We start from the raw sequence: 243,793 nt of genomic DNA on the forward strand, positions 1-243,793 counted from the left end.
CAGCCTCTCAAACCTCCGTTTCAGAGGCTTTTTTTTCAGCCTCTCAAACAGAGGTTTCAGAGGCTTTTTTCAGCCTCTCAAATGGAGGTTTCAGAGGCTTTTTTCAGCTTCTGAAACCTCCATGTCAGAGGCTTTTTTTCAGCCTCTCAAACAGAGAGCGAGGCTACATTCGATGTATAAGACACACCCAAATTTTCACCCTCTTTTAGGGGAGAAAAAGGTGCGTCTTATACTCCGAAAAATATGGTAGATATGCAAATAGGGAATCCTGATGCTAAGGTTTCTTTCCCGCTTCCCATGAGCTTGCAACCTATTCCCCAGCTGTAATACTTTTAGAAGACCATGTATAGGTAGACCTCAAGTTACTACAAGAGCCCAAAATTTGTTGCTAAGTGAAACATTTATTAAGTGGATTATGACTTTTCTTACCACAGTTAAGTGAATCATTAAGTTAATAACACAGTTGTTACGTGAATCTGGCCTCCCCATTGACTTTGCTTGTCAGAAGGTCGCAAAAGGTGATCACATGACTCTGGGACACTGCTACCGTCATAAATGTGAGTCAGTTGCCAAGGATCTTAATTTTGATCATATGACCATGATCAATGACTGTAATGATTGTAAGCTTGAAAAAGTGACTTTAAGTCACTTTTTTTGAAGGCTGTTGTAACTTTGAATGGTCATTAAATGAACGGTTGTAACTCAAGGACTATCTGTATCCTGGTGGAAGGAGGAAATGGAGGAATTATTTTTATGGACTTTATTGTACATATATTTTCCAATATATTTTAGTATCCTATGATACTTTGTTTTTTTCTTGTAGAGCTGATGTTTAATGGTGAATTAGAAGAATATCCCCTCCCGGACAAAGAAGCTAAAGTGTCTTCTTAGTATAGGCAACTTCTTCAATTTCATAAGATGCTTCAGTCATTTATACTTGCATGTAATATTTTTTATACTTTTTAAACATTTAATTTGAATGAATTTTGTAATTATGCTATTTATATGTTACAATAATACAATACAAAATCATTTTTCTCAATCAAGTTATTTTCTATGGATTTTATGCAACTTCCAGTGAAGAAGAGAAAAACAAAAAAAAATATCGTATTTGTTCATTCCTGATTGTCTATATTTTGATATTCAAAAGTAACTGAACGCTGTGGATACTTGTCAGAGGCTAATTTATCTTTGAATAATTAAATTCAGGTTTTTTTAAAAAAAAAATTAAACTGCTAATTTAATTTAAGAAATAACTCCTAATTAAACTTTGTAAAATTTATTTCTATAAATCTATCAATTTTTGCTGCTTCATTGTGTCATATTAAGGTTTCACGTATTCACAAATTCAAATAGTATTAAAACTCATGTAGTATGTATGTAATGGTCCACTGTTACAAAAGTGGTTTGTGCAACAAGAATTTATCCTTTTATTCATTTAGTAACATTTTCTTCTCTGACTTCGCAGAAATATCCTTGAATCCTTTGTAATACAGGTGAAATTCAAAAAATTAGAATATCGTGCAAAAGTTCATTTATTTCAGTAATGCAACTTAAAAGGTGAAACTAATATATGAGATAGACTCATTACATGCAAAGCGAGATAGTTCAAACCTTGATTTGTCATAATTTTGATGATTATGGTTTATAGCTCATGAAAACCCCAAATTCACAATCTCAGAAAATTAGAATATTGTGAAAAGGTTCAATATTCTAGGCTCAAAGTGTCCCACTCTAATCAGCTAAGTAAGCCATAACACCTGCAAAGGGTTCCTGAGCCCTTAAATGGTCTCTCAGTCTGGTTCAGTAGGAATCACAATCATGGGAAAGACTGCTGACCTGACAGTTGTGCAGAAAACCATCATTGACACCCTCCATAAGGAGGGAAAGCCCCAAAAGGTAATTGCAAAAGAAGTTGGATGTTCCCAAAGTGCTGTATCAAAGCACATTAATAGAAAGTTATGTGGAAGGGAAAAGTGTGGAAGAAAAAGGTGCACAAGCAGCAGGGATGACCGCAGCCTGGAGGATTGTCAGGAAAAGGCCATTCAAAAGTGTTGGGGACTTTCACAAGGAGTGTACTGAGGCTGGAGTCAGTGCATCAAGAGCCACCACACACAGATGGATCCCGGACATGGGCTTCAAATGTCGTATTCCTCTTGTCAAGTCGCTCCTGAACAACAAACGACGTCAGAAGTGTCTTACCTGGGCTAAAGAAAAAAAGAACTGGTCTGTTGCTCAGTGGTCCAAAGTCCTCTTTTCTGATGAGAGCAACTTTTGCATCTCATTTGGAAACCAGAGTCTGGAGGAAGAATGGAGAGGCACACACTGCAAGATGCTTGAAGTCCAGTGTGAAGTTTCCACAGTCTGTGTTGATTTGGGGAGCCATGTCATCTGCTGGTGTTGTTCCACTGTGCTTCATTAAGTCCAGGGTCAACACAGCCGTCTACCAGGAGATTTTGGAGCACTTCATGCTTCCTTCCACAGACGAGCTTTATGGGGATGCTGACTTCATTTTCCAGCAGGACTTGGCACCTGCCCACACTGCCAAAAGTACCAAAACTTGTTCAATGACCATGGGATTACTGTGCTTGATTGGCCAGCAAACTCGCCTGACCTGAACCCCATAGAGAATCTATGGGGCACTGTCAAGAGAAAGATGAGAGACATGAGACCAAACAATGCAGAAGAGCTGAAGGCCGCTATTGAATATCCTGGTCTTCCGTAACACCTCAGCAGTGCCACAGGCTGATAGCACCCATGCCACACCACATTGAGGCAGTAATTGATGCAAAAGGGGCCCAAACCAGGTAGTGAGTATATATGCACGCTTATACTTTTCAGAGGTCCGATATTGTTCTATGTACAATCCTTGTTTTATTGATTTCATGTAATATTCTAATTTTCTGAGATTGTGAATTTGGGGTTTTCATGAGCTGTAAGCCATAATCATCAAAATTATGACAAATCAAGGCTTGAACTATCTCGCTTTGCATGTAATGAGTCTATCTCATATATTAGTTTCACCTTTTAAGTTGCATTACTGAAATAAATGAACTTTTGCACGATATTCTAATTTTTTGAGTTTCACCTGTAGACGTGTAGGGAGACTAAATCAAGCGGATATTTTGATTCATTAGCTATCTTTTGCAGTATCCTTCCCCTGCCACGCCCACCAAGCCACGCTCTTTTGCTAGAAGAACAGTCTGGTGTACCATGTAATACATACTAGAAAGCTAGTATTCTATATGAGGATGCTTGTTAGGTAGGTATTTTAGGCTATAGTGTATCTATGTAAAACTTTTATTAGAAACTAGGCAACCTATGACCCGTTGTCTCATCCTTTCAGAGATATTTTCTCACCAGATTCCTTTGACTTCAACAATGAAGAACTTTTAATGTACTGCCTTCACTGGAAAAGTTGGAATATATTCAGAAATGTATCTTCCTTGATGAACTGTCTAGCACAGGGGTGTCAAACTCAAGGCCTGCGGTGCTTATATCCGGCCCATGGGGCCGGCCTGGAAATACCAAAGGATTGGTCTGCGATGCCTCTGGCAACTAAAATGGGCTGCATGTGCTCTCCCCACCACCACCCCACACCTCATTTTCGCTCTCCATGGCCTCTTGCAGCACTCTGCTGGCTGAAAACCGGGCCGAAAACGGCCCTGAAAACAGCCGGCAGAATGCTGCAGGAGGGCCATGGAAAGTGAAAATGAGGAGCTGGGGGGCCGTGCGCAGACCCCTGTGCTCCATTTTGGCTGGCAAGGGGCTGCAGGAAGCATCCGTCCCCCTCCCGCCCCTCCCACCACCACTGGCCCACGGAGAACTACAATGCTGATCCGGCCCTTGAAGAAATCCAGTTTGACAACCCTGGTATAGCACAAACATCAACACAGGAAATGTTTTATGACATTTTGTCCTATGTCATAAACTGTTTTATGTTAATTTTATTTCATAAAATATTTTATAACATTTGCCAAATTTCAATACTACAGGAGTCATGGATTCCAGATAGCTAATTGATTTGAGATATCCGATTCAAAAATTGTACCCTGTGGTACACATTTCACCCAGTTAAAGGTTACAGGAACAAGACTTTTAGTAGTACATACCAGAAGACTAGATTACAGCAGAAGCATAAAAACATTATGGACATTTTATAAAAAGTCTTATGCTTTCAATAATTGTGCAGGTTAGACTGTCAAATCTTTTTATAAATTTAGGATTTTCAGGATTTTTAAAAAGCAATTTTCTATAATTTCCCCATTTTTGAAAGGATATGTGTGAACTGCATTTACAGTATTAATTTTAGGATTTTGTCAAGTTGGATTGCTTTTCTTCAATTATGGACAGACAATATTAACTTTAAATATTGAAATCAATTTTTCAGAGAGCATGCTAAAATATAGTTCATTTTACGTCCTAAAATAGGAATAAATGATCTATTGGAAAAAATGGAGTTAATATGGGACATAATGCAAAACAGCCTGGATTGTGCCATGTATACAGCTTAGGCTAGGATTTTACATTTTTGCTTAGACTATGGATTTTTGTAAAATATTTGAAGCATCTTACAGGATTTATACTTCTGTTTCCACTGAATTTCCACCTTGGAATAGTAGGAAATTGCTATTGATTTTTGGCAGGTAAATTAGTTTCAAGTGCCACAAAAAGAAAATTCAGAAGCTACAGTTGAAGATTTAAGAAATAAATTTTGCACATTTCACTAATTCAAGGGCATTCCATTCATTACACATGATATATAAACTTCTGGAAAATACTTCCACAGATGTTCTAAATTATAAAGGTTTATGCACCTATCCCCCCAAAATGGAATGATTTCTAAAAGTAATTTGCTGCTAGGACTAGTTCTGATGTGAACCTATCAGATTTGAGTAATTCATGTGCATATATGAAAGTGCTCTGTAAATTATATAGGTGGTTACCAAATTCAAAATGCTGGGGTTTTTATGTTTTATCTATATACTTTAGGATTAAAAGCTAAACAACGTTCATACCTTTGCCTAATAATTTAAAGACTGTTAAATCAGCAGTGTGCTTTTGCTATATTTAAAGAAGAACACAGTTTTTTTCTTCTTTCAAGATGCAAGTACATAAACATAAAAATTAGAATAGACTGGCTTGGATAGACTGGCTTGCATTGGAACCTAGAAAACCTGGAAAAAGGCACTTGAATACACAGGGTAACTAAATGAATCCAAGGTAACAAAAATAAAAATATTTTTAATATACTAAGTCATACATTATCCATAGGATCATAGTGCAATTCTAACAATATATGACAATACACTTCATAGGTAAGGGAATGCTTCATGATACCATGCTTCACTATAAACTGGTCTCAACCTCTTCTGCCTGAGCCTTAAATGTTGTTAGTTTGATTCTGGTTTTAGTATGCTATGTGAATGAGAGCAGCTCTATAGATTGAGGGCATGAACTCAAAAAACGTTAAGAGGCGTTTGACAAAACGATGGATCTATCAGTAAATACCTCTAATTAACCATGAACTTCAAATGAGTGCAGAGTCGTCTACTACTTGAACAAGGGCAACTTAAGGGAGACTCCGATTTGGGTGTCTTGCTTATCTGGTTAGCCATTACGATCTTCTGAGTGCAACACCAAATCTAGTTTCAATAAAATCTTACCAAGTTGCGGCTATGTCATTTTCCCACATCGTCGGTCGTCGGGCGCCGGTCTGCAGAGAAGACGACAGACGCGAAAGATCAGCGTCTCCAGGCTGGGCAGAGATATGGGTTTTAATAATAACTCCGGGTAGCCACCGCCGCCGCCCGCCGCCCGCCGCCGCCAGGGATCCAAATTGTGACGATGCCTGAGCGGGAAAGGGGAGGGCAAGAAAGCGGAGAGGGAAGAGCAGGCGGCTCGCCGCGAATTCTCCGCCTCTCGCAGGAAGGCTCCCGGTGAAGCGGGAGATGTGAAAAGGACGCGGTCAGCAGCTTCCCGACGCCCTCGCCTGAGCGTCCCCCCCCCCTGCAGTCGCAGCTCCAGCCGCCCTCGCCATGGCCATGCCTGGGCGCCGCAAGGGGAGCAACTCCGTGGAGCTGCCGCCGCTGCGGCCCAACGCCCCGTTGCCGCCGCCGCTGCTGGACTCGACGGAAGAGGGTGCTACCTCCACCAGTTCCTCACGCCTCCGCAGCGTCAGCACCACCAGCACGACCACCCGTGGCTCGACGGAAGGAGAGTCCGGCATCTCGCACTTCTCGGTGTCGACCATCCTCGGTCTGCGCGGCATCACCTCCTCCTCCACCCACAACGCCCATGCCGCCAACGCCACGACGGAGAAGCTCAAAGGGGAGAAGGCTCGTTCCCTCCTCAAGGTGCAGTACTCGATGCGGGGCTGACGTGCGAGGCCGGAGACTTGTCTCTTTTTGGCACCGGGTTTACCTTCATTCACCCTCTGAACACAAGAGTTCACCTTTTAAAAATAATTTTATTAAAAGTTCTTAAGAGGTAGGTTAAAAACCAATAGAAACTACTATAAAGTAAGAAAGAAAGAAAGAAAGAAAGAAAGAAAGAAAGAAAGAAAGAAAGAAAGAAAGAAAGAAAGAAAGAAAGAAAGAAAGAAAGAAAGAAAGAAAGAAAGAAAAAACCTGAAAGTGCACCAAAGGAAAAAAGAAAAAAAGGGGGGGGGGAAGGGTTCCAATCTCTTCTCTGTAGTTATAACTAGTTATAAATTAATCTTTTTCTCTAAAGTTGAAACTTCATTCTACAGGTAATCCTCAATTTACAACCATAGCTGAGCCCAACATTTCTGTTGCTAAGTGAAACATTTGTTAAATTAATTTTGACCCCTTATATAGCTTTGCTTGCCACAGTTGTTAAGTGAATCACTGTAGCTTTTAAGTTAGTAACATGGTTGTTAAGTGGATCTGGTTTCCCCATTGACTTTGCTTGTAAGAAAGTTACAAAAAGTGATCACATGACCCCGGGACACTGCAACCGTCATAAATATGAGTCAGTTGCCAAGCATCCGAATTTTAACCACATGACCTTGGGGATTCTACTATGGTTGTAAGTGGTGAAAAACGGTCATAAGTCACTTTTTTAGTGCCTTTGGAACTTTGAATGGTCACTAAATGAACTGTTGTAACTCGAGGACTAACTGTATAATCTACTCTGTCTAATCATCAAAACCATAAATCATAAATTCATTTTTTCTGTTTTCCCCAAAATGTCTATTAGGGATTTCCAGACAACAATAAATGTAGATATTGTCTTTTCTCTAATCAGAAAAATCAAAGTTCCAATACTGTATTTCAACCGTGTCCCCCAGTCCCAAAAGAAAGCTCTCTGGTCCTAATTTTATATTAATCTTTAAAATTCTCTACATCACGGGTGTCACGTTGCTGTCATGTCACATTTTGTGATGTTTTTTCTCTTCGTGGAGCTGGGGCGGGCATGGCCTGCACGTGACGCATCAGGCTTGTGGGCCGCCAGTTTGACACCTCTGCTCTACATCAATGTATCTATTTGTCCAAAATTTTCTAGCTTTTTTAAATGTCTACCAAGCATGATAAAATGCCCCTTCTCGTTCAAGTTTACAGCATGAATTGGAAGTGCATTTATACATTCCAGACAATTTCTCTAGAACACATCCAGGGCTTCAATAGCCAGGTTTATCTTGGGAACTGGGCACAGCAGAACAAATGAATCAGATCATGGCACCTTAAATGCCAAGAACCCTTAGGGCATCACATACCTGTCAATCTTTTGAAAGACACTGGATGGTTTAACTGCACACACACACATCAGGGAATATAGTAGTCCTTGACTTACAACCACAATTGAGGCCAAAATTTCCATTGCTAAGCAAGGCAGTTCTTAAGTGAGTTTTGCCCCATTTTAAGATCTTTTTTGTTAACAGTTATTAAGTTAGTAACATGGTTGTTAATGAATCTGGCTACCACATTGACTTTGCTTGTCAAAAGGTTGCAAAAGGTGATCATATGACCCCTGGAAACTGCAAACATCATAAATACATGCCAGGTGCCAAGCATCCAAATTTTGATCACATGAACATGGGGATGCTGCAACAGCTGTAAGTACGAAAAACAGTCATAAGTATTTTTTTTCAATGCCATTGTAATTTTGAATGGTCACTAAATGAATGGTTGTAAGTCAAGCACTACCTGTAGTTGAACCTTCCCCCACTGGAGGGCTGATGAATGGGTGAGAATACAACTCCCAGAATTTCAGGACAGGAGAACACTGAAATTCTGGGAGCTGTAGTCTTGTAAAACTGCAGGGCACCATAGTGGGGAAGCATGGGTTAGTGGAAAGGGCAATTATATGTAGTTTCTTAATCAAAATAAAGTAAGCATTGTTTCATAGTTTTTTGTGAGATGCTTGGTTATGCATTGTTCCCTCGTGCCTTTAAATGCAGTCTAGTGCCACTTCAATAAGTAGATGACGATGAATTAGATGAATTTCTAATTATGATCTTCCCAAAATTTTACATTCCATTCAAAACCATCTCCAGTAATTCTATTCTGGATTAATTTTTTCTAGTACCTGAAATGTAAACTCTACAAGCATAAATGAATACTCTTGGATAGCAAAGAGAATCCCCTTTCTCAGATAATACAATTTAAATATATACCAACATGCTTTTGCCTACAGTAGATAAGTTCAGTGAATTCTGGGTTACTGCTCACATACCCTTTATAAGATAAAATAAATAAAAACTGAGCAGGTATGAAACTTTTCTAACTGCACCAGCAAGATGTACATATCAAAAGAGAAACAGTCCTATTCAAGGGGATGGAAGGGCTGCCAGTGTACAAGCATCCCTATTGTACAGTTGTTATTTCCCACACTCCAATTAAGGACTAACTGAAGGTCACAAACCTGCTCCCTTTTTGCATTCAGACAACATGCTTGAGAAGGTGAGAATAGGGCTGTGTTGAATGGAAGCAGAATTTTCACAGTCCAGCATTCCATCCTACCTGAAACTTGCTTCTCCCTGAGCTAGAATGCTGGCTTCTATTATGAGGTAACCTTTCCTCTCCAGGATTTGACTGGTAGGCACAAAATATCTAATTCCTGGCTTTTCCAATTATAACTGTACCTTGGATTACAAATGTGCCAAATTCCAAGTTAGGGGATGACCTAGAAGTACCTTTTTTATTCATTCATTCATTCATTCATTCATTCATTCATTCATTCATTCATTCATTCAATTAGTATCCTTCCAGAAGCTCAAGGCAACACATGTAGTACTGATTACTCCAGTTATCATGCTCACTGTTCTATGAGGTAGATTAAATTAAGAGATAGTATCTACCCCAATTTCATCCTGTGAGTTTCCATGACTACAGGTAGAGATGAATCTGCACCATGATGACTAGACTTCATCATGTCCCTATTTCTAGGAAGATATTTATAAATCTAATTTCCTTTACATTTTTAATCCAGTTGAGCCCCAGTTTATGGTGTGAACTGTTTTTATCTAACTCTACATGCTTTGTAAGTAAAGGAAAATTATTTTTCTGAGGTTATATTTAATGTTCTGCTGTTCTCAGTATAAATGCCAAAACAGATTCTGTGCTACTGAATGAACATTTGCATGGTCAGATGATCTGCTTTTTTTATTTGTAAATGATTTTGTTGTGTGAATCTGTGGCCTTAGATGTATTCATCCCTAGAATTAGAAGATCCGATTTATATTAAAGTCACTCATTTCTATAGATTTAGCCTAAAGATTAAGATTTAAGAGCATTTATGAGGAGAATTTTTTTTAATGTGTTATTATGATAAATTTAGTGGGGAGGAAAGTGTCCCTTATTTGGTTCCTTTAAATTAATCTTTATTCATTCTCGGAGCACTTCCTGAAGCCATTTAATTCATCTGATTGACCAATGTAATTGATTTCTTTAGAACCATTGTTAAATAGCTTTTATAATATATTGCAAGTGCAAATTGCCAATAAAAACGTGGCTTAGCATACAGGTTAAGCATCTTAATAACATATGCAAATTGCTCAGCACAATTACCAATCGTATCTTTGCTTCTCTTATGCAGTGGTCTTCTCCATTAACAATACCCTATAGACTATAGTTAAAGTGCAAGCATGTCACACAAAGCTGCAGTTTTTTTTAAAATGCACTTTAGTTTGGATGTTTGAGAAATTAGGATGAAAATAGTAAAATCAACTACTGCATTTGGGCAATTTACAATCTGGAAATAAGCCATGTTCCTTACGGCTCTCATTTAAAACTCAGCTAATTGAAAAGTATGGCAAGCATTGATTTTAGTTTTTCACCATTGCAGAAAGCATTAACGTTGGAATAGATATTTGAAAATCTGTTAATCTCTCTTTTTCTCTCTCTCTGAATACATTAGAAGATGAGTCATCTAAGACAGGCTGTCAAACTCTCAACCCGAGGGCCAGATGCATCACACACTGGCCACTCCCACACCTGGTTTAGCAAAGGGGGGAAAGTCCCAATATGTCATGTGATGATGCCGTGATGATGCGAGTTTGACAACCCTGATCTAAGGGAAATTAGATTATACAGCATATTCACTGGATATTCACTCATTCTAATAGATATGATTTTATTGTTTACTGGGTTTAACTAGCCATATATTCAGCTGTGCCCTTTGAGATATCACTATATTCCTTTCCTTTGTATGGTCTCATGCCTGAATCATATAGAATCATATAAAAATATCATGAAATTGATATTTCTTTTTTCCTGTATTTCCTGATATTTTTATTGAATTATCTACCAGGCCTATGTAAGATTACTTCAATTCACCTCAAACGAGAGATATGCACCATGGATCTCATCTGATTCTTTTTGTGGAAGCAAAAAGACAATGTGAGTGGCCTCTATGAAGCAAATTCTTCCCAGCAGAACTAAATCCGGAGGTGTTATTCAAAGCACCTCTGGATTTTGTTCTGCTGAGAATGCAATGAAGAATCTTTATGCTTTGACGGAACTATTAAGAAATCTCTTAATAGTTAATAATGTGCTATTCCTGCAACAGCACTGTACTGTAGCTTTCACAGCTTGGTGGCAGGAAGGCCAAAGGCACTGCATGTTTATAAAATGTTTCATCAAAGCAAATTTCATTGTCTCTTTCTTTCGAGAATCACATTTAGCATGAAAATTCAGATGCATAATGACAGACAAATTGCAAGGAGTTTCCTTACCAGTCATGGCTTTTTAGCCTGATTTTTAGCACTTGTCCTTTTTATGTTTTATTTTCAGGTTCTAGTAGCTATGATTTGTCCAGTTTACAAAGCCTAATTTACCCTTTTTCATAGATGTTAATGAGGAATCAGAAGGTAAATGAAGATTCAACACTTCACATGTCTGCTGACATCCATAATTTAATTCCTTGTGGTGATGTGGTATGTTATTAAAGATTTTTTCATTATCATGCATTGCATTTTATTGCTAATCAGATGCTTTAAGATTGCAAATATATTTTGATGATGAATGGTGGGAGATGTCCTTGTGAAACATCACATCTGTTGTATGAACCTATTCTTGTCTTAAAATTTTAAAAATTAATTTGTGCTAGAATTGATTACAAACATAGTGGTCTGTGAACTGAATCTCAGCAACTGGCAAAAAAGCCAGTTTGGTTAAGGCACCAGGCTAGAAGTCAGGAGACTTGAGTTCTATAAAAAGTTCTGCAGAGTGAGGCCTCCCAGTACCTGAATATGGAAATATCACAGTTGGAAGCCAGAGTATGAAGTCTAAAATATATTCCAGAAGGTGACTGTGGCAAACCACTTCTGCAAAGTTGCCAAGAAAACTACACAATTTGTTCAAAGTCCCCAGGAGTTAAGCCAACCCAGACAAAGTTGTATTGTTCTGTGTACTAGCTTTGCATATCTGCCTATGATGGAAATATTATGTACTGCAGTCTTAGTATTCCATTATGATCTGTGCGTTCTGGTACAGCAAGCTTTGAAATAAGGAAGGGTTTTCTGGCTATAAGAACTATTAAGGAATGAATAGCAGAAGCTACAAGGTTTTTGAGAAAGCATTTGTCTGGGATGTTATGAGGATTCCTGCCCCCACAGAGGGTTGGACAAGGAGATGTCCAACCCTATGATTCTAAGTCAAAATATTCTAATGTATGCTAAATAGGCTCAAAACTTATGCTGATATTTTGTTAGTACACTATTAACTACAATAGCAATTTTCTAACTCAAAGTGCTGACAGCTAAATACACTTTATAGGCTTGTATGTGATTTTATAATAAAATGAATATATTTCCTATTTCAACAGGCAGGCTTGCTGGCAATTAATGTGAAACAGTGCAAAGATTTTACCTCCAAATGTATCTTTTTACCTCAGTTCTTGTATGGTAGCTGATTAACAAACTACACTTTCTTAGAATAGAACTAGATAGGATATGAGAAGTTTATGAATTTGGTATCAATGTTGCTGTAGTTCTAGACACATATGGTGCAATAGAAGCAGCATGATACAACTACCTGAAAGGCAATCAAGATTAGACTATAAATTAAACATATCACTGTTGACAAGTTCACAGTATAGTAGTGAATATAGAGTACATCTGAGGTATTTTTTTAAAATAGTTGTGATAAATAGACATGCAAAATACTGTATTTTCCTGCAAAATTCAAATCTGTTTTTTCCTGTCTTCGTAATATACTACATAGCCTTATTGTTTACTATACTGTGAGAAATTTTATATCAAAATATATTTTATTCTTTACACTGTTTCCATCTTCCCTTAAAACATTAATAGAATTCACAATGGACTAAGAATCATATCAGTGTCTCCAATAGATAATTGATAGTCAATCTGAAACTAAATTAATCACGTAAAAATAGCAAATGGGGGGAAATCTTTTACTCAGACTTCCTCGAATCCCAAAATAAATTATACAGACCTAATCCACATATCAAAGAATGAGGTCTGTAAAGAGAAATAGAGTTAATTAAATTAGGTCTCCCAGCAGAATGGTATTTTCACAAGAATAAACATTATAGATGACATGTGCCTACACACACACATGCACCTCAAGTGTCACCCTAGAATCAGCATGTAGACACTTCCACACCCAAGACAAGTTCCGCTATTTAACTGTGTCGCTGTACCCCATTTTTTTGCAGCTGCCCCAAAGGCAAACTTTTTGCTTTAGGAATAAATATTTCTTCTTCCTTCACAGCTATCCGGATCTCATTTTTATTTATTCTTGTGCAACCCAAGCTCAAGTTAGAACCCCAAATTATTCTTCTGTCAGTATTTAAAAATATCAGTACTTTCAAACATCAGTAATTTAATTGCTGAAAATACATTAATAAGTAACCCATGATTTAGTTTTGAACTACGTTTGTTGCTCATTAATCACAACTGTGGCTGATTCCGATTGTGGATTTTGTGGTTTCCTGGATTATTTAGCGTATTGTCAAAACTTCTTGTTAATCCAAAAAGTACAGAGCAACAAAAGCAGGAATTTACTTCATTCAGCTTTCTTATGCGAGAAGACTGACAAGGGTTTGTTTAAGGCAGCAGACAATCAATGCAGATGATCATTAGATGGCAGCAAAATACTAAAGTTTCCTATTTCTCTTTTCTGCCAAGGTAGATCTTTGTCTGGTTTTTTACAGGCCAGATATACTATGACAGTCCTAGGTTTCTCACTTGTTCAGTAAATCATGGCTTAGTACTTAGTATGATCTGTGAATACAGCTATTGTTTCAACCAAATTTGGAATTACTCCTTATATACAGCACCACATAACACTAGAAATCACATTAAAACATGTCTTATTTATTTTCTTTCTTTACATTCCTATAAGTCAGAATTGAATGTATAGAAATCTAATTATGTTTTATCGCATGCTCTGAAATCTTCTAAGACTCTTATTGCATTCAATTTGCTTTATTGTAATTTTCTACCAGAAAAATCTAGGTTTCCTTAACATAGAGTTCTTACAGTCAATGTTAAACGTGACACCTACTTATTGATTCGTATTAGTATTGATAAAATTATGAAATGCACAAACCCCCAATTGTACAGAGCACACTTCAGGACCAGAAAGATGAATACAATCTATTTCGGAGATGTGAAATATTTTTCTGTAAAGGTATGTTTGTTTATTCTTTTCTTTTATATTTGTCGGTTTATTCTTTTCTTATACAATTATCTTTTCCATCATGGCCATAAAATACTTTATATGAAAATCTAAATACTTCTACATTTAGCTTGGTAACAGTCTGGTGATGTGCATTTTTTTAATAGCAAATGTAATCTAGTTTGAATTAACCCATTAATTATTATTTGAACATATTTTTTTCAATTGCTCCACTACAAATTTATGTTGCTGTAAGTGGAAGGCATTGCTTTCAGTTTTTTTTCTTTCCAGTGCTAACAGGAATAGACACCCTCATTCCCTGCATATGGGCTTTACTAATTGCAATAATGATGATGATGATGATGATGATGATGATGATGATGATGAAATTGCAACGTGATGACAAGATACAAATTGACTCTTTCATATTTGTGTTCCAGTGTCATACACAAGCTTATCAATCATAGATATTACTTTGTGGCATCAGAACATCTATTTGTCACTTCTTATCTTCTCCCCCTTATATACACTAGATTTTGATTTGGACTAGTTTTGGCCAGTTTGGCCAAATGGTAAGAGACTGGGGACTATTGCAGAAATATCTAGTGGATATGAGACTGCCCAGTAATATAGTGAAATTTCATTATAGAAATAAAGGAGAAGAAATCAGATGGTGAGAACTGTGAGTCTGTTCACTCTTGGTCCAGATAATCTGTTCATCTAATTCTCCTTCTATGAATCCATATTCATCATGAATCAATCAAATACCACAACTGCAGGGAAGAAATAATATTGCTAGGCAGTTTACTAAATAGGATTTCTATTGAATAATTACAGGAGGATCTTGGTGGCTAGTATAATGTTCTATTAAACGCCTATATGAAAAAATAATTTTACCTTTAGCTAATAGTAAAGAAGTAATATCTGAACTATACTATAGTAATATGACATGCTAGAAAAATATGAGTGGCACATAACTTTGCATTAATATTGCCATTTTGACTGTATTTATTACTATTTAAGTTTTCCACAACTGAGTCCCCCATTTTTTTCCTTTACGGTTGGAGCCCATCAGCTTTTACAACAATCATGATTTGCAGATTTTCATTCATTCTTCACCTTTAGAGATATAGCTAAAGTTTTGGAGTTCAGATGCACAGCCCTATCTTATTCTTTTGCTTCTGCCTGGACAAAGTAGAACTGACTACTACTTGAAAACAGTCAGCAATAGTTCTCTACACCTGATAAATCAGGACTTGCTAGAGTTGTGTACAACAGAAATTCTCCCAAATGCTGCACACCTTACTTCTTCCCTTTTTTAGGGAAGAGTTGATTAGGGAGAAAACAGTTCCCTGAAGTGTCACTGCACATTGCTTTCCTAATCCAAAACTAGCTACCTATAACTAGAGAAATGACACAAGGATCTTAATATATTAATATATTTTAAGCAGGAGCCCAAAGAGAGCTCCAAGAACAGGTGGTTGCCAATCAAATTAATGAACCAATATCTATTGCACTCAACTGCTGCCAGTTGGCAATATTGATGTATGTTTTCTCTTTTCATAGTAAATATGTTTGCTACATATTTTGATTTTCAGGTTCCAAAACAGAAAAGTGATTCTAGGAATAGGATTGTTTTAGAGTTGGTGGGCTTTGAAGGTCCAAAAGATTTTCCAAGGCTGTTTGGGAATGTAACTATGCACCTTTATGAAGTTATTCAGGTAGGTTTAATATAAAAGCTGTTCTACATAATTATGCTGCAAGACAAAGCATTGTAAAGCATATATCATGTTAAGTGGCTTTGGAGAAATTAACTTGCAGTTGATGATTTTTCATGATGACAGTTGATACATATACTATATAGTGCTTTTAATTACATGTCATTTTTTAATGATTTCCTACAAACTTCATATTTTTTTCAGTCAAGTTTTGAAGCACAAGATTATTGCTCTTTTTTCACCATTATTTGGTTCAAGCTTCTAACTCTTTGAATATCCTTTAATTTTTTCTATGTGATATAGACAATGGAGAATCTGCTGTGCTTTTGCATTGCTAGTTTTATAACGATATTAGAATCCATACTGATTTATTTTAAACACATCTCCTCTTATCTATTAGAGCCTATCCTTCTTGAAACTGCCAAATTTCTTTATATTACTAGTAAAGAAATTGATCCTCCAGCTTCATAAATATGGAAATTTTAGATTTTAGCCTTCTCTGTTTACATCTCTTAGTCTAAACACTAGTTTATAGGTATATAGATTTAAAGGGAATTAGAATTATAATATCAGGACTAACAATAGTAGTTATTTTAGTTTTGATGGTATTGGAGAAAATACTGTACTTTTTTTTTCTTATTTGGTTACCTGGCTGAGCACATATTTCAGCCCAGTGTTTCTGATTTTGACAGTTCTAATCAAACTGTTGGCTTGATTGTGTAGTGCTATGCTGCCCAGTGACTGAAATAAAGGTTTTGATTTGATCTGAATCTTTGATTTTTATTCAATTGTGTATCCTTAAGTCAGTGCTGACTTACAGCAGCTACATAGATTTTTTTCTAGGTCAATCTGCCCCCAACCTGGCCTTTCAGGTCTTCCAAAGGTACATTATCACCTGTTTTAACTGAGGTAAAACTCTTATTCTCTTTCCTTCTACTTTCCTTATAGATTTCTTAAGAAACTCAAATCTTCATATAATGTATCCAAATATAATAATTTGGGCCTGGTTAATTGCACTTAGTAACTCTATTACTACAAGTGTTCAGAAAATTATTGTGTCAGTCTGTTCACTTTTAAAGTCCCATACAATTGAGACCTCACTTTGCTTTTTTACAGTTCATCTACTTCATAAATAGATGTGGTATCACTTCTCATGTTGGGAATTTTGGAGAAAATACTGCTATTAAGGAAAACAAGCAAATTCTTCATTAAACTTTTTAGTAATTTCTCATTATTATCCATCTTATACTGTAACTCACACCCCCTTGTAGAATGATAATATAGTAAACCAATTTCCTACATATCTATAAAGGTGATTCAATCCATCGGTAAATAAAGGAAGATATAGTACATATTAAAGGCCTGGCCAGTGTTTTGGGAAGGCTTGTGAGGCTGTAAAGCTCTGCTACTCCTCATTTAGTTTTAGTAGCTTCAGTCTTGTTGCTCACTCCATCAAACTGTTTTAATTTCACTTCCTCCATGCGTGATTGACTATCTTCCTCCACTATTTACTGATGTTGGGCTGAGCTTTTGTAGTATGGATAGCTGGAAGTCCCTTTCAAGGCCAACCATTAGTTGCTAAAGAAGCTGGGCAGTCTTACATTTTACTACATTATTCTTGATTCTCAGTCAGTGGCAAATGACACTCTTGCAGACTTGGAAGTTATATGGCTAGAAGATAATTAAGGGCCTGTGTTACATGAGATAAGATAGTGAAGGGACTTTTTCTAAACTCTTTGAAATCTTAATGTTGGATTAAAGATTTTATTACTTTTATGAAGTTAATTGTACGTAAACACAGAAAAGCAACTTAATTTTTTGTTTCTGCCCCCATATTTAGAAGCAGTCCTTCACTGAAACATGCCCTATGAGGATTAGAAACATGGTGAGACTTTTTTAAAAAAAATAATTTTAAAAGAATATTAAATTTATATGTAAACAGTACTTTTTTATTGTATGCATCACATACATCTAAATTTTGTAAGCTCCATTTGTGTAGTTGACATACCAAAGGATAGTTTATGAGCTATAGTTTATAAATCCACACAATAAATTCAGGCATATAACAGAAGATAAAAATGAGCATATTCTTGTCAAGAAATCTAGTTTATTTCAATCCTAAGGAAATATTCACTTTCTTCTTTTTTTCTGCAAATGAAATTGGTATAAAATAACAGATTTAGTAATGAATTCTTATGCTTTCTTTAGTATAGATGTGTAGATAGTAACATAAGGACCCAGTGGAACAAGAGATTTTTCAATAAATAAATAAAGAGTGATATCACACCCATATATATTTAAGGGTTTTTTCTTGTTTATGTAAAATGTTCAACCGTATGGTGGTTTCCTTTTTTCTGGTTTAGAACACTATCAAATGACCACCTCACTACCTCACAAACCTTTTGATTCTAGTGTAAAACATATCTAAGATTGATCAGTCTGATTTATTTGTTTGTTTGTTTGTTTATTTGTTTATAACATTTATATAGTCTCCATCTTAAACAACCATGGACAATTTACAATAAAACAATAAAATCAGAAGCAATAAAACTAAAAATAGAAAAACCGGTGCCATAGCCACTGCTTTAATGCACCCATATTTTCATCCCACTCACATTACCTCAATGTTGGGGAAGACTTGGGATTTAAGTGCTGTCCAGAAGGATAGACAGATAGGGGCCTGTTAATATCAAGGCCCCCTATTGCTGAGCACCAACCACTCAGTCAACAATCTTTCCTAAGAAGGGCAGATTGGAATCTGGACAAAAGTTGTCAATTGTTGGGTCCAGCGGCCTCTTGAAGGGGGTACACCACTGCCTCCTTCAAGGCATATGGTATACTCCCCCCTTCAAAAAGGCATTAACCACACCTTGAACTGTCATCTTCTAAAACTGTTACCTCCTTGAAATGCCACCTCCAAGGAGTCCTTAACCAACCAAGAGGGGCATGAGTCAAGAACACAGGTGGCTGAAATCACAGCCACAAATACCCTATCCAGTTCCTTAACTCAAACTCCTCCCAAATAATAGGGCTCAGGTGTCTCCCAGTCGCTTCCAATGGAGTTGCGCAGCAGTCCAGTTCTGAGTCAAATCAAGCAACTTTGTTTATCAGATGTTGAGAACAATTTTCACAGCAGTCCTGTAGAAGAAACCCTGGCTCCTTCTGGTCATCCGAAATGGGGCCACTGAACAGTTATCTATGATGTAATAAAGAGAAATAAGAACAGTTCACCAGCCTTATCATGGCAAAGTATATAGAATACAGAATAACAGAGTTGAAAGAGACCTGAAGGCCTTCTAGTTCAACCTCCTGTTCAAACAGGAGACCCTATACTTTTCCAGACAAATGGCTGTCCAATCTCTTCTGTAAAATGTCCAATGAAGGAACACCTACAACTTCTAGAGGCAAGCTGTCCTACAGTTTAATCTCACTAACAGGAAATTTCTCAATTCTAGGTTGGAGCTCTCTTTGTTAAGCTCCCATCCATTACTTCTTACTTGCCCTAAAGTACTTTGGAGAATAGGGTGATTCCCTCTTCTCTGTGACAGCCCCTCAGATATTGGAAAACTGCTGTCATATCACCCCTGGTCCCCTTGGTAAATTCTAATAAACACTCTTACCTATGCTTGGTTGACTTCACTCTTTGTCTTTCTCCAGCAGTGCTTAAGATGTCTTGTGTCATTTCATCTCACAGAGCTGTTTGGTAATCCATATTGTTCCACGACCACAGAGAGTCTGCACAAGTGCAATTTGCTCCAGTGCCCCCATCGTCTGCTCATTCCAAACTGCATTGAGGGCCATTGGCTGAACCACATGCCTGTGCTCCAAAAAAACTCCCAAACTCCCTCTGAAGCTGCCCTGGGTCAATCAGACCTCTGTATTACCATGTTCAGATTTAATATGTCCCAGATAATGGGACATCAGTTCAATTCAATTTATTCCTTTTAGGCATCACTTGAACTGTTCACTGTAAAAAAACAGAGTAAAAAGAGACAATAAAAATAAGAAGACAAAATGGTGAATTTAGCCAGCAACACTCCCATGTGTAATATATTCAATAGCCACCCTTTACCTCTCGCAACATGAGAACATGATTAGGAACTTGCGAAAAAGATACTAGCCAATAAGTACTTTTCTTTTCTGGCCAATAGCTGTGTACAAAGGATTGTTACTCCCATCAAGATCTGGTTGCAGTACAGTCTTGTCCTACCTTCAGTAAGAAACATCATGAGTATTTTTTCTTCTGTCATGTAAATGTTTTCTTTGGAAGCCAATTATGAAATGCAGTTTTTGTTATTGTTTAGGTAGTCTTTTTTATTTATACATACATATACTCACGACTTGTGAGAAAACCAGAAAAATTGTTGCATCTCATACTTAAAAGGACTTTATTAGACTTTTAGAATATATAATATACATTGCAAACTAAAAGCTGTATGTTTACACTTTTCAGATTTTCTGCACAGCAGAGGTGCAATTTATGTTCTGTTATGGATGTCTTGGATATGGATATTCACATCAGGTTGCTAACTTCTTTTTAAAGTAGATAATTTGAATTTGAATCAGATATTGAAGGGAGAGATGAGTCACACTCACCATGTAATAAATTGTTAAAGAAAGATTAATGGACCAGATGAATTATGTGATATGCAGTTTAAGGCAGGGCTTTAACCTTCTGCTAAATCTGTCATCCATATATATAATAGAACCGCCTTCCACAACTCAAAGCAGGAAATAAAGTAGTTTTCCCTAGTAACTAACTGGGGTTTTTGGCTAAACATGAAACATGCAGACATAAACAACAGGAGAAATTGCAATTCATTGAAGCTTCTGCTGATGTACAATATGTGGTCCTCAGCTATCTGCATTTTAGTATGTGGTTTCCTCTGCAGAGACAGAAGAAATTAAATCAACTTGCACTGAGACAGGTCCGCCAGTCAAAATATTCAGACCAGGAAAAATGAACATGAAAATGAACCAAGATGTGAATTTGGTTTTATATCTTCTTCAATAATATCACAATTTCCTCTCAGATCCATGTAAAATCTAAAATGATTTTGGAGGAAAAGCAGAAAAAGACAAAATTCTCTTTCTCATTTCTCCCTCTCCCCCAAGAAATATTCAGAAATATTCAGAAAGGGGACATTTGAAAATCACAGGTATATTATTTACTGTCATGCGCAGAAAAAATAAAAACAAGTGCAAATATGTATGATAAAGGACAAGAAAGATCTGTCACACTGATAGGACAAGGAATAGGAAAGTGAAAATATCATAAAATGGATTAGCAAAACAAAAAATCAAGCTCTAAACCAGAGCAAAAAAAATTATAATGGATTGTTCTAATCAAGACATATGTAGATATCCAAATGAATAATCCATGAAGATTCTATAGGTTTATAAGTCAACCAATAAAATAGAAGAGTCAGCTAAGTACATACTACAACAATTTAGTTATTTTGAGCTACAATTTGTATCTTTCAATTGGGCAATGATAGATCTGGAAAGTATTTTAGTAGACGTAGCTAGATCATATCCATACAATTCCAGATTGGAAATAGAAATAGAATTACAGAAAGCATTTGGAGTAAGAAAAACAAATACAGTAATACCTTACTAATTCTCAGTTTGCTCTCCCATGTATCTAACAAGATTTGTGGTACATAATCTCTAAAACCTCAGGCTATACTGTATAAGCTTTATTCTTTATGCTATTTTAGAAAATGTATATTAATCAACCAAAATTATATTGTTATTTATTTTATAACATGGTGGTTTTCTTGCAGTTGAAACTGCCAGGAGCAGATCCTGCCCAGGCTGTGGCATATTCCATGTTTCTACGAGTTCCACCACCAGAAGATAGAAAAGATTATTCAAGGCACTTATACTGGACATTAAATTGTTCTGATAACTTAATTAATAGCTTATATACAGTATGTCATGTAGTTTTAGAATTAAATTATTTTTAAATGAATTAGAACTGTAGAGATTAAAATGAAAACATTTATCTGAAAATATAAATAACTCTCATCCATGAGTGCCTCTTGCCTAGGAAATAAAATTCTATTCCAGATGATCAATATATTCTGTCTTTTCCTATTCTTGGGAAAAGGAATTGGGAGAGAATGGTTTTTTACTCTCATTCCAGTATTAGATAACCTGGTGTTAACATACTGTGTCTTGAGAATTCAAAATCTTTTTAAAAAAATTATCAGAAATTGACATGAAAACAGGTTTTGCAAGTCTACTGGGATTTGGCAATTCAAAGTTTGAGACTTATTATTTAGGCACCTAGGTTCTAACTTTTACTAAAAAAATTCTACAAAACCTGATTTATACAAAGGATTTTTTCACAATTGGACTGTGGATATATACACTCATATTTTGGGGGAGAAATTGTATCTTTATAGATGCATAATTATAACAACTATTGTCTTATGTAAACTTCAATTATGTGTTAGAACACATGTAAACCTTTGCCAAATTGAAGAAATATCCTAATTTTTGGCAATATAAAATCTTCCCTGAAATCTGTTTTTATTTCAGTTATTAAATAGTCAGCAATGCATGAAATTCAGAATTGTATTTTCTTTTTAATATGAATGTTTACCATTTTTCTATTTTGCAATTTCTGATTTAATTAAATGGAACAAAGAAAAAAGAAAAGTGACAGATACAGGCACACATATATATCAGTGTACATAAATGTAAGGTCTCTCATGCATGTATATAAGTGTAAAGAAGTTCAAGAAAATATGGCAATATTTTGTTATAATTGTCCATACATATCTCTGTGTGTAGACAAGCTGTAAATAACATCAAATCTTTAGCCTATTGAGTAACTGGAACATAAATTTATTTTTCTAATACTAAAGACAGTAGAATTTGTGCAATTTTGCTGCATTTATCAGAATGTTGAAATTGGCATGTCTTTGGAAGCTCTGTACTTTTTAAATGGATGAATATAGAAAAGGGCCAGAGCTTGAGTTATGAGGTTTGACCTTTTGTCAGTTTGACCCTCCTTATATCCTGCAGATGTCATTGGTTGAAGAGCATATTTCTTAGTGACTAGACAGGTGCAAAGAATCCATTTCTGTTGTCCAGATTTCATTTTCCATGTGGTAGCTATGTAATTCAGAACAATATTAGCATCTCAAAATATTAAAACCTGTCTCAGAATCATATTATTATTTATTATATCTTCCCAGAAGAGAGTGATTTTAGAATATAGTATTGACATGAAGCATTATTCTCATATGCCCTCATATTTAACAAATTAGATGCCTCAACTATTTCTTATTAGCTATGCTAGAAAAATACTAGCCCACCTCTTATTCCATGTAGATAAGTTGTAACTATTTAACCAGTTACACAAGACCATAAATACTTAATTAAAGGTAGATACTTAATGTAATCTGCAATGAGTTACAAAAAATAAAAAAGAACGTCAAATACACTAGTGAGCATTTCACTGAGGTTGCTATCAATGGCACCATCTTGATGATCAAAGGCAGATACTTAAATTAGTTGCTTCTGTTCAAAGAATGCATTAAAGGCAGTCATTACCCTTGAATTTTGCTTGGACATTTTTGTATGAACACATGACTCATTTCTTAAATATTTAATGTAATTTTTAAAAAGTTTTTTATTTTAAACACATTAAAAACACATTAAAAATCAAACATGTACATACAACAAAAAGTAACACAAAAAAGAAAAATATCACTTTTCTTTTCAGCTATACACAGCAGTCTGCTCTTTCTATACATCAATATTTACAAATATTTAAGCATAAACTTATTTGACGTTCATTTTCTACTTTATATCATTTCTTCTTTACTAACAAAAGATCATACACAGTTTCCCCCTCCTTTCTTCATTCATTTAACTTATTTCCTTATGTTTCAACCATTCATACCATTTACTCCAAACCTTATAATACTTTGAGTCTTCTTTCCCCTTAATTTCTTTAGTTAATTTATCTAATTCTGCACATTCTAGAATTTTTTTAATTAAATCCTCTTCCGTTGGTAGTGTTTCCTTCTTCCAATATTGTGCGTATACAATACGTGCTGCAGTCAATATATGCAATATAAGGTACTGTATTTCTTTAGTATAATTGTCTATTGAGATTCACTAGTTGTTTGTATTCTTTCTCCTTACATAAATACTGGCTTAGAGTCCTCTTTTGTATTTTTTTTGTCCCTTCCAATGTATTATTATACGGTTGTGGTCCGCCCATTCATTTGTTCCAATATCTATTTTTTGTATCTCCAATTGCAGTTGCGCCATCATCCAGGCCATATCGATCCTGGACCACGATTGGTGCGGGTGGGAATAGTATGTGTATTGTCTCTCTTCTCTATTAATTTCTCTCCATGTATCTTTTAAGCCTAATTCAGATTAAAAAACTCTTTTGGTAATATTTCCTTTTTTTTAACTCTTTATTATCACTATAGTAATCTTTTTTAGTGTTGACTATCGCGTTGTGATCTCCTATTATCAGTGGTGGGATTCTGCCGGTTCTAGGCGGTTCGGCCAAACCATTTGTTAAATTGCTGGCTCGCCCCACCCCTTACCCCGCCCCTTACCCCGCCCCTCCACACCACTATTTATTGCCAATAAATAGTGGTAGGTGAGGGGCGGGCTAGCCAGCAATTTAACAAACGGTTTGGTGTTTTTTTGTAATTTCATTGGTCCGCGGAGCTTCAGCATAGGCTAATTAGCCTATTGATTAGATCAGCCTCCCGACTCTCAGCTGATTTGCTCTCAGCTGTTTTGCTCAGGGCTCTGCTGCTTGCTTGCAAAGAGTGCTGGAGCAGATTTTTTTTTCAGCTATGCTGAAAAACAAAACTGAAAGTAAAGCAGGCTGTTGGCTTTGCTGTTTGCTGCAACATTGGAAAATTAGGCAGGCAGATTTCTTTTCTTTTTCCTCACCAAAAAAGGTAGGTGCAAACAATGGGAAATTTAGGGAAAAAGAAGAGAGTTCAAGATTTTAAAACACAAAAGAAAAAAAGCTCTATTTAACTAGGGAATTGTAATAATTGAGATATTATTAATTGTATATTGTGTTGAAAGCAGAAATGGTTAAGTTGTGGTTTGGAGGAATATATGGGGGAAATTATTTGGTTTATTATTATTGGTAAATATAATTAATTGATTTGTAAGAAATTGGATTGCATGGAAATAATTGGAATATTCATGTTCATATTGATTAATATACAAAAAGATAGTTATATAACTAATTGATTTATATTAAAATGTTGAATTTGTATTAAACAACTGTATTACATAATTACATAATTAACCAATGTGAGGATGGATATAAAAATAGATGACAATGGGAAGGGGTATAATATAGAATAGAAGGGAAAAATTGAATTTGATTAAGATTAGAGATGAGGATGAAGGGTAATATTGGTTTTTTTAAAAAATAGATAAGGAATAAATATGGCAAAAAGGAAATATAGAAATTGTAAATTTAATTGAAATGACTAAACATTGTTTAAATTTGTGAACCGGCCAAATACTCTGTTCAAAGAAAATAAATTGTATGTTTGTATGTGCGTTTCTAATTATTGCTATTTATTCATATTTGTTCTCTTTTATTCTTTAAAGTTTAACAATTTATTTATTTATTTATTTATTTATTTATTAAATTTATATACCGCCCTATTCCTAAGGGACTCAGGGCGGTGAACAGCGAACGATAAAAATACATGTAATACAAACGTTAATAATAAAAAACCAATTAAAATATACTAAACATTCTGGTCCTAGATAATTCAAGACATCCCAGTTTAAAATAAAATCAAAAAGCAATATAAAGGGAAAGTTAGGCCAGGCCGGCCTGCTGAAACAGGAATGTTTTGAGGGCACGGCGGAAAGTGTGCAGATCCGGAATCTTCTGTATCTCTGGGGGGAGCTCGTTCCAGATGGTGGGTGCCCTCACAGAAAAGGCTCTCCCCCTGGGGGCCGCCAGTCGACATTGTTTGGCTGATGGCACCCTGAGAAGCCCCTCTCTATGGGAGCGTACTGGGCGGTGAGAGGCTATTGGTGGCAGAAGGCGGTCTCGTAAGTACCCCGGTCCTAAGCCATGGAGCGCTCTAAAGGTGGTAACTAAGACCTTGAAGCGCACCCGGAAGACCACAGGGAGCCAGTGCAGCTCGCGCAGGAGGGGAGCCACATGGGAGCGCCATGCTGCTCCCATAACTCCCATAACTATAATTCATTCTTTATCTTAATATCTTTATATTTGTTTGGGGTTGCCTCTCTTCCATTTCATCTTTTTTACTGTACAGCAATCTTTCTCCTCAAACCTACCACCTCTCTCTTTTCTTTTCTTTTCTTTTCTTTTCTTTTCTTTCCTTCTTACTTTCTTTTCCTCCCCCCGCTTCTTCTCCTCCCTACTTCCTCTTCCTTTCTCCTTCTCCTCTCTTTCTCCCTCTCTTACCCTCACTCCTACTCTAATTTCCCTTCCCTTCCTTCCTCCCTTCTCTTCCTTCCCTCTCTCTCCTTCTTTCTTCCATCTCTCTTCTCCTTCCTTCATCCCTCTCTATTGCTGTATCCTTTTGTGCATATGGATTACTCAGAGGGCTGAAAAAGTTATTTTTGACTGGTCCTCGCACTTTTGACCACTCCTTGAACTTATGACTGTCCTCACATTTTACGTTTTTCGCCCTATCTTGTCACCATGGTGAAGAGAAGCAATTGTGAAATGAGTGATATGGTTGTTAAGAATGCTACAATGGGCATAAATGATGACCAATCATAAGGGTGAGGACCGGTCAAAAATGTGAGGACCAGTCAGAAATGACTTTTTTCAGCCCTCTGAATAGTCCCTATGTGCATATGGACTAGTCAGAAGGCTGAAAAAGTTATTTTTGACCGGTCCTCGCACTTTTGACCAGTCCTCAAACTTACGACTGTCCTCACATTTTACGTTTTACGCCCTATCTTGTCACCGTGGTGAAGACAAGTAGTGGTGAAATGACTGACACAGTTGTTAAAAATGCTGCAACGGGCATAAATGTGAGGATGGTCATAAGTGCGAGGACTAGTCAGAAATGACTTTTTTCAGCACTCTGAGTAGTCCCTATGCAGATAGCCACGCCCACCCGGTCACATGATCACCAAGCCACACCCCCAACTAAGCCACGCCCACAGAACCAGTTGTTAAAAAAATTGAATCCCACCACTGCCTATTATACATATATTTTCTATTTCTTGTTCTAATACTTTATCGTGTAATTTTTTATAAAAATCTTTTTGATTTATATTAGGGGCATAAATAACTACTAATAAGAATTGTTTCATTTCAGTATCTAATTTGATCATCAGAATTCTTCCCTCATCATCTGCATATTTCAATTCTGATTTTAATCTTTCTTTTATGTACACTGCTATTCCTCTTTTTTTCTGTTGGGAGAGTGACACATATAGTTTTCCTAATTTCTTATTTTCCAATAGTTTTTGAAAGTCTTTCTTTATGTGGACCTCTTGTAGGCAGATCACATCCATGTCTAATTTTTTTAATTTTGTAAATATCTGGGCTCTCTTTTTCTTAGCATTTAGGCCGTTAATATTCACTGAGAATAGATATTTTTTCTTCCATCTCTTACTGTACTTGCCTTTTAGTGTTTCTTGTTTCTCTCTTAACTCTTTCTTTTGCTCCCTCTCTTTCTTCTCGTTCCTTTTCTCGGGCTTTCTTTTGTTCTTTCTCTCTTTCTATTTCTTCCTGTTGTTCCTCCTCCTGACTTTTATCTTCTATTTCTTCCTTACTTTCTTGTTCTTCTTCTAAGTGATTTTTATAGAACTCCTGTGCTTTTTCTACTGTATCGATTTTGAATTTTTTTTCTTGCCATGTAATAAGGATTCCTTCCGGCATGATTTCTTAAATATTTAATGTAATGGTAGCCTGCATGGATATTGGATCTCCTAAATTGGATTAAGTCAAAACCTTTTTACCAGCAAATTTTCTGTTCTTCAGGGTAAATTTGTTTATTATTTCCAGCTTTCATTAATGGTTGTTTATGGTTCTTGTGGAGTCCAAGGTATGAGTTCTGAGTATATACAGAATTCTTTCTAGGCTAGATGGTTTCAAAATTATGGTATTGTGATTTCATGGTCACAGTGGCTGGAGAATTCTGGAACTAGTTGAAGATTAGTGATGGCTGAGCTAGAATTTTGGTGTGAATGCCATCCTCCATATTGATATATTAATGCTCAAGGGGAATGCTCCCTGTGTTCTTGCTCAACTTCAGTTTGTAAAGAAGTAAACAGTAAGGAGTATCACATGGCTAGTTTCAGATGTCAAATTTCACAACAAAATTCTACTTATTTCCAATTACAACTCAGTGGGAAATGAACAGTGGGAGAGCAAATTTCATTGTCTGGATTATTTAACATGAAATGTTTTTGACCTCATTTATACAATGTGTGAGGAAACCTTTATGTATCTGGCTGACAGAAGTACAAGCAGCATCTATACAACACCGATCTAGAATGTCTAAACATTGCAGCAAACATTTTTAGGCAAGCTCTTGTAAACTTTGGCCCATAGCCATGACTGCTAGATTATCAGGATATTTATACCTGCAAAACTCACCATAACTGATCTCTAGTTTGCCTGAACATTTAAATGTAATGTTTATAAAGTACTTACTTTAACTGAGAAAGCATGATCATATTGGTTGGTTTTTTTAAACTGAAATTATGTGTTTTAAGTATAGTGAGTCCTTGTGCTTAAATTAATTTTATTTTAAACATTATTTGCTTCTGAAAGTACGGTATTTTTTTCATTGAAGATATATAGACTGCTTTCCCTTGATAAAAAAAAATAATGGTTTCCAATAGAGAAGGATAATAAGGAAGGGAAGGGCTCTTTTGTGATTACTTCTACCAGAAACAAACTTTGAAGGCACTGCTTTTGTTTGTTTATTTTCAGCAATGTCATCAAACCACGGCACATGGATTACCCTGCTTTCTTATCTCCAGATCTGAAGGTCACAGTTGGAAGCTCTGAATTGGAAATTCCTAGAGAAAGTGCAGAACACTACAAAACTCTTCAGACTGCTTTGAAAGAGCCAGCTCGAGAAAGGTAAGAAAACTGGTGAAAAAGCATTTCTGTTTTATGTGTTAGCTCTTTTTATGTTCTCTAAATTCTGGCATGCATTCAATATATTCCTCCTTTTTTGTTTATAAAAAATCAGCTGTTTAAAAGTGTTCTCTTTTTTTGTGGGACTGGCTTGGGCTTTGAAAATCTGTATGTGTCAATATCCAGGCAAAGTATCCGCCTTTTCCTTCTCAGAATAAAAGACATCCCTTCCATCTGATGTTTTCTTTCCATCCATCTTTAAACCAGCATAAAACTGTACTGGCATAAAATTCCCTGTCCCATTGTTGCTCCTAGCTTCCCTCTCTATCAAGATACTGTAGTTGCCTGACTTTTCTCCTGGATGCAGTAATTAATGGGTGACAAAGCCTAATACTTTGAGGCTGCTCTTAGGGTTGCAGTGAGAGAGCAAATGCTACTTTAATACTGGTATAGCTTAGGATGACTTAAACCTATCTTTTATGAGCTGGCGATGATGAAAGCTATGACATGGAAACATGACAAGAAAACAACTGTTGCTAGGACATCTGATACTATGGTTGGGTACAGATGATGAAGAGCCTGCAGAAGGGATTCCAGGCTTGATCCTGCGTGGTAAGTTTGGATTCAAAGTATTATTTGGAAAAATAAATCACCCATCAACAAACCTAGAAAAATATGGCAACATAGAAACTTTCCAAGGCTTTAGCGTGTTTTGTAATATTAGAGTATTCTAAGGAATGGTTGACTATATTATTTTAACATCATTCAAGTCTCTGTTCTTAATTTATTTTTTAGGCATCAAAAGGATATTCTAGCACCATAACTATTTGATATTAAGAAAAAAGAGAACTTTATGCCAATCACATGCAAAGTAAAATGTGCTATGTACTGTCCATTCTACTTCATTCTAGACTACTGATAGGTATTGTCCTAATAAATAGCAAAATTCCTTTTTTTCACACAGTTTAAATCATGATCTAATGTCTAGGTAGCAGAAGGGAATCAGCAGATGTATACCAGCTTCCAAGAGGCACCCAGTATTCACATATTACCCAGTATAATGAAGAGTTAGGCACCTTTTTGAGTCTTAGAGATTGCTGTCTCAGTATGATACCAATAGAATCCTTACAGTTAAGTTATATCTCTAGGCTAATTGGAAGTGTGGACGTGGTTTTATGTTTTTTTTATCTGATTGTTATTTTTCTGATTGTTTATCTGATTATCTGATTCTCTTTATAACAATGACTGCATCTCAAAAGATCTCTCTGTTAAAGTATTGAAGTTTGTAGATACAATAGTCATTGATCTCATTCGAGATGGTGATGAATCTGCATACAGATAGGAGGTTGAACAATTGGTCCCATGATGCAGCCAGAACAATCTAGAACTGAACACACTAAAACTGTAGAGATGGTAGTAGATTTGAGGAAGAGCTCTCCTGTTCTACCTCTTATAATATTAGATACACAGTATCAACAGTAGAGACCTTCATGTTTCTGGGTGTCCATAATCTCCCAGGACTTGAAATGGACAGGTAACATTAGAACCATCTTTAAAAATGCACAACAATTTTTTTCTTCTTGTGCCAAATCAGAAAGCTCAGCCTGCCCAAGGAGCTGCTGATACAGTTCTTCAGAGGAATTATTGAGTCTGTCATCTGAATTTCTATAACTGTCTGGTTTGTCACAGCAACTAAACAGACAGGTACAGACTTCAACTGATAGGACTGCAGAAAAAATATTGCAACAGCCATTGAGGATCTGTATACTGCATGGGTCAGAAAGAAGGCTGAGAAAATATTTAGAGACAACTCACATCCTGGACTTAAACTGTTTCATCTCCTCCCCTTGGGATACCGCTATAGGGCATTGCATTCAAAACAACTAGGCACAAACGCAGTTCCCCCGCCCCCCATGCCATCACTCTTCTAAACACCTAATTCCAACAGCACTGTTTTATGCCTAAGTATATCTAACCACGTAGTAGGGCTGTATTGCTGTTACCCTTCTCATCATCTTATTACCTATTCCTATTGGTATCTTATAACTATCACTTTGTTGCTTGTATGTACACTGACAGCTTACGTACCAGAAGCAAATTTCTTGGCCAACAAAAAAGAATATTCAATTTCAATTAAGAATATTCTATTGCTCATCATATAAATGCCATCAAGACCATTTACTAATTTACTATTAAATATAATTTAAGCAATTTAGTAAATGAACAGAAAAAAAAATATAGAAATTAGGAATCATCTCTTATATGAAGTTTCCCAATGTGGTGGTCTTGGGTGGCTGTTTGCTTCAGAATAACTGATTTAGCTAATAATAATTGCAGATTGGACTGATAGAATTTGGAGTTGATCCCTGATATTGCAGCCTAATGTTATCCTTGACTGAATCAGAATTTAATCTTGTCCTTCTCTCTCTGATAGCAAAAAAATGTTAGTCCTATTTGTATATATATGTATGTTGCTCTTTAGATTAGAAAAAATGAAAAAAGAATACCGGACCTTAAGAACATGGCGTGAAAAGGCTGAGTATTTGGACCAGCTGATTTTAAAAAGAGGACCAAGATCAAGACCTGTTACAAAGGTAATTTTATATTATAAAATAGGCAAATAGTGTGCAATTGATTAAAGGCCAAAGTGCCTGTAAATGACAATTCTTCTTTGATCTCTGATACCCTGTTTCCCCGAAAATAAGACATCCTCTGATAAGCCCAATCGGGCTTTTGAGCGCATGCACTAAAATAAGCCTTTCCCTGAAAATAAGCCCTCCCCGAAAATATTTAAACGCAGAGCTGGAAATCAGGTAAGACAGCAAGAAGAGCTGCATCTTGCTCCATGTGCCCCAAAATAATAAGAGCTCCCCAAAAATAAGGCCAAGCGCTTATTTCGGGGTTCAAAAAAATATAAGACAGGGTCTTATTTTTGGGGAAACACAGTATTTACAAAAAGTGAAAAAAGGCAGCTGAAAACTGAACTTGCAAGATCAGTTGTCCCTTTCCCTCCCATTATTTGGCTTTTCAGAATCCAAGTTTTTTTCTCATCTTTTTCTTCCAAATACCAAGTATAGATAACAGGACAGGAACACTCCTTTGGTTGTGTGATGGCTACAGCAGATATGAAATATAATGCTCTTGTAGCAAGATTTTTAAATGCATCAATTTAATTATGCCTATGGTATTGATGAAAAAGGTGCTCTCATAATCTCATAAACATATTTAAGGAGTAATGCCTACTCATCTTACCCTACTGAGGTCAGAATTTGTTGGATATGGAATGTGTTTAAATTAATGCCCCTAAATCCATAGACAGAAAGAAGCTGAAAATAATGTAGGACATAATGTTTGCATTAAGTAGAATCTACTGCTGAGTAAGCTATTAACTGCCAAGGGAATCTGTTTATATCTTGCACACATTTATATTATAGAACCTTAATAACCTGTATTCCTTGGAGAGGGTGGTTCTTTGGCCTTGTCTTTTAATTCAGACTAGGAACCTGAGTCCCATGGAGATTCTGATCAACATCTTCTGAGGGTTCAGGTTTCCCAGTATTCAAGGCTTTCGGGATAAAGTTTTAAAATCAAGTTGCTATCACTTTATTCTATCCAATAAGTGTTCATCTTGATCTTGAGAGTCTGATCTCATGCCCCAGTCATGAACTGTTTACAATTTTGTAATCTATAGACTAAAATTGTATAGAGATGGTAGAGGTTTTTTTCCAGTATTAAAGAAATTATTTTTGTAGATTATTTAACCACTAGATATACAGGTGGTCCTCACTGATGGCAGTTGGAACTCCATTGCTAAGTGACACAGTTGTAATGTGACCGTTCCAACTTATATGGGCAGTTATAATAAAAAATAAATACAAACAAATTTACACAATTGGTTATAAGGAAATAAATCGAGCTTCAGGTTATCTTAAAATGGAATATATACATGCTGATTCATCTATTCAGAAATATCAGTTTAGACAACTATAATCGAGTTATGACCATAATGAAGCCTACCCATTAGGATCAGAATTTGGGACAGCATTAAATGAACAACTTCAAGTCATTTAATCAAGTGCATTCATTAAACAAATGCACAGTCATTAAGTGGAGCACAGGAGTGGGAGAGCTCCTGGGAGGCCTAGTGCAGGCATAAGCCCACCTGCTTCAAGCCTCTCAAGGCCTCCCCTACCCCAAGATATCCCATCCCCTCACCCTCTGCATAGGTGTCTGTCTTGCCAGTGGAGAGAAACAATGGAGAAGGGATATGCTGGTCCTGTCAATCTTTCCTAATCCTGGCTTTGTCTTCCCTCCTTTCAGGGGCAGAAAACTAACTACGTAGTTCCCTAGCCTGTCAGAGCTTTCTGCTGGCCATCCGCAGGCTGCAAAGCTTTCCTGCCTCTTGCTGGGCTTTGGGAAGCTGGCCCCTGCATAAAAGACCAGCTTCCCAAAACCTTTGCCTTGCTTAACCTTCCCCCTCCTTCCCTCCAAAAACCACATTTCTTCAATAAACAAAACAAAAACAGTTGGGAGGAACAGGTTGATCTGCCCCCCCCCCCCCAAAAAAAAATAAGGTGCTAAATCTGAACTCTCCGTGTCTGATCCCCAATTGCTATCCCTTTAAAAAAAACTTCCTTTGACTCTAGGCTGAAGAGTCAATGGAGGGAAGCAAGAAGGAAAGAAAATATTTCTTCAGTTTTTTTCCCTTGAATTGCAAGTGGGGGGGGGGGGAGAAATCACCTTAAAAAGTTGTGCAGCAAAATGGAGGACATTGGGCCTTTGCAAGCTTTAGCTGTTTGTCTAACTGCCTGTAGAGGCAGTCTACTATCTAGCTAGCCTTTAAGTCCTAGATGGGCTGTACAGGCAATTAGACAGACAGCTAAAGCTTCCAAAGATGTTTTACAAGCCTCTAGTTGGCTAACTTTTTGAGGTGATTTTTATTTTCTTTACTTCAGGAGGAAAAGCTTCCCAAAGCCCAGCAAGAGGCAGGAAAGCTTTGCAGCCTGCTGGTGGCCAACTGATTGGCCAAAAAGGTGTGAAAATAGCTGTCATTTTCATGAAGAATGGGACCTTGAAAATGGTGTCTGTGGTGATCTCATCTGGGTGGGATGGGGAGAAAAGAGGCAGGGGCACTGCAGCATCCCCATGGTCTACTGCAAAAGGGAATGGCCATGGGGCACTGCAGCTGTCATGAGTTTGAAAGAGGGTCATATGTTATTTTGGGGTGTCAGTCATAACTTTGAACCATTATTAAATGGTCTGTCATTTCTCGAGGACTACCTGTATGTTTCTAAATTGCAAAGCACTGGCGTAGAATGGCTACCACTAATAAGACCTTACTTGTATTTGTCATTCTTTTCCAGCTGTGCTATGAGACTTAGACTTGTCACTGTCAAGTCCAGGGATTTGATAATATGACATCTGCACTAATGCTTATGTATGAAGAATAAATATTATTTCTTAAAATTTTGTTTCAATTGTATATCGTAAAATCCATTGGCTACTATACACATTGCAAGTTAGCAGAATAATGGAATAATCAACCTTGTATTTGTAGAAGTAAAAGTAAAGATTGAATGAGAAATTAGTAAATCTCCACTCTCCTTTCACACACTTGGAGCAATGCTTTCAATCCTTTTGAGTTATCCTAGCTATCAGACATGAGACAATACATTCTATCTAATCATTAAGAACTATAACAATTCCCAGAAAAAGAAGAAAAAAACATGTAATATGCAGTTCCAATACAAATGAGTATTAGCACAAGTTATTCTTGCAAATATTGGGAATCAAAATTAATTGCAATTGCTTTTTCCTCCCAAGCTGTCTCGCTTCAAAGAAATTGTTGGGAAGATTCACACCCATGAAGTTCCTCATGAAGCCCCTATTCCTCAAGAACCAGCATTTTACCCTCCTTCAGGTTTAGTAAATATTTTTATTTTTGTATTAATTTCTTGAGTAGAGATTAGAATCCAGATATATAGTATAGCTGCATATAGCAATAGTGCTTAGACTTATATACTGTTTCACAGTGCTTTACAGCCCTCTCCAAGCGGTTTTACAGAGTCAGCATATTGCCCCCAACAATCTGGGTCCTCATTTTACCGACCTCGGAAGGATGAAAAGCTGAGTCAACCCTGAGCCTGATGAGATTCAAACTGCCAAATTGCACTCAGCTGGCAGTCAGCAGAAGTAGCCTGTAGTATTGCATTCTAACCATTGCGCCACCACAGCTCTTGGCAAATACCATATGCTGGTATTTGCACCATTAAAATCAAATATTATTTTGAATGAAAAGAGGAAAAGAAATTGTCCTAGGTAAAACGACAATCTGTTTTGTTTGATTGCAGTTTCCAGTTGTAGTATGGAAGTTTACAAGCTTAAATTGTTCTGTTGACAAGAGATTAGCTACTTTTAACAAAAGTGCTGCTTGTTTTAAACAATTTATCAAATGAAAGGAGGTTATCCCAAGGTTTCTGGCGTGTATTGAAGTTAGAATAATTTTCTTAATCACAACTGCAAAGTGCCTATCATGTAATCCTATTGTAACACATTCCTTGTTTAGCAATTTAAATACAGTACAACACATTGACCGTCTTTTCCTCAGTGCCAGATAAAAGTATTTTGCTGGATATAATACAATAATATTCCTATTTCTTAGAAGGAAAGCTGAAAGAAGCCAAGACAAAACAACTTTTTAAGAGACAGAGAGGAATTTATCCAAAGTGCCTGCACCCAATATTGCTTTGCCCTTACAGAAGCAACTTTGGGGCTTTGTTCTAATGTGTGTGATGTATAAGTTCAGTCTTTGAAAATAGATTAATATTCACAGGTCTCTATAAAAACATAAGAGTCTTTTATCAAAAACAGGCTTTTCAACAGAAAATTCTGACATTGAAGATAATTTAGTTCTTAATTTGAGTGTCTGTTCACACAGATGGCAGTACCCTGGTACAGTCCTGTGTAGAACTTTAAAACCTAAAGAATGGTTGGTAGGATGCATTCTCCATGTATCACATCCACAACTACATGAAACTCAAGCTGAATTCCCTGTTGGTTGCTAATCACTGTAGATACTGAATAGCACATTGTTATTCTATCTCATTTCTCTATTTTTTTCCTTTTCCTTTATTATTTTCTCTTCCTACCTGGTGAATTGTGGGTGTTTCGACCTTTCTCTCTTTGCCTTCCAGCCTTGTTAATAGTATTTTAAGGGGTCCTTTCTACAAGTGTCCCTAATGTGAAATCAAAGTTTACAATTTAACAAGTGATGGATATAATTTTCAAATTCAGGTATCCTGAACAATTTTAATGAATTCACAAGACTGCAACATCTCTAGTTATTTGTTTAATTTAATGCAGGGGTCCATAAGTGCCATTTTAGGATTCAATGCATAGGAGAGCTATACCGGTGGATGTCCTGTCTCTTGATTGAAGTTTTGGAGTTTTATTATACTTCAATACCTGTAAAAGTGCTATGCCTGTTATATTAAAATGTTAAAACAGAGGATGTAGATTACTATAAAGTTAGTTACAAACTAATTTATTTACTCTTTTTATCTTTTAAGGTAACAGACTGTTTCAAAATTTCAAACTGATTAATTGTTCATAATTTCAATGGGTTTTTTGTAAAAAAAAAAACCATAATACAATCAGCCGGATTGTGATTTAAACTTATGTACCATCAAAATCAGAAGTAAAATTATATAGCATTATGAATTTTATGACCAGATTTTTTTCCCTCATGTGTCAAGATGTAACCCCCCCTTTTTTTCCTGTTTCTGTAGAACAAGAAGTTAAGGAAGTAAAACAAGTATCTGATTTTCAGGTATGAAGTTTGTAGCTAAATAATGTGATAAAATGAAATTGTAATAATAACAACAACAATAACAACAGCAACAACAATAACAATAACAACAACTATGACAACAACAATAACAACAATTAGACAACCCATCCTTTTGGACCTATTTCCTTCCCAGATTCCTGAATGCCTTCAACAGTGACAGAGTTTCCAATTGTCACTGGAAAAGTTGGGATAAATTCAGTTATATAATTGCCTTGAAAATAGCCCATGTTCCAAAGAATAGTATAGTCAAGCAACAGCACAGGAAATGTTTTATGATGTCTTGTATTATGTTACAAATGGTTTTATGATAAAGCTTATGCATAAAATGTTTTACAAAATTTGCTGCTTTGCCCAATTAAAGGCTACAGAAATAAGAGTGTCAGTAGTATATAGATAATAATAAGTAATTATTATTATCCCAGTTCAGTGTTGGCTAGTAAGGAAAACCTGTACATTCATGGAATTACATTTTTACAACCAAGGCTTGGAAGACAAAAACTAGTTCCTGTCCTTAAAATTACCCACATTATAAGGGCAGCTCAACTGCAACAGCAGCCTCAGTCCTGAGACTTGGTGAAAGATAGGCTGAGAGAATAATGGGTTTTCAGTTGATCTCCCCCCCCACCCAAAAAGAAAAAGAAAAAAAGAAAGTGCATTAACCTAGCTGTGTAGGCTATCTTTTAGTGAGGAATGAAGAATATTAACTCTTCTGACTCCTAATGCAAAAACTAAACTACAGTCAATCTCCATTAAACTCAATGGAGGTTTTTATTGCTGTCATAGTGGTGGGGTTTTTCCCCATAATGTGTAGTTCCTCATTTGAGTTAAACAAACCTATGCAGCAGCAAAGATGAATTCCAGAGAAGCTTCCTATCTCAAAGAGAAATAAGACATTTTACTCTTAATTGTCTCAATGCTAATTTATTAAGGCATTCTGAATTCCACTTCTTGGTATTATGTTTTTCTATATGCAAGTAGGTAAACATAAATCCCCTGAAAAATTTTACCGTATAAATATATTTGATAGCAGTGGTGAAATTCAAAATTTTTTACTACTGGTTCTCCGAACTACTCAAAATTTCTGCTATCTGTACTCCAGAACCTGTCAGAACCTGCTGGATTTCACCCCTGTTTGATAGGTAGATGAATTCAGAATTGCTATGAGCATTTTCAGGCTTTGTTTTTCTAAAATGTCATCAAAGATAAAAATTACTGGGTTTATTATGAAATGAAAAAATGCATAGGCAAGGCTATTCATTTGTCAAACTGCATATATTTCATTAAAAAATTGCAGTTTTTCTAGATTTAAACTTTGATGATTATCATGATTTATTATTGAAATTATTTCTTTTAGAAATTTCCAGGTATTCCACCTGACTTATCTAATATGCATTTACAAATTTCTGCACCTGTACCATCCCGTGTGGGAAGTGACTCAGAAGAATCGGAGAAAAGTGAAATTTGTACACCTGTTGAACAAATTGAACTTCCAGCACTGACTTTAGTATCTAGCAGGCCCCATTCATCAGGATCTTCATCTGACAGAGAGAATCTGGAACAGAAGATTACAAGAGGACAAATTTCTCATGTGTCTGAGACATCTCTATCTACTTCTGGAGGAATCGTAGCCGAGTTTTCAGAGAGCGGTGATTCTGAACCCCCTCCTTTTCTTGGTCCTAGAAGCAAAATACTGCTTAAAGAAAGATCTGTAGCAGAAGCACCTGCCTTAGACTATTTACCAAAACCAATAGAGGTAGTTGTTTCTAACATGTAATTATGCTGTACACTCTCTCTTCTTCACCCCTTTCCGTACATAGGAGTTTTATATTCCTGTCCTTGCTGTTTTGAAATTCATTCATTATTCAGAGAGCATGTCTGTATTATAAACTTAAACTAGTTCACAATCACCTCACTGGGAACCTGCGAAGTGTCCTTCCATAAGGAATTAAAAAGCAAGAGAAGATATATTTTTAAAACAGCTGTACCAGCATTGCTTTAACCGGTTTCTAATACTACTTTCGTGTTGAAAGCACAAAAGCGCTTACATAGTGAAAGGATTTGCTGGTGATATCACCCTTGCCTGGGGGAATGCTCAATTATGGGTTCCTTTTGTGTCCCCCGTGAAGTTGACCACAGAAGTAATACCCATTTATCTACTCGTGTTCACCCGCTTTTGAACTTCTGGGTCAGCAGGAGCTGGAGCCTGTGACGGTAGCTCAACCTGCCCTGCAGCAGCAATGGGTCTCAAACACCAGCCTGTCAATTGTCAGCCAGCGTTCTAACCTTGTGAGCCACCGTGCTCCTATTAACCAGTTTTTGATCGGCACCGACATCATCTGATAATTGGAATTTCATCCAAACAACTGCCTAGAAGAGAAACAAAATGGTTTTTCTGCTGGTAGCTCATTACACTTTTAAAGAGCAGGGAAGAAAAATTATATAGGATATTTTATCTCTTTCTCTTTCAACAAAACTAAGAAGTTTGTCCAGTTAGTTCTGGATTACCAAATGGATGAGCTGAAAACCATACTTGTTCCATTTTTAGTGTATCAACCAGGACTGGTTAAAAACAACTTTGTCCCCCTCTGCTCCCAGTTTGTTGGGTTTCATAGCTAGAGGTAGACTTGCTAGAAAAATTAAAAGAGGCTGCTAAGAAGAACAGCTTCCCATTCATTTGCACCTTTGGTTTCTATACAGGACCTGTAGGCAACAAAGCATCCTACAGTGGAATTAGACCACTGGACTTTTTTCTATACTAGATGTGCAGGTTAGGAAAATCAAGCTTCATGTGGCAAGTCATATCCCACCTCCATTAGCATTACCCAAAACACTGCTCGCTGTTAGCTGTGTCTGTTACTGGCACTCCTTTTCTCATATTGTAAGGAAAAACTCTCAGCAAAGCCTGAGCTGGCTTTGGTGAGTTTTACTGGGTATAGCAAATGTAGTGCCAGGAATGTAGTTCTCCAGAATGGGCCAGTGGGGTCAGACCTCATCCTGATAAATACTCAGTATGTCCAGTATGCAAAATATATTAAAGAGAGAAATATATCTAGTTAAAACTTCCTTTTCATAGCTCCAACTTGCAAGTGATTTGTCTACATAATGTTTCAGTTGTCACATACAAGAATATGTCTTTTCACTTCCTACAAAGAGAAAACTACATTTTCTCAGCTGTTGCATTTGAGAGGTTTAATGCAACAGCTGAGAAAATGTAGTTTTCTCTTTGCAGGAAGTGAAAAGACATTATCTTGTATGTGACAACTGTAACATTTTGTAGACAAACCACTTGCAAGTTGGATCTATGAAAAGAAAGTCTTCACTAGATATATTTCTCCCTTTAGTATATTTTGTATACTTTCTTTTCTTGTATATATTTATGCAGTATTTTTATTATTATTACAAATATGAAAGTAATTATTCCTTTCTTCTTGATAAGATGCCTTCTAAGACTTCAAAGGAATCATTTTCTGTTTCTGAAATTCCTGTCAGAATCTCAGGTAAGGCTATGGTATCTAAATACTTAATGAAACAAATATATGTGTAACAATCATATCTTTCCAAGCAGACAACAGTATGTTCAGTATTCCAGAAAAATTTATGTAGAACTTAATCTTTATTTTTAATTTTTAACTGATAATAATGGTCCTTGGAATTAAAAAAAATCAGGAAAGATGTAATCAATATGATGCTGTTATTTTTTTTTCCAACCAGATTATTTGGGTAGAGGTATAGACTCCCAAATTTTAATCCGCCTCTCTGATTACATCAAAGTATTATGAAATGTGACCTCCAGGCAAGGAATGAACAGGGTGGCAGCCTCAGGTCGAAAAAAGTTGCCCACACATTTCATTGAAGCAGCAATATTAATCCTGCAACCATAATGTAAGAAGAATAGAGGAGGCAATGAATCTGTCAGTATAGGACTATATAGAAAGACAGTATTGTTATTTATTACTACCCTTGCAATAAGAAATTTTCTGAATATGCAGCTCTATCATCCATTAAGGAGCTTCACAGCCATTACAAGGCTGAAGTTTCTGTTTCCAGAGCATAGGATGGAAAGGCTCAAGCAGAGAGAAGCTGAGAGGGTGGCTGTAGTTTCTCTCTTTTTCCAAGGAGCATTCACAACATACTCCTAAAATTCCAAATATGTCCCCCAACTCAAAACTGTTTGCTATATGCCTTGTGTAGGGTTTGGGAGGGGGAGGATTGCACAAGACTACATTCACTCTGAATAACTCAGGAGTACATATACTACTATATTCATTTCCCCCATCACACTAATGTCGTTCAGGAATACATTCATACATGCATGCCAGCTCTAAACCCAGCTTAGTGGAGCAGCTAACTCAAGACGCCTTTGGAACTTTAACTAACACTTCCATATTAAGCCAGTTTTGTGGCTTAAATTTGGGGAAGCCACAGTCGCAAATTGGTCCCATTTCTTGGGGGTGTAGTTTTCTGATAAGCCACTTCCTTCCCTGTGTGAATGAATTTCACACAGACATTGAGTAGTACCTTATACTATAGCTATAAAATGCATATTTAATTGTGCTTATATTTTAAATATTCTAATTAATTATTTCCAGATTCAGTTGTTGAACCAGAACAGCAATGGCCATGGAAAGAGGTTACGGTAAGAAATAATTAGTTATACAGTATTAAAACTGAGTAATAAAGGGTAAATAAAGTTCACTTAGAAGGTATCTTGTGAGTGCATTATAATTAACATTCGCAAGAAACCATAGAACTAAGGACCTCAAAATTTTTCAGATTTTCTGGTCATCCTACATAGGACTAAGGCACCTTTATAGAGGCCTTCATGGACCTCTGGGTACTTGTACATGAAGGAGATTTTTAGGTGGAAAGTACAGTAGTCTTTGGCTTTGTTTCTACCCTGTTCTTATCATAATAATTCTTCACATTTTGTGGAAATCTCAAAATAAATTTACATAAAAATATCTCTTCTTTAAAGAGGAGAGTAGTTTGGTTGCTAAATCTGGACTAGCAATCCTAGTAGGATTTTATGCCTATAAACTGGCAGGCTTTATTTCACACGCATTTGGATTATAAGAGCAAGCTATTGCCAACAAATGGTCACTGCCTTTATTTCACATGTCTGGGTATGGGTCACCCTTTAGAATCTGCCTTCATTGTCAAAAGTTAACAAATAGGCATGCAGTCACTGTTTTTGACGCTAACCAAATGGACAACAAATAATATTTGAAAGGTTCCACTGCCCAAAAAATGGAAGAAGAGTTCAAACACTCCTACTCTTCTTCCAATTAACTCCTAGAAGGACCAGAAACTTTTACTGCAAGTTGGAACTCGCATCATCCATCTGTCCTACTGTTTCTGTTCACCCTTTTTGTCATGAACTAGCCAGTTATTGATATCACCAATTTTGCCAGCCCTGTGAAATACCTAGCTACCTAGCATTTAGCTGTTAAAGGGGTGTGTGTGTGTGTGTGTGTGTGTGTGTATGTGTAAGAGAGAGATAGAGAAGGAATTAGAGAGTACACCTTTCTGACATTCCTTAGGCTAGCTGTTTAGCACCTAGCAAGCTCACATCTCGTCTCTGCCAGGGGGTTAGCAGAATCTTTACAATTTCTCTTCCAATAAAGTTTCTTGCTATTGTTGCCCTCCTTGACATCTATCTTGGTACTGGGATTTTTTTCTTTTGCACTTATTCAAATATCAAAATCTTTGTGTTACCCATTGTGCCTGTTTAGGACCCTCTTGCATATTTACGAGCTTATTAATACATCTCTTTTTTGACTGTCGCTTTCCCACCTATTGTAGAGCCCCAGATGCCATCCTCAAATACCTCAGATATGCCTTCCATATCAGCATGTCCTCATGCAGCACCATTAACTGCTATCTTGACTACAACAAGATTTACATTTGCTTCATTTCCTGCAGTTTTCCCAATTTCTGTGGAAATCTTAATGTCCTAGGATGCTACTCCTGGCAAGACTATTTAAATATAATCATAATCATAATCTTATCATAATCATAAGTTAATTTGTCAAGCATATATAAGATAACAGGTAAAAGTATAAACATAATTTGAATACATGAAAAGAGTGAGTAAAAAGGAATATTAGGACAGGGACGGTAGGCATGCTGGTACACTTATGCACACCCCTTACAGACCTCTTAGGAATGGGGTGAGGTCAACAGCAGACAGTTTAAGATTAAAGTTTTGGGAATGAAACCACAGAGTCAGGTAGTTCATTCGAGGCATTGACCACTCTGTTACTGAAGTCATATTTTCTGCAATCGAGATTGGAATGGTTTACCTTGAGTTTGTATCTATTATTTGCTTGTGTATTGTTATGGTTGAAGCTGAAGTAGTCATTGACAGGAAGGACATTGTGGCAGATAATTTTATGTACTATGCTTAGGTCAGACTGAAGTCGGCGTAGTTCTAAGTTGTCTAAGCCCAAAATTTGGAGTCTGGTGGCATAAGGTATTTTATTGCGGTTGGAAGAATGGAGAACTCTTCTCGTAAAATATCTCTGGACTCTCTCGATTGTATTTATGTCCAATATGCAGTGCGGGTTCCAGACAGATGAGCTGTATTCAAGAATTGGTCTAGCAAATATTTTGTATGCTCTAGTTAGTAGTACAACATTACCAGAGAAGAAGCTACGCAAGATTAGGTTAACAACTCTTAATGCCTTTTTGGCAATGTTGTTACAGTGAGTACTCCAAGGTCCTTGACAGAATGATGGTCATCTATAAGACCATGTCCATCTAATTTGTATTTTATGTTTTGATTTTTTTTGCCAATGTGCAGGACAAAGCATTTGTTGGTTGAGATTTGAAGTTGCCACTTATTAGATCAATCTGACACATAGTCAATGTCTTTTTGAAGGGTAGTTGCATTGTCAGTGGTGTTGAATAGTTTAACATCATCAGCGAAGAGAACACAGTTGCTTTTAATATGATCACAAAGGTCATTTATGTAAAGTATGAAGAGTGTTGGACCTAAAACACTGCCTTGGGGAACACCGCTATTAACATGTACAGGATTTGATAGAGCGCTTCCTATTTTGACCACTTGTTGTCTGTTTGACAGGAAGGCAGCTATCCATTTATGTAGGAGTCCAGAAATGTCATAGGATTTTAGTTTTAGATAATCTGGCATTAGTTCCTTGCTATTGGTAGTTCCGGTCTCCAAGACAATGAGGATTTTTACTTGAATTCGGCATAATTACTCTATAAAATCAATCTCTTTCCTCAGCACTCAATTTTTACCATGTTTTGAATGAATATCATCCGTTTCTGTAAACCAGTTACTGTAAATCACTGTTCTGTGTCGCTGAATATATGCTCAAAAAAAGCAAAATATTGTTCAACCATAATTCTTGCAAGAAAACTGGACATAATTAAGTTTTCCTGTTTCCATGATAAAAAGCAATTTAGTATCATTGACATATTAAATAATTTTTTTTAATTTAACATTTAGTGCAGAATTGTGATTGTGCCAATAAATTAAATTTTGATTGTTGAGGAATTCCTCTCTCTCTAGATCAGCAGGGGTAACCAGTTCATACTGCCCTGTCAGAGAAAATAGACTGTATGCTGAGCAGCTCTTACACATTACTAGTGACTTAGGCTCACCAGTCTTATCCTATGGAAGATGACCAATTTTTCAAAATATTTGCTTTAATTTAATAATTCCTCATGTAATATCAATTCTTTCAACCATTTTGAACTCTATGAAAATTATGCTTGGAAAAATTCACTGCCCTCTTCAGGCTGCTGGCAAGGAGCCTGACAATCTTGAGGAATAGGAAATTTATTTTTGGATTTCAAACCAACATAACAGTGCAGGGAATGATCCCAGAGATCCAACTGCCCACTTTTACTTCAGTGCCATTCTCTTTCTCCCACTTAAACTATTTGGTCCATTTTCAGTATACTTATTTCTCCATGACTACAGACACTTGGCTATTTTCATTTATCAGGAAGGGCAGCCAACATTAAATTTTGAACTAATCATCACTGAACAAATTATGGAACAACCATTCAGTGGAGGATATATATGTAGCTTTCCGAGCTCAGAGATTCACATCTGTTTTTCTGATTCCAGGAACAACAGAGCAGGCTTGGAGTATTTTTATAATACTTCTCAAAATAGACTATGGCCACTATAAAACTGCTTTTGATTTTTAAAGCAACACTTTCTGTTCCCCATCCAAACATATTCTGCCATCATGATATCCACCCACCACTGTTTTCTTTCAGCACATCCAGTTGCCACAACTTGGTAGAGCAGCTACGTGGTCACATCCTCCTCTTTCATTCAACACTATTTGTTGGACCTTCATGCCCAGAGGGATGTAGTATTTGAGAGATCGGTTCTTTTCTCCATCAGTGTGAGTGCCTTGCCCCTTCTGTATGGATCACAAAAATCTTGATGAAGACAAGACTTACGTGTACCTGTGGTTCTTCAAATGGTGATCTATGAATATAGAACCCACCCTCATTTTCTAGTTCAGTACACTGAGATATCCTATATACACTGAGATATCACATATATATTAATCACAGTGCATCTTGAATACATAGCAGAAAAAAGAGTATTGAGAGTTAACAAGGTTGATACTATATGGCGCAAAGTTATTTGTAAATGTATTTTAAATTATGGCAAAGAAGACATATTTTATATACTGTATTGCATTATTTATAATCAACATTTCAAAAGATCTTAGTTCTACCATTCTCTCTTTAAATTGCAGTTCCAAGATGCATTTTTTAGTAGAAACAAGTTTGAACCCTTCTTGAGACGTGTTTGTAAAGTACAGCCACCTGAGCTTAGTAAAGGCACAATAGATTATTCCGTTCTTTTAGAAAAAGCATACACAGCTGTTGATTTCAAAGAACAAGAAGACCAAGATCCACCTCCAGGTCTGCCTTTGACAAAATTAGATAGTGGCTTAGATCCCAAATTAATCAGAAATGGTGAGCAATTGTCAATATTAAGACTCCTTGAAAAAAAAATGGATTTGCAAGAGGAAGACAAAAAAATTGCGGTAGAAGATGAAAGAGAAACAAAGCCATCAACTATAACTTCTGAATTAAAGTCACAAGGAGATAAATTATCAGAAGCAGAAATAAAACAGGTTAATGTTTACTTCAAAAACTCTCTTGAAACTTTTCTTGTTGATAAAGTTGTAAAAGTGGTAGCACTTAAATCACTTTTGAGCAAAAACATTGAAAAACTAGTTGCAGAGAGACTTTCAGGATCGGAGTTATCCCTAGAATTAGAAGACAGCAGCCCATTAGATGACAGAGAGAAATGTTCTTTGAAAGAAATAACAACTAGTACTACAGATGCATTTTCAGAACCAGACATTAGTGAACTGAAAGATGTTGTAAGTCAACACTTGCAGGCTCAACTTATAGGAAAATTATCTGAAAAAGGGATAATCCCAGATATGGTGATAACAGAGAACCAGGTTTCTCTCCAGAGTTCTTGTGATATGCTCAAGAAAGCTTTATCGAAAGAAGTAACTTCACAAACTGAAATAATAACCATAAAACCATTAAGTGAGTGTGATATAAAAGAACTTTCCAAATCTGAATCCTTAGATAAGGAAAGTTACAAAAGCAAGCCAGTATTTACAGAAGCAAATTTATATGAAAGCAGAGAAGATGATCACAGCGAGCCTATTTTATTTCCTCTTAAAAGCCAAACTAGTTCAGTGAAAGAATCAAAATTGGATTTAAGAAACATTCCCTCAAATACGTCATTAGAAATCATTAGAGTAAAGTTACCGTTCAACATCGAAACAGCTAATGAAAAAAAACATGCTTCCTTCCATGATGCCCTCCTTCAAAAGATTTTAAAAGCAGAAATAAAAAGTTTAAAATCATTTTTAAGCAAAGGTATTCAGGATCATCTTAAGGATAAACTTTCAGAAACTGGATTAAGTAAAGAAGACCTGGAAACTGTGTGTCAGAAGTTGTCCTTGAACTTGAAGGAGAAATCTAATGAGAGTTTTGATAACATTGTGTTAAGCAAAAGTATTCAAAATCTTTTTGAGGCCCTTTCAGAGAATGAAATTGCCAATTTAAAGTCTGCATTGAACAAGAAAATCCAAAACCATCTCTCAGAAAGAATTTCAGAAATTGGACTGATCACACAGGAAGAGTTAAAAAAAATACTTGAAACGGTGTTTCCAGTTTTAGCCAAAGAAACAGCACTCAGGGCAGAGAAAGGACCAGATTTAGCTAAAGAAGAACAAAGTGTACAGCAAATATCCCATATAACTCATTCTCTACAAGATAAGTTCTCTGAAGAAGAATTGCAAAATCTAAAGTCTCTCTGTAGCAGACTCTTGAAAGAAGGCCAAAGAGAACAACTTTCAGAACTAGAAGTAAAAGGTTTAGCATCTGTTTTGCAAAAAAGCTTCGAAGAGCTTCCTGTACCAACCAGTCCCAAAACTGGGATTAGCAAAGAAATAGTTAAGAACGATATGGATCATGATGCATCTATTTCAAGTGCTGAAAGCATTTCAAAAGTTAGTGATGTAGATTTACCTGACAAAGCAAAACATCTTTCGTATGAAAATCTTCCTCATACGTCAACTGCAGGTGAAAAATATAAAAAGGAAAATCTAGGTGGTCTTATGAACAATATTTTCGAAGTACAAACAAAGAACCAAGAAACCCAGACATCTGGTTGCAAAAAAGTGAAACACACTTGTAAAAAAGAACGTTACAGGTTGCCAGGTTACCCTGATAATCTAGAGGTATCAGATTTGAAGAGAAGGTCCTATGAAGAAATATCACAAAATAAGCCCCAGAAAGAACCATTGAGGAAAACATCTGAACCATTTGCCTTTTCCTCTTTTTTGAGTGCACATGATATTGGAGCCCAAACTGAAATAAAAAATTATCTTTCCAAATCTCCTAATTATCCTTCCAAGCCTCCCTTTCCAGTGAACCCTCAGACTTTTCTCTTTTTACACCCAGAGTCTGAGGAAGAAGCAAAGCCAGCTTGCAAGTATCATCACAAAACCAAAACCAAGAAGTCTGACAGAAAGAAGGATGCTGCATTGCACCACTCACAGCAAGGAGGGACAAACCCTTCAGCCAAAAAGGAAAAAGCACATAGTCGAACATCTAGGGATGCTTTAAGAGAAAAGCATGGAAAAAAACATGGCGAGTTGTCTTCTAAAAAATCGAGCACATCAGAAAACAGGAAGGATTCAAAAACGCTATTATCTCTCGGTGGTGTAAAAAAGGAAAGCATGAAACTGAAGCCAGAGAAGAAACGTGATGACATCAAACAAAAAAAATCATTTAGCAAGACGGCAGCCTTATCTGATTCACAACTATCAAAAAATGTTCAAGAAAAATCTTCGATTAAATTTCCTACTACTGGACATACAAAAGCAAATTCATTGGTAAGAACATAATCAACTTTGCTCTTGAAGATGATTAATTATATTTTTAATGCATTGTATAAACTCAGGGCCACCATTTAAAAACAAAAATTGAACAGAACATTTAGCTTGTGAGATCAGAATTCTTGTTCTCAAAAAATAACAACTGATCATTTCTACAGTCTAGGATATCTCCATAGTATTGGAGTTTTGACTTTTAAAAACACATTTGGCCCCTCTAGTTGTGTTAGAACTACTATAATTTAAGGATGCTTGATAGGAATTCTGGGAATTCTTCCAATACACCTGGGCTACCAGGTTGGGAAGCACTTCCTTATACAAGGAAAGCTTGTATAAGGTTTTCTCAGGCAAATTGACAATGTTTTCTTACAGAATGGGCACTTTTTATATATTGTTCTAGTCAAAACAATTCTGTTTATTAAATTTATAATCTGAAGAACTGCAAAATCTAAATCTCCTTGTAGCAGACTTTTGAAAGAATGCCATTGAGACAAGCTTTCAGAATTAGAAATTGTCAGAATAGAAACTGTACTGCCACAGATAGGATGCAAAATTATGCTTTTCCTAGCTAATCTAAGGCAAATATTTAGGGTGTGATGAATTTGATAGATGAGATAATGGTACATGAAAAGGCAAAAATAGTGCAATTTGGTGATACAATAAGGATACTTCCTAGTTTATGTAAAAATCTTTGTATGATTTATCATTATGATGATATATGAGACATTTTTTTTTATTTCAATGTTTAGAATTCCATTGCCATTGAAGATTTAGATTTGGAAGCTTATAAGCATCTTGAAAAAGCAATTGAAAGAGCACTTGTTGATTTACAAGGTGTCGAGGAAGGGAGCTGCAGCCAAGCACGATCAAATTCTGCTCCAAATGTTGCTGGTCTTGTGTCTAAAGATGCACTTCGACCGTTTCCTTCTGCACCGGAGACTCCAAGAAATCAAGCAGGCATGATATTTGACATGCTCAACAACCAGGATCAAATCTTAAAAATGACACCTGAGCAGTTGGAAGTTGTTCTTAAGATTCTCCACAAAATATTGAGGCAGAACTCCAGACCCCCAAATAATGGATGAATCTTAGCCTTTTGAGCCTCAACCAGCTATGAGTGTGCTTTTGGGTTATTATTTTCCCCTGGTTATAATAAAAAATAAAACGCTCTTAGTACATTTTAGTTCAGAAAGCTTGAAAACTTATTTGACCTTATATTTTTATTCTTTTTTTAATAAAAAGGCCATTCTCCTTTTTGTCCTAGCCTGATGCCTTTGAAACTTATTGGACTACAATACTCATAATAATCAACTGGACTGAAACATGATTTCTTCCCAAAGACTGCTTGCTCTGCTGAATGCAGTTGATATAAATAGTCCAGAGTTTAGTGAAAGAGTAACTTGTATGAATCTTTTCATTGATCCAGGATGCCAATACGTTTTTGTTTAATTAAGATTCCAACATGGAACTCCTATATTATGATCTTGTAATCAAATTTTATTTGCTCAGTTATTGTTTGAATCAAGATAATAGGTTTTAATTCTGCAATATGTGCCTTATAACATGCCATTCCAATTGTTGCTGACTCTTAAGGAAATTACATAAGCATTGTCTATAAATGTGTCTATATGGCACATCAGATGAAAGTATTGTATGCATCAATCCCCTTGGCCACATCTGCACCTTCTGTCTGAGTAGAAACTGCAAGTCTGTGCTATGAAGTAGCTTAGTATGGGGAAGCATAACCTCCTGATGGCCAGAATCAAAGAGGGAATGTTCTTAGAATTGAATGTCTTCCAAAACAAATCCAGCTCAAAACCATCTGACTAGGATTATCATCTAAACTTATTCCTTCTCATCCAGATTCTAAAATCCTCCAGGACGTTCACCTCACCTATTCAGCCCAAGTTGTATAATTAGTTAATGTCAAAATATTGATTATATCTGACTCCATGGCAATGAATGCTCCCCTCTCTTCTGCTTTTATTATTTTATAAATAATCAAAGTGGCGAACATACCCAATATTCCTTCCTCCTTTTTCCCCAGAAGAACACTGTGAGGAATTGTTGTGGGGGAAAAGGAGAAGGGAGGAGTATTAGGTATATTTACCTTATAAATAAATCAAGGTTATTTATAAAATAACAAAAGCAAAATAAAAATATAATAAATAAAAATATGAACTAAAGGAGATACCTTCCTACGGGTGGCAATTCTTAAATTTTATCTCCAGAAGCTAAATTTGCTGTTGTCCTCTAAGTCTGATGCACAGAAACTATAAAAAATTAGAAGCTATCTCTTTGCTGAAGCATATTTGTCACTCGAGTTGATTTCATATAATGATTAAAAGCATTGGGATAGACACTGAAAGACTTCTAGTCCTGGCTTAAACACAAAACCAGCTGGGTGACTTTGGACCAGTCACTCTCAGCCCTAAAAAGAAGGCAAGGCAAACCACTTCTGCAATACTGCTAAGAAAATTGTATGTACTTGTCTACGTATTCACCAGGAATCAAGACTGATTTGAAAGCATCATATAATATATGCCACTCCCAATCACATAGGACAGCACATGTATGACCTGATTCTTCAGATGATTTTTGTTGTGCATTACTTACTTCTCTCCTTCTTTCCCTTTACCAGGTTGGTAAAATGAGGACCCAGATTGTTGGGGGAAATATAATGACATTGTAAACTGTTTAGGATTATATAGCATCAAAAAGCAATATATAAGTCTAAGTGCTATTGCTATTGCTATGCCTGAATAGGAAGGTGTGGGGGGAGGAGCTCACCAAAGTTTTTGAAGGTTAATCTATAGACTCAAAGTAAATGTGCTGAATATTTGAATGATTATTTAAAGATTCAGTTACAAATTAACTACCTGTTAATGTTCACTGAAATGACTTTTCCTGTGTGGTTCTATATAATTGGCAGTTTCTTTATTGCATGTAATTTCTCTCTGACTCCACTTTCCTCTATTTTCCCTCATCTTGATTAAATTGTATGCATATTCTTTAAAGAGCTAATGAAATGGAGTTTAATCCATAAAAGTTATGCCATAAAAAGACTTTAAGCTACTATAAAAGAATTAAACTGACCTATAAGTCATTAGTTATGAAAACTAAATGTCACAAGAAAAGAAACTATCAGGAAAGGTTTTAGACACACTAATGTCCCAAAATTTGTTTCCTATTCTGCAAAGGGATCATCAAAAAAAGTATCAATTTAGTTACTCCTGATAAAACAGCTGCCTGTGACTGAAATTTATGGTTAGATTTAGAACAAAAACTAGTTTTCAGTTATGACTTCAAGGAGGAATTTGTGTGTCATGTTGAAGTGATAAATGAAAACTGACTTTTATGATGTATTTACAAAATGTATACCTTTAGGACCAAACCTGTTTTCACAAAAAGTATTTTAATACAAAGTATTGATATACTTAGGGGAAAAAAATTGTGAAAAATGCTGATCAATCTAGATTGATCATGAATGAGGAAATAAGAAAACAGAAAAACGTACTAATTCCTTTGAAGTTGAAAACAAATTTAAGCTTTTTGCTTAAATTCAGTAATCACCATTTAGGACAAAAATATCTACTTGATTTACAAGCATAACTGAGTGCAGAATTGTAAAATTGTAGTTGTACGTTGAAGCATTAAACCTGATTTTCCAGCATTTTCTATAACTGTTAACAAGCACCGATTTTTAAGCCAATCTATTTTCCTTAATGGGCTTTTTTGCTGGAATTTGACATAAACTCTGAAAATTGGCAAAAATCAACAAAAATCCTAGTCATGTGACAGTAGGCAAATGACAGTAAAGGTGAACCATTTGCTAAACACCCAAAATGCTATCACAGGACTCTGTGGGTGTATGGGTATGTGTGAATTGTGCCATCATAACTTCAAAATCGGATTGTAAGCAGTTTTGCTGGCATTCTTGTAACTTCAAACAATTACTAAGTGACTGGTCATAAATCAAGGACCACCCATACAAAATATATGATTTAGCATAAAGGGAACGTTGGTCTTACCTGATACGATCCTTCTCGTTGAGTGGAGGCAGCATCCAGGAATAGGAATGGGTTGTCCTCTTCTGCTAGCCAATAGGACTGAGACTGTCAAAGCTGCGAGGACATGCCTACACCAACGGTCTCCAGCTTTTGGCAAAGGAATAGAGACAGCATCAATGTGTGAAACTCTGAAAATATAAATCTGCCCACCCCCCAAGGACCAAGGGTCAGCCCAGAACAAGGGTGGAGCTGGATGCTGCCTCCACTCAATGAGAAGGATCGTATCAGATAAGACCAACATTCCTTCTCTCTTGTAGTGGAGGCAGCATCCAGGAATGGGACATACCAAAGCGGTTCTGTCCTTACAGGTGGGTTGCAGCCTGGCCCTAGGTCCCCTCATCACTATGCACCCGTTGGAGGACCCGCCTCCCAAATGCCGCCTCCGCTGAGGCATATATGTCCAATTTATAGTGCCTGATAAACGGGATGGGGAGGACCAGGTAGCCGCACGGCAAACCTCTTCAAGAGAGGCCTGCGTTGCCCACGCCACACTTGTGGCCGCACTCCTTGTGGAGAGTGCGATAATACTCTTGGGCCGTGGAAGGGCCTGCATCTCATAAAATTTGGCAATACATGCCTGAATCCAGCGGCCCAGGGTCGATGGAGTGACCTTGGCCCCCAAGGAGGCCAGCTGGAATGAGACAAAGACTCCGTCTTCTGGAAAAAAGAAGTCTTTTATATATATCTGGAGTGCTCTCTGCATGTCTAACGTGTGCCATTTTCGTTCCAGTGTATACACTGGATTGGGGCAGAAATTTGGCAGAACCAATTCCTGGGCTCTGTGAAACCACAAATTAACTTTTGGAATGAAAGAAGGGTCCAATCATAAGACCACCCTGTTTGTGTGGAAAACAAAGGTACAGTCGGACGGAAAGAGCCACCAACTCCGAAATCTTCCTGGCCGAAGTTATTGCCACCAGGAACGCCACCTTGCAGGAAAGGAAGCGCAAAGAGGTTTCAGTGGCTCAAAGGGTTCACCCGTCAGAGCCTGCAGGACCTTGGTGAGGTCCCAAGTCGGAAAACGGTGAACCACCGGAGGCCTAAGGTTCGTGGCGCCCGTGATGAACCTGCGAATGATTGGATGGCGAGCCAGGGAGTCCAGACCCCCACAGGAAAAAACTGATGACAGAGCTGCTACCTGACGATGGATCGTGTTGGGCGATAGCCCCTTGTCCAGACCTGCCTGCAGAAAGTCAAGGATCTGAGGCACTGACACCAAGGTTGGGTTCAAGCCTGACTGACAACACCAGGAGCAAAATGCTCTCCAGGGGGCATCATAAATCCTGTTAGTAGAAGCCCTCCTGGAGGCTTGGACGGTATCAATGATCTTGGAGGAATAGTTGCCTGGCTCAGAGACCTCTGCTCAAACGCCAGGCGGTCAATTGGAACCACTGAGGGTCTGGGTGGACCAAGGCCTCCTGGCTGAGGGAGACTCTGTCCGGTGGTATCCTCCAAGGCCTGGCCACTGAAAGTGCAACCAAGTTGGCAAACCAAGGCTGCCGTGGCCAGTGCGGAGCCAGCAGGATCACTTCCGCTCGCTTTGCAAGAATCTTCCTTACCACCCTCTGGATGAGGGGAAGAGGTGGAAAGGCGGTTCTGCCGGCCAAGGGCTGCGAAGCACATTGACCCCCTTTGCTCCTGGAACCGCAAACCTTGTGAAGAATCTGGCCAGGTGAGCGTTGTCCAGGGTGGTGAAGAGGTCCATGGTTGGTTGTCTGAAGCGCTCCGTCAGCTTCCGAAACAAATCCGGATGCAGATGCCATTCTGCATGGTCAATTGTGGCCCTGCTGAACCAATCTGCCTGAACATCGGAGGTCCCTGCAATGTCCTCTGCCCTCAATGAAATCTGGAGGCTCTCCGCCCAAAGACAAAGACGTACAGCCTTTTCCATAAGGGCCCTGGATTGGGTACCCCCTTGCCTGTTAATATGTGCCTTAGCGGTCACATTATCAGTTAGAATTAATAGATACCTGCCTGACACCAGGTCCTGGAACTCTTTAAGGGCTAGATGGACAGCCCTGAGCTCCAGCCAATTAATGTTGTGGGCTAAGTCTACCTGAGACCACCTGTCTTGGGCTACCCTATCCTGGAGGTGAGCCCACCAACCATACAGACTGGCATCAGTCGTTACTGTCAGGCGCTCGGGCTCCTTAAATGTACAACCCTTAGCAATTGCTGGGGAAACCCACCACTCCAGGGAATGCAACACCTTAGGAGGTAACCTAACCTTGTGCAGGGATATGCTTGTACCTGCCCTCTGATAAGGGAGAAGAAACCACTGGACAGACCTGGCATGTAAGCGTGCCCATGGTACGATTGAAATGCAGGACACCATCTTGCCCAGAAGTCGTGAGAGCACCGCCAGGGGCACTGAACGAGCCCCCCCGATTTGATTCACTAGTTCAACTAGGCTCAACTGACGCTCCGGGGAAAGGTATACCCTGCATGCAATGGTGTCAATCTCCACTCCCAAATGCAGCAACCTGTTAGTTGGTGCCAAATAACTCTTTTTTACATTGATAGAAAACCTGTGCTCCTGAAGCACCTGCATGGTGACATCAAGGTCCGCACACGCCTGTTTTTCAGAGGCAGACTGGATCAGGATGTCGTCCAGATAGCACTGGACACGCACAGGACAAGCCTGAAGGTAAACCGCTAAAACCACCAACACCTTCGTGAATACCCTAGGCCAGGGTTGGGCAATTGTGGCTCTTTTACAACCTGTGGACTTCAATTCCCAGAATTCCTGAGACAGCCAAGCTATCTCAGGAATTCTGGGAGTTGAAGTCCACAGGTTGTAAAAGAGCCACAATTGCCCAACCCTGCCCTAGGCCGGTGATAGTGAATCTTTTTCTTGTTGTGTGCCAAAAGTGTGTGTGTGCGCGTGCGACAGCATGTGTGCGTGCCAGCACCCATAATGCAATGCGAATCCCCCACTTGCGCATGCGCACATGCCCACACTCCTGCGCATGTGCACTGCATTGCACATGTGCACACACACCCCACATTGCACATGCACCCCTGCATTGTGCATATGCGCGCCCTGCACATGCGGTTCACACACCCCGGCCCATTTTGGGCCTGGAAAGCCTCCTGCAGTAAACTGCTGGTGCAAACGGCTTGCCAGCCTTGCACTCCGGGCAGCGTCCAGCCATGCCACCAAGAAAAGCACTTCCTCCAGTTGCTGGAAGTAAAAGGCTCTGCGCAACGTGCCAAAAAACTTTTCTCTCAACAGCAGTTCTCTTTTGCACGCTTGGAGCCCCATGCCACCAAAACGTGAGGGGTTGCCTTGCTCTCTCGCCCACCCTCCCCCCGGCCAGACTGCCAGACTGGAATTCACCACGAATTCCCCCAGTCTGGTAGCTAATCCTATCTGAGCCAGCTAAACAATCCCTCTCGCAGCCATTTCTCAAGCAGAGGAAAAGACAGGAGGCCTGGAGGGGGGGCAGGAAACCGATCCAAACTCTCTCCCTTCCCCCTTCTTTCTCCCAATCCTGCCAGCCACTCTTAGTTTACCCCTAGTGAGGCAGGATAAACACTCGGAGCTGGTTCAGTGTCCTCTTAAAATAAGCAAACTTTATCCCTTCTTCCAGATCCCCCTCCATACTCATTTAACAGAGTAATAGACTGCCAGAGCTCCGTCTTTCTTCCCTCGATCCCAGTGGTTTACCCCTAGTGAGGCAGGATAAACACGCAGAGCTGGATTGATTCACACAACCCAGTTTCAGCCAATGGATGAGAGCAGCAGCTTCTCTTGAGGAGTGGAAAGGATTGAGGCAAGAAAGCCAGAGATCTGGCAGTCTGTTAATCTGTTAAATGTTTTTCCAGAGGCTGCCAGAGCTCCGGCTTTCTTCCCTCGATCCTTTCTCCTCCTCCTCAAGCGAAGAGTATGGAGGGGGGTCTGGAAGAAGGGATAACGTTTGCTTATTTAAGGAGGACACGCTTCTGGTGTGAACGTCACACCCACTGGAAGGCTTGGTCTCTCTCTTAGAGTGGGCTGCCTGCGAACACTTGAGATGATTTTGAAAAGATTTTTGAAGCCTGCCCTTCAGTTGCTTTCGAGTTTGGAAAAACGTTTAATCAAGTAACAGACTGCCAGAGCTCCAGCTTTCTTGTCTCAATCCTTTCCCTTCCTCCTCAAGCAAAGCTGCTGCTCTGAGCCATTGGCTGAAACTGGGTTGTGTGAACTGATCCAGCTCCGAGTGTTTACCCTGCCTCACTAGGGGTAAACTAAGAGTGGCTGGCGGGGTTGGGAGAAAGAAGGGGGAAGGGAGAGAGTTTGGATCGGTTTCCTGCCCCCCCCAGCCCTCCCATCTTTTCCCTTGGAAAAATGTTTGGCTCGTCAATTTCCCCCCCCCCCCAGGAGTGGGGAAGTGCATAATCCAAACCCTCCCAGCATCCTTGTAAGAGGAGAGGAGCTCCCCGATCACTCACACACATGGCTTTGGCTGTTGCCTGTCTCTCATCTGGCACCCACAGCAAGACAACTGGGGAGATGCCCATATGTTTCGTGGCAGCGCTGGGTGCAGGTAGAGAAGCAGGAATAAGGCAGGACACGCCCCCACCCAGATTGCACCAAACGGTCTTCAAACCTTGGTCTCCCCGCTGAAAGGCTTTTCTGCTTCTCATCTGCACCGGCTCTGCACACACACACACACCAAGACCAACAAGACACCGCTGGGTGCAGGTAGAGGAGAAGCAGGAATAAGGCAGGACACGCCCCACCCAGATTGCACCAAACGGTCTTCGTACCGTAGTCTCTCCACTGAAAGGCTTTTCTGCTTCTCATCTGCACCGGCTCTGCACACACACACACATACCCCAATACCAACTAGACGCCGCTGAGTGCAGGTAGAGGAGAAGCAGGAATTAGGCAGGACACGCCCCACCCAGATTGCACCAAATGTACGGTGTAGATGAGAAGCAGGAAAGCCTTTCAGCAAGGAGACTATCATACGGAGACTGTTTCGAGGAATCTGATTGAGGCGTGTCCTGCCTAATTTGGCAGCAGCTTTTCCTTTCCAGACCAGCTCCAAGAAAGAGGTGTAGGTGGTAGCGCAAGAACAGCTGAAGTTTGTGCACCACTTGCTTTGAAGTGGTCTGGAAAGGAAAATAACTGCAGCCGAATAAGACAGGACACTCCCCCACCCAGATCACACCAAACGGTCTTCGTACCTAGTCTCCCCGCTGAAAGGCTTTTCTGCTTCTCATCTGCACCGGCTCTGCACACACCCACCCCAAGACCAACAACATGCCGCTCGATGCAAGTAGGCCTGCCCCCCCCCCGCAGCAGCCCACGTGCAACTTACCAAAAATTAGGAAGGTGATGGCAGTCAAGAGGGCAAGGAGCAGAGCAGCTGGGCTTGGGCTGGGTAGTCTGGGCAAGCAGCAGGAGACCAATAATACAGCAGCCAACACATAATAATAATACAGTTCAGCCTCGCACACATTGTAAGTTTCTGGTGCACGCATGCGCACTGGCAAGCTAGTCTGATGAGCTAAGCTTCGGGTGCAAACCCAGAAGAGGAATGGACAAGGCTGCGTGTGCCAGGCAACATGGCTCCGCGTGCCACCTGTGGCATGCGTGCCATAGGTTCACCATCACAGCCCTAGGCACTGATGACAGGCCAGATGACTGCCCTATCCTGTTGTTGGTCTTGCCTAGGCTGGAATGGATGCTGGGGCCTAGCAACTCCCCCATCAGGCCCCTGGAAAGACTGGCGCTTGAAGTATGGGGAAAGACGTGGGTCTGCCCATCGGGAAAGAGATGGAAGAGAAGGATCTTACGTTTCTCCTTCATCTCCACGAACAGCCGCTCCAGCGATTCTCCAAACAGGTGTGTCCCCGAGAATGGGGTGGAGGCCAGCCACCACTTTTGCTTGGCGTCCGCCTGCCAGTGGCGGAGCAAGAGGAGACGCCTGGAAGCTGTAGAGGAGGCTATAGCTTTTGAGGCAAACCTCACTGCTCCAAGTGTTGCGTCTGCTGAGAATTCAAGAGCGGCAGACAACTTGTTCAGGTCCTGATGGACTCGCACATCCGCCATGGGAATCTTGTCCTGTAATTGTCTGATCCACATTAATGAGGCCTGGTTGAAAAAGGACGCTGAAATAGAGGCCTTTGCTGCCCATGCTGCTGACTAATGAGCCTTTTTTAGAGACTGTTCAGCACGTCTGTCCTCCGGCCTGAGGCCCTCCTCTGGGGCATCCATCATGACAGATGTAATCACCAATGACACAATTGGACCATCCACAGCTGGCACCTGTGACAAGTCTGGGGCCATGTTGAAAAACCTCCTATCCAGGGTGCTAGGATTAGCCCGTCCCTGGGGTGGCCCACTGCCTATGCACCACAGGTGGAGCAGGAACCACCTCGGCCTCGGCCTTGGGTTCAGAAAACAAGGATCTGCTGGGATGCCCAGGATCCTGAGGTGGGTCTACTGGTGGCAGATGCCCTGCCAAGCGCACTTTATTAGAAGCCTTATACAATAAGGATTTAAACAATCGAGGATGGAAAAGACCAACAAAGGCTGGCTGGTCAGGGGATAAGCCCTTGTCCTCTGAGAGCTCCAGCTCTCTATCCGTGTGCTCCTGAGACCCAGAATGATCTGAGGAAACTGGGGAGTAAGACCTCTGATGGTGTGTTAACTGCCCTGAAGCCCACTCTTTAATGGGCACATCAATAGACATCGAGTAGTCTGATACACGGGAAGCCTTCCTGTGGCTGTGGCTGCGCTGCAATCCAGCTGCTATGCCCCTCTCAATGGCTTCAGATATAATGGCCTCCATGCCAGGTGGAAAGTGGCCTTGTTGCTGATTCCAGCTGCAATCAGGGTAAATGTCACCTCTGCAGGTGAAGACCTGTGTCTGACAGGCTGTTGCCATACTTTTAAGGCAGAGAATCCCTATTGCTAGGCAGATTGCTTGCCAAAGCCTGCTCAGCAGCACCATCTGGTGACATGGACTGAATGGGCCGGCTGACAGAATCTCCAGTCAGAATTAATGGCCTCACCGGATTATGGCGGGAAGAGGGTGCTGCTTGGCTCTGAGGAAGACCTGTGCCTGCACCCCCCCAATACCTTGACCATCTCCTGCTCAATCGCCCTTTGGCGCCTTGCCTCATCCTTCTCTGTCACTTGAGGGCATTGCGGCTTTCCTAGACCTCTTAGTGAGCTTAGCTGCTGCCCTCCTGCTCGCAGACCTCAATCCCGAGGTCTCTGCAGTGCCAGCTCCCTGCCTGGGTGCCTCTCCCATTTCCTTAGTCAGATTTTTGAAAAGCGGCTTCTCCGTTGGTACTGGGAGCCGTGTCCGCCATGTTGGAGATAGCCGCAAACAAGCTGGGATCAAAGGCGCCATTGCTTGCGGCTGCTTCCAAGTGTGCCCACAAGCGAGCAGAGGCTTGGGAAACGAACCCCTTAATCCTCAAAGACTGCTGGCGGGGCGAAACAAGTGTGCCCACAATCGGGCAGGGACTCTGCAGCAAGTTCAATGACTTGTTTGACAGCTCTCGTGCTGCCCAGCCGCCCTTCGGCGCAAAGCGGAGCGCAAAGCGGAGCACAAAGCTTCCCACTGCGCCGGAATCTGAAAGAGCCTTGAAGCCGAAGGCTCAAGGGATAGCGTCTGCGAGCAAGCTCAACTGGCTGCCCAGTCAGGGACCACCCTCTGGTGGCCTGACTTGCCGCAGCGCGGCCTTCAGCGGGCTTATGCTAAAAGCACTTCACACTGGAATAGTTGGTGGCACAGCTGCACGGTGGTGATATAGCTGCCACAAGGAAATTCACAATCAAGGAAAATAACAAAGGTATCCAGAAATCAGTTGACCTACGCAAAAACACGTCTGTCCACAGCTAGGACTGAGACAAAAGCTGGAGACCATTGGTGTAGGCGTGTTCTTGCAGTTTTGACAGTCTTAGTTCTATTGGCTAGCAGACGAGGACAATCCATTCCTATTCCTGGATGCTGCCTCCAGTACAAGCGAGAATTCAAAGTTCCAAAGTATCTTTATAAGTACAAATCATCATGGTTTATTCCTCACAATGATAGACATTTCTTGATAGGGCAAAAAACACTGGTAATTTTTTCACCAGATTCTTTATGTATTATTTGCTTTAAAACCTCCTGACAAATACAGTGCAATTTTCTCTAGATTAACTTGTTTGTACTATCTTGCTACAGACAAAATTAGTTACTGGTCTCAAAATAGTTCTAGGGTATTATTCTAATCATGCTTATTTGACAATCTGTCTAAAACAATAGGGCTTCTAAATAGCAATGCTAGCATTATATATTCTCTTATTGTTGAGCATGAAATAAGGCGCCAGTCACTCAAATGATCTTTGTTCAATATTTTATTACAATTAAATTTGTCAGAATTAGGTTGACAATACATAATTTTCCTTCAGTAGTTTCCTAGTTAAAAGGTCACTTGTAATGCTAAATAATATTGTATACTTAAAACTAATTTCTATTTTTACATGAGTAAATAGAATGTACATTATTGAAAAATCATTAATAAAATATTAAACCATCTCCAAAAGTATGCTGTACAGGTAACAAGAATTTAGGTTTACTTTATTCAATTATTCACAGTACTATTCACAGAAAGCAGCCTTTTTTCCTGTTCCTTTATATTTTCTGTTTGTAATTAGGACTGAACTTTCTCTTCTCAAGAAAAGCAAAGCTACGAAGACAAAATGACTTAAAGTCACCTTTTTTTTTCTCAAATGCCTGAGCCTAAGAGAAACATTAACCAGATCTCTGTTCTTTCACTGACCCTGGAGCTAAGAAGTGGAAAGGAAATGGACTATGAATCACAATCCATTGATAGATGCTTGTATTTCAGTAGAACGACATCACTGAACACAGCTCAAAGCCTTCCACAATATAGTTTGTCGTAGTAGGCTAATAGTCATTTGCCCAAGTAATACAGATCTCTTTTATATTAATCCTACAAATTTTGGTTCAAATTTTGGCTACTTATTTAAAGGATGAATATTTTTCCTGAACAGCAGATCACAATTAAAGCTATGAAAATTAAGCAATATTCTTAAGTATATAGTCAAGTAATTTCAAGCTTCTATTTGGCAAATTATTTTTTCTTTGATTTCTCAAAGACACATGTTCCATTAAAAACAGCTATTTTTTTTCAAGTTACAGTGTTGGCTACTTCAACAACCACTGAAAGTTATGTAGTAGATATCCAGCGCTCTGAGAGATTTCCACACTGACATTTTTTGCAAGCAGGAAAATACACTATATTTTAAAGAAGTTATATATTTGATATAAACTTGATGATAAAGAGATGATTAACAATGTATTAAATAAAGAATGGAAACAATATTTCAAATTAATATTGGAAAGGTAGACATAGAACATAAGTACTGTAAAAGCATATGCCATTCCAAGCAAAGTTTTACTATATAAATGGATACTATTACAGTTCAGATGTAACAAAGATGTAAAGAACTGTACAGATATTTCTGCAATTTAATTAGTAAAGGTAAGTAAATTCTCATACCACTTTGAAAAAAATTCTCTGTATAGCATCATCTGTATAAGCCTTTAGCATTTTCAAGTATACCAAAACAAAAACTTTAATTGAACAAAAGCAGCAAGTAAATCATATTATTTTCCAAAGAAGTATAGGAGTCCTTGACTTACAACCACAATTAGGACCAGAATTTCCATTGCTAAGCAAGGCAGTTATTAAGTAAAAGGCCCAATTTAATGATCTTTTTTTGCTATGGTGGTTAAATGAACAACCATGGTTATCTGGCTTCCCCCACTGACTTTGCTTGTCAAAAGCTCATTAGAAAATGGCAATCACATGACCATGAGGATGCTGCAACGGTTACAAGTGTGAGGACCAGTATCAGTCACTTTTTTCAGTTCTGTTGTAACTTTGGTCATTGAATGAATGGTTGTAAATTGAAGACCACCTGTATGGTCTTAGTATTCCTAAAATTCCCAATATGTCTTTTTCTCATTTGGCAATCTACATTCAGATTTATTCCAGATGGCAGCTGAATGCACCGTTGGTATTTGTGAGTGATTACGTTGGATGGCAGGAGGCAAGAGTGAAAGTAATGACCCCTCTGTTTCTTCTTTCACCTGAAAATTAAGAAGGCAGTCATTAGAATAACGACTTTACATCACACATCTGTTAAAACAATTATGAATACCTTCTCAGAAGTTTATGGAAATACAATGCAAGTTCTTGTTGCCCAAATATTATTGCTACTAACTAAACTTAGTAATTAGTGATTGCTAATAAAGACTATGAAATCAAGGGCTTCTTACAGATAGGTCAATGGCAATTTCATTATAAATTCAGATAAAATGGCCATTCTTTAATCCAATGGTTCTTAAACTGGGGGATAATCTGGGAATATCCTCAGAATAATGAGGAAATTTGTAATTACTGGTTTTTGAATCAAGAATGAATCTGCCACTGCCAAGATTCTTGTGTAAAACCATGGAGTATGGCATTTTTTGTGGGGGTAATAACATTATTCAAGACAGGGAAAATCAGTAATTGGGTCAAATAATATAAGAATCACTGCTTTAGTCAACAGTTTATGCTCACCTCCCTTCCCCTGAATGCAAATAATTACATTTATTGAAAAATAGAGGTAAAAGTGTTACATAGGCTGCCTTGAGCCCTGGAGTGAAAGACAGAATATTAATTGTAATTCATTTATGCAGAAAGATACAAATGAATCCATACTGCAGAAGATATACCTCCTATATTGTTCTTAATTGCTAAAAAAGGTGGTTTTTTTCACGTTGAGAGGTGAAAAGGAAACTCTTACTTTGAACAAAATGTACAGAGTAACATCCTAACAGTAGATATCTGAACAACGCATATATAATGGAGAGGGGACTGGGCAAGGAAAGGAATTTTCCCAACTACTTTTTTCAAAAGGAAAAAAGCATTGCTGGCTCTATAAAATAGCTGTGTTTATGCCAACAGCTATCTCAGTTCTATGGGTGGGGCAAGGCAAGCAAATATAAGTATTGCCTACCATAGATATGATATTATGAGTTCTTTAAAATAAAACTAAGAACTGGAACAAATAAGTTGCAGTTCTATAACCAATCAAAATCACAAATCAAAAAGAAAGCCAACACCTTAATCTCAAACAGGACTTATAAATGGACAATGCCTATTACACAAATCACACTTGCAGAAATCACATAATACATTATTTCACCAGTTCATAAATTTATATATTAAACTGCTCCAAACAGTTATCTCCTGTTCAAATCAAAGATATTGCAGCTTCCAACATCTGATTTGTTTTCTAGACCCAAAGACTCAGTGATATTATGTAGCTAGAATATCTAACAAAATGTATAACAAACTCACCTGCTTGAAAAAAGCATGTGACAGAAGGCCTCTTGCTGATGGCCTATATACCAGAAGGAAACAACAGATTAGATTTTTAATTTTTGCAAACAGCTGGTAATTACTTCCCCTCTCTTGCAATTTTTAGCAAAATCAGTTGATTGAAAAAAGAATCAGTATTTTTCCCACTTTAATTATTCCATCCACATATCCTTGCTACAATAGATTAATAGTTTAAAAATAGAATACTGCAAATATATTTTTCAAGGTCTTTAAATATGAAGTTTCAAATTTGTAACATTAATTAAAAATGATTTTATCAACCATCTTTTAACTGACAGAGCAGTACATACTAAAACATAAATATTACTGTCTTAATAAAGATACAGTTTAATATACTTGAGCAACATATGTCATGGGTAGAAAAAATGTTCCTCTAAATGTTCATCTAAATATTTCTTTCCATCTCTCATTAATTCTTCTTAACATGGGGAACAAAAGAGGCAGGTTAAATCATTTACTCATATATTTTTTCATATATTACTCCTTAAGGGCTCAAGGTATCTTAGCATGGAAAAAAAAAACAACTTGCGATTACATCTGTAAAAATGACTTTTAAAGATGTCTGAACACTTATATGAGAATAATAAAATATTTCAAAATTTGATAATTTCATGAAATTTCAGACATTTTAAAAATTTGCTTTAATTTTTTTTATTATTATTTTTTGGTTGCCATCTGGGGATACTATGGGTCTTCTGATAATTATGAATAATCATGGATGTCCTGCTGACAATTATAATTTGGTAATACTGTATGATTTACATATATATAAACCAGGCTTTCAAAACAGCTCTAATTTCAGTTTAAAAATAATTAAACTCAAATTTGCACATTATTTTAAAGCATTACCTTTGTTCTGGGTCCTGGTGCAAACACAATTCTATCAAATTATGGAAAGCAGGAGAGAAAGTTTTAGGTGGAGTCTGTAGTCTCTCACTTGTCATCGTGCGTGTCATGCTTTCCCCAATTCCAGAATCAATTCCTGACTGAGAATTTTTTATCCTAGATTCTCCACATGAAAAAGTGTTTATAGCCCAAGGACAGTAAGACGGACCTTTAAGTTTTTGCAGCAGCATCTGGTAGAAAGATACAGAAAATACTGGAGTCACTTTGCAACAGTGTCAGAGAAACACCATGACTAAATGAATGCAAAATGTCCAAGTACATTGTGGCTGCATTAAATAATAAAGTTTTGCAAAAGTATTTATCAGAAAGTTATAAAACATGCAGTTTTTCCTACAATTCAGTATTCATTGGGAATTAAACTCAAGTCAATCATAGAGCTGGAAGGGACGTTGAAGGTCTTTTAGTCCAACCCCCTGCTCAAGCAGGAGACCCTATACCATTTCAGACAAGTGGCTGTCCAGTGTCTTCTTAAAGACCTCCAGTCATGAAGCATCCACAACCTCTGAAGGCAAACTGTTCCACTGGTAGGCAAGCTGTTCCATTGGTGACATACTGTTTTGCTGCCAAAGAAGGGCTATTTAACAAATGCTTAGAACAATGCTTCATGGAGTGATCTTTGCATGAACCAAGTATTTAGTGAACTTAAATAAGAAATCATTTCATCCAACCAAATCAGTCAGCATTATACTTCTTAAGAGAATTGAATCTAATTCTTAGAGAATTGAAACACTAAGTACATAAAAATTCAAAATTAAGAGATGTCTTATGCTCTGGAAAATAATAGTTAGTCAATACCTGTGTGCGAGGCATATCCTGAAAAGGTACATGCCCATTAGCTAGTTCACAAGCTGTAATGCCCACACTGTAGATGTCAGATTTCACATTATATCCATGCATATCCTATAGAAGAAAACACTTATCAGGCAAATTCATTTGTTCAAAGGCTGTCAATGTACATTAGGAAATGGATGAGAAATATTTAAACACGCCATGTACAGTTCTATTATTTGTACATATGGAATAAGTTACTCTACTAACTTAAATAAAAAGGTATACCTCTGAAGTATACAATTAGGTTGTACAGTAGTCAACTATTTTAAATATCAATGACATGCAACTTCATAAAAGATTGTAAAGATATTTTGGGTACTTTGATATAATTTAGATGTGCTTGGTAAGTAAGTACATAAATATCGTAACTTTTTAACATTTTGTTTGTTTCATTTTGGTCTTTTAAAATAATAGTCTATTCTCCCCAAATCTGGAACAAATGTTGACAATGTGTGTTGGGCTACAAGTAAGGAGAATGCTCCATTCAGATGAAGTATTTCCATAAATAGGAAAACATTTAAAAATATCTGTTAATAATACAATTATATGTAGATTAAGAAGTAAAAATATTTATCTATCAATCCACAACTGGACCAATATACTACATATATTGCAATGTAAAACTTTCAGTGAAGAGGACTTCATCCAGAAGTGGATTGATTCAGGCAGAGTATTTTACATTTATATATGTGTGTGTACTTACTTACTTATTTATTTATTTATTTATTTATTTATTTATTTATTTATTTATTTATTTATTTATTTTATTGGATTTCTATACCGCCCTACTCCCGAAGGACTCAGGGCGGTGAACAGCCATAGAATAAAACACATAAATACAAAAATTTAAAATAGAATAAAAATGAATTAAATAATTTGGCTGAGACAAACTTAAAATACCCAATAATTTAAAAACAAATTAAAATTTACATTTAAAAGGGGAGAAGATTTATATGTATGCCCATTTGTATGGCATCTTATATTAGATGTTTAAAATGTATAAATGAATATACACAGATCCTATGGAAAGCACCTATTTTAAATGGGAACTTCTTCCATATATTATATGATGAAAAGGAAAAAGAAATAATGGAAATATATTTGAAATCTTTGGATAGAACAGGGGTGTCAAACTCAATTTCATTGGGGGCCGCATCAGGGTTGTGTTTGACCTCAGGGCGTAGCCTGGATGGGCATGACCAGCTTGACGTCACTCATGGTGGGGGTGCCTGTGGTGGCCTAAGTGCTCTGCCAGTGAAAACAGGCTCCCGATCTCCGTTTTCAGCCATGACAGTCTCCTGCAGCCCTCTGTCAGCAGAAACAGAGCTCGGGTGGACCATGCATATCCCCCCAAGCCCCATTTTTGGCTGCGACGGCCTCCTACAGCCCTCTGCCAGTGCAAACAGAGCCATGCGGCCCTCCTGAGCGCCATTTTTGCTGGCAGAGGCACCATGGGCTGGTCCCTTGCTGTTTCCAGGGCAGCCCCAGGGATCAAATGTAATCATCTCACAGGCTGGATCCGGCCTCCAGGCCTTGAATTTGACACTCCTGGGATAGAAGAATCTTAATATGATGATGATAGTGTTTAACTATTTATACAATGTCCTTTCAAAGAAAGCTGGAGGGAGTTTATGACCATCTCAACTATTACAACAAATTTATTTATTTTCCAGAATACTGGAAATTAAATTCTACTGGAAAGAAATGCTAAAAATATATTTGTCAACAGAAATAGAGGAATTAAAAACAATTACTTTACTATGTACATATAACAACAGGCTTCCTGATTTTCAGCAATAATTTGGCAAAGGTAATTGTACATGGGACTATATGGATTCAGAGATACCATTTTAAACGATATGGAATATACATCTTGGAATCACAGTATATCTGTAATGCATCAAAATTCATAGTGCATACGTAGTTTTAGATAAAACATTAAATGCCAATATTTAAAAAATTGTAAAGAATGTAAACATAACATAATTAAGATTAATTTCTAGGATGCAGAATTTAAATATTTAATAAATTTCTGAGGCAGTATATATAGCAGGAAAGCACTTCCACAATGCAATCTAATATATACTGACCTGCCTTAGTAGTTCAGGACTCAGCCAAGGAAGCATAGATGTACTGAACTGGGGGAAATCATACACAGCTTTTAACTGTTGTCCACTGCTGACTAAACTATAGAGGTGATTTAAGCCCGACAAATAAACTAGGCCATCCCCTGAAATCAATATGTGGCTAGCTTTAATACTTCTGAAATGCAAACAAACAAATTAATTAATAAAACCCCAATTATCTTGCTAGAAAGACTATCCTATTAAATACATGTTAAGATTCTGATACATCACTTATGTAGATTTGATTCTTTTTAATAGCTATAAGCTTTTCTATAGCTTAAAGGTTATGCTATTCTTCATTGCATCAGAAAGAGAATTGAGGCATACTGCTTACGTTAAACTTGATGCTGTTCTTGCTTGAGTCATTCTTGAATTTAGTTAAGAATTACTTGACTAATAAATAGCAGATCTGAGTCTGTGAAGATGTATCTAGCAAAGATGCTCACAATATAAAAGATGCCTTGATTTGAAGTGACAATTTCAAATGATCCATTAAATAGGCCTCAGCCCAAGAAGATATAACTCTTTCTTTCTACTTCTCTGCAAGCCTGGGATGATAAACTGGCTTGTGGGCAGGATTCATCCCACAAAGCCTCTCTAACTAAACACCCAACAGTTCAGTTTATAGTTACATGCACTGAGAGAAAATGGAGAGAGACTGGATGGTTTCCTCTGTGGGCTAGGCTAGAGCAAAACAGAAAAGGTTCATGAGCTATTTATATGGTAGCCAGCCATTACCAGCTTATAGCCCTCAATGTTTCTAGGACGGAGGTAGATTTTTAAAAATCCCACAATGTGAAATGTGTGTGAGTAATCCCTTGGTCAGTGCAACATAAGAGAATTATTCTAAGTTAATGTGACCCATTTTTTCACATTTTTTCTAATTCTCTTCCCTCCTCCCCCAATCAGATTTTGAGTCTAAATATTTGATAGCAAAATTATAGTAGCTTGATGACTCACTCCCTTTTTTTAAAAAGCATATTTAAACAAAATTGCATGTTCTAATTTTAATAAGGCTATAAGTATTGTATTATATGCTTTTTATTTGTACAAGTTTTCCACAAAACTATATAGAGATCTTGCTGTCTCAACATACTCACTTTATACCTGAGGGTATGTACTAGAAGAACTATATAATGTAAGGTAATTTAGAACCTTATGCAGTAGAAGTCACAATGTATAGAACATGTCCAAATTACTTCACTGTAAACAATTGTGGTAATAATTCAAAGAGATCAATTTAGCTATACACAAGAGGTCCTATAGATAGATCAAGTTTTCCTTTTGTCCTGTCTCTTGTTGTACCATTTCTTGACAATGTATTTAGAAACTTCAAATATTTCTTAAAATTTAGGAGTTAGCAATTAGAGGCCAAGGGAAGGAACCCTTAATGAGCTCATGCATTCATCAGAAAATGCCTTGTACCAGAAATTAAATATTCATATTGTAATATACTCAAAACATGATATATTAAAATAATAGGAATATCTGTGGAGGTTTAATATATTTTAAAGCATTTTGGAATTCCCTCTGAGAATGAGAAATGAAAACATAAATTGTTATACTTGGTAAGGATATACATCTTAATCAGAGAATGATACTAAAAGAAAATAGATAAAATAAAATAATCACATAACTTTTCAAGCTTCAGCTGAAATCACTGGATGGATTGCAATGAAGTTCTTCCATATTACCTGTGAATATAACCATGTTGATGCATATAGTTCAATCCATTAACTGCACCAAAGAGGATATTTCCTATCAAAGCTTCACTCATGCCTTCAGGGAAGTAAGTCCTCAAGAGACAACTGGCTGAATCTAGAAAGAAGAGCCCAAGGTTTAGTAGTAACTCCTCATAATATCCTTATAATATAGGAAGGTCAGAGCTGGCCCAGATATTTTCTACCATAATTAGGATTATCAAATTCATTGAACTTTTGCAATGTTAAAAAAAAAAGCTCAGGAAGAGTCCTGGGCAGAATATAGATGTACATGATCAAAGAAGCACATTAGCACTGGCCTCTAAAGCCCACAACTGAAGCAATTCTGTTTCAAAAAATAGTCCCAATTGTTTCCTCTTTAAGTAATTATCCCACTTGGAAGTACAAAAGATTCCACAAACTAGGTACCAAAAAGCTGAATTGCTCTGCATGTGCAGAAAGAATTTAATAAATAAGGATATTTTTTTTGTAAACAGTTACTTACGGTAAGCCATGAAAGGAGAAATAACCCAAAGCATTCTTCCAGCAGTAAACACTGCCCAAAAAGTCAAGATATTCGGATGTCGGAAAAAGTGGGATAATATCACTTCATTCTAAAGGAGGAAAGAAATGTTTTAATAATCTAAAAGACAGGAAATATTCCATGCTGTTTTAGCCATAGGAGACTATGTGTGTGGCACGAATGATCTGAAAACAATCCCTGAATCAGAAAAAAAAATAGGTGGCTCATTTCAATGTCAAAAATATAAAACTGAAATTACTTGAGAAAGCTATAACTAATTCTCTGTGAGCAGATTTCCAAATTTCTTTGCATATCTAGAATTACTAAGAATATGGGGATATAGGTAAAAGTCTCAACTTATATAACCTTGCAAGCATTATATATCAAGTTTAAAATCATGTTTACTTGTAAAGCGTTTAAAAGTTCTTCAGAACATCTTTCCAGATCTGTAATTCTTACAGCCACCAGTGTTCCTGTCGGGATATGACGGGCGAGGTAGATTGAAGTTAAGTTGTTATATCCTTTTCCTACAAAGTAACAGGAATATGCCACTTAAATTCTAATTAATTAACTAATAATATTTTGGAATGGTATACAAATAAAGTAAATAAATAAACAAAATGTTCTTATGACTCACAAACTCTTAACAATTGTGAAAAAGAACACCTTTCAAAGCAAGCATAAATATCTGATGTGAACTAGAACACAAGAATCTGATTCTGAAAGCTATCTCATAGTTGAAACGATCTTTTTGTTTTAAAAAGATTACAGGTAGTCATTTAATTATTATAATTGGGACTGGCAACTGTTGGCAATAGTCATTAAGTGAAACATCACATGGTCACATCAGACTTATTATGTCAATTCCACTGCAATTGTTAAGTGAATCATTCCCAGTAATTAAGCACAATGTTATGTGATTGCAACTTGCAACTTCCTGCTGGCTTCCCCATTGACTCTGCTTGCCAGAAATCAGCTTTGAGGTCATATAACCATGGGATGTTATAAATGCAAGCCAACTGTGAAGCACCCAAATTGTAATCATGTGATTGTGAGGATAATATGATGGGCATAAGTTTGAGGGCCAGTCAAAAATCTACTTTTTCAGCACCATTATAAGTTTCAATGGTCACTGAACAAAACTGTCCTTAACCAAGGACTACCTGTATTATGTTCTGGTGACTATCGAATGATAGACAACGTGCAATTTATAAATTTACAACTTATTCAGAATAGATCAATGAATATTGGTGTAGCATGTTAAATGTTTAAGGCAATAGTGTACAAAAAATGAAATAAGAATTAAAACTGATATTTTAATAGGGTTTACCAATTGAAGTTCATTTAAAATAAATCTTAAGCAGTTCATTAGCATAATAGATATCTTCACACCAATTACCAACATCGTGTGGTAGTTACATACAAAGGTGCTTGTGTAATACCATCATGAATAGACAGTATTCCAATCTTATTCACTCATGTAGGATCTGAGACAATGGAGAAGAATGCAAACAAACATTTTCTTCTGGTTAAAAAAGAGGTGATAGATATTGCAGCTGAAAAATAATTATTCATGCACGATTTGACAATATCCTTATCCTACTGAAGCTACCATGAATAAAAACAAAGACTAATATCAAGACTTACTGAATCAAAGGCAAGACAGGAAGTTAAATGGAAATAGGTTATAAAATACAAGCAAGCATTAATAAAGATAAAACTGATATATATCTCAGACCTATTGGCAGGGGATGGCAAAGGGTAAAATTTCTAATCCATATCTTCGGTTCAAGTATAAACTAAAGATCTCTCACTTAAGATAAAATAGGAACATCTTTCCATCACAAAACAATCACCTATCTCCACCTGGAGATCATAGTGTGATACATCAGAGGACAATGGTATCTGTTCATCTCCTCTTTGGGTTGATTGGCCCCAACATACAGCAAGTTCATCTGTCTGAATAGGAAAAATATCTATTAATCTTTATTATTTAAAATGGAGTCATTTCACATAAATTTTGAAAATCTTCCAACATTCCTGTCTGTGTATCATTTCAAAAGTGCCAAGTGGTTTTTAATTTTGCCTGGTTTTTGATGGAAAGAACTTCTTTAATTGGGGTGTAATTTTTTTTATCAAGTTGAATGTATTTAATTTCTAAAAAAACCCTATGTGGCTGATCAGATAAGGTACACATTTCTCTATATCAATCAATCAATCCATGAAAAAGCCAGACATTCATTTTCACTAAAAATATTATATAATGTAAGTACTTTAAAACCAAAATACTAAACAATATATCCTATCTAAAGTGCTACCATATACTCAAGAGCAGGGGTGTCAAACTCAAGGCCTGCGGGGCGGATCCAGCCCGTAGGGTACTTAGATCTGGCCCATGGGGCCAGCCTGGAAATTGCAAAGGACCGGCCCGCAATGCTTCTACTAGCTAAAACGAGGTATGTGGGGGGGGAACACGCAGCCTCCCCCCCTTCTCCCCCCCCCCCATTTCGGCTGCCAAAGTGCTGCAGGAAAACAGTTGGGAAAGAAAATAGTTGGGAACACAAGCAGCAATCAGAAGAAAAAGAACTGGTCAGGAAAGCATTTTTTGAAAAAAAAAATTGGGCACGATATAATTCTTTGTACTGGCAGGTTGAAGAGGTTTCTGAGTTGGGAAATGTTGACCCCTAATTTTGTTTCACTGACACTCATTGAGAGGACTGGAAGACTTCTGTTTTGGTGGCAGAGAGGACAACAGAAGGGATCCTTGAGGCTATACAGACTCAACTTTAGGCAGCTTTAATCTATCTGAATTTTGCCTACAACAAGTCAAGGCAAGATGATCACCTTAGCAGCATTTCTTTCCTTTCCCTCATTCAGCCTTTTTCTAACCCCAACTTTTCAACTGCACTTTCTAGCTTGCATCCATTGTCATTTTTTCCTATAGCCAGAAGGGTTTCTTTCCTTGCTTGGGCAGTTCCCTTGGCTGCCTTTTCTGGGCTGAGTCTCCTTTTCTTTCTTCCTCTGGGGCTTCCTCTGCATCCTACTGCTGTGACTTTTACTTCTCAACTCACTTTTTGTCTTTTGAGACTATTCAGAAAATCATATCCTGGGTTCATTCTTATTTCAAATTGACTAGCATCGACCTCCTGCGCCCCATTTTGGCTGCCAGAGTGCTGCAGGAGGCCATCCAGGCCAAAAATGTTTTGGTTGACAGAGGGCTATCAAAACTAAAAACAAAACAAAGGGAGAAATGTTTCTCCTTTTGCATTTGAGCATGCAAGAAGGGGCAGGAAAGAAGAAAGGGAAAGAAGAAAGACAAAGAAAAAGAAGAAAAGATGGAAGAGAGCAAGGAAGAAAAAAGAAGGAAAGAAGGGAAGGAAGAAGTTAGAATGAAGAGGAAAGGAAAAAGAAGAAAAGGGAGGGAGGGAGGGATGAGTGTAATGAGGGAAAGTCTGAGGGAAGTCCTGCCTTAGCACTTGGCCACCAAAGGTGCCTCCCCCCGACACGAGTTCCATGTCACGCCCACCATGGCCACGCCCCATGCCCCCCAGTTCTTCGAGGTCTAACACAACTCTGATGAGGCCCTCAATGAAATAAAAGTTTGACATCCCTGCTTTAGAGGACAAAAAATGTATTTGGTACGTAATTCCAATTCTCTAATATATACAGATAGTTCTCACTTACTGACCATTCATTCAGTGATTGTTTCAAGTTGCAAGGGTGCTAAATGTGTGGTATTTACAACTGTCCTCAAAGTTACAGCTATCACAACATCCATGCAATCTTATGATTGAAATCTGGCAACCAGCTTGCACTTGCAGTGTTGTTGCAGTGCCCAGCAGTCATGTGATCACCATTTATGACTTTCCCTGCTGGCTTCCCTAAACAAAATCAAAGGGGAAGCCAGGAGAAAAGGTCCCAAGTCACTCAAGTAAGTCTTCCCCATCCTGCAACAACCATTCCCAGGCCTCAAATTATTTCAGTGTGCTGCTGCTATCACTCACATATCCTCTCCCACCTGGCAACAGCGATTTACCCACCTGCCAGTCTGCTTGCGAGTCGCTGGGACTTGCATCTTCCTGCTGAGTTCCCCACTAATTTGTTTTTTGGAAGCCAGCAGGAAGTATACATTTTAACACAAGTGTAAACACGATTATGATAGAAAACGTAATACTAGTTCTGCTAAGGTAAGATTAATTTTCTCTTACCAAGCCTTGATTACTGATGCTTTCTGATTGCTTTTCTACTCTAATGGATTCAACTCGTGTCCGTAGAATACAGGAACAGTCCTAAAAAGATATTTGAAAGTAGAAAAATAAAGCCTTTAAATGTAACTCACTAATCTACACTCATCTGTTATGATATGAAACTGCAACCTCAGTGCATAGTAATAACGAATTAATGTCGACACTGTACACAATAAGAAATGAATCCTTTCCAAATAATGTCATCTCAGTGGGTTTAGGGACATCTAAGAGTCCATTTTGAAAGATCATGATTAAATTCACTTTTTCAAATTAAGTATAGTACAGTTCTCTGAATTCAAAGCTAGATAAATAAGAGAGAAGCTGAACGTAGTCATCCAAGTAATCCCCTTTTTATGACCCTGTAAAACGGCCATTCCAATTATTAATTTTATCCCTGTAATCTTTAGTTTGGGATACTGTTCATCAACAACTTGCTGTGGGGCCTGAACCTGAACATTATATTAAGATGTAATATATATATATATTAATATATATTAAGGTGTAAGAGGAGGCATTAAACCACAATTTTGGGCTATGTTTTACAGTTCAAAGAAGATTCTATTTAAAAGCTTTGACCCTGGAAAATGAACCAAAGTTCTGACCCTCTCTCTGCAATGCTCCACAATGGACAAAATAATTTTATTCTCTTTGTACCTCTTTATTATATTTCCAACATGCAGATTATTTATATATTAACGCCTGCTAGATTTCAAGCATTAAAACAAATATGTGCTTACCAAACAAGACATGGAACTGTTTTAGTTCATGGAAAATATCATGCTAATCCATTTACTCTGAAATAGAACATTAAGATATTAAAGATTACAATACATTCAACATCCAAATATCAACCAAAGATGTTTCTTTTCCTCTTTGGCCATAAACTTCCACAGAAATCCTCCAACATATAGTGTTCTGGATAAAATTAATGATCACTAGCACAACTCATCAAAAATATTTGAAATCATAGTCAAGCATTATCAGAGTTATATCAGAAACCATTTCAGGACATTGACGTAAACAAAGAATATTAATTTCTTTACATGATCTGAATTAAGATTGATTTATTACATGTCTGAAATCAGTCCATGTAACCATGACAGTGACTTAACCACAATTGGTACCCATAGTTTATAATGTTTACAAAACTTAACTATAGCACCACTTGTTTGAACTAAATTGAGGTTTTTTTCTTCTGCTGCTTTTGAATATGAGATAGAAACTGGAAATAAGTACATTTGGGGAGTAGGAAAATTAACACCACCAAGAGAGCTGGTTACCACCCCTTCTAACTCTAGTGCTGATAATAATGTGGCATTACATTTCTTCTTACTAAAATGTAACACTCTGTCAACCTTAACAAATGAAGTACAATTGGTTGTGATTTGACTTACTGACTGAATAATTACTGTATATTCATGATTGCACGTCAAATTAACCTCATGCAAACATATTTTTATTTGAGAACCATTTTTTTGAAAATGTATTATTTCTTTCTCTAAACATATTTTATAAAATAACATGTTCAGAAATGAACTCTAGTAAAATCATTTCCAAAATTCTTTGCATCAATTGACCTGTTTTCATCACACAAACAACACAGTAATATTCTCCTCAAAGAGGCCTGCAGTTCTTTTAATGGATTTCCCTTTAAACAAAGATAAAAGAATACGCTAAGACTTTAAAAATATGAAAGATTTTAAATTCAGAGTTTGCACACATATGCCTAAATCATCATTCCAAATGCCAAAGATTTTTTGTAAGTTATTGTTTTAATATTAGCTAAGATGGGAGTAAATGAATAGGTGGAAACCATCAATATGTATATAAAAAAACGGAGGAGTACCATATTAGAAAGCATGATTTTTAATCTCAACATGCATATTTTCTATTTTGACTACAACCTATCCATATTGTCCCCTTTGTAAGATCACCAATTCTTCCATTAAAAAAGGATTGTGTACATATGCCTTGAGAGCCAGTTTAATGGTTAAGCCTAGCACCAGGCTAGAAACCAAGAGATCTGCCTTAGGCAGAAAAGGTAGGTGGGTGACTTTGGGCTATCATTTTCACTCAAACCTAGGACTTGTCCAGACAGTTTCTGAGAATCAGACATGATTGAACAGAAGAAAAAAAGTATGCCTTAAAGATGAACATGTTAATTTTATTATAAAAGCTGTTCTCAATCTGTACTATATCCATTTTAGGTAACTAACAAAAGAAATAGTGAGGAATTATAGCCATCAATAAATTTTAAATTTAACAAATTCTAATACCAGTAGTTATTCACCCCATCCCCCCCACAAAAATAAAAAAATCATTACAAATACAAACTACCAGAAAATAGGGACAAATGAGTGAAGCAGAAGTAAGTTAGATGCTTAAAATTAGTATTCAAATCAGTGAAACGCTCAATCCATAACAGAAAGATATATTGCCACTCCTGCTTAAACGTTTGGACTGTAATTTGGGCTAAATGCAATGCAATCAGGTGGATGGATTACTGTATAATAAAAAATACTTGCAATAAAACTGCATATAGGATCAAGGATATCTCATCATCCTAGGCATCTTAACATTAACCAATACTAGCGCTAACCTTTCAGTAAGAACGTAGAACCTTCAAAGCCTTTTGAGTATTTGATTCTTGTAGAGGCAGCCCTTTTTCACCTGAAGAAGCAACATAAACATTGCGAGACTCCATCTCCAAAGTTTTGTCGCAACAACTTTAATCACCCAACTGAGTCAAAACTAATTCAGCCGGAAGAATAAGCAACTAGGAAAGTTTTCGTCTTTTCCCTCTTACAGGAACTGTGCGGGGAGGTGACTTTGGGTGTCCCGCCTTCCTATTCCACACGTACCCTCGTTTGTTCCCACTTTGCACCGACTCTTTTCCTTCACACCCGGCCCGACTTTAACTTGTGTGTGTTACCTTCTCCAAATTTTACCAGGAACTCTGTCCCATCGAGCCTCGTAGGGCTTCCTCCAGAGCAGAATCAGCCACCCGAGGGGATTAGGCTGATCCGGGGGCGCGCGTGCCTTGTTTGGCCGGTTCTCGGAGAGCAGCGGCGGGAACCGTCGGAGGCGGGGGCAAACGCCCCCCCAGTACCGCGAGGCAGACCGAGAGCCGCCCTCCCTCCGCCAGCTCTTTTTCAGAGACACAGCGACCCACGACGGACCCCAGGCCCCTCAAACTTCAGGCCCCGCCCCCTAGAACAACTGCGAAGAAGTCCAAACCGGCGGCGGAGACCAACACCAGCGCCTCCCACCTAAGGGACTACGAGCCCCATAGTGCTCTGAGATTCATATTCGCATGAGGGGAGTTTCCAAGGGGGGAGGAGGAATGGAAGGAGCTGTTCCCGCCCCACCGTTGCACGATGGGAATCGTAGTTTCAAAGCCAACGGGTGGCAGAAGCAGTTTGGCGAGCTCCTTACGGGATAGCCGTCTCGCAAAGCGGGAGGAGGCGGGGCGGCGCGACCTCTTTTCGGGGGCCGCCATCTTGTAGTCCAGCGTGACCGCCTCCTCTATCCCTACCCCTCCCACGTTGCCTCACTCCGTTCCGGTGCTCCGAAAGAGGGAGCCGGGGAGGCTCTTGCGGTAACAGCGGCAGCTGCAGCGCGTAGCTTGAATGGAGTGAGGTGGAAGCGCCCAGGTCGAAAAAATTCAAATCCGGGAAGCGGTAAGGAGCAAGGGAGGGGAGCCGAGATCATGGCTCCGCGTTTTCCCTGGTTTTATGCATCCGCCCATTGCTGCCTTCTGTCCTTCCCTTTCTCTTCTTCCATTTCTACAGTCGGTTCCTTCGTCCCTTCCCCCCAATTCCATGTTAAGATGGATATTCTCTTAAGAAGAAGCACTGGCTGGACCAAGGATTTAGTACTGTCAGCAATTGATCTGGACTCCAAAAACGACCGCGAGATGCTTTGCTTTCCAAGAGAGATTAGAAAATCTGACCTGTATCCATTATTAGGGCTGGAGGGAGTCGAGCATGACAACGATTGCATTCTCACACTCTTCCCTCCTTCCCTTTCTCCAGTGTTGCCAGATCCTCGCCTCCCTTTTGCAAAAGGTCCCCTTGACCCCTGATTTCCCCCCCTGCCTTTCCTATTTCACCTGCGAGCTATTCCATCTCCTGAACAGGCTCTTCTCTTTCCTTTTGTAGCCGTAACGAAAAATGTTCAAAGGGGAAGGAGGAGTGTTTTTTTTAAAAAAAAGAATCAGAAGCGAAGTTGGAAGAAGAGGTGGCTGTTCCGTGCGCGACTGCGGTTTGCACATTTTGTATGAGTGCCTGGTATAAATCCATCCCAACCACGAAGCAGCTGCTGATGTTGATATTTTTTGTCATTGACGTCTTGGCTAGGACAGTCGAGATTAGCCGGTGCCTGTTTCTCCCTCCCACCGTTTTTTAAGGAAATTATAACAATCGGCTCTTTCTCTTTTTCGGGATTAGCTCACTTGAATCAGTAGTCAAGAAATAAAGAGAAATCGTTATGAGCTCAGAAGCTGGTACCGTTGCCTATTGGGATGGGCAATCAAACAGGGTAGCCATGTCTGTGGATTACTATAATCAGATTGATTTTAAGTATCAGCAATGCACTTATTAAAACATATGTACTGAGTGTTTAGTTTTATAAAACCACTCCTCACTGCAGTCTCTTGGCGTTTAATAGTAGACATATTTTGATCAACAATTCAATGAATTACAATACAAATACATATAATTACCATAATATAAACTTAAAGGTATAAAATAAAAGTAAAGATTAAGTGAGTGATATCAATTCATCTTTCAAAGGCTCTCCAAAAATGAAAGCTAAAACGGGCCAATCTGATTTCTAGTGGGAGTCAATCTACTAACAACAATAATACAAATAATTTTTTAAAAAGTAAATAAATAAAAAAAACACAAACAAAAATGTTGATGGACCATTGGGTCTTTTTCTGTTACCAGTTTTCTATGTTTCTAATGACAATCTTCAGTGATAGTTTGCCTGGTTTTACATAAGGCTACCCTACAGTGTGGTTTATTTGTTTTTGAGATAGTATGACATGCAAATCCATCCCAAGAAATAATCCATAGGTTACAAATTATAGAAGTTAATTCACATACTATACAACACCAAACTACTTTATGACTTAATATTATATGTGAATCAAACATGTAATATAAAAATGTAAACTTTATTACTAACTTTATAACAAAGAGCTAAATTTTTCATTCGAAAATTAGCATTATTTTTCAAATGAACAGAAGTTTACACCGAAGATGGACTTTCTGAAATGTCAGTTAAAGCAAATGGCATATGTTACTCAAAGTCATTCAGGTGGAACAAACTTATTCCATTGTAAAATTGGTATAAGAAAGCAAATATGGGTACTCATCTGTAAGAAGAGTAAGACTGGCAAGAATTTACAAGTAGTTCTTAATTTACAACTACAATTGAGCCTAAAATTTCTGTCGTTAAGTTGTTGTTAAGTGAATTTTGCCTCATTTTACAACCTTTCTTGCCATAGTTGTTAAGTGAATTTGGCTTCCCCATTGACTTGGCTTGTAAGGACGTCACAAAAGGGGATCACATGACCCCAGGACATTGCAATTGTCATAAATATGAGTTGCCAAGTGTCTGAATTTTGATCACGTGACCATGGGAATGCTGCAACAGTTGTAAGGATGAAAATGGACATAAGTCACTTTTTTCATGACGTTGTAACTTCAAACAGTTACTAAATGATGTGCTGTAAGTCAAGGACTACTTGTATTGTCCTTCTGAAATGCCAGCATGTGGATATCTATGGACAAGAAAGTCCAGTTGCTTCTTGAAAAAGCACCTTTAGGAAGTCCTGCCTGTGGAATTAGGGCTACAGAAATCTGGATGACCACTAAATAGTAGCAGAGAGGTATAAAAGTCCTTAACTCTTTACTGCTATTTAGTGGCACTCTCCTCAGTGACGTACGTCAGGCTCACCACTGCTGACAGAGTGCCACTGGTTTACTTGAAGAAACTGTTGGTAGAAAGCATTCATTTTATATTCTAACAAGTATATTATACTGCTTATATCTTATTCTGCTGTTTAACCTTGGCTGTTCAAGTCCAGTCTTAAAAAAATTTCTGAATACTGATAGCGTCAATTGTTCTGCCTTCCTCTCTCTACACACACTAAAATTCGAGTCTCTGTTATGCTTTGCTATAGTACAGTATTATTCAGTATAGTATAGACAAAAAAAAAACACTTTGTGCTTAGTGTCTCATTTATCCTTGAATATTGCTATATTGTTGAATAATATCCCTTGTGGTATATCTTGTTCTCAAAAATATTAACCATATGGCTTGGGGAAAAGGGTTCTTCATTAAGGTCAAGATGCAAGCCTGAAGCTTCCTAATATATTGCCAAGCATATTATTTATAATATAACATTTAAATAGTATCTGATGTAATAGGACCAGTTACTCCAGAGCCATTTTATATAAATCACTTGGAGTAACCTAAGTGCAAGCAGTAAACCATTGCTTCTTTTGGGGAAAATAATTACATCTATTGTGAATATATAGACAACACTTAAAGTGTAAGGTGCTATAATTATGCCACTATTAATGAAATAGTACTAGTGAACCAACCAATAAGACCAAGGAGTTTATAGTGGACTATAGAAGGAATAGATCAGACATCCAGCCCTTACTTATCAATAGACACCAAGTGGAGCAAGTGGCCAGTTTTAAGTTTCTGGGTATTATCATATTCCAAAGTAAGCCATTTTGACTTCTATAAAATGCTATAAAAACCTCTGTAAAACATAGTTTTATACTTCAATATTGACAAGTTTTTAAATTATAGTAAAAATGGTTTCTTTGTTTCCTTAAACTGGCACATACTAAGGAACTTGGGAGTGACTAAATTTGGCCTTTAAAATAACAGTGGTGCACAATATTCATTCATTTGGTGTGGCACAATAAAGCATTTACAATCAATATTTGTCAATATGTTACATGCACTTGTTTTACCAAATGTTGAGAAACATTACTCTATATTTAGTAAAATGTAAGTCAAACTAGGTACATTCAAAGTGGAACTCGCTTCTTTGTGAGTTTGTTTAAGACTGTAAATATTGCAATTTAAATTGATTGGATTCACCCATTGAAGTACAAACTAATGTGTTTTGTTCATTTGACGTAGCACGTTGTATAATCCAATCAATTGTGTTTTATTCATTAAATAAAATGATCTGCTTGAGCAGATCATGGTTTAATGTGAATCAATCTAAATATTGGTCTTAAAGCAGGATATATTTTGACTGATATTTTGCCAAATTAGATTATTTTAAATAATGTCATACAACATGGCTGAGAAGGACCTCCTCTAAATGGTGCTACTATGCAGTCATTTCTCATGTGCTCCAGTGGAACGTTTGGAGAGCTCATCCAAAGTGCTGCATAGCCCTAGGATTCCATACATTGATTTTGTTTTAAAATGATATTGGAACAGTTTGTTATGCCTATTTCTTTTTAATATATTTCCAGACAGGCATTCTTTTAAGAGAAAGCCAGTTAGTATGGTGGTTAAGGCATCAGGCTAGAAACCAAAAGATCGTAAGTTCTAGTCAGGGGTAAAATTCAGCAGGTTCTGATAGGTTCTGGAGAATTGGTAGCGGAAATTTTGAGTAGTTCAGAGAACCGGCAAACACCACCTCTGGCTGGCCCCAGAGTAGGGTGGGAATGGAGATTTTGCAATATCCTTCCCCCAGGAATGGGGAGGGAATGGGGATTTTGCAGTATCCTTCCCCTGGAGTGGGGTGGGAATGGGGATTTTGCAGTATCCTTCCCCTGCCATGCCCGCCACACCACGCCCACCAAACCACGCCCACAGAACCAATAGTAAAAAAAATTGAATTTCACCACTGGTTCTAGTCCTGAGATTGTTGAGTCTCATCTTAGACATGAAAGCTGGTTGAGTGACTTTCTTATCCCAGCTCACTTCTAAGGGTTGTTGTTATGGAGAAAATAGGAGAAAGAAGGAGTATTAGACATCTTTACCACTTTGAGTTATTCATAAAATTATAATGATAATAATGGAAGGGGCAGAATAGAAGAAAAAGAATTTTAAAAAATCACAAAATACAAAGAGCTTCAAATAGAAGTAGTACAACTGTGTTAAAAGAAAGCAAAAATAATATCAATAGTAATGAGGGCCTTGGGTATAGTCCCAAAACATCTGAAGCACCACATGAACACCATTGGCATTGACAAAATCACCAGTCACTTGCAAAAGTTAACTTTACTTAGGACAGCTTACATCCTGCAATGATACTTTTAGCACCATCAAATAACAACATCTACCTATCTTAGGTCCTTGGCAGGGATTCAATAAGTGAATAAAAATGCTTAATTATTTCTTATTTTCTTACTTTCAAAAATCTGCATTAATATAGAGTTCAATGAAACTCCCCAAATTAAAGTATTCAAAATTTTCTAATAGGATAGTGCTGAAATGATCATCTGTGATTTCACAAACTAGCTGAAAACAGAATTGCTAGAAAAATAGCATTATTGTACAGTTGATTTTATAGGTAGTAGATAAAACAAAATTAATTTAATTTTTTTGTTACCAATCTAGTAATACTGTATAATATTTTGATTTTCCATCATTTAGATTTTCAAAAAGGTTTAATGTTCACATGTTTTCAAAATGGTTAATGCCATTAGAAAAACCCAGGCAGAAGTTTCTTTTTAGGTTAATATGCAGGATATATTCGTATATGAAAAATCATATAGTTAATTAAATTATATTTGTGATTCTGGCAAAGCTTAATTGGGTTATAAGTTACATGGAAATTGTTCAGATTTGTTTCATTCTAAGAAACTATCTTTAACTAAATCACAGTACAGTTTTTCCAAGGTGGAGAACCTAATCAGTGTTCTGGTATGCTGATAAACAGAAGAAAAAAAATCAAATATTTGGAGAACGTTTATGGAGATTCTCAGTCATCCAGGTCATGGTTGTGCCAAAGGTGCTTTTTTCAAGGGGCAACTGGAGTTTCTGGTTTTTCTTTGAAGACATTTCTCTTCTCATCCAAGAAGCTTCTTTAGCTCTGACTGGATGGCCCACTATTAATTTTTATCTGTACTAGTTTACGTTTTGCTTATTTTGTTTATTTTTACCATATTTTTCAGAGCATAAGATGCACCTTTCCCCCCCCCCCTAAAAAGAGAGTGAAAATTTGGGTGCATCTTATACACTGAATGTAGCCCCGTTCAGCCTCTGAAATGGAGGTTTCAGAGGCTGGAAAAAAAGCAAGGCGCAGAGCTCACAACCAATGAAACTGTTACTATAGTTCATCTCTGGGAACAGCTGTTTGGAGGTATTCCAGGAGACTGATCCATCCCCAATCAGCTTTTTTCTTATTTTCCTCCCCAAAAATTAAAGTGCGTTTTATACTCCGGTGCTTCTTATAGTCCAAAAAATACAGTAATTCATTTTTAAAGGAAAAAAAAATATTTTTGGCATTTGTGACCTAGCAATTTATACATGTATGTAATGCAATGTACTTTTCCATAAAATCATGCAATGGTCCTGCCTGAAGGAAAATTTATTCTGTTAGTGTTTGATGTTGAGATATTTCTGTTTCATATTTGAGTATACATTATAACTGGATATATACCAAAAGATAACTTTGCTATATACAGGTGAAACTCAAAAAATTAGAATATCGTGCAAAAGTTCATTTATTTCAGTAATGCAACTTAAAAGGTGAAACTAATATATGAGATAAGACTCATTACATGCAAAGCGAGATAGTTCAAGCCTTGATTTGTCATAATTTTGATGATTATGGCTTACAGCTCATGAAAACCCCAAATTCACAATCTCAGAAAATTAGAATATTACATGAAATCAATAAAACAAGGATTGTACATAGAACAATATCGGACCTCTGAAAAGTATAAGCATGCATATATACTCAGTACCTGGTTTGGGCCCCTTTTGCATCAATTACTGCCTCAATGCGGCGTGGCATGGGTGCTATCAGCCTGTGGCACTGCTGAGGTGTTACGGAAGACCAGGATGCTTCAATAGCGGCCTTCAGCTCTTCTGCATTGTTTGGTCTCATGTCTCTCATCTTTCTCTTGACAGTGCCCCATAGATTCTCAATGGGGTTCAGGTCAGGTGAGTTTGCTGGCCAATCAAGCACAGTAATCCCATGGTCATTGAACAAGTTTTGGTACTTTTGGCAGTGTGGGCAGGTGCCAAGTCCTGCTGGAAAATGAAGTCAGCATCCCCATAAAGCTCGTCTGTGGAAGGAAGCATGAAGTGCTCCAAAATCTCCTGGTAGACGGCTGTGTTGACCCTGGACTTAATGAAGCACAGTGGAACAACACCAGCAGATGACATGGCTCCCCAAATCAACACAGACTGTGGAAACTTCACACTGGACTTCAAGCATCTTGCAGTGTGTGCCTCTCCATTCTTCCTCCAGACTCTGGTTTCCAAATGAGATGCAAAAGTTGCTCTCATCAGAAAAGAGGACTTTGGACCACTGAGCAACAGACCAGTTCTTTTTTTCTTTAGCCCAGGTAAGACACTTCTGACGTCGTTTGTTGTTCAGGAGCGGCTTGACAAGAGGAATACGACATTTGAAGCCCATGTCCGGGATCCGTCTGTGTGTGGTGGCTCTTGATGCACTGACTCCAGCCTCAGTCCACTCCTTGTGAAAGTCCCCAACACTTTTGAATGGCCTTTTCCTGACAATCCTCCAGGCTGCGGTCATCCCTGCTGCTTGTTCACCTTTTTCTTCCACACTTTTCCCTTCCACATAACTTTCTATTAATGTGCTTTGATACAGCACTTTGGGAACATCCAACTTCTTTTGCAATTACCTTTTGGGGCTTTCCCTCCTTATGGAGGGTGTCAATGATGGTTTTCTGCACAACTGTCAGGTCAGCAGTCTTTCCCATGATTGTGATTCCTACTGAACCAGACTGAGAGACCATTTAAGGGCTCAGGAACCCTTTGCAGGTGTTATGGCTTACTTAGCTGATTAGAGTGGAACTTTGAGCCTAGAATATTGAACCTTTTCACAATATTCTAATTTTCTGAGATTGTGAATTTGGGGTTTTCATGAGCTATAAACCATAATCATCAAAATTATGACAAATCAAGGTTTGAACTATCTCGCTTTGCATGTAATGAGTCTATCTCATATATTAGTTTCACCTTTTAAGTTGCATTACTGAAATAAATGAACTTTTGCACGATATTCTAATTTTTTGAATTTCACCTGTATTAAGGTTTCTTTTTATTCTAGATTTTCATATGCAGGGGTGAAGCAAGAAAGAGTGGCAGAAAATTAATTAGAAAACTCCTATTTTGTTTAAGATGGGAAAAAGATATAATTACTCATTTAGAGAGCAGTAGTTAGGAGAAGAATTATTTAACATTAATGTCTGAAATTGAATTTGAACCCTTGTTTTCCTCTTCTTTTTCCCAAGATGGTGAATGAACGGGGTAAGATTGTGATGTAAAGATAGCTGGCAGCTTCAAATGTATCTTCATTTGGCATAAATTATCCTCCTGTCTGTCTAGTTGATATGAAATGAATGCCAGCAATAGATTATTGCCAAACAATCATTCAGCTCAGATGAAAAGGAGCAAGATATAAAATGGAAAGAGGATGTGGTTTTCGAAGAATTGAAGCCTGAAGCAACTCTCATGAATTTCAACCACAGCAATTCAGAGAGCATCACTGGTAAGCTGATGAGTTAATTAAAAGGTGCTTGTAGATGTTTTGGAAATTATAGCTGCTTCAAAGCTGCAATCTTCAGTACTTTATATTGAACTTTAGAACTGTCTCAAATTTACGGTGAAGCAATGCCTTTATTAGCCCAAACTCAAGGTAGATTAAATGGCATGTAAATTTTTCCAAAATGCTTGAGCAGGCAGATCATATTAAAAATTAGGAAAAAAGTTTGGGGAGGGGAAGAAAGAAAAGCATCTAAACCAGCTCCTTTAAAAAGGAATGCTGCTGTTTTGAATGAAGGATAAATTAAAATACTAATAAAAGCTGAAGTAAGAGAGAAATCCATCTTAAAATCAGTGCAATAGGTTAAAAACTATTGATTTTTTTAGTTAGGGATAATTGATTTCTAACAAAGGTGAACATTTAAGACTTGTGCTGTTTCTCACTGGCCTTAGTTCAAATCCAAATGGATAAAATTATCGTATTTTTTGGAGTATAAGACACACTTTTTCCCCCCTAAAAGAGGGTGAAAATTTGGGTGCGTCTTATACACTGAATGTAGCCCTGCCTAGCCTCCGAAAAGGAGGTTTCAGAGGCTGAATAAAAAAGCAAGGCACAGAGCTCACAACCAATGAACCTGTTGCTAAAGTTCACCTCTGGGAACAGCTGATTGGGGGTATTCCCAGAGGCCGATCGACCCCAATAAGCTTTTTTCTTATTTTCCTCCCCAAAAACTAAGGTATACACTGGTGCGTTTTATAGTCCAAAAAATACGGTAGTCATTTTGTTTCAGAATCTTGAAAACCATTTATTCAGCAAAGAAAATAATGGATTTCTTCCAAAGTTGATCTCTAGTATGTTGTCTGCATATATCTTTAGATGTTTGCCCTAATGAAGACCTTCCTGAAGTAGAACTAGTGAGCATGCTAGAAGAACAGCTGCCTCAGTACAAATTACATGTGGATTCTTTATATCTTCCTGTAAATGATGACTGGATCCAGTCAAGAAGTTCTCACAGTCATGGTCCTGAAATTTCTTCTCCTGTTCTGGCTGAGGAGGCACTCCATTATATGAGTAAGTATCCCAATACAAATATAAGCATTCAGGATTCAGTCAACCTGCAAAAACAACTGAAGTACCTCCAGATTTGGAGAACAGTGTGTTTTCCAAAATTGGTACAAAGAACCAGGCTTGGATATATAACTATATACTACTAAGATTCTCAAATCTGTAACGTTTATCTGTGTTAAACAGTCCAGCATAGGGCAATATGTTTTGAACCAATACCCAAGTAGGCTAATTTACAGAATGTGTCCAAAATCTAGGACCCATCACTCCCATGGAATTGAAATTTGGCAAATTTTATAAAAGATTTTATGACATAAAAAATATTATAAAAGATTTTATGACATAATACAAAATGTCATAAAACATTTCCTGTGGTCAACTCCTAATGTTTGATTGTGCTATATGGTTTGACATGGGTTACTTTATATCTCTGAATATCTCCCTAAATTTTTAAGAACTTTTCCAGCACGTTAGAAGCTCTGCCATTGTTGAAGGCATTAAAGAATATAGTAGGGACCCAAGGGATCACAGGTTGTCCTTTTTCTCATAAAATTTTAAAAAATAGGGGAATGCCCTATGAACATTGTTCTTGTTAAGTGCACTGTTGGAGAATAAACAACAATGAACAGAGTTGTTAAAATGGCATTGATTGCAGATTATGTATAAGGCAATAACATCAGCCTATGTCAAGCCCTACAAAACAAGACTATTAAAATCTCTTCCTGCTACCAAAAACAATGTACCCGTTGGTTAAATATTGGCTTATACAACTTTTTTATTACCTGTATTTTTGATCACCTTATATGCAGTGTGGGTGTGTTTAGCTTTCTGATCTTTAGGATTGAGCTTTCAGTCCACCCAGTAAAGTAAACTGAAATTCAATATTGACTAAAGAAATTAGCGCAGTTTCTTTAAGGAGCTGCTGGCAAATATACGCTATGGCAATGATGCTTCTGCTAGATCCAAAGCACTTTTCCACTTCAGATTGAAATACTGGATTCCTCTAATCTTGTATTACATTAGTGTGCTAATACCTATGGTAGAAAAATAGATTTGTCAGTGAAGTTAAACTCCTAATATGATTGTGATATTCTGCATTTAATGCCCTTTATAATTCCAAAACTATGATTGTGGTATTCCTCATTTAATGCCCTTCATAATTCCAAAACTAGAAAACTAGTTGACTTCTGTATTCAAAACTGCAATAGCCAATATTGCAGTATAGCTCCTCCTATTTTATGATACTTCTACTTGGAGAAATGTTTATTTGATAGCTGAGTAAATACGAGGGAGTGTTGCTTGCAGGTTCAGCAGCATATGTACTGCAGAACAAAAAATAAAGGCTAGCCATGACTTCAGCTTGGATGCAGTTCTTCTAAACTACTCCTAATATATAAGTTGTTAGATGGATATGGCCCTAGATAAAAGGGATGTGAACCAAAATGAAGAGCTACTCATGGGTTTCACTCTACAAGGTAAGTGTACATTACCTTAGCCAATATATAAACATTAGCCAATATATATATATCTTTACTAGATTTTCCAGAAAATCTGAGAGCTTTATAAAAACTATGCATTTTTATAAAGTTTATAATTGACGTTTGGATTTTTGATGTTTGCTACCTGATTACAAATGAGAAAGTCCTGAAATTCAACTTCTTCAAAAGCTAAGCAATTTTAATAAGGTCTTTCTGTCTTAGACTGTAAGAAAAAACTGAATACAATCCACAACTGAATACGTAGTTGTGTAAAGTAAAATACCGTAAACTTTGCATAGGCAAGAGATCGTAAGAAGGAGAGTATTTTCACTGATTATCCATTTTTCTGTTATTTCTTTCCACCTATTGTCACTAAAAATCTCTCCCAAAAGCTTGGGAGATCATTTGGAACCCAGATTGCTGCAATGAGGAAGAATACGTATTAAAATGGCTACGCCTTTATGGACAGAAGAACATCTAGTTTATAATGCAAAATCTTCAATAATTTGTATGTTACTTCTGAAAGTAGAAGGAACCCATGTGTTTATACTTGTGCAATTTTATTTTGGATATTTTCTTAGTAGATTTTTGACATTGTTGTATAATACTTAAGAAACATGATAACTTGGGTTCTCCTATCTGTGACTTACTGGTTAAACTGAGCAGGCTTTTGACTTTTCCTTTTAATAAAAATGGACACTGGTAACTGGGTCTGTCTTCCTCTCTAATAAATTGTAAATTGTTAGGATATAAATAGATCCACATAAGAGATTTGTCATATGTCTGTTTCCTGTTTGTGTGATACAGAGGGTATTGCTGCATAGAATAATAAATTTGTGTCTTGGCTACATTTTTTTCTTTACAACCCAAAGAAGAAAAAAATTATATACAGTAAAGAGGATTGGGACTGTGTCTATCTGCCTGTCTTGACTATTTGCCCTTCAGCTAGATAGATACTTTTAAAGAGAATTGAACTAAATTTGGTCTTGTAGGGATGGAAATGATTCAGAATTTTGCTGACTTTTCTACTCTATCCTCTCCTCTCCTCCTTGGTCACCTGACCCAAAATAGAACTATTATTAAACTTTTGAAGAAGAAAAATCCAAAAGCCATTCTCTGCAAGTTTTTGTTACTTTATTTTTTGCCTAAAGTTAAAAAAATCAAAACTTCTGGTGACTACTGTACAACAACCTGGGATTTTTCTTTGAAATAACACAGAAATAGTCCTGCCACTGCTATCCATGATAAATATATAGTACTTCATGACTTGAACATGCAGACCTTTATATACCAAAAATTATTTTTCTGTGAAAACTTTTTTCTCTTATTTTCTTTCATTAGAATTTATTCCACAAAAATATAATGCAACAAAGTCTGAATGTCTTTTTTCCTATTCTTCTTCTTTAATTACTGATCTTTGCTTTTTTTTTTTACATTCTCAAGTATGTTATTCTTGGAGTATATTATTTTCATTTGTTTAAATCACATTAAGGAATTGTTTTGTTTTTCAGTTGCTGGCACAGATAGAGGAGAGCATGTACCCAAAAATTGCAATGATATTGAAGTAATCACTCATCTGTTGGCTGAGGTAAAATTGTTGTTGTTTTATAACTAAACATAATTTTACAAATTGGAAATAAATATTTAAAATTTGAGAAAGAAACAGATAATGTTACTTTAGTTTAGTTTAGTTTAGTTTTAGTTTTATTAAATTTGTATACCGCCCTACTCCCAAAGGACTCAGGGCGGTGAACAGGCACAGGATAAAATACAGAAATACAAAAGTTAAGAACAATTTAAAACCAAATTAAATGATTTAGCCCACGACAATTAAAATCCCAATAAATTTAAAACAAATTAAAATTTCAATTTAAAATTTAAAAGAAAGGGGAGAAAAATTAGGCCAGGCCGGCTTGCTGGAATAAGAGGGTCTTAAGAGCACGGCGGAAGGTGCGCAGATCCGGGATCCTCCGTATCTCCGGGGGGAGCTCGTTCCAGATAATAGGTGCCCCACAGAGAAGACCCTCCCCCTGGGGGCCGCCAGTCGACACTGCTTGGCTGACGGCACGCAGAGGACCCCTCTCTATGAGAGCGTACCGGCCGGTGGGAGGCTATTTGTGGTAGTAGGCGGTCTCGTAAATAACCAGGTCCTAAGCCATGGAGCGCTTTAAAGGTGGTAACCAAAACCTTGAAGCGCACACGGAAGACCACTGGGAGCCAGTGCAGCTCGCGCAGGAGAGGTGTTACACTGGAGCGCCATGTTGCTCCCATAACCACCCGCGTGGCCGCACTCTGCGCCAGTTGGAGCCTCCGCGTGCTCCTCAAGGGGAGCCCCATGTAGAGAGCATTACAATAGTCCAGGCGGGAGGTGACGAGGGCATGAGTGACTGTGTGTAGGGAGTCCCGATCCAGAAAGGGATGCAACTGGCGAATCAGGCGAACCTGATGAAAAATCCTCCCGGTCACGGCCGTCAAGTGCTCTTCTAAAGACAGCCGTGAATCCAGGAGGACACCCAAGTTGCAAGCCCTCTCCGTGGGGGCCAGCGATTCACCCCCAATAGTCAGCGATGGCGTCAACTGACTATATCGGGACGTCGGAAACCACAGCCACTCGGTCTTGGATGGGTTGAGCCTGAGCCTGTTCCTCCCCATCCAGATCTGCACGGCCTCCAGACACCGGGACATCACTTCAAGGGCATCGTTGGGGTGGTCCGGGGTGGAGATGTACAACTGAGTATCATCAGCGTACTGATGGAACTTCACCCCGAAGTTCCATCAGCAGTTTAGTAGTGTTGTTGTTAGGGTGCTCAAATTCCAACACCTTAATCTTTCACTGATGTGATTCAAACTTGGTCTAAATCTATGGTAGAATCTCATACAAAATGTTACCATTAGAATAAATAGTAAAGACCTTGCTGGGCAACACTATTCTTTTACAGTCCAAATTTCAGCCTGATTTTAAAACTGAAACAATAGCCAGTGGAGTAGGATACAGGCTGGGAAAAACAGCTCAAAGTTTTATTTTCCTCAGAATAAATCCTGAGAGCAACAAAGACTGTAGAAACATTTTTGGGCCTTAGTCTCAGACTCTTTGCCCCTAGGAGAATAGGAACTAGTAAGATGAAATCAGCAAAAAAGTACAGCCTGAACGACCAGAATTATTGGAAATGACCTTGAGAGAGTCCAGACTGGCCAGCAATCAAATAAGTGACAGCTGAGCCCACAGAAGGAATGGGGACATGGCAAATGCCCTTAGAAAGGATTCTTTCTAGTTTCTTGGACTGTTAAGGCAAAGGGGGTGGTGGAAGATATACTTTCAGATTTGCAAGATTCTGTTAATGTAACCTTCAAATAAAGATAGATATTAATACTCCTGGGTGTAATTGTCTGGATTATCTTTTAAAGATGACAGTTATCCTTTTCAGAGTTGCTTTCCTTAGTAGCTTGTGCTTCTATCCATTCCTCCAATGTTTCTTTCCTTGCTGTGTTAATGATTGCTAGCATTGGTATGTATATCTGGGCCTTTTGTGACTTGGCATAATTATCTTATTTTTCCAAGACTTCATTTTTTTGATTACAATTATTTATTCTTTGATCAAGCGAAATGTGGTGGCCTAGTGGTGAAAGAACTCGCCTCCCACTTGGAAGGTTGAGAGCTTAATCCTACATAGTGACAGATGTTTCTCTCCTAGGGTGAAAAGAAAAATACCTCTGCAAATTCCGCCTGGCATCAGGAAGGGCATCCAGCCAATAAATGCTCAGCTCCATCCAATCGCCCTGACTCTCTTCTGAATTAAGGGATTACAGGATTGTAAAAAGGGAGCTTTAAATTATTAATTCTTTGATATTCCAGTGTCAGATTTATATTAGAACCATGGCCACATATTCAAAAATAACTTGGACATTGATTAAAAAAAAAACCCATTTACAAAAGAAAACTGAAGCTGTTTATTTCAAAGTTTAGTTCTCAGTTAATGCTTGATGCAGATTCTAAGTAAAGTGGGGAAGGATGTCTTCCCATTCAGTAACAGAGTGAAAGGTTAACTCCAGATTTGGGTGGAACTTTCTACTTTGGGGAACAGGTATCCAAGGCACCCACAGAACACAAGAGTTTGGAAGTTGAAGATTAGAGATCTCAAGAAAGGAAATGACTTGTGTTTGTAGTACAGCTGATTCTAGATTCCCTCCCCGCCCCCACAAGGGCTAGTTCAGAGGTTTGATGGATAGTAATGGTTTTTATGTTACTTTGGATTTCTATCTGTTTTTAAATACCAAATATTTGAAAAAGATCCTGGGTTTTCCTGAATGCCGCTACTTTATCAAACTTAAAACTCTCTCTTTTCTTCATTTTTATGCGCAAATGAAAAAAATGCTAGCATTTGAATAACTTCTTTGGGGGAGAAATAATGCAGTTTTTAATGGTTTTCTGAGCAGAAAGATCGGGATCTAGAACTTGCAGCACGGATTGGACAAGCCCTTCTTAGACGAAACCATAGCCTAACTGAGCAAAATGATGTTCTGGAAGATCAGCTGGGTCAAGCCTTTGACAAAGTAAGTGAACAAATTTAAGCTTTGGGGATTCTAAGAGGTTAATGTATTGTGTAAGCATCTGGTGAAGTTATATTAAGTATGAAAGCTGCTTATTGAAATCAGATGAAAACTTTCAATCTATTGATGTTAGAAGCTTTCTTTACTACAAAGTTTCAAGTTAGTCTTTGTTTACTGAAGAAAGATGAAAGAATTTTGAAGGCTACTTTATTTATTTCAAATGTGGAAGTGTATATTATATTATTATGCAGAGCTGAATATTTCAGCTGAACTCTTGCTTGTGTACTTTATTTTTTGCACTTTCAAACTATTCTTTATGCTGCTGCATCCTAAATAAAGAGTAAAAATAGGAATTACATTCCCTGTAAAGTACATAAAATTTGAGTAATATTTGCTTGTATGTAGTTATATATACAATATTCCCAATTCTCATGATTCTTCTTTTTTAACCTTTTAAAATAGAAAAATGTTTTTAAAAAAACAAAGAATCCCAGAACATATTTGAAAGCATTTGATTCAGCAACTTTAGTGAAGCCTAGGTCTATATAATATTTAGACTGGTGCTCATTTAATTTAGGTTCCAGGGAAGAGCATTGAGATATAACTGAAATAAATAAAACTTACCCATTGCTGTAATGCATTTTAATCTCACTAGATACAGGAAGCAACTGCACCATATATAGATATATTACATTATAAATAAAGAATTCTGCTGTTTGATGAATATAGAAAAAGCTCTTTATTTTCCTAGAATTAAAAAAAACACTGAATGAAGGACTGATAAATATTTCTTAAAGCTTTAGACTGTTGTTTTTAAAAAGGTACTTCTGCCAAGGAAAATTATGTAAATTTTACATTATTGAATTTTGGATAATGACAGTTGAGGAAAGAAAATATAATAATTGGAACATGGAATGAGCAAAGATATCTTCCATTAATATTTCTAAGCCTTCTTATAAAAATGTAAGTTGGAGGAAATCCATATTTGATACTATTTTTTTAAAGTGGGAGGAGATTAGCATATTCTGAAGAAGTGGTAATGGAAATAGCAGTATAATTGTATTTTAACTTGTCTGTTGATTCACTAGCATAAATTGCATTGTTTTGATAAATGGTTATGTTTAATAAACAAAAATGCTTTAAAATCAGATTCATCAGCTACAACATGAGCTAACAAAAAAAGATGAACTGCTTCGTGTGGTATCCACGGCTTCTGAAGAAAGTGAGACTGACTCTAGCTGTTCCACACCACTTCGCTTCAATGAGTCCTTCAACTTGTCACAGGGTTTCTTACAGTTGGATATCTTACAAGATAAACTCAGGGAACTGGAAGAGGAAAATCTATTACTTCGAACAAAGGTAAATTACATTCTTATTCCTTTTGAGTATTATTAATTGAATATAAATCCAAGCATTAAAAAAGGATATATTAACATGGCTAAGGTCATGCTTATGGAAGAAGTGATAAGTAGGATTGTTCAACCAAAAAAGGACAGCAAAAAGCTTCCAAAGGGTATCTCCAAACTGAAGAAATGAACATCAGAATGCAATGTAGATGCAAATGACCCAAAAACAATTTTAACTTCACATGGATGCTGTGAGATCTGAGATGACAGTGACTGACCAGAACAGAAATGTAAGCTGACATTGGATGCTTCAGTGAAAAAAAATTTGCAGTGTGACTGCTATAAAAAAAAGGCGAACTCTCTTATTTGGGTCATTACAAATTGAAAATAAAATTAGCAATATTATAATTTTGTTTTAAATGAAATAAGTGCCACAATGAGTTATTGTATTTGTAATTCTATCATAGAGCTACAACCAGTGGTGTAGATCCAAAGACATCCATTAGTGGAAATATTCCTCTCTCCCTCAGAATGTTCCTTTAGGTTCTTCTGAAGAACCTTCTGTTGGAGTTGGATTATAAATACTCCCCTAACATTGAATATATTCCAGAGTAAACATTTTGTTATACAGAGAATGGGAAAAAAGAATATTTTTACAGATAGTGTTCCTCTTAAAATTAATGAAATACTTAAATTTTTGAAGGCACGCCATTTGAAGACTGAAACTATGACATACGAAGATAAGGAGCATCAGCTAGTCACTGACTGTGTTAAAGAAATAAGTGAGTATTCGGAGCATGTCTTCCACAGAGAATAGACGTTTAGATACAAATTTAGTTCACCTTCATTACTCCAGGTTTGAGCTCTGTACTATTCTTAACTTCATTTGGTCCTTTAAAAGGCAGTATTTCAGGGTCTGTGCAGATATAATTGAATTGCAATTTATATCAAGCCCCATAATTGGCCATACTTGCTTGAGTGCAATGGGTTGTAATTCAAATAATTAGCAGGTAAATACCCCATGTTAAAATTTTATACATGAATAGAAACGTGTAAACATTTTAATTACATTTTTCCTATCAAGTTCAATTTCTCTAATCTTTTATCTGCCAATCTTTAAATATGGTTATTAATTGTGAATCCACTAGCCTTCAAATTAAGTATTAACAAACCTTGCTATTAAGCAGGGTATTAAAACTAGAGTGTTGAACTGGGTTTAAAAACTTGATTAATGGAGAATCCTTGTTGTGGAGACCTACAATTCAAGCAGGCACAGTTATTTAGTTTGCATTTTCTTGGATTTTGCTTAAAATAAGTATTGTACGAAAGGCTTTAAGAAGTTTGTTTTTCAGAAAGGATGATATACTTCTGGTTTCTTAACAAAGCATATATATCTTAGAGGAAACAAATGCTCAGATTGCAAGAATGAGTGAAGAACTGATGAGGAAGGATGAGGAGCTGATTAACTACCAGGAGGAAATCTCATCCCTTTTATCTCAGATTGTTGATCTTCAGCATAAGATCAAAGAGGTAGGTGTGCAGAAGGGAAATGATGAAAGTCAAAGCGTTACCTGTATTAAGAAGGTAATACTTCTAACAGAGCTCATATGGGATTAAATAATCATATTTTGTATATCCTCAGCATGTAATTGAAAAAGAAGAATTGAAGCTGCATCTACAAGCTTCTAAAGATGCCCAGAAACAGCTGACAGCAGAGGTATTGATGCCATCTACTTCCCCATTTTTGATGTAGAGAACAAATATGGAAAAGAATAAAATGTAAACATTTTACATGAGAATATTCATATTTGTCCTGAATATTGATGGAGAATTTCTGGTGCACCGCTTTGATTTGGATTCCGTTCACTTTGTTTTGGTTTAACAAATGAAGAAAAAACAGAATCTTTAAAATAGAAGCCACATTAATTTTTATTCATTGTTTAAATATTTTCCCACTGCCAGAATATTATGGCCAAAATGCTGGATGGAGAAAGAAGCCATGAAACATATATCAAATGGTTCATGGTGCAATTCTGTATATGTTTGTGTTGAGGCATAATTCACTGTGTTGATTTACACCAGACTTTTGCAGAACTGATGTGTTGCTTCTCTGTTGCTAAAGGGATCAATATGCCCTTTAGCAACAGACAAGGCTTTGGAAGGCTTTTGGTTGTCCCTGAAGTATGGCAAGAAGACCTTTGGAGGGTCTTAAGGCAGCATTAAACCTTCAGGAGACTCTGGCTAAACTGTACTTGATGCCATGAAATTGGTACATAGACCTAATATTTACTATAGTAGTTATAGGTTTCTGGCCTTATATAGTACATGCAAATAAATTTAAAGTATTACTTAAAAAGCAAGATTGCTTCCAATGTTATCATTCCTGGTTTTACCAGAACAGATTCCTCTTCTCTTAGGCAGCTTCTTGGGCTCCCCTCAAATCTGTTCCAGCAGAAAAGAAATGCACTGGAGAAAAGAAGGCCACTGTGCAATGCTGGTGTTGGCTTTTGGGGGGCGGTGGGGGGGGGGCGGTTTCTATAATAATTTACATAACATTTATTAATTTTTAGCAGCTGTTAACATATTTCAGCAAAATAAGTATTTAATTAGAACTATCAATTGTAGCAATAGCAATATCACTTAGATGTATATATCGCTTCACAGTGCTTTACAGGCCTCTTTAAGCGGATTTACAGCATATTTCCCCCAACGGTCTGGGTCCTCACTTTACCGACCTTGGAAGGATGGAAGGCTGAGTCAACCTTAAGCCAGTGAGAATCGAACTGCCAAACTGTTGGCAGTTGGCAGTCAGCAGAAATAGCCTGCAGTACAGCATTCTAACCACTGCACCACACGACTCATTGTAGTTGGTCTGTCTTCTGTTTATTATACGGGTAGTGTTCAACTTATGACCACAATTGATCCCAAAATTTCTGTTGTTAAGTGAGACAATTGTTAAGTGAATTTTGCTCCATTTTACAACCTTTCTTGCCACAGTTATTAAGTAAATCTGGCTTCCCCATTGATTTTACTTGTCAGAAAGTCCCAAAGCTGATCACATGTCCTTGGGACACAGCAACGGATATAAATATGAACCAATTGCCAAACATCTGAATTTTGAACACATGACCATGGGGATGCTGCAAAGGTTGTAACTGTGAAAAATGGTTTTAAGTCATATTTTTCAGTGCTATTTTAACTTTGAACTGTCACTAAATGAACTGTTGTAAATCGAGGACTACCTGTATCAGCAATTGATTAATGTATGACTTCAGAAAAGTTCCGGTGATAATTTCTTTGGATTACATGTAAATAGCTTCTTCAGTACCTTTTGTTCTCACGGCTGAGTAAATGATCGACCTTTTATATTTTAAGCTACATGAGGTCCAAGAGCGGAATGTGGAATGTCTGGGGATGCTGCATGAATCCCAAGAAGAAGTGAAAGGATTGCGCAGTAAAACTAGCCAAGCTGCCCTTCTCTGTCGACCCCAGTTGTGTGGAGCATTTCCTGTGGTAACATAAGCTTTCTGACTGTAGCAGATTTCATTAGTTAAGCTCTTTCATCCTGCCAATAAAATTTCAAGGGCAAACTCAAACTGATCTTTGGAAGAGAAAGTTGGCACCAGTGTTCCTTTCTAAATTTAGCTTCTTTATCTACATCCTATCTTATTCCATATTGGCTGAGTAACTTTTTTCATTTGGAGAACAAAGAAGACAATATTGAACAAGGACTGACACTCTTCTTGTTTCTATCTTAATTTTATTGTTGTGAATTCATGAGTAGTGGAAGAAACACTACGCTGCATGTGCTAGAGTTGCAACTAAGATTTGTGTCCACCATCTCTTTCTGACTTCACTCTCATTATAACAGACTCTCCTATATACTTCTCAAGCAGTTTCTTTTTCTGCTATGTATTACCGTATTTTCCGGCGTAAAGACGACTTTTTAACACATGAAAATCTTCTCAAAAGTTGGGGTCTTACATGCTGGGTGTCGTTCTCCTGTAACCAGGCAGACCAGCCCGAAAGGCTCTGACGAGCCTTAAATGGCTCTGGCGATCCAAGCTCTGATGATCCCAGTTGAGTTGCCTGCTAATCAGGCAACTCAGCTGGGATCGCCAGAGCCATGTAAAAGGAAAAAAGTTTTCCCCCTCCAGCTTGCTTACCTTAGCTGCTAGTCGCAATGCTTGCCTTGCTTCGCTTGCCTGAATCCATTCCATCAGCAAGCAACTCCCTGCCTGCAATCAAGCAGGCAGGGAGTTGTGGACTTCAACTCCCAGAATTCCTCAGCCAGCAAAACAAAGCTGGCTGAGGAATTCTGGGAGTTGAAGTCTACAAGTCTTAAAGTTGCCAAAGTTGGAGACCCCTGTTCTATTGGGTAAGTTTTTTTCCCCTTTGGGATCTTTAAAAAAAACAGTTAATTGGGGGTTTTTTTAGTTGTTCTTTTTTAGACCTAGCCATTTAAAGTTTAGGAAGTTTTAAATTTAGCTTTCATATAAAAATAAAAATAAAATAAAATAAAATAATATTTGTGCAGCTTTCTGAGATTTAGTGTGTTTTTGTAGTGTATCACTCTAACTACACAAACACACAAAATCTCACAAAGCTGTACGTGGAATTTTGTGTGTGAAAAGTGTGAAAGTTGGTTTTTTGGGCTTTTTGTGGCTGTGTGAGGTTCCTGCTTGTTGCAGGGGCCATTTTGGGTCTAGCACAGCTGCTTTTACATTGTGGGTGAGCCAGTTGTGTTGTGTTGTGTGTGAGTAAAGTGTAAAAGTTGTTTTTTGGGGCTTTTTGTGGCTGTGTGAGGTTCCTGCTTGTTGCAGGGGCCATTTTGGGTCTAGCATAGCTGCTTTTACATTGTGGGTGAGCCAGTTGTGTTGTGTTGTGTGTGTGTAAAGTGTGAAAGTTGTTTTTTGGGGGGCTTTTTGTGGCTGTGTGAGGTTCCTGCTTTTTGCAGGGGCCATTTTGGGTCTAGCACAGCTGCTTTTACATTGTGGGTGAGCCAGTTGATGTTTTTTAATTTTTATTTGGTGTGCATTGGAAGAGGGGTAGTCTTATATGGCGAGTATAGCCCAAACCCTATATTTTAACAGGAAAATTTGGGGGTCGTCTTATTCGCCCGTCTTATACGCCGGAAAATACGGTAGTTTCTGAATACTGAGGGAAAAGGAAGGAACAGATTCCTTGGACAGATCTTTAATTATCTGCTTGTTAAAGATGTCTATAATATTTGCTGATTTGTCCTCTTTTAAGAAAAAAAGAATATTGGGAACACACTAGTCTATGGAAGCTATGTTTTATTTGAATATATAATGCCATGACACTAGAACATATTTCATAAAAAACTATGCAAATTACATTTCCTCATCCTTATATAAGGCTGTATTAATATTACTTGCATTTTTTCTTTGTAGTTGTCCGCTTATACCTGCTAATTTCTTTTGTCTTAGAACTAAATACTTCAAGCATTTATAGTAAAGAAATATTGCCTGAAATATTTTCTTCCTACATAAATAGATTAAGTTTACCCTTAAGCAGGACATCAGAGTAATATCAGTAGAATTACAGTGGCAAAAGCCCTGCCCCTTCTCTCAGTGTATCCTGACATTCCACACCTGCCTGGTAGGGATAGGCTTATATCAAGAATGCCATTCTAATGAACAATCAGTTCTTGTGAATACTTGGAATTACCTTATTCTTTTATTACTGTAGAAAAAAATCTCAATATGACTGTACTATAGAAATTAACCAATGAATTGCCAAAGTAGTGCTGCGGACAGGCTGTCAAAATTACTTCTGAATGGTTTTTAATAGAGCTATTGGTTCCTATTGTACTTTGTTTTTTAATGAGAATACAGTAAATATCCCTTTAGAAAAATGTCTTTGTTCTGAATTATAATTGTCAATTATTTCGGCACCCTTTACATTTTGTTAACATTTGTTAATTTTGCTTGAAACTGAACTTTACAAGGAGTCCTCTAGCAATTATAGACATACACCTAGCACATTAATAGGATAATGGAGGATGAGGAAACTTTTAGATATGAATGTACTGATTTCCTAACTATTCCAAATTAGGTACTTATTTTGTCCTAATTGGAGATTCTTCAAAAGAAGTAATAATTGTTGTAGCACCTTAATTATTTTGTAAACTGAGTTTAAGAAACTTATTAATTCCCACTGTCTTAAATTTGAAGGAATCTTTGGCAGCAGAAATTGAGGGAACAATGCGGAAAGTGCTAAGTTTGGATGAGGAATCACTGTGTAAACAAAAGTAAGTGCACTTCTTGTTTTTCCCCCTGACCTGCTTCGCAGGTTCTTCTGTAGGGCTTCTTCCCTGCTATCAGTATAATATTAAGAGAAGTTGATGTAGTTCCATATGGATAATTTTGTAGACATATTCAAGTATTTTAAAGCTATTACACAATTTATTAATTACACTCTCTAATGTATAAATTGCTGAATGCAAGCTAAAATTAAATCCTTGACTAACGCTTCAGGACTTTTATGTTTAATTCATGCTAAACTCTGAAAGATTATTCCATAATATTCTAAGATAAGAACATATACATTTCCAGTAATTACAAGGCTAGTTTTCTTTCATTAGAAAACCTACCAGAAAATTGTGAAGTCATTTTTGGCATCTTTTACTGCATATTAGGAAAACATTTGCAATAATTTTCTTAAGCTTCCTTGGCACTTGGATATATTACACAATAACTTCTCAATTCACAAGTTAACTTTAAAAAGATCAAGTGGAAGGATCTTCAACATAAATCCCTTTCACATAGGACTCATAATATCTCAGTGCACAAAGTGAACTTGTTTCTGTAACTCTCATAGTGTAAACAGATGGGTGATATAAAGCCTGGCTATCAAAATGAGACGGTGAAAGGAAAATGCATGCATCACTTTATATGCATTGCTCCTGTTCTGCTTTCAAAAGCATGCAGGATCTTTGCCACCACCCAGTCAGTTACTGGTTCATCTCTTCTGGTATGGGTGTTGTTTCAGCAACTGGGGAGAGGTTTTTATCATCCAGAAGAGGTTTGCAAAACCTTTTTGTCTCTTTCCCTTTTTTCCTCCTAGGGTTCAACAGAAACGTATATTTGATACTGTCAAACTTGCTAATGATGTGCGTGGCCGTTCTGCTTCGTGTCCTGTTTCACTGTCCATTCCAGGATCCAACCGTTCAAGTGTTGTCATGACAGCAAAGCCTTTTCATTCTGGCTTGCAATACGTGGAAGGAAAAGGAGCTCAAGCTCTAAAGGCCAGCACAGAGGATGTTTCCAAGTAAGGAAACAGCAGTGTTTGAGCTTCAATTGGCTATGTTATATTTTGTACAACTGCTTTTTATTGGGATGGGTGGGAATTGACAGCAGTTTTTAAGCCAAATTCTGCTTTTTTCTTATATGCTTTATTCAACCTATATGTTGAGTACTATCAAGTACAAAATTGCATATAACCATCCTTCCTATCAGTAACTTAATATGACGCCTGCCATGGAAAACATTTTGACATCATTCAAGTAGTATAATAACATCAATTTAGATCATGAGCAAGCAACAAAGAAAAGATAACTTTACTTCTGTTGCGTAGATTTCCTTCATGGAGTTTTCACCCAACTCTATTCACTGTGGGTGGAGACAGAACAGTTAGGAGACAACTGGGACAGAAGGGAGCTTAGTACAAATCATTTACAGTAACTACCAGAGGAGTACATTATTATTGTTGTTGTTGTTGTTCTTATTGCCTCCAGCAACATGTAACATTATAAATAGAATCATCTACAAAAATAAAAATTATACTAAAAATTAGACAATACAGTTTATGTCCTAATAATTGATGCAATATTCAATTCTGTTTTGATAGGGAAACTCAGAAGCTGAGCCATCCAGGTATCCCTTCAGAAGATGATGTAGCCACTGCTTTACATAAACTTAATCTCCGTTGTCAGAATTACCTGAGTGAAAAATGGTTTTTCGAAGAAGAATGGAAGCGTAAGATACTTTTGCTGGCTGACCAAAAGGAAGAACTCACTGGCTGCAGCACACCTGTAGAGAACTGTCTTTCTTTGAATAGCAGTTCAGAACGTGTTGATTTCTATGGATCTTCTAGCAGCATGCGGTTTCTTCTCCCAGAAAAATTGCAAATTGTCAAACCCCTTGAAGGTAAGGTGATCACAGTCCTGTTTTCTTTTTTTTTTTTTAAGTAATAATTTTTATTAAACAGTTTGTCTTTAAAAACAACACAAAAAACAATCACACATATATAAAAACAAAACATGTCAAAACATAACGTATTGAACATTACATAACATTAATGGTAATTTTACAGCATTTCGTATCAACTGATGTACTTTGCTTTTATAGTTCTCTATCATTTCTATTTACTCTATAGTAGAATAATCGCATTACACACACACACACACACACACACACACACACACACAATATTAAGTGCTGTTAAAGTAGCACTTAGTTGCCAGCTGCCTGCAATTACTGCAAGTTCAAATCTCACCAGGCTCAAGGTTGACTCAGCCTTCCATCCTTTCGAGGTAGGTAAAATGAGGACCCGGATTGTGGGGGCAATAAGCTGACTTTGTATAAAAAAGAACACCGCTTAGGGGGAGGGCCGAAAGCCCTACTAAGCAGGTATATACAAAAGTATGAAGGCTATTGCTTAATGCATTGTAAGCTACCCTGAGTCTCCGGAGAAGGGCGGCATATAAATAGAACTAATAAATAAATAAATAATAAAATATTCATTTGTTCTTATCTACACATTTATATTCATTTATATTTACGTCTCTTTGTTTAATGTTGTTCAGTTACTTTAAGTTAATATTTCAGTAATATTAAGTTAAACATTTCTTGTTCTGATTTCTATTTTCAAGCCAACTGTACATTTTATTCCATATTTCATAATAGTCCGAATCCTCTCTCCCTTTTAACTCCATAGTCATTTTATCCATCTCTGTGCATTCTAGAATTTTCCTAATTACAGTTTTGTCTGACGGTATATTTTTTTGTTTCCAATTTTTTGCGAATGTGATTCTTGCTGCAGTTAGTATGTGCAATATAATGTATTGAAGGTTTTTATTCATTTTCAGGTCCAGTATTCCTAATAAAAACAATTCAGGTTTCAAATCTATTTTTTGCTTTGTAATTTCTTCCAACCATTTTTGAATTTGACACCAATACTTCCTTATGATGGGGCACGTCCACCACATATGGTAGAATGTTCTGGATTTATAGTTACATCTCCAACAATTAGGTGATAAATTGAGATACATCTTGCCTAATCTCCCTGGTGGCAAATGCCACCTATAAAACATTTTATAGAGGTTTTCTTTATAGGTAACTGCTGTTGTGAGTTTATAGTTCCTTTCCCATAGTTTGTTCCACTGCTCTAACAGTCCTGTTTTCAATCACAGTTCACTGTGAGCTTATTATGGTTGTCTTCCATTGGCCACTTTATATCCAATCAATGATCTGGCCTCAGGATCAGTTACCTGATCATTATCCCTCAGATCATTTCCAGATATAAATTGGTGCTGTCCCACAAAGGGGTGTTTGGTTCTGTTTCTTATTATTTGGCATCCAGATTATATGAAGGAAACCATTGAATGCAATTGTACATCTTTTGGTTTCTCTGCCTGATTTACCTCAGCTGTTAAGCCTTTTTATAGTTCTCTGTGTCGCACACCCCAACTCTTATGTTACTGAAAATAATCCACATCCAAGCAAGTTTTTACAATGGAACAAAAACTGTTAGGAAGCAAATAAATTGCTACTGTTTAGTCCATTTTTTTTTCTTTATATGACCCTGTAATCACTTAATTCGGGGTAGAATCAGGGCGACTGAATGGAGCTGAGTGTTTACTGGTTGGGTGCTCTTCCTGACACCTACATGGAGTTTGCAGCAGATATTTTCTGTTTGTGTCTTGAGACAGAAACATCTGCTTCTATCTAGAATTGAACTTTCAACCTTCTGAGTCGGAGACAAGTGTCTTCACCACTAGGCTTCTTGTTTAGTCCATTAAAATGTTATCTAAATATTCACTGAAAATAAATGAGTGAAGGTAGTGCCTTTTTTTTTTATTTAAGCCAAATCATAATGTTCTGCTTTGAAGTAAAACTTTTTGGATTTAAAATCTGAAGGATCCACAAGTGGAAAGGTCCTTTCTAGATTTGTTACTATTTTACAAAATCCCATCAATTTGCATTATATGCAGCAGCCTCAAGCTTTCAATTAATACTTCTTTAGTTGGCTGCCAAGTATTTAGATGTATGCAGTGTTTGAAGGCCTTTTGTGATTTGTACTTCTCCAGGCTCTCAGACCCTATTTCATTGGCAACAGCTGGCTCAGCCCAACCTAGGTACTATTCTTGACCCTCGCCCTGGTGTTGTCACAAAAGATTTTGCACCATTATCTCAGGAGGATGTTTATTACCTTTCTGATTTGGAAGAAGATGAAGAAGAAAGGGATGAAGGGATAACCTTCCAAGTACAGCCCTCTTCACAGGAGGAAAGTAAACAGGCAGTGCCAAAGTCAGTGCCAGGAATTTTCCTCCCACCTGTTAAATTAGCGGCAGTTCCTCATACAGGTAAGGATTTCTGGCATGACCATTACAATTTCTGTTAAATGTTCTAAGCATCAACTGTTGTAGATCTGTTGAAGATCAATTGTTTACTTATTCTATTAAGGTGTGTGATCATGCCCTGTTAAACCAGTTCAGTTCTCACAGGAAGCTATATATTCTTGAGAAATGTGTGGATTTCTATCCCACTTGCAAAAGGGAGGCTCTAGAAACATACTTCCCATTCTCTTAAGATAGAGAGAGGGGGGGGAGAGAGAGGGGGGGGGGAGAGAATTCAGAAACCTCTTGAATGGGGTTGTGTGAAGAGAAACTAGAAGGATTCCTTCCAAATTAGGCAGATACTATCAATGAACAAACTTACTTGTAGTAACTCTCTTCCGTTAATATTACAAAGCTTATGTTTAATTGACAATTTTAAAGTCTGAATCATGTTTTATTCACTATTTTATTGAATGTGATTTTATGTATTCTTTCGTAGAAAAAAACAGTAAAAGATTAACTTACATTCAGTCAAGGATAATGACTAATACAACCAAGTAGATGTTGACAAACACAATTTTGAACTAGTGCTCAAATAATAGTAATTTTACAGTGTGACCATGAGATTGGCTACTTCCTCCCTTGATTTCTCTCTACAAGTATGGTAGTTATTCATCATCATCTTTTAAAAACCCCATAATCCCTTGCGGGGTGGAGTCTGGGCAATTGAATGGAGCTGAGTGTTTACCGATCGAATACCCTTCCTATCGCCAATGTCGAGTTATATTCAGCAGATAAATTCTCATCATGCCCAGAGGGAGAAATATCTGCCTCTACCTAGGATCAAACTCACAGCCTCCTGATTGTGAGGCGAGAACTCCACCTCTAGGCCACCACCTGACTCAAGTACAGTAATTATTGACTTATAAATATTTGTTTAGGTGACTCATGATAATTTTTCACACTTGCAACCATTACAGTACCCCTGTGGTTGTGTGATCAAAATTCAGATGCTTGGCAATTGCTTAACGCATTGTAAGCCGCTCTGAGTCTCTGGAGAAGGGCGGCATATAAAAATAAATTTAAAAAACAAATTGTCTCATATTTATAACTGTTGCAGTGTCCCAGGGTCATATGATCTCCTTTTATAATCCTTTGACAAAGTTAATGGGAAGCCAGATTCACTTAACAACCATGTTACTGCAGTGATTCACTTAACTGTGGCAACAAAGGTCATAAAATGGGGCAATACTCACTTAACAACTGTCTTGCTTAGCAACATAAATTTTTGGGCTCTATTGTCACAGGCTGAGAACTATCTGTACTTGATTTAATTATAGTTAGAGCTTATCTTGGCATGGTACTTATCTGTCATTAACATTAACAAATAGAATTAATCCAGTTCTTGAAATTAATTTGAATAGAATCTTTAAACACTGTTAATTGCAGAAGTGGATTTTGGACCAAAGAAGAGCTGTAGAATGCTTGAACATGTTCCATATTTTTAACTATGATTAACAAATGGGGAAGAATATTTCAACTGTTTCCTAGTTGCCATATTCACAATAGCCCATTCTAAAATAGCAAAATGTGTTTAAAAGTCATAATTTATCTGCCTTAGGCATTATGTTAGAAATATGAGTTAAAGTAACGTAGATCATGTTTTCTTCCATCTATTTGCATTGAATTACTAAATTAATTATGCATTAATTCAGATTTTCATTAGCCTGCTAGCATGTTTCCTACCTCCTTTTCATTATACATGTTATAATTTGCATTGTAGCTTCCAATCCAGGAAAATGTCTTTCTTCTACAAACTCTACATTTACTTTTACTACTTGTAGAATACTTCATCCATCTGATATTACACAGGTTACACCCAGGTAAGGAGGTTTACTATTACTCTTAAAATTTGGTTATATTCAGGCAATATGGAATTGAACATCTACTTTATACACTTGATATATTAATTAACTTAGCAGCATTCACATTTCAATTTTTTAGAAAGCAATGAAAATATAGAAAAGGAGCTAAAACAATATGTATGATGTAATGCAGACTTAAAATTGGCATGGCACAGAGGTTCTGACCTTGAATGCTGACTATCTCTTTCCCTCCTTCCTTTGCACTTTCTACAGAAGTTATTAATAACCGTATTTAATGTGTTTTATCTTCTTGTTTTGTTTTCCAGTACTTTGTATTCTCCCTTGTGCTCCGGAAGTTGTAGCAGTACAAGCAGTGTAATTACAAGCTCTCCACCCATGTTGTATAAGCTTAGTACTGGAGAATTCCTTACTAACAGAAGAGATTCAACTACCACTTTCAGTAGTACTAGAAGTTTAGCAAAGCTTTTGCAAGAACGAGGCATCTCAGCCACGGTTTACAACAGTCCAGTCCAACTTGAAGCACCGCTGCTTCCTCATTCCAAGATACCTGCTGTACCCTCAACACCTCCAAATTCTCCTTTGCATTCCCCTTGTTCTTCTCCTCACCCTTTTGAGTCTCGAGCATGTGTGTCTGAAAACTTTTTGGCCTCTCGACCAGCTGAAACATTATTACATGAGCTGTATGGACAAAAACTCTCAAATCCTTCTGATGCAGGACAGCTGAAGATGAATCTGGTAGAGAGGCTAAAGAAACTGGGGATTGCTAGAGCTGTCAAACAGCCTGAGGCAGGGGGTCATAGAAAGAGTCAGAGGGAAAATAGCTGTCTCCAAAGACAAGGCTCAGGAGTATATGTTAGTGCAGGCAGCAATTTGATGGGGGGCTTGAGAAGAAACCACAGTCTTCCGGTCTTGATTGGAGCACTTACAGGCCCAGTCAGTGCATCTTCCACAATAATGGGAGTCTTGAAAGAGGATTGAGCTATTTAGCATCAAACACTCTTAGTTAGGAAACAGGCTTTGAAATGGAAAGATAATGAAGTCATGTGGCTAAATGGGATATGGGAGGCTCAGCATAAGAAATTGTAAAAATTAAGAAAGGAAGAAAAAGAGAAAACAAAATTCAATCGTTTTGAGACTATTGAAAAAACTTTGTCATGATTAAAAGGAAATAATGCAAACAAATATATTTTCTACCATTGATATTAAAAGAACAAGCAAATGTCTATGCAACTTTATTTTAGAATATGTTTTATTGGATGTCATCCAAGAGATCTGTATGCATAAATAGACCATCTAAAATTATATATGATTGTAAGGAAGTACATTCTTCAAATAACAGGTGCAATCTGTTTATAGAGATGAAATCAGATTTATTCTAATGTAGAAAGATCAGGTGAAATATTCTTTTATTAAGCAATCTCACACATTAGGAGAAATCTAGGAGTGCAAAATTACTATGTACTGTGTTGCACAAACAAAAAACCTCAGCATTTTAAAAAGTCAAGTTTATGTGCTTTGGGAGGTTCTATATACATTGGGAGGATATATTTGGCAAGCAAGCAAGTATTTGTTACTCTATACGTAGCAATATTTGGAAGATGTTTAGCATATTAATGTTGGAATAATCTTGGAGAAAATTCCATACATTTGAAACAATCAGTAGTTAATAAAAGTTATCTCTTTAAAATACATCATAAAAATAACAATTTTCTGATTCTTGGAAAGCTAAGGGAGCTTTCAGGGAGCAACCTTGTGATATTTACAAAATGATAGGCACAACTAATTGTATTAATGTGAAACAGAATGACAGCTATTCAAGCTGCAGTAGACAAAGAATTGCCATTCATAATTAAGTCTAAGATAAATTCCAAGCTTAATGTTTCTGAAGCAATTTTGGGATGGCAGAATTTTGTGTTTCACAAAATCAGCACAGTGGGATAGCTGTGAATGTGAAGCAGAAACAGGAAGGAGAAAAGGCACAAGGCACATAGATTTTTCTTTTATATTTGGATAACTGAAGCAAGGGATTCTTAAAATACGCACATCTCACTTGCTCAGTTAATTGCTAATCAAAAATCCTTGCAAAGAGTGTGTTATGACTACACTAAGCTGCTTGATTAATGGTTATGATGAGCAAATATAGCCCTCTTGCCATAAATCAAGCAGGAGATGAATAAGATAAAAGCTGAATGGTTTGAAAATTAAGCACAGAAAATGACTATATGATTTAACTGTGGGTTTTATAAGGCTATTTTCTATATTAGTTAAAGACCTCATAGGGTGCATTCAGAAATACTAAATGGATTGGATGTAAACAATCCAGGTAGCTTTATGTCAATGAATCAAAAGCAAGGGCTTTCCCCACTTGAACAGGCATTCTAGGTGAAGATTTGGAAGGATTCCTTTAAACAAATGTTTTCAAGGTTGCAAACAGCCATGCAAGTAGCTTGTCAATTCAGTCTTAGTATCAATCAATGAACTTGGCACCATTGTTTGTGGCTACTAAATTGTAAATGGTGCTTGTAAATAATAAAAATGTATTTATTTTAAGCTTCTATATACGGGTTAATTCTATTTAAATTATAAGTATATTTTAATTTTTTTTAAGCTTGTAAAATGCAATTCCTTTGTGGTGTTTAAAAACTTGCTTTCCTTGGCAAGATAAATAAAAGGGAATATTTAAGTTGGGTTCCAAAGCTGCCTGCCATACTTTTATATAAACAGAGAAAAACCTGAGTAATGAAACAGAAGCATTCAAGATAATCCGCAGTAATTACAGGGAACCAAGCACAATATTTCATCTACTGTGGATTTGATGCATGTCAGTTTTATATACTACGTAAATTCTTTTTACATCATAGTAATTTTGAATGAGCATTCCTAATTGGATTTCATATCTTTGTCTTTTTAAATTATTTCTATTGGAATGGTTTGAAAGAAAGATTTAATAAGGTTTACTTCTGCCACTGATAACAAGACCTGGTAAATCAGACTTATTTCTTTTGAACCATATCCTATAAAATTTTGTAAAACTATTCAGTAAATACAGGTTTATTTGAAAAGGTTTATTTTTTTCCATTTTTCCCAAATATGAATTATCTAAGATGTCATATTCTGATTTTTTTTTTACTTGGGGCTGGCTTACATTTTTTACCTTCTGTATTAATAAGAGTGTGTAATCAGTAGCAGAAAAATCAAAATCTACTTACCTCCAAAGTTAAACTGCTAATGATATAGCATGCCTAAAGACCCTCCTCTCAAAAAAAAAATAGCTGGGAGCTAGAGGAGGAGTAGTTTTGTGCCAAAGCTCTTTTAAAAAATGAGCCTTGGAAATAGAAAACAGGTGAAGAAATAACAATCACTATAGTTACAAGAAATACATTACAATGGAATATCCCAGAGAGCTGCTGTTATAATGAATGACCCATCTTGCTGGATCGATTAAGCTAATAACAACCCTATAGGATCCTTAGAAGAATTATCATGATCACTTTCATAGGTACTTTGATACCATATTTGAGTGCCAATTTTTCATGAAGAAATAGATGCTCATGTGATTTAAAACCATATTGTTAAATATTTCATTAATATCTGAATTCTTTATATGTTTCATAAAAATGTGTATGCTTCAGTTTGCTTGAATGAAAAGAATGCTTTTTTAAAAAACCAAATATATCTATTTTAATATGCAAATATAGATGTCAATTTTTTTTTGCAGGCAAAACTTGAAACACATTTCATTTGAAATATTTCAACTGTAATTCAACATAATAAAGGATATTATTTCTTTTTGGCTTTCCCCTTAGAATGTGCATTTCTTAAAGTTATAATCTATGACAGGTTGTTTTTGCATATTATAGTCACATTGAAGCTTGATAATAAAAATAATAAAACCCATCTTTTTACACATTTTGGTGCTATGGTATTTTCTTGTATGCATAAGTATTTTTTATTTTTTAAAAAATGTGTGTCTCTGTTCCTAGAGGGGAACTAATGGCAAAAAAGAATTACCAATATTTAAATAAATTTAAAGTAATACAGTAAGTAAAAATATTTTGACAGTCTTTAATAGTCTAGACAATCTTGATCGTAACAGATTAACAATAATTAAAAGCGGGACTTCCGACAGTGATGTCATCATGAAGCAGAGCGAAGGAAAGGGGCTCTGGCCCGAAGGCCGAATTTTCCTGGCGGGAAACCTCTAAAAGGCTCTGTCAATCCCGGAGAGATTGATAGGAGAAAGGAAACTTCAAGAACCTCGGGGCAAAAGGCAATCCCCCCGAAGGTTCAGGAGAAACCCCTTGATACTGGCAGGGAAGAAACCAGCCATTTTGGTCAGTTCCAAATGATGACAGCCGTGGAGCAAGAAGCAAAAATTGGAAAAGCAACATAACGGCATTGGTGCGAGAGGAGACCCCAAAAAGATGGTACAGTTTGACTGTCGAATGGCGGAGCTGAATTATCGAGACTTCGAAATGCAAGGCAGGAATTCTGCCCAAAAGTAGCGGTGATCAGGAGAACAGAGAGGAGTAGGTGAAAACAACTGCTACGCAGTGAGAGCACAAAGAGGTGAAACCAGGGGTGGGTTCTAAATTTTTTTACTACCGGTTCTGTGGATGTGGCTTATTTTGTGGGCGTGGCTTGGGGGTAATGTGACGATGAGCGTGGCCAACTTTTTTTTTTAACTTTTAAAAGCATTTTTTCTACAACCTTAAGAGGTTGCAGAAAACAATGCTTTGAAAAGCCTCTGCCAATTAGGAAACTCAGCTGGGATCGTCAGAGGCTTTTCAAAGCATTTTTTTTACCACGTCTTCGGCTGAAGAGGTTGCAGAAAACAATGCTTTGAAAAGCCTCTGACGATCAGGCAACTCAGCTGAGATCGTCAGAGGCTTTTCAAAGTATTTTTTTTACCACGTCTTCGATTAGGATAGGATAGGATAGGATAATTTTATTTCTATACCGCCCCTCTCCCGAAGGACTCGGGGCAGTGTACAGCCAGGTAAAAACACAATACAAATATCACAATTTAAATTTAAAAATTATTTAAAAGTATTACATTCAAGGCCAATTAGCTAAAAAACCCAAATATTTAAGAATTCCGAATTTAAAACTCAATTATGAAGCTAGCCCTGCCTGTCGGAAGAGCAGGGTCTTAAGAGCACAGCGGAAAACTCGGAGGTCAGAGATCTTGCGTATGTCCAGGGGCAGTTCATTCCAAAGGGCAGGTGCCCCCACACAGAAGGCTCTCCCCCTGGGTGTCACCAGCCGACATAATTTGGCCGACGGCACCCTGAAGAGTCCCTCTCTGTGGGAGCGAACTGGTTGGTGGGAGGCTATTGGTGGCAGAAGGCAGTCTCGTAGGTACCCAGGTCCTGAGCCATGGTTGAAAGAGGTTGTAGAAAAAATGCTTTGAAAAGCCTCTGACGATCCCAGCTGAGCCGTGGGATCGTCAGGGGCTTTTTTTTTACTTTTAAAAGCATTTTTTTAAAAGCTGAAGAGGTTGTAGAAAAAATGCTTTTAAAAGTAAAAAAAAAAAAAAAAGCCTCTGATGAGGTGGGCGGGATAAGCAAGCAGCGACTGGGCTGGGGACCGGTTCAGGGGCGTGGTCAACCAATGTTATTACTGGTTCTCAGAACTACTACAAATTTTTACTACCGGTTCTTGCGAACCAGGAGCAACCCACCACTGGGTGAAACTAGATGAGAAGAGGAAGCAAACTCCAGACGGTTAGATCCTGAGATCGAGTGGATTGGTAACTATAAACTCCATTTATTGATAATATTTTATAGATTTTGAGGACTAAAGAATTGCAATAGATAACTGCATATTGAATAGTGACTTGGTGCATTTATAGGTTTTCAGGACGGACTAGAAACAGAATATAATGGGATTGGCAATTAAAACTGCTACAATTGGATAAAGATATAACTTTCACAACTCAATAGATTTGGAGGACTTTTACATTTTTCTAATTTAGAACCTCAATAGCAGGAAGCGTTGGTGCTGTGTAAGAAAAAGAGCGCCATCTGGAGGCTAAAGAAATGATAGAACTAAATAAGCAGTGCATATAAAGAATGATGCAAGACTGAGGTGAGATTGCTAAAGCAATATAAAAAAAGGAATCTTGTTGAAGGATAGTGAATGACAATAAAACAAAGAAAAAATATTTATATAAATATAAATAATACTGTAAGAAATATAAGAAATAGAATTGATTGTAAAAGGTGAAATAACTGTTTAAGTATCTAAGATAGAATTGCTGGATCTTTATATAGTCTACATATATTCATATCTATCTTCATTTGTAACTTAATATAAATTGGTCTTAAAGTGTCAAATCTTGGGTTATTACAACCAGAATAACTACATTAATTTAGATATCATATATATCATCTTTAATAATTGTATATAACCTTTATATATTTGCATACTTATAAATATATATTTATACTTATACAAACTGATTCTAAAATATAAGGATTTTACATTTGTAGCAAAATATACACGCCCATATATCCATATCTATACTTATATCTATATTTGTATCTATATTTACATATTTAAAGGTATATTGAAGGCTTTATCATTATCATTGCAGAACTCGTACTTAAGAAATATAGGATTGTGGAGGCCTAAAGGGGATACTTGAATAGTTAAAATATTGTATGTTATTTTGGAAAAATCTTTTTCGGGTAGGGAAAATGACGAGCACAACAACCATTACTAAGATAAGTAAGAAAACAGCTCTAAACCTTGCATCTACAACCTCATTGCCTGCACACCAATGTTCAATAGAGAGCATGTTGGGAATAGAGAAATCAGGCTCAACACTGAACATCCAGAGCATGCAAGCCACATTATTAATGACACAAGAGGCAATGACAAAAACACAGGAAGCAATAGCAAATAACCATAAGAGACAAAAAGAAATCATGAAGAGATCAAACTCGAGATGGGAGAAATGAAAGGAGATATTAGAATATAGACAACAAAATAGGAAACATCCAGCAAACTATCCTTAAAAATGAACAGAGAATAAAAACAGTAGAGACAAAAATGGAACAAGTAGATAAAAAAATGGAGACAATGGAACGGAAATGTGTGCTTGCCAATAGAGACTTAGAAGAATCGATTATGTTTCTAGAGATGAAGAAAGCGTCCTTCTTAAGATTCCAAAATATTGTAGAAGATAAAGAGGAAGATTTAGGCGAGATCATGGCAGAAATATTAGCTACATTAACTACAGAAAGATAAACAGAATATACGGAGAGATATAGACAAGGTGTACAGAGTCCATACAAACTACGCACGCAGACACAGATTACGGAAGGAAGTCCATGTGAGGTTTACGAAAAAGATGATAAGAGACGAAATATATAAGAAAATGAGGGAGGAATCAATATCATATAAAGGAAAGGAAATACTAACTCTGAAACAAATACTGAGGAGAATGAGAAATCAAAGAAGAAATTACCAGTTCTTAACCACAAAATTAAATAGATACAATGTGATGCTCCAATGGCTGGTGCCAGAAGGTATTCTGATTTCCTGGCAGGAGAAAAAATTTTAAAATAGATACTCTCGACAAAGCACAAGAATTTTTTGAACATCATTTTGCAATTGAAGAAGACCAAGAGAGCAGAGAAGAAGTTGAGAGCAGGAGCCAAGAGGAATACCAAACAGAGGAGAACGAGGGGGAACAAGGATAAAAGAGGAAACAGGAAAAAGAATGAATAGAAAGAGAAGGCGCAAGAAGAAGAATACAAGACAAATACAAGGAAATTAAGAATGATGAATAAATAAACAAGGAAATGGAGGAGGAAATTAAGATGGTCTCAATAAATATAAATGGAGTAAATTCACCAGTCAAAAGAACACAAACACTCCCAAAATTAGAAAGATTGGATATGGATATCACATGCTTGCAGGAAGTACACATCAAGAAACAGTATAGTAAACTACTAGAAAACCTAAGGATAGGAAAACTCTACATATCACTAGCACACACACACAAAAAAGAGGAATTGCAGGATATATTAAAGAAAGAGTAAAATTGAAACAAGTATACACAGATGAGGAGGGAAGAATTCTAATGATTGAGATAGAAACAGAGCAAAAACAAATATTGTTGGCCACAATATACGCACCAAATAACAATCAAAGTGAATTCTACAGAAAGGTACACAATAAAATAAGGGAATTGAATATGAAAATATATGTTTAATTGAAGATTTTAATGCAATTACGGATATCAAAAAAGATTACAAAAGCAATAAGAAGAATAAGACAAAGGAAAGAACCCTACCAGATGCATTTCATGAAATAACACAAGAACTAAGTCTACAAGACGCATGGAGAGAAATAAATATGAAAAAGAACCAATACACATTCTACTCAAATCCACATCGATCGTGGTCAAGGATTGATATGGCATGGATGATGCCAGGACTTAGAAAAGAGATTGAAGAGATAGAAATAATGACTAACACCTGGGCAGACCACAATTCATTAAGGGTGATATGGAAAGGGCAGAAGAAAAAAAGGAGATGGACTATGAATCAAATATCAAAAGAGAAAGAATACACACAAATGATTGAAAAGGAACTAAAAGCATTTTTTAAGATAAATACAAAGGAAGATACGTCACTCCAAAATTTGTGGGATACCACAGAAGGGTATATACAAGGACTTACAATAGCATACATGGCAAAAAGAAATAAGAAAACAAAGCAAAAACAAGACAATTTGCAGGAAGAACTGAAAAGATTAGAATTAGACTTACAGAATGAACCCCAAAACAACAAGATAAAAGAAAAAAGAGATCTAATAAGACACAAGTTGAATTTGGTTACATAAGATGAAATGGCACAAAAAGTCAAAATGGCAAAGCAAAATTTCTTCGCGCATACAAATAAGCTGGCGCGATGGTTAGCATACAAATTAAAAAAAGAAAAGGAGAAAAGAATAATACATCAATTACAGGATGAGGAGGGAGTGATACATCACAGAAGAGAAGAAAAAAAACCTAACACAATTTTTTCAAAGTTTATACTACCAAGAATATATTCCAGAAGATGATATTAAACAATATTTAAACAGGAGGAACTTAACTAAATTAGTGGAGACAAAAAGAGAGATATTAAACGGAACAATAACCATGATGGAACTAGTGGAAGGCGAGAAAGAAGCAAAAAAACAAAAAAACACCAGGCCCAGATGGACTTCCGGTGGAGCTATACAAGACTATACAGGAACCACTAGACGTGATATTGCTGGAAATATTTAATGAAGCACTCATGGAAGCTAAAATACCCAATTCCTGGACAGAAGCACTTATCACTCTCATGCCAAAAGAAGATTCAGATCAGCAACATATTAAAAATTACAGGCCCATTTCACTACTGAACGAGGATTACAAAATATTTGCATCTATAATTTTGGAAAGATTCAAAAAAGTTTTAAATGAATACATCCACCCAGATCAAAATTGATTCTTACCAAGAAGACAAATTAAAAAAAATAATTATAATAAACACATTAGAGTTCTATGAAGCCCATCCTGGAAAACAAACTACATTAATCTTCTTGGATGCCCAAAAAGCCTTTGACAATCTAAATTGGAGGTTTATTATTTTACAATTGGAAAACATAAATTTTGGAGAGAAAATAATAACAAAAATAATAATAAACGAGGATATCACTGAAAAATTTAACATTGCGAAGGGAGTGAGACAAGGTTGCCCGCTATCACCCTTATTATTCACCCTAACTTTAGAGGTATTGCTAATAAAAATTAGAGATGAACAAGAAATAAAGGGCCTGAAAATAAAAAAAGAAGAATATAAAGTCCAAACATTTGCAGACAACTTAGTATTTATTCTAGAATAACCATTAGAGACAGGACCTAAACTAGTGCAACAAATAGAAGAATATGGTAGAGTAGCAGGATTTAAAATCAATAAATCCAAAACAAAGACAATAATGAAAAACCTCACTAAAAAACAGGAAAGAGAATTGGAAGAATTGGCATACAATGACTAAAAAAGTAAAATATTTAGGAGTTTGGTTATCAGCTAAATGTTCATCAATCAAAGAGGACAACTATAACAAATTAATATTACAGATAAAAAAGGATTTGGAAAATCCTGGAAAAAATCCTGGAAAAAATTACGATTATCTCTCATAGGAAGGATAGCCTCTATTAAAATGAACATTTTACCAAGAATATTGTTCCTTTTCCAAGTAGCACCAATAACGAAATACAATTGGCAAGGTTAAAAACCAAGGATCAAAATAAAATTACTGCAGGATAGCAGAGAAAGAGGGAGGCTTCGGGCTCCCAGACTGGGAGACTTACTATCAGGCAACAACACACACTTGGATCAAACACTGGATAGAGTTAAAAAATAAAAGGACTCTGACACTAGAAGGTCACAGAAGGTTACAGATAGGATGGCATGCTTTCTTATGGGACGGGAAAAACAAACTCCATAGCTACTTCCAGAGACATTTAATTAGGAACGCACTGCTACAAGTATGGCAAAAAATATTTTAAAAATCATTATAACAAAATTCCAGATTGGCTATCAACGATGGAGGCGTTAATTTACCCGATATTGATAAAATTAAAATATATAAAGATATACTAAATGGCCAGGGGGAACTGAAAACAAGACAAGAATTAAAAGAACAGGGCATAGACATCGATTGGTGGCTATATATGCAGATTCAAACTAGACATAGAAATGATGTAGAACAATATGGATTTCAAAAAGAACCACAAGAATTAGATAAGTTTTTACAAGGCACAGAGGACAAATTGATTAAGAAAATTTACAACTATTTATTGAGATACAAAATGGAGGAGGAGGTAGTCTAAGAAACTATGATAACCTGGGCTAAAAATTTCGGCTGTAATATTGAATTGGAGAAATGGGAGAAACTCTGGGACAAAAACTATAAATTGACGATATCAGTAGCTTATAAGGAAAACATGTATAAAAGCTTTTACAGGTGGCATCTTCCACCAGTGAGACTGGCTAAAATGTTCCCAAATACTTCATCAGTCTGTTGGAAATGTAGACAAAACCAGGGAACATATTACCATATGTGGTGGACGTGCCCCAAAGCAAAACAATATTGGAATAGAATAAGAATATGTTTAGAAGAGATAACCAAACAGCAAATAGATGTGAAGCCAGAATTATTTTTGTTAGGAATACTCTCAGGGAATTATGACAAAAAAATACAATATTTAATTCTACATATCACAACAGCAGCGAGAATAATATACACACAAAATTGGAAGAATAACAATATACCATCAGAAGAAAATGTGATAAGGAAAGTTTTAGAGTGTGCAGAGATGGATAGGCTCACAAAAGAATTACAAGATAAGGGAAAAACAGAGTACTATATGGTATGGAATAAATGGTATGAATGGTTAGAGGATATGTGTTAAGGGTAAGGAAAGATTAAATGAAGATATAGGAGTTAGAACATAGTAACAAACTCGTAGAAATGGAAATGACACATAGTGTATGATTGTAATTTAGTATTTTGATATATTAATATGTATAAATAAATAATAGAACCACATATATAGATAAAGGTAAATTGAAGTAAGGGGGGAAAGGGATATATGAAAGATGTATACTGATGTGGAAATGTTGTAAAGAAGAATATTATCAAAAAATATTTTTAAAAAACTGTTTAATAAAAAATATTTTTTAAAAAATAATAATTAAAAGCAAGACTATTCAATTTGAACCAAGCACTTTCTTGAAGTAACAGATTTATGTGCTGTATACTATTTAACTACAATATTAATTCTTAGTTGATAGACTATTCCACATAGTGGTGATAATGATGAAGAATTAGACTTTATGGGTGACCATCAAACTTCATGGAATTGGGGAATGCAGAATAAGAATCATGTAGATATTCAGAAATACAGTGGCAACGATCGCATTTAGCATTCAAATAAAATAGGTGCACTGCAACCTGATGAAAAGCTGCTACATTTGGTTCCAGTTGCAATTTTTGGGTATTTGGGTGGCCATCTCTATATAGAACATAGTACAGTTTACAATCTGGAGATAATTAAAGTATGAATGAATTTAGAAAGGTTTATTTTTGGCAGAAAGTAGTGGGGGATGATCAATCCAAACTGGAAACATTCTTTTAATCCAATCCAACTTGCAAAACTAATAGGAAATATTTTGAATAAAATTATTTGCATTCTAAAATAACTTCTTTCTTGTTAAAATAAACATTCATGATGTTTTAGTAATCTATCACAATTGCCTTTCTATTAGAATACAACCTAATGTAATCACACAGAGAAGGAAGTATCCTTTGCAGACTTCACTTGTCTTCCTTTGGACATTAAATAGGATTGGGGGGAGGCAAGACTGCCATGTAGAATGCTGTTAGCTACCAGCAGTTGTCCTGCACCACCACCACATTCTACTTTCCAGCAGTGAATGGAATCCATTTTTCCATACTTGGGTACCAACAATTTCCATTCCCTCAAGAAGCATAGCATAATGGCCTGCTCAGAAATTCTGGTGGAATCAACAATGTTCCATTTTCCTCATCTATCAAAAAATGGAACACTCTCAAAAAAGTCATTGAGAGAAATTGAATAAGCAAACTGGTTAATTTTCAGGTGCTTTGGACCACTGTGCAAAAGCCAACCATATGACTGTATAATAGAAAGTAGAAACTCAAGATATTAGAAGGCGGCACTATGTTGTCTACATACAGTGAGTGTGTATGTGTGTATTCGCTATACTTTGCTCAGATACAAGTCATTCAGTATCTGTTCTGTCCCCTCCCACGAGTGGCCTTGCAGAGGCTCAAATAGCCCAGCAGTAACAAACGCAGACTAGATAGACTGAAGCTGGCCCTTTAATAAATAGTTCTCTTCCAAAGCGTTTATCAATCCAATAGTTACTGGGCAATGTTCCAAAGGTCTTGGCAGATGGCCAGCAGGCTACTGCAGGAATGCAGACTCTTGTCAAAAAACTCCAGACTAACAGTTGTAAATCCACTACATCCAAAACGCCAACAAATTGTTCACCATACCTTTCCAGCCCAGTCACACCCCTTTTATACTTTGTAGGGTGTAGCCCTACATCTCCTGACCTCTTGGGACATGGCAATAGCTGTTCTCTATGACGTCTCCTACGTCTCTCTCTTGCATCCAATAAGGGCTCCCACTCTTGGTTACCGGCCTCTGTTTCCTCCTCAATTTGGCTGGGGTCCAGAGGCACGTCATCAACTGTCAGTTCTTGCTGACTCACTGGTGAAGACGACCCCTCCGGCACATAGCTCGTGACAGCTTCCTCCTCCTCCATATCATCCTCCGACTCAGCATGCGAAGATAAATCAGCCTCTGGGGCCGGGGTCACAACAGTATCTTCTTTATGCCTTATAAATCATGCCACCTTATTTTTTTTTTACAAAGGAATATTAATGAACATAAAATATTTATTAAAGATGAATGGACTTCACAGCATAATGTGCTGGATTTCACAAAATTATTTGTGGACCAAGCCTACATTACTGGATTAATCAGCAGCTGTACAATTGAATTATTCCTCTTCATTTATTTGTTCTGTTTCCTTACACGCCTTATTAAATATTCCTACACAGTGGGAAACCCCCCCCCCCAAAAAAGTGCCAATTCTGTTTTGCCAATGCAATACTCAAAACCTGTCTCTTCCAACCTGCCTTTGTGAAGTAAAGTTTTATGAAGAAAATAAAAACAAGGTTAAGAAAAACAGAAGAAAATAAGTTAATAGTATTCACCATAAGGGTGAATACTCCAGTGAGTTTTCATAGTTTATATTGTGCAGTACAAAACTGATACATGGCTTGTTTGCTGATGTGTCTCAAAGCTGAAGTGCCAGGGAATAGACTGAAAAGTGTTGAGGAATAACAAAATGGGCCAGAATGGGGAAAGCAACATTGGTTACCTTATTTATGTAGATGAGTAGAACTGGCAAGGGAGAAAAGAATTGGAACAATTAAATGTTCGAGAGGTGTATTATGCTCTTCAATGCTATCCTAGAAGAGACTAGATGCAAGTTACACAATATCAAACTGAATTGCCAAAAAATATTAGGCGGCCATTTTGTACTAACCTCATTCTTAGTGCAATTTTGCTTCCTAAATTTTGACACTAAATTTAATACTGTGCAACATGATACTCAGTATAAGTTATATAGTTTTTGAGGATATCACATGACAAATGTATCTCTTTCAGAGTTTCAAAAGCCAGAAATGATGTGTGACTTACTAATAACGTTCCCCCTTATTTTTAATTCATTGCTTGCTCTGATTGACCTGCAGATGGTTCAGGAAATCCAGTATTAGAGCACCCCCTTTAATTTGGAATAATTTAAGAACAAGCATGACTAAATCGCTTTGTGTACTGCACCTTTAAAAATAGAATGGAAGGCGGCAGACATAAAACCTGTTTCCATGGTGAGGAAGAGCTTAAAATCCTCCCCTAAGGAGATGCTGAAGTTCCAAGCCTTAATGGACGCCATCCCCACGCAGTAAAATCTGTTCAGTTGTAAGTTTCTCTGGACTGGTTTTAAATGTTCTGTATTAACAGCCACTAAAGGGGACATCCCAGATGATCTCAGTCTAAATCTCAGACCGCCTTGAACCTGAAATTGTGATAGGCAAAGATCCATCTGTATGACCAACTGCAGTTTTGACGCTTGTTTCTATTACTTAGTCATTTCATAATGCAACAAAAGTAACAGAGTGATTTCCAACACCTTTTTTTTTTAGTTGGAATCTGACAGGTTCTCTGTTCTTTAAATTGTTTAATATTAAAATTCTTATATTTGTTGTTAAAGTGGCAGACTGGAGATGAGAATATAGCCATTTTGTGCAACTGCACATAATATTTTTGTGCCCACAGCCCCATAAAGTTCCCAGACACTGAATGGTGAATTCAGGTCAGTGTGGGTATGGATTTTTATACCTATAATTAAAATAATTGGTTTCCACACACCTTCTTCTGTTTCCAAAGCTAAGGGGTGTCTACCTATTTATAAGTTTGCTTGGGTTTCTAAAGTCTCACGGTATTTTAAATTTTATTTTTGGAAGCTTTCTTATTTAAAACTATTGCACTCTGTTGTGTATATTAACTATAGTAAGCCACATCTGGTGTGGATGAATCTTTTCTAAAGATTCAGTATAAAAATTTTTGTAAAAGGAATTCAATGAAAATTATAATGATTTTTCTTTTTAAAAATTCTCATATATAAAAGCTAGACATAATGTAGGAAGTTAGGACCCACCTCTCTCCTAGAAGAATGAAATATTTTGAGAAATATTAAAAAGGCAGAATATTATATTTCCCTGGATGAGAAATTGAGGAACATGTTTTTTTAAAGGGAGAAAGCAGCCCCTACCTTTCTTAATAGTCGTCAGCAGATGTCAGCACTTAAGAGATAAAGAGCTTATTGAAAGAAGCCAAGTATCTAGGTAGCTCTATTCATAGCAAAAATTCCCTGCAGCAAGGTCTGAATAAAGGTAGGATTAGCCCTCAGCCATAATAGGAATTGCCCAACACCCTTACAGAACACAAGCGCCTTCATTACATCATCTCAGGTGCACTACCCCAGCAAACTTCAACCAAACTTAGCTCAGACAAACATGACCCCTACATGGCCCCATGGGAGTGTAACAACAGCCAATAAAATAATGTTCTTGCACAGGAACAGGAAGCTCAAGTTGAAAGCTCAAGTTCAAAGCCCTAGAGAAGGTATAAAAGCCCTCACTCCCAATTCCATGTGGTCAGCTGCGCCAGAACCATGTGCTTGGTGGTTCTGCTTCATTATTAAACCATCTTTCCAAACAGCCTCCATGTTTCCAATGTCTTTCTCTCTGCTTAGAACTGAACCAGATGGATATTTTGCCCAATATAAAGATTAAAGAAAATAAAGTGAAGTGAAAAAATAAGAAAAGTATGAGAGAAAAAGATATATAAAAAACAATTCCCAAGCTTCTTCACTGAAGTTACAAGCAGACAGATCCTCATACCTCCCTGTTTAAAATTACATTATGTTTCCTTTTTCCTATATTCAACTCTTTTTAATCAGCAAATCATAAATCACCACAAATAACTTTTTCACATTTTCAGTAAATATCCATAAATAGTTTCCAAACTTTAATAAAAGTACAAGTGATTGAACAAGTCAGTTTTGTTATTTCTGAAAATTTCATCATCTTCATAGTCCATTCCTCCATTATGATAGTTCAGTATTTTCTATCTTTGTCCATATACGGTAATAACCTTGCTGCAGTCACTATATACAAAACCAACCTTTTCAGAGGTTTTTTCCTAATTGGCTACCCATAAGCCCCAATAGAAAAAGTTCTGATTTCAGCAATTAAAAGAATAGTTGCTGCTGGAAATCTTTTCATGATGTCTTTCCAAATGTAATTCCCATAGAGTTCAATCACTCTGTCCCTTAAAGGAAGATGAGTTGGAATTTGGTGCAAATTTCAAATTCAATGGGGCAAAAGAAAAGAGAAAATACTACATTTAACTATTTGTTTATTATTGTTGATTTCACATACTACAGTGTTTTAGTATATTTTTTCAACATGTTTGATGTTAGATCCCAAACCCATCATACCTAGCTCTCTAAAATCAGGGAAATAGATTGCCATCCTTAGATGTACATGTTGGCAGGATAAGTCTTCAAATTATGAAGATGTATTTTGTCTTCCATCTTGCAGGTTTCTTGACATACAATTTTCAAGATCAGAAGATTATGTCCCAAGCTCCCTTGTTATACTGCCCTTGTTGGGATCCTTGGAAAGCAAGGGGTAAAAAACTTATAAAAACTAAAGCAGGCTCACTGAATCAGAAGTCCAAGTAAGTAAAAGTACAGGGATGGTAAAGGATGGTTTGACCTTTATCGGTATAAAGGTATACCGATAAAGGTCAATAATTGCTGAACTATCAATGAACATTTGAACCACCACAGAATCTCCATAAGTGTTTTTGTTAATGATTGAGAGTATTATGGGTGGCCTCCATGCCATATTTGGGAAAATCCAAAACAACCTACTTCTAAATCAGAAAAGTCACCACATGCTTAAGAGTGAAATAAGGGCATCTCTCATTCATTAAGGAGTAACTAAATACTGGATTATAAGGGGGATGAAATAATATACAATTGGTAGAAAAGTCTGTGAGAGGGAAAAAGCATTTCATCCACAGAGCATATGAAAATTTGAATCTTATGTAACCTGAGACCAATACTGTTGCATAAGATCTTGACAGTAATACACACATAACAGAACCATTAAAAAGCTGTTAAAGAAAGTTATCAATAGTACATTGCCATATAAAACATAAATTGTCCTCATGATTCATAAAAACATCAAGGAACCCCCTCCCCTGCTAAATTTTAAGCGAGATAAATGGCAAGGACCTTACTGAGTTCCTTTTGATTTACATGGAGCCTGGAAAAATTATTGATTCGTGACATAAACTGTTTGTAGAATGTATGTAACTGTCAAATTAATTGTTTCTGTAATTCTGTAATTCAGATATAATATTGGAATTCAGGTATATTATTCAGGTATAATAGGAATATTATATTATTAATCCAAAACAATTTAAAACATATGGAATACTACGTAAAAACAATCGGCATTCAGAAAATCACTATCAGTCAATTGCAAAAAGCAACTATATGTGGAACAGTTTACTTCCTGTGACAATAGCTTTAACACCATCAAACATCAACATCTGCCTATCCTAGGTCCTTGGGGAAGACTTGATCGGTAGAGAAAAATATCAAATCCAGTCTAAACATTTAGTTGGCTGTATTAATTTAATCTAAAGAAAAGCTTAAAATGCAGAGTCAGATGCACAACCTATTACTATACTCATTGTTATATGTTCCCAGGCCCTTGTAGGACTATCATAAGATTTGCAAAATTCTAATGAAAGATGTAACATTGCTGTGTGCCAAAGAAAACAAATTATAATTTAGAAATGGATATTATCAATATTTAAATTGTAATGCTGAGAAACACTAATCCTATTCAGGTCAAGAACACTCAGACATACTGGTGAGACTTAAAGACCAATTGCATTTTAGACTTGACATTTGAAGAAATTATTAATCCTTTCTAAACAATGTTTTTTTCCACATTAGAAAAACATCACCAGGAGGGATCCTTAAAGACCAGTCCAAAGTCCAGTTAAATCCTTCAAATACTTCTAGGTAAGTTTCTTGTGCTTGGATCAAATGCAAAAGCAAGGGATGTGCAAGATACAAAACCTTATCTGTATGCTGAGAATTTTAAATTGTTTTTGATCAGTATTCTTCAGAGCACATTTCAAACAAGATATTCTTTCTGCCATTCTTGACACATCTGTGTCAATCTGTATGTCCAAAATGGATGTGATGACACAGTCAATCTGAAGTCCATTACATATAAAGATGCATGCGCATGGGAGCAGATGACCAATTGCTGAAAAATATATAACCATTTATAAAATTGCCTATTACGTTGCTCATTCCAAGCACCAATTCCAGTATAGAAACTCAGAGTAATCTACTGCAAACTTGTTCCAGTACACTGTCTTTACTATATCAACCTAATGATATATACATGAATATCCTGGATTATAGTGCAGAGTATTTTAATTTTTGACACATCGCTCTGGTACTATTGCTCTTAAACATTTGTAATACTGTATCAGACTTTTCCCAATTTTACTCAGATCTGATACTGTACTAACTGAAGCCAGGCCAATTTGTTCCCCTATTCAGGATCTATTTTTAAATTTGCTGGTCTGTAATGTCCTGGTTTGGAGGCCAATTGGAGCAACAAATTTAGTAGTAAAAGCAACAAAGTAATGACAGTGTCTCTGCAGAAGTGGTTGTGGATGAATATTTCTTTTTGTGTTATTGCTGACACATTCAAGGAATTTTAGAAAGGGTTTGGACACCATAATCTTTCTATAGTTTTTTCATGCTATTTCATTCTTTTCTCTTTTTCTTAATAAAAAAATGTGTAAAGGAAAGAAGAGTAAAATATCAGCACAATATAGGTAGTACCTATTATACCAAGTGTGTTAAACTCAAGGCCTGTGGGCCGGATCCGGCCCGCAGGGTGTTAAATCTGGCCCGTGGGGCTGGTCTGGAAATAGCAAAGGACCAGCCCATGGTGCCTCTGGCAAACAAAATGGGGCATGGCGGGCTGTGTGCCCCATTTTGGCTGGCTGCAAGAGGCCGTTCAGGCCAAAAACAGGATGTGGGAGGGCGTACATGACCCCCACATGTCCTGTTTTGGCTGGCAGGGTACTGCAGGAGGCATCTATCCTGTCTCTCCCCCCCCGGCTGCCCCATGGAGGAGAACCACAATGCTGATCCGTCCCCCGAAGAAATCCAGTTTGACACCCCTGTATTATACTTTAATTATTATGTATTTAATTATTTTAATTTCTTTGAAGGAAGTTTCCATGATTCCTTGATTTTTCTATGCTGAAATCCTTGTAAACACTCTCTCATGAATTTCTGAAATACATGTTTGTTCTATTTTTGTGCAGAAGGTTCTGGTTTTGACAGGAGTCCCTAAGCAAAACAATTTTGTTGCCATGGTATTTTAAATAACCTTACTTTTTTTTCCAGAATGAGATTTTCACATCAAAATAAAACTATTAGTACAGGTGCACAATCCTCAGAAGGCCACCAGCTAAAACCTTTTGTACAATACTTAAGTTGAATGGATGTTCTAAACAAGATGCTAGCTATCTCTCAAATTATTCCAGCAACCTTTGTATGCTCTTGCTTGTCCTTACAAAATGTAAAACTAAATTAGTTTCCTGCAATGTTGAAGAAAGCATTAGTTAGTAATCACTGGACCCTAGAATCAGAAGAAAACATCTTCAACAAAAACGTTAAGCAATTTCTTATGCAATCTTCTGACGGAATATGTTTAAATTCAAGAATGACACATTTATGGAAGGATGGGAGAAAATAGATTTCTTATCTTAATAGGAATGAATTAGGGACGTAGCATTACAATATTTGTTTTTCATAATATATCCGTTTTATAAATTGATTGGCAGTATACATACCAAGTTTGCTTTTATATCAGATTTTTTTTAATGTATTCTGTTAAGCTTTCCTTTCCAAGTTGACATACAGATATAAGTGTTCTTTTTAGTTTTGTGCAGAGATCTAGTTTTTGACACATGCCTTTATCTCTCTGGTAGTCTAAATAATCTTATTTTTTCCTTCCAGAGTGAAATTTTCCACCAAAACTTATGCGCAACCATTAAGAAGCAGGGAGCCTCAAGATGTAAGTAAAATATATTATTTATTTTTTGTATGCATTATGATTGTACTTGGAAAATGAATATTTTAACCCAGCTTTTTCCAAACTAGTGCCCTCTAGATGTGTGGGTTTACACATTTCACAATGATTAGTCAGAATGTGATTATGGCAGTCATACTTTTACATATCCGGAGGATGCCAAGTTAAGGAAGGCTATTTTAATCATTCTCTTTCCTCCATCCTGTAACATCTTGAAAAGTAAAAACCTTGTACCAATTTCAATGAAGTAGAAGCATAAGGGAAAAAATTCCTTATCCTACAGAATAAGAATTTAATGATTAAGATCAGATATCAGTACTTTGCTTCTGACTATATAGCTCCTCCTTTGATAATCAGAATGAAGTCTTTCATCCAACACTGTTCTGCTCTAGTTCTAAGATCCTGTGGCATGAGCTAACAGTGGTATTAATAATATTAATTAATCATTATAATGCCCTTATATTGTACAACTCAAAATGGCATAACTAATGTTCCCTGCTCCTATGTTCCTATCAACAACACATTTAGGTGGATAGGACTAAGAGAGAATGACTGGCCAAAAGTCACCAGCTGGCTTCTGTGTTTAAGGGAAGACTAGAACTCAGAGTCTTTTGGTTTCTAGTCCTGCACCAACTGGATCTCGTGTACTGGCAACAAGACCCAGAAAAAACAGTGGGGTGTGTGGGGGACAACTTTAGGAATTGCTGCAAAGATACAGTTATAAGGGAAATTGAATAGAGAAAAAGAACAGTTTAAGGTACAGTACACAGAGAAAAAGAGAACTAAAAGTTTGGACTTGGCTAGATCTTCAGAGAAAAGGAATTTGAGGGTTGAGCAATAGTTACTGAGAAACTCTTTCCTGGTGCTGTTAAAATATGACATAAGGATGCTTCCGGCAAGAAAAGATGCAAATCTTACCAGGGACAATTCTTAAAGCAGAGAAGGCAATTGCAAGATACATAGGATGCAAGCCACATTTGCTCTTGAATAAATTCCCAAAGATACCAGACAAATATCACAAGGATTGAAACATTGCAACCAATAGACTTTTGAAGTGTAAGGCTTCATCTTGAGATAGAATCCAAACCCAGCAAGGAAAAGAACAATTTAAGATGGCTCACTTGAAACAGAGCATACATTTCTAAATAGCTCGTTTTCAAGTTTAATATTCTACCCTCAGCTTCTCCTCCAGTATATAATGTGTTGAGTGGAAACAGTGATACACTGTTCATCACAGAGTGAAAAAAAAAACCAGCTTTGTGATGCCTTGGGAAAGATGGGATTCTGAGACTGATAAGAGTAAAGCAGTTCTTGTAATCAATTATCCTAATTGATGGGGATGGGGATCATGGCCTGGAAAAAGAGAGGAATGCACATACTGTATATATTCATCATCTCATCTTGTTTTGACATTGATCTGGACAGTATACGACAGCATTTTCTCTTAAAGAACATCTCCCTGATTCATTTCTTAATTTCTCATCCTTATTCCCATTCTTATGTAATCCTACTGCAGATATTTGTTTCTCAAATTAATGTTTAAGTCCTTTTCCTTCTTCACTTTCCCAACATACTAGACACAAGGACAGCTCCCCCCCCATACCATCACTCTGCTAACCAACTAATTCCCACAACACTATAAAACTATCTAGAAAGGCAGTATTACCATCATTATTCTCATCTTCCCTATTACCTATCACCTTATCTTCTTATGACTACAGTATAACTTGCTGCTTGTATCTTATGATTTAAATTGTTTAATTAGTATCCTAGTATGTTGATTGCTTATTTAGTATCCATGATTATCACTAAGTATTGTATCTAATGTTTTATGATGAATGTATTTTTACAATGACTATAATAATGATCTATCGCTATTGTTGTATGTACACTGAGAGTTTATGCACTGGAGACAAATTCCTTGTGTGTCTAATGACAGTGGCCAATAAAGAATTCTAGTCTAGTCTAGTCTAGTCTAGTCCAGTCCAGTCCAGTCCAGTCCAGTCCAGTCCAGTCTAGTCTAGTCTAGTCTAGTCCAGTCTATTTCATGTTTCAATTTTATCACAATTTCATTATTATATAATTCTTCATTAAGTGACCATTTGTTTTCATTTATTAATATTTAAATATTGTTATGTGAGCAGTTTGAAATTTTAGTTTTTCTTTTGGTCCTTGCAAGTAATGTTCTGAATGATTCCATATTGGATGACTCTGTGTCTTAACAGGAGGGATGACACTTTCCAGGCAAATATTTATATTACTATGAAATTTCTCTGAAAAATATAGACTCTTACCTATATATCTTCTATCCTTCAGACTGTTTTTAGCAAATGAGTTTGTAAAAATATTAAGTGTTTAGGAATAAATATTTTTAAATATTGATCAGTCAGCCTGAGATTTTCTGAGATTAGAAAATGAAAGGATAGCATATATCATCTTTCCCGTTTAGAAGGAGAATCAAAAGCATATAATTCTGGCTTCTTTTATGAGAAGACAGCACCTAAGGCTAAGAGCCAGATCAAAATGCTTTAAATACATTCAATTGTAAGAAGCATATCACTGGTTTGGATTTCAAAACTATTCTTCTAAGATTACTTTTTTTTCCAGATATCCAAAGTGTTTGAAGAAGAGATCACACCTGGTTTTACCTTGTCTCACAGTAAGGAACATATTGATGTCACATTGGGTGAAGAATTCTTTGAGAAACAAAAGCCTACAGAAGAAGCCATCAAAACTACTGTGCCTGGGTAATCATACATAGTGTCCAGATGATGTATTTACATAGCATAATATTAACGTATTGCTGTGTGATATGTTATCTGTGTTTTGTTATTTCATGTATGTGGGAACAATGCAATCAGCTGTTTCCACTTCTTTATACAGATTCCCAGTAAATTTTGACAGAGAATTCAGAGGTGTTTTTTTTGCAGATGGTTTCACTATCCAAACATTCCCAGAAAACTATTTTAATGGATGAAGAGGGCAAAGGTCAAATAGAGCAGCCATTCACAAACTGCCTTCCTAATGTGTTAAATTTCACACACACACCCCTAATCTCCAGAGACTATAACCAAAAACCATATTGGCTGGGAATCATTATGAAGTCTTGCACATCTGGAAAGCAATAGGTTGTTAGGCTGAAGAAGGACATCTTAAATTCAAGAGTATATGCAGAGGAGGCAAGGGAATAAATAAGTACCTGATTATGTATACTATCACACAATTTACAAATCTGCATCAGAGATCTTTGTAAAAGTGGGTCATAATGGCATGTGCATGTCTGCATCAGTGCCAATATCTCACCATTTTGGCATCATGGTGGTTTACAGCTTAGGTCTTGTTAAGATAAATACAAAAGAATGAAGTTCAAAATAGATGGCTTTTTTTTGGCCTACAGTGAAAGTGAGAGCTGCCTATAGAAATCTCTGAAGAAATTTAGAATTTAATTGTGGATATGACTAGACACCAGTTACGTAATTTTCTCTTCCCTTCCTCTACCCCCCACTCCCCAGAAAAAGGAAACAAGCATTTCCTAGTTCATAAAACCCTTAAACTATTCTTACATCTGCTTGGGATATTTCTTATATCTTATTGTTAGGAAAATGTATGTTCCTGAAGGAAACCTTCAGGGAAGCCTTTAATTAAATCTCCATGTCATTTTTGACTCTCAAGTTTAGCCTGAATACATTTACAGCTCATATTTTAAGATGAGATTTTGATTCAATGTATGATTCAACTGAATGTTTTTCTGTTATGATTTTCCACTATAATGGGATTGTCAAGAGATTTAAATAAAATAGACATTATATAATAGTGATAATTGAGACAATTTAATTATTTGTCTCAATCATTTGATCATCATATTCAGCTTGTTTTATGCTCCTGTGCAGATCTGAGTCTCAATCTAAAAGCTCTAATAACATCCCCAAATTCCTGTATTGTATTAAGACATGATGCTTATAATTGCTGAAATTACATTATGTCTGCAGACTTCAGAATTTGCAAAATATTGTAATCCACAAAATTCAGCCCATAGTTTCTATATACACACATAATAGATTAGATCTTGAGTACACTGATTTTATAAAATGAATGTATTTAATAGAATGCAATGGAGATTTATACTGCTTTCCCCTCTCTCTCTCCCTCTCTTTTTTTTTTCCCTCTGTCATTCCTTGCAGCACTCCACCAAAGCTTGAAACGTAAGTACTGATACAGTCTTTTGCTGCTTATGGTTTTCTTGGATTGCAATATAGTATAGTGTCTAAATGTGTCATCTGGTTTGTTTGCCCCTCTATAATCCTGTATTTTGTTAATCTGAGTTAATCTTATTTCTTTATGGTCTATTTTAATCCAAGTTTACAACATATTTTGAGAAACAGTGTACCAAATCTGTTGCCCTGGAAAAAACAAATTCTTGTTCTGCAAAAAAAAAAAAAAAAAAAGGAAAGAAAAGAAAATCTGGGGTGTTGCTGAGTTAACTCATGTGTATTTGTCTGCTCTGGAGTAACGTTGGACAGTTTGATAAACTTCATCACTGCCTGCTGCCTTTTATAGAAAAAGGTAAGGAAGGCCATATAAATTATATTACAGCACTGTTTCCTGAGATGTGGCAACCCTATACAGGATTTATGAGCCCTAGGCCAAATAAACGGGAGGACGTCAGGTTGCTTGTCTGCTGAATTAGTTGAAATTCTTCCTACATGAAATTCTTTTGTAGTTACAAACCTTTATGTTTAAAAGTCTCATTTTCAGGGGTATTCAAAACAGCCTCCTATACTGAAGAGACACTCATAAATGATAGTAAAATTGGGAAACATTTCAGATTCCAAGGTTGAGTTGCTGTTGACTTAAAAAAAAATTCTTTAAAAGGAAAACATATTAACATAAAATGTCTGAACTGAACTACTAGGCACTTTCATTCTGTTTGTTTCAGATTTAGCATGGCACTTTGATAGGCAATCTGATATTTTCCAGGTGCCTGGACAGCAACCTAGCTGACATGGCCAGTAGCCATTATTATGGAACTTGGGGAAGACATCAGACTCCCTACCTTGATATACCTATTGTCAGAGGCATGCATTATCATTGTTGTTATGATCTTTGTTTTTGTTTTAAAAGTTTATATTGAAATGGGAAACTGTCCTATTCCATTTCATTTTGACTATATCAGATTGATAGAATTATCTCTTTAGAATGTATTATTATTTATTAGTAAATTCAGATAAGAATGCCAGAGGAGTTATGTCTTACTACACCTATCTATCTAAACTGCCATTGGGGGGTATTTCTTACTATTTCTTATATTTATTACCTCTCGAAAGTTATTTATTATTCATTCAGGATTTTTTAATGAATTTAGTAATCCAAGTTGTACATTGCATTTGCCTCCAATACAAGTGCAGGCTGAGTCATACATTCATGTGACAAAGGTGTAATCTAGAGAGGTTTTTACAGATTGAATGACAGAAATCGGATTTCCAAATCTCCCAAGCACTTTTTAAAAAATTGAGTCCACTGGGAGAAATGATTAAAAAAACCCAATATGATGTTTACATGTAGGAACCAGTTCTCTATCATATTCTGTTGTTCAGTTTTTTCATGATATCATTTTGCCTGGATTGTCAGTAACTAGTTGGCTTCTTTTAAACTCCTGCTTGTGTCATCAGTGATAGTATCTAGTTAGTCTATCTTATGTAAACATAGTTTTTTCAATTGACTTTAATTTTTCCAAGCAGTAGAATCTTCTCCAAGAATGTTTACATTTTATAATATGTCCAAAATATTATGTTTGGAAGCCTACCTTCTCTTAACAGCGTCCACCCTCTGGAAGGAAAATTCCCCAAGATTTGAATGGTTTCCACTTTGCTAGTGTTTCAAAGGGCCCTAAAGATCTGGTTCTTCACCCATGACTGATTCCTCTTTCCCCCTTTTTGTTCCCTTCTGGGTTCATTTTCTTTACTGTCATTGTTCTTTGGTCTTATACTGTTTTCATCCCTATGTAGAATTTTTCTATTGTTCTTTGCTTTTAAATGTTTTAATGGTTGTAAGCTCCCCAGAGTTGCTGGGACTTGGGTAATATATAAACTAAACAAATTATTATTTGTTCACAACAATGTGTAGTCACAGCTGACAGTTCTTTAGTTTCATATTCAATGAAGAACCTAGGATGTCATAAAATCCAAGCAGTATGACCATTTGCAATTGACAGATGTTCACCTCCCGTTGTTGAGATGAGTGGCCATACAAATTGTATTAATTAATTAATTAATTAATTAATTAATTAATTAATAGAAGGTTCTTGGAGTGTACCCATTTCTAGAATGAACAGGATGGGCAGAAACAGTTGGAGATAGGTGCTCTCTGCAGGATCCAGATTCTATGCCAAGATCTTTATAGTTAATAATCAGCATCTTGAATTTCACTCGGACTGGCAACTGATGCAGCTCACATAATAGCAGTGGTAACATATGGGCATACCCAAAGGCACCCATTACTCTTGGCATTTTTGCATTTTCTACCAGCTGTACATTCCGAATGGTCTTCAAGGGCAGCTCCTAGTAGAGCACATTGCAACAATTCAGTTATATCTATTTAAATTCAAACAATTTTACATTTCAAAGTAATAATTATTATTTCTCTGGAACAATTTGTACATTATATTTTGTAGGGAAGATGTTGTTGCTGATTTAGTGGAACAGATTTCTGAGCTGACAGCTATTATAGAGCAATTGCGCCGAGATCATCAAGTGACACATAAACAGGTGAATCTTATTGGTCGTGGAGAGAGAGTAGTGGTTGGAGGAAATTATTTGGTCCTCTTCCAGAAACCAATTACTATCAAGTTAGGTGAACTGAATTTAAAAGACATTTCTAAAGCAAAGGTATTAATGGGAATAATTAGTGTGGAGATGGGATGAAATGGAATGTATTTGGCCTCTTGTTTGCAGATAAAACTTTATGCACAGTTGAACTGTGCATCTTTGAGTTAGTCTTGATTCCAGCCATGTTCCTGCAATTTCCTTGGCAAAATAGTTTGCTATTGCCTTCTTCTGAGGGCTGAGGGAGACTGACCAGCTGGCTTTGTGACTAAAGCAGGACTAGAATTCAGTCTCCTGAAGTCTAGCCTTTATCTTTAAATACTGCCCTGGCTATCTATATATACAGTTATACTGCTAAAAGAAAAATACTTATTAAATGTAATTGTCTTTTTCTTTTTTTCTAGATGGAGAAAGATATGGAAGAAAAATGCAATGAGATGCAAGAGGAACATGATAATAAAATGAGGTCTGTCTGTCCTTGTTTGGAAGCTTAAAGTAACTTTTCTTTTTTCATAGTTATAGGAGCAAAGGAGGAATAACAACATATTAGGGAACCAGTTTCCATTCCTCCCCCAACTTTAGAAAGGAAGCGGACAGCATGTGACTTTTTTGCATTGTTCTGTGGAGGTCCATCAACTCAGAAGTAATAATGAACAAAATATTATGACTATTGACTAATCTTATTTGAATCTGTGTCATTGGCCATTTTCAGTCACATAAAAATCTTTTTTTTTAATGCAGAGCACAAATAGAGTATACAAAATAAATGATTAATTGTTAAAATATTGCATTTTTGCATACTGTGCTTTTTAGTCTTTAAAGTTATTTTTTGTGTGACTGAAAATGGCCAACAAAAAAAACTCAAAGTTATTCAGAAGTTAAGCCCATACAAATTTGGTGAAATTTTCTTACAAGTATATCTGAATATTTAGAGCCACAGTCAGCATAAGTTAAATAGAGCTGCTACTCTATCTGCAGTACTGAACAATTCCCTCCCAGGATGTAGTCCTGTTGAAAATCTTTTTTCTGTTACTTACTCTGTGGGGAAGCTCCCTATTGATGCCATGATAAGCTTTCTTCTTAAGCAAGTATAAGCACAAGGGAGTAGACTTAATTTTCCCTACCTTATTATTGGAACCCAAATATTTATCAGCTTTCCCTTCCCAGCAGTGCCTACTACTTTACCTACACATCAGATGCAGCTTTGGGCCTTTAAAAAGTCATTCTCTTTCTCATTAGTTCCAGTTTCCCACTTACTTGTCTACATTGCAATTAGGATTATTCCTTAATAACTAGAGTAGCAATTGGTGTGGGCATGGCATGCTTTCAACTCAGAAAAAAATATGTGAATAAAAACATAATAATAATAATAATAATAATAATAATAATAATAATAATAATAATAATAATAATGATGATGATGATGTAGCATAATAGGAATAATAAAACCAATCACAATAATTGTTCTCCATACAGTACAAACATGCAATAAAAATAATATATAAATATAATTGAACATTGGTTTTGAATGTACCTTGGTACTCAACTGCTTTGAAACTCATCAAATTTGGTACTTAACACTTTTGACGTAAACATTTTGTCCCGAAACCCATTTGTTTGGTACTCAATGCACAAGCAAGAACTTGCCTATGTCAGCTGCCTTGTGATTCACTACATTATTCCTTATGGGAAAAAATTGTTTGGTATGCATCACTTTTGGTAGTCATCATGGCTCCTGGAACCAATTAATGTTGAGCCCTGAGGTACCACTATAGTAAGAAAACGTATTCTAAAAGCCCAGGTTTAGCTCCTATGCAAGTTACAAGCAGTTCAGAGCTTTTCAGAATAGGATGGAGTTATCCATTTCCCCAAATTCAAGAGAGCCAGTAATTTCAAGGCTTTGCTTATGGAGATTTTTCATAAAACTATGCCCTTAGTTACTATTTGCAAAGCCTATTAAGGAAAGGAATTGCTGACTTTTTTTTTTGTTTCCTTCCTTCGCATTCCACCAAACATCAGATGGGGTTGGCTTTGAGAAAAGATGGAGTCTGATAGATGGCCTGAAGAGTAAATATTTGGTCCTGGTGCCTTGTGTGGTTGCATTCAAAAGAAGCCTGGTCAACAGCTGACAGATGCTATGGGCTTTTCTGCTTCCTTGTGGAGTTTTCTACCATCTCTAGTTATCTGTTAGCTGGGCTGAAAGGTTGTAAATCAACCTTTGCATTGAGTTGATCTCATGGTTTAGATCCTTTTGAGAATACCACAGAGAGAATGATACATGAAAGGCTGATCTTCCTTACTTTATCTCTTCAGCCTAAGACATGCTTGTGTGTGTTTCTTCTGTACTTTTAGTGCTGCTTTGCTGTCACCTCTCTAGATAATGCACATATTTTTGTAGATTTCCCTTCCCCTCTAGAGTATTTGAGTCCTTCTGAGTTCCTCCTAAGGAGCTCTTCTTGAAAAGTAAAGGATATTTTATAACCTTTATGCTGTTATGTTGTCTTGGCAGGGAGATTCAAGGATTTCACATAATACAAGTGAATAACCTGGAAGAGCAGTATAAGAAAGAGTTGCGGAATGAGAGGGCAACTGCGCAAGAAAAATTGGGTATGATGCAGGGCTATCTATTTGTCTCATGCCTACATGTGTACTGGAACTTCAGCACACAGAGTTGTTTCACAAAAGAAATTAGAAATAGATAAGTAGCCAGGTACAATGGGATGATTAATATACCAGTTTCAGTGGTGGGTTTCACTTACCTTTGCTACTAGTTCGCTTGCACACCAACCATCACTTCACTTGCACGTGTGCCACTTCTGTGCATGCGCAGAAACATGCGCAGAATATATTTGATGACGTCTGGGCGGGTGGGCGGAGCCTCCCAACGCCACTACTACCGGCTTGCCCAAACCAGGGCAAACTGGTAACAACCCACCACTGACCAGTTTGTTATAGTGGTTAAAACACAAGGCGAGAAACTGGGGACTGTGAATTCTAGTCCTACCTTAGGCACAAGGCTAGCTGGGTGATCTTAGGTTAGTCACTCTCTCTCAGCCTTAGGAAGAATGCAATAGTAAACCACTTCTAAAATCATGCCAGGGACTTGCAGGCAGTTGTCAGGAATCAATGCTGACTTAAACACACACACACACACACACGTATTTCCATCAGCTGTTGCTGTTGCTATTGCATTTAGAACTACATAAGGAACAAAACTGCTCCCTCTTTTTACAAATCCAGAGCAATTTGTAATTTGTAATTTACAAACCCAGAACAATTTGTAAACTATTTGATTGGTATCTGTATGTGTGGGTGTGGGGAATTGAAAAAAATCAACAAGCAACTTATTTTAATATCTTAAATACTTATAGGCTGAATTTTCTATGCTACCAGTCACAGACTTGTAGACGTCAATATTAGAATCCTGACAAGGCAATTTTAAGCTATGAGGCACAGCAACCTCTGGTCCTAACATCTACAGAAAGGGACAAAATTGTTAAACTAGAAATTGTGATCTTCTATGTTTCACTAAGTGCAATGTGTTAAAAAATCCTAGCTGAAAGTAAGTCAGTGACAGATTCAATAGAAATATTGGACCAGTTTTTCACAACCTGCTGCTATTCAGATGCATCAAACTCTCCTTTGCAGCTAATGTTCACCCCTAGCATGGTGAATGGTAGCAAAATGCACATTGAAGAGAAGTTAAGAAATCACAGGAAAGTCAACAATCTTAAAATAGTAAAAATAAAACAGAAGCCTATCAACAATAAGAAACCTTGACTAGCCAGTTGGTGAAAGCCTTAACTAGAAAAGAAGAAAAACAAGCTTAAAATATTTCACCTGATTTCATTGAGGGATTTCCAATATTCAAATGCTATTTAAAAAATAAAAAATAATCACCTAGCCATCTCATCTTTGTTTTGCAAGGATGCCCTGTGTCATTGCAGGAAGTTTCAGGCAGAAACTGTTAAGGTTTTGAGAAGCAAAATTATTTTCCCTTCACAGGATGTTCTATATCAGTATAACTTTTTTTCTTATTTTTTCTCTGTTAAGATCAAAGGTCCACTTACATAGGGCCATGTGGGCAAACTCCAAATAGTAAAAGAACTTGGTATTGTAACTTAACAGTTTACTTGGATAGCTTTGATTGCAGCATTAATTTCTTTGGTCAGATAGAACATCTAACTGTACTTTAGAAGAACTTCCCTCAGGGTGGGAAATGCCCTAATGACTGTAAAAGCCAGAAGCCAAATTCAGTTCAAGTTAGAAATATGAAGAATTGAACAAGTCTTTCTGAGAATTAGGAAAATTGTCTTCAAAAAGAAACCTTGTTAATCTCACCAGCTTGAGAAAAACTGTGTTTACAGCTAGCAGGAGAGACTTATAAGGGCAGAAGGATATGAGAAGGCATCATCTTCAGATGCCATGGTCTCAAAAAAATAGATGTGTTTCAGGAAGTTTTTTAAGGGTAGGAACTTTCTCTCAAGTTCAAAAGAACCTGATTTTTACCATTGGGGGAGGGGGGTTAATGGGTGAGGGAAAGTAGGGCAGACAAAGGACCAGTTTCTGTCTTAACGCCCTCTTTCCCAAGCTCTAGACCCTGACTCAAAATTGCACTGCCAAACTTGAGTTATTTTGTTGCTGAAGTTAATTGGTGTAGTTTTGAGATGCTGGGAGATTGCAAATAGGATGCTTGGAGATGGGCTGAGCCAACCTTACTGGCTTCTCTATTTGGATCTCTAGGAAAATAATCACAACTTAAAACACTACAAATCTCTAACTCTGCTCTCCATATCTTTCTCAAACTGCACCCAACCTCCTTCTTCCTAACTAGAATGAGGGGGGAAATATTTCCCTGTCAGTTACTTCCTAATATTTTGGAACAGGCAGCTCCTAGCAACAATTAGGAGATACTCTCCTAGCAAAAACATCACCAATGACTAGGACAATTAAAATATTATTTTTAAGCACTCCTGGCTTCATTAATTCTCTTCTATCTATGTTGAGAAGTGGGCCATGGGGAAAAAATACTAATAATTCTGAGTTAATTTATTAGAAAAATATATAACTAAAATTAAGACAAATCAAACCCAAAACATGAAAAACATTTGAGTCAGTAGTTTATAGCGCTATGATTTGGATACGTGGAATATATTACTTCTTTCCTTTTTTCCATCCTCAGCTACAATGCAGAAGGAATACAAATACCTGAAGAATGCATTTCGTATGTACCAGGTAAAGATTTAAATTGCCATCTAAGAATTAATGAAGTACATTTGTAAAACTCATGGATTTAGGAGCCATATTTATAATTTGGAGATACAACAGAAACACCTTTTCACATGAGCCTTCAGTTGGCTATGGCTTTCCCACAATGTGCAACTACTGCAAGGCAGTCCATATGGGGCTACCCTTACAAAGCGTCTAAAAATTGCATAGTGCAAAGTACAGGATGGAGTCTGATATACATTTAAGCATTTTTGGCATCCTCCAAAATTATCCTATCTAATTCCTTATTGGACATGCAGCTTCTTATCCATTTTATTTGGTCTTTCTCCTGATGGAATCTCAAGTAGAAGAAAATATGGAGGCTATCCATTCTGTAAAATATTATCCCTGATTCCTAATAAATATCCCATAAACATCAAGGACAGCAATTAGTGAATGGTTCGGGGTCTACCTTTTGCAATGTGGGAGAGCAAGGCTGTTCAACTGACTGCACTTGATGTGAATGAGTTGCTGCAATGGGGAGACAGTGCTCAGGAGCTAACCTCTCTCTACCCTCCCCCTCCTTTATTTAGCTATGTACTGCCTATTTGCCTACCTATCTCTACAGGGCTTTGGTGGTTGGCTCCAATCAAAAACTTTTTATTATGCAGAGCAATTTTTATTCTCAAAACTTATTTGAACGCAGAAATTAAACTCTTTTCTTACTTAGAAATTGTTATTTTTATTTTAAAAATAGTTTCTTCCTTTTTTAAAATCTTTATCCACAAGTGTATTTTTAAATTTTGGCTTTTTAAAAATCTAACTATTTTAGTATGCAAATGTGCAAGCAACTGGCAAATTCTTCATATTTTGCAGAAGGCAGTATGGGTAGTCCTTGATTTACAACCACAATTAAGCTCAAAATTTCTGTTGCTAAGTGAGAGAGTCTTACCCCCTTTTATGACCTTTCTTGGCACTGTTGTTAAGTGAATCACTGCAGTTGGTAAAGTTAGTAACACAATTGTAAAGTGAATTTGGCTTTCCCCATTGACTTTGCTTGTCAGAAGGTCGCAAAAGGTGATCACATGACTTTGAGACACATAAATATGAACTAGCTGCCAAGCATCCAAATTCTAATCACATCACTATGGGGATGCTGCAATGGTCGTAATTGTGAAAAATGGTCATAAGTCACTTTTTCCAGCACCATTGTAACTTTGAACAGTCACTAAATGAATGCATGTACCTATGGTTTATAATTCTTCCCTCCCAACCTGGAAAAAGACACATATGTGCTCTGGTGAAAAGCTCTTGTGACTTCTCAATATCCCATGGAGTTCATGGTTTAAAAAGTCATATATGCAATGTCTTGCATAGGAGAAAATAAGTCAACTTTAAATCCTCCTATGTGCTGAGGGGGTTATAGTTAATCCACACAACTGAATGAGCAAAACTCATGATGACTTTTGAAATATTTTTTTAATTGGACCACAATATCCTGTTTAATATAAATAACATATTTTAATGCATTGATAGGCAGAACTGGTGCCTATATATGTTTCAAGCTGGTTGGTGGTTTTATTTGCTTGTTTGTTGTGGTAGGATAGCATTTCTGATGAAATGGAAGAAAAATGGCTGAGAAGACAGGCCGAATGGAAAAAAAGTGAGCGGACTGAACGAGAAAAGGCATTATTACAACAAAGTAAGTAAAAGAAATGTACTAATCTTGTACTACTGTAATCAAAGCACTATTTTCTGTTTCCTCAGCATTTTATTATCCCATAGAAAGTTTTCAGGAAAAGAAGCAAGGACACCCAAATGCTGCAGAGGTTTTGCCTTATTCTACATGTATATATAGTAATATATAGTATAATCTCACCTAAATTAATCCAGGTTATAATAGCAATATCAATAAGACTTATATACTGCTTCACAGTGCTTTCCAGCCCACTTTAAGCAGTTTACAGAGTCAGCTTATTGCCCCCAACAATCTGGGTCCTCATTTTACCGACCTTGGAAGGATGGAAGGCTGAGTCAACTTTGAGCTGGTCAAGATCGAACTCCTGGCAGTCAGCAGAATTAGCCTGAAATTCTGATTCCAACCACTGCGCCACCATGACTCCTATAAAATTAGTAATGATCATATATAATTAATATAATTAATATTATAAAATACTAATACTAATTATTATTATACTAATTAATATTAATTATAAAACTAGTAAGAGTATTCTGAGACTAATAAAGCCTTAGAGCAGGGGTCTGCAACCTTTAACACTCAAAGAGCCACTTGGACCCATTTCCCACAGAAAACAAAACAGTGGGAGCCGCAATGCCTGGGTGGGCATGGCCAACTTGACACATGACCCCCTAGCCATGCCTGGTGGGTGTGGCCAACTCACCACTCCCCCTGGTCACATGATCCCCCCCTAGCCATGCCTGGTGGGTGTGGCCAACTCAGCATCACTCCCACCCAGCCACAAAACATTTCGAACACGTGTATTGGAGGGTAGGGTGTAGTCAGCTGTCAAACTGAATAAAAAATAGAATAGAATAGAATTATTTATCAGCTGAAGAGGTTTCAGAAAAAAATGCTTTTAAAAGCTTCTGACGATCAGGCAACTCAGCTGGGATCTCAGAGGCTTTTAAAAGCATTTTTTCCCTACAACTCTTCAGCCGAAGAGGTTTCAGAAAAAAATGCTTTTAAAAGCCTCTGATGATCAGGCAACTCAGCTGGGATCTCAGAGGCTTTTAAAAGCATTTTTTTTCTACAATTTCTTTGGCCGAGCGGTTTGGCTTGCATTTGGGAGGTTCCCCCCCCATCCCTTTTGGCTGTGCACGGAGCGAATCTCTTACTTACTTTCTCACCGAGTAGCAGTGACTTCCTGGATAGCGAGGCGAGGAGTGACTGGGACTCTCTTCTTCCTTCTTTTATCCAGTGAAGGGAGGAGGGGTGGGGGACAGACGGGGCCAACCAGGTGAGGAGTCTCTTCTTTTCTCAAGCCACGTGAGGAGTGACTGGGGCAATGGGTTGGGCCAACCACATGAGGAGTGACTGGGAGGGGAGCGAGTCTCTTCTCTTCTCAAGCCACATGAGGAGTCACTTGGCCCGGGATGAATGGAAGGATGAAATCAGATGGTACTACCAGTGAAAAAGTTAACTACTGGTGGGTGTGACAGGAAGCCACAGGAGAAGGGCGAAAGAGCCACGGGTTGCCGACCTCCGACTTAAAGCATTCTGATTTAAGAAAACATATTCACCAACTTTGGGGTTGGGAATAGTGTGAAGGGATGGTGGAAGAGGAGTCACAACATGTAAAATGGTGAACAAAATTGAACAATGTGGGGGGAAACAAGCACATAGCACCATCCTAGACTATCCAGGCCTAAGTAAGAATAAACTTATAACCATATTTTTGGTTATATATTATATTTTTACAAAAATTGCCCTAAAAATAAATAAATACTACACAACTCAAGTAAATATAAATATATAAAACAAATAGGTAGAAAATCAGTTGTCAAAGGCAGAAGGAAGCAAACACATTAGCAATATGGAATAAACACAAAGCTACAAGAGAAAATATTTTGCTAACAAGTTGCAGGAATCTTCCTGTTATATACAAAATTCTGCACACATAAAATTTTGCCACATTGTATTTATGGTTGGAGTCTTATCATACAATAGAAGCAGCGTATCTTTGGGTGTCTTGGGAAATGTATTAGTAAGGGTATGATATGGGTGCTGTACACATGGCTATTTATATGAAATTACCATGCTAAATTCATATGCGAGTTTCCAGGACTCAGGCACAATGCCATTAAAAAATAGATTTTAAAAAACCCTTTATCCTTTCCTCAGAGCAATCTTTAACAAAGAGATTTGAGATGGAATTAGAGGAGCAGAAGAAGATTATTCAGAATAACAGTTTTTTGCTAGGTAGAGTTTATGAACAAGAGAGAGAAGTAAGTGCATTTCCTACTTATCAAAAGTTGCTTTGCTTTGTACAGAAGGCTATTGTAACTTGAATTAAAAGCTTTTTCTTACAAATCTCAGCCAATATGATTGTTGCAAATAGGCATTGCTTGGATGATGTGTGGTGTTGTTCTGTATGAACTTGTATTCTTATAATAGCCTGAGTTACTGCTCTCATTTTTGTTTAGCACTAAAAGACTAAAATAAAAAATAAAAAACAAAAGTCATAAACCATTAAAGCTTGTTCCTGAGTGGAACAAAATTTCTTCAGGAATAATTAATCAAAAATCCATCCATCCAGTCATTTCTTGGGGATTAGAATGGCTCCAACCCTCTTGGCCTTTTGTAAGGCTTTAAAAACATGGCTGTGTTTTCGAGCTTGGACATGAAGGTGTTAAAACCCCTATTTCCTGGCTTTATTTTTAACTGGTTAATTATCTTGGTTGCTGTGTATATTTATTTTGGATGTTTTTATTGCGTTTATAGTTTTGGAATCATAAGCCACCTAGAGTCATTGCTTCAGATGGACAGGTATAGAAATTACGGTAAACAAATTCATGAAGCAAACAACTCCAAACAGGAAGCAATAAAGTGTTGAATTTTGAACTGATATTGTAAAATGGCTTAGTTACTGCATGAGATTTTATGATTGGGCAGATATCTTGCAAGTAAGGAAGGTCAATACTGCAATACCTCATTGGGTCATTTCAAACTTTTTTTTTTCATTCTCCTTTCAGTAATGGATAAAGATTAACACTATGGCATTAATGAAGGGACGTGGTGGCTCAGTGGCTAAGACGCTGAACTTGTTGATCGAAAGGTCAGAAGTTCAGCAGCTTGAATCCCTAGTGCCGCATAACGGGGTGAGCTCCCGTTACTTGTCCCAGCTTCTGCCAACCTAGCAGTTCGAAAGCATGTAAAAAATGCAAGTAGAAAAATAGCGACCACCCTTGGTGGGAAGGTAACAGCATTCCCTGCACCTTTGGCATTTAGTCATGCCGGTCAAATGACCACGGAGATGTTTTCAGACAGCGCTGGCTCTTTGGCTTTGAAACAGAGATGAGCACCGCCCCCTAGAGTCGAGAACAACTAGCACATATGTGTGAAAGGAACCTTTACCTTTACCTTATGGCATTAATGAGCCCAATTGGGAAGCAATTTAAGGCTCTGAGTTTCAATCTGAATGGAAGTTTTCAGTAAGATGTAAACTTACTGAAACTTACTAGTAAATGTTTTTTTCCTATTATCAGTAGAATTACGCACCTACCGTCCTTGTCCTACTGTCCCCATTTATTCGTACTTGCCTACCGTCCTTGTCCTACTGTCCCCATTTATTCGTACTTGCCTACCATCCTTGTCCTACTGTCCCCATTTATTCGTATCCTTATCCTGTATTCATAATCATGTTTATATTTATATCTGTTATCTTACATGTTTGACAAATAATAAATAAAAATAATAAATTAAAAAAAAGTTATGTTAGCCTCATCCGGTGCATAGCTGGTCAGAGTGTGAATTGAAGTCCATAAGGAGACTTATGGAGACGTACACCAAGACTTCATTGGGAGCCACAAAAAATTAAGAATTGAACATTTATTTTCAGGTATATTTTTCTGTTAACTTCCTATTTTTTTTTTGTTTTCCAGGAATTTGAGAAGCAGAAACAAACTGCCTTGGAAAATATAGAAGCGTTAAATGCCAAAATCAAGGCATGTGTATTGATTTTTTTAAAAAAAGTACAATTGAGGCATCTATTTAATAAGTAGCAATGTGGTCTATTTTAGGCTTCCTATTTATATATATTAGATGCAACTCTCCCAAGATTCCACCTGCTAGTTGGGGAAAAGAAGAGTTATTAGTGGGAATAATGATAATTTATTAAACTAGTATTTGCTTTAGTATTTTGATTAGGTCCAGCAACCCTTGACTATAAAGCCTTTTGAACCATTAAACAAATCTGTGAAGAACAAGGAGAATTTCTAATATTGGAATATATTGGAATGTGCAACTGGAATATAAATATCAATAATGTACTGCACATGTACAGCTATAACCACAAATGGAACTTGTCATAGAATGCTCTTGCTCAGTCTGCTGGCCAAGCTTTTTTTTAGGATACTTTAATCCATTTCATCCCCTCCTTCTCTCTCAAAAAAACCCAACTACTAAAAAGTTGGCTTCTTTAGCAAGCCAACACTGCTTTAGAAACCCTACACTGCTATTTTTTACTCCCTGGCATTTTCTTCCTCTGATATGGTGGTTGAGTATAATTTGAATTTTCTTTCTTGTTTTAAACTTTTGATTTCATCACCTAGAATTGCTTTGGCATTTGGGGTAGATGTTTAATTGAGATAATTTTCTGTCTTCGGCACTCTTTAAATATGGTCCATCCTCACTGGCTTTTTTTTTTTTTTTTTTTGGCAATGGAAGCTTTGCCTTCAAAGAATTCTATTTCCGTTAATGGAAAATATGGCAAGTTTGCCAATACATTCTTTTCTTTTCTTTTCTTTTTGATAACCTCCTGTAGACCATTAAATTTTAAGTTCAGTGTAAGTATATACAAATCAAGAATTGGTTTATTCCTTGCTACTGCAATTCTTCAAGTGATCGTTTGTGAATTCATGCACAAGGCTTCTGCATCGATGCAGTGTCTAGTTTTGAACCTTCTAGTTTACAGAGTTGTTTCACAGGAATCCCACTCTTCCTGCATACTAAGTCACAGGTGAAGCTCTCACAGAATGTCTTCAGTTCCTAAGACCATCATAGTGGATTTGAAGGGAATAGTGAGATCACATGAGACCAAGTGGGGCTAAGAGGATAACATGTTGTGAAGTAATGGATTATCACCTGAACTCCATGCACAGGGAGATAAGCAGCTCTTCACTATATGATTCATATACACGGAGAAGATCTAGCTGCCCTAAAATGACCAAACAGAAGATAGTTCTTCCAGAAGTTGGATTACCCAAATATTGGTCCCACCTATAAGGCTTGATTGAGGGGTAGGGCTGAACTTATCCAGCTGCCAAGAGTTCTAGTAGGGAATCGGAGGAAAGCTATCAATATTGCCTTGGGCTGTATGTGGGAACAGAAATGGGGCACTGTTTTTTGGCTAAATTATACCAACACTTGAACATTGCCACTGAGATGCTGGAGAGGAACACAACAAACTTTAGATGAGTAAGAAAGGCATGCAGAAAATCCCAAGAAAAAATGGATATTTGCATGAGGGAAATCCCAAGAACAAATGAGTATTTCCATTGATGTAGAAAAGATGAGAACATGAGGTGAAGATACATGGGAGAGGCCCCTTTCCACCATGCCTCTTGGCCTCCCCACTGCCAGTCTTGGGGATAGAGCTAATGCAGCCTCTGGTTATGAATTACTCTACTGTAGTTATTTCTTGCTGCCCACACGCCAATCTTCCTGGAGGGAAAAAAGTCTTGTTCAGGCTCCTTTTTAACCCAAGGTTATGTGAGAGAAGGGCTGTCATAGTCTGACATGCATAATTTACCTGTAACCCTAATAATAATGGTTAACAAGGTGATATTAACTGTAAAAATGAAATGGAAAACCAATTCTGTATTACACTCTTCTTACCATAGTAACTTTGAGGCTTTTGGTCAGAGAATAGCAATCCTGTCTCCTTTTGAGGAGACAATTAAAACATCAGTCATTTAATTTAAAATCAGTTTTATTAGAAATAGAATTTTCTTTTAGCTTAGGTAGCCAAATGTCCAAACAATTTCAATGAGATAGAATAAGGCATTTATTGCTGATGAAAATCCAGTGTCTCCCACGTGAGTCTCCCCTGGTATCCAAGGTGCAGGTTGTTCACAGATCCAGGTGGACAGGATTCAAAGTGCAAAAAATGTTAAGATGGAATGAAGCCTACGGGAATGAAGTTTCAATAAAAATGATAAATCTCTGATACAAAAACCAGAGGCATGTTCAAAGAACAATTAGATACATTCAAAATACCAAAGACTATGCAGCAGATTTTTGTTTGCTTGTTTTGTGTTGATTCCCAATAACTGCCTGGTTAAGTCCTTGCAGTTTTTTTTTTTTGGAAATAAAATTGCCACTGGCTCTTTTGTAAGACTGCGAGTGAATGTCTGGCCCAAGGTTACAACTAGATGGCTTTGTGCTTCAAGATGAGGCTAGAACTCACATAGTAGATTAGCATATTTTAAAGCAGAATTATCTGAATGTAGAAACAGTGCTGCTTTATAAAACACTAGTAAGACCACATCTGGAATACTGCAACCAATTTTGGTCATCATACTACAAAAAAGATGTTGAGTGTTTGGAAAAAGTTCAGAGGAGAGCAACTAAGATGACCAAAGGCCTGGAGACTAAACCATATGAAGAACGGCTGCAGGTTTTGGATCTGGCTAGTCTAAAGAAAAGAATTGGGGTGACATGATAGCAATATTCCAGTATTTGAGGGGCTGCCACAAAAAAGAGGGGATCAAATTATCTTCCAAAGTACCAGAGGGCAGGACAAGCAACAATGTGTGGAAAGTAATCAAAGAGAGAAGCAACCTGGAATTAAAGAGAAACTTCCGAACAGTGAGGACAATTAATCAGTGGAACAGCTTGCTTTCAGAAATCGTGGGTGGTCCATCACTGGAGGTTTTTAAGAAGTCACTTATCTGAAATGGTATAGGTTCTCCTGCTTGAGCAGGAGGCTGGACTAGACGACCTTCAAGGTCCCTTCTAGCTCTATTCTACTCTAGATGACGGCCAAGAGACTCAATTTTTTCTCCAAGAGGAGGGATTTTTCCACCCACTTTACTTCTTCAGATGCCTGGTCCAGATTAATTGACTTCTGCAATTGCAGCCTTCAAGTTCCTGTCTGGATCATATTCAGCACCTTCCATTAAATCTCTTATTTGTTCCAAGACAAAGCCTTTTTTTCCTAGCAAGAATGAGGCTGAGGTGAACAAATCTAGATTGTATTACTCCATGCTTGGGAATAAGCTTCGATCTTCAAGAAGCTAAATGAATGTGGGACAGCAAAGGGCTTGCCATGCCTTGTGTAAGTGAATAGGTGTTTGCCAATTCACTGAAGACTTTAAGGGAAGTCTTTAAGGGAAAGAAAGGGAAAAGTTACAGGACAGAGGAGGCAGGGAACTTGTAATCTGTCTCGCATGTAATCTGCATCTGTACAACCAGGCTATCTTCCTCTCCCTTTTCTGTCTCACTCCAATTTAAATCTTACATCACCCTAGCCACTTTGTGCATATAATGAAGTGAAAGCGTATAGTTCAGTGATGGCTAACCTTTTTGGCATCGTGTGCCAAAAGCTGGGGGGGGGGGGTCGCGCGTGTATGCTCACACCCATAATTCAACGCACCTTGCTCCCCCGCGCGCAACCCCCTGCGCTCCCCCTGCTTGGTACGTGATGGCCCGGAAGGCCCGTTTTTCACCCTCCCCAGACTCCAGAGCCTTTCTAAGAGCCTGGGGAGGGCAAAAACAGCCTTCCCCAGCCCCCCGGAGGCCAGAAACAGCCTGTTTCCTGACTTAAAATCAGCTGGCCGATGTGTGCATATGCGCTGGAGATGAGCTAAGGCAACGCTCGTGTGCCCATTGATATGGCTCAATGTGCCACCTGTGGCACGCGTGCCATAGGTTCGCCATCACGGGTATAGTTCATGCAAGCTTATTCCTTTCAGTAAAAGTTATCAGACAGAAAAAATGCCCAGCAAATTCCTTTGGTCGGTCTTTCATGAAATGGATTATTGGTGGGTTAGAAAAAAGTAAACATAATTTTATTGAAGAGAAAGCTACTCTTAGGTATTTTAAATATGAGCAAAAGAGCTAAAATGTGTATCTATGTATTTGGAAGGCAGAAATATTCATGACAGATAAAACAGAGGAATGGAATAAACCATAACTCTTAAGGTGTGGTGAAGGGTGTAGTTGATCTTCACCAAAGCACTGGTAAACATGCTTTTAAAAAAAGGTAAGAGTAACCTGTCGGGATAGGCAGCTATAGAATTCGATCAAATTAAAAAAAATCCATTAAAAAATTAGCATGGAACTTGAGGTCTACCCAACTCCTATTTCAAATGAATAAAACCCTATCCTATAAGTCTTATTTGGTTGGATAGGTAATTTGAGTCTTCAGTTGCATCAGTTCCAATGAGCTAGCAGCAAGAGCTCATGAGAACTGTAGTTCAAACATAAAAGAGTAAATTGCCTAAAATCTTGCTTGAGTTAAAGAAAGTACTGCTGGGTAATTTGGTGGAGACTATAATGCTCACTAAATCTAAATATGATTTAAAAATCATTGTAACTTTTTGGATCAGATCTTGTGAAATTTGGAGCATTTTCAATCGTTCACAAAAAAAAAAAAAAGAGTATTCCTATCCCCGGTATGCACAATATTGTCTGGAAAGAAATCTCTAATAAGTGTGCTTTATTTTACTAAAATCATACATTTTCATGGAATAACTGTGAAAATGTGATGCAAATGCTTGAAATTATTTTAAAAAATGTTTTTATCCAATAAAAGACATTGGAGAATGAAATGAATGAGAAGAATGAAACTCTTCATGCTATTGCTTCATCTCTTCACAAAGCAGAGTTGGAACTTCAGAAGGAGGTGAGATCTGTGATGTGACTACCCTTTTGAAACTTGTCTAACATTACTTTTTACTTGCTGGTGGTAGGTGATTATTTTTTAAAAGGATAGCCCTGCCTTTCCTTTTAATAATCCCCCAAATAGCTCAGAATAGGATAATTCCACATATTCATGTAGCGAGTAACATTGGCTCCTTCCCAGTGACTGGGATCCAAATATTGTCACTCTGCAATTCCAGAGGAGTTTTATTCTTGAGGAGGATAATAAGCCCCTTGTTCCTCCTGCTGTCCTGGGGATGGGTGAATCGCCTCCCTTTTGCCTGTAATGCTCTTCCTCCAAGGCCAGAGGCACAACCATCCAATCAGCCTTGCTCACATGCTAGGAGCTTTTCTTTACCTCTGCAAGAGAGAGCTTTCATCTGCATCAATATTCAATGTGTATCTTTTTAAAATTCCATTAAATCCTGTGGCCTTTGGTGAAGAGAACCACCATGTTTAGTTGTGCAGGAACAACAAATTCAGGTCCCATGTTCAGCTACTGTGCCACAGATGCTCCTGAAAAGGCCATTAATCATATTTTTTCTTTTCCTTATCAAACCAAACAGAAAAAAACTTAGCCTCTGCATCTCAGAGATTGATTTTCTGCGCTGATAATGGGCCATTTGCTGAATACTACATCGCTGAGAATTGTGAAATGTGCTCTGTTTAATGGTTGCTGTAACTGCTTTCAATTGCCTCTAGTTTTCTTTGTATCTCATTGCTATAGTCACCATTGGTAGCCTCCCTTGTCGTGGAACCTTACTTCTGCAACTCTCTTTTACTTGCTTACTTTACTCTGTCCCCGAACAAGACAGAGGCAAGCAATTCTCATGCAAATCACTGAGCCAATGCATTAATTCTTTGTGCAAACAAAGGTTTGTTTAAGGAGGAGAGACAAAACATGGGGAGAGCAGGACATGAGAATAGCTAACTAACATTAATAAGATAATGTTAGTTAGCTAAATAACATATGGGTGAAAGCAAAAACGGTAAGATTGAACTTTATTGAATATAGCAAAATTTGTTGATTGTGCAATCATACCAGAATGTGCAATATAACAAACACCTGATAATTATTCTGAGTAACTGTTAAATGAACAGATACTGACACTGAATCAAAGCAGTGGTGAAATGTAAAACTTGTTACTACAGGTTCTGTGGGCATGGCTTGGTGGGGGGGGGGTGTAATATGATTGAGTGGGTGTGGCCAACTTTTTTTTTTTACTTTGAAAACCATTTTTTCGACAACCTCTTCGGATGAAGAGGTTGGTAAAAAAAACAAAACCTTTTAAAGCCTCTGACAATCCCAGCTGACTTGCCTGATCGGCAGAAGCTTTTTTTTTTTTTAAACATTTTTTCTATAACCTCTTCAGCCAAAGAGGTTGTAGAAAAAAATGCTTTTAAAAATAAAAAAAAGCCTCTGATTGCACGGCTCAGCTGGGCAATGGGGGGGGGGCAGGGATTTTTGCTACCGGTTCTCCGGACCACCCGCTTCCATCGCTACTGGATCGGGCAATCCGGTCCGAAGTGGGAGCATTTCACCCCTGATACAAAGCATGCAAGAATGGCAGGTTTAGTAGAGATGGCAGCTGGAATTAAAACTGGAGATAGAACATTAATGTGAGATTTGCAGACGCCATCACTTTGTAGCCAAAAAACAAGCTCATTGAAAAGGTTATCTGGAAATAAAAATAGTTAAAATCTGGGTAGTTAAATACCAACAAAGATAAGATCAACCAGCAATGATGCTGTAGTTTTAAGCTACAGTGATTTTGTGGAAGTCAGTTAAAATTCCATCTTTTCTTGCATAGTGATCAAGCAAATGACTACCTCTAAAAAGAAATGGCCATAAGGTGCCTAATATTAAGATAAAAATTCTCTAGTTCAGTACTAATTTAAACAGTACTCAGATATCAGTGCTCTTCCAACAATAGCAAAAAAAAGATTTCATTGATGATAGAAATATGTATGTTACTTTCCACTTTTCCAAAATCCAGTTTGTTTTCTCCACTACAGAAAGTCAAAATGGCAGACATGGAGAAAACTATCCAACAAAAAGCAGCAGCTGTTGAAGAGAAATATCGAATTAATATAGCTTCTTTGACAGAAGAAAACAACACTTTGAGGTGGGGGAAAAAATCTAGTAAAATCCAAAACAGTAAGTCTTTTGAAAACGTTTAAGAGATTATTTGCCAAATTCACCCTTCTGGAAGCATTTTTATCTTAGGAGTGACAAGGGCAAAGATGTAGGGGGGCATGGAGAGATATCAGGAAATCTTAATGACTGTGAAGCTGAATGTCTAAACTTTTGTCCTTCGAAATATTTGCCATTAAAACAAACATTTAAAATGATCCTTAGAACTGTTTGAAAAAAAGCTACGTATGCCAAAAGCATGCAGTAACATTCAGTAATAACGGAACTGATTTAGTAGTTAAAATTCCAGTTGCAATATTTTGTGTCGTTAAGACAATTGAATTTGTCATTTTTGAGAAAATGAGAGAGTGGCTGGGAATCTCACTGATACCAGTAACAATATTCACGATGAGATCTGATTCCATTACTGTCCATGAGTTAAAGCATGCCCATATACACAGATTGTCAAATGTAAGTCCCATTGTTTCAAGATTACTCTCTAAGGTTAATGACTCCAAGGATCATAGCCATATTTGAGGGCAAAATCTTGGAAAGAGCTGCACTTAAATTATGCTTCTAGACTTTTCTTCCAAGATATAACTGTTCCTATAACTTCCCAGTACTTTTATCTAATCATAGAGTCCCCAAACCAGGGGTGAAATGTTCCCGGTTCGGACTGAATTGGGCGATCTGGTAGCGATTCTGGCAGGTGGTTCGGAGAACCGGTAGCAATGGGAGCGTAAGGCTCCACCCACCTGCCCGGGTGTTGTTACTACCTGCTTTTAAAAGATTAAAAAAAAGGCTCTGACAATTGCGCGCCACAGCTGTGACCGTCACAGCCTTTTTTTTACTTTTAAAAGCATTTTTTACAACCTATTCAGCTGAATAGGTTGTAAAAAAATGCTTTAAAAAAGTAAAAAAAAAAGCCCATTTCTCCCACAAGCCACGCCCACAGAACCAATAGTAACAAATTTTACATTTCACCACTGCCCCAAACCAACTTTAAAAAAAAATACTGACAGGCTCAAATGTGCCTTTGTGACATGCTGGATGATATACAAAGGAGTCTTTAACTTCACTGTAGAGAATGAAGCAAAACCCAATTTGAATTTATAAATTGATTCAAGGTGCACATCTTGTGCTTTGGCACATGGGTTATAACTTTGCTAAACAAAACATTTGATATGTCTAGTTGTTTTAGCACAGAATTTCAACTAGCTTCTTATAAACCACTTTCACTTGATTGTGCAATGAGTGACACAGCAAGTGAGGGGAAAATTGGGGTGAATGTCACTCCCCAATGCCATCTGCAATTGAGGGAAATGGTTTCCAACATTTGTTATACTATAGGCTCTGTAGTCTCCCTGTACAATGACAGAAAAAAAAAGTTTGCTTTTTTTTCTCCTTCAGGCGCAAGCTTATTGAGAAGAATGAAGAGATATTTACTGAACGTGCCCAAAAAAGTAGTATTTTTGGAATGTTTGATTAGAACTATGCATGAAGAATTGGCTTATGGGAGATTGGGTGAAGCTATTTCTTCAGAACATTAGGCTGGGGCTGGAACACCAGAAGTGTCAAAAGATTACTTATATATATGTATCATTATGTTTTTCACTTTATTTTTATCAGCTGTTGCCTAATAGTTTGGTGCTGTGTTTTCTTCCCTCACTAACTTATAAATAGAATAAATGTTTCTTGGCCAGATGGTGGACATTACATACATTATATAAAAAGGGCACAACCTGGTCCTGTAGGTTTAAATCCATAGTTAAATGACTAGATATAAAGTGAAACATAAACTGCTAAATTCTAAATGTCTATGGAGATTCTCAGTCATCCAAGTCATGGTTATCCCAAACGTGCTTTTTCAAGAGGCAACTGGACTTTCTGATTTTTCTTTGAAGACATTTCGCTTCCCAGCCAAGAAACTTTTTCAGCTCTGACTGGATGGTGGGGAATTCCCTGAAGAAGCTTCTTGGATGAGAAGTGAAACGTCTTCAAAGAAAAACCAGAAATTCCAGTTGCCTCTTGAAAAAAAAAGCACCTTTGTCAAATTATAATTAAAATACTATTTGTTAGTACCTTAAATATCAGGAACCCAAAACTTCTGCATTGATTTTTTTTTAATGAACTGGCTTCAATATTTCTTTAGAGGCCCGCCTGGGGATGTAGAACCACCTACCTAGAACTGTTCTCATGATGTTTGGCAACTGTTGCACAGTGTACATAAAACACTGAATTGTTCTTCAATAAAAAAGAGCTGAATTTTAGAGATGCATAGCACTTCAGATCTGAAGCCAAAAGGCACTGTTGGTGCTTCCGTAACCCATATGTTCATGGGATTGTACACCTACTGGTCACACTCAGGAAAGGACAGCTTCTTTAAGGTGTGCACATGGCCTTAGACTTGTTCTAATCACCTATTTGGCTCTAAGTCCAAAATTCTGTACATCCCTACTTTATTCCTGGAATGTGACTCTACATATGAGATTCTGCCTATTTTCTAGAGGATATATGTAAGAACTTGCTTTCAAAATATATAGCAAACCAAGACTTCTGTTACTTCTTTCTTGATACAATTTTTTAATTGGCCTGAGATTGGCCTATGTGTGTCGTCCTTTGCCAGTCTTTGCAATAATGTATCATTATTTATCCATTATTTCTTTGTTGAAGTCTTATCTCACTGCTCTAAAACACTGCATTGTAATTTATCATTTCACTTTATTTCTCTGTCTTCACTGTAATGCAACTGTTCTTCTTAAACATCAAATAGCTTTGAGAATAGGTATTCCTGTTCAACAGTATTCCTGTCCAAAACCCAACAAAGAATGAATGAAAACAAGAGTTCTTTTTGAACTCACCATTCTTTTCTCTCTATGTCCCCAGCAATCTAAATTATTGCATGTCTGAACTCTGCTCTGATGGTACAAAAGGTTTGTTAGGCACAGGGAAGATCAATTTTTTCCTGAGAGTATAAGCTGGTTGGGGCATTTGTTTCCTTTCACGTTGAGGATCTGCACGTTTGCTCACTTCTTCATTGACTTCTGTAAGAATGGATAATAGATCTTCACCTCTAAAGAGAAGAAAATGAACATCAACTAAATATCAATTCTTACTTTACCCTTACTTCCCTTCGTATTATTACTGGACCATAAACTAACATAATTGCAAATCAGAAAGCACAAAATCAACTATGTTTAGGCCTGGAGACAAATTATTTAGCATGTTAGAAATTTCTTAGGGCCCCAGCTTCTCTGCAATCAAGAATTTATATTGTTTATCTCCCCTCTGCCTATTCAGCACAAAGATTACTAGAGCCAGGATGGCATCGTGGCTAAGATGTTGGAGAAGACTGGGAGACCCAGGCTGAGGGCTACTGTAGCTCCTTGGACTAGTCACATTCTCCCACCTCTCTCCCTCACAGGATTATGGTGGAGGGGAAATTCCTAACTCAGGCAAGCCTGTACTATCAGGATTTTGAGCATGAAGCTTATGAAAGACGATTGAAAATTGTGTGAAAAGTCCATTTGGAATGGGCTAAGTGGCCTACTAACAGCTTACAAAACTATACTTGGTAGTTCATTCAGAACAGTCACATTAAAGAGAAGACTTCCATGTAACATGAATCCTACCTTGGCACCAGGAGCTGCAATTTACTGCAAAGAGCCTGAATGTACCAAGTGCCTTCCAGTACATGCCGGAAAGAGAGATAGCCATCTACAGTGGCCATGCCAAGCAGGAAATCTGCTTCATCTGGAATACTTGAGGTCAGCTGCTGGGAAGACACAAATCCTGAACTTTGTGCATCTGGTTCAAATGAGGCAGCATGGCCGGTGTCTTCTTGGAGGAAGGCTGGCTGCTGTGTCTTTTCACCTTGACAGGCCTGGATGAAGAAGAGCTTAGGTTTCTGAGCCAACAATGGACAGCGGTTGGCTTTGAAGTATGACGTGATGGTACGGATTGGAATCAGACATTCATCTGTCCCAAAAATTTTTCCAGATTTTCCATGAGATAGAATACAGCATACCAGACAGTCACTGTCTTTCCAATCTTTAGAAGACTGCCAAAACTCCAAAAGTTTTTCAATTTCTGTGGAAGTCTTGTCGTCATACTTTTTCACTTTGAATCCAAGCCAGGTGAACACATGTTTCAGCTCCACTGTTACAAAGAAATACGGCAAAGAGTTTAATACAAAACAATGTCTGTGGATGTGCCATTTCATGGATCTAAGTTACACAGAAAAGATATGGAAACAATGTGTATTTCTGCATTTTTAGGATAAAACAGATTTGGCAATTAGTAACAAAATGGACTTTTTTTGATAATTTACTAGGCTTATAACTGTGAGACTGCCCTTACCTGTTTATTTCTTCTAAATATCCTATAAATGCAGAAAATGCAGAATAATGATCTGTATTGAAACTTAACAAGAGAGCCTATTGCCCCATTTTAATAGGCTGATGGAATTTGCAGAGGAGTTTTGGAATTGCAAACACCAGCCTGGGCCCTTACATCTCTGACCTTTCTTCATTGAATAGGAAGGACTTAAAAAAGTAGACCGCCATGTGAAAAAATATACAAACTAAATGTCACTATTGTCCTCCCTTTATCGCTACAGCAGCCATCTTGTTTATGCTCAACATTAGGAGCATAAGTAATAATACACAGGTAATTTTCATTTATCAATCATTCAAAGTTACAGCAGTGCTGAACAAGAAGACTTACAATTGGTCTTCGAAGTTGTGGCCATTGCAGCATCCCTGTGGTCATGTGATTAGGATTTGAGCACTTGACAATCAATGTACATTTATGATGGTCGCAATGTCCCTCAGTCATGAATATAAGTGACATTTGTATGCATCAAAGCCGGCAAGACATCACAAGTTGCAGTCACATGACATTGTGTTTAATGACCTGTGATGATTCGCTTAAAAACCGCAGCTGGAACCAACAAACTTTGTAAGACAGGAAGTCATTTGACTTTTCACTTAATAATCACATCACTTAGTGACAGAGTTGCTGGTCACAATTACGGTTGGTGAGTCAGGATTATCTGTACTATCTTATGAGAAAGTTGATAGAAAAAGAATTGCCACTCCCCTTTCCATAAGATTAATGGAAGCTGCTGTATGAATGCTCCAATCCATGAAAATTGCAACTTATTTCCATTTGCACATTTCAATTCTACTTATTTTCATTAAGTTAATTGTCTCTTAGTCATAAAATCCTAGCCTGGCACCTTCTGTGGAATAAAATGAGAGATTAAAAAAAAATCTGCATACAGGCAGCAACAATAAAAAACTTTTACAGCTTGAAACCACATAAAAGGTACACATTAGTAATCATTTGCTGTTCTGTAATGTGAAAGTACTTTATAGAAAGATATGGGAGCATTTTTTTAAAAAGGGGGATATCCCAATATAAGCACTTATTTAAGCCACTTACTGGCATCTTTCTCAGATCCATTCCTTTTTTTGAGATCACCTTCAAAATTGACATTGTTAATGATAAGACAATATCCTCTGCACTGCCCATCCATTTTATACTGAGATAACACCTGCAGAATGAAGGACAGAAGAAGAGTATCAGACTTTGGTTTGTAAGATCTTAATGATATTAGCATTATCAAAAGTGATTGTGGAGGGCATAGGGGATGCTTTTGAAGGACAGAAGGGACAGCCGCTTAGCAAGGGAACGACTGATCAGCATAGCCTGTGTCCATTCCAGGAAACTAATGTGAGAAAATCTCAAACAGGCGTCTCCCCAATTTGGCCAAAGATAAGGGGAGGGAGGTTGGAGAAGCACATTCAGACTTGCAAGATTCTGTTACTATAGCTGTTCCAATGAAAAGAGTTTTAGATTTATATGGCATTGCTTTCCTGGTCTGAACTACCTTATAGAGTTGACAGCTATAGACTCATTTATCAATGGATTTCAGTTGTTTTGCAACAATGTCTGGAATCCTAACAAAATATTCTTTGATTGAGACAGCCTGGTTTATGCAAACGTCATTCCTCAATTGCTGGAAAACCAACTAGTCACACCAAAGGTCTTTCTTGTCCAGTATATCTTAATATTGGTGACTTTCAACTGTCTGCTCTTAATTTTTTTTTTTTTTTTTTTTTTAAATTTGATTTATATGCCGCCCTTCTCCGGAGACTCAGGGTGGCTTACAATGTGCTCAGCAATAGCCTTCATCCTTTTGTATATTTATACAAAGTCAGCTTATTGCCCCCACAACTGGGTCCTCAATTTACCTACCTTAGAAAGGATGGAAGGCTGAGTCAACCTTGAGCCTTGGCGAGATTCGAACCTGCAGTAATTGCAGGCAGCTGGTCTTAATAACCAGCTTAATAACAGGGTGCCTTAGACCACTGTACTACCAAGGCTCTTTAAGGCTTTGCACTCCAATATTTGTCACAAACATTCATTGCCTTTAACAATGAATGCCTTCACTATTACAACCTGCAAACTGGACATTATTTTGTGTGTGTGAAGAACAAACCATCTCAGAGTCATCCAGATCAGTTCTCTAATGAATCTAGATTCCTTTGATTGCTTCTAGAAATGAGACCTGAGCTGAAAAACAGCTATAGCTACACTGGTATCAGATCCTCACAAATGAAGCAAATGAACAAAATTGCAACAAGGTGGGGACTGCAACAGATGGTCAACTTGACGAATACAGAAAAAGAAACTCCTGGGACATTATTTTTCCAAGAATATAAACTTTGGTGAATAAATCCACATTGGCACAGAAGAAGCGAAACCTGCTCTGGGCTTCCCCTGCAAATGCACACATAGTTCATTCCCCCTTTCCCGATGGACCACCCACAGTCCATTATGTCCACCAATCACTTCTATTCACTTTGTTATGAGAACCACATGACCACGCTGTGCCATCTGCTCTGGGTGTCCTGGGGAGGGGGCAGCAATGTCTCATGGGAACCGATGATGCTTGGAGACCATTCCCCACACCCTTGCATTCCAATCCATCACCTATTCCTATTCACTGTCAAGGTATGATCAAAGAGGAATATAGGTGAACATTTGAGTCAGTCTTGACACAGACAGTCGGTTGATGTTGCATTACAATTCTCATGGAGCCCGGGCTATTAGATTTGCTTGCTAGATCTAATGAGAATTGAAGTTCAATAGCATCTGAAGGGCTCCATGTTCACCATGTTGTAAAAGGACTTTTAAAAGTTAAGAATTGGCCAACATAAAATATACTAAACCGCTAGATTTGGGATAAATGTTATTCCAATACATATACTGATTGATTGGGATACTCGAGAAACAATTCAGAAGATACAAACCACTGCTTCAGCATTCGTATCATTCTCCCTGACAGTTCGTTGTAACCCCTGTTTCAAGGAATCAAACACAGGTTCTGCCTTGACATCTAAAAAAATTATAAAGAAATAAGTAGACTTAAAGATTTATCTTATCTCAATTTAATCATTTGAGAGTAAAATACTGCAGACAATAGAGGTAGTCCTTGAGTTGTGATCTGCCTTGCTGACTTTCTCATCGACTTTGCTTGTTGAAAGCTAGACCAGTTTTCCCTCCTTCCCCGTAAGGTCTGGGGCTCTGGAGATCCTCAATCGTCTGGCTTCTTTTGTACTAGTCCATGGAGCGATTCCATACTGGAATGCCCCTTTACTCCCCCCTCTCCTTTAGCTGGTAATTCTACCACATTAATAGATATCAGAATTCTGCTACCTTTCATGACTTTCGGCAGTTCACAAAAGTATGAAATAAAAATAAAATACTCAAAATACATTATATTTACATTTAAAAATAGATCACAAAACTATTAAAAAAAATACTTTAAGTAAACAAAAAGGGTCAGAGTACTGAAGTATCTTTTGAGAAAGAGCACACAAGTAATTGGATGTCTTCTGGATAGCCTGGATCAAAGCCTCTCCCATCAGTTCCAATTAGCATCATCCAGAGTTATTATGTGATTTGTAGCCCAGAAGATTATCTCTTGTCGTAAAAGAATCAGATAGAGAAACCATAAAAATACTGCCCTGATGTTAGTCTGTATGTGTAACATATAATAACTATGTTTTGATGAAGGAGCCAGGCAAGTGGACCAACCTCACATCTCACGCTAAGAAAAGGTTGTTTGAAACATTAAAAACCGGGCACCTCATCACTTCTTTCTACTCCCAGATTCCGTGACAAGAATCTTCAGGCTCTCTGTATTTCCACCCTTTCTCATTCCTTCTATGTCCAGATTGAGAAAGACATTGGATAGCTCTGTATTCTACTGTGGTGAAGTATGAAGTACTTCTAGTTTCATTCAATGCCAATCAGAAAGCCTATTTATTTTAAAACTAGTGTTATGCAGAAAATAGGTCCTCGTCATATAAAACTTCTAAACAAACCTAGATTTGCAGCTAAAGAACAAACATTTCCAATATGCTCTTGTAGGCTCCCAAACTGTTCATTGTAAAGGTGTTCTAAGAAGAAAGGGAAAATTCACATATTACTTGACTTAGGAGCTGTACACACAGCTTTATATAAGATACTACTTGATTTTTTTAACCTAATGTTTTACATTGTCTGATTCAGCCAAAAGGCAGTATATTTGAATGGCAGAATCTGCAATTACCCTAATTAAATCAATTTCTAGCCAATGATTGCAAATATTTCTTTTTTATTCATTCATTCAATTTCTATCATTGCCACTCTCAATCAATGACTTTAATATAAATCTAACTTACAACTATTTGTTTAGTGAACAAGTTACAACAGCACTGAAAAAAGTGACTTATGACTATTTTTCACAGCTTTTGCAGCATCCCGATAGTCAGGGGATCAAAATTTGAATGCTTGACAACTGGCATGTATTTAGGATGGTTACACTGTCCCAGGGTCATGTGATCAACATATAACATTCCCAGCTGGCTTCCAACAAGCATAGTTAGGGGGGGAGCCAGATTTGCTTAACAACGGCATGATTCACTTAAAAACTGCAGTGATTCACTTAGCATCTTCTCGTCTGAACTATTGTAACGCTCTCTACATGGGGCTCCCCTTGGGGTGAACTCGGAGGCTCCAACTAGTGCAGAATGCGGCCGTGCGGGGGATTATGGGAGCGATGGGGCGCTCCCATGTGACTCCTCTCCTGCGCGAGCTGCATTGGCTTCTGGTGGACTTCCGGGTGCGCTTCAAGGTGTTGGTGATCACCTTTAAAGCGCTCCATGGCTTAGGGCCGGGGTACTTACGGGACCGCCTTCTGCCACCAATTGCCTCCCACTGGCCAGTTCGCTCCCACAGAGAGGGTCTCCTCAGGGTGCCGTCGGCCAGACAATGTCGGCTGGCAACCCCCAGGGGGAGAGCCTTCTCTGTGGTGGCACCTACCCTCTGGAACAATCTACCCCCAGAGATACGAGTGATCCCAGATCTCCGGACTTTTCTTCGGGCCCTTAAAACCTACTTTTTCCAGTTAGCCGGGCTGTCCTGATTTTATGGTTGGTTTTAAAATTTGATATTGATTTTAATTGAAATGTTTTAAATTATGGGCCAAATTTTATTTAATTATTTTAAATCTATTTTAACTTTTGTGTATGAATGTTTTATATTTGGCTGTTCACCGCCCTGAGTCCGGAAGGAGAAGGGCGGTATAGAAAAATAAATAAATAAATAAATAAATAAATAAATAAATAAATAAATAAAGATTATAAAATGAGCCAAAACTCACTTAACAACCGCCTTGCTTAGCAACAGAAATTTTGGGCTCAACTGTGGTCGTAAGTCAACCTGTATTAACAACAGCTTATTGTTATTTCGCAAGTTAGATTCCTATTTTCTTTCAATGCCATATCCCAGCCTTTTAATTTCTCAGCTGGTATGAGAAAAGAAAGGAACCTTTGGATATATTTCCTGTCTGTCCAGGACTCCATGTAGAAAGCAGAACTGAAAGTATTTTGGTTGCAACACCACATTATTCAAACGACCATTAAGAACAAAAGACTTCTGGCAACTCTACCAGCGTACTGGCAGAAGGAACTGCATTTCCTGTTCAATTGGCATAAGCCTTAGCGGAACTATGACTCTACATACAGGACATGTTACAATACTGAGGTGAACGGCAAGACAGTTTGCCTAAAACTTAAGTCTAACAGGCAAATTAGAAAATTCAGAACATTTCAGTACACTGCAAAACTACCTACCGTGATTCTTTGGCAGAACAGGATCCTGCATAGAAAAGAAAATAAGAAAAATTAAAATGAGGTATTTCTTGTCATATCTACTCTGAAGAATGCCATCTTTGAGTTTAGCTTATTCCCATGTAATTGCACAAGATGCCATCCTAAATCAACTTAACTGGGCTAAACATTTACTAGCAAATACTCTAGAAGTCTGATCAGGAAAAAGAATAGGATCGGGGATGTTAGGCCTTAAAACTTTCTGCAGAATTTTTTTTGTTCCATTTCAGTTCCACCTCTTTCATCATCTACTTCTATTTCCTCCTGGTGCGAATTTCAATCTATACGTATTAGTTGCAACATTTTAAAAGGAAAAAATGAGATAGAATATTAAAACTGTCTGAAATTGGTACCTTTTATTAAACAAAGTAATAGGCACCATCTACATTTTATGATATATAGAAGTAACACAGATGTTAACAAAAGAGATCTGAGAGGACAGGTAGACAAGAGCAATAGAAGAAAGAAGGTATTTGTTCAGATCAGAATCACCAATCTGGATATAAAATTTATGTTCCAGCATGCAGCATGGCCCCTATCTAACAGATTTAAAAAACAAAAACCTCCTTTCCCCTTTGAATTGACTGTCAAGTAGCTTTTCACTTGCTCAAAATCAAGTCCAGACTAGTGCTAATTTTTATAAAGTTATCTTCTCACCCCTATTTGTGGTACATGTCTTCCACAATCTTGGGTCCTCTACCAGAGGCCAGGCAGTTTGAGGATTCTGTACAGGCTCTTAGCTGTTGCTAGCACTGTACTCTTCTGGAAAAGAGAGTTCTGATGTCATTCCTGGCATCTGTTGAAGCCTCTCTCCCAGTTTAGGAGTCATATTTGCAAGTGTAGAAGCACTTGGATGTTGACCTTGGCCTTTACTTTCCATATCCTCCCTAGTTCCTCCTTCAGATCCTGATAATTCTTCAGCTTCTCATACTCCTTCTTCCTGATGTTGCCATCACTTGGAACTGCTACATCTTTCACCACTGTTGTCTTTTGGTCTGTGTCTACTACCACGATGGAAAATGACCCTTCTTCTTGTTCATGTTTCCAACATAAATTTGAAGTACCTTTATACATTCTAGATAATATTTTTGATGTCATATGCCAGGTATTCATTATTTTTCAAGTAAATACAATCCTCTAGTACAGTTACTCTCATCTGGGGATTTTTAATGCTCCTTTTCCTCTTGGTGACACAAGACTGGAAGAAGCTGGCTGAACAGGTAGAGTTTTGGGAAATTTTATTTATTCAGCACTGTTAGCAAAGCAGATAAGCAAGGAGTTTAGAATGAAGAAATTAAATCAAAGATTGTCATTTAAAAAACCTAATAAAATAATCAGACAGGAAGTAATGAAGAAATTGAAACTATTAAGTCAAAAGCAGCATTAAAGAGCCCCTATAACTAATGATCCTGGACTGAACAGCTAAACCAGCCTGCCCATCTTTCAGAAATATTGTAAATTACTCTCTACTAGCCTTTCTCAACCGGGGTTCTATGAGAGATTGCTAGGTGACCCATAAGAGATGTGGAAATTAAAAAAAAACATTTTTAAACTTTGTGCATCATGCAATGCTAGCATTTGAGAATTGGAATGTTTAGGGATCACAACACAGCTGCTGGCCTGCCTCTTTGCTGGGGTTTCTAAGAAAGACCATGGAGAAAAAGGGTTGTTGAACTTTGTAGTCACACTGATGGAATCTTTATGTGCTACAACTCAGTTTACTGTTCACACTAACTACTGTGATATAATAATTCCCTGAGATCTGACCATTTTTTCAAGGGTTCCTCCATGGTGAAAATGTTGAGATAGGCTTCTTTACACAAATGGACAACAATATTTGCTAAGGCATACCTGGAATGAAATGTTTCCAAATGTTGGTTTGTTAAAGGCACAAACAGAAGAGGGATCAGTTTCTTTGATTCCTTGATGAGGCACTACAAAGCAACAGATAATAAAATGATCTGGAAAGAGCACAACTTTTTGTTTTCCAAATAAGTACTAAATATTTTTAAGAGTGCTGACTGATCAATTAAAAGATGAAGGAAGAGTCATATGACAATGAAAAAACAAAATGGAACTCATTAGTACACCTTGTTTTTAAAGTGATTGCACTGAGACTAACGTCTAGTCTCAACGCACCTTTTCTGTTATCTGGGGAAGTAACTGGTAATCTTCAAACTGCTTCAGAAAATGGTATTTTTGCTAGAAAAAATCAGCTCAATAATGGAGATCATGACCTAGAATCTCCCCTTTTTGTGGGCAATTCTTTTAGCAATGCCATTTTCTTTCTTTTATTATTGTAACCATATAACTGAATCAGTAAGTAGAATATTCAGGTTGTTTAACATAACCTCAGGCAAGTGATTAAAAATAGGGTGTAGTTAGGTTATTATTATTCATGGCTCTTTTGTTTTTTCTAAATGCAACTCTGCATTAACAAAAGGCTCTGGAAAGATGACAGTAGTCTGAAGACTGCAATTAAAAAAAATACACAGTCTTTGATTTACAACCTGCTCCAAAATTTCGGCCATAAGTCACAATGGTCATAACTGCATGCAATTTTACTTTTAGCTTTGCTGCAGTGGTCGTTATCTGAACCCATTACAGGTATTCCTCGAATTACAACAGTTCATTTAGTGACCTTTCAAAGTTACAACGGCACTGAAAAAAATGACTTGACCATTTTTCACACTTATGACCATTGCAGCCTTCCCATGATCACGTGATCAAAATATAAACACTTGGCAATTGACTCATATTTATGACAGTTGCAGAGTCCTGGGGTCATGTGATCACCCTTTGTTATCCTCTGACAAGCAAAGTCAATGGGGAAACCAGATTCACTTAGCAACTGGGTTACTAACTTAACAATGGCAGTGATTCATTTAACAACTACAGCAAAAAAAGGTCGTAAAATGGTGCAAAACTCACTTAACAAATCTATCAATTTAGCAAATGACCACAAGTTACTGCAAGTGGCCATAAATGCAGGGTGGTTGCCAAGGGCCCAAACTACTATCTCTTAACCATGGAGGGGGGGGGGGAGGCTGTCAGAATTTCAAATCTTGGTCACCCTTTTTACGAGTCCATTAAGGAGTACTTTTGGCATTTTCCTCTATTTTATCTAACATAATTTCACCCAACATCATTCACACCTGAAGTGAGATTGGCCCCATCTGTGTCTGCCAATCATTCGGAAGTCCCTTAAGACATGGCTGTGTCAGCGGGCTTGGGGATGATGGTGAGATGCCTCTATTGTACTTAATGTCAAGAGGGTCTCTCCTAGTCTTTTTATTAATATTTTGTTTAATGATTTTACTATTTTTTAATAATAGTTTCTATTATGGTATAATTTTAAAGTTTGTTTTTTACAGTCTGTGGGGTTTTTGTATGCCATCCAGAGTCTTGCACGTGAGATGGGTTGCTCTATCAATGTGATGAATGAATAAATGAACTTCTTCACAAAATAACACAAATGTTACATGTTTTATCCAAACAATCCTCAAGATGCTTTTAGGAAGACTAATTGGGCAAATTCAGCATTGATCAACTTAGGAGATGCTTAAATTCATCAGGCTACAAGGGGAAAGACAGCAAAAGCCAAATATGTCAGGCCACAAGAGCAGCCAGGTGGGGACAGGATGCTGCATGAAAGAAGAAAAAGAGAAGTGAGGTTCCTTTCTTGCCATCACCTTTCCCTCCATCTCTTCTCTTGGCAATGATTCTCCATGCAGGCAGATGCAGCTCTTAAGCATTTTGGCTAAAGAAACACCTCTATCACCCTCTCTCCCCTAAAGATTTTTTACCTCACATAAGGCTATTTTTGTTATCAGTTAGAAAATATTAATGAGAACTTTAATTATAGATCAACGTTTTTCTTCCATATGCTTGGAAGTAGTCCAAAGCCAGTTAGGAAACCCATAGTCAATAGGGGTTGCAGGTTAGCTGGTATATTTGAAATTGCGGGTAAACCACAAGATGGTCCCAAGTCACATACTAAATATATTTTTTGTGTTAAATATATTCTTGCCTATTTATTACAAGATACAGAACATAGGGAGGGAATGGGGTGAAGCCCAAGCACTTTCCCTGCCTCACCTCCCTTTACTTTTTCTGTTCCTATCCTTTTTCTCCTGAAATATGAAAAGGGAGTCTACAGAAGAAAGACATCTCTGGCAGATACAGGGTTTAAGGAAGAAAAAAGAAGGCAGTGAAATAGGTTATGTTCCACATTTGCCACCTGCTCCCCTTCAAAGAATAACAAGGGCATACTTAATAAACCCGTTTGCTTGGCAATACTTGGCACAGAATTAATCTAGTACCATGTGACTTGCACAGAAGAATGACCACAAATATTTGATAAACAATATTTTTCAAAATTAGACACCTTTTGCTTGTTTGTACATCTCTATTTTCTTCAGGAGATGAGGTGCTGTTTTCCCACAGATATATTCAAGAATACTCAGGTTAGATTCCATTAGAAGGTCTTTCTTCTCCAGAGAAGTCAGCAACTCCAAAGCTGACTGGGAAAGAAAAATCAATGCAGTAGTTACAACTTAAATGTGTTTTCCATGCTGCACTGAGTAACCAAGTCTTTCCACATCTTCAATCAAGTTCTGTAGGCAACATAAGAACAACTTCCAAATATTTCTTCAACAAATAGAAAATCTCCTAAACTGCATAGGCCTAAATCAATCTCTAGGATTGGGCAAACATAGCTTTTCTGGACATGTAAAGTGCACTTCTGAAAATCTCTACCTTCCACATTTTTCTCAAAACATGTGTATCTTCAGGGGAAAGGCTATGTTAAGGGCCATTTCATGACCAGGACTAAGGATAGTCCTTGCTCTTGACAACACATCTATAGCACTCTTTCCTTAGGGAAGTGGACTTGATGTTAATCTCATTTAAATGTTTAGGATTTTTAAAAAATAATTCCTGCTTTATTTAGATTTTTGGCAGGCATTTTTAAATATGTTTGATGTTTCTTGCTTCTTTATTACTCTTTGGTTTTACTCACCATAATGGGTTGCTTCTTTGGGAGGTAGTTCTTCAGAAGAAAAGCAGCATTCTTGACATTATCCATTGTCAGGTCTTGTGTTATTTCATACAGCAACTGCCTGGGTGACAAGTCTAAACATGTAAGCTAATTCTTTTTATATAAGATTATAAGATATTCATCCTTAGCACCTTGCCTACCATCTCAATTTAAGCTTCTGAAATTTTGGGTAATGAACTTTGATGGCAAATATTTAGATATACAAGTCAAAATAAACAAATGATTAAAGTGCTTGGTACCCATTCAGAAGAGAAAATAATGCCTCAATCAGTGTATTTTAAACGGAAGTTATATTCTTGTTTGGAAAACTCACCGATAACCAGATACCTTTCTTCTCTTAAGCAGTTCTTCTTGAACAATCTCTTTAGTATAACCAAGTTTCGGGAGCAGAAAGTTATTCCCAATAATGTAGAGAAGCTCTGCTATGAGAAAAGTATCATCCTTATTAATTAAGTCCTCATTGATGAGGAACAGGAAAATATCCTGGGCTGATTTCACTGTTTCCAGCTTCTTTAATGTGATGAAATCAGAACAGAGAAATTTCATATCTTCTACATCGTCCTTCCCTAAGTTTTCATCAATTGATAGTAGCTGCTGGTGAAATACCACATTGTCGTTGTCAGCCATGAGGAAAAGTTTTCTTAGGAGGTAAAATCTCTAAAACAGGAAGGAAATAAAATGCTAAGCATTTAGAAGTAAGGTAGTGGAAAAAGAAAAAAAACCTCCCTGGAAGATAAACACTCACAAATTCTCTCCCAACCAACCAAAAGCAAACACTTTTGCGCAAAACAATTACTGGTAAGAGCAGCAGTTATAGGAAATAATATCTATATAAACCAAAGTTAAATTATTCAGCAAATGATCACTCTGGGCTGGAGGGAACAGATAAGCCATGTTACTGCTTTTGTAATGTGGCACTATTACTAAAAGCTAGAACATTTTTTTCCGTTTTGCCATGCACTCATATACACACTAAAGAAGTCAAATAATTGTTCCATGATCAAACCTTTCCTTCTATTTCACTAAAACATGGTTTGGCATCTATTTGGTTAAAATATTGTTTTCAAAGGTAATCAACACACAATACATAAAATCCTATGACATAATTCAACCATTTGTCAAAAGAGCTAAACATTGAGCAGTTCTGTGGCTTCAAGTTCCAGCAGGATAGGAACACCAATCCATATGAAGGCAAGAAATCAGATAAAAGTGAAAATCTCAGCTGTGGGGGCTGGAAATCCACCACTAACCAATAGAATTGCTTCAATATAGTTGTTCAATCATCAGACAGTCTAAATCTAGTAAGCAAGCAATTTCATTATTACTTTAGTAAGTAATTTCAGTAGGTTCAAGGTGCAACTATAGGTACTCTCTCTAGTCCCATGATGGCAAACCTGTGGCATGTGTAGCCATATCAGTGGGCATGCCAGCTCAGCTCTGGCGCGCATGCGTGTGCCGGCCAGCTGATTTTTGGGCCTTCTGGGCCCACCAGAAGTAGGGAAACAGGCTGTTTCCTGCCTCCGGAGGGCCTGAGGGGTGGGGGTGAGGAAGGCTCGTTTTTCTGTCTTACCTGGCTCCAGATCCTCTCTATGCATCTGGGAAGGGCAAAAACAGCTTTTCCCACTCCCTCGGAGGCAGTGGTAAGATTCTGCCGGTTCTAGGCGGTTCTGCCGAACTGTTTGTTAAATTGCTGGCATGCTCGCCCCTCGCCCTGCCCACCACTATTTATTGGCCTCGCTCAGAGTGTTGCACAGCTTGCCTACAGTGATTCTTTGGCTCCTCGACCATGTGGCCCAGCCTGCTTTCCTAACTTTGCTCGTGGCGGCCTCCCACTCTGTTCCCGAACGCCCATCTCGGACTGCCCCTGACTGCTCCAGCAGCAGAACAGGCAAGTACAGTCAAGTGCTGCCCTCGGGGAAGCGGGGTTGGGAAAGGTGGTCGACCTGCACCCGTATGGCTGCTGGCCGTGGCCTACCCCCATCTGAGCACCTCGCTAGTGGCTGGCAGCCACGTGTCTAGTGAGGTGCTTGGATGGGGTGCCCAGCAGCTGTGAGCCGCTGGTTACCCCATCCAAGAGTCTCGCTAGCCACGTGGCCACCAGCCACTAGCGAGGTGCTCAGGTAGGGAGTAGGCTGCGGTCAGCGGCCATGTGGCCAGCGAGGCCCTTGGATTGGGTGGCTAGTGAGGTGCTTGGATCGGGTGGCCGGCGAGGCGCTTGGATCGAGTAGCCAGCAGCTGGTGGTTGCTGGCTACCCCATCCAAGCGTCTTAGCCTGCTGCCGACCCAGCAGGACTGTCCTGCGGCCACCTCCCACCCGCGCGGCACCAGCCTACCTTACCCCAGTCGCTGGGGGAGACACACGACTTTTTTCCGCCCCAGAACACTGGCTGCCCAGGCTGAAGCCGATGCTCCGCATTGTAATGGGCTCCAGGAGGAGGAGGGGCGCTGTCTGCCCCATTGCAAAGCTCAGTAAGAGCAACCAGAGCTGGTTGCAGGTGCAGCCAGACGGGCGCACGCGCAGTGGGGCACAGGCTTAAGATGCTGCCTCCAGGCCGAGGGGTGACCTGATGGTGCAGTAGGTGCGCTGCCGCCGCCGCCACCCGGGCGGGAAAGGAGAAAGAGATGGAGAAAAAGAGGGGGTGGAGAGAAAGAGATGGAGAGAAAGAGAGATGAAGGAGAGAAAGAGGGGAGAAAGAGAGATGGAGAGAAAGAGGTGGAGAAAGAGATGAAGGAGAGAAAGAGAGATGAAGGAGAAAGAAAGAGGGGGGGAGAAAGAAAGAGATGAGAGAGATAAAAGAGACACACAGAGATACCTATTTAAAAGAAAATACTGGGAGCCACAAAACCTGGGTGGGAGTAAGTGATATGGAGTTGGCAATGCCCACCCAGGTTTAAGGTTATGTTTAAGTATTTACATGTGTTTAAGGTTGAATGTTTAAAGTTGCAGACCCCTGACCTACCCCATCTGATTGCTTCACCCTGCAGCCAGCCTTGTAGCCCTGCGCCCGCCTCCCATCTGGGCAGCAGCGGCCTACCTACCCCTGTTGCAAGGGTGAAATGCTCCCGGTTCGGACCGGACCGGCCGATCCGGTAGCAATGGAAGTGGGTGGTTCGGAGAACCGGTAGCAAAAATCCCTGCCCCCCCTCATGCCCAGCTGAGCCGCACAATCATCAGAGTTTTTTTTTTAACTTTTAAAAGCATTTTTTCTACAACCTCTTTGGCCGAAAAAATGCTTTTAAAAGTAAAAAAAAAAAAGCCTCTAATGATCGTGCAGCTCAGCTGGAATCGTCAAAGGCTTTTAAAAGAAAAAAAACCCCTTTTTTCTTTTAAATGCCTCTGACGATCCAAGCTGAGTTGCCTGATCACCAGAGGTTTTTGAAAGCATTTTTTTACAACCTCTTTGCAGAAGAGGTTGTAGAAAAAATGGTTTTAAAAGTAAAAAAAAATTGGCCACGCCCACCCAGTCACATTACACCCCCCCAAGCCACATCCACAGAACTGGTAGTAACAAATTTTAGATTTCACCACTGCCCGGTTGTATCACCTTGCCCTGCAGCCAGCCCGAACACCCGCCTCGGACTGCCTCTGACTGCTTCAGCAGGTCATTTTTATTTAATTAATTTAATTAAGTGCTGCAATGGGCATAAATGATGACTGGTCAAAAGTGCGAGGACCTGTCAGAAATCACTTTTTTCAGCCCTCTGGGTAGTCGCTAAGCATAGCCACGCCGACCCGGTCACATGACCACACCCCCCCAACTAAACCATGCCTACAGAACCGGTTGTTAAAAAAATTGAACCCCACCACTGCTCGGAGGCCGTCCGGAGGCCTGAGAGGGCCCGTTTCCCAACTCCAGGTGGGACAGGAAGTGAGGTTTTTTGCTGTCCCCAGCCTCCAGAGACTCCTAGAGAGGCACATCATACTTTAATCAAAATTCTAAATGGCATTGATTCAAACACGGGGATAACAGGCCATTTTCTGGAACACTGTAAATTACAAGCCAAGTATCATCTGAGATTAGGTAGTCGTTCAGGAGGAAGCAAAGGATTTTATACATTGTACTTCCAACACTCTGTCCTACCTTATCACAAAAACAGGGCCTGGAGAATTCTTAAGTGAGAGAAATTCATCATTTTCTATACAAAAATACGAAATTTACAGTTGAAGTTAGATCACATGGCAACCGTGGCCATCAACGTCCCTTATCCATTTCCTTTGGGGTTTTCCAGATTTCCTGACCATCTACTTTTTTAAAAACAGTATTCATTTTCCTAACGCACAAGTCCCTCTGAGCAATGAGGTCAACGTAGCTGTCAGGATAATAAAAATATACCGAATCTCCTTGAATTTGTCCATTTGATGGGTCGGCCCCCTAAACCCACAGAAAGAAACTTCTCTCTGCCCGAGGCTGCACCTTCATTTGGGGGAAAGGCTTTTTTCCAGCTTGGATCAATGAAAACGGTGGCCTTGTTCATTAATTGTAATGGCAGCCCAGGAAGGATCCTTCCCGTAACAGGACCAATAACTTTAATCTCTCTCTCCTCCACAGACACCCGCCCCCCCCACCGCTTTATCACAACAGCCACTCCCTTTCCCTTGTCCCGAAACGCCACTGTCGTTTTACGAACTTTCTGCCCGTTTCCCCTAACCCTAACCCTACATCGTGCACGATTTAACTGATTTCAGTGAGCCTTTTCCGCAGGCCGAACAAAACTTTTCAAAAGTTCCTGCAGCAACTTTGCCACTTGTTCGGCTTTCGCCTGGGCGGAGTTGGGAGGTGGGGGGGCAGTCAAGACTGAAAAAGGAAGGACGCCAACAGCGAGATCCAGAAAAACGGAGCCCCCTCCCTCCTCTCTCGGTTTACTAAGACCCCCCCAAACTCGCTTGCTACCTCGATTCCGGCTCCGGGAAAAAATAAATCGCTGAAGTTGAGATGTAGGGAAGGCAGCTGTGGCGAAACGATAGTTTAAAACGCACCAAAACTAACTTCCAAGTCCTTTTCCCGAATTCATTCATTAGAAGCAGCCGGGATTACTAAAGCGCGCAGGGAACCGACGGATATTGTGAGATCCAGTGATCGGAGAATCCTGTCTGAGCAAGAGCGAGCCAGTTTCGCTTACCAAAAAAAAAAAAAAAAAATTGCTCATAAAATTCTGATACTCAGTTCAGTGTTTTGAATTTCCGGTTTACAGGATTTACGCATATCGCTCCTCCCCTCGCAGCGACCTGGCGGCAAATGAACTCTGTGTTGGTGGCGCCATGCTTCGCCGGGTATAAGGTGTCCGTCCCCCCCACTCCCACCCCCCAAATGCTTTACCCAGACCTGGTCCGCGGGTTTAAAATAGTTTAAGCGAGGCCAGACATCGTTCCCTGCCCTTTCCTCTTCCACAGAAGATACCGTTTTAAAGGGTGCAACTATAAAGGGGGAAGCCGCCTCGACGGCATTTTTCTTGTCTTCCAGAGAGTTGCGTCACATACATTTCATGGGGAAAGGAGTCCACTTGCAGTCTTTATAAGGGGTGAGGAGAGTGGAAAAAGAGGTATTGGGGTGACTGAAGTGAGGGAGGGACCCTCACTGGCCGAGATCTGCGTGCTGCTGGTGGGGAAAAGTGGCGTGGATCCTCTCCTTGCCTGCAAACTGGGAAATATTTGGGGGGGGCGGAAATAGGCGGAAATCGACGACTATCATTGCGGGCGCCCTATACCAGTGGTGGGTTGCTACCGATTAGCAGGGTCTCAGAACCAGTATTAATTGCTGGCTGGCCACGTCCCCGAACCGGTCCCCCCCCGTCACTTTTCCTTCTTACCAAGCTGCCTTCCCACGTGGTGCCTGCCCTGTGCCCCAACTGAGCTGCCGCCTCCTGCCTATAGGTAAGTCGCGCTACCCCCCTCCCAGCATGCTGTGTCATCCCCACCAGGCTCACGACCTTACCTTCCCGGCCCCTTACAGGAATTTCCCCACATGACCATGAAGCTACTCCTGCCATCACATGACCAAACCACGCCCACAAAATAAGCCACGCCCACAGAACCAATAGTAACAAATTTTATATTTCACCATTGCTCCTTGTAGAGTCCAGCTAGGACTTAAAGGCTAGACTGTGGACTGCCCTCTACAAGCAGTAACCAGGCAGCTAAAGCTTGCCAAGGGTGTCATCCATTTTGCTGCACAACTTTTAGATGTGTCTTTTTGGTTTTTTTAGAGATGACCCCCCCCTCCCGTTTTAGTTCAAGGGAGAACTTCAGCTTAGTGTCAGGGTAAGGTTTTTATCTTCATTTAAATAATTTATGAAGATGCATACTTCCCACCATGTAGATGTAGTTCCATTGACTACATGTTGTGGTTAGCCAGTTACGAATCCATCTGGTGGTGATGCTGTCATCTTCCTGATTTACCAAGTAGTACCTTGTGCTATCAGATGCCTTACTTAAGTCCAAGTAAATTATGTCCGCCGCATTTTATTGGTCCATTGATTTAGTCAGTTGAAAAATGCAAAAAGAAGCCAACTTCTGGTTATAATTTTGCTTGCTTCCAGGTGTTTGCAGATTTGTTGTAGGTATCTTTTGCAGAATTTTCCCAGATATTGATGTCAGGCTGATTGGTCTGTAGTTTCCTGAATCCATTTTTTTTCCTTTTTTGATGATGGGAAGCATGTCACTCTTTTCCAGTCCAGTCCTGTCCTCTGGTAGTTGTCTGGTGCTCCAGGATCTTTGGAAGATATAATAAAGTGGTTCTGAGATCACATCTGTTGGCTGCTTCAAAATCTTGGGATGTAATCCATCTAAACCTGGTGATTTTCACTCATCTAGGGTAGATAGGTGTTTTCTTATCATTTTCTTGCCCATTTTGATTTGTATTGCTGTAGCCTCAAGGTCCATTTGAGGGGGTCAAGGCTCAAGGACCCCCAGATTTGTAACAATCATTCAGCTTTTCTCCCAATAAAGAGGTATGAATATCTACTTAGGAGTATTCCCATTGCTGGTTTGGGACATTTCTGTGCTATGTTTGTGCTTATATTTCTACTATTGCTATTGAAGTCCTAGGGAAGTTGTTGCTTAAATTCTCAAAAAGCTGATTCCAATTAAAGGGAAAATTGGGGTGGTGGTAGTGGTATTTTGTCAAGGTCTGAGCCTGTTAAACAGGCAATTTCATAAGGCTATTGCCTTATTTGTCTGCACAGCTCCCCTACCTTACTACATTTCCTATAGGCTGTGTGATTAATTTTATCAGATGTCTGCAGAAAGTCCTTTAAAATTGCACTTTTAAAGTCCTTTAAAATCGCACTTTTGACCAGTCCTCAAACTTACGACTGTCCTCACATTTTACGTTTTTGCCCTATCTTGTTACCATGGTGAAGAGAAGCAGTTGTGAAATGAGTGACACGGTTGTTAAGAATGCTACAATGGGCATAAATGATGACCAGTCATAAGTGCGAAGACCTGTCAGAAATCACTTTTTTCAGCCCTCTGGGTAGTCCTTTTGTGCATATGGACTACTCAGAGGGCTGAAAAAGTTATTTCTGACTGGTCCTTGCACTTTTGACCAGTCCTCGAATTTACGACTGTCCTCACATTTTAGGTTTTTGCCCTATCTTGTCACCATGATGAAGAGAAGCAGTTGTGAAATGAGTGACACGGTTGTTAAGAATGCCGCAACGGGCATAAATGTGAGGATGGTCATAAGTGCGAGGACCGGTCAAAAGTGCGAGGACCAGTCAGAAATGACTTTTTTCAGCCCTCTGTAGTCCCTATGCAGATAGCCACGCCCACTGGTCACATGACCAGCTAGCCACGCCCACCCAATCACATGACCAGCTAGCCACACCCACCCAGTCACATGACCACCAAGCCACACCCCCAACTAAGCCACACCCACAGAACCAGTTGTTAAAAAAATTGAATCCCACCACTGGTTACAATGCACATTTGCTATTCCCCACCATCACCACCACACACATTCATACATACTTACCCACACCCTTCACCAGCTAGAGCAGTGATGGCTAACCTTTATGCCATCGCGTGCCAAAAGCAGAGGGAGTGCGGGGGTTGTGTGCATGTGTGCCCATACCCATAATGTGTCCCACCCCCATGCATGTGCACGTGCCCCCCCCAACCCCCCGCTTTTGGCATGCACGGTGCGCCTGGTAAGTCTGTTTTTTGCCCTCCCCAGGCTCCAGAGGCTTTCTTGGAGCCTGGGGAGGGCGAAAACAGCCTTCCCCACCGCCCTCCCCACCCCCCTGGAGGTTCTCCAGAGGCCAGAAACGGCACACTTGCTGACTTTTGGCCCCGGAAGGCCCAAAAATCAGATGCGCGCGCCGGAGCTGAGCTAGGCAACAGTCGCGTGCCTACCGATATGGCTCCGCATGCCACCTGTGGCACGCGTGCCATAGGTTTGCCATCATGGAGCTAGAGTGATTTAAGTCTGCATCTAAAGACTACAAAGAGCGGACAGGCTTTGGGACCCTTTTATCCTCCAAAGTTTTTGCTTCCCCCCCAAGTTTTTATATTATTTATACATATTAATGCGTGAATAGTATGATACTTGGGTATCATACATTTTAATACAAATAGACAATATTATTACTCATAGTTATTACATCTCATGTTCATTGTTACATATTGTTTAAACATACCTAATACTACCGCCCTTCAATTTCTAAACCTCCCTCTTATTATTCCATATATCTTGTTATATTAATCTATACATACTATTATTCCCCTGCTTTGTTATTCATATTTCCCTTACTTAGCGCTTCACATCTATTTATATTAGTTTCCTCCTTCATTCTTTCATTGTTCAGTGTTTCACCGGTAGCGGAAATTTTGAGTAGTTTGGAGAACTGGCAAATATCTCTGGCTGGACCGAGAGTGGGGAGGGAATGGGGATTTTGCAGTATCCTTCCCCTGGAGTGGGGTGGGAATGGAGATTTTGCAGTATCCTTCCCTTGCCATGCTCACCAAGCCACACCACAAAACTGGTAGTAAAAAAATTTGGATTTCACCACTGCTTTTTTCTATCCATCATCTCTTGCCTGCATCAGTATTTTAAGTCTTATTTTTTTGACTTGCCTCCCATATTCTTTTCTTAAGTCTTTTACTCCATCTACTTCTAGATCTGCATTCTGACTGTGCAATCTAACTTTTTCTCCCCTCTCTACCCTTTCCCACTGTCTAGTTTTAAAGCTTTCTGTTCTAACCCCTATCTCCTTTCCCCAAATACTTTCCTGTTTCTCCCAGTCCCTTTTTAGATCTTTTAAAATATTTTCCTCCTCTTTGAATTCCTTAGTCATTATTAATTTTGATGATATCTCTTCCTTGTTGTCTTCTTTTCGCTGGTTTCTCGGTTCTGCTTTCCTCTCCATTCCTTCTGGTGGATCCTTTCTTTCCTGATTGTCCTGGTCTTTGCTCATTGTCCCTTGTATAATATTTTTTGATCTATGCCATCAAATAATTTCACCATCGCCTTATGTTGTTCCTGTATAAAGTTCTTAATGCTTTGAAACATCAGCTTCATTTTGTTTAAAATTCCACTCACTTCTGCCTTGCATTGCATCTTATTTTGTTTAATAGGTCCCACTTTTAGCCGGTAGTCCAGGAATCCTTCATTCAAAACTGAGCTTACACAAATCACAATTTTTAATATTTCTTAAATAATCAATCAAATCCATTTAAATAAACCAGGGGGTTGTCCAAGTCTCCTCAAATCACTTTAATACGTTCAATCATATAGCGTAACATTCAGGGGTCTTTTACTTAAAGTTCTTATTTAAATATTCATATCTCCAGTGGTCTTAGAGTAGATGCATGTAATCCAGTATTTTCAATCCTTCAAATGGTTATTCTCAGGCTTACATATTCCCTCTCATCAGCAGATGGCGCTCTCTACTTCATGATGTGATATTGGCAAGTCTGATTTTAATTATTTTAAATTATAATTCCAATAAAAAAGTATTAATTTTTAAAGTTCATAGTTCCAGCATTTTAAAATGCCTTCTCAATACCACGTCTTCTTTGAGAGTCCAATTTTCTCTATATATATTTTAAAAATTTTCCCCTCTCTCTTAGATTCTCCTCCTTCCGATTTAATAATTTTTCAAAGTGCTTGTTCACTGCTTTAACAATAGTTCTAAATATATATTCCCCCTAGATTTCCTTGAGGTCAAATTTTAACAGAAAATATTCTCTCACCCAGTTCACGCACTGTTCCCCAAAGTCTGCACCTACACAGTGCTTAGATGTTTGTCGGCTGTCCCAGCTTCGTGACAGCCATCTTAGACTGCTTCTTCTCCTCGCCGTGGCATAGAGGGAAAAAAGCCCCGAGGCTCAGCAGGAGAGTTGCGATCTCTCCTGCGACCTCTCAGGGCGCCCCTCCTTAGCTTCGCCACTCCTACAAGGCAACTTTGGCTCCTTTCAGAGCCCACAAATAGGGAGAAGCCAGCACAGGAACTGAGAGTCCCGTTTCCCCCATTTCTTGTGACTGATGCTGCTATGATGTCAGCCAGAAGTCCTTCAAAAGTCTTTGCTTTTTGAGTCACAAAACTGGCAACTTCTATTGCCTTGTTAACAGTCTGTTGGCTGTTGATTGGACTTGGTGGAGGGAAGGGTTCCATATGCTCAGACCCAATCCCTTCTGTCTGGTTTGGGTGACAGCTTGGGTCTTTCTTATCTACAGTGGTCCTCAAGTTTCAACAGTGAACTTTCATTAGTGACTCTTTAGAGTTACAGTGGCAGTGAAAAAAGTGACCTATGACCGTTTTTCACACTTACAACTATTGCAGCATCCCATGGTCAGATGATCAGAATTCAGACGTTTGGCAACTGGCTCATATTTATGACTGTCCCAGGATCACTTGATCTCTTGCGCCCTCATGACAAATTAAGTCAATGGGGAAGCCAGATTAATTTAACAACTGTGTTGCTAAATTAATAGCCACAGTGATTCATTTAACAACTGTGGCAAGAATTGTCATAAAATGGGGCAAAATTCACTTAACTCGCTTAGCAACAGAAAATTTGGGCTCAAATGCGGTCGTAAATTGAGGGCTACCTGTACCTCCCTGAAGGAGACAGACAAGATTCCTGGCTTTTGTCCACCCTGCTTATGTACCTGCTGCTTCTTTAGCTATAGCTGGTTCAGCTTAAACTCCCAGTAAATTTTCCAGCAACAACTAAATCACTCTCTCTCGCTCTATCCTCTCTGCATCCACCAAATTATTGCCTAATTCTAGTACTTTAAAACAGAGGTACCTACAGTGATATTGAAGGTAGGGAAATCTTTCTGAAACAACACTGGAAATGAGTCTTAATAGAAAAGCATGGTACAAGGCTTAAAAGTAATCTACTGAAATAATAAAATCAGCAATCAAGCAATTAACAAAATAACTAGATTTAGATTTAAAAAGGGAAAAATTTCCCCAGGATACATATATACGTGTATAAGATTGTGGTACAATCCCAGTTTACAAAGGGGATGGAATAAACAGACTAGCGAGCTTGGAATCCTTCCAGTGGAGGAAGTAAGAGAGTCCAGACTCTCTTTAAGATCTTTGAAGGCTTTATCTGAAGAGTTCTCAAGAGAATGCAGTTAGTCTGTTGAGATGCTTGTAAGTAGGTAAGCAACAACAACCAGAAAAACCCACCCTAGTGATCATTTCACAATGTCGCATTCAGCGGCGCCTTACTCCGGAGAAACTGGCATCGAAGGTCAAGCGCCCCTTTCCTTTTCAGGCAGAGACGCGTGCGCAGCTTGATTTCTAACACGGATCTCCTGAAGCCGAGTCAGAGCTAGTTTGGCTTTTTGTTGCCCGGGGGCCTCGTGAAGATGGCCTCGTCTTTCGCTTCTCGCCTCCAAGCGCTCTATCGCAAACGCCTCAGTCCACGGACGCCCCATTCCCCACTCGGCTTCTCAGCCAGCTCTACTCACAGCCCGAGCGCCCTCGTCCCTCCGCTCTGCGTCTCCTCAATACAGCAGGCTCGCCATTTCGGGAAGCAAAATCCTTACTACGCGCAGTTGGTGGAAGATGACGTTAAACTTGGGAGCCGCCCAGCTCCAAATAACGCCGACTAAGCTCGACGGGCCAGTCAAAGGACCAACAAGATATTATTTTTTGGGGGGGGGAGATATGTTGTAATTATATCTGTAATTACAATTTGCGCTGAAGTATGTTGCTAGGAGTTTGTCTCAGTTCTACAACCGGAATATATGAATATGCTGTTTTATACCTCGGATGGCGTTCAGTTTGGGAGGGGGTCGATAAGACTAAGCGGAGTTTATCATCGCAGCTCTCCTCCACTGTGATGTCCTAAAGAAAAGCTTTTTCTTCACAAGAAGTTCCCTCTCTTGCTTGCGCGGATGTCCTGCTTTTTCTATCATGCATCCACAGAAGTTAACAACCTACCACAGTAATACCAATGCATTTTATCACGAGCTTTTTAAAAAGACATATTTAAAAGAAACAAAAATGAAAGTAACTTAAACGTTCTCCAGTCATATTAGTAGAGATAGGTAATATTTAATTCTGTGATTTAGTTTTTATTATTCATTTTACTTTGTTATAAAATATTTGCATTACATTACACTACACAGTACTTTCTAGATTAAGCAGTCTTATTTCTAGTCTTCTGAATGTGTCATGATGAGTACTCATTTTCTCAAATTATGAAACAAAATTCTGTCAATTCCATAAAATAACAGTTCCCCACTTCCTTGTTTAAACATTTTAATTTTTAGACTTTTATTATGCAGGATGGTGATCAGATTTTAACTTTATCAAACTATTTTTCAAGAAAGATTATATACTTCTATTGTTAATTTTTGTGGTAATTATTTCTGATGGCATAGCCTTTAATACATGGTAAACTGAAACAACCGAGAAAGAGTTTGGTTTTTGATTATAATATACAACATATTTTATGGAAAAAGCATAAGTACAGGTCCTTAATTTACAATAATTCATTTAGTGACTGTTCAAAGTTACAATGGCACTGAAAAAAAATGATGGCGCCATTTTTCACAGAACTGTTTAGCATCCCCTTGGTCACTTGATCAAAATCCAGATGCTTCATATTTATGACAGTTGCAGTGTCCAGGAGTCATGTGATCACCTTGTGACATGCAAAATCAATGGGGAAGCCAGATTCACTAACAACACTGTTACTAATTTAACAACTGCAATGATTCACTGCACAACACTGGCAAGAAAGGTTGTAAAATGGGGCAAAATTCAATGTTTCATTTAGCAACATACATTCTGGATTCAATTGTGGTCGTAAGTGGAGAACTACCGGTAGGAATCAGGAGAACAGAAAATGCAAGTATTAAACTTTAACTCCGTTTAAAAGAAAAGAAAAATGGCGCTTAAGGGTGTTGAAATGAAACTTACTAGTGAAAGTGATCGTTAAAGCTGCAACATTGTAAAAGGTACTGGATTACGCGGCAAGAAAAAGATTTAAAGTGCTAGTGGAATGAAAAAGACTATGGTACTGACCCCAACTACTCTATACTTTTAAATTGTGTGGAAAATTATTGGACTTATTGACCTGACAGCTGAATAAATTTAAAGTGGAAATTGAAATATGGCTGACATCAAGCATGGAGGATCATTATTATATGAGCCAGCAAATTCACAAGTTGTGACTGTAAAGGTTTTACAAGAACTCTTAAATTTTTATACTTCTGTTATATTGGAATCAGTTGAAAGGACTATTCAAAATTATAATCTGGAGAACAGCAATAATTTGCTGGCTGAAAAAGAGGAAGAAAATCAAGCTATTTCGACTTTGGAGCAGGAAAAAGAGGCTGTCAGGATCATGATGGAAGTTAGGACACTGAAAACAGGTTTTGGCAGAAGCTTCTATGCAGTTAACTGAAAAGCAGCAAATAGACTCTTTCCTGCAGACTGATAAACTTTATCGTGACAATTTTTGGCTTGATAGACAGAATCAATTTTCAAGGAAGGAAGTGACTGATTATATAAGCAGGAAGAGTCGAAATGGAGGTTTCAAATTGAAGAGAACGATTCTCAAAGATGCATCAGCCTCAAATCTATATTCAAACATTTTCGAAAATAAAAGCAGGGGGAGGAGCAATGCTGAAGAAGAAAGTACTATTGAAGAAGAAGGACTGGAAAAAATATAGAAAGAAAGGAAGAATTGAAGATTAGTTTGTTTTGGGGAGGATTTTAATAATAAATTTGAAAAGTTTACTAAAATTAGTATTTTTTAAGTTTAAGTAAAAATGTTTAACTAAAAATGGATAGCTTTTTTTAAAAAAAATATCGAGGTATTAAAATGCTTAACTTTAAACTTAACTGATAACTTTCTGAAAGTTTTGAAATTGATATTTTGAAGAATGAACTCAAGAGTTAGAAATAATTTAACTCAATGGATTACTAGTATTTTTAAGATTATATGGATAGCCTTTAAAAAAAAAGTTTTGAAACTTATATCTTGAAGAATGTCTTATTAAAGGTATTAAGAGATTTTAAAAGGTTTAACTTAAAATAATATATATTTTTTCTTTTCTTTTAAAAAGATATGCTTTAAAGAAAGTTTTAAAATGTTTAATTTAGAATTTTAAAAGGGGAGGCTGATGAATAATTTTTAAAAGAGGAGTTAAAGAGTGTGAGGGAGTTTTGAATCTTGTACTAAGTTAGTATATTTTAGCTTATGCTTGTTTAATGTTACACCCTGTTTTTGCTCTGGGAAGTCGGGGGGGAGGGGAGGGGGGTTGAAGGTTGTTGGGGATAAAATTGTTTAATTTTTAATAAAACTAAAAGATAGATAATAGAGAAGTAAGAAATGTGGGGGAAATGTCATAATAAAGGAAATGATAATATTAAGATATAAATATTGGAGGAGTAAAAAGAAGATACAAAAGATGTACTCAGAAGATGAATGATTATGTATTGTTTGTTTGTTTATAAAATAAAAACTTTTAATAAAAAAATACTTTGTTCTTTACATACAGTAGTTTATACACTGCTCAACTAAACAACTAAAGGGAACACAAAACTACTGTATGTAACGAACAAAGTATTTAATAAGGCTATTTCATTCATTCAGATCTCGGATGTCTTCTGCTTGTGTTCCCTTTATTTTTTTGAGCAGTGTATTTTTTAAAAAAATCACTACCATTGACTTCAAGATGGCGGTTCTTTAGTATGGCTAATATATTTTTCCTCAAGGCTTTAACAAAGGCCAAAATAATATACACTTTATTAATAATCAACATGTCACTCACTACCTGAAATAGCCAGCAACTAGACAAAGCATTGAATACAGAATTACAGAATATATCTTTTTTCTATCATAGAAAACATTTTGTCATTTGCACTAAATAATTTCAGTTACTGATGTGCAGTTAGTTATTATTTTGTGTTTTTGTTTGGGCTAAGGAGAAGACTGGACCAACAACGGCAAACATTTATTCTTGAGAAAGGCAAGTATTAATTAGATTAAGTTGGCTAATGGCATTGTTTTCTCAGAAGATGGCAGATGACCAATGTGTATTGGGAAAGCAGACTTGATCTCAGATGACAGCACATACTTCTAATTAATACAATCCTGCAATACTGTCAGCCATTCTGGTAGTGATGATGCCAAATGCCAAGTCCTAAAACTTGGAAGGAATTTGAAAATAACTGAGCAAAGATGATCCCTGTGTTTTTCATTAGGTTTGGTAAATTTCATCAATTTTTCTCTAGTTTCAACATTTGGCAACGTAAGTCTAACAAACAATGGGAAAAAATTACTCAAAATAACAAAAGATAGAATTGCATATAATAAAATCTATAGAAATTGTTTTGATGAGATCATGTTAATCAATAGTTACTAACTGGCTTTAGAAAACCTATCAATTTGGTCAATTTAGATATTTAGGGCTTTAAGCATTGTATGCCTTAAATCAGAATGGATACTATACAGATAGTCCTTGACTTAAGGACCACAACTGACCACAGCCAAAATTTTCCATTGCTAAGCAAGGTAGTTGTTAAGTGAGTTTTGTCCCATTTACAATCTTTTTGCACAATTGTTAAGCAAATCATTATAGTTGTTAAGTGAACCATGTGGTGGTTAAGCAAATCTGCCTTCCTCCATTGACTTTGCTTGTCAAAAGCCATCTGGAAAGGTTACAAATGGTGATCACATGACCTTGGGACACTGCAACTGTTATAAATACATGCCAGTTACCAAGTGCCCAAATATTTATTATGTGACCATGCGATGCTGCAATGGACACAAGTGTGAAAACCAGTCATAAGTCATTTTTTTAAGACTACCTGTGTCATGTAGTGGCAACACCTGATATAAATCTTAAAATACCGTAATCTTGCTCCAGTTGTCTGATGGCTCTAGGTGTTTTGAATATGCCTGGGCATGATTTGTTTCCCCCACTTCCTGTTTGCCTTAATTGGCTCCGTTTTGCCGATGCCCCAATACGGATAATCCCATCAGAACGAGTAATTTTGTCACTAAATTGAAGTCATAAAATGAAGTCATATGACTGTGCCTAATTTATGGTGTCATTTCTTCAGTTCCTGCCGCAGTTATTAAGCAAATCATTACAGGCTGTTAAGTGTGATATGTGGTCAAAAGTTCCTATTGGTTTTCCTGATTTCTCAGATGCCAACTATGAAGGTTACAAATGATATGACTGTGGGATGCTACAACCATTATACATATGCACCAGTTCCAGGAACCAATCTAGGTCACTCACTGGGACCAGAGCCCGAAAGCTCAGAAAGCTGAGACTCTGGTCTCAGTGACCGACCCAGCTTGGTTCCTGCAACATTATCCTGGCTCATGTATATTCGCCTTCATATGCACCAATTGCCAAGCACCCAAATTGTAAACAAATGATTGTAGGATTACTACTACAGCTGCAATTTTCAGGACTGGCACAGACGTCTCCTTTTCAGTAAGCGAGGACTATCTGTATTTTGGCCAAGATTAGAAGCCAAAGATCTAAAAATGACTTTTTCAATAAAGCTGTTCCAACATTATTTCATGTTAGAGTATGAATTTTATAGCAGTTGTTCAGGTGCTCCACCTAACGTATCTGAGAATATGCACATTGTATTTCTTAATTGCAATTTCACTGTAGTAACAAAGCTAAACTCTTGTCCTTTGCTATGGCGGATTTGAATTTGTATCTTTTAGTTTTATTTTGATGCTCTTTCCATAGCTATACCATTCAATCCATTGCTTCCCCTACACTTCTTTGAACTGTTCTATCTCTGCCACTAAGAACATTACATTTCCCCATAGTTAACCCTGTGTTAACTATTGAGTACCAAGGAAGTTTGATTGCCTTGAATGCCATGACTGTTAGCTATTATTTAAAATACTCATTACTGGTAGTGTATTATTTTGGACTTACCGAAACCCTATTTGATAACCTATAGCACTGATGGTCTGGACAGAATTGGTTCTGAAGGTGGCCACGGTTTTTAACAGGCAATATCTCACAACATTGATTGCCTATTTGCCAATGTCCAACTGAACTGTTGAATATGGAGACAGCCTGAGTTGTTGCTCCTAAACTTCCTGTTTACTCTCTCAATGCCAAATCAGGCTGTTGGTTTCCAAGGGAGAGAGAGTGATGATGGATGAGTTGTCAACTGGAATATAAGTAGATTTGGAAGGTTGTTATGATATAGTGAGGCCCATTTGAACTTTGATGCAGAGCAGGGATTCATCCTATGCAACCAAGATACTGGAGGGAGGCAGCTAAAACGTAACCCTGAGAGGCTCACAGTGAGAATTTTTATTCTTTTCAAACCAATCAATTGAATCCATTCTGACTGTACTCCAGCTACCTGGCCTATATCTATAGAGGTTGCTTAGCTATAGGTAGATTTTATTGTGCTGAATTTGTGAACTGACATGTCGGTATTTAAACCATATTATTGGTCTAGATCAGGGGTGTCAAACTTGCACATGCCCATCCTGGTTAAGCGAAGGGAAAAAAAGTCACAATATGTCATGTGACAACGCAAGTTTGATGCCTCTGGTCTAGATCAAATGGCTCTCTCTCGATCTAACTTACTTCATAGTGGTATTAGTGAGATAAAATTGAGGGAAGATGGATTTAGCAACCTTCATATATTTCACTCTAAATGTGTGGAGAGAAAAATGGGTGCTCTCCTAGCTGTCCTAACAGAACAGAAAAATATTAGAACAAAAATAAATGGCAGCCTTTCCATTTTGTTTAAGTAATAATGGGCTGTTTTGATGTATATCCACATTTATCCCCAAACTTGTGGTAGAAAGAGAGACTACACATATATTTTTCTTTGAGGAGCTTTAATGTGCTCCACTCCATGAAACGTCAGACTATACAATGGACTCAAGACCTAGAAGACACAAACAAATCTTCAGTGATGTCCCTTATTTTTTTCTGGGGGGAAAAATGTATATTCAACTGCAAGTGCCACAACAAAGGCGGCAAACCCCCATTTGAATCCTTTGGTGATTGCGTCCATGAAAGTGACTGGTTTTGCAAAGCCACCTGAGAATCTCCATGCTTCATTGCTAGAGAAAGAAGAGACATAAGATGAAAAATTACACAATTTTGCAACTTTACCTTTTAGCCCACAGTTTAATTTACATATCATATTTTCAATACAGAATTATAACCATTTGTTTAGTCACTGTTCCAAGTTACAATGGCACTGAAGAAAATGACTTACAACTGGTTCTCACACTTAATGACCATTGCAACTTCCCTATGGTCATGTGATCATAATTTGGGTGCTGGTACTTGGCATTTATTTATGATGGTTGCACCATTGGGGTCATGTGATCAACATATACGTCCTTCCCAGCCAGCTTCTGAGAAGCAAAGACAATGGGGGAAGCCAGTTTCACTTTATAACCGCATAATTCACTTAACACTTGCAGTAATTTGCTTAACTACCATGGCAAATAAAGTCATAAATACTGGGCATGACTCACTTAACAACCCTCTTGCTTAGTAATGGAAATTCTGGTTCCAATTCTGGTTGTAAATTGCAGACTACCTGTACTGTCCTGAAAGTTCATGTGTATAGATAAAAGCTATCTAAAATTATCTCTTCAAAATGCTTTTGAAGAGCACGTGGTGTCATCTGCACCCAAGTTGCATTTCATAAAGATAACAATTTAAAAAAAACTATCTGAAAACTAAAGTTCCAGTTAAAAAATTCTAATGTTAATATTAAGGAATACAAAAGCTTGCAAAATAATGTGCAGTGTATATGTCAGAAAACCATTTTAAGGATAATATATTTTCCAGCAGAGCCTTAGGAAAACAAAATGTATGTTGAATTCAAATTGGATATTATTCAAAGTATGCACTGTACCATTTTAAAGAATCTTTTAAAATTTAAAGATGCAAATTTTCTGAAGAACTGATTCAACATCATATAGGGGAATCTACTTCTCTTGTGCAAGAATGTCCTCACAAATCCTAATTATCAGCTTTTACATTTCTATTCTAAAATTTCAGAGTCAATCTACTTTGTATTTCCAAATATAGGACAAAAAATGCTTGGAAAACAAAATGCTTAATGACTTCTCTAGAATGGGAACTTTATCTTTGTTTTGTTTCATAAAATGTGTTTTGTGATTGACTTGAACAAATGAAGGATTACATATATGCCAACTCTTACCGAAGCCATGGATCCTTGAGACCAAGCTTAGCCAACCTTTCCTGGACATTTTGCAAGGGGGTACCTTCTATTTTCCATTGCCTGTAATCAGGAAGCTCACCGTTCCCATGACCATGGCCCATAATCCTGAGAAAATATTTGTAAAAGTAAAACTGACAAAATGTACAGTGCTTGTTCATTTGGAATATTGCAAAATCAATATTGTGGAGTCCTTGGTGCTCTTTCAGCTTTGGTTGTTTGCTTGCAAATTGTTCATTACCCAATTAGGTATATGCTTTTCACCTTGGTAGTCCCTTGATTAGGTGGTTCTTTACTGCTTGAATGTTTGTTTGGTGTTTTGTCCGTTTATCTGGGTGCTGGCTATGGAGAAGGATATGTCTGGTCTTTTTGTTGTCTCTCTTGTATAGTGTGTTAACATGGTTTATTTCTATGCGTCTATTGATGGCTGATTTGTCTGAATACCCAACTTCCAGACATTTTTCAATGTTCACTGTTTCCCAGTTGAAACTGTGGTTGAATCTATAAGATTAAGGAGTTTTCATCATGTCTTATGACTGCCAGTTGATGTTCATGAATGTGCTCTGTATGGTGGCTGCTACAGTTATTACACTCCATGTTGTAGATGATTCCTGTTTTTTTTTCTTGGGCTACTGTTCTTTTGGTTTAGTTAAGGTATTTCAGATGATTTTAGGTAGTATGCTGTAGTGATGGCATGTAGTTGTAATGTATTGGTTGTTTTGATGTATGGTAGAGTTATCCTTTCCATAGCTTGCGTTGGGTTGTGCTATAGTGGATTGGTCACACACTTTTTGATAAAGTTGTGTGGGTATCTATTTTCTTGGAAGATATTGTACAGGCAACCTGTTTCCTTTTTTGAATTTTCTAGGTGTCTTATCTTAACAGTGTTCTTATACAGTTTCTCTTGTGATAGGTGGGGTTGTTACTTTGATGCAATACTTGTTTAGTGTGGGTTGCTTTTAATTTGCTATTTTTTCCCTTTGTTGATGAGGATATCCAGGAAGGGTAGTATGTTGTTTCCTTCTTCCCTATGAATATAATTCCTTTGAAGATGTTGTTTTATGTTGACTTCTCTAGTTGTTTCTTTTCATTATGATAATGAAAATGTCATCTACGTTCTAGATTCATGTTTTGGTGTAGGAATGCTAGGATTTCTAGATATTATATTACAGCCTCTGCTATGATTATAATGATCCCATGGATGTCCTTCTGGTTTGTTGGTATATCTGTCCATCAAACTGAAAGTAGGTAGTATGGCAGAAGTTGATGAGGTCCATGATTCTGGGCATTTTGATCTTAAATTTACGTGGCATATTTACACACATTCAAAAGACGTGTGTAAATATTTTAAGCCGCTCAGAGTCATTAGCTATGAGACGGGGGGCAAATAAATTCAATAGATAGATAGATAGATGACAGATAGCTAAATAAACAAAAATTGCAATAAAAAAGCAAGGAACAACAACAAGACCACAGCATATCCTCTCCAGCAGCCAACAACCAAACAAACAGTGATGAACACCAGACAACTATCAAGCAGAAAATAATACTCTTATCAAGGAACTCCAAGGAACTCCATCAAAACTGGCAGGGCAAGCTACTGTACATAAACAAGGAACAACCCCAGTGGTGGAACCCCGTTTTGGACCTGTTTGCAAGAACTGGTAGTAAAACCGGCGGGAGGCCTCACTCCCCCCCCCCCCCGGGATGTTGTCATCGGCGATCTGCACATCCCGTTGCGAACCGGTAGTAAAGGTAAGTAGAACCCACCCCTGAACAACCCCCACATTCTCAAGTACAGATAATAAAATGTATGCAAGCAGACAACCAAGCTTAGATAGCACTAAGGACTCCACAGTTCAAACCTGAGCTACATATATTCTCTTCTACTGAAAATCAAAATTTTCTATCATGTACATGGGAAATGTACTGCCTAATCTCCTATGGCCCAGGAAAACTGCCATGCCACATTAAAATAATCATAAATATCTGTTGTAGTTATAACAGTAAGGAACTATATCTAACGACGTTTCAGAAATATTGACAATTGACATACTTTTATTTTACCCTAAGGAGTAAAAGTAGTGTTCTATTTGCACTAGCTATATGCAATAATTTAATTCACTTAATAGTCTCCAGTAAGTGGCCAGGCAAAGTAATGTTGCTTCTGTCTCTATCTTTTTTGCAGGCATAGTTTTTTTATTCACATCATCTGATTAATTTGTCTGAGGTCCAACTGTTTTTTTTCACTGAAAAAAATTGCATCAATTATATAGTTTTTGGTTTTGGAAAATATTTTCCTCCAAGACAATCAATCAATCAAAATCTTATTAAAGTTACTGACCAGAATTTTATACAATTTTATGATAAGAATCACCATAAAGAAAAGTGAAATAAAAATTATTAAACAAATTCTACATTAAGATAAAACAAACAAAATAAAAAAAAAATCAATGCAACTACTGTAAGATTAAATATAAGAGGAATCTAAAATGGCTACTGAAACATCCAGATTATAAAGGTGACTTTAAATAATTCATTAAGTTATATTATAAGCAATAAAATTCAGCTTTATAGCTGAACAAATCTTCTCCATGTACCACTATGTAAGGAATCTTATTGTGAGTGAGAAGTCTGTTTTAAAGAAGAAAAAACAGTAGGTGAAATTAGCATAGGTTTTAAAAGAGCAATTTAATACGCTTGCAATTTCTTATCCTCGAAATCTGGCATATGTCAAAACTGAGTAGTTCAAGCAACCAGGAATTTATCTCAGGAACTCTAGAAAGTTAAAAAAATTCCTTTTCATTATTTCCCCTCTTCTCTCTCTCTTTCAGAACTCCAACATTTTGAAGGAACTGGTAGATGTGATCTCAGAACTGCTGACTTTCAAAGATGGAGCACCAAGGAACTACTAGATGACTGGAAAAAAGCTGATGTAGTTCCCATCTTCAAGAAAGAAAAAAAAATGGATCTAAAAAATGACATACCTATCAGTCTGACATCAATATATGGGAAGATTCTGGAAAGGATAATCAAGCAATGAATCTGTGAACAAACAAAATCATAATCAAAAGCCAACGTGGGTTTGTCAAAAACAGATCATGCCAGAGAAACTGCATTCTTTGACAATGTGACAAAATTAGAGGACCAGAGAAATGCAGTGAATATAATTTACATGGACTTCAGTGAGCTATTTGATAAGTAGACCACAATCTACTACTTTATTAAAATATGAGTTAGACAGCATCACTACCAAATGGATTTGTAACTGGCTGACCAACTGCAATCAACATGTAGTCTTTAATGCAACTGCATCTACATGGAGAGAAGTATGCAGTAGGGTACCCTAAGGTGGTGTCTTCTTAGGCCCAGTACTTTTCAATATCTTCATCAATGATTTAGATGAGGGGACAGAAGGGGAACTCATCAAATTTGCAGTTGACACCAAGCTGACAGGAACAGGCAACACTCCAGAAGATAAGCTCAAGATACAGAAGGATCTTGACAGACTTGAACACTGGGCCCTATCTAACAAAAATAAAATTCACTGTGAGAAAAGTAAAGTTCTACATTTAGGCAAGAAAAGCCAAATGATCAGGTATAGAATAGGTGGTACATAGCTGAAAAGTAGTAACTGAGAGAGGGATATTGGAGTCCTAGTGGACAATCACTTAAATATGAGCCAGCAGTGTGCTGTAGCTGACAAAAAAGGTAACACAGTCCTAGGCTGCATTAACAAGTATAGAATCAAGATCACGCAGTGTTAATACCATCTTATAATGCCTTGATAAGACCACAGTTGGAATATTGGATCCAGTTTTGGTTGCCATGATAGAAAAAGTGCAACAAAGAACAAAGTGCAGAGAAGAGCAACAAAGATGATTAGAGGACTGGAAGCTAAAACATAAGAACAGCTGCAGATATTGGCTATGTCTAATGAAAAGTTTAATGAAAAGAAAGACTGGGGTGATATGACAGCAGTATTCTAATATCTAAGGGGCTGCCACAAAGAAGTAGCACCTGAAGGCAGGACAAGAAGCAATGGATGGAAACCAATCAAGGAGTGAATAAACCTAAAACTAAAGATAAATTTCTTAACAGAACAATTAATCAGTGGAATGACTTGCCTCAAGAAGTTGTGGGTGATTCAAAACTGAAAGATTTTAAGAAGAGATTGGATACCATTTGTCTGAAATGTTATAGGGTTTCCTATTTGAACAAAGGGTTGGACTAGAGGACCTCCAGGTCCCTTCCAACTTTGTTATTCTGTCTGTCAGTAGCAATCTTTGACACATGAGTTGTTTTTAAAGTGGCTACTACAGGAAGGAGATAAAAAATGGGACATTCTTCCCATGCCCTTTCACTTAATTACCTTTGGAACCATTTTTTCTCCATTTTTCCTCTTTTCTTATATAACCAATGTCATGCTACCCATTCCTCCACCATGGATGTTGAGAGCACTTGCATAGTGTTTTGTCTGATCTCAGGCTTTTTACTTGTCATCTTCTGTTGTTGTGATGAAGAAAAAACGCATAGGCAGGAAGAAGGTTAATGGGAAGGCACCCCGAATAGCTTTTGGGAGCTCCCTTTTATTGTTATCCACAGTCTCCGTGGCAGAAGCTAATTCATTGATAAAGATTCACTTATCCCAATTGGCTAAACAAAGCTCATGATATTCATGTGGACAGCTCATGCTTTCCTGCTGCAAACAATGTGATCTGCCTACGTGCCAAATCTCATGTCTCACACTTCCTGAGATAGGATCATTATGCTGACATTGCATTCCTCAGCATGGTTTGCCAGCCACTGAGAAAGTAATCATTCCCACATGTCCTCCTTTTTATTTTATTCTTTATTTTTTAATAATTTGTATGCATACATAACTTCAGATCTGGAGGGCCGAATTCTTAGACGAAATACCGTTAACAAACCAGGCAAACATTGCACGCAGCAGCAGCAGCAACAGCAAATTAAAGCAATGATAACTAAAATAACAATGGGCACTATTTGTCGCACCCATCCAAAATCTGGGAGCCAAGATCATAACCACTCCCATGGGGATTGTGGAATAGTGGAACCAATTGGATTATCTGCAATCATGTTTTCCATGTGCTCAATTGTGGCTGAAATATTTGCTTTATGGTCAGTGATATATATACAACAATGTGAATGAATTAAAGCACATACACCACCCTTGGCTGCTAAAATAATATCTAAAGCATCACGATTTTGTAAAACTACCTCTCGAAATTGCGACATTTCTTCATTTATCAATTTTAAGGATTTGATAGTAGCATTAAATAAAGCAGTAGTCCAATTTGATATGTAAATCTCTATAATTCATCATTACTCCTAAAGGAGGAATAACACCCCTTGCTAACATGGTCTCAGTGTAATGATTAATGGAATTTTGAACATCTATATTTCTACGATTCCGTAACCATCCTTTAGGTCGATGATCAGATATCACTACGGAGGAAGCAATATATCCCAAGGTACAACGACCGGACCACCATGCAGGGATACGTTGATATGCTCGCCTACCACATAACATCCAAATATTACCTAATGTTGTTTGATTATCACCCCCTGCTAATTGTTTGACCATTGATCTTACCAAATTACATACAGAGAGACCTCCGGTGGTCGTACTTGTCGGACACCCTCCCCTTACCACTACTGGACACCCAGTTAATTGGTATGTACAGCCATAAGAGGTAAAATTATGAAGATGTTCCATTATAGTGGCATTCAAAAAGGTATTATGTCTCTCAATAGTGGTGTTAAGAAAGAATGTTGTGTTACAATAGGGATACTTTCCAACATCAACAGATGCCTTCCTAGTATGGTTGATGAATTCCCAACAATATGCTGCTACTTCTTGAAGCCTGCTACCAATGGCTAAAATAGTATAATTAACATTTTCTTTTTGTAGCGTTCCGGGGATCCACGGATGTTGTTTTCATCCGGTTTCATTAAAAGGAATAGCATGTATTAAAAGTCCTCCTTTGGCATGTGTGCATGCAGATCCAACAATCAGTCTCATTTACTAATCGAGAGATATTCTGCACATCCCATATATAGGAATTTTGTTCCCAAAGTCCTTGCTCTGGAATTCCATCTTGCAAAGTCACTGTAGCCACGCCAGGAGGAAAAATACACATAAAAAGAATACACATTACAATAGTTACAGAATTAGCATTTAAACAAGAAATGCCGGTACCAAAAAGTTCTCTGGTGTCTGCGGCATGTCCTTTTCCTGTAGCAATTTTGTAGCTTGAGCAGAGAGGGCCTTAATCTGCCCCCAGGTCACTTGATGTGTCTTACGAGGTGCTCGGTCCCGATCCTGCTGAGGGTTCTGCAGGCTGAGTGAGAAGTTCGAGATTGGGTTTTTCAGTCCTTGGTGCCACGCCATCCTTCACACACCGAGCAGGGATCCACACTGGACCTGTAGGAGCAAGCACAGCAGCATATCCCCGTCCCCACATCAATAAGGGAACAGGTCCATGCCATTCGGGATTAGGCAATAATCTATATATTACCTGTGGTTGGGGATGACTTATTCTACTTCCAAAATGATTATCTACTGGAGTTGATAAATCTGTGATATTAAGATGATTCAGAGTAAACAGAACTTTATTCAACCGTTCCTGTTTATCAGGAAGACCTATAGGAATCCCTCCTGTTTGTTTATGTTTATCCAAAGCAGATTTTAATGTAAAATTTGCTCGCTCCACTATGGTCTGTCCCGTAGAGTTATAAAGTATGCCAAAAAGATGTTTAATTTGCCATTTGTCACAAAATTCAACAAAGGAGCGACTACAATATGCAGGGCCATTGTCTGTTTTTAACGTAGAAGGTAAAGGCCCATGACAGCAAACGTTCGAATACAATGATTAACAACATGTTTCGTGGCTTCCTCTTTCTGAGGAGTAGTCCAAATAAAATGAGAAAAAGTATCAATAGTTACATGAAGATATTTCCAAGGGGCAAAAGAGGGGTATTGTGTTACATCGATTTGCCAAAGTTTGTTTGCTTTAAGACCTCTCGGGTTCACCCCAATGGAGGGAGATGGGGTGATTTAAGAACATTGAGGGCATTGTTGTATGACTGCTCTAGCATGATCTATTTTAAGAGATATTAAGCCAATAAATCCTGAATTAAAAACAGCATTTAAAACAATTCCACTGTAACCACGGCTACATCTGTCAATATAAATTTATCTTAGATGCATACCTGTATACAATTTGTAAATCTTTAAAAGGTGGGCTAAATGTCAATATGTATAACTTGATGCTCCAATACATGAATTACAGAGCAATATTACCTTGCCTTTCCTGCAAGGGTTATCCCGTAGAGTCTTATCTATCTGTCTGGTCAACCTGGAAAATCGGTTTATTAAAAGCGCAACGGGCCTATTAGTAATCTATTTGTTTTTAACGATATAGTCAGTGGCCATTCAAGAAGAAAGGGCAGTTACCCACTGCTTCAAAGACGTCAGGCATTATATCCATGACTCTCGCCTCTTCGATGAAACCTTTTTTCCTAACAGAAGCAGGTATTTATGGAAAGAAAAGACGGAAACTTGGGATTGGGAAGAGAAAGGGACCTGCATCCAAAATAGCCCATACCTGATATTCAGAGAGCCTTCTTCACAATGTCAAGAAATCAAAGCGGAAACGGAAACGAACGGTTCGACGCCGCTAATCTACCCGGAACAACGAAGCCGCTTGAGGAGGTTCCGTAGGAAAGTTCTTTCCGCCTTTTACTTGGCTCCGCCCCCTTCGCGCGGACTCCGACCGGCGATTCCCAGCCGGCCATAAGACCTCTTCCCGTCCTTCCCCCTCCCTCCACACGTGTTTTCCCACGGGCGCGCGCACTCGGAGGGGGAGAAAAGGAAGCCAATGAAGGCTGTCATTGTTAGGGGCGGGCTGCTGTCCAATGGGCGGGCTCCTTCTTTCGTTGCCGTGCTTGCTGACGGGCCGGAGGCGGCTGGAGGGGGAGGGATTGGCGGTAGCGCCGGTACCAATGGTGGCGAGTGCTGCGGTGAAGAGACGCTCCTGAGTTGGCGCCCGGCTTTCTGCCGCCGCGAGCAGAGGAAGGACGTCGGTAGGTAGTCGCCTCCCGCTCTCCCCTCGCTCTCGGTAGAAAGGACGGGGCAGCGGCTGCCAGGCACCCGGGAACTCCGCCGCTCCTTCGCCGGACTCGCGAGCTGCAGTGACAGCTGCCCTTTGCACCCTGGAAGCCACCCCCTCCCCCCACGGGCACTTGTCGCTTTTCCCAGGCCGGTTGGGGTTCCCCTCCTCGCCCTTCCTGCTTCCCTGATCCTCCAGAGGGGTCATCGCTCTGCCTTCCTTCTTCCTTCCTGGCCAGAGCCAGCAGATTGCCACTGTCCTCTCCATCTCCTCCACGCACTCCTTGGATGTGACGAAGCTTTTCGCCCTCTTTCTTCCTCTGCCTTCCTCTTTTCCGTAGAACACCGGTAGCGAAGTCCCGGTCCAGCTCCCGCAGATCTTGCCGCTTTCCCTCGTTTCCGGATAAATTACGACCTTCTCATAATCGTTTTGTGTTTATAAAGTGACGTGGTATTTTCCTGAGAGGATGAGGCCTCTTTGCTTCTTTGCAATCCGAGCTTTTGCGAAGGAGTAGCAAGCAATACACTTTTTTCCTTTTTTCTCAAGATAAAACGTAAGCTACCTTTCCAGCTAGAGTTTGTTTTGATCTGGTTTGAACTCGTCCCGGAGTTGTTTAGTAGTCTCCCTTTCTAACCTTAAATGAAGTCCCTTTAACTAACATTTCTTTCTACACTGATGGCTTCCTGGGAGTTGTTGTCTTATAATTGTTATAAGATGAAGAATATAGTAAATAGATGTATGAATACATCTGACAAAGAGATGTTATGTAACATTTTAGCTACATTGCTTATGCAAATATTCATTTAGTAAATTGACTCTTGGGTAAGCAAATGAACACATTACCTACATGTAAAAACACCCTCCCTGCAATATTTATTACTTCTGCTTCAGTTTCACAATTTATACAGGTAAAGGAGAAAAACTATATAACCACATTACTGTATTTAGTTTCCATAAAATCATAGGTTTAATCGGTGGGCTATAAATATGTCAATTTCTTTGTCACGGGGAGCAGAAACTTCCATTCTGTAAATCGGCAAAGGAAGGTAAGTGAATATCAGTGTTTAAAAAAGGGCATTAATTTGTTAGTTATATTTTTATTCCCTCAAGTTATTACATACAGCATTCAGAGTGTCTGTTAAAGAACATAGGATTTACAAGTCAAATTTGTACAAATGCCACTAAGCTGTCATGGTTATTGATGTATCTACAATATTTTGTGGATATATTATCTATACTATTTTGGTGGAAGCTACAAACATTTGAGTATATATATTTGCTTCCTCGTTCAGTTAAAACTACTAAATATTTGCTTATTTATGCTATATTTGTTTGATTGATTTATATAGCAGCCTCTGTGTGTGTGTGTGTGTGTGTGTATAGGGAGAGAGATGAAAATAATAACAAAAAATAGTGTTAGTGCAGTCAGTCGCACTAACAGTCCTGACGTTTTGCAGATTCTACATCGCCATTACCAGATCCTCAAGCAAAAAGGCAAATCATGTCTTCAGGCCCTTTCAGAAGACCAGTAAAGTTGGGATCAATCTGACTTAATCCATATTTTATGTATCTTTTTGAAAATTAGATTAATAATTCCTATTATACAAGAAAATGTTTTTCAATCATTTTTATGTTAAAACGTTCAGAAGAATCTCAATTATGGCCTTTTAATAAATTCTTAGAAATTTATTTCTCTGGGAAGTTTATAATAATTATAGATGAAAGAATAGAAAACAGCAAGATTAAATTATACCATTTAGTTTTATTTTATTTTTTTCATAGTTGACTGCTTCTTTAGAATAAGATTTGACAGATGGTTGACCTTTCTGTTTCCTGGGATGGTTACAAGCTTGATGACAGTAAAATTGTTTTTACCCTACAGACTTCCTTTCACATAGGAGCAAAAGCCAATCAGTAGTATTTTCATGGATAAAAGGAGAGTTTCAGCTATAAAATATTTCATTGAGCTTATTTGAGCTTATCTGTCATACAAATGGTGTTAAGACGTACAATTTCATGTTACTGTTAAATGTACATAACATATGCCACCGTTTCAGAAACACTTTAGTTCTGCTTGGTAATAACTGATGTTAAGAGTACGTTTATTTTGATTTTAGTTCTTCATAAATGGAAGATCTGACTATTATACAAGTTGATCTTGGGGAATGCAAATTATTTTTATTTCTTGAAATTGGACCTGTTATCATAATCAAGATATGTCTCTGGACTCTAGTAAGGTTGGGCAAAAGTATACAGTAGTTTTCTTTGCATGCTAGTGCTAAAGGGCACATTCATTTTTTTACAAAGAAGATTTTACTATAAATCCAACTTGTATATAAAGGTTTTAAGTGGAAAAGAAGCTACAATTCACTGTCATTTTGACTTATTGTTTACATCGAGAGTGACATCATAGGCTTTTTAGCTCCTTGCCTCTCTTTCTTGAAAATAATATTTCAGACAAGTGGACTTTGCACCCCCCAAAATATATATATATAAATAATGGACAATATTAAATAAAGAGGTAATGATAGATATAGAAAGCTGGCTGTGTGGGTCACTCTCTCTCAGTCTAGTCCACTTCACAGGGTGGCGGTTATGGGAAAAATAGGAGGCAGGAGTATTAGGTATATTTCCTGTCAAAAATATATATTACAGGTGGGATTAAAATTTAATAACAACAATATCAACAACACTGGCATATTTTAAGTGCCTTGAAATGCTGTTTCCCTTCTACACATTTTCCTTTATTTTTATGTTCCAAATTATTTTTTGCTAATAATGCTAAAATTATAAAAATTAAGTGTTATAAAGAAGTGGCTACAGTGATAGATGAGCAGCTTGATGGGTGCTATTAAGTGATTGCACTTTATAAGCTAGTGCCCACCTAACATTTTACTCCACGACACAGCATAGCTTCTGTGCTGTATTTTTTGTATTTTGCCTGTCCATATTTCAATATGGGTGGGGGTTAGCATGTAAAAGTTAGCATGGCATATGCTTTGAGAAGCTTGGATATAGGGGCAAATACACAAAACCAGGGGTGAAATGCTCCCAGTTCGGACCGGATCGCCCGATCCAGTAGCAGTGGAGGCTGGTCGTTCGGAGAACCGGTAGCAAAAATCCCTGCCCCTCCCCCCCCTCCCCCATGCCCAGCTGAGTTGCACAATCATCAGAGGCTTTTTAAAAAAAAATTTAAAGCATTTTTTCTACAACCTCTTTGGCTGAAAAAATGCTTTTAAAAGTAAAAAAAAAGCCTCTGATGATCGCGCGGCTCAGCTGGGATCGTCAAAGAGGTTGTTGAAAAAATGCTTTTAAAAGCCTCTGAGATCCCAGCTGAATTGCCTGATTGGCAGAGGTTTTTTTTCTTTTAAAAGCCTCTGACCATCCAAGCTGAGTTGCCTGATCGGCAGAGGCTTTTTTTCTTTTAAATGCCTCGGACAATCCAAGCTGAGTTGCCTGATTGGCAGAGGCTTTTAAAAGAAAAAAAGCCTCTGCCGATCAGGCAACTCAGCTGCGATCATCAGAGTCTTTTGAAAGCATTTTTTTACAACCTCTTTGCCGAAGAGGTTGTAGAAAAAATGGTTTTAAAAGTAAAAGTAAAAAAAAAAAAAAGGCCACGCCCACCCTGTCACATTACCCCCCCAACCAAGCCACGCCCACAGAACTGGTAGTAACGAATTTTAGATTTCACCACTGCACAAAACATAATTACATATGTATAGTTGCATGTGTCCTTTTGGATTATGAACTTTAGTCTAAAAACAATGAACTCCTGTGTACCCAAAGAGGCTTTAAATTTGCTCTCAGATGCTGCTCCTGCATATCACAAGACAAACAATTTGTGAAATTCCTTCCAAGCATGCAAATTAAATTGATTTTGCTTCTTATGCATAGTTGAAGCAAAATGTTTTGTAACATGCTTTCTGGTTTTATGCCATGTGTTCATCATTTTAGTATTCCTATTTGTACATAATGTCTTCTTGAAGAACAGTTAGAATTCATATTTAAACATTTTAATAATGAAAAATAAATATCTTTGAAGATTAACTGTTATAGTTTCCAAAGACCTGCTAATAAGGGAACATTTTAGAGGAGAACAGTTTTATTTGTCTTATTACAACAGAATAACAGAGTTGGAAGGGACTTTGGACTTCTAGTCCAGCCCTCTTCTCAAGCAGGAGAGTCTATATCAGTAATGGCTAACCTTTTTGGTGCCAAGTGCCCTAAGTGCATCCGCGCACCAGTGGTGGGTTGATCCCGATTCTGTCCGGTTCTATAGAACCGATAGTAAAACCGGTGGGAGGCTCTGCCCACCCGCCATGACGTCATCATGGGTAATCTGCACATGCACAGAAGTTTCTGCGCATGTGCAGAAACGCGTCCATGCTCCCGCTGCAAACCGGTTGTAAAGGTAAGGAGTCCACCCCGGCGCGTGTGCCCGAACCCCCAAAATGCAATTTGAGCACCCCCGCACATGCGCCCCGTCCCCCCGCGCTCTGTTTTGGCTTCCATGTTGGTGCAGGAGGCTTTCCAGGCCCAAAATGGGGCGCAGGGGAGTCTCAGGCAGCCCTTCCCCTGTGCCCCGTTTTGGCTGGTAGGTGCAGGCAGCAGAAATGGAGTAGAAAGGTGGGGTGCGCAGGGGGAACCTGCGGAGATCGGGGAAGGCACGGGTGGCAGAAATGGAGGAGAAAGGTAGGGCATACTGTGGGGAACCTGCAGAGATCGGGGAAGCCCCCCCCATGCGGCAAAGATCCAAAGACCAGCTGGCTGGTGGGAGGTATGCGCACATGCGTGGTGAAGATGGGCTGGAGCGATGGCTGGTGTGCCCACTGAGAGGGTTCTGCATGCCACCTGTGGCACGCATGCCATATGTTCGCCATTACGGCTCTATACTATTTCAGACAGGTGGCTCTTCTTAAAAGCCTCCAATGATGGAGCACCCACAACTTCCGAAGGCAAGCTTTTCCACTGTTGATTGTTCTCACTGTCAAGAAAATTTCTCCTTACTTCTAGGTTGGATCTCTCTTTGATTAGTTTCCATTCATTGTTTCTTTTCTTGCCTTTGGGTACTTTGGAAAATAGGTTGACCTCCTCTTTCTTTGCGGCAGCCCTTCAAATATTGGAACACTGCCATTATGTCAGCCCTGGTCTTTCTTTTCACTACTAACCATACCCAATTCCTGCAGCTGTTTTAGTCTTCAGGCCCCTAATCATCTTTGTTCCTCTTCTCTGCACTTTTTCCAAAGTCTCAACATCTTTTTTATAATGTGATCAAAACTGGATGCATTTAGATTCTGCATAAATCTAACATAGGAAAGTTATAAATCTTCCTTTGTTAGATTTTAGTACCCAGTCAGATATCTAGTTCAACATATTGACATATGGCTAGTAAAGGTCCTCAAAATATTTGATAAAATTTCTTTTGTTAAATCACATGCCTTTTTGCAAAATGTAGTTTTTGTTGGTTCTGCAGATGTAAAACAGTTTTATTAGGAAGAAATGCTGCACTGTATGGATAAGAAAGTAACTATTTTATGTACATGGAGTACATGGCGTAATTGAGAATACTCTCAAGCTGCCATCTAATTAAAAGTACAGTGAGAGCTTATGTCCTGAAAGAGCCCAATGTTGTATAATACTTAAGAGTGATCCATTAAAATCTCTACCTAGCAATATAGTTTGCTGTATAACACAGGTAGTCCTTGATTTATAACCACAATTGAGCCCAGAATTTTTGTTGTTAAGTGAGAAATGTGTTAAGTGAGTTTTACTCCATTTAACAACCTTTCTTGCCTCAGTTGTTAAATGAATCACTGCAGTTGATAAGTTAGTAACCCAGTTGTTAATTGAATCTGGCTTCCCCATTGATTGCTTGTCAAAAGATTTGAAAAGATGATCACATAACTTTGGGACACAGCAACAGTCATAAATATGAAGCAGTTGACCACCATCTGAATTTTGATCACATGACCATGGTGATGCTGCAAAAGTTGTAACTGTGAAAAAGTCATAAGTCACTTTTTTCAGTGCCATTGTAATTTTGAACAGTCACTAAATGAACTGTTGTAAGTTGAGGACTACCTGTACTGAGCCAGTCACTCACTCTCAGCCCTGTGTACCATACAGGGTTTTTTGTAGGAATAGAATGAGGGAAACTCTCATGTAAAAACTAATGTAGAAACTGTCAATCCTTAAATTTTCAGAGAAAAAATGAATTATAAATTCAGTAAAATGTGTATTGTTAAAGCTGCTGCTGTTTCGGTTTTTTATTTAATTGGATTTTAAAGTTTAAAGCAGGCTTTTCTTATGCAAATGTCAGTACGGTGAAACCTGGTTGCAATAAATAAAATCTCCATTGCATTTCATTTTATATCATTTTATGTCATTTGCGTAATGACATAAGCATGGGTAGCCTCAATTTAAAGGACAGTAGGGAATGACTGACACTTCCCCTGCCTCATTAATTCATTTAAATGAAATGTTATTGTACAAAGTATAATATTTTGTTCTCAGAGACTTAATTTAATTGATCTTCACAAGCAAAGTTTTATTTTCTCCATACATCTGATATTTAATTTGCTATATACTTGAAGATTCATAGAGACCCAATAATTTTGTGGTCCATTTGTTCAGACTGAGAAAAAGAACATTTCAGATCCTGAGAAAAAGATCTAAAGGAAGTTCTTATCTATCTGAGAACTATCAAACTGGGACTCAATGAAGTCATGTGCTTGCAGAAATTTGCTTTTGGGATCAGTCTACCAAATCAATAAACTTCAGTTCAAGCTATATTTTGTAGTTAGATAGTTGAATTTTGTAATGTCCTTTGTGCTTTGGTGCGCATTGACTTCCAAAATAAATTCTTGACTCTTACTTTGTGCAAATAACAAAAATACATTTTGCCTAAGATCAAAATAGTACTACAGTTGTGAATAGCCAGTAACTATAATTGGTTAATTCTAAAGTTGTAATTTTATTCATATTCGTTATAGAAAACATTAGTATGATTACCTGGGAAAGAAAAGTGGATATAATTGGACATGATTATCTGGAGAAAACAGACCTAGGAATACACAGCTTGGTACTCTTCAGATATTTTAGTCTATAGATTTCACAACCGTTTCCTATACCTTATATACATTTGCACATTGTCATAGCATAACGGCAAAAGGATGGAGATTGTGTTGTAATTTAATAGTGCATGTTTTTTCATTTAGGCATCATTGTGGTTAGAAATAAAGTGAACTATATCAGACACTGATATATATATATATATATATATATACATACAGGTAGTCCTCAACGTAATGACCACAATTGAGCCCAAAAGTGATGCTGCTAAATGAGAAATTTATTAAGTGAGATTTGCCTTGTTTTACAACTTTTCTTGCCCCATTTGTTAAGTGAATCACAGTAGTTGTTAAATTAGTAACACTGTTGTTAAGTGAATCTGGCTACCCCATTGACTTTGCATATCAGAAAGTTGCAAAAGGTGATCATGTGATCCCGGAATACTGCAACCGTCATAAATATGAAGCAGTTGTCAAGCATCCAAATTTAAATCACATGACAATGGGGATGCTGCAATAGTCATAAGTGTGAAAAATGGTCATAAGTCACTTTGTCATCATAACTTTGGTCACTAAATGAACTGTTGTAAGTTGCGGAGTATCTGTACATACATATAATCATATACATATGGATGGGAGGAGAAATTAATAGGATGTATGAATCCATTATTTGCTGTTTGGAGTTGGTGGGGTTTCTTAAAAGTAAAATAGATGTATTAAACCTCCTAGAGGCTTAACATACTGTACATTTTACTTCTTGTTTCCTTTTAAAAATAATTTCATTTGCATTGATAAATTTGGTCACTTCTACAAAATGTTGGTGATGCAATTAAAGACCTCAGCAAAAGTACTGGAGAGCCACTTACATCTGACTTGAGTGAGTTTGAACAAGAAACTTGAAAGATGGACGTCTAAATAAAATAACATTTTGCATTCGTTGGTTTTTAGTCTCATTATTTGTTACTACTACTGAAAGTTAGATAAGGACCACTCATACTGTAGATGTTACTTCAGCCATAGTTAATTCCACTCATCATTTGGATATTTTTTTGATTTGGGTTTAGTGTCAAAAACTGCATCAGCCTCAGTTAGCTTTCTTATTCTTTTACTCTGATACAGTACTGTCAACAGTATTATTGAAGTTGTTATGTTCTTAAAATTACCACAGCTGGTAAGTGAATCTGAATCACCAAACGTGTATACCTTCCTGAAAAAAGATGTTTTCCATGGCGATGCTTCGCAATTCTTGTCAGTGGGATTTCCCTCGCTTCTTGCCAGGAACTGAGAGTGTGCTATGCCTTTAAATTTTCCTTCTGGCCACTCCCCCTGGCTCCGTGCTCTTCAGTTTATTTCTCTCAGTTCTTAGTGTAGGAACGTGAGTGTAGCTCTCTCTCCTTAGTGAGATTTTTTTGCCTTGTATTTAGATATTTCCTTTTTGTAAATAGTGTAGATAGTGTAATTAGTTTAGTTTTTGCTTTTAGCTTAGGTGTGGGAGCGTGGTACGAAGGAAGGCTGCTGCGGACGCAGCGAGCCTGGGGCTGCAGCCGTGGGCGTCGCTAGTTCCTTAGCTTGACTGCCCAGGCTTGAGATTGCAGCGGACAGTTTTCCTCTTCTGGAGACTCTGACAGCTTTATTGCTGTGCTTGTTTGGCCGCCGGCGCGTGGTTGGGGCTGCTGGTCCGCTGGTTGCCTCACCGCCGCCATTTCGCTCCCTCTGTAGTTGGCGGCAGCAGAGTACCTGCTCGGGGATCCGAATGCAAACTCTGCCTGATCCCTTGCCTCGCGGCTCTTGAGGGACTGCTGTCTCTTGCGCCTTGCAGTCAGCCGGTGATTACTTATTTTTTCTTTTTGAGCTTGGTGGCGGCGAGGACTGGACTCTTGAGCCGCTGGGATACGCGCCAAATTTTTTTTTCTACGAACCTTTTGCGGGCGCTTGGAGGCGAGGCTGCGCTTTCAGGGACAGTTTGCCCCTGGCGCTTTCTTTGAGGATCTTAAAGTGGAAGACTGCTTCGTGAGTATATTCCCCCTTCTTATCCGGACTTCGCGCCAAATATTTTTTTGGCGCCTTAGCTGTGCTGGCGGCCATTTTGGAAGGGAAAATCTAGTTCACTGGTAGTTTGGGGACTGGAACTTGGCCTTTAAGCCACGATTCTCCCCTTTTTTCCTTTCAGGCTTGCCTTCCTTGGGAACGCCTAGTCTACCCCTGGTCTTCTGTCTGATTAACCCTCATAGCTGATCAGGAGTTCTCGTCAGACCCTGAACAGGTCCCCATTGATCCTAGGCCCAAAAGGACCTCAAAAAAGAGGCCTAAGGCGCATACTTTAAATTCATCAATTAGCCAGCCTTCAACTTCTGGCCAGCCTTCCAGTGACCATTCCACTGCAGGCAGGGATGAACAGAGGAGGCACAAGGCTCTAGAAAAACAGTTTACAAGAGCCCAGAAGCAAGCTGAACTCAGAGGGGAGGTGGTTCAGGAACCCGCCATCATGCAACATGATCTGGGACCGGAATTGTCTTCTGAGACATTGCAAGACGTGTCCTCTCAGCCTCCTCAGGACTTCGGGTTGGGTGATAGGCCGGGCCCCTCAGCAACCTTTACGCCCATGGCTGCTGGCCTCCGCCCTCAGGAGAGTTTTGGGTGGCCTCCCCACCTGGATTTTCAAGCCCTTTTTACAGATGCCCTTGCCAGGGCAATCTCCTCGGGCCTTCAGCAAGGGGGTCCAAACCAGTTTGGGTTGCCTGGCCCTCAGGCGCCAGTACATCCTATGTCAGCATGTGTGCATCCTTCTCCCTTGCCGCCTCCTCCTCCACCACCTCCTCATAGGCAATCTGCGCCTCAGGTTTCCTTAGAGGCTCTTGGTGACAATTCATCCTCTCATGATGGAGAGCAGATGGAGCCGGAATTTTCTGACGATGAAGACATGGTGCCAGAGAGGCCGGCCTTCGCCACCTTGTTCAGGCCTGCCGTGTTTAAGACCTTACTCAGGAAAGCTAAGGCAGCTACCAACATGGGCATGATAGTTAACCCGAACGTTCAGGGGTCTTCGGATACCCAACCTCATGGTGAACTTTTTGCTGTGCCTGTCCCAGATAACGACTATATTCCGTGTCCTGATTTGTTTAAGGATGTGATCAGGAAGCAGTGGGATTCACCAGGGGTCCCTTCTGCTCCTAGTGGCCACGATAAAAAACTCTACTGTGCTGATCCGTCTCTGGACAGTCTACTTAGCCTTCCCTCAGTAGACCCTCCTGTAGTTAGTCTCTCTTCCTCAGCTGTTTTGTCTTCGGATGCTGTGGAGGTGTTAAAATCTGATGAGCGCAAAGCGGAGGTTTCCTTCAGGAAAACGCACCAGGCTGCGGCTGAAAGCTGCAACCTCCGCGTCTTTTTTTAATAGAGCCACCTTAATCTGGCTTCGTCAGTTGCAGGAAAGGTTGCCCCCTGACGATACCAGGCTTAACCAGGATCTTAATAAATTAGTGGCTGCAACTGAGTACTCGGCCGATGCATCCTTAGATGCAGCCAGGTTTGCGGCCAGAGCGATGGCTTCCTCCGTTACGTCACGCAGAATGCTGTGGCTTAAACCTTGGAAGGCGGATGCCAAATCAAAATGGAGACTAGCTTCTGCCCCTTATCATGGTTCCTCTCTCTTTGGGGCAGCCTTAGACCCTATCTTAATAGAGGGGAAAGACAAACGGAAAGTGTTACCAGTCACTTTCAGTAGACAGGAGCGCAGGTTTACCCCTTACAGTCAGCGGCAGCCCTTTTGGCAGGAGCCAGGACCCAGGGGGTCCTACTATAATAGACCCTTCTCCCAGGGGTTTGACCGTTTCCCTGGTAGACAGGGAGGTAGTGACAGGGGAAGATTCCAGTCTGCATCCAGGCAGCCCTTTAGGGGCTCAGGTCCCCGTTCTAGTAGGAGGGGAAAATGACTCCCTCGAGCATTTTCCTATTGGGGCCCGCCTTCTTCACTTCCTGTCCCAATGGGAGACCTCCACATCCGATCCTTGGGTTCATCGCACGGTGGGGGTGGGTCTGAGGCTCGAATTCCTTACCATTCCCAAAAATTATTTTATTCGCTCCCCAGTGCCCCGACGCAGGGACAAACTGAACAATCTCACTGCAGAAATACAACATCTGCTACAGATAGGGGCAATAGAGGAGGTTCCACCTCTGCAGGAAGGGAAAGGAGTTTATTCAATCCTTTTTTTGGTTCCAAAGGCCTCCGGCGGGTGGAGGGCCATCTTGAATCTCAAGCACCTCAACAAGTTCATCTGGTACAAGAGATTCAAAATGCAGTCCCTCAAATCCATCCTGGGGTGTATTCGGAAGGGAGACGTGATGACCTCCGTCGATCTACAAGAGGCATACTTACATGTGCCGATACACCCTTGCCACCGCAAGTACCTCCGTTTCATGTTCAACAACCGGCATTATCAATATAGGGCGATGCCGTTCGGTCTGTCATCTGCTCCGAGGGTGTTCACCAAACTGTTAGCTGCTGTTGCGGCCACTATTTGGCTGATTCCCATCCGCATATTATGCTATCTAGACGACATTTTAATTTTGTCCACTTCCCCCCTCCGAGCACAACAGGACCTACAGAGGGTCTGTCGGATCCTACAACTTCATGGGTTTTCTTTAAACCACAAGAAGAGTCACCTCACCCCGACCAGATCCATCGTCCACCTTGGAACCCGGATCGACTCGGAGTTGCTTCAGGTATTCCTTTCGGAGGAGCGGCAGAGAAACATCAAGGACGTGGTCCGGCATACCCTGTCATTGAGGCAAGTGTCTCTGATAAGCTTATCTCGGTTGCTTGGCAAGTTTATTTCCTGTTTAGACGTAGTTCCGTGGGCTCGCCGTCACTCGAGGCCGCTCCAGTGGCTCCTCCTGCCATTCCAGAGACGGGGCCAGAGCTCTTCCAAAATTGCTGTGTCACTCCCGGATTACGTACGGGTGTCTCTCCAGTGGTGGACATCGGAGGCCCTGTCCAAAGGTTGCCACTTCCACGTGGTCTCCAGGTTAGTGGTCACCACAGACGCGAGCCTTTCCGGCTGGGGGGGGGTCATCTCAACTCTCAGATGGTCCAAGGGATCTGGATGATATCAGATTCCCAGGACAATATCAACGTTTTGGAATTGAGGGCGGTGCGTCTGGCACTGCTCCATTTTCAACAGGTTCTGCTTCATCGTCATGTTCTTGTCCTCACGGACAACATGTCTGCAAAAGCCCACATAAATAGGGAGGGGGGCACACAGTCTCTTCCTCTCATGCGGGAGGCGGAGACATTATTGGACTGGGCGGAAATTCATCTGTTGTCTCTGAGGGCGGAGCATATTTCGGGAACGGCAAACAGCACGGCAGACTGGCTGAGCAGACGGCAACTGGACCCGTGGGAGTGGCGGCTGAACTCCGACCTGTTTCAGGAGCTGACACGTCGGTTCGGCCTCCCTCTCGTAGATCTCTTCGCCCATCAAGACAACACACAGTTGCCAAGGTTTGTCACATGGTTCCCTTGCTGGGGAGCCGAAGCCCACGATGCTCTGAGGTGTCACTGGCCTCCGGGTCTGCTGTATGCCTTCCCCCCCATCCCGCTGGTCCCGAGGGTGATCCGCAAACTGTTGTTGGAGAAAGTGGATCTGCTATTGGTCGCTCCTTACTGGCCTCGGCGTCCCTGGTTCGCCGACCTGGTGAGCCTTTCCATCGACAGGCCGTGGCACATTCCTCCAGACCAGGTATCACTCAACCAAGGGGCCGTTCTCCATCCAAACCCCCAGTGGCTACAATTAGCCGTGTGGCGCTTGAGCGGGTCCGTCTGAGGAAGGATAACATTTCAGGGGATGCCATTCATACCATTCAGGCAGCCAGGCGCCCGTCCACTATTCGGATTTACGATGCCTCCTGAAAGGCCTTTTGCCTTTGGTGTGCCCACCGACATATTGACCCTACGTCATCTTCTGTTTCCGAGATCATAGACTTTCTTCAAGCGGGTCTCGCTAAAGGCCTAGCCCCTTCCACTCTCAAAAGGCAAGTGGCTGCCTTAGCAACTGTTCTGGGTCCGGGGGATTCTGGTTCGCTCACCCTAGACTCCCGTATAAGAAGTTTCTTAAGGGGTGCCACGAATCTCCGGCCTCCGCCCATTCGTAGATACCCCACCTGGGACTTGACACTCGTTTTAAAAGCTCTTACTGTTGCCCCTTTCGAGCCCCTGGCCTCAGTTAGCCTCTGCTTTTTGACTCTGAAGCTGGCCCTTCTGTTGGCTATCACGTCGGCCCGGAGAGTATCAGAACTGGCAGCTCTCTCCGATCGTGATGACCTCTGTGTTTTTAAGCCCAATATGGTTGTTCTCAGACTTGACCCCTCCTTTGTTTCCAAAATCAACTCCATATTCCACAGACAACAGGAAATCATCCTCCCTGACTTTTGTCCCCAACCTCGTCATCACCTAGAGGTCCAGTGGCACACCCTGGATGTCAGGCGTGCCCTACGTCGATACATAGCCCGCACTAAAGCCTTTCGTAAGTCGGAAGCGTTGTTGGTGTCTTTCCATCCGACTACATTGGGCCAAAAGGTGTCATCTCAAACTGTGGCTCGATGGATCAAGGCTTGTATATCCTCGGCTTATAGCACGCAAGGCAGGCTGCATCTTCATTTGGGGGAAAGGCTTTTTTTCAGCTTGGATCAATGAAAACGGTGGCCTTGTTCATTAATTGTAATGGCAGCCCAGGAAGGATCCTTCCCGTAACAGGGCCAATAACATTAATCTCTCTCTCCTCCACAGACACTCGCCCCCCCCCACCGCTTTATCACAACAGCCACTCCCTTTCCCTTGTCCCGAAACGCCACTGCCGTTATACGAACTTGAGCCTTTTCTGCAGGCCGAACAAAACTTTTCAAAAGTTCGTGCAGCAACTTTGCCACTTGTTCGGCTTTCGCCTGGGCGGAGTTGGGAGGTGGGGGGGGCAGTCAAGACTGAAAAAGGAAGGACGCCAACAGCGAGATCCAGAAAAACGGAGCCCCCTCCCTCCTCTCTTGGTTTACTAAGATCCCCCAAACTCGCTTGCTACCTCGATTCCGGCTCCGGGAAAAAATAAATCGCTGAAGTTGAGATGTAGGGAAGGCAGCTGTGGCGAAACGATAGTTTAAAATGCACCAAAACTAATTTCCAAGTCCTTTTCCCGAATTCATTCATTAGAAGCAGCCGAGATTACTAAAGCGCGCAGGGAACGCTCTGGTACCGACGGATATTGTGAGATCCAGCAATCGGAGAATCCTGTCTGAGCAAGATAGAGCCAGTTTCGCTTATCAAAAAAAAAAAAAAAAAAATTGCTCACAAAATTCTGATACTCAGTTCGGTGTTTTGAATTTCCGGTTTACAGGATTTACGCATATTGCTCCTCCCCTCGCAGCGACCTGGCAGCAAATGAGCTATTTGTGTTGGTGGCACCATGCTTCGCCGGGTATAAGCTGTACGTCCCCCCCACCCCCCCAAATGCTTTACCCAGACCTGGTCCGCGGGTTTAAAATAGTTTAAGCGAGGCCAGACATCGTTCCCTGCCCCTTTCCTCTTCCACAGAAGATACCGTTTTAAAGGGTGCAACTATAAAGGGGGAAGCCGCCTCGACGGCATTTTTCTCGTCTTCCAGAGAGCTGCGTCACATACATTTCATGGGGAAAGGAGTCCACTTGCAGTCTTTATAAGGGGTGAAGAGAGTGGAAAAAGAGGTATTGGGGTGACTGAAGTGAGGGAGGGACCCTCACTGGCCGAGATCTGCGTGCTGCTGGTGGGGAAAAGTGGTGTGGATCCTCTCCTTGCCTGCAAACTGGGAAATATTTGGGGGGGGGAATAGGCGGAAATTGACGCCTATCATTGCGGACGCCCTATACCAGTGGTGGGTTGCTACCGATTAGCAGGGTCGCAGAACCAGTATTAATTGCTGGCTGGCCATGTCCCCGAACCGGTCTCCCCCCCCCGTCACTTTTCCTTCTTACCAAGCTGCCTTCCCACGTGGTGCCTGCCCTGCGCCCCAACTGAGCTGCCGCCTCCTGCCTATAGGTAAGTCGCGCTACCCCCCTCCCAGCATGCTGTGTCACCCCCACCAGGCTCATGACCTTACCTTCCCGGCTCCTTACAGGAGTTTCCCCCCATGACCATGAAGCTACACCTGTCATCACATGACCGAGCCACGCCCACAGAACTGATAGTAACAAATTTTACATTTCACCACTGCTCCTTGTAGAGTCCAGATAGGACTTAAAGGCTAGACTGTGGACTGCCCTCTACAAGCAGTCAGTCAGGCAGCTAAAGCTTGCCAAGGGTGTCATCCATTTTGCTGCACAACTTTTAGATGTGCCTTTTTGGTTTTTTTAGAGATGCCCCCCCCCTTTAGTTCAAGGGTAAGGTGTCAGGATAAGGTTTTTATCTTCATTTAAATCATTTATGAAGATGCATACTTCCCACCATGTAGATGTAGTTCCATTGACTACATGTTGTGGTTAGCCAGTTACGAATCCATTTGGTGGTGATGCTGTCATCTTCCTGATTTACCAAGTAGTACCTTGTGCTATCAGATGCCTTACTTAAGTCCAAGTAAATTATGGCCGCTGCATTTTATTGGTCCATTGATTTAGTCAGTTGAAAAATGCAAAAAGATTGCATTTTGGCTTCTGATTATAATTTTGCTTGCTTCCAGGTGTTTGCAGATTTGTTGTAGGTATCTTTTGCAGAATTTTCCCAGATATTGATGTCAGGCTGATTGGTCTGTAGTTTCCTGAATCCATTTTTCCCTTTTTTGATGATGGGAAGCATGTCACTCTTTTCCAGTCCAGTCCTCTGGTAGTTGTCTGGTGCTCCAGGATCTTTGGAAGATATAATAAAGTGGTTCTGAGATCACATCTGTTGGCTCCTTCAAAATCTTGGGATGTAATCCATCTAAACCTGGTGATTTTCACTCATCTAGGGTAGATAGGTGTTTTCTTATCATTTTCTTGCCCATTTTGATTTGTATTCCTAATCTGTCTTTTACAGTACTGTTTTTGATAGGCTGGACTGTTTTTTTCAATTTGAAACTCAAGTTCCTATTGTAATTATTTCTGATCACAGTTCAGAATAGACTGTCCTAACTTTGCAAATCCTAACTTTGTTAAGAACAAGAAACCATCATTTATGATTACAATAGTTATTTTCTCCTTTCACAATCTCATGGGCAGAATATTGTACTGGAAACTGAATTGCTGTAGCCTCAAGGTCCATTTGAGGGGGTCAAGGCTCAAGGACCCCCAGATTTGTAACAATCATTCAGATTTTCTCCCAATAAAGAGGTATGAATGACTACTTAGGAGTATTCCCATTGCTGGTTTCTGGGACATTTCTGTGCTATGTTTGTGCTTATATTTCTACATTGCTATTGAAGTCCTAGGGAAGTTGTTGCTTAAGTTCTCAAAAAGCTGATTCCAATTAAAGGGAAAATTGGGGTGGTGGTAGAGGTGTTTTGTCAAGGTCTGAGCCTGTTAAACAGGCAATTTCATAAAGCTATTGCCTTATTTGTCTGCACAGCTCCCCTACCTTACTACATTTTCTATAGGCTGTGTGATTAGTTTTATCAGATGTCTGCAGAAAGTCCTTTAAAATTTCAATTTTGTTGCCACTCCCTTTACAACACTATCCTTCAGTTGAACCAAAGTCTCTTTTAGTTCCACCATTTGGCTCTTTTGCAGGTGGTAATAAGCTTGCAAAACATGGTAGTCATTTTTGAGTTGTTCCAAATCTGTTTTTAAAGAGCAATTCTCTTGACTGTAATTGCCTGAAGAACTTATCCATTTGGGTCAGCCCAACTCCCAATAGTACTGCTAACACTCCAGGTAAATCTTTCTGTTTCTTTCCTCCTCTTAATTTGTATGGTTTCCCAAATTCTATCTTAACATTTCTCCCTGAATATACTGATTTCATTTTCTCCTGCACGTCATCAATAAGCAATCCCAACTTCTCAAGCAGTTTCTCTATCACTTCACAAAATACCAAACCCATTTCCCCTCCTCAGAATTCTCCAGTAGAGCTGTAGCCTGGGCAGTGATAAAGTATCTTTTTGTCAGTCATCCCAGATTTCCACAAAAGCATAATTGATCACTCAGATAGTAAATTTAAACTGTTTAATATGTGTATCTCATCCTGACACCAGTAAAAATATTGCATGCATTCCCAGGTTTGGTTTATGGACACTCACACACTCACAGCCCTAGTCAACAGCTGGGAAATGATTAGAGGCACATTCGAACCACTTTCAACTAAACATTGAGGCACAACAGATTCTTTGGCATACATGGAAGACCAGTGAATTTAAAGTATAGAACAACTTTACTGGTTACAATCAGTGGTGGGATTCTGCCGGTTGTAGGGGGTTCGGCCGAACCGTTTGTTAAATTGCTGGCTCGCCCCGCCCCTTGCCCCGCCCCTCCGCACCACTATTTATTGCCAATAAATACTGGTGGGCAAGGGGCGAGCCAGCAATTTAACAAACGGTTCGGTGTTTTTTTGTAATCTTATTGGCCCGGAGCTTCAGCATAGGCTAATTAGCCCATTGATTAGATCGGCTCCCGACTCTCAGCTGATTTGCTCTCAGGTGTTTTGCTCAGGTCTCTGCTGCTTGCTGGAGCAGATTTTTTTCCCCCTAGCTATGCTGAAAAACGAAACTGAAAGTAAAGCAGGCTGTTGGCTTTGCTGTTGCTGCAACGTTGGAAAATTAGGTAGGCAGATTTCTTTTCTTTTTCCTCACCAAAAAAGGTAGGTGCAAACAATGGGAAATTTAGGGAAAAAGAGGAGAGTTCAAGATTTTAAAACACAAAAGAAAAAAAGCTCTATTTAACTAGGGAATTGTAATAATTGAGATACTATTAATTGTATATTGTGTTGAAAGCAGAAATGGTTAAGTTGTGGTTTGGAGGAATATATGGGGGGAATTATTTGGTTTATTATTATTGGTAAATATAATTAATCGATTTGTAAGAAATTGGATTGCATGGAAATAATTGGAATATTCATGTTCATATTGATTAATATACAAAAAGGTAGTTATATAACTAATTGATTTATATTAAAATGTTGAATTTATATTAAACTGTAATATTACATAATTAACCAATGTGAGAATGGATATAAAAATAGATGACAATGGGAAGGGGTATAATATAGAATAGAAGGGAAAAATTGAATTTGATTAAGATTAGAGATGAGGATGAAGGGTAATATTGGTTTTTTAAAAAAATAGATGAGGAATAAATATGGCAAAAAGGAAATATAGAAATTGTAAATTTAATTGAAATGACTAAACACTGTTTAAATTTGTGAACCGGCCAAATACTCTGTTCAAAGAAAATACATTGTATGTTTGTATGTATATTTCTAATTATTGTTATTTATTCATATTTGTTCTCTTTTATTCTTTAAAGTTTAACAATTCATTCTTTATCTTAATATCTTTATATTTGTTTGGGGTTGGCTTTCTTCCCTTTCATCTTTTTTATTGTACAGCAATCTTTCTCCTCAAACCTACCACCTCTCTCTTTTCTTTCCTTCTTACTTTCTCTTCCTCCCCCTCTTCTTCTCCTCCCTACTTACTCTTACTTTCTCCTTCTCCTCCTCTCTTCCTCCCTCTCTTACCCTCACTCCTACTCTAATTTCCCTTCCCTTCCTTCATCCCTCTCTATTGCTGTATCCTTTTATGCATATGGACTACTCAGAGGGCTGAAAAAGTTATTTTTGACTGGTCCTCGCACTTTTGACCAGTCCTCGAACTTACGACTGTCCTCACATTTTACGTTTTCGCCCTATCTTGTCACCATGATGAACAGAAGCAGTTGTGAAATGAGTGACACGGTTGTTAAGAATGCTGCAACGGGCATAAATGTGAGGATGGTCATAAGTGCGAGGACCAGTCAAAAGTGCGAGGACCAGTCAGAAATGATTTTTTTCAGCCCTCTGTAGTCCCTATGCAGATAGTCACGCCCACCGGTCACATGACCAGGTAGCCACGCCCACCCAGTCACATGACCACCAAGACACACCCCCAACTAAGCCACACCCACAGAACCAGTTGTTAAAAAAATTGAATCCCACCACTGCACATTTACAATGCACATTTGCTATTCCCCACCATCACCACCACACACATTCATACATACTTACCCACAACCTTCACCAGCTAGAGCAGTGATGGCTAACCTTTATGCCCTCGCGTGCCAAAAGCAGAGGGAGTGCGGGGGTTGTGTGCATGTGTTCCCATACCCATAATGTATCCCACCCCCATGCATATGCGCGTGCCCCCCCCAAACCCCCTGTTTTTGGCATGCACGGTGGGCCCGGTAAGTCTGTTTTTTGCCCTCCCCAGGCTCCAGAGGCTTTCTTGGAGCCTGGGGAGGGAGAAAACAGCCTTCCCCACCCCCGTGGAGTTCCTCCAGAGGCCAGAAATGGCCCACTTGCTGACTTTTGGCCCCGGAAGGCCCAAAATTCAGATGTGCGCGCCGGAGCTGAGCTAGGCAACACTCGCGTGTCTACCGATATGGCTCCGCGTGCCACCTGTGGCACGCGTGCCATAGGTTTGCTATCACGGAGCTAGAGTGATTTAAGTCTGCATCTAAAGACTACAAAGAGCGGACAGGCTTTGGGACCCTTTTATCCTCCAAAGTTTTTGCTTCCCCCCCAAGTTTTTATATTATTTATACGTATTAATGCGTGAATAGTATGATACTTGGGTATCATACATTTTAATATAAATAGACAATATTATTACTCATAGTTATTACATCTCATGTTCATTGTTACATATTGTTTAAACATACCTAATACTACCGGCCTTCAATTTCTAAACCTCCCTCTTATTATTACATATATCTTGTTATATTAATCTATACATACTATTATTCCCCTGCTTTGTTATTCATATTTCCCTTACTTAGCTCTTCATATCTATTTATATTAGTTTCCTCCTTCATTCTTTCATTGTTCAGTGTTTCACCGGTAGCGGAAATTTTGAGTAGTTTGGAGAACTGGCAAATATCTCTGGCTGGACCGAGAGTGGGGAGGGAATGGGGATTTTGCAGTATCCTTCCCCTGGAGTGGGGTGGGAATGGAGATTTTGCAGTATGCTTCCCTTGCCATGCTCACCAAGCCACACCACAAAACTGGTAGTAAAAAAATTTGGATTTCATCACTGCTTTTTTCTATCCATCATCTCTTGCCTGCATCAGTATTTTAAGTCTTATTTTTTTGACTTTCCTCCCATATTCTTTTCTTAAGTCTTTTACTCCATTTACTTCTAGAACTGCATTCTGACTGTGCAATCTAACTTTTTCTCCCCTCTCTACCCTTTCCCACTGTCTGGTTTTAAAGTTATCTGTTGTAACCATTATCTCCTTTCCCCAGATACCTTCCTGTTTCTCCCAGTCTCTTTTTAGATCTTTTAAAATATTTTCCTCCTGTTTGAATTCCTTAGTCATTATTCATTTTGATGATATCTTTTCCTTGTTGTCTTCTTTTCTCTGGTTTCTCGGTTCTGCTTTCCCCTCCATTCCTTCTGGTGGATCCTTTCTTTCCTGATTGTCCTGGTCTTTGCTCATTGTCCCTTGTATAATATTTTCGTTTTTGGTCTATGCCATCAAATAGTTTTACCATCGCCTTATGTTGTTCCTGTATAAAGTCCTTAATGCTTTGAAACATCAGCTCCATTTTGTTTAAAATTCCACTCACTTCCACCTTGCATTGCATCTTATTTTGTTTAATAGGTCCCACTTTTAGCTGGTAGTCCAGGAATCCTTCATTCAAAACTGAGTTTACACAAATCACAATTTTTAATATCTCATAAATAATCAATCAAATCCATTTAAATAAACCAGGAGGTTGTCCAAGCCTCCTCAAATCACTTTAATACGTTCAATCATATAGCGTAACATTCAGGGGTCTTTTACTTAAAGTTCTTATTTAAATATTCATATCTCCAGTGGTTTTAGAGTAGATGCATGTAATCCAGTATTTTCAATCCTTCAAATGGTTATTCTCAGGCTTACATATTCCCTCTCATCAGCAGATGGCGCTCTCTACTTCATGATGTGATATTGGCAAGTCTGATTTTAATTATTTTAAATTATAATTCCAATAAAAAAGTATTAATTTTTAAAGTTCATAGTTCCAGCATTTTAAAATGCCTTCTCAATACCACGTCTTCTTTGAGAGTCCAATTTTCTATATATATATTTTAAAAATTTTCCCCTCTCTCTTAGATTCTCCTCCTTCCGATTTAATAATTTTTCAAAGTGCTTGTTCACTGCTTTAACAATAGTTCTAAATATATATTCCCCCTAGATTTCCTTGAGGTCAAATTTTAACAGAAAATATTCTCTCACCCAGTTCACGCACTGTTCCCCAAAGTCTGCACCTACACAGTGCTTAGATGTTTGTCGGCTGTCCCAGCTTCGTGACAGCCATCTTAGACTGCTTCTTCTCCTCGCCGTGGCATAGAGGGAAAAAAGCCCCGAGGCTCAGCAGGAGAGTTGCGATCTCTCCTGCGACCTCTCAGGGCGCCCCCTCCTTAGCTTCGCCACTCCTACAAGGCAACTTTGGCTCCTTTCAGAGCCCACAAATAGGGAGAAGCCAGCACAGGAACTGAGAGTCCCGTTTCCCCCATTTCTTGTGACTGATGCTGCTATGATGTCAGCCAGAAGTCCTTCAAAAGTCTTTGCTTTTTGAGTCACAAAACTGGCAACTTCTATTGCCTTGTTAACAGTCTGTTGGCTGTTGATTGGACTTGGTGGAGGGAAGGGTTCCATATGCTCAGACCCAATCCCTTCTGTCTGGTTTGGGTGACAGCTTGGGTCTTTCTTATCTACAGTGGTCCTCAAGTTTCAACAGTGAACTTTCATTAGTGACTCTTTAGAGTTACAGTGGCAGTGAAAAAAGTGACCTATGACCGTTTTTCACACTTACAACTATTGCAGCATCCCATGGTCAGATGATCAGAATTCAGACGTTTGGCAACTGGCTCATATTTATGACTGTCCCAGGATCACTTGATCTCTTGCGCCCTCATGACAAATTAAATCAATGGGGAAGCCAGATTAATTTAACAACTGTGTTGCTAAATTAATAGCCACAGTGATTCATTTAACAACTGTGGCAAGAATTGTCATAAAATGGGGCAAAATTCACTTAACTCGCTTAGCAACAGAAAATTTGGGCTCAAATGCGGTCGTAAATTGAGGGCTACCTGTACCTCCCTGAAGGAGACAGACAAGATTCCTGGCTTTTGTCCACCCTGCTTATGTACCTGCTGCTTCTTTAGCTATAGCTGGTTCAGCTTAAACTCACAGTAAATTTTCCAGCAACAACTAAATCACTCTCTCTCGCTCTATCCTCTCTGCATCCACCAAATTATTGCCTAATTCTAGTACTTTAAAACAGAGGTACCTACAGTGATATTGAAGGTAGGGAAATCTTTCTGAAACAACACTGGAAATGAGTCTTAATAGAAAAGCATGGTACAAGGCTTAAAAGTAATCTACTGAAATAATAAAATCAGCAATCAAGCAATTAACAAAATAACAAGATTTAGATTTAAAAAGGGAAAAATTTCCCCAGGATACATATATACGTGTATAAGATGGTGGTACAATCCCAGTTTACAAAGGGGATGGAATAAACAGACTAGCGAGCTTGGAATCCTTCCAGTGGAGGAAGTAAGAGAGTCCAGACTCTCTTTAAGATCTTTGAAGGCTTTATCTGAAGAGTTCTCAAGAGAATGCAGTTAGTCTGTTGAGATGCTTGTAAGTAGGTAAGCAACAACAACCAGAAAAACCCACCCTAGTGATCATTTCAGTGTCATTCTAGTTCTTTGTGCCTGACAAAGATCGAAATATTTCTGACCAGCTTCCACAGAAAGGAAAAATATAAACCAACACCAAACTATCCAAAGTAATTGTAACAATTTTTAAAATACAAATGCACAATACATGTCTCAAGATATTCAGATGAAATACATATTAAGGGCATTAGTATTGCTAATACCTTTAAAAATTATCTCCAGCTTAATACCAGTATTTAGTTCAGTAACAATCCAAATTCAATTCCTTATCATGACTATGTTCTGTTCTCATATACCTTCTTTCCCATTCTTTTTCATCAAATCCCCAAGTGTTTGCTTAAATTCAATACTTGCTAAGAATAGCATCATCCCTAGTTCTACTGGTTGTCTCGACTAGGCTGGAAACTAGCTTCTGTTCCCCTATATTTCTGCATTCATGGGATTTTTTGATGCAGTGGATCTATAGTTGTTGCTGAGTGAACCACAAAATAATCACATAGTACCACTAGCTACATTTAACCACAGCCTCCCTTATTTTCAGACACTCTTGGCCACTAAGTGTGCTTTTATAGAGATGATAGGACTAAGAATTGCACGCTGGAGGGCCAAGATTAGGGAAGACCTTCAAAACCTGGCAGAACTCAGAAGCTTCCCCAATTTCTAACCTCCTTTTTCAATATCTATGGTGTGCAATAAGACTTTAAGTAATGCATTGTACGAATAGCTGCTTATTCCCACTATTTCTTGTCCAAGCAATTCTAGGAAGTCAGAATTATTTGTTTAAAAGTACAAAATGTTTCAGCATTACATATGCTGACTCCAGGAGAAAGTGATAAATCTCAGAAAGGCTTCACAAAGACCTTTACTTGTCAATCAGGAAAAGTTTTTTCCTCAGGGTGTGCTTCAATACGAGTAAGTACTGTTCTGTAGAATTAATTCTATTCCATTCATAAACTCTGTTGTTCAGCTCTACAAAAATATCCAACAGAGGCAGCTTTCTGCAAAGAAAAAGGGGAAAGGAGGGAGGAAAAAAAAATCTTCAACATGAGATTACATACATTTTATAAATAAGTAAAAAGCTGCAGGTGAACAGCTCCAGATTTTGCAAACATATTCAGTTCTACCCTTCAGCTGAAGGTAATTCAGCTACTCTTAAGACAATGGCCTCCAACTTATTGGGCACCAGAGACCGGTTCCGTGGAGAGAACCAGAGGGCTTTTCTTTCTGAGTACCGGAGGGGGCGTGTTTTCGCATGATGCCTGCATCCTGTGGATGGGGCTTCACTTGTTTGTGCAGGCCATTTACTGGCATGCCGTGGCCCGGTGCCAGTCCATGGACCGGGGGTTGGGGACCCCTGCCTTAAGGCACACTTGGACTGCACGGTATTTGGGATGCTTGAGCATGCATGGATGCAAACATAGCACTTCCTTGCAAGCAATTTTACTTCCACATAAATATGTTTAGGAGAACTTGAAGCTTTGTGTTTTGGGCCACTCCTTGTATTACCTGGAGGGCTTAACAGGGTAACATTTATTTGTTGAGGAATTATTCAAGACATTTTCCCTGCTCCCAGCCATGGGACAAGAAACTTGTGTTTGTATCAGTGTTTCTATCACTTGTCTGGAATAGAGGCCTTACGTGTTTGTGGCAAGCACTGGTTCCAAGCCTAACCATCAGAAGCCCTTCAGTTCCCTTTTATAAAGAAATGTGTATGGAGGACATTGCTCAGTTACAGGGAAACCACTACATTTCTATAGCATACTTTTGACCCATGTCAAAATTGTCTCACTTCTGTCACTCACTCTTTCTGCAGGAACCAATATCAATGTTACCTTATTGCTGTAAACCAAGCATTGTCAGAATGCTGTTTTCATATTCCTATCTATTTTCCATTCTCCCAAACAACAGCATTGCTCCTGCATGGCTAGTATCTGACATAAACACCTACCTCTTCTGAGGATCCATCAGAAGGCCAGCCAAAGTGGAAAGATAATAGGATGATGAGCATGGGGATCTCTCCAATACAGAGGCATCCAAGGTGCAGTGGCTCCAGAAAATGTCTGCTACTTGTGGGATTGTGCATAGATCTCCATCTGCCTCTGTCAGGCTGGCATTTCCTTGCCAATTTTGGGGCTCAACATAGTTTTGGATAAAAAAGAGTTTTGGTTTTCCTAAGAGATCAGGGCACTTCTCACCAGTAAAGAAATCCTTCAGCCTTTCCAGTTGAAATCCTGGAACAATATGGTCTGTGCAGAATATATGTTGATGGTTCCCTCGACTGACTAGCACACAAACAAAACAATCTGCATCTTTGTGAGCTCTTAGCCTTGCTGCTTCATACAAATCACGCATCATTGCATCCATATTCAGAAATAATCGACAGTGAACTTCAAAATGTAGTGATTTAAAGGTTTTCGTCAACAAACCTACAGAGAAAGAAGCAAGAGAGCAAGAATACCAGGCCAGTCAGTATGTTAGAGTCCAGGCTGAGGAAGGCTGATTTTGTTTTAAGATCCAGTTGTTAACATTTATTGGCCTCCCTGTAAATGGCAGACAAACTGGCAGACATTTTTAGCAGTAGTCATTTGCTAAATTTATTTCATCACCTTCCCCATATATATTCTCGATATTGTTCTATCCTGCGGGCTTACTATCTCTTGCACTGCCCTTGATTACATCTTAACTTGTTCATATTACATTTTCTTACTTTATATTCTGCTTTTTCCTTAGAGTACCTCTACACATTTTTTGAGAGGGAAGATTGCAATTTCCGTGCATTATATGAGAGCCAGTTTGGTCTAATGGTTAAAGCCCCAGGCTTAAAAACCAGGAGACTGTGAGTTCTAGTTCTCTTAGGCATGAAAACCAGCTGGGTGACTTTGGGCCAGTCATTTTCTCTCAGCTCAACCCACCTCAAGGGTTGTGTTGTAGAGAAAATAGGAGGAGAAAAGAAAAGAATATTAGGTATGCTCGCTGTCTTTATAAAAATAATAAAGGCAGGATAAAAATAAATAAAATAAACTACATTTTGTTTTGTGATATTGTAATTTATATTGTGTGAAGTTCAGATTTTTTTAAAAAAAGTATCTTCCCATGTTTATAATAATTGGGGAGAACAAACTGTATCTTGGAATATCATATTAAGGACACTATGGAAATACATAGGCATGAATTTTTAGAACTACAAGGAAAAACTCTTTGAAGATAAGGAGACTCATGAAATCTACACATCAATAGTGCAGAAAGAAAATCATTACAACAGGCTCAGGAAAAGCCCTTATTACTCAGTGCAAGATTGTGTAAATACCCATAATTGAGGGCTACAACCATCTAACATTTGGCAATAAAATTCAGGAAAACTGATGACATCATTCTTATAATCAATGTCCCTAATTTGTACCTTTATCATTAATTTGGCTTTCTCAAAGTTTCTCATATGATCTACATATTATGCATACCGAAGTGACCAAATGAATGTAGTGTAGCAATTAATGTCTGGCAGGAAGGAGCAATTTGATTTCCATTGCACTTACCTGCATCATTGCCAATGCAGTCAATAATCAGGCAGACTCCTAAAGGTTTGCTTTGCATTCTGTACTTGTTAGAGCCCTGCAAAAACAACACCACGAATGAAGCCTTTTACTCTAAATCATCATCACAGCACTTTCTGTCTACTTTGCATTGTCTAATTAGTTTTGCTTTTGTGTGGCAGAAAACAATAAGGACTAATGGCTTCTCAGAGTCCTTTCTAAAACATGGGCCTTGGGAGAAGCATTACATTCTGGAGAACTGTGCAATACTTCAGATTCAAAGGCGAAAAAGACACCAGGGGCATGGGTAGATTTTTACAGAATTACACTGCAGCTGTAGTGAGCAGACTGAGAAAAGATGCAATGACAGCCAAGAAGGTACTTACAGCCAATGACAGCCAAGAAGGTACTTACACATTGTTCACACTCACCAAAAAAATTATCTGCCTTTGAATTTGAAGCACTGCACAATTCTAACATTTTACCTTGAACCAAGGTGTTCTGCACTGACTGCTTCCTTTATGTAACTCTACTGGGATCAATTCTATACTGATAAATACAGTACATAGACATGTTATGTGTACAAACAGACACATACTTTTCTGTGTGGGTAAATATGTATCTATGAATACAGACACACACGATTATCAGTCTTTGACTCTTTAAGCAGTATTCTGCTCATGGGATCCTGATCCGGATAAAAACAGGAAGAAATGTTCACTGATTCTCCCAATTATTGTTTTGAAAATTTGTTCCGGAAATTTGGAAGGTTCTCCAGAACAACAAGAAAATTGTCAAGGAAGGAACTTTTCTGTTGATGGGACAGCTCAGAGTTGCAGAATTTTTCTCCAATGAACTTCTGTCCCAGGATAGTTTTCTTCAACCTTTGTCCTCTCAATGTGATGGACCTCAGCTCTTTATTCACTATCTTCAACTGCTGACCACTTCTGGCCCACCACTATTTTTTCACTCTAAAGCTTAATTACTGCTTGTAGAAATAGCAAGATATGAGGAAGGGTTGACTTTTTCTTCCCCAGCTGTCAATTCAATTCAGAGTGATTTGAGTCAGAAATTTTCTCACTATGAGTAATTTGAGAAGTCCACAGGCCACACCCAAGTATGGTATGAAGTGTATGCAAACTTGGAATGAAGGGTTATAGATTGGCCTCTAGCCACCAAATATTCACAGACTGATGCAAACAAGAAGCCAATTGCAGTAGCCAGTATAGAGGAACTTGAGGCTGGATTTCTTATAATTAGCTTTCTCATTCTTCTGTGTTTGCTGCTGCTTACTGTATTCTATTTTGCATTCCAGTTTGTTTTCACTTTCCCTCTTCATAGTGGGGAACATGCTGCAATGCATTCCATTGTTTAAAAAGGCAAGGGAAATACAACTTCAGTGTAACAGACCAAAGAAGGCAGAAACTGAAAGTGCAATCAGTTATTTCCTAATGCTATATCACTCTTAATTCCTAAAATGCTTCCATACTAAACAAAAAGATATGTACTGTTTATCATAATTTTGTACAATACCTGTACTTGTGTTTCTGGAATGGATATGTGAATCTGTTCTGCTGTCGATATAATAAAAATGCCCGTTAGTTGCAGTCTGCTTACCTTCTTCAGAATATGAAAGCTAGTGAAAATTCATGCAAGTTTATATAAATTAACAATCCTCTCCAAACTGTCAGTCTGCATAAGTGCTAAATACAATGCTTTTCATACCAGTATCTATTGGCCATGCTAAATAGGAACAGAAATCAAAGTTCACATATTTAAAGGACAGTAGGTTAGCAGTAAAGCTTTAGGATCACAACATTTTAACTAGCCAAACTATCTTGCCAACTGTAGCGTCAGATGAAAATAAAATACCCAGAAAGGTATGAGTGATTGAAAGGGAGTTCATGACTTATGGCTCTTAAATGAGGTCTTTAAACCACATTGAGCATATACTGGAAAAAGGTACTCTGATGAATGTGTAAGTGGAATAATAAGAATTTATCAAAAAAAGAGATGGGGAGAGAGTAGAGTGCTGGTTTTGAGAAAAAAAAACATTTTACATAGTTAATTAAGTTTTTTTTTTACAAATATTCAAAAAACACAAAATGCAAGATGTATTATTCCCAAGTAGTCAGGGACAAAATGGCTATAAAGATATAACAGGGCTTACCCTGGACAGCACAGGCTCCATTCATTACTCTTTCCCTGTTCACGGGCTGTAAACATTAAATATCAAATCACTTTTTGTTTTTGTTGGAAAACTTATATATTTGCCTGTTTGTGATAGCAGAAAAAGCATATTCTAGACAGGTCATTAGGAAAAAAAGATCTAAAATATAAACTGCTTAATAATAATTTTGGCTTTCAAATATGAGTACACAAATCTATTCAGAGTAAATCAATCAATGGCTAATAGCTTTAAAAACAAATCAGTCCTTTTCGCAGTTATCATGTAGTATTTCTTAGTATCAGTTTTGTACAGCCTTCATAAGCTACTTGAAACATTTGACTAATCAGGTTAGAAATAGAAGGCTAGACTGAATAGACTTTCCTCTAATCTGGTGGATCATTTTTTATTCCTTATCCTGCAGCATATTTCACTATGGAGAATACAGTATATACATATCTGCTTGCTCTTTTGTAACGGTGATATTATCTGGCCTGTACTTGAAGCAGGGTTTCTGACTGAGGAAAAGTAATTCAGAAATAAGAATCTGCTTCTGCAAACATCTGGCACCCTCCTATTAGGACAGATATAAACAGAGTCTGACTGCTCTGAATTCATGATCCTTGTTCTTATGGTTCGATTCACTGATCATTGCAACTCTCTTTATATCCGAGTTAAGCTTTCCTCCATGAAGCAGGTGCTTCTATTGCATGGTTTCTACCCATTCTCTTTTCCATAAAAACAAACACCACACAAAATTGCCATTAGCTGAAAAAGAAAACCAAGCAGCACAGAACTACGGTAGTTACTGACTCAGTGAATGGCTGGTAGAAAGGAGGTAAACCCACACACTCTCCATAGGGATAAGGTGCTAGGTTCATACAGCATTTCAGACACATTTGTTATGATCCTTTATAAAACATGGGAGAGTAGAAATAGGTTATATACATTTAACAAAAATTAGTACACTGGATTGTATTGATCAATCCAAAACTTTTGGGGATTTGGTCTGAGAGTCAAATTCACAAATTTAATCTCACCAAGTACCACCAGAGTTTTCAGATAATTGGTTGACTGATTTAGCAACCATACCGATTTATATAGCTGCCCATCTTGCAATGGCAATTTTTTTTTTTTTACTATGGTAACTAAAAGCATGCCACAAATACAGTCTGAAAAAGAAGAAAATGCTACTCTGGGGCATTCCAACACCTGTCCTGGTCACTCTTCTTAAAGAGTTTTTGTTTTCAGTATGGCATGAAGCAGGCTTTTGGAGAGGCAGCTGAGAATGGAAGGATGTCTGTGCATCCCAAAGGACTGCCTGATTTTGCACAGCCCAAGAACCCTCCATCTTTCAAGTCCAGTGGGTGTATATGGAATTCTGAGAGTTCCAGATACAAAATTCAGAAGTTTGGGAGATCACCCAAATGTGGTTACTATTGGTAAGGGGGAGGTGTCACTTATTAAAATAGCTGTCCTAGCAGGTAAAGGCATTCTCAAACTAGCCCAGGCCTGTCAAACTCCTGGCCTGTAGGCCGGATGTGTCACGCGCTGGCAACATCTATGCTTGGTTTAGCAAAGGGGAAAAAAGTTCTGATATGTCACATGACGCCACTGTGACGACCTGAACTAGCCATTTAACAAAAAACTTGAAATGCTCCTTAACTCGTCATTGAGCAGATTTTCCACCCCCGTGGTTTCTCCTGGTCAGATGGACAAAGTTCAAAACAAAACACTGTATCAAAAAACTAAGATAATGATGGGAATCTTAATTTGCCTTAAATACCTGCTCCCCCTTTTAAAATAGTTGTTTGCTTAAAACTTCTCTAATAGACTATACAAAAAGATACAAAGGGGAGAGAGAGTTCCCTGCTAATCTCATCTACATAGGTCTTTTGATGCTGAAAAGAAGAACGCACAGATGACTGCCGGGAGTTTTAGGCCAACCCACTGAGGCCACAGCTGATATTAGAAATCCTAATGATCCTTTTAGATCATTAATGGCTGCAATTTGCAAATAATCTTGACTTAGAGTCAGATTTTGACTAGAATACAGATAAGCTAGATCTTGCCAAGTCCACTTAGAAAGGACCACACACTGCCATCTCATCAGTTCCCAGTAGTTAAGACAAGCTTTTTACAGCTTCTTGGCTCTGCATACTTCAGAAAATCCTTTTCTCCCAAAATTGAGGAAACTACCAGCATTTAATTGTACTGCATTATAATGCACTTACCTCTGGAGGGTCAGCTAGAGATAACTTTGGTAAGGACATCTGAAGAGTGTTTGCATTCATAGTTGGAAAGTGCGCTACAGCCCAAAATGGAAGAGAGATCTCAGAAATTACATCAGCAATGGTTATTCTGTAAAACAACTGTCCTGCTCAATTCTATTCAACATGCTGAATATAGTTTTATTTAAAATTCCATCACTACATACTGTTTCCCTGAAGATAAGCCCTAGCATGTTTTTTATGCATGCACCTAATATAAGCCCCACCCCCAAAATCAGCCCTACTTAAGAGCCTGCGCAGCTGGCCAGCTGGCCACCTATTCCATCTGGTTGTTCGCAGTGCCGCGGCTACGAGGCAAGGGTGGTGGTGGTGGTGGAGCTGTCCCATGCGCCCCGCATCAGCTTACCCCACGGCCCCCACAGCCAGGCCATCCATGCCTCGCGGTGGCAACACTAGGAGCCATATGCAGGAGTCCACATGGCCACCGGCCCACTTCTGCTTGCTTGAGGCTGGAACAGAGCAGGAGGCCAAGCAGTGTGTTGGTGTTGTGGCTGCAAGGCGAGGCAGGTGTAGGAGCATGGATGGCCTGACTGCAGGAGCCCTGAGGTAAGCTGTTGCAGGGCGTGTGGGGCAGGTCCATCCCCCTGCCTCAGCTCATTGCCACGGCATCGTTGCGTCACTCAGCCTCCTCTGTTGTGGCTGTGAGGAAGCAGATGAAGTGGGCTGGCAGCCACGCGGGGTCCTGCTGGACAGGTTTGCTGGAACTGCTGCCGCAAGACAAGCCATGTGTCGGGGCATGGGTGGCCTGGCTGCAGGGGCCTGAGGTAAGCCAGTGCAGGACACATGGAGCAGCTCCATTTCTCCTGCCTTGTGGCACTGGCACACCGTGTGGCCTCCTTTCCCGCCGCAAGCAATCAGAAGAAGTGGGTCTCCCATACGTGGGGAAAAAATAACACCTTATTTTTCCCATACAGGGGAAAAAATAACAAAAGAAAATAAGACCCGGTCTTATTTTTGGGGAAATATGGGTAGTTGATTCCAGTGTTTTCCCTAAGAAGGAAATCCTACTATTTGCATCAAGGAATGTTTATTTTTCTAGTATTTAGAAGAAAAAGTTCTTGATATCAGAATTCTGGGAGTTGTTAAATCAATCTATGTGGGTGCTAAGAGTCAACATTTCATAGGCATAAATCAATGCATTTAATAGTCTGTAAGAGGATAAAAGTAGAAGAAATACAGATAGACCTTGATTTACAACCACAACTGGGATCAGAATCTTGGTTGTTGAGCATTGAGTCACCACATTATGCTTCATTCAATAACTGCAATCCTGGTTCTCCTAGTTGCAGTATTTAAGCAACCATGTGAATTGTTAGGTGGACAGAGCAAAAATAATGCCTGGAAAAGAATGCCAGGCAGTTTTCCTCCACATATGGAAAGATTATGCCAGTGATGGTGAACCTTTTTCTCGTGGCGTGCCAGAAGTGTGTATGTGCACGCGCAACAGCTCGTGTGCATGCCAGCACCCATAATGCAATGCGAACCCTCCCACATGCGCATGCGCACATGACCCCCGTGCATGCACCCCACATTGCACATGCGCGCCTTGCACATGCACTTCGGGCACCCCTCCGCCCCGTTTTGGGCCTGGAAAGTCGTTATTTTGAGAGCAGTCCGGGGCTTCCCTGTCTCCCTGCCTGATAAGACTTCTGGCATAGCCCTAGGCCTCTGGAGGGAAGCCCCAGCCTGCTGCTCCTGTCACCGCCACCCCCTTGCCCCCAGCAAGAGCGGTTCTTGTACTGCCCCAGGAGGACTAGAGGAGAGCGCAGCTCCTCACTCATGGAGATCCACCGGTGGGGAAATGGTCACGGAAAGCGGTAAGAAATGTGCGAGCCAGGAAGCGGTCATGCTCCCTGGCAGGAGAGGGTTGCACGTTCACTCCAGCAAAGGTTTGTGCAACCCTCTCTGGCCAGGGAGCATGACCGCTTCCTGGTAAGCGCACCTCTTACCGTGCCCACTTCCCAACCAGTAGATCTCCATGAGTGAGAAGTCTAAAGTCTAAATAGGAGGCTGTCAGTCTCCCATGTCTGCGATGCCAGATCTTGCCTCCCGCCCGAGAGACTCTGCTTTCCTTGGCAAAGCGCTTCATTATTGCAGGGCAGGGGACACCGGTGGCACCAGGGGATCTGTGCAGCTACTATCCCACCCTTCTTCAGCCTCAGTCATGCCACGAGGCTCCAACTCAAGAAGAAGACGGAGGAAGAGGGGGGCGGGGGAAGTCTAAACGGCGGCTACCTCAAGCAAGCTGCAGCACTATTACACAGGGCTCCGAGTGGTTGGAGAAGAGGCAGAAATAGCAGCAAGGGCTGGGCTTTCAGCGAGTAATCAACGTTGCCTCTGCCATGGGGAACTTTGGAGAGGGCGGAGGCAGGCTGTGTGAGCAGCCTGTCTCTTAGCTGGTGAGGCTACAGCCTGCCCCCGGCCCCTCTCTCCACAGTTCCTCACGGACCGAGTCTCTCGGTCGGTCGGGAGGCGAGACCTGGCATCAAAGACATGGGAGACTGACAGCCTCCTATTTAGACTTCCCCCGCCGTTTAGACTTTCCCCGCCCCCTTCTTCCTCCATCTTCTCCTACTTGAGTTTGAGCCTCGTGGTGTGGCCGAGGCTGAGGAGGGTGCGATAGTACATGCTGGGATCCCCCGGCGCCGCACATGTTCCCTGCGCTGCAATGATGAAGCGCTTTGCCAAGGAAAGCTGAGTCTCAGGCTTCTCCTGGAGCAGCAAGGAGAAGGAGAAGCTTCCAGCGGGGAGGCGAGCTGCCCCAGGAGGACCGGAGGAGAGCGCAGCTTCTCACTCATGGAGATCTACTGGTTGGGAAGTGGGCACGGTAAGAGGTGCGCTGACCAGGAAGCGGTCATGCTTCCTGGCCAGAGAGGGTTGCACAAACCTTTGTTAGAGTGAACGTGCAACCCTCTCCGGCCAGGGAGCATGACCGCTTCCTGGCTCGCGCATTTCTTACTGCTTTCCGCAACTATTTCCCCACCGGTGGATCTCCATGAGTGAGGAGCTGCGCTCTTCTCCAATCCTCCTGGGACAGCTTGCCTCCCCGATGGTGGCTTCTCCTTCTCCTGCCTGCTCCAGGAGCAGCCTATCTGTTACCCAGCGAGAACGGCCTGCCCCCACAGCCTGCCCCCACCCTCTCTGCCCCGGCAGTTGCTCCTGGTGCTGTCGGAGAAGCGGCAGCATGACAACCGCTCTTGCTGGGGGCAAGGGGGTGGCAGTGGCAGGAGCAGCAGGCGGGGGCTTCCCTCCCTCCCTCTGGAGGCCTGGGTCTATGCTAAAAGTCTGCTCGGGGGGGGGAAACAGGGAAAACCTGGACTGCCCATCCTTGCCACCACTGCCCCCTCGCCCTTGGCGGCAGCGGTTCTCACACAGCCGTTTCCCTAGCAGTGGTAGGAGCAGCTGGCAGGGGAGAGGGGATGGTGGCAGGCTGCGGCAGCAGACAGTTCGAGCCGGCTAAGAGGCAACGTTCTTCCTCCTGCCAGCCTCGAGCTCAGATCCAGGCAGCATCCAGCCAGCCATACCTAGCCTCCCACTGCGGCAGACCACGTGGATTCCAGGCAGCGCTACCTCGGGGCCTTTCCTCATGGTGGCGGTGACGAGGCAGGCAGACAGCCGGATGCACGGGAGTGACTGGCGGCAGCGCTCCTGGCTGGCAAAGGGCGGAGTCCCGGGGCTGCATGCGGGCAATGACAGTATGGCCGGTGCGCACGCGCACTAAGACATTAAGGCCAGCTGATCGTTGCACACGTATGCGCACCAGTAACCAGCAGACTAGCTGGTTGGTGTGCATGCGTGCCCTGGAAATCCGGAAGAAGAATGGCCGATGTCACACATGCCGGGCGACATGGCTCTGCATGCCACTTCCGGCACGTGTGCCATAGGTTCGCCAACACGGGATTATGCTTTTATTATTTTTACAAATAATTCAAGAAAGTGAACATATCCAACATATTTTCCTCTTCTTATTTTCCCCATAACAACCCTATGAGGTGAGTTGGGCTGAGAGGAAGTGACTGGCCCAAGTTGGCTTTTATGCTTAAGGCAGGACTTGCACACACAATCCTTGCTTTCTAGCCTAGCACCTTAACCATTAAAACAAACTCGCTCTCTAGACCAAACTGGCTTTCAATTTTTTAATAACTGCATTAAGAAAAGTACAAAGCCATAAAGCTAGTTTCTTTTTTTCTTTTAATTTACTTGTCAATCATAAACTTACTCTTTACAAAATCTTCAGCCTTTTAAAAAATAGGGAAGGAGGAAGACTAGATACATAACATCCTTTGTGTTTTGTGTTTACTCTCTACATCAAAGCTGTTCACTATTTCACTGCTGTGCATGTGGTAAGCTAGTAGCCCTGTACAGACACTGATTGCTGCTCATGTATGTGAGGAGAAGCAGAGAGAATAAATAAACTTGAAATCTTCTAACACCGTGATGACGAACCTATGGCACATGTGCCACAGGTGGCATACAGAACTCTCTGTGGGCACGCCAGCCGTCGTCCCAGCCCAGCTTCACCCGCATGCGCGCACGCATGTGCCAGGGCTGGGTTCCACTTACCTTTACTACCGGTTTGCAGCGGGAGCATGCATGCGCGCTCGCTTCCTCGTGTATGTTTCTGCACATGCGCAGATCACCCATATGACATCATGGCGGGTGGGCAGAGCCTCCCGCCAGTTTTACTACCGGTTCTATAGAACCGGACAGAACCGGGATCATCCCACCACTGGCATGCGCATGCACTTTGGGCACTCGGCACCAAAAAGGTTAACCATCACTGTTCTAACATATCCTCATTACCTACTGTACTATAAAGGCCCATGCTTGGAAGGATAGGTAGTACATGTTCTATATGTTTGTGGATGCTCAAGATTTAGAATGAGGGAAAAATCAAGGCACAGAATATTAGAACAGTAAACTCTACTTGTTGTCTGGAGGATTGTTCAGATAGGTAACCAAAATTCCAAGGATGGGGCATGACCAACAAGTTCTTTCCTGCATTCTCCCTCTCCAAATCCTCATTACGTGAGAAATAAATTTTTTAGATATTATTGTACTGCTAATATTACCGTTTTCAACTAAGACTTAAATAGGTTGATGACAAGATGAAATTATTGGTTTCGTATTATTTCAAAACCATGAAACTCAAATTTCTGGAAACAACAACTTGTTCAGATATACTTTCTATTAGCAGCATTCCTAGGTATGTTTACATATTAGTAAGCCTCACTGAGTTCAGTACAATTTTTGCCCAAGTATTTCTCCAACTACAGTAGGCAGGGAATGCAGAACTCTCTTTGTTAGTGAAGACAGCAAACTATGAGAATTAGCCGCTAAACCTGAATGTTAAGACCTATCAAATCTTACCTTCTAGTTTGTACTTTTGAATCTTTTTTGCCAAGTCTCTCCTGTGAATGGTCAGGAAGCAATTTTCTATTAAATCCAGATGCATGGGAGATATCAGATCTAGCTTTTCCAGGTCAGTAATAATTGCCAGAAAACTCTAGAAAAATCAGTCAGAATAATTGTAAAGGACAAGCCAATGTACTCCTGAGAAATGAGAGTTATATATTAAACTTTCATGGAATATAGAGATTGGTGATACAGTATCTGTCTCCCCTATTTAGGAAAATATATTACTTCACAATTAGTGTTTCCTCCACTAATCCTGCAAGGGAGAGTTTTTGGAATTTCCAGTTTTACTAATGAGGAAGGGATTACACAACATAGTGGCGTAAACTTGAAACTAGCACCAGAGTAAGTTCATTTCAATGAACAAGCTGGAAATAGAATCTTTCACTCCAACCCATCCCAGTGCCTCTCTATATATTTTAGAGCCCTATACTAGTTTGGCTCATAATTAAGATGACAGTAATTTTTGTCCAAATCACCTGGAGGGCCCAGAATTGAATTCTACTCTTATTACAAATCATTCTAAGAAACACAATTGGGGAAAGGGACTTCTGAGCAGTTGTTAGTATCAGGTAAAATTAAATAAAAAACAGTCCTGGATTAAATTAATCTATCAGCTAAGAATTCTGCTTCATGTATGTCAACAAGGGACAATAAAGAGGTTCAACAACTGGAAGGTATTAGTAGGACTGGTAATTCCCAAATGCTTGCTTGCAGTTTCAGTATTTTATTATCACTGACCACCTAGATAGAAATCAATATTCTACTGTTAAGAGGACCTTATGGAAAGAGAAAGAGAAAAGGCTATTATGCTGTACCTAACCTTGAGGAGCTATTTATTCATTCTTTCATTTATAATTTGAAATGGCCTGGTTTCAACAGAAGCTAGCTTTCTATCCCATTAGGTTTATTACTTTCTATCCCACCTGTTGATTTAGTACTATCTTTCCAAGTTTGAGTTATAAAGCATACATTATAGCTGCATCCTGCAGGTGCATGGTGGCTAGTTACACCTGCATACGGAAAGAAGGCAAAACCAACAGACATCCTTGTTCCTTCCTCTGTGTTCATTCACTGTAACACAGAGAAAACTGTGAGGAATTACTATCATGTTCATGTTAAGTTTACCTTTTCCTTGTATGATGTACCCAGATGACTTTTTAGAAGGAAAGAGAGAGATCTCAAGTCTTCTTTGTCCAGATCTTCATTGATTTCAGTCATCAACACCCTGCACATAAACACAATTTGCAATTAATTTAAAAGTAAATTAACTTTTAAAAGGCTTGCACTCCTACCTAGGGACTGTGCTACATATTCTTATACAATATTCCTTTCTTAAACTATATTTCAACTATATATGTATTTTTCAACCAACAAGTATTAATAGTTGCGAGCAAGACCAAATGAATACTCGTACAATTGCAAATAACAAAACCTCCACCCAATCATAGAGAATGTGGCTTAATAAAATCAGGAAAAGGAACTCAGGAACAATCTTTGAAAGCTATTATAGTTACTTTGGATTATAACTCTCATTCAGTCCTACACAGAATGACCAATGGTGAGGTATGCACTTCACTTTGCCATCCACGGAGAATACTGGTGTGGGCAATATTGAATTAATTGGGCCAGTAATATAACAGTGTACAGCAGCTTCCCATAACAATAATCTATCAATTTTCCTTTTATGCACCATAAAAATTTTCCTTTGTACACCATAATATATCCATTGCTGAGGTTCAGTTCATGTATGGATATGAATGAAGATAGGCATATTTTGGATATCCTGCTAAATTCCTACTCTACAGATTGTGGTAGCTCTTCTGACATACTGATGGCTTATTACCTGAATTTCAGATTTTTATACTAGGACAACTTCCCCATCCCAGAGCCTTCCAGATGCCTTGAGACCAAAGCTCTCATAAAATAATGGTAGTTCTGACTTATTTGGGGTGCTCCAACACTTGCAATGGGCCGTAACCCAACCTTCTGCATCTCATGTAGGATAGTTGAAAATTCTTAAGATGAAAACAGTCCTTGCATTAGTTATGGTGAAATAAAAAATAAAGGAGAAAGATACCACAGCAATTTTATATTTCATTATAAAATGTTCAAGTACAAGCTAACTTTGGTTTGGGTTTCAGTTGTTTACTTGCTCCCTTGAAAAAAATAATTTCTTTTTTAATTAATTAAACTGATTAATTAAACTTAATTAAATTAATTAATTAATTAATTAATTAATTAATTAAACTGTGATTTCTAATACCCATGGTGATCTGAATGATCAAGTTGCATGATTGGTATATTTATTTTTTATTTTAAAAAAATTGTATTAAATTTCTATATTCACCCATCATAGTTGATAACCTGTGGATCACCAACCTAATTTATAATAACCTAATACTGGATCACTATTCTCCCAAAATCGTTTTTCAGTTTATAGAAATGGAACTGAGATCTCACAGAATTTTATAATTCTATCATACAACAGAGCATTTTCAAAAGAAGCAATTCTTAAAAAGAGAAACCAATGGAAATAAACTAATATAGAGCTGTATGTTTTTCAAAAGCCCAGAATGCTCTTCAATTTAGCTCACCTGTATTTTGACAACATCTGAGGATGATTGGCTAAATTGGCTTCCACAGCTGCTCTTCCAGTCCCCAGCAACTTCTTTAACAAGTCAAATCTTTTCAGCCTGTATAATAGTTCAGATAAGTTGATGGTGGTCAGCATCTCCTTTTTATTCAAAGCTGTCAAGAGTTGTAGGACATCAGGCATAGATACGTCAGGCACGAGATCGCTGCACAAAAAGACCATGGTTTCCTTTTCATCTGTATCCAGTTCCTGTTCAAGCTGGTAAAGGAGAGATGCTGGCACACTGCAAAATGTCATCACAGGCCACTATCCCTTTACAGTTCTCTGGGTGTGTTTTAAACAAGAAAAGCCACGTCATGAGGCTTGCTTCTTAATGCAGAATCTGCCTTCCTTGTTGATCTTCAATATCTTGGCTTCGTTTTATGCCTTTTATGTATCAAAAGACCATTGACAAGAAGAGAAGACCTAGACAAACCCAAATCACTTTAATCACACACAATGATTAAAATTCACTGCTGGCACTCCTTCTGCCATCTCATCTGCTGCTACATTTGTTCATTTGCTCAGGCTGGGAACAGTATGAATTTTTTCAAATTAAATAATACTTAGGATGAATCAAAATGGAATATCCAGTTTTCAAAAAAGTTCTCACTATCACACCACTTAGAATGCCCAGAGGAACTGAAACTGAAATTAAGCAAAAGGTGCAGATTGAAAATGGGAAATCACAATATGCCACTGATGTCCATAAAATGTCTCTTTCGCTAAAATTATGCTTTCTGAAAGGAGAGATGTAGCTCTTCAGAAAAATACATGTTTTGCATACAAACAGGATATCTGAGCAATCTTTGGGCATTTCCACAGAGAACTGGAAAAACCTGTCATTTGAAGTCCTGGGGAACTAACATTGTGAACATTACTGAATAGGATGGGCTGACTTAGTTCTTATACAGCAGCTTTCTCTCTCTCTAACTTCAAATTCTAACAGTAGGTTTTGCACCACAATGCTCCATAGGAGCATTTAGAATATTTACAGTGTTTATTTTACTATATTTACTCTAATGGAAAACGACTCTGAGTTTAGGATGATCTCCCCAAACCTCACAGGAAATCCGAAAAAAAAAATGATTATATGCAAAAATCCTGTGAAATACTCAGTTTTCCAAGTGATCAACCAAGGATTGTTAATCAATCCAGATACCCTTATGCCTCATTTAAAAAAAGGTGTGTGTGCGTGTAAAGGGAGAACCCTAAGAAATGCATATATATATGAACAGGTATGCATGCCTGCCTCATGGAAAAGGTTAAAATATTGTAAGTGCCCCTGCTTATAACTGATTCCCTCTCTACTGTTATGTAGAGGGGGGTTTATTGTATAAGCATTAACTTTTTTTCCTTGTATCAGCTTAGATACTTGTTCATACTGTATGTATGAACCTCTAGTAGCCCACACAGATACTTTTTACACAGAAACTCTACAGAAGAACACAAATACTTGGACTCCGACTGGGTAGTCTCAGGGGGAGAGACAGGGGCAGGTCTTGAGAATGTTATCTGGGATGAGTTTGATCCTGTGACCCCTGAGGACGTGGACAGGATTCTGGGTAGACTGAACGCGACCACTTGTTTATTGGACCCGTGTCCTTCCTGGTTAGTACTGGCTTCCCGGGAAGTGACACGAGGCTGGCTCCAGGGAATTATAAACGCTTCGCTGAGTGAGGGTGACTTTCCCGCCGCCTTGAAAGAGGCGGTGGTGAGGCCTCTCCTCAAGAAGCCTTCCCTGGACCCGGCAATGTTGGTAAATTATCGTCCGGTCTCCAACCTTCGCTTTGTTGCGAAGGTTGTTGAGAGTGTGGTCGCGCAACAGCTCCCCCAGCACCTGGATGAAACGACGTATCTGGATCCGTTCCAGTCGGGCTTCAGGCCCGGGTACAGCACGGAAACGGCATTGGTCGCGTTGGTTGATGATCTCTGGAGGGCTCGGGACAGGGGGTGCTCCTCTGTCCTGGTCCTGTTAGATCTCTCAGCGGCTTTTGATACCATCGACCATGGTATCATGCTGCACCGGTTGGAAGAGTTGGGGGTGGGAGGCACTGTGTTGCGGTGGTTCTCCTCCTTTCTCTCTGACCGGTCGCAGTCTGTGTTGACAGGGGGACAGAGGTCGACCCCGAGGCACCTTGCTTGTGGGGTGCCACAAGGGTCGGTCCTCTCGCCCCTTCTGTTCAACATTTATGTGAAGCCGCTGGGCGAGATCATCCGTGGTTTCGGGGTGGAGTACCATCAGTACACTGACGACACCCAGCTGTACATCTCCACCCCGGATCACCCCAACGATGCCCTTGAAGTGATGTCCCGGTGCCTGGAGGCCGTACGGATCTGGATGGGGAGGAACAGGCTCAGGCTCAACCCATCCAAGACTGAGTGGCTGTGGTTTCCGACGTCCCGATATAGTCAGTTGACGCCATCACTGACTATTGGGGGAGAATCATTGGCCCCCACGGAGAGGGCTCGCAACTTGGGCGTCCTCCTGGATTCACGGCTGTCTTTAGAAGAGCACTTGACGGCCGTGACCGGGAGGATTTTTCATCAGGTTCGCCTGATTTGCCAGTTGCGTCCCTTTCTGGATCGGGACTCGTTACGCACGGTCACTCATGCCCTTGTCACCTCCCGCCTGGACTATTGCAACGCTCTCTACATGGGGCTCCCCTTGAGGAGCACCCGGAGGCTCCAACTGGCGCAGAGTGCGGCCGCGCGGGTGGTTATGGGAGCGACATGGCGTTCCCATGTAACACCTCTCCTGCGCGAGCTGCACTGGCTCCCGGTGGTCTTCCGGGTGCGCTTCAAGGTTTTGGTTACCACCTTTAAAGCGCTCCATGGCTTAGGACCCGGGTACTTGCGGGACCGCCTACTACCACCAATAGCCTCCCACCGGCCGGTACGCTCCCATAGAGAGGGGCTCCTCCGGGTGCCGTCAGCCAAACAATGCCGACTGGCGGCCCCCAGGGGGAGAGCCTTCTCTGTGGGGGCACCTACTATCTGGAACGAGCTCCCCCCAGAGATACGGAGGATCCCGGATCTGCGCACCTTCCGCCGCGCCTTAAAGACCTTACTATTTCACCAGGCCGGCCTGGCCTAAATTTCCCCCTCTTTTATAAAAGATTTTTAAAATTTTAAATATCTTTTAGTATTTATATATTCAATTTTAAATTGGTTTTAAAAGTTTGGGGTTTTAAATTTGTCGGGGCCAAAATTATTTAATTTGATTTTATTCTATTTTTAAATTTTGTATTGTATGTGTTTTTATTGTTTGGCTGTGCACCGCCCTGAGTCCTTTGGGAGTAGGGCGGTATAGAAATCTAATAAAATGAAATGAAATGAAATGAAAATGAAATACACACATTCTCCTCATTCCTTCTAGAGAAGCGGACAGAGAATCCATCAAAATGGAGATAGTATTCTGAGCAGCTGCGCTGGAGAAGGCAAGAGAGGGAAATCAGGAAGACATAATTAAACAGGGAAGAAAGGAAGGAAGGATGGATAAGGAGTCAAGATCAGTCCTTGTAAAATTTACTAAACAGATACTTCCCAAGAGCTTCTCAATAGAATGCCCCCTAGTAATTTCCACCTCCTGATCAGTTATTTATAATAAGTGATCAAATGTAAGGTCAGTTTCTGCAATCTACTTAGGGGTGAAGGAGATGAAGATGGTCTCCCACCTTGGTATTTTCAAAATAAAAATTTCTAGCGGTTTCAATTATTCAAACTACTCCACGTCCAGTACATCATTTTGCTTCAGCCCAATCTTGTAACTAACTAAAAGTTAAGTTAGTATACCAGGTACTCCTCGACTTAGATCCACCACTGAGCCCAAAATTTCCATTGCTAAGCAAGCCAGTTGTTAAATGAGTTTTGCTTCATTTTCGACCTTTTTTTTGCCACAGTTGTTATATGAATCCCTGAGGTTGTTAAGTTAGTAACACGCTTATTAAGTGAACCTGGCTTCCACATTGTCTTTGCTTGTCAGAAAGTCACAAAAGGTCATCACACGCAATTGTCATAAATACATGCCAGTTGCCAAACATCTGAATTCTGATCACATGACTAGGGGGATGCTGCAATTGTCGTAAGTGTAAAAAACAGTCATAAGTCACTTTTTCCAATGCCACTATAACTTCCAACAGTCATTAAACAAATGGTTATAAGCCAAGGACTACCTGTACTTCCTTTTCATTCTCATAGAGGCTGACAGACAATGGTTTGGGTCAGGCCACAGAAGGATTAGTTAGAACAGAAGTACATCAGATCAGAATTTTACCAGTTTACAATCACCAATTTAAATCACCTAACCCCTAAGACATACCTAGACAATTGTTTTAGACAAATTCTTAATGATCTCTGAATAAAAGGACATTAAGTATTACCTCTGTAGATTCCACAGTGCTTCATCAATCAATCAATCATTTATTTTTATTCCACTATTATTTTTACAACTAACTCAAGACAGTAATACTACTTCCTCTTTCTATTTTCTCCATAACCACCACCCTGTGAGGTGAGTTGGCTGAGAGAGTGTAACTGGCCTCAAGTCACCCAGCTAGCTTTCATACCTAAGGCAGGACTAAAAATCCCATGATTAAGATGTCTAATTGTCATAATCAATAATAAACTGACATATGTATATACATTCATGGCACTATTAGAGCTTGGAAGAGAGGAAGAAGTATCATTTTTATAGGAAAAGATTCATAATCAATATTTGAAAGAAATTAACAAAGATACCAAGGCTGCAATTCCATGCTTCCAAACATGGAAACAAACCTACTGAACTTTAGAGTAAAAATGCATAGGATTACACTGCCAGGATTTAAACATCACAATGTCTGCAATCTAATACTGAAAATACTACAAATATTCACCAATCACCAAAAGCATATTATTCCTATACATTTAAGACTGTTTTAAACATACCCAGAAACTAAGGTTGCTTTTTCATAACTCACAATCACTGTGTTTGTTGTTTTCAAGACTGAAATGAGTCCCAGTGAAATCAAGAATATACATAAAAGGGAGAGAACATAAAACTAGGCTTCCCTCCTCCTCCCCCACAGGAAATTCCAGTTTGCATTGAGGAGGGACTGAAGGAATGAAGGACAAATCACATCCTTGACATTCCAAGAATTGCAAGCATTATCAGATAGGGCAGTTATAGCCTTTCAGTTTTGCAAACCAAGGATTAGCTACAAAATCTGCATTATTCTAAATAACAAGATATTTCTAATAATGAATACCCTAGAAAGATTCAGAAAATATGCATGCTGTGTGGAAACATTTCCAGGCCCATTTGGACTAACTGGATACACAATTCTGACTGGCTTCACTGAGTTTTATGCACACCTGACAAAAGCTGCCTTCTATCTGCCAGATTTGCACACTATCCAGTCATAATATGATTTGATTTTGACTCTGTGTTCTGTAAATTCAGCCAGTTGTACTTCACACAGTAAAACTCTTTAGATTAGGCCTGTTCCATATACTTAAACTGGATGAAACCAGGAATCATGTGTTAAGCAGCCAACCGGAAGGAAGATAATGCACATGGGGCTGAGAAAGAAACATATAAAGTGGTCTCCATATTGTGCAATCAGTTCTGTGTATATTTTACCCTTTAATAGCAGTTTAGTGTAAATAAAAAAATAAGCTTATTTCAGCAGCTACAAGTTGGACTAGCAAAAAGATATAAAGTAGAATTGGTGACTAATTTCAAACCACATACATGCCATATACTATTTTTTCCCAAATTAGTCAATATTATGCTGTCACTAAGCATATTTATATTGTATCGCTTTCAGTATTTTCAGTTTCCTTTCTACAAAATGACTGAACTTTTATAAACGCGGCGGCAGGTGGGGGGGATTTCTCTGAGATTCTATTGACAGTATGATTCTATCTACTTCCCCTTTAAGGCCTCAGTTCTGTGTACTGCAACAGAAAAAGAATAAGACTGCTTTTTAGTTCAAGATCCAGAAAGCACTTGGGGCCTATGCTTTTACAAAAGTCAAGATTATTATTTTCCCCAATTCATCTTAATACAGTCCATTTATATTCATCTTAAAATATATACTTTTAGAATCTAGCTGTGGTTGTTTCTCTATTAAAATAAGGTGGTTGTGGAAGAAGAAAAGTTTGATTTTACATTTTCAGACTTTCCATGTTTATTTGTGATTTATTTCCTGTGTTAACTCTGTAAATTAGGTTTTCTCAAAGTGGTGGTGGGTGGGTAACAAGACAAAGGGTAGAAGAGTTGCCAGGAGGCTGCTTTCTGTGAGCAGGCTTACCACTTTAATGCAAACTAAGAAGCCTTTTTGTTTTTGTAGACCACCTTTTCTTTCAAAGGGAACAATCAAGGTTGTAGAGCCCCAAAATTTAACAGAAAACTCTGATCTTCACTCTACAGAAATGGGAAGTGAGCATCAAAAGCAGCCAATTTTGCAAGGTATGGTATTTCAAGATGTTGGGAAAAAAATCCATCAGGTTCAGTTGCAAGCTGGGAGAAAGATGATGGAGGCTAATTGGAAAGAAAGGTCCATTTATTGATGAGGCAAAACCACCAACCACATGTGATTTTGGGACAGCTGACAAAATGGAGTTGAGAGTTGGGTGTTTCTTCATTTCTCCCTTTGGGGAAATATATTTTGCCTTTTTAATATTCCTCAAAATCTTTCATTCTTCTAGTAGGTGGGGCTTCCCACAAAGAGAAATTGACTTAAAGCAAAGAAATACCCTTTTACTTATCATCTGACTACAGAAAGAAACTGGCTGCCCTCAAAATGAAATTCAGATTTCAAAATGATACAAAAAAAAGCAGGTTCATTCTTCCATTAAAATGTGGTTCTAAACTTTTTCTTCAATTCTTCAATTTCCAATGATAGGGTTTTATTTTCTAAAGCTATATGGTTCTATCACCTTTTTGTTTGACATACAGTTAAAGGTGTAAATTTATTTCTTGCACAATTAAGTCCTGATAATGAGAGGGTAAGGAGTTCAATAAGTTTCCTCCCAGACTTTTTATGAAGCTATGGACTTTAGTATGCTATGCTCCCTTCTCCTCAACTATCTCCCAGGGTTTGCCCAAATTCATGTTCATTGCTTTGATGGCACTATCTAATCAGAGGGGATGGGTATTGTAACACAAATTCATGTTATCATTTAAAAGAATTACGTATTTTCAGAGTTTGAGAAATCCTGCTTTCCTTGAATTTATCACTTGAACATTACAGCTTTTAAGAAGTTTTCTTGAGAAACTTCACAAATGCCAGTAAATAAACAGGACTACTTCCTTCTTAAGAGTCACAAAGACATGATGGAATATAACAACGGCTAAAATAGAAGGCTTTAGATATCATGTGTCAGTCTGATGGTCGGTTATGAAAAGTCCAGACTAGAGCTCCAAATAATTAGGATTTTCCCTAAAAATACCGGCAAAAACACCTTATTATAGTGAAAGCTATTATTTTAATCATAGTAGATAATTTAAGCAAGGACGCCATCAGAAGCAGAGGATACAATCCCACTCCAATTTACATTTAGAATAATCAGTGTCCAATGCAGTTCTATTTAAAATCTTTTTGTGACAACAAAAAGAAAACTAAAATGAAAACGCCACGAATCCATCTGCTAGATCTTTTGGTTTTGAAAAAAACTCAGCAGGATCTGACTTAATATTCTGAGCAGAGAGCACCCAAAATCCCAGCGGTATTGGGGGAAAACAAATCCCACAAACATCTCCTATATTACGGCCAAGAAAACTTCCTGGAGTTTGTCGGTGATGTCACCAGCAAAGCTCTGTCCAAATAATTTTTGTTTTCCTTTTATGTTGTTACATAGGCGCTTATAATCAATGAATTTAGTTTATTAAATTTATAAGCAATGTCTGAGCAAACATACGAATAGAAGGGGCCTGTTACGCAGATCCATAAAAAATGAAAAAACGGTCCCTTCGGCCATCGGGAAGGAGAACCGGCAGCGAAACGGACTCTCGAAACAAGGGCGTCGGTCGGGCCCTGCATTCTTCCCTCTTCCGACTAAGTCAGAATACACGCCTAGCCTTCCCGCAACACAAACGGCCTCCGCGTCCGATTGAAGACGAGGACCGCGGAACTTCTCTTTGGCGACAAAAGCTTCCCTCTCCGTCACTACGGACTAACACCGCCATAAAAGCTTTTGTTTAAAGCGCGTGGATAATAAGGCCGTCTCTTTTCCGCCGCTTCTCGAAGGCAACGACCGTTAATGAACTTTGCTCAGGAGTAAACTCAGCCGAGCGCAAAGGGCTAGTCTAAACGCAACCCTTCCAAATGTTGCTCGCTTGGGACGACACCCTTACTGCATTCAGCGGCGCCTTACTCCGGAGAAACTGGCATCGAAGGTCAAGCGCCCCTTTCCTTTTCAGGCAGAGACGCGTGCGCAGCTTGATTTCTAACACGGATCTCCTGAAGCCGAGTCAGAGCTAGTTTGGCTTTTTGTTGCCCGGGGGCCTCGTGAAGATGGCCTCGTCTTTCGCTTCTCGCCTCCAAGCGCTCTATCGCAAACGCCTCAGTCCACGGACGCCCCATTCCCCACTCGGCTTCTCAGCCAGCTCTACTCACAGCCCGAGCGCCCTCGTCCCTCCGCTCTGCGTCTCCTCAATACAGCAGGCTCGCCATTTCGGGAAGCAAAATCCTTATTACGCGCAGTTGGTGGAAGATGACGTTAAGCTTGGGAGCCGCCCAGCTCCAAATAACGCCGACTAAGCTCGACGGGCGAGTCAAAGGACCAACAAGATATTATTTTGGGGGGGGGGGGGGAGATATGTTGTAATTATATCTGTAATTACAATTTGCGCTGAAGTATGTTGCTAGGAGTTTGTCTCAGTTCTACAACCGGAATATATGAATATGCTGTTTTATACCTCGGATGGCGTTCAGTTTGGGAGGGGGTCGATAAGACTAAGCGGAGTTTATCATCGCAGCTCCCCTCCACTGTGATGTCCTAAAGAAAAGCTTTTTCTTCACAAGAAGTTCCCTCTCTTGCTTGCGCGGATGTCCTGCTTTTTCTATCATGCATCCACAGAAGTTAACAACCTACCACAGTAATACCAATGCATTTTATTACGAGCTTTTTAAAAAGACATATTTAAAAGAAACAAAAATGAAAGTAACTTAAACGTTCTCCAGTCATATTAGTAAAGATAGGTAATATTTAATTCTGTGATTTAGTTTTTATTATTCATTTTACTTTGTTATAAAATATTTGCATTACATTACACTACATAGTACTTTCTAGATTAAGCAGTCTTATTTCTAGTCTTCTGAATGTGTCATGATGAGTACTCATTTTCTCAAATTATGAAACAAAATTCTGTCAATTCCATAAAATAACAGTTCCCCACTTCCTTGTTTAAACATTTTAATTTTTAGACTTTTATTATGCAGGATGGTGATCAGATTTTAACTTTATCAAACTATTTTTCAAGAAAGATTATATACTTCTATTGTTAATTTTTGTGGTAATTATTTCTGATGGCATAGCCTTTAACATGGTAAACTGAAACAACCGAGAAAAAGAGTTTGGTTTTTGATTATAATATACAACATATTTCACGGAAAAAGCATAAGTACAGGTCCTTAACTTACAATAATTCATTTAGTGATCGTTCAAAGTTACAATGGCACTGAAAAAAATGACATAGCCATTTTTCACACAACTGTTTAGCATCCCCTTGGTCACTTGATCAAAATCCAGATGCTTCATATTTATGACAGTTGCAGTTTCCAGGAGTCATGTGATCACATTGTGACAGGCAAAGTAAATGGGGAAGCCAGATTCACTAACAACGCTGTTACTAATTTAACAACTGCAATGATTCACTGCACAACACTGGCAAGAAAGGTTGTAAAATGGGGCAAAATTCACTCAATGTTTCATTTAGCAACATACATTTTGGGTTCAATTGTGGTCGTAAGTGGAGAACT

The 243,793-nt window shown here is 38.6% G+C and overlaps 8 protein-coding genes and 1 long non-coding RNA gene across 16 annotated transcripts in view; 5 read left to right on the forward strand and 4 right to left on the reverse strand.

Moving 5' to 3' along the window:
* The window catches only part of TMEM237 (transmembrane protein 237), a gene marked incomplete at its 5' end in the record, with an annotated part of 14,263 nt that extends 13,088 nt beyond the window's left edge, over positions 1-1,175 (forward strand). Inside the window, one exon of the mRNA XM_070933865.1 lies at positions 824-1,175. Within this exon, the coding sequence (XP_070789966.1) occupies positions 824-891 (68 nt within the window). The remainder of the gene's footprint in view (positions 1-823) is intronic.
* A 27,619-nt stretch (positions 1,176-28,794) lies between these two features.
* Positions 28,795-49,279, forward strand: C2CD6 (C2 calcium dependent domain containing 6). Its single transcript, XM_070933242.1, has 9 exons — positions 28,795-28,925; positions 31,405-31,516; positions 34,746-34,842; positions 36,710-36,750; positions 38,126-38,524; positions 40,208-40,268; positions 41,361-41,407; positions 45,522-48,194; positions 48,944-49,279. The coding sequence occupies exons 1-9, from the start codon at positions 28,795-28,797 to the stop codon at positions 49,277-49,279; spliced, it is 3,897 nt and encodes a 1,298-aa protein (XP_070789343.1).
* Positions 49,280-60,593: 11,314 nt separating this feature from the next.
* Positions 60,594-77,179, reverse strand: STRADB (STE20 related adaptor beta). Its single transcript, XM_070933243.1, has 12 exons — positions 76,936-77,179; positions 74,741-74,797; positions 73,965-74,045; positions 71,613-71,715; positions 70,162-70,283; positions 69,739-69,847; positions 69,228-69,351; positions 67,498-67,669; positions 65,372-65,476; positions 64,520-64,746; positions 63,629-63,671; positions 60,594-62,370 (listed from the first exon to the last, which is right to left on the reverse strand). Exons 2-12 carry the CDS (start codon positions 74,750-74,752, stop codon positions 62,218-62,220), a joined length of 1,251 nt encoding a protein of 416 aa, XP_070789344.1. The 5' UTR covers positions 74,753-74,797; positions 76,936-77,179; the 3' UTR covers positions 60,594-62,217.
* An 8,403-nt stretch (positions 77,180-85,582) lies between these two features.
* On the forward strand, positions 85,583-107,980 carry TRAK2 (trafficking kinesin protein 2). Of its 2 annotated transcripts, XM_070933245.1 has the most exons (15): positions 85,583-85,740; positions 86,611-86,805; positions 89,789-89,865; positions 92,712-92,828; positions 93,975-94,184; positions 94,875-94,953; positions 95,571-95,701; positions 95,814-95,888; positions 97,547-97,684; positions 100,369-100,445; positions 101,261-101,464; positions 102,044-102,342; positions 104,505-104,780; positions 106,537-106,636; positions 106,945-107,980. In XM_070933245.1, the coding sequence occupies exons 1-15, from the start codon at positions 85,704-85,706 to the stop codon at positions 107,615-107,617; spliced, it is 2,688 nt and encodes an 895-aa protein (XP_070789346.1). In that variant the 5' UTR covers positions 85,583-85,703; the 3' UTR covers positions 107,618-107,980. The 2 variants fall into 2 exon arrangements, with proteins under 2 accessions (XP_070789346.1, XP_070789347.1); XM_070933246.1 differs by lacking the exons at positions 85,583-85,740; positions 86,611-86,805 and adding an exon at positions 88,222-88,274.
* Positions 107,981-123,444: 15,464 nt separating this feature from the next.
* FLACC1 (flagellum associated containing coiled-coil domains 1) lies at positions 123,445-153,267 on the forward strand. Its single transcript, XM_070933252.1, has 15 exons — positions 123,445-123,548; positions 124,843-124,911; positions 126,940-126,997; positions 129,620-129,759; positions 131,194-131,214; positions 133,683-133,776; positions 134,238-134,299; positions 136,343-136,440; positions 139,016-139,068; positions 140,644-140,743; positions 142,904-143,007; positions 144,664-144,726; positions 149,538-149,627; positions 151,661-151,770; positions 153,189-153,267. Exons 1-15 carry the CDS (start codon positions 123,445-123,447, stop codon positions 153,265-153,267), a joined length of 1,245 nt encoding a protein of 414 aa, XP_070789353.1.
* Positions 146,694-179,083, reverse strand: CASP10 (caspase 10). 2 transcript variants are annotated; one of them, XM_070933248.1, is made up of 12 exons: positions 178,988-179,083; positions 167,374-167,717; positions 167,022-167,121; positions 166,389-166,524; positions 163,853-163,935; positions 161,966-161,990; positions 160,175-160,249; positions 159,098-159,183; positions 157,224-157,335; positions 155,411-155,936; positions 154,640-154,851; positions 146,694-146,908 (listed from the first exon to the last, which is right to left on the reverse strand). In XM_070933248.1, the coding sequence occupies exons 2-11, from the start codon at positions 167,685-167,687 to the stop codon at positions 154,674-154,676; spliced, it is 1,635 nt and encodes a 544-aa protein (XP_070789349.1). In that variant the 5' UTR covers positions 167,688-167,717; positions 178,988-179,083; the 3' UTR covers positions 146,694-146,908; positions 154,640-154,673. The 2 variants fall into 2 exon arrangements, with proteins under 2 accessions (XP_070789349.1, XP_070789348.1); XM_070933247.1 differs by having other exon boundaries at positions 178,704-179,082.
* Positions 179,084-185,363: 6,280 nt separating this feature from the next.
* LOC139309110 (NADH dehydrogenase [ubiquinone] 1 beta subcomplex subunit 3-like) lies at positions 185,364-194,574 on the reverse strand. 3 transcript variants are annotated; one of them, XM_070933253.1, is made up of 4 exons: positions 194,366-194,574; positions 192,958-193,182; positions 186,717-186,868; positions 185,364-185,598 (listed from the first exon to the last, which is right to left on the reverse strand). In XM_070933253.1, exons 2-4 carry the CDS (start codon positions 193,147-193,149, stop codon positions 185,442-185,444), a joined length of 501 nt encoding a protein of 166 aa, XP_070789354.1. In that variant the 5' UTR covers positions 193,150-193,182; positions 194,366-194,574; the 3' UTR covers positions 185,364-185,441. The 3 variants fall into 3 exon arrangements, with proteins under 3 accessions (XP_070789354.1, XP_070789356.1, XP_070789355.1); XM_070933255.1 differs by lacking the exon at positions 194,366-194,574 and having other exon boundaries at positions 186,717-186,842; positions 192,958-193,027; XM_070933254.1 differs by lacking the exons at positions 192,958-193,182; positions 194,366-194,574 and adding an exon at positions 189,722-189,779 and having other exon boundaries at positions 186,717-186,842.
* A 115-nt stretch (positions 194,575-194,689) lies between these two features.
* On the forward strand, positions 194,690-196,481 carry LOC139309111 (uncharacterized). 3 transcript variants are annotated; one of them, XR_011599789.1, is made up of 3 exons: positions 194,776-194,843; positions 195,210-195,422; positions 196,327-196,481. It is a non-coding gene; the product is annotated as an uncharacterized lncRNA (long non-coding RNA). The 3 variants fall into 3 exon arrangements; XR_011599787.1 differs by lacking the exon at positions 195,210-195,422 and having other exon boundaries at positions 194,690-194,843; XR_011599788.1 differs by lacking the exon at positions 194,776-194,843 and having other exon boundaries at positions 195,145-195,422.
* Positions 196,482-215,762: 19,281 nt separating this feature from the next.
* Positions 215,763-242,484, reverse strand: CFLAR (CASP8 and FADD like apoptosis regulator). Of its 2 annotated transcripts, none has more exons than XM_070933251.1 (10): positions 242,429-242,484; positions 233,788-234,251; positions 232,319-232,418; positions 231,146-231,281; positions 225,719-225,792; positions 223,488-223,533; positions 222,851-222,888; positions 221,321-221,396; positions 219,736-220,213; positions 215,763-218,785 (listed from the first exon to the last, which is right to left on the reverse strand). In XM_070933251.1, exons 2-10 carry the CDS (start codon positions 234,081-234,083, stop codon positions 218,650-218,652), a joined length of 1,380 nt encoding a protein of 459 aa, XP_070789352.1. In that variant the 5' UTR covers positions 234,084-234,251; positions 242,429-242,484; the 3' UTR covers positions 215,763-218,649. The 2 variants fall into 2 exon arrangements, with proteins under 2 accessions (XP_070789352.1, XP_070789351.1); XM_070933250.1 differs by having other exon boundaries at positions 222,851-222,891.
* Between the last annotated feature and the right edge of the window lie 1,309 nt (positions 242,485-243,793).

Source organism: Pituophis catenifer, unplaced genomic scaffold, assembly GCF_029215685.1.
Source record: "Pituophis catenifer annectens isolate HBS135680 unplaced genomic scaffold, rPitCat1.0.hap2 SCAF_1, whole genome shotgun sequence".
NCBI classification, from domain to species: Eukaryota; Metazoa; Chordata; class Lepidosauria; order Squamata; family Colubridae; genus Pituophis; species Pituophis catenifer.

Coding starts and splice junctions, on each gene's coding strand:
- LOC139309110 (XM_070933253.1), bottom strand. CDS start 193,149: ATGGCGTGGCACCAAGGACTGAAAAACCCAATCTCGAACTTCTCACTC. Junction 186,869..192,957: donor AGACACCAGAGAACTTTTTG/GTACCGGCATTT, acceptor ACATTTTGTCAG/TTTTACTTTTACAAATATTT. Junction 185,599..186,716: donor CTCAAGGATCCATGGCTTCG/GTAAGAGTTGGC, acceptor TTCTTTCTCTAG/CAATGAAGCATGGAGATTCT.
- CASP10 (XM_070933247.1), bottom strand. CDS start 178,730: ATGCGACATTGTGAAATGATCACTAGG. Junction 166,525..167,021: donor CAAAGAAGCAACCCATTATG/GTGAGTAAAACC, acceptor TTTCTTTCCCAG/TCAGCTTTGGAGTTGCTGAC. Junction 159,184..160,174: donor TTCTTTAGCTGCAAATCTAG/GTTTGTTTAGAA, acceptor TAATTTTTTTAG/ATGTCAAGGCAGAACCTGTG.
- STRADB (XM_070933243.1), bottom strand. Junction 67,670..69,227: donor CAACATGGTTATATTCACAG/GTAATATGGAAG, acceptor TTTGCATTTCAG/AAGTATTAAAGCTAGCCACA. Junction 64,747..65,371: donor AGGATATGCCTCGCACACAG/GTATTGACTAAC, acceptor TCTTTCTACCAG/ATGCTGCTGCAAAAACTTAA.
- TRAK2 (XM_070933245.1), top strand. CDS start 85,704: ATGAATTTCAACCACAGCAATTCAGAGAGCATCACTG. Junction 89,866..92,711: donor TCACTCATCTGTTGGCTGAG/GTAAAATTGTTG, acceptor TTTTCTGAGCAG/AAAGATCGGGATCTAGAACT. Junction 94,954..95,570: donor TGACTGTGTTAAAGAAATAA/GTGAGTATTCGG, acceptor TATATATCTTAG/AGGAAACAAATGCTCAGATT.
- FLACC1 (XM_070933252.1), top strand. CDS start 123,445: ATGTCCCAAGCTCCCTTGTTATACTGCCCTTGTTGGGATCCTTGGAAA. Junction 139,069..140,643: donor ATGCATTTCGTATGTACCAG/GTAAAGATTTAA, acceptor TTGTTGTGGTAG/GATAGCATTTCTGATGAAAT. Junction 149,628..151,660: donor AGTTGGAACTTCAGAAGGAG/GTGAGATCTGTG, acceptor TCTCCACTACAG/AAAGTCAAAATGGCAGACAT.
- CFLAR (XM_070933250.1), bottom strand. CDS start 234,083: ATGACATTTTGCAGTGTGCCAGCATCTCTCCTTTACCAGCTTGAACAG. Junction 223,534..225,718: donor CTCTAGCTGACCCTCCAGAG/GTAAGTGCATTA, acceptor TAATGTTTACAG/CCCGTGAACAGGGAAAGAGT. Junction 222,892..223,487: donor TGGAGCCTGTGCTGTCCAGG/GTAAGCCCTGTT, acceptor TTATATCGACAG/CAGAACAGATTCACATATCC.
- C2CD6 (XM_070933242.1), top strand. CDS start 28,795: ATGGATTACCCTGCTTTCTTATCTCCAGATCTGAAGGTCACAGTTGGA. Junction 34,843..36,709: donor AGCATTTTACCCTCCTTCAG/GTTTAGTAAATA, acceptor CTGTTTCTGTAG/AACAAGAAGTTAAGGAAGTA. Junction 41,408..45,521: donor GGCCATGGAAAGAGGTTACG/GTAAGAAATAAT, acceptor TTTAAATTGCAG/TTCCAAGATGCATTTTTTAG.